Below are 288,358 nucleotides of genomic sequence, written 5' to 3' on the forward strand. Positions count from 1 at the left end.
ATTCCCATACCCTTCATTTAATAAAACTCTACAAACCATGAGAACCTATCAGAAACCAAGCGTGGTGCCATCCTGCCTCCCACTCTACTAATTATCTGCTTTTTTCTTTCACTTGGTCTCCTTCTAATTATTGGGCCATCACCTCCAATTCCAAAAGCCAATGCCTATTTTATTTTTCCAATCTAAAGATGAATAAGGAGTTTATTTTCTCTCGTCCAATGTCCAAGATGAACTTTCTCAACTCATCCTCCTCAAGGAAAAGAAGTTGTTGGCTGAGTCCCATTTGTAAGTTTATACACATCTTACCAACAGCGTATACATACGCAGGTGCAGTGTCCTCTCTCTCAGGAACACTGTGCTACGTGGTTGTGCGCCAAGTGATGTAAAGGTCGCTATGGTTATCATCTCTGTTTCATTGATAGTGTGGAGGGAGAAAAGCACCCCAAATGGGCATATTGCAATTTAGAAGAATCTCTGGGTACTTTTAAAGCATTGGACCACAATGCACATTTTTTTAAAGTGTCATCAATGACAGCATATTGGTTGTCATTTCTTGGAAACAGTCATGTAGGCCTAGAACATTGTTTCTGCTTCGTAGATGCCTATTTGTTTCCCACCTTTAGGATGCGCTCTGATTATCTAAGGTAAGTCATTTGACAGGGGTGACAGGAAGATGAAAATCATGGGGTGAATGTGGGAAAGGGATGAAGAAGGCAAGCTTAATTGTTTAAAAATATCAATAATTCTTACTCTTTTCCTGGATCTGTCACCCTCTGCTGTGCAACTTTTGGGCCCTCTGGGCCTCAGCATCCCCAACTCTAAAATTGGGATAATGATAGGGCCTAACTGCAAGTTGTGAGGTACAATGGGTTACCATTTGTTAAGTGTTTAGGGTACTGTCTGGCATGTAAGTGCTCTCTAAGTATCCCCATCCGTATTAATATTCTAGCCTATATGTGAGCAGTCTGGGCTGGGCCTTTGGAAGGAGAATAATCAATACCACCATCGCACATTCTTGGAAAGAGTGTGTTATGAATCAGCCAATTGACACACAAGCTTCCCCTCCCACATTTCCCATGATAGCTCCTCCTCCCTTCCCCAGGCTCAGTATCTTCCCTTCATCAACTCTAAACCACAGATAACTTACTGCTTCCAGGGGAATTTGTATTTTCACAAGGCTCACATACGTAAAAAGGTGTGACTTGGTGGAACTGCAGAAGGTGCTGGTGAAAGGATGCTTCTAAAACCCTCAAACACACCCCAGATGTGGTTACTTCATCCATCTACCTGTGAAGCTGACGCTGGCAGGGGAGGCGCTTGCACTTCACTAATTGCAGTACTGCCCTCCAAATCTTGCAATCTAAAAGAGAGAACTTTGATCCAGAGTGATAATAAGCAGGTTAAGTAATTCAAGCCCGGTGATGTGGACTAACTCCCTGTCTCAGGTATTGGCATGGAGGTGCAGGGCACATGCAGGTGGAACAAGACCTGGTGTTTGGCTTCAATAACTTCACAGTTTATTGGAAGAGACAAAACACAGCATATGGTGATAAGGGAATGTTTGTAAGTAAAAGGGAAAGAGAGGTGTGTTGACAGAAGACAGACTGAGCAGGTTAGAGAACAGAAACTTGAAAGCCTTGGAGGTCTTTGGAAAGGGAGGCTCGGGTATGAACTGGAAAGTGACGTAGCCCAGCCCTTTCCAGCTGGATGATTAGCTGAGTGCCCAGCACAGGGATCTTCACTAGAGAGAAATGGGAGCCTGCGGATCAAGGACTTATTCTCATCCACTTGACATCATCTTCAGATTTTCATTTAACTTTTCCCTTCCACATCAGACACCCCTAATTCTTGGGTGGTCTGCCACTCCACTTCCTGCCAAGTCCCACTACTTTACTCTAGGTGGAGGGCTGAGGGTATGGATCTTATTTCAAAAGGAGAGGGGAAATTGAAACCAGAAAGGCTTTTGATGAACTTTCAGAGATTCTTTCTTTTTTTCTCCAGCACAGGTTCCCCAAGGCTGGTATCTCTAGTTGAAAGCTTGTTTTTTTATTTTTGGTGAGAGTCAACCATTCAAAATGGAAGTCCTTTTATAATTGGATCTGGTTATGCAAACATAGCCCATTGATGTCATCAAATAGGGTCCAGATGCAAACAACCCACTCAAGTATAACTCGGAATAACTCCCAGGAGCTCAAGCAAACCGTCTCTCTCCCTACCACCCTTTTACCTCGTAAGAATTCCTTCCATTTGGAAATGAGCAACAGGAAAAGAAACAAAAAAGGACTATTAAGAGGTCTCAAATGGTCTTAAAATGACAGCAGTAACTAGTAAGAGTTGCTGGGATCACACAAAATTGCCATGTAAACAACTGAAGTAATTTCAGAGTTATGTGCGATTAGGCATGCATCCCTAAGAAAGGTTAGGCACCTCTATTTCATGAAAGATAAATCAATTACAACGGGAAGGCAGGTTCCAAACGGAGGTCACCCTGTGACTCACAGCCAGGTGCCCACAAGACGACTGGGTTCGCTGCAATTTGTTTAAGAGGGCGTCACATTCCCTGAGGCCCTGGGTGTTTTAACTGTTCTGGATAGACAGTAACCAGTTGTTGGGTGAGGCCTAATGCAGGGAACCCTAGAATGGAAATGGTGCTGCCATTTTCTGCACAAAAGAAAGTTTCAGTTGAGTAAAAGGAGGTAGGTAAAGCACAGCAAGTCCTAGACCTCAGAGCTGACTGCCACTGCTGCCTGATTTTCCCAGAATGCCATTGTCTTGTGAGTACCTGTTTGGTCAAGAGGCCAAAGTCTTGACTAGTGTAGTGGGTCAGATTTCCTACTTGCAGAATAATTCTTAATTTCTAAAGGTCTTTTTTTGTGTGGGGGGAGGGGAGGGGGAGAAGGAGGGGGCAGGCTCCAGGACTACTATGGACTCTGTGAACCTTCATAGGTAGCTGAAAAAATGGTGAAAAGTTGGGGGGAGGAACGGGGGGTGGGGGGGGTGAGAGAGAGAGAGAGAGAGAGAACACAAAACAGTACTTTAAGTTAGGAAAACCAAAGTCTAGAAAAGTGGTGAAGTGGTTGGTACAATCTTCCTGAGTTAGCTCTGGGGCAGAATTAGACACTAACCAAGAAATCCCCAGAAGGTGCTCAGTGAATGTTGGTAGAATGAATGTTGACTAAAACCCTGAAGCTTCTCCTGTGAGATTCTTCTTCACATCAGGTGTTATCAACAGGAAGTTCTTTCTATGGTCAACCCCCAAATCCCGTCTCCAGCAGCTTCAGCCCATTCTCTTCCTATCTGCTCTGAGGAGACCCAGGAGCGATGCTGACAGTGCTGTTCTTCCATCTCTATTAAATTTGTACATCTTAAACTTGCCCTCAACCTTCCATTTTTGTGGGCTGAATGCCAATTTTGTAAGCTTTTCCTTCAAAACTGTAATTTCACAAACACTTCCATGTACCAAACTTACGAATCACAAATGTTGAGAAATAACTTACACATTACCATATAGACATAGCCACACCGAGATAAATAATGTGCTTTGTTCATAAAGATGCTGCTCCCGTTGAAATCCCTGCATCCCGGGCAGTTGGTGGCAGCACTGTAGGTTTCTATCTTCTCTCTTGAGCCTGGAAGGAGGTGATAGCTGATGAGCTAGACTAATGAGCTGCAGGTTTGCACTGATTAAATGCCCATTTGGGGGTGGGGGTGGGTGGGAAAGGATGGCTGACAGGAGCAGGAGAAAGCTGCGAGGAAGCTTGTAGCAATTTCCCGAATCTGCAGCTACCAGTGAGCTTTGTGTGCTTAGAGCTATTATTAGCAAAACAATGGCTGGAAAATGTACCAGGGAGAAAATTAAGAAATGACAGACTTGTTTTTTAAAAGTAAGAGAAAAGCTTGTTTGTTAAGTTTCTCCAAGCAGGAAGTTTCACTTTAGCGAGGAGATGCATCATCCACGCGTGGTGCCTGGGTCAGGAGAGCGAGTAGGTAGTGTGAGCTCTGGTTTCTTCGAGCAGCCTCTGATCTCGGGGGCTACTGCTCAGGTGGGAACATGGGCTCAGGGCTCTCCAAGGGAGGGTAAGCATAGTACGTGCCTCAAAATCCCAAAGCTACCTGTGAACCAGGGTGTAGATGCTGACGGGGTGGAGGGGATGCACAGGCATGTGGTGATGAATGGAGAGAGCTGAACAGAACAATCTCTTGCTAGGGCTCTGCTGTCCAACACAGTGGCCACTGACCACATGTGGCTACTGAGCCCTGGCAATGTGGCTGGTCCGATTGAGATGCGCTGTACGTGTAAAATACCCACCAAAGGCCACAGAGTTAGTATTAAAAAAAAAAAAAAGAATGCAAAAGCATTATTAATCATTGTTAAGATCGACTACATGTTGAAATGGTAGTATTTTGGATGGATTGGGCTAAACAAAATGAGTGCTACAACATAGGTGAACCTTGAAAACACTATGCTGGGTGAAAGAAGCCGGACACAAAAGGCCACACATTGCATGATTCCACTTATATGAAATAGCCAAGAGGCAAAGCCGAGAGACAGAAGGTGGATGAGTAGTTGCGTAGGGATAGGGGGTTTGGGAGGGAAACAGGAAGTGAGTGCTAATGGGTATGGAGTTTCTTTATGGGCTGATGAAAATGTTCTAAAATTGATTGTGGTACCGATTGCACAACTCTGTGAGTATACTCAATTGTACATTTTATTTATTTATTTTTAAATATATTTGTATTGATTTCAGAGAGGTAGGGTGAGGGAGAGAGAGATAGAAACATCAATGATGAAAGAGAATCATTGATCAGCTGCCTCGTGCAGACCCCCTACTGGGGATCAAGTCTGCAACTCAGGCATGTGCCCTGACCTGGAATAGAACCATGACCTCCTGGTTCATAGGTCAATGCTCAACTACTGAGCCATGCCAGCTGGGCTCAACTGTACACTTTAAATGGGTGAATTAGATGATATGTGAATTATAGTTTAATAAAGCTGTTTAAAATAAATACATCTGGATACAAAATAATTTAATCTGTTTAGTTTAAACTTTTAGAAATGTGGCTACTAGAAATTTTTAAATTACATAAGTGGCTCCCACTATATTCTGTTGGTGTGCTGGGCTAAGGAGACTGAGAATGAGGGTAAAACTCCAGGGCTGGGGCAGGCATCTGCACCAAGTACCAGCTCATGGGACTGATGACAGACCAATAATGATGGCTTCTAGATACACCGGGGGCTCAGTCTTTGGTCATTTCTCCAAAAGACTCTTATCAGCTCAGCCATGGGCAGAGCAGACCTGCCTTTCACAGTGGCTGTCCCAGCTGCCTCCACTCCTGACCTGCTACCTCTGGGGCTAAGAGGGTCCACATCTTGACCCACTTGTAACACTTTTGTATACCTGAAGTCCATCCTTGGTAAGCTCCAGCAGGCAGACCAGGGAGCTCTGGGCTGGTCCTAGGGAATGGAAACTTTTGGCCAAGGGAGCTTGTCTGGTCTGTTTGTGAAATACCATAAACAAAGCCTCGTGTTAATTAGAGGCTTTGTGGGATGCAGCCCAAAGGGATGCCTTGGGTGCCTTCTTGACATCTTCTCCCCAACCCAGGTTTCTTTCCAGTTCAGATCCCTTCCCAAGCCCCAAAGCGCAACAGTTTCTCAAAGGGCTCAGCTCAGTGGAAGTTGGATAAGGCAGCTAGCTATACACGGGCCTCCCAAAAGACAGGATTCCATGACTTGTCTCTGGGGACAGAAAGATGATTGGACTGAGGGTGAACTGAGGTGAATTAACCAGGTGAGCTGTAACCCCAAAGACTTGGAGGAGGGGAGAGAAAAGCAAATACACTGTGCTTGGCAGTGGTTAAGTTTTAGACATGCAGACTGAGTACTTGACACCATTCTGTATCTTGTCCGAGTTATGTCCTGATATTTGCTCGCACTGCAGTAAACATTAGTTTTTCTCACGACTGTGTATTAGGTCTCAATGGACAGGGTGGGTGGCAAGCAAAGAAATGGAGTAGGCAAAGTTCATGAAGCTAGCGGAATTGTCTGGGCAAAGTAAGCACTCCTGCTTTCTTGCCCTGATGAAGCAACAACAGAAAGTTAACTGTGTTCAATGTAGGCATAGGAGACACAGATGAGTACATCTTCTGTATGACTAGTAGCTCCTGACAGGTAAAGATTATATAAATTATTCATGCCCATATCTCCACATTAGGGCCTAGCACATGGTATATACTCAAGGAATATTTGTAGCATGGATGGGTGGATGGATGGATGGATGGATGGATGGATGGATGGATGGATGGATGGAAGAATATGACCCAGTAGATAATTAGCATTCATGTTACATAATGATTTGGTATTTTGGGTGGTAGATGATGAGGAGGAAGGATGTGAAAGAATTCATTTATGAGATAGGGAAATAAATTCTGAAAGTGATAAAATAAAACAAATATGACAGCTTTTTTAATTTTGTCATTCATCTAGCTTTTTCCAAACAGTGCTTAGATATATTGAATAAGACTGAGGGTGGAAAGGGGAAAAAATGCCTAGAGTTACAGCTCATGGGCCTCTCTCTCTGGATCTTGTAAAATGCAAACCAGTTAGGAGTGGGCGAATGACTTAATGATGATGTTGTCAGGGCCCTCGGAATAAATATTTCCTTTTCCAGATCCACTGCTGGTACTACACAGTGCAGCTGGTATATCATTAAGAGGTTGAGACCTCCTCATTCTTATCTTCTGAGTCAGGCAGCACAAGATGGTGAAAAGCTTTCTCAAAAAGCATTTGGATCATTCATCCCTTTTCCCTGCAAGGCGAGGCAATCCTTTTTGACCGAGCATCTTGTCCTACAGGTGAGTTGGCTTTGTGTGTTTGGCAGTTAGCAATCTATATTTTAAATCAAGGTATTTAAAAGTCAGGGTACAGAAAGAGTTCCTATCTCCTGATAGTTCTAAGATAGAGCTCAAGAGGCCCATCTGGAATATTAGAGGGCAGGGAACTTTAAAGAAAGCAAAACCATGTGTTATTTTCAGATTGAACTTGGAGTTCTCAGAAGTCTGTGAAACTGTCTTATGTGGGCCCATGACACGCCAGTAATCAAGGTGGATGGGACCCTGGCAGGGGAGCTAATAAAGCCGGGTTCTTTTAAGAAAACTTTCTGTGATATCATGACAGGGCGGTGCAGGTGCAGCTGGGCGGGAGCCCCTGATGCCAAAGCTCCCTGTAATGGGTCCAAATGCCTGGCACCCATGTTCCCCGACTCAAGTCACTTCTGCTCATGAACCTATGCTCTGACTCACAAGCAGCCAGCAGCAGCTGAGAGGAAATGATGTGGCAACTGTGTCCGAAGACGATGGTTAAACGTTGGAAACAGAAAAGAAAATTCATTAAAAAAAAAAAAATATGCCATTGTATTTTACAAAAGGCCGTGGAAGATTTCAAACGCATGCTTAGCATTCCGAGTATTTTCCCTTCTGTGTCTTTAGAGACTGGCTCTGAAAGTGATTTTTTTGTTTACTTAACATTTAATCAAAAGAGATTTGGACCCCGCCAGCTTTTGAACAACAGCTTCTGTAGCACTGCCTCCGTGCATTGAGTTCGGGGTGAGAAACTTCACCCATATGGAGAATTTGATGTCTGTAATATGTACTAAAAGATCAGCTGGTCTAACTTTACAGCACTAATAAAAGGGGAGAATTTTCCTGTGCTCAGGTCTTTTATGAATTATAAATAACCATTCACTTTGGAAGATTGCACATCATAAAATTTTTTTTCACAAATATGCACAAATCCACTTTAAGATCCAAGGAAAAAAGATGTTCAGAAGTCTCAGATGTACTCAGTTTTGATTTTGTGGGGGAAACATGTTCTTTTACCATATGGATGCTTTTAAGGGGGCCTTCAGCTGGGGCTTTATAATGACACCCCAGTGGCTAAATAAGGGATTTCTTTCCTTCTAACATTATTTCTCTGTTATTAAAGGTGGAAAAACCTTCCACAAATAGCATACTATTAGAGTGCTTTAGGGGGTATCCTGGGAATCAAGGTTATGTGTCTGCTCCAGAAATACTGTCTGTAATTATCATTCCTCAGTGGTTCTGAGGATGATGCAGTGTCGGTGTTTTCATTAATTTCTTGATTCTACAAGTCTGGAGTGCCTGCCTGCTCTTGATATTCAATATTTTACAGTAGGAGGTTTTTGTGTTTTAAGGGTCACAGGTCTCTCCCCCTCCCTTCCTCTCATAATAACCATTTCCTGCCTTCTTTTGTTTGCTAAAATAAAAAGGTATGAAAGACTAGACATTAAAAGAAAAAAGTCAGATATGAGATTCTCCCAAATCCAAGCCTTCATCTTTCCCATTTATAATCTAATATGAATATTAAAAGAGAGAATATTCAGATCTAACAACTGAAAACGGTCCACAGGTCAGGCTATCACATTGCTTTTTCCCCTAATACTTTATTTTGAGTGTTTCCAACTATACATAAAGTTAAAAGAATTTCACAGTGAGCAAACATCTTGTAGATTCTGCCTTTAACATTGTACTATTCTTGCTGTGATACAGATATCACATATCTATACATCCCACCTTCATTAATCCATCTTTTTTGTCATGCCTTTAAAATTGTAGGCATCAACCAATTTCCACCTAAAATCTTCAGTTCAATATTTACTTTTTATGTAAAATTTATATACAATGAAATATAAAATCTTCAGTGTACATTTTCTGAGTTTAAATGTGTACCTGAATGCCTATAAATAGACTATTACCATCACCCCAGAAAGTTCCCCCATGCCACTTCCTGTCAATTATCGCCCCTCCTTTTTCCAGAGGCAACCACGGTTTTTTTTTTTTTTTCCAGATTCATTTTGCCTATTCTAAATTTCATATAAATGGAATCAAATAGAAATAACTCTTTTATATAAGATTTCTTTCATGTAGCATACAGTTTTTGAGGTTAAATAACATTAGTGTGTGATAGTAGTTCATGCCTTTGTATTGCTGAATAGTACTTCATTGCATGATTAAGTCACAGTGTCATATATTCACCTGTGCATGGCCACCTGGGCTGTATCCATTTTCTGGCTATTGTGAATAAAGCTGTTGGGAACATTGGTATACAAGTCTTTTTAAAGACATACTAGGGGCCCAGCACACGAATTCGTGCACCTTGGAAGGAACTGTATGCCACGAGGCTGCAGTGGGCACAGGGGCAGGTCTTGGCCCATCCTCTACACCCCCACCCGACCCCTCCCACCGCTGCTCCTGGTCCCCTGTCTGCTGGCAGCCCCACTCCTGCTGCCACTGCTCCCGCATGCTGATGGCACCAGCCCCGCTTGCACCCGCTGGTGGCGCGGGGCGATTGGGGCCAGTGCCAGCAGCAGGTGTGAGCAGCAGCTGCCGGCCCTGGTAGGCCCTCAGGAGCAGGGAGAGGGGGAAAAGCACTCAGGGGCTATCCAGGGCCAGCAGCCGCTGCTCACACATGCTGATGGTGCCGAGGGATCAGGGCCAGCGCCCGGCATGGGCAGCTGGTGCAAGCAGTGGCTCCGGTGCTGGCAGCAGGTGCAAGTGCAGGGCAGAACCACGGTGCATGGGAGCAAAGAATTTTCAGAAACCACCAGAGGCTCACCCCCGCTGATAGCAACCGGTGCCCCACCTTGGTCTGGTGCCCCGGCTCACCTGCTCCACCATCCCACTGCTGCCAATGCCTGCCATGTTCTGCACACACCCCCTGGTGGTCAGCACATGTCATAGCGACAGGTTGTTTGGTTTTTTGTTTATTCCGCTGTATGGTCTATTTGCATATTAGCCTTTCATTATATAGGATGTTTTAATTTCCCTTGGGAAAAGACCTACTTGTGTCATTGCTAATCACAGGCTAGGTGTGTGTTTAGTTTTTAAAGAAACTGCTATTCCTGTTTCTAAAGTGGGTGCTCCATTTTATATTCCCACCAACAATGTATAAGAGTTCCTGTAGCTCCACATCCTTGATGACATTTTAGTTGTCAGCCCTTTTATTTTAAGCCATCCTGATGTAGCAATATCTCATTGTGGTTTTAATTTGCATTTTTTCCAGTGACTAAGGACATTGGACATGTTGTCATGTGCTTATTTGCATTTCATATACCTTCTTTTATGATCTGTCTGTTTAAATCTTCTGTCCATTCAAAAATAATTTTTGTCGTATTATTGAATAAGAGTTCTTTATACATCCTGGACATTGGTCCTCTATTGAGTTTATATTTCACAAATATTTTCTTCCAGTCTATGGTTTGCCTCTTCATTTTGTTAATGGTCTCTCTTCTGATGAGAATATTTTATTTTGATAAAGTCTTATTTATCAATTTTCCTTTTATGGTTATTGCTTCTAGTGATATACACAAAGCACCTTGGTCTTTATAAATGGTGTTCCCAAAATCTACTGTAGGCTCAAGAAAACTCAAAGCTTCACTAGGTTCATTGTGATAGATGTGTTTGTCTAAAGAAAAATCCATTTATGTGCCTATTGGAAACAACTGAGGAAAACCTGGCAACCTGTAAACACTCACTCTCAAGAGCATCCTGGAGAATGAAGCAAGTTCTAGAACTCCCTTCCACTTTGCTTTATAATAACAAGCCTTCTGTTTTATTTGTGGAAAGAGTCACCACTAGTAAAACCACCTGGTCATGGTCTTGTTATAATATCAAGTCAGCCCTTCTTATGGTCAGCATAAATAGGTTTTTATAAATCAATCACCTATTACTGAGAAATCATATTTTAAATGGTTTGATGTGAATGAATGGAAAGTCTTCCCATAAAGGCTTTAAAAATTTTAAAGAAATAAATTCACAGAGAGACCTAGCTGTCAGTGATAGCATGGGGCAAAATTAAGAGCAGATTGAAAAGGGGAATAGTTAGCAATGAGAAAAGCAGGACCTGGAAAAACAGAGACCAGCTCAAGGGACATGGTCATGATTCTTCCAACCTGTTCTTGGGCTGCACATTGAAACTTTCCCTAAGATTTTACCCCAGACTCTTTGCCAACTGTTCTGCTTGTCAGTGAAGCTGTTCGATTTCTCCCTTTGTTTCTTGTTTGAACCAAAGAGACACTCAATACGGACATGACATTTTGAAAACTAAACTCACGTCTTTTTCACCCTAACTTCATTGTTAGTCTGGCCTACTTTCTCTTAGACACTTTCTTGAGGGTGCAGACTGAATGTGGTCTTTCACACTTTCATGCAAACTCCCCTGAGTGTCTTTCCCTCTCTGATTCCATCTCCTGTGATCCTTCATGGTCTGCAACTGCTAATTTAGTTGTGGGTTATCCCAGGCCTTTTGCTTCTTCAGTTCTCTACTTTTTATCATCAAATTTTCTTCCTTCTTTATTAGAGGCTGTGATTCAGGAAAGAAAAAGGGTGAAATTTAAATGGGTGATCTTTACTGTTTGATTGCATGTTGAAATTAGCAGTTGAATTTTTGTTTTTGCATTGAACCTACTATTTTGGTTACTGACTGTATGATTCTCATTGGAAGTTATCTTGAAATATGAACTATGGAGAGAGAGCACCAATTTGAAGAGCTCTGGACAGTTCTAACCCTGAGAATACTCACCAATGACTATGTGGGTGTGCCTGCTGGGCTGGAAAAGGATCTAGGATAACAATGAGTTTCCTAACCCAGCAGTCCTCATCCAATTGCTTGAGTACAAAGATTAGATGTGGGTGACAAGTTTTTCTGGCCTTCTGGATCTGTTCCTGAAGAGAGCAGATAAGGTCAGGATGAGAAAAGGCTAGATTCTGTGTTAGAAAAATTAAGTAAGACTTCAGAACCTCTGAAATAAAAAATATGCCCTAAATAATTAATACACAAACATAATTAAAGTAATCGGAAGGGAAAAATGAATGGGGTTCAAATCATAGGACCACATGATAAATAATGTCTGGCTCTGCAAGTGGGTTAAATCACTTTCTAAGACGTTGCCCACAGCACAAATATCTGCATTTAGCATCACATGCAACAAAAAGTGAACCAAGAATACTTTCCAAGTTACTTTCCCTTCGGAATAGTGATTCCTGCTATTATAGTGTCTCCCCTGGGTGCTCGAGGATCTTAGGCAAAGTCTGAGCCAGGTGGGTCCCCCTGGTCTGCAGCGCGTAGCGTTAGGTGGGTGTTGCACTTAAACGTGCTGCTGAGGGTCCTGTTGCCAAACCTCCTCATGCATTTCCTGCTCATGCATATTGTTTATTTATAGTAAACTCCATGTCAGCCTGAAGCTAAGCTCAAGCAACTCGGCTTGACTGTGGGGTTTGTCAGGAGCAGAACAGTCTGGTGTGGACAGGGGACAGGGACAATAGGGGCGGGGACCCAAAAGGAACAAGCATCGACGCATCTTCCTTCTTCCCTCCCTTCCTCCCTCTTCCCTTCTTCCATCAGTATTGTTGGGTGGCAGCTCCATCTTCTAAGGAACAGGTCTGGGAGCAAAGGCAGAGACATGGCAAGAAGACTAAAGACACTTTTCTAGTGACTGAATAAAAACTGACAGTAAAAATGTTAAAGTTTGGTGATTATATTGATAACTAAACGTGAAATCAGTACTGCACAAAAGTTTAACTTATTTTTTAAGCAACATCATGCTGCTTGCTGTGATATATTACCAGAGTTTCATAGGAACATCTGGCTGACTGGCAGCTATGTTCTCTGAAGGGCAAGTTCAGCTATTGCTACAGTAAAGTTTGCTCGAACTTTCCTTAACCATAAGCTTTATCTGAATCTCAGAATATCTATCATCTCGAAAGCTCCAAATTTCCCTTTGAGCTAATGTTTGTCTTTCATTTGTTTCCTAATTAGCCTTCAGGTTTTAGCCCAAAAGTGCATTGCCAGAGGCATAACGTCTCCCTTGGTGGTGACCCTCTTTAGCATCCTTCTAAAGTGAATTCATAGGACTGTTCTATGATTTTCAACTTCGCTTTGTGGTACAAGGTCTGTGACTGTTTAGTTGACAATATGTGTGTGCCTCTCTCATTTCCTGTTTTTAAGGACTGCACTTAATTTATTTGAAAGGGTGGAATATTTTAAATTACAATTCAGCAGTTTTACTAAGGAAGGCTGTAAAACACAATGAGCAAGGAGTTTTACTTCCTCCTTACGATTGCTATTCCCCTGTTTTGAAATCCTGATATTCTCCAATCAGTGGGAATGGCTTTAACTTAGGTTGCAACATTTTGAACAGCAACTACGCCATGGCTGGAGTTGGAGAAGGGCATTGGATTCCTGCACACTATAATTCCATTTTTCCAGACGCCTTATTAGTACCCGGAATGTGTCTGCCTGTGCTTGATATTGTTCTATCATGTCGCGCCCCCCTCCCCCAGGCACAGCATTTGGATTGGTTATAGGATACAGTTGCTCAGCCAACCAAGTGAAACCTTTCCCTTGCAACCCTGGCAACACCTGACAGTGGCCATTGACAAATGTGAAGAGAAAAACCCCTGATAAATTCAACCAGCTATGAAAATGGCCCTGGGAAGGGCAATGGGGCTAGTCCTGCCCACAGACCACTTTGTGTGGCCTGAGGTGTTACTGGTTTGTCACCTGAAAAAAACTAAACCTGCAAGTGGATGCTTAGGCTTGTGCCCAGGGCATTACCCCAATCTGCTGCCACTTTGGCTACGCTGACTTTTATTAACCAAAACCAGTGTTGGAGCTAGAGATCTGTGGGGTGGGGGACAGAGTTCTCATCTTCTCCCACACCAACCAAACCTCCATACCCACCAGAATATTTCCAGTGGCTGGAGAAGGAGCCCCCATAAGACTTTGGCTCCAGAGTCACATTACTGTCTCCAATGCTATTTTTTTCCTTAGGCAAGAGGAGCATTTTCCGAGGGTGGCAAGATACCTGGCTGTGTCCCCAGTGATACCTTTCTAAGCCTTCTGGCTATATATTACCTCCCAGCCTGGCTCTGAACCCTGGGGTGCAGTGGGCCTGTCTGTCTCACCTTGGTACACTCCTCTCAGGATGCTGCTAGAATGAAAGGAACTCTCACCTCTCTGGGAGGTTTCTTGTCTGAGGCATCTGTAGGCAGACCTGGCAGAAGCTGGGGTGGGGGTAGGGTAGGAATGGAGAGTAAGAAAGGGGACTTGCCAAAAACATGCACAGACAATTCAGAGGCAAACTCATGTTTTCACAAAGACATAATAGCTGTGTGTATATGATACCCTCCTGAAGTCCCCTTACTTGATCATTCCAGTTAGTCTAGCCACCTTGAAGGCATATTTCAAACCCTGGTTGAGTAATCCATTGTGTAGTGATTAGCTGTTAATGAAGCTGAAAATACCTAAATCATCCAGCAAGTTCTCTGAATTAAATTTTTATGATTACACTGCTAGGCCAGTCAGTGTCTTGACAAGGAAAGACCTGGGGATATACACAGATATTTGCACACACAGATAATAATGCACACACACAGATAAACCTAGGCAAGAGGAGCAAAGGTGGAACAAGGTGGGGGAAAAAGAGAGAGTTTCACAGACAGCCATATGAATCTAAGATAACGAAACCCAAGATAACATTGTGAAATTAGAGAAGCTCCTCCAGTGTCCCCAACTCCCACCCCCACTCCCACCCAGCATCCTACTCCCTATTAGCACCACCCTGCAGGGCCTGCCTTGAATTTAATTTTCCATGGGGGTGGGGGAGTAGTTGGCTCTCAGACAGTTTAACTAATCCCTTGGGATAATGAATTGATAATGACTTCAAGTTTTAGCCCTTTAGGGGATATCGATATTTTTTTCAAAGGGGACTCATGAAGGTCCAAAATAACAAAATCTCTAATGGTTGAATTATAAATTGAGAGAAATATCTTTAGTCTAGAGACTTGACCTTGCTCAAACACACTTTTAATGTAGAAGCCTCCTCTGAATATTCCTAAAGCCAGAATCACAGGCAAGAAGAAGTCGTTGAGGTGGGGTGGGGACGTGCAGAGGGGAGCACTCCATCAGTATCTCCGATGTCTCACATGGAGAGGGAGAGGCAGCAGGCTGGACTTCGATGCAGAAACAAACTAGCAGCTGGTGTTAGAATCTTCCATATCTGTCCTTCAGGGAACTTGGAAACTTTCTGGTGACATGAGATGTGGAAAATTACAATTCAGGATATTATATAATGTGTGAAAAACCAAGTCTTATATAACCATACACAGGCACACAGGTTCTAAAATTGAGGTTCTGAAATTGTGGACATTTGCTCATTAAGGAGACAAGTAAACTGGTTTTTTTTTGTTTTTTGTTTTCCCTTTCCAGTGTTTTCAAAATGTTTAGTTATTACTGGTCAAGTTTTCTGTGGGTATGAACAACAATCAACTATTAAGACTATGGAACAACAACAATAAAAAAACAAGATCAAATGTTTCTTGCTCTGAAAGTTAAGACTTTTTTTTATCTTTGAAATAGAGAAAGAAAAAAATAAAATTGACAGTGTATATAGTAGGGTTCTTTTAAACCCACGATTCTAGCTGTATAAAATATCTGAAGTGTTATGAAGGTGCCTAGTTTATGCTTCACAATTTGAACTTGACTTAAGACTGAGAACCCGCATCTAGGAGGGGGTATGTTTATCTTTAATGTAGTAATTTGGAGGTGGAGGCATTCCTGGCATAGAACAATGCCTGACGCATTGTAGGCACAAAAATAAATATTTACTGATGACACAGATTTCACAGATATTGTCAAAGGAGGAAAACTCTAGAATCCCAATATAGTGGATATTTCCCCCTCTTAATCTCTAAGATATCATCGCTTCCTATTTCCATAGTAACGGGACTCAAAATTGCCAAAACTTGAGAGACACTTGAGATGAAAGCCAGGGGGGGAAAAAATAGCAAAAGACAAATGTTACAGGCAGCATGCATAACAGTGTGGCAAAGTTTTTTAAATTTGGGAAGATTTTCTTCTTATTTCTTTGCTTGGCATAATGCCATGATTTCCAGAGTGCAGCAGTAATAGCTTCACACCACACTACTGAATGTTCATTGAGTCGATTTTATTCTTTTCTTGAAAGGAAAGGAGAGACCCACGGGCCTTGGAAGCAATCAAATGAAGGTAAGATGTTAGAAATTGCTCTCCTGGCAAGCTTTGATGTTAACTACAATGGCTCAGGTGCCCTTGCTCCCTCCCTTCCATGAAGTGAACTAATATTTATTGAGCACCTACTATTTTCTAATCTAGGTAATCTGTTCTACATTCAACTAAATGAAAAATTACAACTCTGAAAAGGGCTCCTGGGAGATGTACATGTAACTACTGGCCTGTAGAATAGGCAGAAGTGACTGGTCAGAGCAGCCAGTCCTTCCTAAGGAAGTATGTTTAAGCTGAGGAGGAGGAACTAGGCAGTGGTTGCAGGGCTCAGGGAGGGGGAGCATTCCAGGCAGTGGGAACTCTTGGACCAAGGCCCTCTGGAGGAAGTGTTCAAGTGTTCAAGGAACTGAAAGCAGGCCTAAGCATCCTGCATTGGCCTAACCCCAGAGAATCTTACAGGGTCGGTTTATTAAGGATTTTGGTCTCTATTCCGCCTCACTCAAGAGTGAACTGAAGCTATAATAGGAATGCATGACAGTCCCTTCTTGTGTGTGACCTGGAAATGGCAGTTTCTGGTTTGTCTGAAATCCCTCAGAATATTGCCATAAATTCCAGATGGAAACCATCAAATTTCAAAGGATTATAAGCATGAAATACTGTAAATCTAAATCATATTCAAGATATATTTTTTCATGTATGATGATTCAGTAGGCAACTCAGAGTCATCGTCATGAATTTGACTGTCAGAGTTTGACTGTCTAATAATCCCCCCTTTATCTGGGACCTAGCTGGGATGCAGAAAGTCTGCAAGAAATCAAAATAAATGTGACAAAGACTATGCAAATTTTAAACAGACGGGTCCCTCTGGCATGGCTCAGTGGTTGAGCATCTACCTATGAACCAGGAGGTTGCCTTTCCGACTCCCACCCAGGGTGGGGCATGCAGGAGGCAGCCAATCAATGATTCTCTCTCATCATTGATGTTTCTATTTCTCTCTCCTCTCTCTTCCTCTCTGAAATCAATAAAAATATATTAAAACATTTTTTTTTTTTAACCAGAGGGGAGTGCCTCATTAGAAACTTAGTTGATTTTTTCTCTTACACACAATTTTAACAAGTGTGCTTCCTGGGTTCCAAGGCCACAGCAGATGGGGAGCAATAATTCAGAAAGGGAGAAGAGGTGAGTGGTGTATGACAATAATCAAAAGGAACAGGGACAGGCACAACTGTAGAAGAGACCAAAATACAAAAATAAAAAGACATAAAAAAACTACATAAAAAATAAAGGAAGGAAGAAAAGGATGAAAACAATCTGGGACTTTAGTTATAGACTTTTAGTTAAGGCATCTTACATGCCTTAGCACATCTTCAGGGCATTGTTTTGTCTATAAAGAGACCTTATGCTTAAGAAGTCAACTAAGTTGTCATGTTTTAGAAAGATTTCTAGCCTATAAGGTTAAGCTTTTTAAAAGGGGTTTGGTAGTTAAAAAGTAGATCAGTTTTTTGAGAAAATTATCTATTCAGGATGGTTCTTACAGAGTTTCTGCATAACCATAGTTTTATTGTAGTATGGTTCTGTGGAGGTGTTAATATAGATTTTCAGGTTGAAAAAATACCTGACACATCAGATTTTGCTGAGACTGTTTCATTTTCACAAGTTATCTAATTCTGGGTTTGAATGAAGTCATTGGAAGTGACACTTTCATATCTGAATTGCCATAATGCTATTCTTTTTCTTTTTTTTTGAATTGCCATAATGCTATTCTTGATAAGGAATGAGTTTTTAAATATTTAAAAATATAGTATACATTTTAGAGTTTGGCTTTCACATTTTTTGTTGTTATTTTGTTAATCCTCACCTGAGGATATTTTTCCATTGATTTTTAGAGAGACTGGAAGTGGGAGGGAGAGAGAAAGAGAAAGAGAGAGAGAGAGATGAGAGAGACACCTCAATTGGTTGCCTCCTGTGCACATCCTGACCTGGTCTGGGATCAAGCCTACAATTGAGGTACATGCCCTTGACTGGAATAGAACATGAGACTCGTTAGTCCATAGGCTGACGCTCTAACCCAGCCGTGGGCAAACTACGGCCCGCGGGCCGGATTCAGCCCGTTTGAAATGAATAAAACTAAAAAAAAAGACCGTACCCTTTTATGTAATGATGTTTACTTTGAATTTATATTAGTTCACACAAACACTCCATCCATGCTTTTGTTCCGGCCCTCTGGTCCAGTTTAAGAACCCATTGTGGCCCTCTAGTCAAAAAGTTTGCCCACCCCTGCTAACCACTGAGTAAAACTGGCTAGGGCTCACATTTTTAACGTTAATTTTCATGCTTGTCTCTTAAATGCAAGTAAAGCTCATGTAGGATAAGGTGCTCCCTAAAGTTATGTGGTTGTCTAACTTGTAAATCTTTACTTCTTCCTGATGGGGATGAGAATAAGTAAAATATTGTTTGATCCACTTTGAAAATTCTCGTGCTATATTTTTATGAAATGATTTGGGGGATGACATTTTCTGCAAATGTGTCCTGTATACATGTCAGAGCATCTTTTGTCCCCCTAGAGAATATGTTTACACTCTAATATTTAATGTATTGTGTTTTTCATGTGCCATCTCACCTATCAGAGATAATCTGCAAAAGAGTGGTGCTATTATGAGAAAATCATTAATTTTCTAAATAATGATTCTTCCACAGTGCTACCTGTTCAGTGTTTAAAAGTGGGAGTTTTTTCCTCCCAGTTGTCAGAGGTAAATAAAGTGGGAATAAATATTTTTAGCTTACCTAATATTTAACAAAATCAAACACCCTTTACTTCTCCAAATTACAAAATTTGAAGCAACTTTATTTGGAAGCAAATTGCCAACCTGATTTTCTTTGTATATGTTGAGATATGATTTACTTTTCAAAATTCTAGATTGTAACTTTAAAGGCTTTCACCTTAACAGAATACACCGTTCTTAGAAATAAGATGGAAAGGATTGGTTCGTTGATCAGTAGCTGAATACTGTATTATAATTACAGCAAATTCTAGAAGGGTATGTCTTAGAGAATAAAACAGTGGGTTAGTGATAATGTGGCCTTGAACTGTGATGTTTCCTAGTTTTGCCTATTCTGAAGCCTTCTGCAGAGGAGAGAGAAAATAATCTATACATTTTAACAAGTACTCGGGGCAATTTTTCTGATCTGGCAAGTTTCAGAAATAATGGATAATGGAGAAAATTCTGTCTTTATTGTCAGACTAAACTTGAATTCCTGGTTGGCCAGATTAGAGCTGAAAAACCCTTGGCAAATTTCTCTGAATCTCACTTTGTTTCTTGTGGGGGTTACTGGGACACCAAATGAGTTATTGTTTATAAAGGATCTGGCCCTGTCTGCACCTACTCTAAAAAATACTAATAGTAAAATATTAGTGGTTTAACTTTCTAGAATTTAGCAAAGTTGAAATGAATAAAAAATTTCCCCCTATTCAAGATGGAGCACTTACTTTAACTCAATCAATTCTAGGTTGATCATTCCCTGTCTACCTCTTATTTTGTCCAAGAATCTATTTGAAGGGAATGATTGACCACAAAGATTTCCATGGAACTTTTTACTGTTATTGGACACTTTACTTTGATGAAGCATCATTTATAATTTTCACTTGTTTTAGCCACATAGAATTCCCTGTCATTTGACTGGAGGGGAGAATAATGCCTCCTTAACAGGCTAACTGCTGTTTTAGTCTTTTCTTCCTTTCTAAACAATTAATTATAGTCCAGGGAACATAATTGGCTTCAGTTATAATAGTAAAAGTATGTCCCAGTATGAGAAAGAACATGGAAATGGGTATAACTTCAAATGACTTGAGGTTCCTCAGATCTAATTCAATTCTCGTGTATTGGAATCTTCTTCTTAATGGCAAAATTCTCTTAATTAGCTGAGATGACTAGCAATAATGGTGAGGCAATGTCACTTAAAAAATATATATATTTTTATTGATTTCAAAGAGGAAGGGAGAGGGAGAGAAACATTAATGATGAGAGAGTATCATTGATCAGTTGCCTCCTGCATGCCCCAAACTGGCAATAGAGCCTACAGCCCAGGCATGTGCCCTGACTAAAAATGGAACCGTGACCTCCTGGTTCATAGGTTGATGCTCAACCACTGAGCCACACTGGCTGGACAGCAATGTCATTTTTTTTTTTTTTTAATTTCTATAGGCATCCTCCTAAGAGCTAGGACTCTGGGAAGTTCTTACCCCAAAAGCGTACTTTTCAAACTTGATTGTAAAGGAGATTCATGTGGGGAGTGAGTGTCAATTTCTGTTTCCCAGTTCCAAAATTGTGTGCATTATGATCTGGGAGACTTTGAGGGTTTCTCTTTGAAAAACTACTGCTCCAGGAATTTGATAATATCTATTGAATTTAATTCATATTTTTCACTTTTAAATTAAAGGCAAGTAGAGGAAGTAGAGGAGTCACAATAGTTCTCTGAACAGGAGTTTCAAATAAATTTTTTTACCTGCCATCCATCCATCCGTCCATCCAATTTCAACGGGCCAGGTGCTGGGGGAGAAGTGTCTCTCTTCCTGGACACCATTAGTTTATGGAGTCCTGGAAGTCTTGTTTATGAAGTGTGCCTGAGAGCCTAGCTCTTGACCACACTGGCTAATGTGGTGTGGTGTGGTGTGATCTGATGAGTCACTGCATTTGGGAAGCTGTAGATTTTCTGTACTCTGATTTCCTACCATTGCCCACTGGTAAACATGGGAGCATAACCAGAGGCCTTTAGCCCTGATTTGGTCCCTAGGGTATAACTAGGGTATGAAAAGAGCAATTATAAGTAATTTAGTAATAATTTCTATGAACACCAGAAAAAAAACAACACACTGTAAATACCCCCACAGTGAGAGATGGCACAAGTACCAGCCAACGATGACATACTGTTGCTTATTTCTCCCTTGGCTCGTGGGTGTAGCTGACCTTTGGGGAGACAGAAGCCTCACAGTGCAGTGAGAAGTACTTGGGACTCCAAAGATGGCTGAGGCATAATCCCAACCTTCAGAGAATATCTAACCAGGGAAGAGAGAGAATGGCTCAGGCCGGTGTAAACAAAACCGGGATGCTAGGCTGAATGGTATAAATGTCACAAGAAAGATCCAAAGTGCTAGAGGGGCCTGAGAAGAGAGACATCACACCTCCAGGTGGGTTTTCTCAGAGGAAGTGGCATTGGAGTAAGTCCTTGAAGGAAGGGTAGGAATTTGACAAGTTGCAAGGGAAGAGACATTACTGGCAGCGGGGATATCTTGAGCAAATGTGCAGAATGGGAAAGTGGGAATGACTTCTGGGGTAGTGGGAGAAGTCTTGTTGGGACTAACAAAACTCCTGTTGGGAAACTGGAAGTTCTGTTGGGTTTTAGTGGGAGATGAGGCTGGAAAGTTGGGTTTGGTCAAGATCGTATTTAAGTTTGGAGTTTCCCCAGTAGGCAGCAGGGAGCCATTTAAAGGGTGACACCATCACACTTTAGGAAGCAAAGCAGCTGGGTGGAGGAGGATATGGAAGCAGAGAGGTTATACAGACATATTAGTGAGGAGGCTCTGAGAGTGAGGAGGAGGAATAATAAAGCAGTGAGAAGGGCTGGGATAGACAATAAACTGATATGGGAGGTGCCTATGAACAGGTGGCAAGAGTAATAACAATCTAAGGGAAGGAAGAGAACCTGGTTTCCAGGAAAGGTGGTAGTTTGGGTTTGAGGTGGCCATGAGAACCCTTCTGGCAACAGAAAAGGAAGCTGGCCATTAGGAAGAAATAAGTGAGCTCAAGCAGAGACCATGGTTTCGAGTTGAAAATGGGGGAAACCCTGCAAGGAGTGGGTCACCAAAAATTGAGAAGAGATCCTGATAGGTTGTAGCACAGGGTGAACATTAAACAGTTTGGAGGAAGAGAAACCCCAAAACAAGGCAGAGAAAGAAGAGTTGGAGACGTTGGAGGGATAGAAGTGTCAGGGAAACCAGGAAGAGTACAGTTCAAGAGGGAGAGAGTGGTCTCAGTGTAAGAAACTGCAGAGAGGGAAAACTGGGTCAGGCTGAGCAGGTGGCTCTGGATTTGTCTTCAAATTAGAGTGAAACTAAATCCCTCCAATGTAGGACAATATCTTACTTAAATCTGGTCTCTGGTTCATTACAAAATCAAGGCCTCTTAAACGTTAGGCACTTCCAAAGGTGTCTATTTTCCTGATCAGTATGAATTAATTTCTTCCACTAGCACCTCCTATGATCCTGAATGAGTCATCTTGTCTGGGGGCACCAGTCTTGTCATCTTTAAATTTCCAGTTCAGCGATTCTACGTGTATATGTATATGACAATGCTTGGTAATCTACATGATAGTATATAAACCTATAGAGCCCAAATTGTATTTTACTTTTCGACTTACTTTGTACTCCAATCACCATTTTTTTTAAAATTAAAAATTAGTTTTATTTTTAAGAAAATAAGAGGTCCAGAAATGAAACAACTGGAGGAAGGAAGGAGCCTTCCCTCTGCCATTTGCCATAGTCTTCCAGTTTTCTGCCCAGGCCTTTTCCTAAGCATTGAGGAGGTGCCCAGAAAAATACCAGAGGGGATATATAAAAACACAATGTCACCAAAATTTTCCTAACAAGTAAGGCAGCTATGGAAAGTCTGCCAGTGTCCCATTCCCCTGGGACCTGCAGCCTGCGGCTTGGTAAGGCCTAACACCGGGAAGAGCCAAGAGCTGGAGCTCAAGGTCTCCCAGGCCTCGGCCCGGAGTGGGCGATTTTGTTTAAAACTCAGAAGCGCTCTATTCCTTTAAATGCAGGCAACGGGGTGCCAATCAATAACCTTAAAAGATGCGAAAGTGCCAAATGGGATGCAGTTTATCTTCTACAACAGCGACAGCATCAGTAATACGGTTTACAGTACAGTAAAAACAGAAGGGGGAGGGGGCAAAGAGTAAAGATGTCTCTAACGTGCTAAGTCAAGTCCGTGGCTTGGATCCAGATTTGACCGAGCTCTGCGGAGTGCGAAGAACAATGTCCGCAGGGTTCCTGGTTCAGCCCGGCACTCGCTTCTACTCCTTCCTCGGCGCCCTCGCAGCAGCAAGCTGCAAGCTGCACTCTTCAATCCCTTTCGATTGCCTGCTCCCCAAAGTGCCTATTCCGGGGAGGATGGGGCGTTCCGGCGCCGCCAGGACTGCTGAGAGCGCGGCGTGCGTCCGGAGCGCCTTGGCTCGCCGCAGCCCGGCACCCGGTGCCGAGCCGGGGCGCAGGTCTAAGTGCGCACTGAACGCGCTCGCAGCAGCCCTCCGCCGCCAAGCGTCCCAGGATCAGTGTCTGCAGCCGGCTGGGTGGTGCGCGCGCGCTCGAGGGGTATGTGTGCGCACGCTCCCGTGGGGCGTATACTCACAAAGGTGTTTGCTAAATCCACTGCTCGGGTGTACCTTCCATCCCGAGTGCGAGCACCCCGGGACTGTAGCGGTGTCTTATCGGCGAGGCCGCGGGGGTGATGAGAGCCAGTTCAAGTTCCCCAGCTCCACGCAGGGATGAGGGAGCGCAAGGGCGGGGCTGCCACGGTGCCCGCTCGGAACGCCCGTCGCCCAGTTGCGGGGTAGGTTCCGAGCGCTCTGCGCGTTTTCGGACACTTTGGCTGGCTCGGCCCCCAGCCCAGCCACCAGGACAGAGCGGACATTGGGCTCGGAGCCGCGTGCGCTGCAGCCACACGGGGCAGCGGAGCGGGCGCTCTCCTTCCCTACCCGGATCTGCAAAAGTGAAGTGGAAAACAGCCGCCGAGTGCAGCCTCCTCCCTCTTCCCAGGCGCCGCAGCCCTGGCTGGGGGTTGAGGGGGAGTTCCCCCGGGCTAGCTGGAGGGGAAGCGGGCAGCCCGGCGGCTACAGCCGCACCTCCTCCGCCTTCCTCTCCACCCCCATCCCCTGGGCTCCACGCCGCATTTCTTTGTTTTGAAAGCGCCTCCTCCGCCCAAAGGCTTTTCCCCCCGGCGGGCAGGCTTTGACGGAGGGTGGGGCCTCGGCCCGCGGGCCCCGCCCCCCACTTAGCAGGACCTCTGCCCAGGCTCACCCCCCATTTCCCGTCTTCTCCCCGCTGTGACCCACGAGGCGCGTCCTCACTTGCCGGACATCAAAAGAAGGCAGGGAATTGGAAAGGGAAGTGGAGTAGCAGGGGGCGCAGAGACCCACCCACCTTGGGCCAGGTCCGGAGGCCCGTCCCCTCCCGCGGGAATCCCACCTGAGCCCCGCCCCCCGCCTCGCAGCGGCCGAACAACCTCACAGCCGGCGAGCGCCCAGCCCCGCCGCCCCCGCTACCCCCGTGTCGGCCGAGTGCTCTATTTATGTTTGAGCCCAGCGATTTGCATAGCCCAGCCCCCGGCCCTAGGTCCCCCTATCGGCGCTCCGCCTCAGCCCTGACGTCACTGTGGAGGCCCAACCTCTTGGGCCCATACAAGGAGCGGCGGGCCCTAGATGGCAGCGTGGCGTCGCGGCGGCGTGTGCGTGTCGCGCTTCCTTGTGCCGTTTATAGGGTCCCGGCACTTCCGCTGTCGGGTTAGAAGCGACGCGGTCATGGCGGAGCGCGGACAGCAGCCTCCTCCCGCAAAACGGCTGTGCTGCCGGCCGGGCGGCGGCGGCGGAGGCAGCAGCGGCGGCGGCGGAGCGGGTGGCGGCTACAGCTCTGCCTGTCGGCCCGGCCCGCGGGCGGGCGGCGCGGTGGCGGCGGCGTGCGGGGGCGGCGCGGCGCTGGGGTTGCTGCCGCCGGGCAAGACCCAGAGCCCCGAGTCGCTGCTGGACATCGCGGCGCGCAAGGTGGCGGAGAAGTGGCCGTTCCAGCGCGTGGAAGAGCGCTTTGAGCGCATCCCGGAGCCGGTGCAGCGCCGCATCGTCTACTGGTCCTTTCCCCGCAGCGAGCGGGAGATCTGCATGTACTCGTCCTTCAACACCGGCAGCGGCGCCGCGGGCGGCCCCGGCGACGACAGCGGCGGCCCCGCCGGCGCGGGCGGCGGCGCGGGCGGCGCGGGCAGCGGCAGCTCGTCGTCTTCTCCCGCGGCCACCTCAACGGCCGCCGCCGGAGCCGGAGCCGGGGCTCCGTCGGTGGGGGCGGCCGGGACGGCGGACGGCGGCGACGAGACCCGGCTGCCCTTCCGCCGGGGCATCGCGCTGTTGGAGAGTGGCTGCGTCGACAACGTCCTGCAAGTCGGTGAGTCACGGGCAGCCTCGGGGCCGTCTGTCCACCCGTCAGTCCCTCGGGGGCGGGGCGCCCGCCCGCTCCCCTCCGAGCAGCCCCTCGGTCCGGCGGGCGCCCGCACCCTGCCCGGTGCCCTCACGGGACCGGACGGTCCTCCCGAGCGCCCGTTTCCTCCCGCCCCTCCCCGCCCCCTGTCTCCCCGGACGGGCCGGTGCGAGTGGGAAATGAATCAGCAGGACGCGCCCCGCGCTGGGGTCGGGGGGTGCGTGTCGGGCGCCCTCCTCCCGGGGAGCAGGTCCTGGAGGGCTGCGAGCCTTGTTGGGGGGCGGATGTGGACAAAGGCGCGGCCGGCCGGCCCCGGCGGAGGGTGTGTGACGGGGCCGTGCGGGGCGGGGGAGGGGGCGCGGGCCGCGCAGACAATGCCGGCCGGGCGAGCCGGTGGCCCGGCCGCGCTCCCCGCTCTCCCTCCGCTCTCCCCTCGCCTGTCGCTCGCCCTCTTTCTTTCTCCTCTTCCCCTCCCGCCCCTGCGTCCGGAGGGGAGGGAGGACATGTTCATGCGGCTCGGCGGCCGCTCCTCACAGGGCTTCGACGGGCTGCGGCCGCGACGCGCTGGAGTCGCTGCGGCGTCCGGTCCGGCCCGGCCCGGCGAGCTCCGTGGCCACCGGGGATTTAAACGTCTTCTCCCTCCGCCTCTCTGCTGCCTCGGAGCAGCGCCGGAGGTGGGGAGCGGGGCGGCGGGCTGGACCCCTCTCCTGAGGGAACGTCTCTCCTGAGGGGACATCTAACCCCTGGACGCCCCGAATGAAATGGCGCGAGTCCGGGAAGGAGCGGCTGGCGCTTCCCTTTCCTCTGGGGCCGCGGCGGTGCCCCGGGGCTGTGGCCGCCCGAGTTTGGTTGGCGCTGGGGTGGCCGGTGGTCGCGCCCGGTGCGCGCGGGAGCAGGGACGGGCTCTGCGCTCCCGCCGGCGGGCGCACCAGCGCGAGCCCGAGCCCGAGGGGCTCCGCGGCGGCTCCCGCGTCCCTGCCGGCGCAGCCGCCCGGCAGCCGGGCACGACCCCGCACTGGGTTCTCATTTTCAGGTTTATTTGTGCCCCTTTCAGTTTTCTGTCACCTTCCGAGAAGGGGAAACCAAACAAAAGAGTCTCTATTTCTTTCCAGGGCTTGTAAAGTAGAAGGTATTTGACAAAGGCGAGAGAGGGACTTGTGATTTAAAGCTGTACAGCCCTCTTTTCTCTGGTAGACCGGGAGAGTTTTCTCAAATACGGAGTTTAAAAGCTTTCTCCGTCTCCCCCCGGCCTCCTCAGGGATTTTTTTCTTTTCTTTTTCTTTCTCTTCTGGCCGGGTATCTTTTTCAGCCATAGCGATGGGGATGTCGGAGCCGACGGAAGAGAACAATGCTATAGTGAGCCCCCTCCCCATATTTTTCTCCTGGTTGCAGACGGCGTATTTCCTGCTCTTCCCATATTGTACTGTGTACTTTAAATTGTAGTGGTGAACCGGTACCTAATGCATGGGGAGAGGTTTGGAGGCATCGCTGTCTCTTATGTTTAATGATTTTTTTCCGTAGTCAGTTCCTTTTATTCTTGTCTTTGGGGGTTCGGTGGGGATCGGTAGGGGCTCCAGGAGAGAATTCAGATTTGCTTTAATCCTGTCTGCTTAATTTGAATTCTCATGCAATCTGCAAACGTGATTTTCTGCATGGTCATTTATTTCCAAAGGCATCCCCTAGTGTTGCCTTTTCTAGTTTCAGCACCCTATCCTTCTGTCATAGAGGGGGTTCAACTTTTGAGGCTACCCATCCATCTATCCTTTTTTTTTTTTTTTTTTAAAACCCGATTAACATACTTTCAAGTTTTTGTTTTTTTTTTCTCGTTTCCTGCTGCCAGGTTGAAACGGATTGAAGGTATCTATGGATCCTCAGTATAACTAACTAGAGTTTGAGAATTTTTATGGCTTGGCTGGCAACGTTGAGGCTTTTTTTTTTCTTTCTCCCCTTCTGTGCTTGATTCTGCTTGCAAGCAATGAGGAATGACAGGAGAGCACATAGGGAGGGTTTCTTGGCTGATTGCATTTAAGCCAGGAATTCACTGTGAAAATAAAGCCAAGGAGTGATAAATAAAAGATGCAATCTTCTCTAGGAGACAGACACACAGCATGGGCTTTGCCTGCTTTCATCAGTGAAGAGGCCTGGGCGAGTTGTAAAAGAAAATACTAACTTTTTGAATAGTCCCCAAAGGGGAAGGAGACCACTGAATGGAGTTGGCATTGGTTCCTGTGAAGTAAGTAGTATGCTGCTGCTTACGGTTTTGAAGACTTGACCACCCCTTTAGAAACACATACGTGCTAAACAAGTGCTGCAGAAATTGTGGAAAATATTTTTCTCCCCCTCTGAGTTCTGCCAATTTTCTTAACTTCCAGGTTGTACTACTTGTTGTGCCAGTCAGCTTAGAGGTGGAAGGTTGTTAAATGCCTGGCAGCTGGTACTGAGATAGAAAACTTACGACCAGAATTTTTTCCTTTCTTTTGTTTTTGATGGAGAATGGAGAGAGTAGCTAGATTAACCATCTAATTTAGCTCTCAGTGGTGGTTTGAACGGGAATACTAACTCAAGAGGCTTATTTTATAATTTTATGATTTGAGGTAGAACTCTTTTTCACTTCAACAACAGAGTGTACAGCATTGATAGCATCATAAGTGATTTTCTGGTATTGCAAAATTACAAGTTTGTATAAGGAGTATTTATTGACTTTTGTAGAGATGATTAAATTATAATTACAATAGGGAAAATCTAGTTCACTTACACTGTTGAAAATTATTTAATGATTGAGGGACAAAGAATTTAGACATCCCCAGAAATTGAACATACTTGCTAGTTATTTTTCAACTCCTAGGTTTTAAGAAGACATTTAAAGGGAAAAAAAATAGCCCTAACCGGTTTAGCTTAGTGGATAGAGCGTCACCCTGCGGACTGAAGAGTCCCAGGTTCGATTCCGGTCAAGGGCATGTACCTTGGTTGCAGGCACATCCCCAGTAGGAGGTGTGCAGGAGGCAGCTGGTCGATGTTTCTCTCTCATCGATGTTTCTAACTCTATCCCTCTCCCTTCCTCTCTCTAAAAAAATCAATAAAATATATATTTAAAAAAAATGAGGAAATACACTCTCAGTATGGTAGTTGTAAGTAGTGTTTCATTGATGCAGAGCTCTCCATTAGCTGATTACAGGAGCAGTGGATTTCAACCTTCTGGCCTTTTAAATACAGTTCCTCATGTTGTGACCCAACCATAAAATTATTTTCGTTGCTACTTCATAACTGTAATGTTGCTACTGTTATGAATTGTAATGTAAATATCTGATATGCAGGATGGTCTTAGGCAACCCCTGTGAAAGGGTCGTTCTACTGCCAAAAGGGTCGCGACCCACAGGTTGAGAACCGCTGGTTTAGAGGACGCGTAGTTGACTTACTTTTGTTAAATAATGACATATTAGAACTTATATGTAAATATTATTGATAATCATTTAAGCGATGATTTTGAAGTCACATTAAAAAGTTTCCCCAAAGTTTTGCTTGGGAAAGACTTACCTAATATGGTCTAAAATTTTAATTATAAAGGAAAATAAATGCAATTGCATAGAAATATGTAAAAATTTCCTGTTGGACTGAAACAGCTAACTGGGGCAAATATTTGTAGCATGCTCGACCAAAGGCTGGCAGAGAACTCCAATGAATAACCCAGTAGAAAAATGGGTAGCACATTCACAAAGAAATGCACATGATTGAACTTAACTCATCTTCACTCTTGTATAAAGAAACACAAGTAAAAATAACATGCTGTCTTCAGCTATCACATTACTAACAAGATGGGTAGGCAGTACTCAAATAGATTGAGGAGATGGTGCTTCCCTGCTTGGCACAATATTTTTTAGTCATTTCTAGAAATTTTTCTGCACAGAGTTGGTCTGTACAGTGAGCAATACCCGTTGCTATAAGGTTTGCAATTCTAAAAGGTTGGAATCATTCTACACTTTTATCAGAAGAGCCCTAGCTGGTTTGGCTCAGTGGATAGAGCATCAGCCTGCGGACTGAAGGGTCCCAGGTTCAATTCCGGTCAAAGGCACATGCCTGGGTTGCAGGCTCGGTCCCCAGTAGGGGGCGTGCAGGAGGCAGCCAATCAATGATTCTCTCTCATCATTGATGTTTCTATTTCTCTTTCCCTCTCCCTTCCTCTCTGAAATCAATACAAATATATTAAAAAAAAAAGAAGGGAACTGATTAAAAAGTACTTGCGGAATACTATGCAACCATGAAAAAAGTGAAGTACATTTATTTATATGTACTGACAAGAAAAGGTGATCTGAATATTTTGTTTAAAAACAAGCTAATTGTTCATATAGCATGCTGCAATTTCTGTTTAAAACAAAAAAAGACGTACATATAGATGCATAAACATGTCTCGAAAGGTTACACAATCATTGAATACTGGAGAAAGATGGAGAAGGGCTCTTAAGTGAATAGGCAAGGTTTTGTGAGGAATTTTACTTTTCATTTTATGTCAGTCTTACGGTTAGATTGTTCTTAAAAACCAAAAGCATGTGTTTTGTAATAAAAATCTTGGAAAAATTATTCTTGTGTTTTTAGTTCATTTATATGTTTTGTTTTGTGTGTGTGTGTGTGTGTGTCCCCTTTCTGAAGACCTGGTTGCTGTACATCCATTTTTTGGGGGCTTTGAAACACAGTTTCCTTATTTGTGACTAGATAATCACTTTTAAAAAAGGCAAATCTCAAAACAAAACTAGGGTTTTATATAAGAAGGAAATAGTTAATTTTTAAAAGGAGTTGCTTTTATTTTTTTGCTGATAACTTTTTCACTTTGGTAAACACTTCTATGGTCTTTTAAGATTCATAACTTAAAATATTGTGTTTGGGGGTGGCAAGGCAATAAAAGGTGATCGTTATTAGAATTAAGATGGATAAAAATTTTAATTAACTAATTTACTTAGGGTTGATTTGTTGGCCTTTCTTTGAGTATTTTGATTTTCTTTACAGACTGGAGATTATTATATAAAGAGGTGATTCTAAATTACTTTTAGAATTGGGTGTTTTACTTATTGGTGATGGTACATTTTACTGAATGCATTTTCAAGACTACAGTAATTAATACAGAACAATTTTGAATCAGGTATTACACTTTTTTTGCCTTTTGATTAATGGAAAAAGTATATAAAAGAAAATTTGAAACTAGGTGCATATGTATTTTTTATTTTTTATGTGAATTGCGATGTGATTTCCTTACAAATTGGGTTTTGAAAGTGAGTTTCTCATCTGTGTTCAGCATTGTTCTGAGGAAAGTTAGGTTTTCAATTTTAGCTGAACAGATCTTGGGATTTGTTATAATACTTAGTTCTCTGATGGTTAGTATTGGTTCAAATCTAAAGTATTCAGGAGACAATACTTTTGTAGCTATATAAGATTTCAACAATACTGGAAGTTGGAATTGCAGATGTGGATTAAGAAAGCATTTCTACTCTTCTTCAATCTTTTTAGTTTCTTGCCACACACTTGTATTCTGAATACACCCTTGGATTGTAAAAGAAAAGGCCATTCCTATTGTTTGTTTGTTTGTTTCCCCCAGCTTTGCATTTAATTTCATCCCTTTGCAGATTTGAGACTTTGATGCCTTTCCTTTTAAAAACTATAGGATGCCTGTGGAATATGTGTTTTAATAGAAGAAGTACTGCAAGTAATTGAACAAGTCAGGTTATAATTGTCTTGAGTATGTCCTGGACGGTTTTTGAGATGTTTATCCTGGGCCTTTTTTCTTTTCACAATGGATAATCAATTGCTTTCAATTCTAACTCCAAATGTTTCCTTTGGAAAGACACAGACCAGCATATTTTTTCCTGCTCACACTCATATTAAGAGAGTTCAATTAATGTATGATTTCAGCTAGTAATATATATGTTCAGTGAACAGGATGGCAGTGGAGGAATGACTGATGTTTTCTTTTAAGAAAGCTATCCCTTTGAAAAATTACACAGTTGGCCCTGCCTGGTGTGCCAGTTGCTTGAGCGTTGTCCTGTGCACCAGGAGGTTGCCAGTTTGATTCTTGGTCCAATTCCTGGTCTGGGTTGCATGCTCCATTCTCCATTAGGGGGTGGGGAGCGGGTGCAGGAGGCAGAAGATTTGTACTCTCAAATTGATGTTTTTCTCTCCCTCCCTTCTCTCTCTAAAAAATCAATAACCTATTCTTTAAAAAAAATTACACTATTAGATCTATACTAATTCACATGCTTGCATGCTTCATTATTTTTGTTAGAAAATTAATTTTCTTCAGTGATGCAAAATGAATCTTTGTTGTCTTTACTTAAGAAGCTTACTTACATATACATATGATAAACTCGTTGCATTAGAAATTTTTTATTTATTTTTTTAATATATATTTTTATTGATTTCAGAGAGGAAGGGAGAGGGAAAGAGAGATAGAAACATCAATGATGAGAGAGAATCATTGATTGGCTACCTCCTGCATGCCCCCTACATGTGCCCTTGACCAGAATCGAACCTGGGACCTTTCCAGTCCAAAGGCTGATGCTCTATCCACTGAGCCAAACCGGCTAGGGCTGCATTAGAAATTTTTATAGGGCAGTCATTAAATTTGAACTGCTGTTGACACTCAACTGTTATATTTGAGGACAAATGTCCTAGAAAAGAAAGCAGATTACAGGTAAGTATAAACATTTTAGAAACAAAGCAGATTATAGGCCATTATTTATTAGATGGTAATATAATAAACTACATGGAACCTACAAAACCATTTTTAGTCACCTTTCAAATAACTATAATACAATTTTTTTTTTTTTTTTGCTGGCTGCTTCTCATTTATTTTCCACTTGGTGCAAGGCACATGGCTATGGGGTGTTAGGCAGGCTTGCGTGTGGCTTGGGTAGTAAAGAGTGGGGCTCTCTCAACTTCCTTTTTGGCGTGTTGCTGTTTTGATATAAAAGAACCCAACTGCTTCTGCTTGCTGCAGCCGGCCTAGTCTACGCCAGGTGGGGTGAGAGGGAAGGGGATGGAGGAGGGGGGGAGGGGCTCAAAGCCTAGCGCCTCTGGAAGTCTGGTGGCTGCTGCTGGCTACTCAGGATGGGGGCCCCGCGTTGACTTTGCCAGGCTGGCCGCCAGGCTGCTTCCTTGTGGCTTCCCGAGCCAGGTCACAGGTGATCATGCTGCTGGAGGCCTGGGGAGATTCCTAGTGCTCTGGGGACTCCAACACTGTGGCCATGAATGGGAGAGTGGACTTTCCAAAAAAGAAGCTTGCCCACCAGTGGCCCGGGTCGGCTTTGGGGAGACCCGGGTGGTGGGGGATGGCTTCCCCAGGGTACTGGGCACTTCCACAGGAGCTGTTACTGGAAGTGGAACCCAGGCGGCGCCGGTAGTAGCCGTGGGTGGCCACGAATGAGCCACTGGAGGGGATGGCGGCCATGCTCTTGCTTGTGCACTGGTGGAAACCTCGGCGCGGGATAATGGGGGCAGGGCGGGGGAGGGGGGGCGCTAGGCCAGGGAGCCCATTTGCAGAGGATACCGCGGGAGGCCACACCACGATCGAGACGCGCGGAGGCCACTATGATACAATATTAAGAACAGTACTTTCTCACAGTAAAAAAACCTAACTTAATTTTCTTGGCTTATTAACTTTTTGAGATAGCTAACTAAATGTTTAGGGATTACTGTAAGTTAGAAAACATGAGCTGTTTCCTCCTTTAAATGGATGGGAATACTCTCCATCTCTTTCTGAGAAATTAGTATCAAGTGATAATTTTGAGAAAAACATTGCATTACATAGTCTTGTCCCATGAGAAGTGACTCTTGTTCTCAATCCTAGCCAGAGTCTCTAAATAAATAAATAAAAAGTGTGTTGGTTATATTTGTTTAAAAAATCTGGGTATCTTTCCAGTTTTTGCTTTCAGTGCCTGTGTTCTGCTGAGAATACACTTTGTACATAGTTTTCAATTCTTTAAAAATAATAGGTAGCTAAAGCAGGCTTTGGAGAGAATGCAGTGCAAAATCTGCTTTTCATTTTGAACTTAAAGATTGCCTTTCAGCTGATAGTAAATGAACTCTGTTACTAAGGGTACGCAGTTTTTTATATTTGTGGAAATCTTATGTGAGAATTAGTTTTGAGTCATCTAACATATTTACATACATTTATTTATGTATTTGTAACTAAGTTGATCAAAAGTGAGCAGAAAAAGAGACAAACGAATCCAGGTGTCATTTGATTATGGTTACCTCAAGCATATTTCAGTGACTTCTGTGTATAGATACACTGTTCCATTTCTTCTTAAAACAAAATATGCTAACAGATGAGAAGCTATTTTTATACAATATCTTGCATGATAGTCATTATCAACTTATAGAGCTATGCAGGTTTTAGAGATGAAAAGATGACATCAATTCCAGCCTTTTCCATTTTGCTGATGAGAAATCTGAGGCATAGACATATTGAGTAATTTGAAAAGTTAAATTTTGTGTCTCTTTCCACTGCTTGGTTACCTCTTAATTTTCTGGGAATGCTTTGTAAATCTCAGAAAAATCTTAGAAATGAGAACAATATTTTGTTGTTGTTTGTTAATCCTCACCCAAGGATATTACCCCCCCACCCCCTTGATTTTTCAAGAGAGTTGAAGGGAGGGAGGGAAGAAAAGAGAAAAAGAGAGAGAGGGAGAGTGAGAGAGAGAGAGAAAGAGAGAGAGAGAGAGAAAAGAAAGAAAGAAAGGTAGATGTGAGAAAGACTCATTGATTGGTTGCCTCCTGCACGCACCCAACTCCAGCTGGGGATCGAACCTGCAACCCAGGTACGTGCCCTTGACTGGAATCAAACCCTTGAGACCCTTCAGTGCCTGGGCAGATGCTCTAACCACTTAGAAACATCGGCCAAGGGAGAGGAACAATATTCTTGAATGTAAATTGACTGAACTGTTGCAGACTTTATTTGGCTAACATTTTTTTGAATGTTATAAAAGTATTTCTAGACAGCATTTTAATGTTAGGCCACATTCTTAATAGCTTCAGTTAAGCAATGATTCTAGCATACTAAATACATGGTAGTGTAAAACATTTGTAGACATTTTTGGAAATTGTAGAGCTGTTCTAAAGTGAGGTTAAAATTCAGGAAAAGTTAGTTATGATTGCTAACTATTTGAATATTACAGCTGTGTGAATATACATGAAATTATGCATACACCGATGTAATCAAGAATTTACTAAAAGTTTAGTGCTTTGACTGCTCTGAATTTAGTATGTTTATGAAAACTTACCTAGTAGTGTCTGTATTTGACTTGTTTTTGTACATTTTTCAGTGTGTTGTCAGTCCCTCCACCTTCATCATCAGTAAATGGTATACCCATAACCCCTAGATACACTTTATTCACATAATTGATGTGACCTCAAAACTTAGTGACCTCTCTAATTTTAAAGTCCTCTTTGATTTGGTGCTTTTCTTCACTGAACTGAACATAATTTACCTGAGCCTCCTAATACTGCTGCAACAATATCATCTGTATAAAAGCCTAAGCAACCGTTGACTGTTAGACCATTTGCTATGATGTGCACTGGCCACCAGGGGGCAGACACTCAACGCTCAGGAAACCTGGAACAGACTGATGACTCAGAGGGGAGGGGGAGAAGGGCGAGAAGAGATTAACCAAAGATCTTATATGCATACTAGAGTCTTGGTGCACCGTGGGGTCCCTCAGCCTGGCCTGCAGGGATCGGGCCGGAACTGGCAGTCCAACATCCCCTGAGGGGTCCCAGATTTCGAGAGGGCGCAGGCCAGGCTGAGGGACCCCACTGATGCATGAATCCATGCACCAGGCCTCCTGTTTGTTACTAATACTAATAGCAGTTAACACTTTCATTATACTTAACCATTGCCAGATACTGTTCCAAGTACTTTATATTTCTTTTTAATATACATTTTTATTGATTTCAGAGAGGAAGGGAGAGGGAGAGAGAGATAGAAATATCAATGATGAGAAAAAATCATTGATTAGCTGCCTCCTGCATGTCCCCTACTAGGGATTGAGCCTCCAACCTGGGCATGTGCCCTTGGCTGGAATCAAACCAGGACCCTTCAGTCTGCAGGCCCACACTCTATCCCCTGAGCCAAACTGACTAGGGCATACTGTCTTATTCTTGAGTATATTTCTTTTCTTTTAAAATAATTTAAAATGTTTTATTTATTTATTTTTTATTTTTGTTGTTAATTCTTACCTGAGGATATTTTTCCATTGATTTTTAGGGTAGTGAAAGAGGGAGGGAAAGACAGAAACATTGATGTGAGAGAAACACATTAATTGGTTTCCTCCTCAACGAGACCTGTCAGGGCTCGCTGGGGAGGAGCCTACAACCAAGATAGGTTCCTTTGACCGGAATCGAATCCGGGGCCGCTCCCTTGACCAGAATCGAACCCGGGGCCCTTTGGTCCACAGGCCGTTGCTCTATCCACTGAGGCCAAACTGGCTAGCGCAACACTTTATATTTCTTAACAGAGGTATGAAGCACTTTTTAAAAAATGTTTTTATTGATTTTCAGCGAGGAAGAGAGAGAGATAGAAACATCATGATGAGAGAGAATCATGGATCTGCTACCTCATGCACGCCCCCTAATGGGGATCGAGTTCACAGCCTGGGCATGTGCCCTGACCAGGAATAAAACCAGTAACCTCTTGGTGCACAGGATGATGCCCAACCACTGAGCCACCACAGTCGGGCCCTATGAAGCACTTTTATTCTCATGTTAACTGATGAGGAAACTGAAGCATAGGAAAAAAGTGCTAGTAACTTTTGTTCAAGGTCACACAGGGTAAATTATGGAGCTAGAAACAGCCTGTCTGACTGGTACTTCTACTGTCTAACTAGTACTACCTGTGATGCATCATCTACATATATAAAAAGCCAGCAACCATAACCCCGGAATGACTGGTCACTATGACGCCCACTGTGGCCAGCGAACTGGCCTGATCTGGGGGTGAGGCTGGCTGGCCAACCCCATCCCTGATGGGCCCCCACTATCCCAATTGGCCCGCAGCCCCTCCCCTTCATTGGCCCTGCCCCTAATCGCCTGCCCCCTACCCCAATAGGGGGCAGGGCCAGCCCATCAACTGCCTGTGGCCCCTCCCCCGGCAGGCCCCGCCCCTGATGGCCCCCACCACCCTGATGGGCCTGCGGCCCCTCCCACCAGCCAGCTCCGCCCCTGATTGGCCCCCCACTCCGATCAGGGGTAGGGCCGGCCAGCCAACCACCCATGGCCCCTCCCCCAGGCCACTGGCCCCCCCATCAGCCTCCCCTACCCCATTTGGGGGCAGGGCTGGCTGGCCCATGGCCCACAGCCCCTCCCCATGGCTAGCCCCAACCCTCCTGAACAGCCCCCACCACCCCTATCCACCCGTGACCCCTCCCCCCAGCCAGCTCTGCCCCTGATTGTCCCCCCCACACCAATTGGGGGTGGGGCCGACCTGCCCACACCCCCTCCCCATGGCCGGCCCCGCCTCTAATCGGCCCCCTCCACCCCAACTGGGGGCTGGTCCCCTCAGCCAATCGCCCACAGCCCCTTCCCCCAGCCAGCCCAGCCCTGATCAGGTTTGATCAGGGGCAGGCCAGCTGGCTAACCTCCAGCCACTGCCTCCTTCTGACAGGCCCGGCCCCGATCCACCCCGATTGGACTGGCCAGACCCCACCCGTACACAAATTCATGCACTGGGCCTCTAGTCATTACATAAGATAAACCTAAAGAAGTTTCATCTCTAGGTTTATAGTCTCTTGCTACTTTCTAGAGTGTCTTTCACTGTGGCCAGAATTTTAACTTGTATCCATAGCTATGATTTTTAAGGTGTATTTTTAAAATTTGACTTGAAAACCTGCATTATAAATTCCTTTTATGAGTGAGTTTCAGCTTTGGAGGAAGGTTGTGTGGGGTGATTTTGATCATCTTCTATCAGACATTTTAAACTTTTAAATGAGGAATAACATGTAGGCTAGATCTAATTGTGGTGTATATGCAGTGAAGGCAATTTTTCAAAGTATATTAAAGAAATATATCTCATTTAAGCACCTTTTAAATGTTATGATTAAACATTATACTAATAATTATTGCTGATAAGATGATTTAAATTCTTTAAAAAAGAGAGTTTATTGGGAAGATGTTAATTGGAAGGATGCAATAGAACCTGCCAGTACATTGAAACTCTTACTAACTGAATAAGCTGATCACATAAATTGGAAGCTCATTTAGTGAATTATTGTGCTTAAAATTCAGGTGACTTATTGCCTGGTCCTGGCTTATTTAACAGTCTGTTTACTTAAAGCATTTGTCATTGTTAATTGATGTCAGATCCATAATGTTGAAAGGTATTATACAGAAAATATGATTAAAAGATAGCATGTAAAGTAAGTCTACAGAAGCAAGGTTTAAATTTTTGTACTTAATTTAATTACACCAGTACAATTTAGAATTGTATCTGTTAAATATTTGCTGACAGTGACCAGCTTTTTTATATGTGAAGTATAGATATTTTATAATTTCAGTGTAAAGGGCAGAGCCTGGAGTCTCTTCTAGTGTTGCTATTGGTCTGGGTAAAGGCCTGCAGAAGTCCAAAGGTAGCATACTGAATTTGTTATTGTGGAACCTTTGCATCTTGCTACTGCTTTATATGAACTCATTTCTACAAAGATGGTGGTCATGAATTTTATAAGTATTTGTCATAAAATAAACATTTAAAATTCAGGTTAACAGAAGTTTATAATTGATTGTTGTATTTGAGTAAGGACTTTTTAAAGTGTCCTGTTTCTTTAGCATTCTTTAAGCTTTCTTAGTACTTAAGATTTTGTACTCTTGCCAACATTACTAGTTTTCTCTTCCTTCCCTCCCCCAATTATCACCTGTGTAACTTTTGTCTTATACTTTCTCCAGACCTGCAGTAAAACTGAGGACTGAAGTGACCAATGTCTGCTTTGTGATGATGGTGGAATCAAGTGAGACTTGAAGTCAGGAGATGGAGTAGCCTCAGAGCTTCAGCTTCTCCCCTCCTTCCTTCTCTCCCTCCCTCCTTCCTTTCCTCCTTCCCTTACTACCCTTATTCTCTCCCTTCCTTTTTTGGAATGGGGGAATAGAGTAGGAGGAGAGAGAAGTAGGAGGGAGTGATAGGGAAAAAGGCAAGAAATTGGAAGAGATAGGAAGTACCAACGATGAGAATGTACTCCACTCCTTTCTTTCCCTGTAATTGTCTCCTCCCCTCCAACCTCCCTTGATTTAGGGAAATAAAGCTGAGGTCATAAGGACCTATGTATTCTGCTGCTTGGCTGCTATTTTTAGGTTGGCTCCACATTAGCCTGGCACCAGGCCATGATGGCACAGGGCCAATGCATTGTGGGACTGCTGGCAAGTTTCAAAAACCTGATTTTTCAGGTATCAGACTAATTTTCAGACATTCTACTGTGATATTCTACTTACCTCTACTTTTACTAAATGGATGTGCATGTTTTTATTTGTCTTTTGGCTTTTTAAAGAAGGGATTCATTAAAAAAAATATTGTTGAAAGTATTACATATGTGGGACTCATTTTTGATAGTATTATACTACTATAGCTATTTTAGATGGAAGGAAGATTTAAGAATTGCCTTGTCAGGTCAGACTTACATCCAGCTCACTAATTTTGGTTTTGTGGCAGCACCAAGAGGTGTGAAATTTGCCCGATTGATTTAATGTGCTTTGGGCATCTTTAAAATTGCCATTGCTGTTGAAGTGTGGAGTTTGAATTGGTTCATATAATTATAGGTGTCATTAGATATTTAACAAAACATGTATTTATTTTTATGCAGTTATCAGTGTTCCCTTTGCTAACAAAGTTGTCTGTTTAGGTTTAGTTAGTGCTGTAGGAATATGTAGGAATAAAAGAGCCCACTATTTATTCTTGTAGGAAGCAGCTAGGTTTTGGTTGAAATATCAGTATTTGGGTCTAGATTTTATATACCTTAGAGCCAGTATTTATGTGGGTTGTATTTGCAAATTGGGTTTCATACTTTTGGATGCACGTGTAAACTTGATTGTCAATTGTACTCACAAAGAAAAAATATATTGTATTTGTTCTTGAGTAATTTTGGAAAGAAGTAAAAAGAATGTCACATTGTGAATCTGTATCTTTGGAAGGGACTTTGGTAAGAATGACAGTACTTATATTCTTTCCATAGCAGTACACAGGAAAGCTGAGTGTAGGATAGGGATGATGTTTGGTGTACCGTGGACTACACTAAATATGAATAGAAATAGGGATGATAATTGTTAGGCTTATTCAATGAATAGTGGTGTAACGTATTTAGATCTGTTGGGTGTCAGGAGAACATTTAGTTAGTGAATTGATCTGATGTCCTTCTTAAGGTAGCACAAAATAATTGGCCAAAATAACTAGAAATAGAATCAAATTGATTCCCCCCCCCCCCTCACTTTAATGTAACTATTAGGTGAATTCTGCTGAATTCAATTTTGTGAAATAAGAAAGTATAAGGTGAAAAAAACACAATACGATTAAAAAGTGGCAAGAAGACACCCGGATAGACATTTCTCCAAAGAGGACTTACAGATGGCCAATAGACATAAAAGATGCTCAGCATTACTAATTAGAGAAATGCAAATTAAAACCACAGTGAGATATTTTACAACTGTCAGAATGGTTATCATCAATAAATTAGTAAACAGTAAGTGTTGGTGAGGATGTAGAGAAAAGGGAACCATTGTACTCTCTTGGTGAGATTGCAGATTGGTGTAGTCATTATGAAAAACAGTATGGAGGTTCTTCAAATACTTAAAAGTTGAACTACCATATGAAAAAAATCCCACTTCTGAGTATTTATCCAAAGATATGTGCACCCTTGTGTTCAGTTGCAGCATTAATTATAATAGCCAAGATATGAAGCAATTTAAGTGTCCTTTGATATTCCATTGGATAAAGATGTGATATACACACACACACACACACACAATGGAATATTACTCAGCCATAAAAAATGGAATCTTACCATTTGCAACAATATGGATGGATATAGAGGGTGTTATGCTTAGAGGATGTTATGCTCAGTGAAGTAAGTCAGACAGAGAAGGACAAATACTGTATGATTTAACATATGTGGAATTGAAAGATTAAAATAAACGAACAAACAAAACACAAACAAACATAAATACAGAGAACATTTTGATAGTTACCAGATGGGAGGGGAGTTGGGAGGCTGGGTGAAAAAGGTGAGGGGATTAAGAAGTACAAATTGGTAGTTACAAAATAGTCACGAGGATATAAAGTACAGCATAAGGAATATAGTCTAATATTTTAATAACTCTGTATGGTGTCAGATGGGAAGTATCAGGGGGATCACTTTGTAAGTTATATAAATGTATAACCGCTACGCTGACCCCCGAAACTAATATAATATTGAATGTCGCTTGTAACTGAAAATAAAATTTTTCAAAAAGTGTAAGGTTAGGGATTAGTGAAAGGTGAGTTGCCGTTCTAATAGCATATAGGAGGCAAATGTTATAGAGTTTATTTAAATTTTTATATCTTAAAATGAGAAACTTACATTGCGGATAACAGCCAGTTTGCTGTTACTGATCCAAGAATATTTTATTACTTAGGGTGAAAACAAAAATTTAGGAAATAGTCAGAATGTCTTGGGGAAAGAATATTGACTGAGTGTCAAGTATATTGAACTATATCACAGTGTAGTAATTATACCATATGGTATCTGCAGTTAGAGGTTATGGTAGATATTCGAAAAGTGGCTTGGAGATGCAACCATTAATCTATGTATATATATTTCTGCAGATAGGTGTACGTGCCATTGAAGTCCTAAGGTGTGTGTGTGTGTGTGTGTGTGTGTGTGTGTAAAATTTAATATGATGCATAGAACATTGTAATCTACTGGATGGTCGTAGGTAAATGTCAATCTTTTGGATCCTTAATTTAATATAGATTTTATTTAGGTGAGTCATGTAAAAGATGTCAGCTCCAGCTTAACTAACAAGCTTGATTAAAACCAAAGCCCAGAAGGTAGTTTGACTAGTGCTGTTTAGCGTATGAGCAAATTGCTCAAATGACGTTCCTTATTGGAACTTGTCAGAGCAGTTTCTTTGGAGTTTTCATGGATCTCTTTGCAACTTAATAAAAAGGCATTTTGTCTAAGCTGTTTCATAAATAGCAGGAAATTCCAAAGTACTGGATAGTATTGCATTTTTGCTTTCAAAAAGGACTTTTGTGGTGGGAAAAACAGTTTTGTAAAAACTATTTATTTTAACAGTTTATATGGCAAAGTACTTTTATTTTAAAATGGACAGATTTTTTAAACATTCTTATATTAACAGTAATTTAAGTTTCATCCATGATTTTTCATGCTCATTTATTTTTTATAGTTTGCAGTTTATAATATTAGATTTGTTAGAAAAAAATTGGAGATACCAGATCAGTGACTGATTTTATTCAAATTTCAGTGTATGTATTAGGTCTGAATTGGTATTAGTAGCTCATAGCTTAGCAGTGGATTGTCTTGCTTTTGATAAATCATGAAGCTTTGGTGAAATTTATTTTTTGACATATAATGATATGCTTTGTATTTTCTAAACTGTGTGTGTGTGTGTGTGTGTGTGTGTGTGTGTGTGTGTATTTTGGGTTTGGAGAAGGAATGTGGTAGTGATGGGCTAAGTGGTGGTGGGATAAACTCAAGAAAGCATAAATTTAAGTAGCTATGTTTAAATATATAGAGGGTTCCTTTCCTCCCCCTTTTTCAGTTCAGGAATTTATGTTTCATTGTGCTGCTTATTTAATGTCATTATATAAAAACTTATATTATTTTTTTGCCGAGACCGGTTTGGCTCAGTGGATAGAGCGTCGGCCTGCAGACTCAAGGGTCCCAGGTTCGATTCCGGTCAGGGGCATGTACCTGGGTTGCGGGCACATCCCCAGTGGGAGATGTGCAGGAGGCAGCTGATCGATGTTTCTAACTCTCTATCTCTCTCTCCCTTCCTCTCTGTAAAAAATCAATAAAATATATTTAAAAAAAAAACAAAAACAAAAAAAACTTATATTTTTACTTATCCCCCTCCCTCCATTCTTTCTGTTAATGATAGTGACAGTTCAGAATGTAGTCTGTGAAAGTTCACGGTATGACAGTCTATTTTATGGTGGTATTAGGTATGTATTGACTATTGTATCTCTAAAAGGCTAATTTTAAAAATTCACTTCTTAAAGTGATGATTCCATCTTTGAGCCTTTACAGTTTTGGAGCAGCTAGTTTTCTCCTTTTTGGTTTGCTTTTTTAAATAATTTAGAATTGAGTTTTGACAACTCTTCAAGAAGCCTTATTTAATAAATCTAGAAAAATCTATATATCCTGATTCTTTCAAGAAGCCTTACTTGAGAAATCTACAACCATCATATTGTTTTTAAAAAGATAGAGTAACATGTCTGGCTCCCGCTCTCACAGCCATTGCAGTACATTGAGCTCCATAGAGACAGCGCCGGGGCAAGTGCGAGCCAGCTGGGCACTGGGTGACTGTGTGCTCACTGAGGAAAGTAATTAAACATGGGCAAAGGAGATCCTAAGAAGCTGAGAGGCAAAATGTCATCGTGTGCTTTCTTTGTGCAAACTTGCTGGGAGGACCACAAGAAGAAGCACCCAGATGCTTCAGTCAACTTCTCAGAGTTTTCTAAGAAGTGCTCAGAGAGGTGGAAGACCATGTCTGCTAAGGAGAAAGGAAAATTTGAGGACATGGCAAAGGCAGACAAGGCTCGTTACGAGAGAGAAATGAAAACTTATATTCCTCCTAAAGGGGAAACAAAAAATAAATTCAAGGATCCCAATGAACCCAAGAGGCCTTCTTCGGCCTTTTTCTTGTTTTGTTCTGAGTATTGCCCAAAAATCAAAGGAGAGCATCCTGGCCTATCCATAGGTGACATTGCAAAGAAGCTGGGAGAGATGTGGAATAACACTGCTGCAGATGACAAGCAGCCTTATGAAAAGAAGGCTGCTAAGCTGAAGGAGAAATATGAAAAGGATATTGCTGCATACTGAGCTAAAGGAAAGCCTGATGCTGCCAAAAAGGGAGTTTCACAGACTACATTCTGAACTGTCACTATCATTAACAGAAAGAATGGAGGGAGGGGGGAAAAGTAAAAATATAAGTTTTTATATAATGACATTAAATAAGCAGCACAATGAAACATAAATTCCTGAACTGAAAAAGGGGGAGGAAAGGAACCCTCTATATATTTAAACATAGCTACTTAAATTTGTGCTTTCTTGAGTTTATCCCACCACCACTTAGCCCATCACTACCACATTCCTTCTCCAAACCCAAAATACACACACACACTACCGAATGTGTCTTTAGATAGTCCTGTCCTGGTTGTATTTTCAATAGCCACTAACCTTGCCTGGTACAATATGGGGGTTGTAAATTGGCATGGAAATTTAAAGCAGGTTCTTGTTGGTGCACAGCACAAATTAGTTATATATGGGGATGGTAGCTTTTCATCTTCAGTTGTCTCTGATGCAGCTTATACGAAATAATTGTTTTTCTGTTAACTGAATACCACCCTGTAATTGCAAAAAAAAAAAAAAGAAAGTTGCAGCTGTTTTGTTGACATTCTGAATGTTTCTAAGTAAATACAATTTTTTTTATTAAAAAAATAAAAAAAATAAAAAGATATAGTAAACCAGGTAGGTACATTTAGGTAATCTGGTTTTTACCTAGTGAAAGTAGGTAGACCAAGGGGTTGTTGCAGAGACTGACACTTGACTGCCTGATCATGGCTTTTTCTAAACTTTAGAGTACAAATGTGGAACTCATCTTTAATGTAAAAATTGGAGGAAATGAGGGATAGTTTTTAATGAGAAATCAGAAAATTAATTTTTTTGTAAGATTGTAGGTTTCTAAGCACCTCTGATAGAGGGAACAACAGTTAGCTATAAAACAATTCAAAACATGAAATGGTAACAAATAAATGTAAGAATATTCTACCACATACTGTTACAGAGTCATTTTGAGTTTCCTAAATGTCGAGTCTTGTTTTTTTGAGGATGAGAATCAGTATTTAAGGTAGGTACAAAGTCCCTTTTTGGAGTGAAAGTGAATCTGCTAGATTGAAAAAAAAATACTGGCAAATTTTAAATTCAGGCCAGCCAATTATGATAGTGTTAATTGTGTAGTGTGTATATAGTAGACATTGAAATGTAACTTGAATGAATGATATACTTAGATTATATGCCAGTCTTTGTGGGTGCCTGTATGAAATTCTATTAGTTGAAAATAGTAGCTCCAAGTTCTAATTTTTATTTGATTTTCTGAATCAGAGTTGCGTAACTTAAGTCTCCTAAGAGGTGTTTTGAATAGGAAATGACCACAATATAGACAGGTTGGTTTTAGGACTTGGTTTATTATCATCAACTTACTACTACATACAGATACCATATTAGGTTTCTTTCTGACTTATATGAGGGGACTTTTTAAATTTATTTCTTACTAGAAGCCCGATGCATGAAATTCTTGCAGGGGGTGGGGGGTCCCTCAGCCCGGCCTGTGCCCTCTTACAGTCTGGGACCCCTGGGGGATGTCCACCTGCCTGCTTGCTGCTCCATAGCGCTACCATGGAGGTGGAGGCAGGAGAGGCTCCCGCCACCGTCGCTGTGCTTGCCAGCCGTGAGCCCAGCTTCTGGCTGAGTGGCACTCCCCCTGTGGGAACACACTGACCACCAGGGGACAGCTCCTGCGTTGAGCGTTTGCCCCCTGGCGGTCAGTGCACATCATAGCGACCGGTTGTTCTGGTCATTCTGCTGTAACAGTCACTTAGGCCTTTTTATGTAGATGGTTGACAATGTTAACAGATATCCCTCATTTCCCCCGCCCCCCCCTTATCCCCCTTTGCCCACCTCCACCCCGACCCCACCCCACCCCAGGCCTTCACCACACTATTGTCTGTGTCCATGGGCTATGTATATATGCATATAAGTTCTTTGGTTAATCTCTTCCTGCCGACCCCCCACCCCCTTTTCCTCTGAGATATGTCAATCTGTTCCATGCATCCATGTCTCTGGACCTATTTTGTTGGTCAGTTTATTTTGTTCATTAGATTCCATATATAAATGAGATCATGTGATATTTATCTTTCTTTGATTGGCTTATTCCATTTAGCATAATATTCTCCAGTCCCTCCATGTTGTCTCAAAGGGTAATAGATCCTGCTTTTTTTTTTCACAATTGCATAGTATTGCACTGTGTAAATGTACCATAGCTTTTTTAATCCACTTGCCTACTGATGGGCACTTGGGCTGTTTCCAGACCTTAGCTATTGTAAATATTGCTGCTGTGAACATAGGGTGCATATATTCTTTCTGATTGGTGTTTTGGGATCCTCAGGATATATTCACAGAAATGGGATCGCTGAGTCAAATGGAAATTCCATTTTTAATTTTTTTGGTAAACTCCATACTGTTTTTATCCCTAATGAACATAGATGCTAAAATCTCATAAGATATTATTAGCAAATTGGATCCATCAGTACATTAAAATGATGATACACTATGATCAAATGGGATTTATTTTGGGGTGGCAAGGCTGGTACAGTATTCACAATTCAATAAATGTGATACATCACATAATTAAAATGAAGGGTAAAAATCTCATGATCATATCAGTAGATGCCGAAAAAGCATTCTACAAAATCAGCACCCATTTTTAATAAAAATTCTCAGCAAAGTGGGAATAGAGGGATCAAGATAATAATAGAGGAATCAGCATTTCTCATATATGACAAACCTACAGCCTACATCATACTCAATAGGCAAAAGCTAACAGTGTGTCGACCTTGTCCCAGGATCAAGACAGGGGTGTCTGCTTTCACCACTCTTATTCAACATAGTATTGGAAATTCTACCCATAGCAATCAGACAAGAAAAAGTAAAAGGCATCCAAATTGGAAAGAAGGAAATAAAACTGTCATTCACAGATAACATGATATTATATATAGAAAACCCTAAAAAATCCACCAAAAACCTATTAGATTTAATAAGTGAATTCGTCAAAGTGGCAGGATACAAAATTAACATTTTACTACACCAATAATGAACTCTCAGAAAGAAATGAATCCCATTTTCCTTTGCAGCAACAACAACAAAAATAAGATATCTGTACTTGGAAAACTATAAGATATTGAAGAAAGAAATAGAGGAAGATACAAACAATTGGAAGCATATACCCTGTTCATGGACTGGAAGAATTAACATCATTAAAATGTGTATTACTCAAAGCAATCCCTATTGAGGGGACTTTTTCTTCAAACATGTTAACTTGCTAACAGTATCAGCCAAAAAAGTTGCCCTGAATACATTTTTTTTAAATCCTCGCCTGAAGATATGTTTCTATTGATTTTAGAGGGAGAGTGAGGAAGCGGGGGAGGGAAGGAGGGAAGGAGGGAAGAAAAGACATCAATCGGTTCTCTCCCACATGCATCCTGACTGGGGATGGAACCCGCCAGCTGGATATATGCCTTGACCAGGAATCAAACTCACAACCTTTTGTTGTGCAGGCTGACACTCCAAACAACAGAACCACCTGGATAGGGATGAAAACAAATTTTTTTTAAATTAGATGATTCCAACTTCTAAAAAAAATAATTTCGACATTTCTGTGTAGAAAAACAACAGTATTTTTGGGTTACCCAAGAAAATAACTTTGAGTTAAAAATGTCTTTGAGGGATTAAGAGATTGCTTTTCCTTTTATTTGATATTTCACTTTTTAAACAAACTAGCAAAACGAAATTTAATTATTGTTTTTAAAATTTTTTTCCCCCAGATGATTTAAAGCACATATAATTTCAAAATACCACACAGATCTTACACTTTGTGAAAATACATTGGCTAATTAATAGGAATGGTTTATTAAACTGGTCTACAAAGTGCTGATGACTTTCCCTTGCGATAGACTTTGCTTAAGACTCAGTTTTGCATAAAATGGATATACCAATCAGTGTTTTGTTTTGTTTTTGTTCTCACCCAATGATATTTTTTCTATTGATATTTTATTTTTATTTTTTTTTTCTGTTCATCAGATTATTTATTCACTTGATTTTTAGATTCACTTGTTGATAGATGTGTATTTGTTGTTCATAATTTGTATCTTTACCTTTTACTTCTTCTTCCTCTTCTTAAAGGATACCTTTCAGCATTTCATATAATACTGGTTTGGTGGTGATGAACTCCTTTAGCTTTTCCTTATCTGTGAAGCTCTTTATCTGACCTTCAATTCTGAATGATAGCTTTGCTGGATAAAGTAATCTTGGTTGTAGGTTCTTGGCATTCATCACTTTGAATATTTCTTGCTACTCCCCTCTGGCCTGCAAAGTTTCTGTTGAGAAATCGGCTGACAGTCGTATGGGTACTCCCTTGTAGGTAACTGACTTTCTTTCTCTTGCTGCTTTTAAGATTTCCTCTTTGTCTTTTGCTCTTGGCATTTTTATTATGATGTGTCTTGATGTGGTCCTCTTTGGATTCCTTTTGTTTGGGGTTCTCTACGCTTCCTGGACTTGTAAGTCTATTTCTTTCACCAGGTAGGGGAAGTTTTCTGTCATTATTTCTTTAAATAGGTTTTCAATATCTTGCTCTCACTCTTCTTCTGGCACCCCCATAATTCGGATGTTGGTGCGCTTGAAGCTGTCCCAGAGGCTCCTTACGCTATCTTTGTATTTTTGGATTCTTTTTTCATTTTGCTTTTCCGGTTGGGTGTTTTTTGCTTCTTCGTATTTCAAATCTTTGACTTGATTCTTGCGATCCTCTAGTCTGCTATTGGAACTCTGCATAATATCCTTTATTTCAGTCAGTGTATGCTTAATTTCTAGTTGGTCCTTTATCATAACCTCGAGGGTCTCACTAGATTTCTTGAGGGTCTCACTGCATTTATTAGTGGTTTCTAGAAAGTTCTTGAAAAACCTTGTAAGTGTGGTTTTGAACTCTATATCCAGTAGTTTGCTTTCCTCCCTTTCTGTCATTTGTGTCCTGTTTCTTTGTTTCCTCATTTTTTATGCTTCCCTGTGTTGGTAGAGTGGCTTTGTGTGCTAGGTGTCCTATAGGGCCCAGTGGCTCAGCCTCCCCAATAACCTGAGGTGGACACTCTTGGTGCACCCCCTTTGTGGGCTTTGTGCACAGTCTTGTTGTAGTTAAGCCTTGATTGTTGTAGGTATCACTTAGAGGAATTGACCTCCAGGCCAATTGGCTGTGAGAATCAGCTGTGTCTACAGTGGGAGAACTTCTGTGCTGAAGACACCCTTATGAGGCAAGACTTGCTTCAGTGGGGCTTTGGTGCTCACTGAGTCTGCCCCTTGAGTCTCCATTGATATTTTAGAGAGAGTGGAAGGGAAAGGGAGAGAGAAAGAGAGTAACATTGATGTGAGAGATACACATTGATTGGTTGCCTCCCCCATGTGGCCTGACCTCTGGCTGGGCTTGAGCCTGCAACCGAGGTACATGCTCATGACCGGAATCAAACCCAGGACCCTTCAGTCTGTGGGCTGATGCTGTAACCACTGAGGCAAACTGGCTAGGGCCCAATCAGTTTTTTGAACAGTAATTTAACAATAACTGTGTACTCCCAATGATTGGTTCATGAGAGGGATGGGTTATTCAGGTATTGGGTGCCCACTTATTCCCATTTGCCTAGTCAGTCTTGTTGTATGTCTCTTTTTCTGACATAATTGTGAATAGTCACCTCTTTTACTCTTAGAAGTATTCCAGTTCAGATGATAAACTATGGGGTGTCCCCCCAAAAATGTATACACACACTTTGAATAATTAGGCAGTTTTTATTAAAATACGTTTCATTTTCAGAATTGAGCTATCAGCTATTAAAATGTGTATACATTTTTGGGGGACACCCTGTGTATAGTTTATATCTTGTTTTTTAGAAATAAGGGGGCAATTAATAACTCATTTAAAATTATACTCTGTGTTTGCATTACACACACTTCAGCCTTTTTGTAGGGAAAGAGCTAGAGTGAGAGGGAGAGAGGAAGGGAGGAAAGGAGGATTTGTTTGAGACTGAAAGGAGATGGCTTATCTCTGGTCTTCATCAGGTGGCTCCACTCAATCTCTTTCAGATAGGGAATTATTTCTGTCTAGGTTCTTGTTCACAAAAAAGGAAGCAGTTAATTAAAGATACTTATTATCTATCAGTTTGTGATGTGTCCCATTACACTCCCCATCCCCATGTTCCCCCATTTTTTTTTAACAATTTAAATACATACATTTTAATTGTTATTTAATGTTAATTTATAAAACATGTTTGTATTAATGATACAATTTTATTTGTACATTGTTTGCTTTAGATCAGTGATGGCGAACCTATGACACGCGTGTCAGAGGTGACATGCGAACTCATTATTTTGGTTGATTTTTCTTTGTTAAATGGCATTTAAATATATAAAATAAATAATCAAAAATATAAGTCTTTGTTTTACTATGGTTGCAAATATCAAAAAATTTCTATATGTGACACGGCGTCAGGGTTAAGTTAGGGTTTTTCAAAATGCTGATACGCCGAGCTAAAAAGGTTTGCCATCACTGCCTCAGATTGATGTTCACAGGTACTGCTCATTTAGGTATTTGCAGTTAGCCATTTTGGTGAGTATATCGTTTGCTGATCACATGGCCATGAGCTTTGGAGAAGATGCCTGACCCATCAGGAAAGTAAAGTCTCCTTTGTTGGGTCTTGTCTTCCTACCTGTGTACTTGTAGTCAGGCCACTTAACTGGCTCTGGGTTGCTGTGAGTCCTTATAAAATGGGAATAATTATACCTCTGTCACCTCTATCATGAGGCAGTGAAGAAAGTCACATGGGAATACATGAAAATACTTGAATTCTTAATAATTACACAAAGGGGAAATACGTTATCATTATTCAGTGGTCCAGTTTTACCTAATTTAATATTATCCTATATAATAAAGAGTTACTATGCTAATTAGACCGGGCGACGGAACAAACCTATGGAACGACCTTCCAGAACCATCAGTGGGTGGGGGGTGGGGCCACAAGTCAGCCAGGGCTGCGAGGACCTAACTTTGCATCCGGCCTCTAGTTTTCTATATTTTCCAAAAACCCTACAATCATGTATTTATTTTATAATCAGAAGGGAAATATCATTTAAAAAAATCAATCTCGTTATGATTAAAACATTAAATTTCCTTATCTAAGGTTAACCTGTTAGTATTTTATTTATGGTTATAATTGTTGCTTGATTTAGTGCAACTAAACAGAGCATGTATTATTCAACAATGTATGTTATGGTCTTAATGTCTTAATGCCTCCCTTCTTTTTTGACCTTAGTGATTGATGAATTTTGTCTTCACTTGGAACTCTAGAACTAGTCTTATTAAAGTGGAAAGGGGCTTGGCTAAGATCAATTCAGTGACATTCAGGAATAGAATGGACAGTTTGTAGATTAATCTATTCACTTGGGGTTTAGTGTCTGGGTTTCCCTGAATATTTATCATGGGCAAGTAGGAGATGGGATCAGATACAAAACACTCAGTTGCAGATATTTTCTGAATTTCTCAAGTCATATTACTGTTTACTAAGATCTACATTTCCTTCTTTTGTTGGCTTGAATCAATTAAAAGAGTTGACTAACCCTTTCCCCCTGATTTAAAGATTTACAAATAAAGTATTTAGAAAAACAGTTTCAAGTGAAATTTTTAGAGCTTACTATGAACTGAACCTTGGTTGTGTATTCCCCCCCCCCCCCCCAATTCTATTTTTGGGTGATTTCATAAGTCCTTGCCCTTGAAAGCTGTGCTGATGTGACCTGACTACCCACCCCACACTCTTTCCTAGCTATGCAGTTAAAGGCCTGTTAATGGCCTTTCTGTACTTCTCATATGTACCGTAGAGGTGTTTTTAAGATTATTTATTTCCTCTTTCTATGTATGTACACATGTGTGAGTAAGAATGGACTTTCATGCATTTGTAAGAGTGTACTAGTAATAATGATCTCGTAAAATTTGGGCAGGCTTCAAGTCCATATTGCAGCCAGGATGATGTTGCCTGTACTCTCCCTGTGCAGAACCTTCAGTGGCTTCCCCTTTGCTTAGAGGACTTAAAGTCATGGGTGTGCAAGGCCTGGCATGGTCTGGCCTGGACTCCCATCTGCCTCTTGCACATTTTTTCCCTTGCCCTTCAGCTGCCTTCAAGCTGCCCTGCTAGCTGCCTGTGCCTGTGTTCTTTTTTCTGCTTGGAATGCTCTTTGTTACCTAGTTCATGACTTAATTATCAACTTGGCTCAGAAATCTGGCAAAGAGGTCTCTCCTTTGTAACCCTAACCATAGTTTCCTATGTGATTTTTTTTGTCTCTCCGATTAGATTTTGTGTGTATGTCTGTGTGTGTCTCTGTATGTGTTTACTTTTGTATTTATAGCTCCTAGTTATAAGCAACCCTTTGCCATAGTTGACTCAGAAAAAGCTTGTTGAACAAATAGATGAAGGACATGGTTATTTTACTTTGGAAATATTTTCCTAACTTTCCAGGAAGAGACACTGCTTTTACTCTGGTTTCATCTACCCCCATGCCACAAAGAATGTGTCTGTTTGAAAAGCCACCCAGTTTTGTGTTTGTGGCTGCTTTGGGCCACTCCCAGATTCCCCAAAGGTACATTTTCTTGCATCTCTGCTGTTAGAGGGACTTTCTTAGAAGAGTTTGAGAAGCTTCCTTATCAAGGTCAATTGTATTGGTATGTGGATTTATATGACATGGTCTGAGAAATTTAGGTTTGTCATATATTACCTAGGAAAACCCAAATAGCCAAAGGTTTTTAGAGGATGGTAGGGTGTGTAATTAGAATGGATACTCTTGCCCACTTGTGTAGGTCAGTTATCTTTCCTTTTTCTCATTTCTCTTGGATGAGCAGTTGTGTCCTGTGATGGTGGGCAGGGCATTGGCCTTGGGCAGAGCTTGTGTGCAAGGTCACTGTGTGCATCATTCTTTTTCTATATGTAACTTTGTGCATTTTTGTCTGTGTATGAGCTTTTCTTTTTCAATCTTTTTTATCATGTTAATGTTTGCTTCCTTATGTTAAATAAACTCCAAAGTGGCAAGCTAGAATGATGCATGTAAGAAATATTAAGCAAGTATCTGCCACATAAGTTATTTCAAGCTCATTGATGCAATCTTGGACAAAATTGAACTTTTTTTTTTAGAATCTTGTTTGGGGGGTTGGGGTTAACTCTAATTAGACATTTGTATTCATTTACTATGTTACATAGTTGCAGCTCATATCTACCACTAAGTGAATGCTAGTTTTGTGCTTTACAAGCATTATTTCCACTCCTTATGGAACAATTTAGGATGAAAGTATTCTGTTCTTTCTGTGGCTGAACCGAGACATGAGATGCCAAGTCACTTGTCCGTTAGCACCCAGGCTGCAGGCTGCCTAGCTCTGGAGGGAATCTTTTTACTGTACCACCTTCTTTTTAAGCATTGTTAGGGACAGCTTCTCTTCCTGCACCTGCATGAAGGAAACCATGCAGAGACCTCCTTGGTCTCTGACACCATTCAAAATCAGCTCTCTGACCTTTGAACAGTGTTCCACAATTTCTAGAATGGGGTATGTTTAAGTTTTTTCTTCATGATAGTATTAATGGCTGTATGGCCCATAGTACCTTGTTGTTTCAGAGCTGGTAATATACTCAATTTATTACGACTTTTTTCCTTGCTAAGCTTTTTAAAAAATAGAGTTTGATTCACAGTATTTGATGACATTAATAGTTTGACTTGGAAGAATTACTGTTTTCTCTTTCATCGGTCCTTAATTTTAGTGGGAGACTTGGGGGGCGCAATGTATGTAGGAGATACTTCAAAGAGAAGATTATAATAGAAGCTCTGTGAGGCAGCTGAGGTGCATACTGCATTGTTACTAGAAGGCAGCTGGTGGGCTGTATTAACAGCCCTATTAATGGAGAGATTTAACATTTGCTGAAGTGATATGGATATTCTCTTTCTGCTAAATTATAGTCTAAACACCTTTCTAACTCTTAGAGCAAGCCTTAACATTGTCTTTACCTCTTTTGTTTTTGAGAAATTCCTTTCTTTGCAGGAGAGGAAAGATTAGATGTCTTTCCAGGTGATATCCAAGGTCTCCTTATTTTCTCCTGTGTGTCACCATGAGACTACATAAAGGAGCATTTCTGGAGGATGTTTAATCCACTAGTTTAAGATGCCAATATCTTTATTTTTCCCGTTGGGATTAGACTGTAAGGGTGTGCAGTGTGACTGGCTAATAGTAAAGTCAAAACACTATCCTTCCTTATAAGATGTATACTATTAGATTTGCCTTCTTGTGACCTCATTCCTGCTGCACCACACCCTCTTTTCTCCATTGAGCTGCCGTGGGTTCAACTTTTATTTCATAGCTGGGTCTCTCTGCAGCAGTTGCAGCTTATTTACTATGTAGACTTATCACAAGTTAAAAGCTTAGGAATTCTATATAAATTGTTATAATTTTAGCACTTTAATTTACTAAGGTATAGGTTTGGATTATCTGATTTACAAAAGTGCCATATAAAAAATCCACCTTTGCTCTTTAATTGCTGAAATGCTGAGTAAGCTCTGCTTTTTATGACCAAGTTATGGGATGAGTAATTATTCTCTAGAGCAGCGGTTCTTAACCTGTGGGTCGCGACCCCTTTGGCGGTCGAATGACCCTTCCACAGGGGTCGTCTAAGACCATCCTGCATATCAGATATTTACATTATGATTCATAACAGTAGCAACATTACAGTTATGAAATAGCAACAAAAATAATTTTATGGTTGGGTCACAACATGAGGAACTGTATTTAAAGGGCCAGAAGGTTGAGAACCACTGCTCTAGAGTGAATGGTTCAAAATGAAATAACTGTATGCCTAAAGTGTGATGTGGCACCAGTTGTATTTAAGCCCCAAAGGTATGTAATTATCTTACTACTCTTGTACATACACACAAATACATTTATGCTTATGGAAAGAGTTTTATATGCAAAAGAAAACCAACTTTCTGATAAGTGATGAACAGGCCATTATTTTTGAAGGGTTCAGACGTTGTTTGGTGTTACAAATATTATTTCAATGCCTGTGCATTTCTTTAAATTTCATTTAAATTCATAAATCACTGGATTCTCAGGTAAATCGGTACCAAACTCTGGCTTTCAAATATTAAGTTTAATTTAGGGAGTTTCTCAAAGCACCATGTTTATGATTTACTAGTTACCCGTCGCACGAAATCGTGCAAGACCCGGGACCCACCCCTCCCCCCGCACCATGGGACTGGCCTGCGTCCTGGAGTCATGCCCCCGCGTGGCCGTCTCACCACGAGATGGCCCTGAATCCTGGAGTGCTGCCGGGCCCTGCCCTTACGGCGCACATGGGGGGGGGGGGCCATGGAAACCCTGGCAGAAGTTTCGTCCGCAGGAACCCCAGGGAAGCTGTGTGGAGCGGCTGCCGGCCCTGCCCCCACTGCCCCATCCCCGCTGTGCGCACCGCCATCTGTGACGGCGTTATGGTGTGAGGGTCAATTTGCATATTACCACTTTATTATATAGGATACTCTGCCCCTGTACTCAGTGATTTATATACACCATTATTGGACTCTATTTTGATCATCAGTTGTATTAATTAAAGGCAATCAATGTACTCTGGCTTCCTATTGAAATTTGTAGCCTACTTAAATTTTTGATTTTGTATACAGGTTATTTGTCTGGTCTCATTTGACAGCGCATGAGGAATTAAAGATAGTAGTACCTCAAGCTCATTTGTCCTTTCTACTTTAAATTCAGTATTAAAATAATATTGTAAATTTGATATTTTTTTATCACAATTTTACCAGTCCCATTAAGTGGGTTAAATGTGTTGCTAGTGAACACTGCAAAGTGGTAAGATTACATCAGTTCTCCCTGTCAAAGGATCAGACACTTAAGTTTGGGGATTTGGTTTGTAGTTATGACTTAGTTCCCTGTTCACAAATTCCCAGGAGATGAGAATTCCTTAGCTTGGGCGCCAATGGAGGCCCAGAGTGGCTGCTGGTTCTTCCTTTGGACTAGTGAAAGGTGAGTTGAGATACCGTTGAGGTACTGCTGGCTTTGGCTTTGGGACTCTATAAAATAGCAGTAACGGTAGCTTACCTGTTTACAGTGTGATTCACATTGTGAAAAAATATATATATTTAACACAATATTAGATGATAGGAGCTTGAAATTCTTAAAAAAGTAATTTATAAGTAAGTTGTGAAAACAGCAGTTAGGACACTATCACTATACTTAGTATCAAGATCTTCAATAAAAGACTAGTGAATTTGTTTGTCTTATGTTTGTACTGTCTGCTGTGGTAGCCACCAGCCAGATGTGATTAATGAGTATTGGAAATGTGGCTAGCCTGAAAGTATTGGAAGTGTAACACATACATCAGATAGTGTAGACTTAGTGCAATAAAAAGAATGTAAAATATACCATTAATAATTTGTTAAAATGATGATAATTGGGCTACTTTGGGTTAAATGAAATATATCAATTAAATTAATTTCATCTGTTTCTTGTTACCTTTTTAAATGTGGCTACTAGAAAATTTAAAATTATGTATGTGGCTCACATTTTTCTATTAGTGCTGGTCTGTAGACCTTTTAGTCTCATAAGTTCTTTTTGTTTATGTATACAGTTCTGCCATGATTTGGTTACATACTTGATTTTAACTTTTTTTGCCAGCATGAATCTAAACACTCTTTAGTGATTCTTAAACCTTGGTTTCAAGACACATCTTGAATTGCCCTTTAAGTTATTTAGCACTGTTTTTTCAATCTTAAATTTCTAAGATAGAAGAACCAACCATCTGCCAACTAATTATTCTCTAGGTTTGAGACCTCATTGGCTAAGTTATTTCCAATAACTTAAGAGCCTAAATCCATTTTATTTTATAGGAAAGTTCACTGGATTTGGGAATGAGATTTAAAATTGATATTTTATTTCTAGGTAAGGTATACAATAAGTGCTGAAATTATATTTACTTTGAAAAAATTATTTCTTAGAAACCTATTGGCCTAGTAATAATGTAAGGAAACTGTCTTAAAGGTTTGATCCCCCCCCGCCCATGACAACAGAAGGGTGTGGTTTCCTTTAGTTTCAAAATATTTGGGGGATTTTATTGTCCAATGAAAATGGGGGGGGGGGCACACCAACATAGAATGGCCAATTCTTTGTTTTGTCAATAGTTTTCAAAATGGGTACCTGTTTTAGTAGTGTCATCATTATCTGGGAATTTCTTAGAAATACATAGTCTTGGGTTAGAAAAACATATTCTTGGGTTCCACTCCAAATATACTGGCTGGAAAACTATGGAGGTGGGGCCAGCATCTGAGTTTTAATAAGCCCCCCAAGTGATTCTAATACATGCGGACACACTGGCTAATATACTCATTAGGCCCACTAAGCGAGAAAGGGAAACCACTGTTAAGTTTTTAAAATAGGAATTTAGTGCAGGGGATTGGTTACATGGGCAGTGGAGGAGGTAAGACAGCAAGATAAGATGTTGAGGCAACCTGGAAATTAATGGCAGCAGGAAGAGAATAATACAGTACTACTACTGGTAGGCTTATGGGAGCTCAGGAGCCAGGTTATTCTGAGGAAATTGGGAATCTCCTAGTAGGAGCTGGAGTCATGGGAGATATCCAACCAATGTTGGGAATTCTGCCTGAGGTGGAGAGGAGGGGAGAAATATAATGGCTCCTCCCTTCTTCCCACCTACCAGTTCTCCAACAGTGCTTTCCATAGACTGAACCCAGGGAAAGGTCAGCTGACCTAGGCGCCTGAAAAATGATATCTGCAGAAAAATGATAATCTCAGAATAGAGGACAACCTTATTAAGAGAATAAATTTAGCTTTATAAGACTAAACTTTTCTTTTATAATTTCACTGTGGGCCATAAAAATCTCTTTAGGGGCTGGAATCTGTGAGTTTGGGAAATTTACTTTATACATTTGAAAGACTGTTTCCTGTCTACTCCAGAACCTTTTTTTAAAAAAAATTATTTTACTATTTTTGGATGTTGTTGTTCCTTACCCGAGGATATTTTCTCCATTGACTTTTTTTAGAGAGAGTGGAAGGAAGGGAGGGGGAGAGAGAAAGAGAGGCATTAATGTGAGAGAGATGATGTCCATTGGTTGCCTCCCCGTACCTGCCCTGACCAGGGCCAGGGTGGAATCTGCAACCCAGGTACGATGCCCTGGACTGGGAATTGACCTGGGACCCTTCACTTCTCGGGCTGATGCTCTTACTACTGTGCCAGTGCTAGCCAGGGCACTTTATTTTTTTCCATCACTATTTATGCCTCTTCCACCCTCTCCCCCCCGCACCCCCCCTCCGCCCCGCCACACCCCTAATCACTACACTGTTGTCCATGGACCTTTTTTTTTTATTATCCTCTTTTTAGTTGAGGCTTTACCAAGCTGTTTTCTATCGGTAGCGCCACCTTGTGGTAGACATGGGAAACTTATTTCTTCAATTTCTGTAATAACATCCCTGGAACAACCTGGATTTTTTTTTTTTTTTTCCATATTTCACCTTTCATTGCTTAAAGCTTAGTTCTACCTTTTTGTATGTACTCTTTATCTTCAGTATTTCATTTTCCCAGTGTTCTCTCCCTTTGTCCTTTGCTGTTTCAATACTAGCGGGTAGGAGAAGGGTAATTATAATTGATAGGCTTAGAACAAGGAAAGAAACAAGTTGTAGATTTTCAAAATAAAGTTAGAAATAGCATCTTGGATCTTTTAAGCCCTTGAAAGGGTACTTAAAGATCCCTCTGCAAAAAGTCATGTATTTCCTCAGCCTTTAATTTTTTTTCTAGATAACTAGTTTTTAACTAGTATTTAATAATACTACATAATAGTATTGTTTTATACTATTTATAATAAATGAAGCCTAAGAAGCTAACCACAGTTTTCCCCTTTGGAGGGGTCCGTGTTCTGAATTCCAGTTGACTGACTGTCTCAGAATCCAATTATGTGTTTAATGGTCCAAAATAAAATCTAATAACTTATGAATGCAAATGAGTGTGTAATATATATTCTTAAATTAGAAAGATCTATGCTTTCATTCACTAACTTTCTTGTATTCATATTCCAAAAATTAAGAAAAAAGTTGTAAATAAGTGAGGAACTGTATAGTTTTCATTTTACTTGTAAGTTTTTATAATAGGAAATGCTGCCAGTAGAAGCTTGAAAATGGAGAAGGAATTCTATTTCATGAGGTCTGGTGGAAGACCAGAGCTATTGTTTTATGTGCAAGGTGCTGTAGAGTAGTGATTCCAACGTATTTTTACTTCATAAAACACAGAAAATAACATTTATACATGCACTGGGATAGGAGATTTTTAACTGTAGAAAAGTTGCCAGTGGGCTTGTGGGTAAAGCCCACTGACCTAGGGGTTGGCAGCCCGGAGAGCTGAGGTATCACTTATCTTACAGTTTAGTTCTCATTGGAAGCTCTGCTATATGGAGGGACATTCAAGGGGTAATGAATTTTAGTCCCCTGAGGAACTCAGCACTTAGCACCATGTTATAATAGTAGAAATACTAAGGAAGAATAGGAGAGGTTAGTTCTGTTTGAGGTGGAAGAGATCCAGTAAAGTCTGGAGAGGGTAGAGCAGAGAAGGTATTTTTCATTTCGAGGGATATTCTTGTGCAGAGGTATAGAGGGACCAAAGGGCAGAGAGAGTTTGGGGAATGCCAAGGATTTTTGATGTGGTTGGGAATGTAAGATTTGGTGTTACTAATAGAAAGTAGTATACTGGGAAGTACTGTTAAGAAAGTAGTCAGGGGTTGACTTCAGGAAGGCCTTTGTGTGATTGAATGGGTTCGTGACCTTGGGCACCACTGGTAGTGAGTGACATGATTAATCACCTCCCCTATGTTTAGAAAAATTCTCCTGGGGCAGGTTAGAATGAACTGGAACCTGCAAACAGATACATTCCTAGGGAGGGGAAGACATTGATGCTGCTTAGATAAGGAATGAAGGCTTGTACCTGGTGATTGGAGATTGAGAGGGCTCTCTGAAGTGGGAACCCACAGATTTTGCTTATTTGGATGACTCATTTGGATCCTGGGTGAAGAAAAGGATGATTGTCAGAATTAGAGTCTGTGTGGGGGACAAAGAGCTTGATTTTAGACATGTGGATTTTAAGGTGCTTGCGGAGTGACAGATGTTAACATTTATAAAATGCCTTTCAGGGGCCAGGTACTGATCTAAACACTTTACTTTTGAGAAACTTATTTTATTCTCACAACCATAAGTAGTAGATGTTATCAGTTAGTGTCCAATCAGTAAACTGAAAAGCACCAGATATTTTAAACACAGAAGGATTTAATACAGGGAATTGATTACAGTAGCATTGGAAGGGATGGAGGAACAAAAAGAAATAAGTGTGTGTTGGACCAAAAAGGGGAGAGAGAGAGAGAGAGTTTTGAAGGAGTAAGGAGGAGAAGGGGATGTTACTCAGATATCAGACAGCTGCTGTATAAACTGTATGCTCTACAGATTTGCTGAAGATCTTCATTGGTTCTGCTGCTTTGGAACCACCACAGATGCTGCTGGAGCCTGCGGTTGTCTGCTGCTGCTTATGGAGGTACCACCAGAAACAGGAAATAAAAAAAGACAGAATTACCCTTCTTTCACCTTGCAATCTCCTGCCATAGTTTCCCATGGGCAGTATCCAACTTAGAAGCTAGTTAGCAAGGGAGTTTGAAAAATGTAGTTTATAGTCTTCCAACCACTTGTAATTCAATAAAAGAGATCAGAACCAACAAAAATTAATAGGCACAGTGGGTTCTGTGTTTATCCTTACTTTACAGATGTTGAAACTGAGGCACAGAGAGGTCACACAGCTACAACTTGGCAGAGTTGAGATGTGAATCTAGGTAGTCTGGTTTCAGAGTCTGTGCTCTTAACTTCTACACTTTGATCTTGCTTCCACACATGGTTATTGTTTGAAATGTTCCTTATTGCTGAGTACTTCAAATGAGCAGCTGTTTGCATTGATTTTGCTTATTCTGTGCTTATTTTTCTTTTGATACTGCTTATTGGCTTCAGCTTTTCACCTCTACTCCTGGAATCTCTCTCTTCATGGCCACCACTGATTTTGTAGCCAGTACAATGGAATATTTCAGTTTCTATTTCTCCTTGATCTATTTCTAGCTTTTGGTGCTGATACTCATTTATATGGAATTCCAATCTCTACCTCTGGGTGCTGACTTGCTTTGTTCTTACCTCATTGAGCCTCCTTGTTTTTCTTCACTCTCTTCCTATCGCCATCTCTCTGTTTGAGTTTGGAGTTCAATGTCTTATCTAAGAAGCTATTTAATGTTAATTTCATGTTTAAATCAGGATAAATAAAAACATCAAGTATACAGTTCATGTGGCCTTTTTTCTTTATGTTTTGTCTAGTCACAGAGCAGTCACAGCAGAGCCTCAGTTTCACTCTTGCCTTGGGCAAGAAGGAAAAGAGAGTGGAGACTGAAGGAGAGGGGCTCACTTTGGGCGCCTGCTATGTGCCAGTCAGTGCTAGGTGATTTAAATGCATTGTTTTATTTACGTTTCTCCTGTGGCATAGGTTGTTGTTACTCATATTTTACACATTAACAAGCTGACTCAAAAGCCCCCACTTTTTTTAAATCTGTTAAATGAGGGACCTGGGCAATATAGTATGTAAGGCCCATTTCCATAACATCATTATGATTCTGTCACATACTGATTGTCTTAAACAATAGTTGCTTCTAATATTGAAAAAGGAAGTTGCCATCCCACTCTAGGAAATGTCCGTTTTATTAAGACCAAGAGTACTAACACCTTATTTGTAGAAGTTACAAAGTAGGGCAAAGGCATTTAAAGTAGTCACGATGATAGATCTTCATATAAGTTTTAAGAGAGCCCCATTACCTCCAAATGAGGCTGCTGCCCAGAACGTTAAAGGCTGCTGTGGCTTTTATTCACAGGGGCTCAGGATAATAGCTTTGGAACACCTCCAGCCTAAACAAAGGGTAATCCTGTTATCCCATTATACTTTTCTGTTGAGAGCATTTGTTTCCTGATTATTAAGAATCCCTTCTTTCCTTGCAGGGAATTTAGTGTGAGATTTGCAAGAAGATAGTGAAAAATATATTTTAAGGACAAGATTCATTGTTGTAATGTGTTTTGACATCTTTAGAAAGCCAGTGGACAACCCTAAATGTTTACCATGTGATTCGCCCACATGTTGTCTTCAGACATGCATATAGATGGTTTAAGTGGATACCAGCATCCTCTTTTGGTATACAGCACCCACCATAAGCATTCCTAGGTATGTATACATCAGCAGAGTAAGTACATTTCCAGGCTTTGTCACATCTGTTTTACACTAATTCACTCATAAACATCCTTCAGCCTTTCCTCATTCACACCTTATTTTTTAAAAAATGGGGAATTGAAGAGGATATGCCTCTTTTTTGAACTTTCATTTTATTAGCTTTCCTTGCATGGGAGGAAGCCAACCCAGGGAATATCGGCTCCCTGGTTTTCCTACTACCTCTCCTCATCTGGTTTTGGTGGTTCCTCCTCTATCCAGCCTATAAATGGTGGTGACCCCAGGGTTTGAGTCTGGCTCTTTTCTCCTTTCTCATGCCCTTTTTCTAGTTGATGCCAACCACCCCCAAAGCTTTTAATGCCATCAAGTGATGATGGCTCCCCAATTTTTGTTTTTAGGCCTGACTTCTGTCCTGATTACTTATCTCTTATGTCTTCTTAAATCTGGCAGGTATTTCAAGCCTTTATAGACTGTCACCCTCTCTTCAAAGTAAAAACCTTACATTGCAACCCAGTATATACACATACATTACCATAAATAACATAAACAAAAGTTTCATAAATAATAGTTACCCCCAAAACATACATGCCATGCTTCCTAATATTTTCTGTGACCCAGAACATTGGTCGTCGCCTATTAGTGGATTTTGACCCACTATTTGAAAAACACAGTTCTTGAGCCATTGTAGATGTTTTAGAGATATTTCAGGTTGCCGGGAGGGAGCCTGCCCATGTATTTGAGACCATAAATATTTGAGAATTCAGTAAATAATTATAAAATGAAAGAAGGCATGAATAGATTCCTTGCATTTCACTGTGTCAGGAAGCCAAAATTTCTTGGGCTGCATCTGCTCTTATCTAGGTCACTGATAAACTAACCACTAGCTGGATACCCCTCCTTGTTTGCATCTGATAAATGGAATTACTAATTATTTTTAAAAGTGTGAGCTGAAACAAATTAGAATTCCAGGTGCAAACAAATGTCCAAATATATCCCCCCCTCCCCATCTCCAAATGAGGCTGACTTAAGAGATTTTGGTCTCCCAAAACAAGTATGTATGTTCCAATTAATCACTGACTTTCAAATACCTAAGGTAAGTCAGTCTGGTTTCAGTTTGTTTATTTCTTTTTTTCCCTGAGAATCAAGATGAAACGCTCTGTTTTCTTTACCACCTGCAGCAGATCTCTGTCACCTGTTTGAGCAAAGTTGCTAAAATGAGCGAACTTTCTTCCACTGATTCCCACTGTATCCCCCTCTCCCCACACCACAGGGGATACTACACACAGAGAAGGTGGTTGATCAGAGCTACTGAGGTTGACCAGATGGAAAGATTCATTATAGGCAACAACACTTGTATAAAGGTTATCATAGATGAGTGAGCACATCAACTCTTGGAGACAGTGACTGTGGAATCAGTACAAGCAAGCTTTTGGTTATTTAGAATTATTTATTATTTAGAATTAGTAGGGATACATTCAGTGATTTACTGACATGTGAGAATTGTCAGATTATAGAGTACCAGGTTTGAATATATCTATAGCAGAATCCTATCTATTAAAGAGGGAGTATGCTAAATGACCCTCACGCTGTTGCAAAGATGGCGGCACCCACAGCCAATAAGGAGGGGGTATGCTAATTGACTGCCCTGCCTTCAAAGATGGCGCCCACAGCCAATAAGGAGAGAATATGCTAATTGACTGCCATCCTCTCAAAGATGGCAGTGCCCACAGCCACAAGATGGTGGCACCCAGTCCCCTTGGCCCTGCCGGGGCAGCAGGCATGCAGCAAGGCCCGGCCGCTCCTTGTGCCTGCCTCTGGAGTCCCCCAGCCCCCTTAGCCCCCCAGCTGCCCAGGGCTGGCCCGCGGCGCAGGCAAGCCTCGGATGGCAACTGCCCAACCGCCCAGGGCCGGCCCGAGGCACAGGTAACCAGGGCCGGCCAAGGCTTGCGCTGCCGGCAGTGGTAGCAGCAGAGGTGTGATGGGGGCATTGCCTTCCCCTGATCAAAGGGTCGCCTCTTGCCCCTGATGGCTCCTGGACTGTGAGAGGGAGCAGGCCGGGCTGAGGGACCCCCCCTCCAGTGCATGAATTTTCATGCACTGGGCCTCTAGTTTTATAATAAGATGTTACAGGTACTTACCTTTCACAATTCTGCTAAACTCACAGAAGGTTGACTAATCCAGTGTTCTCAGAAGCCTCCCCTTAATCCTAGTGTGTTCTCATTCTCATATTTTAGATCCAAAACAGCATTTATTCTAATGAAGCTTCAGAAAATAGCTTCTATCATGCTATAGAAATTTAAAATCGTCACAGTGACTTAATGGTTAGTTGACTAATTGGGGGTTTGGGGTTTGGGGGGAGACTCTAGCTATGCTAGGATGGGACCTAAAAATACTTTGCTAATAATATGAACACTGCAATGTTTTAAGTCATTCCGGAGGGGACTAAAAGATCTTTAAAGGTTATTAAAAAGATGCATTCTCCTATTTAACATTTGGCATTAACTTTAGAGGCCAGGATTACAAGTAGTTTGCATAGCTTATTTTCTGTTTCAAAAGTATAATAGTACATTATTTAATCTATGGACTATCCTACACCACTCCCTCCAGATTTGAAGGGAATCTGATCTCAATATTGCAGGTGGGTATTTTGTATTTCCATTTTTGAATATTAGGTAACTTATATCAGGGATCGGAAAATTATGGCCCACTGGGCTAAATCTGGCCTGCCACCAGTTCTTGTGTATCCTGCAAACTAAGAATAGTGTTCATATTATTTTAATGTTTGAGAAGGAAATTAAAAGTAGAGTAATGTTTTGACATATGAAAATTGTATGACATTAAAATTTCAGAGTTTATAAATAAAATTTTACTGTAATATATTCATTAGTTTATATATTGTCTGTGGCTGCTTTTGTGGTACATGGCAGATTAGTTGTGGTAGAGACTAATAGTCTGCAAAGCGTAAAATAGGAAAAGCCCTTTACAGAAACACTTTGCTCACCCTGGCCCATATATATACACACACATATACATACATATACACACACACACATATACATATACATATACATATACATATACATATACATATACATATATAAAAATTTAAGTTTTTGGGGCGACATTTGTTAATATTTTGTAGCCTTTTGGAATGTAACGTTTTATTATGTCAGTGAAGTTAATGATTTGTCTCAATGTGGAATATCATGTTCATAAACATAGGCAATAAAGGTTTGGAGGTTAAAAACATGAATTTGTTCATATATATGAACAAGTGTTTGAAAGTGGCAGTTACAATGGTGTGACACAGAGATACAGCCATGCTTGATAGCATTGCTTAATAAGAGTGGAACATTCTAAACTTTGTTTCAGACTTGACAACTTTTCTTCTATTTTTGAAATATCAAATACATTTTGTACAATCACTTCCATTTCACCCTCCCTTGTGTGCTTTTATTTTAATCCAGTAAAGACTTTTCTCGTAGTAAACAGTGTGATTATGTTCTCGTATAACACTTAGTGGTTTTGGTACTTAAATTTACCTAATGGACTCATGACTGAAAGTTGGAGTTAGTTCTTTGCTGCCTTGCTAGAGAGCATGTGCAGACAGCACTGGGTTGAAGAAAAGTTCTCGAACCACCATATTTGGCAGTAAGTTGGGCAAACTTGTCTAAAATGAGGATGGTGTCTGTGTGATATTTAGTTCCTCTTCTGTACAGCGCCTCAAACTCCAAAACCTATCTTGTATTAGCTGTCACTTATAACCTCCACTAGCACTTAGTGAGCTAGAGGAAAAAGGGTTGTTTATGCTTTTATGGAATACTAGTGGCCTGGTGCATGGATTCATGCACATTGAAAGGAAATTAATTAGAAGAAATATTTTAATATCGCTATTCGCCCTTTCTCTATAATAGAAGTGTCAACCAAATTCATGAATGACAATGACAGTTCAAAACACACACACAGGCGATTGGCATCAGCGAGAGCTTTATATGTATCGTGCATTTGTGAGTCAACGTTTATTTTTAAATTGCCAGTGTGCATCATATGTACTGGTACTGGCCGGTTGGACGGTTGGATGGACATACAGTGGGTCACTTGGCCTTTTATATGGATAGATTTGAGCAATCCGGTATACTAGCCTGCAGCTGCCTTCCCCCACTTTATCTCTGTATATCTGATTTGACAGAATAACAACAGTGCCACATTCTAGTGTGCTCCAGCTAGCCCACATTTATCTGTAGGTCCAGGACAGTGATGGCGAACCTTTTGAGCTCGGCGTGTCAGCATTTTGAAAAACCCTAATTTAACTCTGGTGCCGTGTCACATATAAAATTTTTTTGATATTTGCAACCATAGTAAAACAAAGACTTATATATATATATTTTTTATTTATTTTTTAAATATATTTTTTATTGATTAAGATATTACATATGTGTCCTTATCCCCACGTTACCCTCTACCCCCCCACCCCCCACTCATGCCCCCCCCCCCCCCACGTTGTCCGTGTCCATTGGTTAGGCCTATATGCTTGCATGTAAGTCCTTTGGTTGATCTTTCCCCCTTACCCCCACCCTCCCCTACCTTCCCTCCAAGGCCCGACAGTCCAATCAATGCCTCTCCGTCTCTGGATCAGTCCTTGTTCATCAGTTTATGTTGTTCATTATATTCCACAAATGAGTGAGATCATGTGGTATTTATCCGCTCTCCAGTTCCATTCATGCTGTGACAAATGGTAAGAGTTCCTTTTTCTTCTTCTTCTTCTTAAAGAATACCTTTCAGCATTTCATATAATGCTGGTTTGGTGGTGATGAACTCCTTTAGCGTTTTCTTATCTGTGAAGCTCTTTATCTGACCTTCTATTCTGAATGATAGCTTTGCTGGATAAAGTAATCTTGGTTGTAGGTTCTTGGCATTCATCACTTTGAATATTTCTTGCCACTCTCTTCTGGCTTGCATGGTTTCTGTTGAGAAATCAGCTGACAGTTGTATGGGTATTCCCTTGTAGGTAACTGACTGTCTTTCTCTTGCTGCTTTTAAGATTCTCTCTTTGTCTTTTGCTCTTGGCATTTTAATTATGATGCGTCTTGGTGTGGTCCTCTTTGGGTTTCTTTTGTTTGGGGTTCTCTGTGCTTCCTGGACTTGTAAGTCTATTTCTTTCACCAGGTAGGGGAAGTTTTCTGTCAGTATTTCTTCAAATAGGTTTTCAATATCTTTCCCTCTGTCTTCTTCTTGTATCCCTATAATTCTGATGTTGGTACACTTGAAGTTGTCCCAGAGGCTCCTTACACTATCTTCGTATTTTTGGAATCTTTTTTCTTTTTTCTTTTTTGGTCGGGTCTTTTTTGTTTCTTCGTATTTCAAATCTTTGACTTGATTCTTGGGATCCTCTTGTCTGCTGTTGGATCTCTGTATATTATTCTTTATTTCAGTCAGTGTATGCTTAATTTCTAGTTGGTCCTTTTTCATATCCTCAAGAGTCTCACTAGATTTATCGAGGGTCTCACTAAATTTATCGGTGGTTTCTAGAAAATACTTGAAAAACCTTAAAAGTGTGGTTTTGAACTCTATATCCAGTAGTTTGCTTTCCTCCATTTCTGTCATTTGTGACTTGTTTCTTTGTCTCCGCATTTTTATGCTTCCCTGTGTCGATAGAGTGGCTTTCTGTGTTAGGTGTCCTATAGGGCCCAGTGGCTCAGCCTCCCCAGTTACCTGAGGTGGACACTCTTGGTGCACCCCCTTGTGGGCTTTTTGCACAGTCTTGTTGTAGTTAAGCCTTGATTGTTGTAGGATCACTGGGAGGAATTGACCTCCAGGCCAATTGGCAGTGAGAATCAGCTGTGTCTGCAGTGGGAGAACTTCTGTGCTGAAGACACCCTGCTGGGGCAAGACTTGCTTCAGTGGGGTTTTGGTGCTCACTGAGTCTGCACCCTGAGTGTGTCCCTTATGGATCTGAGGAGTTGTAATCCGGATGGTCCCCCTCTGACCACTGGGTACACTGGCTCTTGAATCTAAGGAGGTGCTAATTTAGCCTCTGCCTGAGGTTACACAGCAGGAGCTACGAAGAGAACTGCAGATTCCCCTTCCTTTTTTGGAGTTTGGAGGTACCCTGATGAGGCCCAGCTGTGAAGCAATGCAAGCTGCTGTGGGGCCTTGGGCCTTCTCTTGGAAGTTCTGGGTCTGTCTGGCCCAGCTGCAGTTAGGTAATTTTCAGGTTGCAAAGGGCCAGCCCATTCATATGCAAAAGCCTCTGTGGGGCGGGGTCTCAGGGAATCAAAGGGCAGGGCAAGCAGCTATGGCGGATTCTCAGCCCTGCCCTAAGGGGCCACGCGTCTCAGTGTCCCGGTAATTGCTGCAAGCACCTCTGAGGGAAAGCCGACCTCAAGTTCCGAGTTCTGCCCGCTGCCAGACAGTCCAGTTTCTCCCCGTATGAGTCCTGGGTCCCCAGAGACTTTCCTGAACCGGAGTTCAGAGCAGTCGGGAGCTTGTGACTCCCTCCCGATTCAAAAAGACAGCCGCGTCCTCAGGTGCCAGCCCCTTTCTGCGTGCGCGAGCCTCCGTACCTCTGCACTTTACTTCCGCAGCTCCTCTGGCTCTCAGCGTGCTTTTCTTTCCTTCTAGTTGTAGAATTTCCACTCAGCCAGCCTTCCTGTAGTTCTGGATGATGTCCGTTTTGTCTTTATGTTGTTTTTTTGAAGTTGTTGTGGGAGACAGCAATTTTCCGGTGTTTATCTATGCCGCCATCTTAGTTTCACAAAGACTTATATTTTTGATATTTATTTTATATATTTAAATGCCATTTAACAAAGAAAAATCAACCAAAAAAATGAGTTCGCGTGTCACCTCTGACACGTGTGTCATAGGTTCGCCATCACTGATCTAGGATGTATGGTATCCTCAACACTCTTAAAAACCCAACACAGAAGCCAGATAAGCAAAAGATAAACAAACAAACACAAAAACCCCACAAACCCTTGAAAAGCCAAAACTAGGTGTTACAAAGGCCATCTATTAGTTTTTCTCTTAACTAGGGGTGACCCCAAATTCTTTCTCAGAATCTGGATTTTCTTAGAAATCATTTTAGGAAGTCTGGCTATTGAGCTTATTCGAAAGAGGCATGGAACAGGGGAGAAAAGATGCCCCATGCAGGTATATCATCAGCCAGGAGTGCCAGCTTGAGAAGGTGATAGCTTGAGAAAGTAAAATCTTAAAAAAGAAGGTAAAAGAACTCAGCAATAGCAGTTTGAGATCATTTGGTGTGAGACCAAAGCCCCAAACACCCCCATATCCTTGCAGGATTACTGTGTTACTGACATGTTTGCGTCCTCAGTGTGAGCCACTTACTGTTTATTAAGCATAATGTTGTCTTCTCACAGCAATTCCTTGATGCAAGAAAGGTTAAATGCATACATTCTTTTTGTAGTTGAGAAAAGTGAGAGACAGATTTTCTCCAGCTTCTCCAAGATTAATCAGTAAGAATGGGAGCTAGGATTTGAACCCAGGTAGTTAGATCCCAGAGTTTATGCCTTTGTTATTATCTCCAACCCCCATGAGAGAATGGGCAGAACACAGGGAGGCAATATGATGTAGTGAGTGGTTAGACTACCTAGCTTCAGATCTCAGTTCTATTACATTCTGATTTTTTAACTGATTTTAGTGCCCCATTTCCACATTTATAAAATAGATCTTAAAGTTGTTTGTACTTAATCATAAGAGTTGTTGGGAGAATTCAGCAAGACTTTGATGTAAACCACATTATGAAACATTTGCAGGAAAGTGTGAAAAGCATTTTATACCATCAAGTTAACCAACCATAGTCACAATTTTAGTGTTTTTCTTTTTTGTATATTCCTATACATTAAAAAAAGGTTTCCCTTATCTGCACATTTTTATATCTAGCTCTTTTTGGTTTGTCATTGTATGAAAAGCATTTTCATGTTATATACATTTTAGAATTATTTTTAGTGACCATGTATATAAACTAATGGATTTATCGATAAATATTTCACATACCCATTCTCTTTTTTTGGATATAGAGGTTGTTTCCAAGTTTTTATTTTAGGAATGGTGGTCAGATGAGCATGCTCCTTCTACTCTGCCCATATTTTAATTCCGCCCTCTTCATATAGACTTCCAGAAGAGGCAACTGAGGGCCAAAGGATATTTTTATGGCTCTCTATACATACTGCCATATTGCCTACCAATTTCATATACCAATTACCAGCTCTAAATATTAACATGGTTTTATATTTTTGCCAATTTAACAAGTTACTAAAAGTTTGCCAAAACAAGTTGCCTTGTTTTAATATGAAAATTTTGGGTTACTCAGGAAGTTAAATATTTTCTCATATGTTTGCTTATTCATTACATTTCCTGTTCCATGAATTTTATTCCTATCCTCTTCACCTGGTGGTAAAAAAAGGGGGATGGGCACAGTGGTGGAGAGCAGGAGCTCTGGAGACATCTGGGGAGTGAAATGTGGGCAGGTGCTGTTACCTTGCTGAGATTTTAGTTGCCATTTTGGGACATTTGGAAGACTTTATTTTTAGGAATTCAAACATTTTTTCCATGGTGATTTCTTTTCTAATTTACAGAGCTTGCTGTACCTTTTCAGAGGTTTAATACTCAGTTCTAGTTTTCTTCTGGTTTGAAAATTATTTTATCTCCTTATTCTACCTAGATTTTATTTTATATTTTAATATCTTTTAAAATTGATGACTTTTCCTGTTGTCTGTGCTTATTATGATAACATCAGACATTCCTCAGGAATAAAATTTCTCACATTTGAAATTTTAACATTTGCACTGTATTTGTAGTACAACTAAATGTTCACAGGTGTATTGGGATAATGATGTTTAAATAATTTGTTAATGCCTTTACCTAAATTGCTTTTATTTAGAATTGGGTTAGAATTTATTAGCTATATTAACTAGTATTTGGCATGGTGATTTGTTAGGTTTTGGATATTATAAATAATTTTATTTCTTCAGAAGTAGTTGGTGAGACATTTATTTTTTATTCTTTTTCCTAAAGGTAAGTTTTATATAGGAATCTGTACCTCAGAAATCACATGGCATTGTGTACAGAGTGTCTAGGGAGTAATTAGGAGGGCAATCTGTTAAATCTTTTGCCTCAAGGCAAAACCATTAGGTGTGCTGTGTGTGTGTGTGTGTGTGTGTGTGTGTGTGTGTGTGTGTGTATGAGCCTCGAGGGGTGTAAATAACCAAACCATTCATGTAATCACCAGTTTCCTTTCATTTAAAGGCATCTGTGAAACCTTTAATCTTGTGGAAGAATCAGAGGAAGTTGACCTATTGAATCCACAGATTATTCTCCAAAACCTGAATATTTTGAGAAAGCATATTTCAGAATTGACAAATTACTGGTTGAATATTAGGCATAAGAACTTTGTGAATTTCATTTTCCATTTTGGTGTGAACATCCTGAAGTTTTGTTATGATTTAAATGTCAACAGGTCTCTTTTATGAACTTTTTTGTGTCTGCATAAAATATTTTTTAAAAGATTTATTATTGATTTTTTTGGTAATTTATTAGAGATTAGGAGCAAATTACCATTGATGGATGGCAGAGATTTCTCACTGCCATAATAAGACCATCCTCAGAAATGAGCAGCATTCACTGTGTTTCTTATAGTACTTTTGGGGCATTATTGAAAGGAAATTTTTCTTTTTCTTAATACTATTGTGCATACATACTATTTAAACATGGGGAAATCTTTTCCGTCTTAAAAAAAAAAAATCGTTCTTTCATACTGAGCCTTCCCATACCATTCCTTCTCTCAGTGACCTGTTCCCCCCCCCCTTCTTTTTCATAATCAAATTTCTTGAGAGTAATTATACCATATTTTTTCACCTCCCTCTTTATTATTCAAACTTCTGCACTCTGGTCTCTGCCCCATCACTCTTCTGTAGCTGGACCTATTAAGGACACCAGTGTTAACTGATTGAAGTAGGCTTTCCTATGCTTCATCTTATTTGACAGCTCAGCAACACTCAACAAAGGTGACCACTTTTTCTTGAAACACGGGCTTTACTTGACTTTCATAAATCCAAGCTTTCTTGTTTTTTCTCTTACCTCTCTGGTAACACAAGTCTTCTTTGTTGGGTTATCTTTTCTACCCACTTTTCTGGGCCCGTTTCTTACTTTAATCTACTCTCAAAACTCCACATAGAAGCTTCAAATCTTTCCTTCTCCTGAGCTCCAGACTTCTGTAGTTCACTGTATATCTTTACTTGCTTGTCACACTTGTGCCGCAGACTTACCATTTTTCTTCCAAACCTGCCTTTCACTCTCTATTCCCTTGTTCTGTAACCAGGGTACCACTGCCTAATGAGTTATTCAAGCCAGAAAATCATCAGTGTGTTATTTCTACCACCTCAATATCTCTTCATTACTACTGCTACCCTTAAGTCCAACGATCATTGGTCTAGTTCAGTGGTTGGCAAACTGAGGCTCGGCAAACCGTGGCTCGTGAGGCACATGCGGCTCTTTGGCCCCTTGAGTGTGGCTCTTCCACAAAATACTGACTTCTGCGCATGGGCCACGAAGTTTCAGTCGCACTGTACGTGCGCGCCTGCACGTGGTATTTTGTGGAAGAGCCACACTCAAGGGGCCAAAGAGCCGCATGTGGCTCGCAAGCCGCGGTTTGCCAACCACGGGTCTAGTTCATTGCAGTAACTTTTTGCTATCTTCCCTTGCCACACTTCAACTAACCCATCCTCTGTACTGTAAAAAAATGATTTTTGAATATCAGTTGTGATCATGTTCCTTCCCTATTTAAAATTCTTTTGAAGGCAAACTTCTAAAATTTTTACTTAATTGTCTACAAGGCTTCATGATTTGGCCCTGCCTACATCTTGAATCTCATATCTTGCTCCTCCATCCTTCAACAGAGAGGATGTTTCTCTTTTGGTATCTAAGATTTATAGCATTTAAATTATAAGATGTAGTAGAAATGAGTATTTGTTTTTAAGTATTGCTTATAAAAATGGTTCTTCAGTTTGTGTATTTTTTATTTATATGTAGGCAACCCAGTTTATGCATACATATTCAATGAGATAGTATAAGTTACATATTTGTAAATTGTAAATGAAGTATGTCAAACTCGCAGCCTGCAGGCTGCATGCGGCCCACAAGGAATATTTTTGCGACCCAGCCAATATAACGGTATGTAAGACATGTTTTAATAAAAATTTTGTAATTTAATTTTTATGATATCCTATTCTATATAATACTAGGAGCCCAGTGCCCGATTCGAAATCGCGTGGCGCTGCCCACCCTTGAGTCACCGGTCCAGCTCTGCCTCCCTCTCCAGCCCTTGAAGCAGCCTGGGCCGTTGCTGATCAGGCCCTCCCGCAGCGCAGGTGCACGGAGGCCCCTACCGCCCTGCCCCCGATACTGCGTGTGCAACCTCCTCCTATCCGGTCTACCCATTACGGTGTCCCGGTTAATTAACATATTTTTCTATTTTATATATATGGATAATTAACAAACTACAACGTTTGCTAATGACTGATTACTATAATCGTGTTGCATTCATTTCCCTTATGCACCTTATGTGCAGGCGCACCATTTCTCTCCACTAATACTAGCAGCGAATATTTTATGACGTTGCCACGTCATAGTCTTGTACTGACTTGTTTGGTGTGAGCAACAGGAAATATTTTGCTTTTCGAGAACAAGAAAAATAGGTTTATTTGTGTTATGCTTATTTGTGCAGTTATTCAGTGTCTGGTAAGTTAATGTTCAAGAAAAAATATTACTTTTTATTAAAATGTTCTATTATTTCATGTTAATGATTACTCATTCATTTCAGCCCTTTGTATTCAGCATGTCTCTGTGGAAATAAACCTACGTTTCTATGAAAATTGAAGCTTTTGTTTTTTTGCGGCCCATATAAACTTAAATCTTGTTTATTTGGCCCATGTTAGCCTTTGAGTTTAACATGCTTTTTGTAAATGTTAATGTAAAATATTGTTTCTACTTTTTGCTTCCATCCATTATTTCTTTTAAAAAAATATATATTTTATTGATTTTTTTACAGAGAGGAAGGGAGAGGGATAGAGAGTTAGAAACATCGATGAGAGAGAAACATCAATCAGCTGCCTCCTGCACACACCCCACTGGGGATGTGCCTGCAACCGGAATTGAACCCTGGGACCCTTCAGTTCGCAGGCCGATGCTCTATCCATTGAGCAAAACCGGTTAGGGCATCCATCATTTCTTTTGCTTCCATTTACATGGTGATAAAAGATACTATACATGTGGTAACAATTAGGTAGGAATTTTGGAGTAGAATGGACATGATTTTCCATTTTGGAGTATTATTGGAATAGGAAATTAGGAAACAGTCCATAAAACAAACCATTATGGTAGGAGTGATATATTCAGAAGAAAAGGTTGCTTAGAACCTGGTGTAGATCATTTGTCTTTTTCAATTCTTTACTCCCGTGTTTTTAGCTTCCATTTTAAGAAAGCATATGGTGACCATGGAATTATTTTCTGTTTCTATTTAATTTATGGGTAAACTCAGTGAATATGCTATTTTAACAGTGCTTCTGGCATTTATACATTTTTCATACAACCCTTTTGTCTATGAGCAAAGTTAATGCCAAACACCATTATTACCCATGAGGAAGAACATTCTTTGTGATTGGAAACATTTAATATGAAATTTGAATGCTCTAGCTTTGTCATGAATCAACACCATTCATACTCAGTGGAACAAAATTGCTGTTCAGGAATGTCCTGAAAAAGAAAAGTAATGAAAGGTGGGACCAGCCTACAAGATTTTAGAAGATATTATTAAGCTACATTAATGACAGCTGTGATGAAGGTATGTGTACAGATCTACAGTTAAATGGAAAAAAAAAGAAGAAGAAGACTGGGAAGAGACCCTAAAATACACAGGACATAATAAAATTGGCATCTCAAGTCAGTAAAATTTATTTAGTATAAATGGTGTTTGGATAACTGGGGAGCCATCTACAAAGAAAATAAAATTGAATCTATATACTTCTACCAGAATGAATTTTAAGTGGACCAACTTTAAATTTAAAAAACTAAGTCATAACAGAAATAGAGCTAAGTCAGGGAGAAATTTTTTATCATTTAGAATGGAGCTTTTCCCAAGTTTGATGTAAAACTCCGAAGTAATTAAAGAAAAGGATTTATAAATTAGACTTTATAAAAATAAAAAAGTTCCACCCTAGCTGGTTTGGCTCAGTGGATAGAGTGTCAGCCTGTGGACTGAAGGGTCCTGGGTTCGATTCTAGTCAAGGGCACATGCCGGGGTTGCAGGCTCAATCCCCAGTAGGGGGTGTGCAGGAGGCAGCCAATCAATGATTCTCTCTCATCATTGATGTTTCTATCTCTCCCTCTTCCTTCCTCTCAGAAATCAATAAAAATATATTTAAAAAATAAAAGTTTCTGCATATAAAAAACCCCTAAAACAACCCACACAGGCAAAGTCAAAAGACAAGTTAAAAAAAAAAACACATTTAACAACATCAAACCTAATGGGCAAATTTCCTTAATGTATAAAAATTCAACAAATCAAGAAAAAAACCCCAACAATTCAGTAAGAAAATGTGCAAAGGATATCTATGGAAATTTCACAGAAATGAGATATAACTGGCTTTAAATCTAAAGGTGCTCACTTTATAAGAGAAGTGCAAATTAAAACCACACCAGATGCCATTTTTAAAAAGCTTATCACTTTGGTAAAAATAAAAATTTAACACATTGTTAGCCTGGGTATGGAGATGGGCACTCATACATTGCTGGTGGGAGTATAAACTGGGACAGTCTTTATAGAGCGTAATTTGACAGCATCTATTAGAATTATAATTTGTGGGACCTCTTTGATTCAACAGTTCCACATCCAGGAGTTTATCTTATGCTAAATAGAAATGAAGTAACTTAGTGAAGAATTGTTTATAGTAGCAAAATATTGGAAACAACCTAAATGTTCATTATGGAAGACTGGTTAAAAAATTATAGTCCATTCACATAATGGAATACTGTGCAGTTGTAGAAAAGGATGGGGAAACGGCTGATATGGAATGGTGTAGATCAGTGATGGCGAACCCATGACACGCGGACTCATTTTTTTGGTTGATTTTTCTTTGTTAAATGGCATTTAAATATATAAAATAAATATCAAAAATATAAGTCTTTGTTTTACTATGGTTGCAAATATCAAAAAATTTCTATATGTGATACGGCACCAGAGTTAAGTTAGGGTTTTTCAAAATGCTGACACGCCGAGCTCAAAAGGTTCACCATCACTGGTGTAGATACTTGTTAAATGCCCCCCCCCCCCAAAAAAAAAAGAAAAGATGTAGAATAGCGTGTTGTGCTGCCATTTGAGAAGAAAGGAGAATAAATATACAAGCATTTATATGCTGCTCGTATTTTCATATAACATCTTTGGGAAGGATTCACAAGAAAGTGATAACCTTAAGTTGCTTTGAGAGAGGTGGGGGTAGGCATTCCCCTTAAAAAAAATGTAAAGTTTTAAACCAGCGGTTCTCAACCTGTGGGTCGCGACCCCTTTGGGGGTTGAACGACCCTTTCACAGGGGTCGCCTAAGACCATCTGAAAACACATATTGAATATAATTACATATTGTTTTTGTGACTAATCACTATGCTTTAATTATGTTCCATTTGTAACAATGAAAATACATCCTGCATATCAGATATTTACATTATGATTCATAACAGTAGCAAAATTACAGTTATGAGGTAGCAACGAAAATAATTTTATGGTTCGGGGTCACCACAACATGAGGAACTGTTAAAGGGTCGCGGCATTAGGAAGGTTGAGAACCACTGTTTTAAACCATAAAAATGAAAAAAAAAAAAATAGAAAGGTAAAGAACAGTGTAGAAGTTAACAAAGTCTATATATTCAGTTTATAAATTCAGACATGTTTTTATTTCTTAGTGCAATTTCTTGGGCTAGACCTTGTGAAGGGAATTCTTTTTCTATCTTGGGAACAATTTTTTGGATTTGTGAAGTGTGTTTTATTGCTTCTCTTTCCTTTTAAATCTTTATTGGCTAAACGACTGCACAGAAGTAGACTGTCATCTTAAAATTGTAGGAATTTACTTGTGGTCAAGTAATCCATTGCCTTTTACAGTTTGATTTTTCCAGAGGGTCCTTTGACTAGTTTTGAGTTGATAACTATATGAAGGCAAAGACTTTGATACCACAAAACACTGAAGCCCCCCACTTTTTTTGCTAGTACATGTCAGAAAAGCAGTTTTTTAAGGGATTTTAGAAATTTCCATGGGCTTTTGACTTATGACAGATGTCTTTCATGAGGGATAAATTATATTTGGACCCATCTTTTATAGAATATCAAGGGAAACAAAGCAGATGAATCTTCCTATATACAATGCCTTCCCAAGACAATAAACACCACTCTCCAAAAACTTTTCTACTCTGCTGATAGACTGAACATGAAAGCATGCTTATCTGTAGCTTGACATTTTTAGCACGTCCAAGTCCTCATATAGGTAGGAGATCCAGTTATTGCTATTCAAGAACAACTAAAAAGGACTATTAACAATGCAAATGCCAAGTTACATCTGATAGACAATAAAATGGTAAGCATATTTGTGTATTATTTAAGATGGGGGAAAATGGCTTTGCCTATTTTTTATTACTTTGAATAGCCTTGGAACTAATTTGTTGTATTTATCACTACCCCCCATTTTGTGTGGTTTTAAATAATTCTTAGAGTTTGGACAATCAGCAGTATTTAAGTACTCTTGTAGTAGAGCTCTAGAAAATGTTCCTAACAATTAGCATCTATATAATGGTTTTTTCAGAGTATTTAAATCTAGTTTTTGAAAAATACTAGTACTTTAGTGTCCATTTACAGTTCTTAGGACTTCAAATCTTGACAAAACTGAGGATATTGAGTGTATTATTGCACCAGGGTCAGCATCCTCTGTATAGTCTGGGAGTCCTTCTAGGTGTCAAGTCAGGATGTGGAAGTGCAGGAAACGCTGAGCCAGGTGGGATTGCCTTGCACACAGTAGGTATTCAAGAAATATTTGTTTATTGCAAAATGTTGACTGGAGCCCCAGGGAGATCATACTCCTGTGCATTGACCATTGAATCTTCTTTAGCAATGACTTTTGCTTTCTGGTTTTTGTGCCAGCAATTACCAACTCTTGGTTTGAATTGTCATTGCAGGCATGAACTCCTTCATGTGTTTGTGAACACTTACCTGTTCCTATAGCATGTAATAGATATACTTGTAGAATGAATCATTCTAGGACTTACTTTTAAAGAATACCATTGCATATTTTTTTTTAAAAAAGTAAAAATTATCTCCAAATAGTTCTTTTGAGTTTGACAAAATTGAACTTACTTAAAGTAAGCTGCATATGTCCTGCACAGAGAACACAAAGTGAAGTGTGTCTGCAAAGAGAACACTAACATTGTGATGCATGTCATGTCTTCATCTTAAAGGATGAGGAAGGCACACACATGCCTCAGTGGTGAGCAGTTGTCTGCATTTTATTTTGTTCTTGTCTGTGACATGTGGTCTCTTGCCTGTGGAAAACTGGCATGCAGTGTATTACCTCTTTGATCATTGGAGTGATATATTTTTCCCTGTTGTTCACCTGGAATTCCATATAGTCCAACTTTTGAATGCCACGAGAAGGGCTTTTTCTTTTCTCTTTAGCAATTGAGACATTTCTGCATGTGGAGTGAATAGATCCACTCCATAACTATTATGTAGTTTACTGTGTGGTTAAATGTAATGCAAACCATTCAAAACTGATGTACTAGGGCTTTTCATGTAATAGTGGCATGTGGATATCTTTCTTCACATAACAGATGAAGTTGGTTGTAGCTAACGTGTTATATGAATAAAGGTCCACTTGCTAATCTTTTTGTTCTTTGTGGAGGGATAGAAAGTAGAGTGATACAGATATGCTAGGAAAATGAGAATTGGAATGCAGGCCAAAAATTTGTCAGAGATGACTGCAGCCAAGACTAAGTGGCATCATGCTCATCTGATAGACAAGTGTGGCTGCTAGTGCTTGGTCCTCTGTGCTCTTGTATGCACATCCCCCCCCCCCCCCCCCCCCCTTACACATAGCTATCAGTCATTTGGTGACAAAATAGCCAGAATACACATCTTTGCTATTTTGGAGCAGAAAGAGAATTTTTTCCAGTTCAACTTTTCTCTGATATTTTTGCAAAGGAATTATGTGAGTACCCTACTGCCCTTGCTTTTGACACTTGCATCAATATTAATAATTTCAGGAGATGCATTTATGATAAGGTATTTGCTTGTAGTTCCTGGACAATCAGTGACAAAATTAACTGGACTCTGGTGGAGCCATTTCTTTCTTTCTTTTTTTTTTTTGCAATTTTTTCAGTTTCCCAAAAGTGCTATACCATAACCAATAAAGTCCTGATGTCTTCTTTGTAGACAGAAATTTTGTGTTTGGGGTGAGTGAGGAGGTGGGGAAGAAATTGAGGGAGCTAATTTTCAATGAATTCAAAGACAGGATATCAAAAGTTAGGAAATGTAAGCTAGACTTATTTTTAAGCAGCATGTTAGATTTACTTTAAAATAAGATGCTCAGTATAATTTTATTTAACCTCCAAACATCTTTCCAGGTGAAGTTATTCTAAAATCAAAGCAATGGACCTATTTCTTAATCTGAAGAAAGTATAGTAAAGATAGTGTGTCTAAAAAGTCTGGATACAGAGAAAATAATGTGCCTATTGATTGAGCATATTACTTGAAAATGCAGCTTACATACTATTTAAAAATAAGTTTATTCTGTTTTGTTTTTAAGTTTCCCACACCCGTGTTTTGTTTCTATTTACGATTTCTTTTAAGTTTTAGGCATAGTGCTAAAATAACTACAGTCATCGGAAAGACTAGGCAGTTGACAAGAAGCAGTTTCTTCCCCACTAGGTCAAAGATCTGGGCAGCGTGGAGCTACATCTTCAACTTAGGGAGGTGGGAGAAGAATGAAAAGCAGATGATGGAAGTGGAGGATGGTGGATGACTGGCTTTCTTTTTATTCCAGTAGCTGGCGGTAGTCATAATTGAAATCTTGATCTTGTTTTGAGTGAATGAAGACCTGGGAAGGTTGATGACTCTAGCATTAACAGTATTATTTTAACAGTTTTTATTTTTTGTTGTTGTTACTCTTCACCCGAGGATATTTTTTCCACTGATTCTTAGGGAGAGTGGAAGGGAGGGGGAGACACACAGAGAGAAACATAGATGGGAGAGAGACACATTAATTGGTTGCCTCCTGCATGCACCCCAACTGGGGCCAGGGATAAAGCCTGCAACCAAGATAAATGCCCTAGACCAGAATCGAACCCAGGACCCTTCAGTCTGAAGGCCAATGCTCCTTCCACTGAGCCAAACTGGCTAACAGTTCTTATTTTAATCTGATACCTAATGATATATACAGAATAAATTCTTATACATGCTACTATCTTTTGGGATTGGTTTAAGTAATACGTCATCTTAGTTAGAAAAATGAAAAAATGATGCTAGAGGCGGTAATATTTCTGAGGAAAATTACTTAAAAAAGATTTGCCAGATAAGGATCAGGCTTACAGTGTTAATGTGTTGCTCTCCTTGCTAAAACAGAGAATCTCTGATCTTTACTGATATCTCTCCCAAATTGATGAAACATTTTTAGAACAAGTATAGTGGTGAAAAGGTACATAGCTCTGTGAGCCTGGGCTGGGAGGAAGGAAGGTTCACAAAAGGTAAAAGAATAGTGCACCCTCACAAAACCTTACGAATAGTTGCTTTAATAGTTACATTTGAATCTTAATTCACGAGATTATAGAGTTTAGAAAATGTTAAGATTGACAGGTGGCCAGTTTGGTGGGCGTTGTTTATTTGCTGGAGTGGCTGAACTTAACGTGGGATGTTGGAACCTTTGTGTCCCCAGAGCTGCTTAAATGAACATTAGATCAATTGAGCCACATGTAAATGCTTTGTTTTCATATTTTTAACACTTTAGCCCTCTACTTTGGATAAATCTTATGAGGAAGATCCTGCATGAATAGGGTTTGACTGGGTGGTCTGTGCAAGCCCCCTCCATCTCTAAGATGAGTACAGTCTCCCATACCAATGGTAGAACACCAGGGACATGGCATGACCCATCTACTGGTTAGTGATGGTTGGTATATTCTGTTGAAGAAGGCAGTTATATATTTTGAGAAAGATATTTCATCAAAAGTGGTAAAAATAGAGGCATTTTGGTGTTTGAAGTAGCTCTCCCAAGTCAGTGTGTGCTGCAGGTTGTCAGGGAAATGCTCAGTTCCCTTTTGAGTTTCAAACCACATTTATAGATGCCCACAATGAATTACTTCAGGGCAGCATGGTGATGAGAAAAATGATAAAAGATATCATGATTTGTTGCAAAGAACACTTTCCTTGTTGTTAAACTTGGGGTTGGTTGGTTTCTGATTTTAGCACTTACTCTCTTTGTGACCTGGGCAAGTTATTTAACTTCTCTGGGTTTTGGATACATTCATTGAGATAATTTATGTCTAGCGTCTAGGCCAGTGCTTAGCGGTTTATCTACATTAAGGCCCCTTTTCTCCTTCATTGTTTCATGGTGGAATGCATATATTCTGTACAGCACATACTGTCTCACATAAGTAGTTTAGTTGGCTCCATCAATCTACCTGATCTCAGTTCTTTTGTGATCCTGCTCTCAGCCCCTGGGCCCCATGGTCAGAGGGGTGTGCATAACCCTGCTAGCTATGGTTATCATGCCCAGTTACCAGGGTTTTACGGAGTAGCTAACCTGGCTCTCAGTGTCTTTTGAATAGTAGCAGATACTGCAGACTGCTCATGCCTGGTCTGATATAATTTATTGCAGAGGTGGGGGTTTGCACTCATGTTCAGGAAAGAGCGAGCCTCCTGATACCAAGGGTGGGGAACCTTTTTTTTTTTGCAAAGGGCCATTTGGATATTACATCATTCACTTAATATAATTCATTTAATATAAGTTTATGTTGCTCTTAGATTTATTGAAGTTCAGGTCAGGCAGGACCAGACCAAATGATTTTATAGGTCTTATATGGCCTTCAGGCCAGACATTCCCCATCTCTTGTGATAGCTACACGGAGTGGTGGTCATGATAGGCATAGGACATATTGGGAACAGTGACACTGTTGACCAGCAATTGAATGCTACTAAAGATGGGGAAATCTTAAGCTAAAGATGGGAAATATTTGTGGCCTGGTCTGCATTTGGCTTTATAAATTGCACACTAATTGAGAACACATTTTTCTGCTTTGAAGTCATGAAAGCTCTCCTGCCTACATTCCAGATTGATGTCTATCTGCCTTGAGCTTGTTGTTTGTTTAAAGTACATACTACATCACGGAAACACAGACCTCTTAGAAACCTTTGGTTTGTCCCCAGTGCATCAGTGGACATTTCTTTTCCTGCTTCTGAGTGATTTTGCCTTTGTCTTTGTGCCTTGGCAAGTTTGTTTGTTTGCTCTTTAAACAGGAATTAATGCTTTCTTCAGCTGAGCCATTGCTTTTTTTTTTTTTTAACAGGGATTGGTGATTGTAAAGCTTTTTCTTCAGCAGGTGTGGAGCAATGAATAGTCTATTTCATTTTTCATTTACATTTTTTATAACCTCTTCAACAACAAATGGTGAAACTCCATGTCCATATTCTTTTTCAGTCAATTGTTAATGGTTTTTCCATACTTCCCAGCTGCTTATCATGGGCACAGCTGACAAAACCAGAAGAGCCTTTCCAGTAAGGTGAGCTGAGCTGGCTTTTGAGTACAAAAGGCTTTGGTATAGAATTAGGGCTTTGAGAAAGGGAACAAATGTAAAGGCAGCTGGAAACTTGAGTGTTGCTAATCAGGAATATATTTCGCGATTCTGAAGTTCTCCCAAGAAGCATATACTTAAGCAAAATAATACAACAACTTGTGGATGAAGAGATTTTCCTGTTTTAAAATCCCTTTGTGTGAATTTATAAAATGTTTTTAATATTTTTCACTATCTTACTTTCTCAAAGAACATTACTAACTCTCATTTTTAAAAATATTTTTGCATCCCAACAAAATTATTTACTGTTGAGGCTCTTTACCCATTTGCTCTTGGCAAATGCCCTGTATCCAATTCAGTTATTATGGCTGATCCCTTTATCTTTAATTGCTAAGACGCTTTTCAAGGGATCATTTGCTTTTATTGTTTTATTTATGACATCAATAATGAGTACTACATGAGTTCAAAGGGATTTGTTCTGACTATTGAGAATTTACTTCTCTGCTGGTAGTTGCTTGTTTCTGAAAATAGTTTCTACAGTAGATTGGCCGTCTGCTTTTGGGAAAATATACTTTCCCTGAATCAACAAATGGATAATATCAGTAATAAGGTACAGTAAATCTGCTACTTCCAGAAAACAGTATATTTACAGAAGTTTCCTTAAAACCAGGATTGTGTCCATTTCATGTTCTCCTCCATGCCTCATGCTGGAGAAACTTAGAATTATTTTCATTAATATTCCTGTGTTATTAAAAAGTAATGGAATATTTTACACTTCCAAGCTCATTCTATGAAGCCAGCATCACCCTAATACCAAAACCAGGTAAAGACAACACAATGAAAGAGAATTACAGGCCAATATCCCTCATGAACATAGATGCCAAAATCCTCAACAAAATCTTAGCAAATCGGATCCAGCAGTACATCAGAAAGATCATACACCATGACCAAGTAGGATTTATCCCAGGGATGCAAGGATGGTACAATATCCGCAAATCAATAAACGTGATACATCACATAAACAAATTGAAAGAAAAAAACCACATGGTCATATCAATTGATGCAGAAAAAGCATTTGACAAAATTCAACACCCATTTTTGATGAAAACTCTCAGTAAGGCGGGAGTAGAAGGATCATACCTCAGCATAATAAAAGCCATATATGACAGGCCCACAGCCAGCATCATACTCAATGGACAAAAACTATCACCATTTCCCCTAAGAACAGGAACAAGACAGGGATGCCCCCTCTCACCACTCCTGTTCAACATAGTACTGGAAGTGTTAGCCATTGCAATTAGGCAAGAAGAAGAAATAAAAGGCATCCAAATTGGAAAAAAAAAAAAAAGTAATGGAATATTTTAAATGTAGGAAATAGAGAAAAAAAGGTAACACTTTTGAGATTCAAATGTAGAAGTTATTTAATAGGACAGTGCTTTTTAATTAATTGGGTGCTGGTAACAGTCAGAACTGTAAGGCAAAAGCACTTTGCATGTTGAACACTCCACAGGTGTATTTAAGGTTAGTTTGAGTTAATGGCCTGTCAAAGCTAACTGAAAAACAAAAGGAAAACACCTCCCAAATCATCTCTCCCTTTCCTTTTGAAAGATGGAAGAGGGAACAATTTAAATTTCAAAACTTTGCTTGATTAGCATAACTTCTTAGAAAACCAGTTAGCTGGAAGATCCCAGTGTACCAAAATAGTTAAGATGTAAGAAACATTTTGGACTTACACTGTCTTTTTAAATTGGGAAATATTTGGAATGCTTTAGAGGTGACATTCTTGTTCTATGACAGGTTCAGTTGAAATGCTCCTGGTAAACCTGGATGATGATGGTGATGATGTAGATGATGGTGATGACGGTGATGATGTAATAATAGTAGTAGTCATTACTGTTGCAGTAAGTGCTACATACTGTTGTTCTAAGAACTTTACATATATTAATTTAAGTTAGGAGATACCTAAGTAACTTGCCCATGGTCACACAGCTGGTAAGTGGTAGAACTAGAATTTGAGCCCACACAGTGACAAAAAAAAATCTGTGCTCATCACAGATGTAGGCTTTAAGTTTTCTTCGGTTAGAATTGTGACTTCAGGTATTTTGCTACTAGGACATCTTAAAATGGAAATCTATAGTGTTTACATGGAAGTAGGAATAATTGTGAAGTTGACAATTTTATAATTGAAGTTGGGAAATTCTGAATTTGATTATTCTTTACTCATAAAAAAGACTGCCTTTAACCTGTCTTTCAAATCACTTAGATCATTGTTTCTTTATTCTTTTTCACTTAAAGATTCATAAATGCATTTGGCATACCGGGACACTTGTCCCCAAACTCATTTAGGGAGGAGAAATGAGAGAAGAGACAAAAAAGATGAGTTACCATCTGTCTATGAACGGAAGGTCTGCTCTCCTGCCCTTGAGGCACTTTCTGTGGCTCCTGCTCCGGAAAGCGCCACCTAGTGGAGTTTATCCCTTTATGAAGGCCTTCCTCACCTGGAATTTGTTGTGGTGCCACACTTGTATATTGAAGTGGAAGAATACTTTTCTTACAGCTTTAAGAACTCTGCAACTTAACGGAGAAGATAGGGAAATGATAAAGGTTGCAGTGATTCAAAGACTAAATGTATTTGGAAACTATCTCGTGGAGGGGGGAAAAGCCACATTAAGAGTTTCAGAATACAGTTTTGACAGATTTAAATTATTCTGTTTATGTTTGCTCTGTGTTTGTGTTGGTCTTACATGCAACTATCATTAGAAGTTATAGCAGGCCACAGTTATATCTTGATGAGGACATGCTGGGCTGACAATAGTTTCTTAGCCATGTGCATTACATGCACTAACCTTGATGCAAAAAAGAGTGCCTGTGGTTTTTTATCTGGAAACCAAAAAAGCAGTCCTTTGGCCAATCTGGGGAATTTCTGTAATAAGAACATGCCATTAATGAAATTTCTTGTAGGCATCTACAGCATGAGGCAGAGTCCCTCCCTCCCTGCTTTCTTTCCTTTCCTTTCTTATTTGTTACCAAGTCCCCTTTCTTCTTCATATCCTATCTCCTTTCCTTGACTCTTTGCTGACCAGTCTGTCTGACAGTCTGCCTATCTACCAGTAGTATGCCCTGTCTTCTCAAAAGAATTCAAGGGCAGCCTGTCTGCCATAATGAAGATAGTATGACATTTTAGATTTATTTTTACCATATTTATTTTTAAAAGATCTTTTTAAAAATACTTCATTATGACTAAGAAAGTTACTATAATTAACATGTTTCCTATCCTTTTTTTTTTTTACATTTTAAAAATGTTTTTATTGATTTTTAGAGAGGAAGAGAGAGAGAGAGAGAAACATTGATGAAAGAGAAACATCAACATCCATTGGCTGCCTCCTGCACGCCTCCTGCTAGGGATTGAGCCTGCAACCCAGGCATTTGCCTGGGAATCGAACAGGTGACCTCTTGGTTCATGGGTTGACACTCAGCCACTGAGCCACAGTGGCAGGGCAGTGTTTCTTATCCTTTTATGTCTTATTTTATAAGGAGGAAATTACTAGAATTCAGAAATAATGTGACTAACATTGTGCCCAAATCACAATTTTTTTTAGCTCAAATACCTTCAGATACCATGTTTCACCTCCCCCTTTATTAACCTGAGCTTATGACAAGGTTAATATTTTTTGTGTTTTTCAAAATTTTTTTCTATGTGAAATGTCCTATTCCCTTTGTGCTTCTTCTTTCCCCTTTGTCTTTGCCCCTTGCTTTATTGAGCCCATACAGCATTGTCAGTTGGGTAGCAATCTCAAAAATAGTATTTTCAAAACTGCTTGGGCCAAAACTCCTTTTGCAGTCCAGTGGGCTTTTTATAGGGCTACCTCCATTTTGCATGCATTTTTCTTCAAGATTGTATTTTTTTTCCCATTGGTTGACATGCCACTGTAGGTTTTTTTCCCATTTATTTTTTTATTGTTGACAGTATTAAAATTGTCCCCCATCCTTGTCCCTTTGCCTGGCACCACCCCAGGCCTTCATTACACTATTGTCTGTGTCTATGGGCTATGCATGTCCTTACTAATAAAAGGCTAAGTAGTCATCACGCCCTCGCACGTGATGCCCTCACGCCATCACACAAGATGGCTGTGCACACAGCAGAGGTGGGGTTTCCATGGCCCCGGCAGCCGCTCCGCTTGGCTTCCGCTGGGGCTCCCGTGGCCCCGTGCCCGCCGTGGAGGCAGGACCCCCGGCTCCAGCCTGCCTCTTTGGGGCAATCCATCGAGGAGCCCCAGATGGGTGGGAGGGGCCTACATCTTTGGGGCGATCAATCGCGGGGTTCCCACACTGTGAGAGGGCATAGGTCAGGCTGGGGAACCCCCCTCAAGTGCACGAATTTCGTGCACTGGGCCTCTAGTATGCATATAAATTCTTTGGTTAATCTCTTCCAATAGGAAGAGATTACCCCCTTTCCTGTTCCCCTCCCCCTCTGAGATCTGTCAGTCTGTTCCATGCATCCATGTCTCTGGACCAATTTTGTCATTTTATTTTGTTCATTAGATTCCACATAGGTGAGATCATGTGATATTTGCCTTTCTCTGACTGGCTTTTTTCGCTTAGCATAATAATCTCCAGGTCCATCCATACTGTTTCAAAGGGTAAAAAAAATCCTTTTTATGGCTGAATAGTATTCCATTGTGTAAATGTATCACAGCTTTTTTATCCACTCATCTCCTGGTGGGCACTTGGGCTGTTTCCAGATGTTAGCTATTGTAAATAATGTTGCTATGAACATAGGGGTGCATATATTCTTTCTGATTGGTGTTTCGGGATTCTTAGGATACATTCCTAGAAGTGGGATCACTGGGTCAAATGGCAGTTCATTTTTAATTTTTTGAGGAAACTCCATACTGTTTTCCACAGTGGCTGCACCAGTTTGCATTCCCACCAGCTGTGCACAAGGGTTCCCTTTTCCCCATATCCTTGCCAGCACTTATTTGTTGATTTATTGTTGGTAGCCACTATGTTTTAACATTGAAAATTTGATGATATACTTCTTCCAGATAGATCTAAGAAACTATTTGAAATTGTTAGGTGTTTGGAGCTATATGTAAGATATCCTTGTGTTACAAGTATTCTAGCTTTCAAATTGTATTTTCTAGTTGTATTGACAAATTTGCAATGATAAATCTATATATTCTTTTGCTTATTTCTCTATTATAGCTGATGGATGGAAGGTAACACATGGTGGTTGCATGTAGGCTAGCTACATACAAACACCTACCTGCCCTTTTCTCCCCTTTATCTAAAATGGTGTTTGAGATGTATATGCTTATGCTGGAGTGTATTTTTCAAAAGCATTTTTTTCTCCTATGAAAAATCTATGCCTCTATAGGGAATTCAGACAATATAGAAAACTGTGAAGAAGCAAAAATCAGCGGTTAACAGTTTGGTAATGCAGAGTGATCACAGTCAACAGTTTGGTAATACGCCCGCATATACACCTGTTATGAGCATACATATACTAGTATGTGTATTCTTGTTATGAAGTTATATAACACATGCCATTTACCAACCTTTATTTTTTTTACTTAATACTTTATTTTGACTACCTTCCCATATTAACAGATAGGATTTTTAAAAATGGCTGAATTGTGGCCTTGGCTGGGTGACTCGATTGGAGCATCATCCCCTACACCAAAGGGTTGTGGGTTCGATTTCAGGTCAGGGCACATACCTCGTTTGCATGTTTGATACCCACTCTTGTTCTTGAGGCAACTGATCTATGTTTCTCTTTCACATCAATGTTTCTCTCCCTCTCTCCCTCTCTTAAAAAGTCAATAAAAAAATACACAACATATCCTTACATAAATTGTGTTCCATTTTATGTATATATCACAATCTGTTTCTTTTTTCTTGTGTCTTTTTTTGTTGTTGTTAATTCTCACCTGAAGATATTTTTTCCAGTGATTTTTTGAGAGAGTGAGGGGAAGAGAGAGAGAGAGAGAGAGAGAGAAAGAGAGAGATGAGAGACTCACATTGATTGATTGCCTCCTGCATGCACCCCAACGGGGTGTGGGGGATCAACCTATAACCCAGGTACTCATCCTTGATTGGGAATTGAACCTGTGACCCTTCAGGCCAACACTCTAACCATTGAGCACACCAGCCAGGGATTGTTTCCCTTTTTAATAGGTATTTAGTTTTCACTGTTGTGAATAATGCTACATTAAACATAATCACATATTCATCTTGCCCACCTATATTTTGGAGTTACTAATATAATTTTATTTTAATTTTATTTTAGCTATGACAGTATGTTAAGAAACGTATAATTTTGTATGGTCAGCATTCCCAGAAAGTTGATGAGGTTTGCCCCTTTAAGAATCTGCACTGCTCTTTTAGATTAAATATCTATATAACTATCTATATCTATGTCTATGTCTATATAGTCAAAATGGTCTAGATTGCTGGACCTTGGGGTTTTTGGGTCTGTTCTTTAATAGGTTTTTGTCTTATAAAACTCTTTTCTCAGATGTGCTTTTCTCAATCTGTAGAGAGCTTGGAAACAAGATAACCATCCTTGTTATAGGATCTATAAAATAAAAGCAAGCAGCCCCCTGAGTCAAAATTTGTGGAGTGTTCTAGTTATAGGGGTAGGATAGAGAAGTTATTGGCTGGTTGAATTTAGGATAGGTAAGGACTTTCTCTTTTTGTTTGGGGGCTGCTATTTTATGTCCATGTTCTGCTGGATTAAATAATTTCTACTACAAAGCAGCAGTTTATTGCTAAATGTAGGAGACAAGGCCATATAAATTGAGATAAAAGGCAGTTTTTATGATTAAAAACTTTCCCTCCTTCAGGTTGGTGGAATTACTGTTGGAGTGTCTGCCTGTCTACCCCTTCTCCACCTGGTATAGCCCATCTATAGAGTTCTTTCTTGGGGAAGTGTGTTCTTGTCTCTGAGCATGCTCCATGGGGGGCCAGCTCATGCAGTGTCTTTTCCATGGCTATTTCTTCGAAGGAGTCAGCCCCAGCCCGACTGCTTGTGCCCTGGCAGGCCCTGCATGGGAAGAGTTCCCTGGGAAAACAACTGAGTCCTGGCCTGCTGAGCACTACTGGCCCTCCCTCCATTATTGACTATTTGATTTGGGTATGCAGAGCTGCGTCAGAGCCCTTCCCCATCTTCTTGGAGCTCACCTGGTGGAAAAATAAGAGGGCCTCAAGGCATGTAACTTGACAGTGTACTAAGTATCCTCTGTTTTTATTTTTATTTTTTATTTTTTTGGCGAAGGGGGAGTTATCATTTTTTTCTGGGGAATCTGTGAAGGCTTCTGGAAGAGAAGGGGAAACTTGGAAACCAGTGGTGGGAAATGATAGGAGTTGGCCAGGCAAATACTGTTAGTAGGGGGGAAATGGTTGGTTGAGAGGAGAGACTGGAAATACATTCTAGGCCTCATGAAGCTCCTGCGAAAGTGAAAGTGTGAAGGTAGGAACCATTATCTCCCCTTTGTGATTTAGATTCTTCACAGCTTCCATGGCTGGCACTAAGTGTTGAGGAGGGTGGTAGTAGAAGAGGAGATGATAGAGGCAGGCCAGACCATAGTGGATCTTGTGTGCCATGATGCAGAGCTGGACTTGATCCTCTAGATTTTAGAGATAGTGAGACATCATCATAAGCCTTGTGTTTTGATTCATGGACACAGTTATGAGGAGCCAAATGAAAGCCATTGTACTCATTTCATGGAGTGATAAAATCCCATTTATAAGTTAGGGATGTGCTAAACATTAGTACCAGAAGGAGTACATTTATAATGTGACTCATCCCTTCATCAAAACTCTCATGGCCTGTCAGATGAACAAGAAAGACTCCTTTTATAAAGGGGGCACCATTTCAGACAGGTGGTATACATTGCTCAGTGCTGAGAAAACTTCTGTGCAGAGTCCAGTCTGGTGAAGGGATACAGATGTAGGGGATGACACGGGGTGTGTTCTTGCAGTCTTGCCTGACAGCGCAACACAGGATATATGACAGGCTATGCAAAGATTAAGAGCAGTCATTGTACAGGGCAAAAAAGACTGTGGGTGTGCATTGATTCCTTTACCCCCATTTATACCTGCCCACGTATATGGATCTGTCATGGTGTCATCTTTGAATGCTGAATTAAGCAATATCAGAGTTAAGATAAAAATCAGTTAATTGATTAAATGAGCACAGGGCTAGACACATGTTGATAACTCAGTAAATACTTAATTGGTTTTTTTAAAAACCCCAACTTTAAAACAAAATGAATTTCAAAAATTGAGGCACTTGGTTAAAAAAAAAATCTCTATTTTTAAAATGTATTCGAAGAGCTTAAGATTTAGAATTAAAATATTCTCTGATAACTTATTTCCCTATAAATTATTTAGATGGGATAAAGAAAATGGCTTTACGTCCTAGCTGGCTTGGCTCAGTGGATAGAGCGTCGGCCTGTGGACTGAAGGGTCCCGGGTTTGATTCTGGCCAAGGGCACATGCCTGGGTTGCGGGCTCGATCCCTGGTGGGGGGTGTGCAGGAGGCAGCCGATCAATGATTCTCTCTCATCATTGATGTTTCTGTCTCTCTCTCCTTCTCCTTTCATCTCTGAAATCACTAAAGAAATATATTTAAAAAAAGAAAGTAAATAGCTTTACTCCATGGGGTTCAGTGAGCTGTGGACTTGAATGTTTTATTAAGCTTTACATGTTTTTTTGAGGGGTAGGTGTTGGCTTAAGGCATTCTAAATTAGTCTGGAATATTTGTGCTTCTTTATAAGTCTACCACATACACTGAGATGAGAAAATACAGTCTGTTATTTGGAGGCAGACAGGATTTGGGGCAGGGTGGACCAGAGAGCTGAGCTTCCACTTGGGTTTCCACTGATGTCTTATCTCTGTCACTCTCATCTTCTTTTGCAAAATTATCACAATAACACTTAACCCTCCTGACCTTATAAGGTTTATTGTGAGAATTGAGTGTTTTCATTCAAATTTGAATGAAGCATTTTATTTAGCTTGCAAAATGCTGTACCCAAAACATATTTTTAATTTCAATCAAATTAGCCTGATTTAGTCTTGCTAGGACATCACTTTTCAATTCCCTATTAGGGTACATGCCTGGGTTGTGGGCTTGATCCCCTGTAGGGGTTGTGCAGGAGGCAGCCTATCCATGTTTCTCTATCCCTCTCCCTTCCTCTCTCTAATATATATATATATATATATATATATATATATATATATATATGTATTTTAAAAAACATTAGCCTAGTTTAAATAGTTTAAAGAAAAGAAAAAAATCTACATTTACAAGTAAAGTAATGGGAAATTTTTGAATTTAACTTTTTGTTTAAAATTTTTATTTGCTGCTGAATAAAAATATTCAGAAAACACTTACTGTTGGTTTCTTTTTTTTGAGGGGGGAGGGCTTAAATGAATTATCCTTATAATGTGCTCCAGATATCAAATATTCCTTATTAAATTTTTGAACTGGAGATAGTTAATTTCTTGTGAGCATTATAAATATAATACTAATAAATTTATCCTTTATAGTTTAAAAATTATTATTTATAGTTTAGGAAGCTGCTTCTCAAGAGGTTAATGATGTGTAGTTGCATCAATTTATATGACTTTTTTTTAGTTTGACAAAGAAGCTTTAGCATAGATGTTTCCAAAATAATCACTGCCCAAATTTCCCATTAGCCAAGCATCTTATAAATCAGCAAGACCAGTCCCATCTGTTCCTGCTGTCAATTCTTTTGTCCTCTTCCTTCCCCCTCTTCCCAACTAAGTGCATATATGTACGCTTACGTAAGTACTCAGGTTGATACCCACCCCAGCTCCACAGGTAAAAGGAGAGATTGGAAAAACATACCAGAAGTCTTTTAAAGTTGGGACAAAATTCAAGGAGCTATCTCCTATCATTTGTCACTTTTAAAATATCACATGCACATGCACATCCGAGTTACGGTAGCAGTTAGTAGATATTTCTGTGTTGGAGATGCTCTTCAGTGTAAAGTAGTAAGCAGTAATAGAGCACTCACTCTGTAGAATTAAAGGACCTTATTTGTGAGGACTAGAAAAGATGACTAACAATTATAAGTACTTTTGGGGGAATGGAGGATTTACTGGTGAGAATGATTTTGAAATGTATCTGTATGGAAATGCAATTTTAATATAATTATTAGTTACAATAGAACTTTTAAAACTAGTGGACTTTGTTGTTATGTCACTTGTTATCATTGGAATTTTGCTTTGCTTACATTTGGCTCCCAATCTATATAAAACAATCACCTGAAGTAAAAATTTGAACTTTTGCGTTATGGATTCTAGGAGCAGTATAGAGATGAAATCCCCAGTGATTCCATTTTTTAAAAAAATATAGGAAATACTATGTCTAGAAGCTCTCCAAATGAAGGTGCTTTTAATGATTAACTTTCTACAAAGAACAAAATAATGTATAGTTTCTAGATTACATTGCTCTAGGAGTACATTTAGAAATTGGAACTCTAATAGGATTCAATTTTATTAAATACATAATGTTTTGCATCTTAAAAAAGGTTATCCAGTTGCACCCAAGTTAGGAAATTTAAAGTTATTTTTCTCACAATTACTGTTACTTTGTCCCAATGTGCGTATTTAATATTTGCATTCTTGGGCATAATGTCTAATTTTTTTTGACTTTTTTTCCCCATCACCATTCATCCTCTCTATTTACCCTTTCACTCATATGTCTATTTTGTACATACATTCTTGAGTCTATATCTGAATGAGAGAAATTAACTATTTTTGTATATTTTTTAATTGAGTAAAATTCATTAATAATGACTTGAACATATACTGTGTGATAGGCTCTGGGGATATGGAAATGGGATATCTGAGATATCATGTGAAACTGTGGTCCCATGATAAAATTAAGGGAATAATTGTTTATTGCACTAGGAATAATGTCCTGTTTATAAATGAGATCATTTGCCAAGTTTACACATCTGATTTAGAAAAAACAAAGATTTCAAACTTAATGTCTTTGGTATCTTTTTGAGGCAACTCTTCCTAGTCCTTGAAGACTGTCTTGAAACCATCAGCAGCAGGCCTTATTTAAAAACCTCCAATTACGGCAGTAATTTTAGATTAAGTGACTATTCACTGGGGCACAGTTTTCATATTACCAAATTAATATATTTTCGGGTTCAGACCTCTTTTTAGGCTGTTAAAACTATGGTATTGTTTAGAAAAATAAATAAAAAATAGCCTAGCAGTGATGGCGAACCTATGACACACGTGTCAGGGATGACACGCGAACTCATTTTTGTGGTTGATTTTTCTTTGTTAAATGGCATTTAAATATATAAAATAAATATCAAAAATATAAGTCTTTGTTTTACTATGGTTGCAAGTATCAAAAAATTTCTATATGTGACACGGCACCAGAGTTAAGTTAGAGTTTTTCAAAATGCTGACACGCTGAGCTCAAAAGGTTCGCCATCACTGGCCTAGGGTTTCTAAGCCATGTGACATTGGTCAGTCCTATTCCTGTTGTTATAGAGCAGAGAGCCATTGTAAACAGAACAATTCTAATCCATATGTAGCTGGCAGCTTCAGTCTTTCACAGACTAACATAAGCCCCACTGTGAGTCTCTTAGCTCCCTTAGTTCCCCATGGTTGTGTGGTCACATGGAGGCCAGGGGAGGAGGAGCCAGACAAAAGGACTGCTTTGTCTCCAGACTTAGAAAGTATACTTGGAAAAGAAAAGAGAATCTTTTGAATAAAATCAGAAGGGAAAATGCATGCAAACAAGATTCTGGAATTGTACAAAAATTTGTATTCAGATTCTTTCTTGGGAGTTGAACACTTATTTTGGCCAGTGCTACTTTTGGTTATAAAAGGAAGCAGGTTTTAATGCTCAGTTCTCTTACAAGTTTCCAATCTTGTAAGCTTCTTGATATTTAAGTTATATATATGCTTCAACCGGTAATCTAACCCGCAGCCTTTTGGTGTATGGGACGATGCTCCAACCAACTGAGCCACACTGGCCAGGGCTAGGGAGTTTTGTTGTTGTTTTTTTACAAAATAGATTCCTGGGCTCCACCATCAGCTGTTCTATTTCAGGACATCTGGGGCTTGAGTCTGATTATCTGTATATTCCTTGCGTTATGTAGGTGCTTTTGATGCTCAATTATGTTTGAGAACTGTTGGCTTCCTGTCTCATCCTAGGCTTAGGAGTACCATATTTAAAGCATATTAGTTTTGTCTGTTTTTATATTCCTTTTAATTTATAAGTTGATGGAATGATAACTCTCCCCCCCCCCCCCCCCAGAAAAAAAGATACGGCTAATAACAATGTATACTTTGTTCACATAAATAGGATATCTAAGTAGATTTTTTAAATAAGTAAGATCTATATAATTTTTTTTACATAACAGTTCTTTTTCCATTAATAGTGTAGTGTTTTTTTTTCCTCTTAATAAAAGTTTAAACATATTTTGATAGAATTTCACTTTAACATTCTTCATCACCATTATCATTATTAGAGAGGCTCAATGGAGTTTATGAGCGGCTGATTCTTCAGAGGGGCAAGAAATTATGGAGGAGGTGGCATTTGAACTGAGCCTTTAAAAGGAGATGTGAGGTTAGAGATTGGTATTCTCTGTTGTTGGGTGGATATTCCAGATATAGAAAAATGTGATCAAAGTCAACAGGCATGTTTGAGAAACAGCAGGCCTTGCTCCCATGGGCCCAAAGTGTAGGTTCCTTGAAAGAAAAGAGAAGAGTAGATTAGGGGCAGAGTGTCAGGAGCTTTAAAGCAATTTCTCTTTGGACTTTATTCTGTGTGTCACAGTTTTTATAGGGAAATGGGCTCAGAGTTTAAAATAGCAACTACACAAATATAGTTGTAGCACCACATCTCAGAAGGATAAAGTCTTTTATTTGAGCTATACTTCAGAACTTGAAAAACTGCATACATGCAGATATTTGTATCACACAAGGAAAATGTACCTTTAAAGGCTTTTTCTTAACACACAATTTGTGGTCCTGTGACTTGGGACTACTGTGAAATAAATGATAGCCTCATCATGTAGAGGACAGCCTGAGCTGCATTGGGAAATTCTGCCTCAAGGTTTGAGGCCTCTCCCTGCTTTGGCATTTCTGTATTCTCCCTGCCCCCTGTTCCCTGCCCTCCCCTACTACATTAACATGAACCTTATATCTTAAAGTCTGCTATCCTAACTTTATGAGAATCAAAACAGTGGATTTTTCTGTGCTTTTAGCAACTGATGAATGTGGCATATTGGTCTCCTTTAACATCTCCTTAAAGATGAAATCATTTGCATGCTTAATACTTCTTATACTTAATATAATTATTATTTATTTTTTATATTTTTATTGGTTTCAGAGAGGAAGTGAGAGGGAGAGAGAGAGAGAAACATAAATGATGAGAGAGAATCATTGATTGGCTGCCTCCTGCATCCCCCCCCCCCCCCCCCCCCCCCGCATGTGCCCTTGACCCAAATCGAACCTGGAACTCTTCAGTCCGAAGGCCGATGCTCTATCCACTGAGCCAGACCGGCTAGGGCAATAGGATAATTATTTACCAGTATGATGGTTTACAATGTAAAAACCTATGAATTTCAGAGACTTGGTATAATCTCTTAACAGATATGGAAAGGAGGACAAAAGCTAGTTGAAAGGACTAGTTTTTCCTCATTTGTTACTCATTTTTCTTTAAAGAATATTCTTCAGAGGATATGTTAAAAGGCAACTATCTACAGTCAGTATCAAATTTGTGCTTTAACAATGTTTTCAACACTTAAATCGTAATTATCTGAAGTATTTTTCTATTTTTTTAAAAAATATAAACATGATTTAAAATTTTTAAAAATTTATTGATTTCTAGAGAGAGGGGAAAGGAGACAGAGATATTAATTTGTTGTTCCATTTATTTATGTATTCATTGATTGATTCTTGTATATGCTCTGACCGGGGATGGAACTAGCAACCTTGTCATTGGGATGACACTCCAACCAATTGAGTGAGCTAGCTTGCTAAGGCCTTATCTGAAGTCTTTATGAAGTCTAAAAGTACTTGCCATAGTTGGTCAGGGAATGTTTCTGAATGGAAATTTATTTTCAAAAGCTAGTTATGTTAAAGTCACGTTAGATACTATTTCACTGTAAGTCTTAAAATGTATTCTAATATTATGCTTTAATTTATCCTAGGATAAATTAAAGGATTTAGTTTGGTTTAGAAATAAATAAAAATCTCCATCTGATATGTATTTATGGAAACTGTATCTTGTTGTCTATGGAAAGCATATTTTACTTTCTATTAGATTTAAAAATGATCACTGGTAATGAATGCAGCATTAAAATCCTATGAACCCTACTTACAAAAAAGAATTTAGTAAATATAATAAAAGTAGCATTTCTGTGTTGGGAATAGTGCATAATCATATAGGAAAAAACAAAGTACAAATTCCAAAGATTGAAATGTGAAACTGAAAACAAGTATAAGAAACGACAGGAGGATTCTTTTATAAACTGTATGGGGAATGACTGTTTATGTCTGACTGACATACACTAACCAGAAACCATGAAAGAATAGATTTGATAACAATTCAGCTATATAAAATCCCTAAATTTCTGTATGGCAGAAACCACCAAAATAATTCACCAAACTGGAAAATAAGTTTCGCAACTCATATCATATACAAAGGGTTAATTTCCTTACGTATAGAAAGCTTCTTCAAACTCTCATCACAGACAAAAGGCAAAATATAAGAAGCTCCTACAAAGCAGTAAGATGAACAATCCAATAGAAAAATGGTCAGAAGTGATGATGCTAAATCATAAGTTCATAGGGAAATACAAATAAATGGCTTTCAAATGTATAAGAGGACACTCAACTTCATTGTATGAGAAATGTAAATTAAAATTACACCAAGATACCATTATTTTTACAGATATGTTTTCCAAAAGTAAAAAAAAAAGTTTGGTAACAATGGCCTGACAAAGAATCTGAGACCAGTATGAAATAAAGGAGAGAACCGTAATTCTCAGGAGACAGTCTGAGTTGCAGTAGGGAAATGGAACACTTATGGCACTGCTGGTGGGGAGGGTATGAGGTATAACTTCAGTAGAGGGCAGTTTGTAGGCACCTCTAAAATTACAAATGCATGTTTGCTTTGACTCAGCAATTCTCTTTCTGTCCCTCCACCCTCCCCCAGCAATTCTTCATCTAGGAATTTATTCTAGGGATATAGTCATACAAGATTTTCACTGCAGCATTATTTGTAATAGCAGACATACTGGAAATTACTTAAACGCTTATGAGCAGGGGGCTTGGTAAACAAATTGTAGAATTCCATGTAGTTTTTTTTTTTTAACATATTTTATTGATTTTTTACAGAGAGGAAGGGAGAGGGATAGAGAGCTAGAAACATTGATCAGCTGCCTCCTGCACAACCCCCACTGGGGATGTGCCCGCAACCAAGGTACATGCCCTTGACCGGAATCGAACCTGGGACCTTTCAGTCCGCAGGCTGACGCTCTATCCACTGAGCCAAACCAGTCAGGGCTCCATGTAGTTTTAAAAAAGAAGGAAACAAAGGAGAAAAAAGCTTGTGTGGTGGTTTAAAAGGGGAGAAAATACAACGTCTTTATATATATATATATACATATATATATATATATATATATATATATATATCCAAATTTCTAGATAAATGCAAGGAAAATAAATTTCACTAGTTTTGCCTGGCTGGTGTAGCTCATTTAGTTGAGTATTGACCTATGAACCAGGAGGTCATGGTTGATTCCCAGTCAGGTCAGGTCACATGCGCAGGTTTCAGGCTTGATCTCCAGTGTGGGGCGTGCAGGAGGCAGCCAATCAATGATTCTCTCTCATCATTGATGTTTCTATTTCTCTTCCTCTCCCTTCCTCTCTGAAATCAATAAAAATATATTAAAAATTTACATTAGTTTTCATGGAGTGAGACTGGGGCAACAGGGTTGGAGGGAGATTTTTGTCATTGTATAACCTTTTGTTCCTGTGTTTGGACCATTTGAAGGCACTAGATCTTGAAAAAATAAGTTCTGAGAGGTAAATAATGAAGACAGGGCCTTGAAAAAATTGAACATTAAAATATATTGTTTTAATAAAACGTTTGTTTCCTTGCTTTTAAAGCAGCATTGCTTTAAGGGGGAAATAGTGGGCCGTTTGGGGGCGGAGCATGTGTGTTTAATTAAATTGCCTCTTTAGCAATATTAAAAATCAGTCAGTTGTGATTTGGTGTGGAATATATTAAAACCCTATGGGAGACTGACTTCCCAAGGTTGCTTTGAAGTTCCACCCGGAAAAGAAGGGGTTAAAGGTGTGGTGCAGGTAAAAGAAGGGTTAAGGGCATTATGCAAGCTGTTAAGTAAAAAGGAAGTGCATTACAAAATGCTGAGCTCAGGAGTCTGGCTGCCAGCCAAGCCTTTGCTTTCTTCACTACAGCTGAGGGCTTTCGAAGCTTCCCACCAGTGGGTTTGTCTGAACTGTTTAGGAATGCGGCCGCGGTCGCCAGCTGACGTCAGCGCCTCCAGTTCAGCCGAGGGCCAGGGACTGACAGTGCAGGGAGGCGGGGCGGGGCCTGCGTATGACTGACAGCGCGGGGACGGGGTGGCATGTGTGCGACTGACAGCGGAGGTGAGGCCAGATGGAGTGGGTTTGCAGTTCCTTAAATGCTAAATTCTGATTATAGATTTTCCTTGCAGTAAGGTGAAAGACTTTCCCCCCACCCACCGTTTTAGAAAGCCAGGACTCTGTTATTGCTTCAGTTTAATAAGTATAAACATAAAGTTAAACGTAACTTGAATATCAAATTGTCAAATTTCACTGACCACTTTATTATTTGTTTTTGTTTCTGAGAAAGGAGAAACAGTAAAACCTATAGTGATTTTTGCTGGTGGAGGGGCAAGAGAGATGATTTTTGCTGGGTGATGTTCTTTATTTTTCTTTACTTTAAAAGCCCATTTCATTTCAGAATTGGTACCAGAAAGAAGTAGTAAACTCTCTCAGATGCAGTTCTGTAAAGCTAAAGGTCAAAAAGAAGAAATATTATGTGGAAAACTGCCAAAATTTATGAAACTATTAAAAACACCTTTTGGCATGATAACTTTGGGTTATTGCTGATTTTTCAGCTCTTAAAGAAAAATGTGAGGGTTTTTCCTGGAGACATCTTTTAAAGATCATGATTAGAACTACACCCCCAACCCCTTATATCCTGTTTTCATGTGGTTAACTTTACTTTTAAAACATTTGTATTCTTGACTGTTAATTAAGTCCATTTGCTTGGTCATATACAAGATTTTTGTTAATCTTCTGCTTCTTAGTTAATGTGAATCAGAGTCAGGAATGCAAGTTTATTAGCCTTTTGTGGAGGGAGGTATGCAGAGCTATGAGAGGTGTGGGCGGTTAGCATGGAGTGCAATGCAAGTTTATAAACAAGGATCTAAAAGGAGCCATTAAACTTCATGGAAAACTTTTTTACTTGACCGGCCCAATAAATGAAAACCTTTTCCAGTGGCTACCGAAGTTATCTGGTATAATTTTATTGACTCCCTTTGAGTAACTGTTTCAGGACTCCAAATTTATCAAAGTGTGTTACTGACTTTTGATAGAGGAGGTTTAGCCTTTTGTGAAAGGAAACCTTTGTTCTTATTGAGAAGCTGCTTCTGTATGATCTCGATCATTTTTTTAGGCATTGATGGTATTCACCTTCTCGAATCAGTCACTGTAATTTCACCTATGTGCAGCAGCCCAGCTAAGGTGAAATCAGTTTACAGACCATGAAGAAATAGAGCAAAAAAAACCCCCAGGACCTTCTTGGGTAAAAGACAACATGCTCACTCAGCCCTAAATTACTCAAATGCTCAAGTGCTCAGCCCTAAATTACTCAAATGCTCAAGTGCTCAGCCCTAAATTGACAGTTCCACAGAATTTAATTTTGTTCTGAGGTTCTGAGTAGTATAATAATAATTGATTTATTTTTTTTAAAGCATCAAGCTAGACTTTAAACTTGTGCTTTTTATTTTTGCTTAGATACTTTTGGTGATAATATACTTCATGCAGAATATTAAAAATATAAATAACTATATTCTGTTACATTGGATACAAATATTAAGGTTATTTCATTTAACACATGGAATATCCAACAGGAATATTTGGTATATTGAACATTGAAATAGGAAAGAGGTTATCAATTCTTTCTTAGTCGCCAATTATGTGACTGCCTAATCACTTGATGTTGCAGTGTCTTGCTTTCTCCAGGGGAAATGCTTTTAGTTAGTTCCCCCCATAATAGGAATCAAGCCAAGGAAGGCCATTATCAAAACATAAAAATATTCTGAGCAATAAGTCAGTATGTTTGGTCTCCCTAGGAATAAGGCAGCAGAAGAAATGAAGACCTGTGTAAATGCTTACTGGTCTCTCCATCCCCCTGCTTTCTAAAGCACCCCAGCACTTTTGTTGTGAATTCCTCATTGGCCTGCCCTGTGTTCTGACAGTGGAGTTGCAAGTGCTTTGAATGTGGATTTAGAATTCGAGTTTCCTTTCTCCTTTGTCTTTGCAAAAATAATGATCATTTCTTCTAAGAAAACAACCCCTTCAAAATACAGAGTAAATGCTTATGTTTTATTGTATGAGTCTATATTTGGACTTTGTAGAAAAAAAGTAAGACCTAGTTAACCAACTGCTTTTAAAGGTCAATTTAATACCAACTAAGGTGAGCACAGTTTGTGTTTAAAGGATGGGAACATGGCAAAAATTGCCTCCCAACAGTTCTTGATGTTAGTGAAAAAGGGAGCCTTTAATTGGAAGCTTTTGCCCCAAACTGCAGTATTTTTGTTGTCCAAAAATACTATAATATATTTCACAGAGTTTCAACCTTGTCTTTAATAAGAACCCTTTAAAATTTTGTTTTGTCTAGTTAATTCATATTTTAAAAGATATTACCTGCAAATACATTTCCATTTGTAATTATTGTGTATTTAAAAAAAATTAACCAAAGACATTATAGCAGGCAATACTGAATAATCTCAAATAACACTGAATTGATTTACTTACAAGCCCATAAAGAAAAAAAAGATGTTTGTTAGCCTTGTAAGCTTATCCCTAGTACATCTTTAATTTCTATTGCATGGTTTATACTTTATGTTTCCAATGAACGATAAGGGATTTTGAGACTGGAGCCCCCATACTGAGACCTCATGATTAAAAGAAAAGCCTCACAAAAGAAAGTTAGCTAGTTTTCATGCCGTAATAGAGCTAGGTCAGAATAATAGAGGTAGGTCAGAATTGCAACTATCATACTTTAGATCTGACATCTTGTTTATTTTTAATGGGGTGGGAGGAAAAGCAGCGTCCTTATTTTGATCCTGTGAAGGCTGACAGTTCAGGCATAGGCATAATAATACATCATTTTTATTATATTTCAGGGCTTTAATTTAGATTCTTTCCCCTTTTGTTTCGTCGCATATCAGGAATTAGTTAGGTGATGGCATTTATTGTTTATGTTATTTGGAGCAGCTGGCAGCAAGTTGTGTCTTAGTTCTGGTTAGTGTTTTAACTATTTGCATATTTCCTTTTATGGGCTGCTTCTTGGCTTCTATTGAGAAGAAACTGAAGAGAGCAAGTTCAGCAGTGAAAACAGATTGTCAAAACCAGAAAAGAGAAATTGTATTCAGTTTTCAAACTCTTCTCTTAATCTCTCTTTTGGTTCTTAAGAGTATTGCTGAAGAATCTGTGTTTTTTTAGGATTGTTCATCTTGAATATTAACTTGAAATGGTATATTGTAAACTTCCTTTCATGGAGGCTGATTTCTTATATTGCTTTCCATTTTATAGTTAAGAGTATTTATCATGAAAATTTATTTTCTCTTCCCATTCATTCATTCTTTTCTCAGATATTTTTTGAACACCGACTATGTGCTGCTAATCTTTAAAATGTCAGGTGCTGGGTACATATTGCTGAATAAAAACAGCTCACTTGCTTTATAGAGTTTATAGTCTAAAGGAAATTAGAGTTATAGAGTATGTGTGAAGGAAGTTCCTGAGGGGAGAAGAACCTAATATGTATAAGAAACTGAAAGGAACTCAGCATGGATGGTGAAGTAGAGGAAAATCAGGGTAGGAGAAATGGGGTGGACAAGATTTTGTAAGGCATTTTCAGGGCATGGTTAAGGAATTGGCTTTTATTCTCATGTAGTGGCAAGCCATTCTCCAACTGCTGTGTGGAGAATAGGTTGGTGAGGGACATATGGAAACAAAGCATCCAGTCAGGAAGGTGATTGCAGCCGTCGAGGCAATATTTAGCTTAGACTGGTGTGGCAGTGGAGATGGAGAGAAGTGAACAGATCAACAAGGATTGATGAGTGTGGGTGAAGAGGAGGGAAGAATCAAAAGTGACCCGAAGTTTCTGCTTTAAACAACTGGGTGATGCCTGTTTACGCAAGGGTTTTGGAGTGTGACAATCAAGAGTTTGGTTTTGGACCTAAGTTTTAGCAATTCACAGAGAAGTCAGATAGGTAGAGTGGCTGGAATCTTTTATTTTCTTTTGCTCTATAGAATTACTTATGCTATTACACTGAGTGGCCAGATTATTATGACCACCTGACGTTTGTAGGCACATTAGCCATACACTGCATCGTATGGGATATGGAAGCTGAAGGTCTGTTTGAACTTCAGTTACCAAGATAAAACGTCTATAATTCGCACAGGAACACAAAGATTGGATAGGCGAGCATGGAAGAAAGTCATGTGGTCTGATGAATCAAGTTTCCAGTTGCATCATGCAGATGGCAGAATGAGAATTTGGCAGAAACAGCATGAAAGCATGCACCCCACATGCATGAGTACAACCCTTCAAGCTGGTGGGGGCAGTGTTATGGTTTGGGGCATGTTTTTCTGGCATGATTTGGGCCCTTTAATTCATGTGGAACAACGTCTGAATAGCACAACATACCTGAGTATCGTTGCTGATCAGGTTCATCCTATCATGTTGATGGCATATCCCAATGGAGATGGCTTCGTCGAACAAGACAATGCGCCATGCCACGGTGCTCATATTGTGCAGGAGTGGTTTCAAGAACATGAGGGAGACTTTACCTTGCTTAGGTGGCCCCCACAATCACCAGATCTCAATCCAATTGAGCATTTGTGGGACGAAGTTAAAAGAGCCATCAGGCAGCTGGTTCCACAAACATCAAATCTCACAGAACTGGACAGTGCTATTCATCAGGCATGGTGTCAGATTCCTCGCATCATCTTTCAACATCTCGTGGAGTCAATGCCAAGAAGAATCACCGCAGTATTGAAGGCAAAAGGTGGCCCAACGAAGTACTGATGGGGTGGTCATAATAATCTGGCCACACTCTGTGTGTGTGTGTGTGTGTGTGTGTGTGAGTGTGAGTGTGTGTGTGTGTATCCCATGTTCAAAGGCTGTTAAGTCGCGTTGTTTACCCATATCTTCAGAAAAAAACCACTTCTACTGTCGAGGTAAACAATCTGCTTCCCTATTTATAATGGTCTGGCCCTCTAGCAACTTCAGCGCGAAATTATAGCTAATTTGCCTACAAATGTCAGGTGGTCATAATAATCTGGCCACTCAGTGTAAAATTTCAAGATAGAGGATTTTAATTCCTACTTATTGGGTTTCTTAGTACCTCAGGCTGAAATACTTTATATAAGGAGACTTTTGTCTCCTTTGTGGAAGCAGAAATATCTTCTAGTAGTTAAAAACACAACAGAAAGCCCCCAAATTGAGGAACTTAGCTTGAGAGAACTCTGCTATGCTCATTAAATATGATTGGGCGATAAATCAAATAAGACTTATGTATGTTTCAGAGAAGTGAGCACTGTTTATTAGTTGAATTTTAAGTATTTTTTTTTGCTTACTTTTTGGATTCTTTTCCCTAAATGATGTTAGGCAGCTTAAAGAAAAAGACATAATATAATAAAATAATAAAATATAAATAGAAAGTAAAGAGTATAGATATTTGCCTGCCAGATGATTAGTTTGTAAAAATTAGAAGTAGTGTACAACTGTTTTTGGAATAGTGTTAAAATCAGGACATTGTTCCAAATTCAGCAGATTTCTATATTGGATAAAAGGTTGGAAAGTAGATGTTTTATCATATTATTTTTTATTTCTGCAGATGATATCAATGACCTGCCTTGACTTGCTTTACTGTTACTATGTCTAGACATTCTTAAGTGATTTTTCTTAGAACTACTAGTAGTTATACATATACTAGAGGCCTGGTGCACAAAAATTTGTGCACTCGGGGGGTGGGGGGGGGCGTCCCTCAGCCCGGCCTATGCCCTCTTGCAGTCTGGGACCCCTCGGAGGATGTTCCACCTGCTGGCTTAGGCCCGCTTCCTGGGGGATTGAGCTCAAGCTAGCAGTCAGACATCCCTCTGGCAGCCCGGCAGCCCTTGGGGGATGTCCACTTTCCAGCAGGGAGCAGACCTAAGCTGCAGTCTGATGTCCTTAGTGCTGCTGAGGAGGTGGAAGAGGCTCCCGCCACCACCGCTGTGCTGGCAGCCTTCAGCCTGGCTTGTGGCTGAGCAGAGCTCCCCCTGTGGGAGCACACTGACAACCAGGGGACAGCTCCTGCATTGAGCATCTGCCCCCTGGTGATCAGTGTTTGTCATAGTGACCAGTCATTCCCAGTCGTTCTGCTGTTAGGGTCAATTTGCATATTACCCTTTTATTATATAGGATAAAGGCCTGGTGCACTGGTGGAGGCCAGCTGGTTTGCCCTGAAGGGTGTCCCGGATCAGGGTGGGGGTCCCGCTGGGGTGCCTGGCCAGCTTGGGTGAGGGGCTGATGGCTGTTTGCAGCTGGTCACACCCCCTTCAGGGTGGGGGTTCCCACTGGGGTGCCTGGCCAGCCTGGATGAGGGGCCGATGGCTGTTTGCAGGCTGGTCACACCCCCTTCAGGGTGGGGGTCCCCATTGGGGTGCCTGGCCAGCTTGGGTGAGGGGCTGATGGCTGTTTGCAGGCTGGTCAAGCCCCCCCCAGTGGGGACCCTCACCCCATGGAGGTTTGGCCAGCCTGGTTGAGGGGCTGATGGCTGTTTGCAAGCTGGTCACACCCCCTTCAGGGTGGGGGGTCCCCACTGGGGTGCCTGGCCAGTCTGGGTGAGGGGCTGAGGGCCATTTTCAGGCTGGCCAAGTCCCCCTGGCCAAGCTCCTAGCCTCTCCTTTTTTTTCCGTTTTTTTTTTTTTAAATTCTGGGATTTGTTTATCTTCTATAATTGAAACTTTCTTGCCTTGAGTGGAGCTCAGAGCCTGCCGTGGCAGGCGGGAAGCTTGGCTTCCTCCATCACTGAGGCAACCAAGCCTCCTGTTTGCTCCAGCTCCGTGGCAGCCGGCTGTCATCTTGGTTGGGTTAATTTGCATATAGTCGCTCTGATTGGCTGGTGGGCGTGGCTTAATGTGTAGCAAAGGTACAATCAATTTGCATGTTTGTCTTTTATTAGTGTAGATAATAGAGTTACTTAATAAATTTGTGACTCTGGAACACAAATAGTGCTTCATTTGGCACTTTTCTGTAAGCTGAGATACCTGATTAGACTAAATTGGATAGGAAATGCTGGGTTTAATCCAACTAAGATAAGACTTTCTTGAAGCTGAGTATATGCCAGATAGGGTCATAGGATAATAGAACCATAGATCTGTAATAATGGAAATAAGTTACTCAAATAATAGAAAGTACAGCAAAAGTTGAACATTATGTGCCTTATACTATGCTGATCCCTTTCTCTGAATTATTTTATTCAAACTTTAATCCTTACAAGAAGGCTGTGAAGTAGTTGGTGTTTGAATCTTTACTTTATAGATGAGGAAACTAGCTTGTGGGAGGTTATTACTTGTTCCAGGATATAAAGCTAACAAATGAGTTAGGACTTAAATACACAGGTTTGATTGGCTACAAAGCCAATGCTGTCAGTCACTGTTCTCTATGGCTGGAACACAGAACCAACAGTTCTGTGTATCGGCAGGCCATTCTGGTGTTACAGAGAAGTTAATGTGGTAGAGCTCAAATAGGCTTTTGCTTGTTAGTTCAGAAGCTGAAATGTATGAAGCTTTAGTCTAAAAGATACTTTCAAGGTACTTAGTGTGTTATGAAGGGAGTGTTATTTTAATGTGTGGTACAGGAACATTTAGCATAGAAATACTTACTTTTATATACAAATATGTTTGTGTGTTAGGGTGGATATGAGATGAAAACTAGGATTGGTCACATAAAGGTTCTGAGTCGCATTTCTCTACAACTGAGAACTTTAAAGACAAAAGCCTTTATAAAAAATTTACCAATGAAAGGTAATGGGAGCTTAAGTTATTCAAGATAAGCTTATCTGGGCTTGGGATACCAGCAGTCTGATTTTCCTGTAAAACCAAAAGCATAGATCATAATCTTAAGTCTAACCTTCTTACATGTGGGTGGGTAGAGAAGTATGCAGATCCTAGGAATCATTGGGACCAAAAAGGGCAGATGGAAGTAGGCACTCTACACATGAGATGTAGAACAAAAGGCATTCCTTTGTTGCTCAGTGAGTCCAAGTGCTGGGAAGGATTATAGAGAGAAAGGAAGCAGAAGGACTTGTTTTTCACATGGCTATTCTATGTGATAACATCTCATTGGAGACCTTCTTAGGATGAGTCAATTCTGGTTACCTTTGGGTTTTCCTACTAGTGAAACTTCTCTTCAAAACTATTGAAAATCTTAATAAGAATTTTATATACTGCAGTAGTTATTTCCGGGAGCCATAGCCTCTGATAACATGCTGCTTTTGATCTTCTTCCTACCTAATTATATACCTGTCAGAGCTTAAACACCTTTGATTTCCTGTGGGTTTGTAGCATCCTGCTTCTGCATCATCTCAGAAGTGATGAGTGACCAGCTGGTAAGCCTCTTAGCCAGGTGATTAGGACCTCATGCCAGTGACGTTAATCAAGGGTTTGATCCTTTAGTCCATTCCTTATGGGAGTGATTTAGTTTAGCTATGCCACCTTCTCTGGCCTCAAGTAGTCCATTAGCCCTAGCCTGCTAACTTGCAAGCTATCACCTTTATATTGCAAGACAATTAACTGAAAAGTTGAATCAACAAAATAAGTTACTAATACTAGAAAACACAAAGCCCCTGTGACAAAACAAATTGAGGGAAGTGAACAATTGTGAAGAGAATGAATGAGAAGGAGGGACAGAAAGAGTCAGATAAATATACCTACTTTTGTTAGCATCTGCTCATGGATTAAGTGAGGTTAGGTCAGAATTGCAGTTGTAGAAATGAAACGGATTCTGTTCACAACATGCAAACTGCTTATCTCTTCTAGAGGGTTCTGCCTTACTAAATGCTAACTAAAGTTACTCAAGTTATTTTAAAAGTGCATTTTTTGAGTGTTAATAGACCCAAGTTCCCAAAGAAGCATTCACATAGCTAGAAAAGCCTTTTGTTCTTTTTCAAATGTTGTTAGAGGACACAGATTCAGAATTGTAGAACATAAGAACTGGAAAGATTGTCCCAGAGGCTGTGGCTACAGTGTATGAGTAGTTTGAAGATAAACAAAAAGCAAAAACTAATGAAAAAAGGGCCATGTTCGCATGTGCTTTTTCTAGTGCGCTAGGTTGCTAACGGTATAAGTAATTAGGAAAGTCAGTGTGGCCCATATAATGTACCTTTTAATTTGCACAGTTAGGAAAAACTTGTGTTTTGAAATACTAGAAATGAATATCTTTTGTATTCAAAGAACTGGTATACTCAGACTTTTCGAGAATGGGTAGATTGTCATTCAAAATTTTGAAGCAGGTTGTTCATATCAGTTTTTCTACATAAGCAAATTATGCGATTTTTTCCCCTTTAAGAACTCTTCCTCCCATTCAAAATATTATAGATAGGTAGTTTTTGATAACCGGAAGTTACTTTAAAGATTATCTAATCATCCTATCAATTTACAAATGAGAAAAAGGAGGCAATGAGATATTAAGTGATTTGCAGAGGACTACATAGGTATCATTCAGAATCAGAACCAGGACCCCAGGTTCAGTTCTGTTATCAGCACTAGTAAGGTGCCTTGAACATGCATGACACTAAAGGAATAAGAAATGACAATTGCTTTTGTTCATAGGATTCATAAAAACCTATCTAGGGGTTTTGAAAGTCTTAATAATTGTAATACAAAGAAGGATTTGAAGCCGCACCAATGAAACCTAATGAAACCTAATATCTAGCTTGGTGAATGAGGGAAATGGTATGAATGGTGATAGCGGTATGTGATACTGTAAGGGCAGAGAAAAGGGGATGGCTTTTAAAATGCTCCTTTAAATTCTTCAGTGAATGAAGAGTTAAAGAAATAATGCTTGACTTACCAAGACACTTTGCTTTTCACAACCATTAGCTCCTGTTTATAATTTAGTTGGGTTAGTATCCAAGTCGGGTGATAAACTCCACCTCCAGGAAAGCCACTGTAGCCCATAGAATAGAATTGAGTTCCTTGCCCTTCATAGTTGATACTATTAGCAGGCCTTGGAGATCTACAGTCACTCATTAGATTTAAGTGACCACAGAGTTTGCAAAGATTGAAAGGCTATTTATGATTATCTTTTGGTTGTATTATTTTTGATTGTATCACATCCATTCTTGTTCCCTTGAACCAGTGCTGTTCTCTGGGTTCATATTGTTAATTTTCTATTTCATTTGTGCTTAAGGCTACAACCTATGTGGCTATTTATATTTAAATTAATTAAAATTAAATGACATTAGCCCGATCTTCATGGCTCAGTGGTTGAGTGTCCACCTATGAACCAGGAGCTCACAGTTTGATTCTGGTCAGGGCACATGCCCAGGTTGTGGGCTCATCCCCAGTGAGGGTGTGCAGGAGGCAGCGAATGATTCTCTTTCATCATTGATGTTTATATCGCTCTCCCTCTCCCTTTCTATCTGCAATCAATAAAAATATATTTAAAAATCAAAATAACAGAAGTTTAGTTCCTCAGTTATATATTTCAAGTGCTCGATAACCACATGCGACTAGTGGCTACTGTATTATAACAGCTTACGTGTGGAAAGTTTTCATCACTGTAGAAAGTTCTATTTTACAGCTCTTGTCTAGAGTTTCATTCTGTATCTACATATTGAAGCCTCTCTGAAAGCCCCTCAGGACAATGGTAGTATAGTGTGGTTGCATTCCTTACAGAAGAGGATCTGCAACAGATATTGAGTTGTGTCAAATGAATTGGGAAGTACTTTATAAGCTGTAAAGTCTATATAATTATTTTTCTGGTATGTAGGAACTACAAACACCTCTAGTATTTTTTTATTTTTTATTTTTTTAACACCTCTAGTATTAATTTGCAGCAGTAATCTTTAAATTTTGTCATCTTTGCTTGGATGGCATCACACTGAACTAATTGATAAAGAACTAGAAAATGACCATACAAAGAAGTCAACATGTGCTTTAGAGATCAGATTGTCTAGTGACAATATAATATTAAGTTATGGACCACGTTAAAGACAATATGATACTAGTGCCTCAGCTTCTTACAGTATTATCTAAAAGTTCTGACAATATAGACATTTCACTTGCTTCTAGATCAGTAAGTAACTCATTTAACATCAGGTGGAAAGATCACTTATAATTAAATGTTTTCTATACAGAAGTTTCTAGTATTTTTACCAAAATACATAGTTTTGTCTGGTCTCAGAGAGTTGGGACATGGCATTGGACATTATCCATGTTATAAGTGGCTGTGGAACAGAGGCTACTGGTAATGGGGTGGGTTGTGTGTGGGAAGTTGTGCATTGGAGCAGTCTGACTTGGTCGCTGATTATTAAGAAGCAGTTATAGATTGCATTTGTGCCAGTTTCTTATAAATAGAAAGGAGTACCTAAGGCAGCCTTTTGTTAGTGAAGAATACAAGTGAAATCTTCAGCAATTGGTACTGCTACACATTTGATGTATACTTACCTATGTAGTCAGGCCTACGATGGCTGCATCTGTAGTGAACATGTTCAGACTTTTTCCTGGTCATTCCCTAAACAATATAGTATAATAAGGTGATGTTTCATTTTGTTTATTCCAACCCTACATTCCTCTGTCAGTAGGATGGTGTATCTATGCATTTAGCACTGTACAAATTATACAAACCCATGAATCATAAAATGAAAGTAAGAATATTAGAAAAATACATTTTATTTGTTTTAAAGTTCAGCTTTCTGTTTTCATAAAAATTTTCCCTCAGTGTAATACTGAATTTTGACACTGACTAACCACATTTTGTCCCTCAAAAGCCAGGAACCTTGGCTCCCTCTCCGCTCCCAACTCTCTCTGTCCTCACAAATGAGCTGCCCTTCCTCTGTGTTTCCATGGCGCTTTGCTAGCTTGTGCTGCTAGCTCTTTCTTACTTCTATTACTTGCAGCCAGAATATAGTTTTTGAAGGAGAACAAGGTCATAAGGGAGGAGAAATTAAAATTTCCTATACACACTCTGAGGGAAGACATAGGACTAGGGGTAGAAATTAGAAAGAGGTGGACTTCAATATCAAGACTATCTTTTTCCATCTTTCTAAAAATAAAAGGAAATGCTTAAGTGTTTGAGTTAAGGCTAGAAAGCTAACTTACCAGAGATCATGTTACAGGGATTAAAATGTAAGGCAGAAGAATTGGTTAGGTCATTTTTTGGTAATTACTAGCTCTGAGAGAACTATAATTATATTTATTGGGAACTTCAGGGCAAACCTAAGGGAGAAAATAAAGATGTCGAGTATGTCCCCTGAGGTGGGGGATAAAGAAGGAGCCAGGCTCAGGCACAGGACTCTCCCAAAAAGAGCAGGTGCTGACAGGGGCTCATGGCTTTCTCCTCAGGTACTCTATGGTCCATTTTAATTCACTGCCTCTAAAATTGAGCTTTATCCTGCCATTTCCCAGGATCCTGGTATTCTCAAAGAGAAAACTTCACTTTTGGATTTGTGCCAGCTCTGGTGCCAATAGCCCACTTATGCTTTGGGATCCCTTTTGTTGGGGAAATAGTACAACATCATTGATTCTGTAGTCATTCTGCCTGGGATTGAATCTCTACTTTTCTATGCAACTTTCAACAAGTTAATTAAATTATCTTTTGCGCCTCAGTTTTCTCGTCCATATATATGAAGGAATACGACTTGGGACTAATTACTCTGTTTCATCAAAACTAAGGCCATTGATTGTAAGATGCACCATTGCTTTACCACTGGTACATTATATTATTGATATATTGCACTTTCAGAGAGGTTAAGGTAGAGAAAAACCTACCTCTTGGGATTGTTGTGAGTACAGTTGGCCCTGCATATATGTGGGTTCGATGTCCATGGATTTGACCAACCTTTTATTGAAAGTATGTGAAAAAAAGAAAAAGCTATGTTGCTGCTGATGTATACCTATGTAGTCAGGCCTATGATGGCTGAATCTGTAGTGACCATGTTCAGACCTTTTCCTCGTCATTCCCTAAACAATAGTATAACAACTAGCTATATAGCATTTACATTGTATTAGGTATTATAATTAATACAGAGATAATTTAAAGTATAGAGGAGGATTATGTAGGTTATATGCAAATACTGCTCAATTTCATATAAGGGGCATCAGCATCCATGGATTGTGGTATCTAGCAGGATCTTGGTACCAATCCCCTGCAAATACCAAAGGACAACTATAATTTGGTATTTGAAAAGCACTTACACTAGTATCTGATACAAAGTAAGCATTCTAGGAGTTAGTTGTTGTTTACTGTTGAATCTGTCCTAGAGCAGTTAATATAGTCATCTAATGTGTGCTTATGACCCTGCTTGGAAGACAATGCAGTTATAGACCACAATTCCTGCTTTAAGAGACAGACCTCATGTTCTAGTTATAGAGAAACTCACACTAATAGAGAGACCCTCATATAACCCAGAAATAGGGACATATTTCTTTGGGAGAAGAGTAGAAGGAATAAGATAGTCAGAAGAGACTTCACAGAGGCAGTGGCATTTAGACTTAATTAGAAAGCATGAGGCCGAAACCGGTTTGGCTCAGTGGATAGAGCATCGGCCTGCGGACTGAAAGGTCCCAGGTTCGATTCCGGTCAAGGGCATGTACCTGGGTTGCGGGCACATCCCCAGTAGGAGATGTGCAGGAGGCGGCTGATCGATGTTTCTCTCCCATCGATGTTTCTAACTCTCTATCTCTCTCTCCCTTCCTCTCAGTAAAAAATCAATAAAATATATTAAAAAAAAAATTACAAGGTTTAAAAAAAAAAAAAAAAGAAAGCATGAGAAGGACTCACTAGAAACAGAAGGCCATTAGAGAAGGTGTTCCAGTGCAGAGGGGAAAACATGTATAAAGGTACGGGGTTTATAATCAGCATGGCTGCAATGTTGAGGGTGTGTGTATGGTGTAGTTGGGGTGGTGGCAGCTGATAAATCTGAAGAAGTAATTTTATCTGAAGAAGTAGTTTTCCCAGATTGTGAAGGGTCTGTATGTCCAGCTAAGGAATCTGAACTTCTTTATATTCTGCCAGTAAGAAATGGGCAGATAACTGGAGGTTATCTTCTTTCTTTCTATTTTGTTATTATACAGTTACTAGAGGCCCAGTGCACGAAATTCAGGTAGGGTCCCTAGCAGCTGCCAGCTGCCGGCCGGGGCCTGCCTTCATTCTGCACTTCCCCCTGGTGGTCAGCATACATCATAGTGCATGATTGAACTCCGAGTCGAACTCCCAAGGGGACACTTTGCATATTAGGCTTTTATATATATATACTAGTGGTCCGGTGCACAAAATTTATGCACATTAAAAGGGAATTAGAGGAAATATTTTAATATTGCTATTTTCCCTTTCTCTATAATAGAAGTGTCAGAGATGAAAAAAAATTAGTAAGATGTATATGAAAATCTCCCTCCTGTCAGAGTCTGGGGTGTGCCACGGGAGTCAAGTCCCTGCCCACCCGCGCACACTTCCAAATCGCGTGAGACCCAGACCCGGCCGGCCCTACCCCTGTCAAGCCCCGTAGTGCAGGGGACACAGCCTCAGGTCCCCCGGCCCTGGCGCAAGGGTGCAAGGGCATGACGACCATTTGCATATTAGCTCTTTATTATATAGGACTAGAGGTCCGGTGCATGAATTCGTGCACTGGTGGGGTTTGGCCGGCACACCCCAATGGGGGCCCATTGGGCTGGGCCAGTCAGGGGGAGGGGCCACAGGAGGTTGGCTGGCCAGCCCCGGCCCCAATTGGGGGAGGGGGGGGAAGGCCAATCAGGGCCCGGATCAGGCCTGTTGGCTGCCGCAGTGTGCGTCATAGCCACCGGTCGTTCTGGTCATTCTGCTCATTCTGCCGTTTCGGTCACTGGGCTTTTATATATATATATAGACTAGTGGCTCGGTGCACGAAATTTCGTGCATATTAAAAGGGAATTAATTAGAGGAAATATTTTAATATTGCTCTTTTGTTTCCATCTCTCCATCCCAGTCTCTCCCAGTCTCTGTCTCTCTTTGTTTTTCTAAGTAGTTCTCCAGGCCTCCCTCTCTCCCTCTTCCTCTTTCCTGGCTGGGAGGGGGCGGCGCCAGTGGGGCAGCTCCACCCTCTGCTGGCCCTGGGGCCTCATTCTGAGAGAGGCTTCAAGAGCGAGCTGGGAGGGAGGGAAAAAAGGGAGAAAAGGCTGTGAGCTGGTGGGTGCTGTGTGTGTCTGTGCATGTGTGTGCTTGTGAGTGTGAGTGCCGGCCTCGCCTCCTCGGCCCCGCCCCGCTGCCACAAATCCCCACCCACCAGAGCCTGCTGCGTGTGCAGACTGGGCGTAAGGTCGAGCTTTCAGTCATTTTTGGGTGTGACGGACCCTGGCACGCGCGCGCTCTCTCTCTCTCTCTCTCTCTCTCTCTCTCTCTCTCTCTATATATATATATATATAGAGAGAGAGAGAGAGAGAGAGAGAGACTAGAGGCACAGTGCACGAAAATTCATGCCCTAGGGGGAGGTCCCTCAGCCCGGCATGCCCCCTTTCACAGTCTGGGAGCCCTCAGGGGATGTACTGCTGATGGCTTATGCTCGCTTCCCATGGGGAGTGGGCCTAAGCTGCAGTCTGGCCTCCCTCTGCAGGAGGTGACCGGGCCTATCAGGAGAAGGTGCTGCCCCCATAACCTTGCTGCTGCTGCCACTGCCGGCCGCCTGCCTTCCTTAGCCCTTGCATCCCCTTTGGCTTTGTCCGGAAGGATGTCCAGAAGATGTCCAGTCTATCCAGTCTAATTAGCATATTATCCTTTTATTAGCATAGATGCTTTGTAGGAGCAGGATCTGCTCATCTACACAGCTATGGAAGTGGAGAGCCTACTTTTAAAACCTTTGACACTGGTACTTCTCCTCTGACATAGTCTGTTCAGGCTGTTGTGTGATTTGTAAGGTTGTAAGTAATAATAGGTAGTCCTGTTTTCACAATACTATATATAATAATAAAAGCGTAATATGCTAATTAGACCGGACAGCCGAACGACCTTCAGGACGACCCTCCGGATGAAGCCAGGGCTGTGAGGGCCAAGCCCCTTGCAGAATTTCGTGCATCGGACCTCTAGTTTAAATATAAAGAGTATATTTACCAAATTAATGTGGCAAAATACTGGAGCAAATCACATACATTTTTTATAATTAAAAATTTTATGTGTTAATAATTTTAAACTTATAGAAAAATTGTGCAAATAATCAAAGAATATCTATAAATTTTTTCCCTCATTCACTTGTTAACATTTTAGCTCATTTGCTTTACCATTAAGGATACTCACCCCCTTTCTCTCTCTTTTCCTTCCTCTCTCCCTTTCTCTTTCTCCCTTCCCCTTCTCCTCTCTCCTTTTCATCCCTTTGCATGAGTGGGTGTGCACGCACACATATCTAATGTTTTTCTGAAATATTTGAGAATGAGTTCCATGGGGATGTTTTCTTACAAAACCACAGTAGAGATAGTACATCTGTCATCTTCTGGCATTTGTCTTTATCTATCTGACTAACTCTACTTAGCTTCATACCATACCCTCAAAGTCCATCATGTTGTTGCAAATGGAGATATTTTATTCTTTTTTATGGCTGTGTAGTATTCTAGCATTCATTTAGTTCTCATGTCTCTTTTAACTTCCTTTAATTTGGAATATTTCCAAAGACTATCCTTTATGAAAAATAGACGTTTTTAAAGAATAGAGTCTCCCCCTTTCTCTAATGGAGTTATTTGGAGTTTGCTGATGTTTACTCATGATTAGATTTGGATTACATATTCTCTGCCAGAATACTATAAAAGTAATGTGTCATAGGGTGTCATAACTGGAGGCGCACGAGGTCCTTCTGCCCCTCCTTGGTAGTGTTACCATCTGCCTCTCCTTAGTAGTGTTGCGTGAGATCATCACTCTGTCAAAATGTTTTCCAATTTCTTCACTATATACAGTAGTTACCACCCCCCCCCCCCCCCCCGGAACTAACAATCTATGGGGAGCCACTTTAAGACAATGAAAACATCCCATTCCACATAAAAATTTCCCCCTATACTTGGCATCTATTGCTGACTTATGCTTAAACTAATCTTTACTATAATGGTTTCAAAATATTTAAACTGTCCATATTTTCTTAAGTTTGGTGTTTATAAATTTTCCACCGCATATGTTTTTTTCTAATAGTAATCAAACAACTACTTTTAAAAAATACATTTTTATTGATTTCAGAGAGGTAGGGAGAGTTAGAGAGAGATAGAAACATCAGTGATGAGAGGGAATCATTGATTAGCTGCCTCCTGCACACCCCCCACTGGGGATGGAGCCCGAAACCTGGGTATGTGCCCTTGACTGGAATTGAACCTGGGACCCTTCAGTCTTCAGGCCAATGCTCTATCCACTGAACCAAACCGGCTAGGGCTCAGACAACTATTTTTAATAAAATTCTTATCTTAAACTATCAAATTTGTTATATTTACAATGATTTTTTTCTGACTCAGTTCATAAAAATGAGATTTTATTGTTCATACTACCTCTGCCACATTGAGACTTCCTTTTCCAGCTACTGAAGATGGCTTTCTTAGTTTCTATACTTTGACAATGGCTCTTGGACAGGTTAGGTATGAGCCTGCTAGAATTTAATAATAGTAGTAGCGGGGACCACAGGAGACTTTACATCCAGAGGACAGTATCTAAGGGAGTTCTAACTTATATAGAACTTCCTTAATATTTTAGATTCTGGCAAGGCACTTACAAATGAGTAAAAACATAGGCATGAATGCTATGGTGAACTAAGGCACTTGACCTAGTTTGATTTTTCCTGACTTGTAAAAGCCACTTTGCTGGTTCTCTTAGGCTGTTTTATTTTGAAAAAGTACAGGGATGCCAGAAATCTTTGAAGGGATGGAGAACATGGTCATATTTCATTAGTAATCTTAATGTTGCTGAAACCTCTTGCTCCCGAGTTTTGGTTTTCTGCTTTAAAAAACATTTTTTTTTTCTGCCCTTAGCTGGGTGGCTCAGTTGGTTGGAGCGTTGTCTCATACACCTAAAGGTTTCGGGTTCGATTCCCTGTCAGGGCACATTCCTGGGTTGCAGGTTCAATCAGGAAACTGATCGATGTTCCTATTTTTCTCTCTCTCTCTCTCTACCCTCCCTAATTCTGTTCCCTCCCTCCCTCCCAACCTTCCTTCTGCTTTCTACACTTATCCTCTAGTGAGGATTTAAAAAAATATCTGAATTAAAATTTTTTTTCTTTTGCCCAAGATTTGTGCAGTGGGGCACATAGCTCAGTGGATAGAGCATCGACCCTTGGACTGAAGGGTCCTGGGTTCGATTCCAGTCAAGAGCATGTACCTCAGTTGCAGGCTTGATCCCTGGTCAGGGCACATGTGGGAGGCAACCAATTGATATTTCTCACATAGATGTTTCTCTCTCTCTCTCTGCCCCCCCCCCCCCCCCCAAAAAAAAAAAATCAGTGGGAAAATATCCTTGGGTGAGGATTAACAAAAAACATTGTTTTTTTCTTTTTGATCTGCTGTCACTGATGATCTTCACATGTTTGCTTTGGGGTAGCTTTGTGCTTTTTAATGACTTTGACCTGTGCCCCTCACTTTGGCTGACAGTGTTACTCTTAGTCATGAGCAGGGGAAGAGGAAACATTGTGAATGATTTATTACAGGTTCATTGCTACAATTATAAAACCAATTCTTGGTTGTAGAGAAAAAGTTACTTGATTTTTTTGGTTTTGTTACCTTTATCATTTTATGTTTTGAGATAGGAGGGAAACCACAGTTAAAGACAACCCCTGTTTGTGTGTGACAGGGACAGTCAAGTGTTGCCACTATTTGAGGGTCAGATTCTGAGACATTTATTGAGTGCCTACTTTTCATGAAGCACCACTCATGCAGGGGGATAGGGTTTGCTACAGAGAGATAGATGACGTACTGGCCTTAATCAGGGAATGTGAATATCTGGCCTTTTTAAAATTGAAATTTATTTTTAAAAGGTAAACTTAAAGCTGAACTAATTAGCTGATTTTAAAAAATATATTTTATTGATTTTTTACAGAGAGGAAGGGAGAAGGAGAGGGATAGAGAGTAAGAAACATCGATGAGAGAGAAACATCGATTCAGCTGCTTCCTGCACACTCCCTACTGGGGATGTGCCCCGCAACCAAGGTACATGCCCTTGACCGGAATTGAACCTGGGACCCTTCAGTCTGCAGGCTGACGCTCTATCCTCTGAGCCATACTGGTCAGGACGAATTAGCTGATTTTGATTGGGAATGTGTACATTGACTACATTGACATGCTTAATAGATATACATCAGAGTTTACCTGTTTCACATTTTTCATGTGGGGGTTAAATGGAGGAAAATTTGAGTTTTCTAGATTTATTATAGACAATGACAGCATTTATAAAATAGGGGGAGTAGATCGTGAGGTGGAAAATGTAAAGAGAGGAAGGAGAGTGCAAGAGAGATGAGACCACAAGCCCTTAATTTTCCTATAGAATACTAGAGGCCCGGTGCACGAATTCACACACAGGTGGGGTCCCTCGGCCTGGCTGGTGATTGGGCCCATCAGGGCCAGCCGGCCATGGTGAGGGACCATGGGACGTTGGCCGGCTGTGAGAGGTTGGCTGTGGGAGCGCACTGACCACCAGGGGGCAGCTCCTACATTGATTGTCTGCCCCCTGGTGGTCAGTGCATGTCATAGCTACCGGCCGGTTGTCCGGTCGTAATGGTCACTTAGGCTTTTATATAGATAGATAGATAGATAGGTGGAAGGAAGGAAGGAAGGAAGGAAGGAAGGAGAGAGAGAGAGAGAGAGAGAGAGAGAGAGAGAGAGAGAGAGAGAGAAAGGAAGGAAGAAAAAGGAAGAAAGAAAAGAGTTCTGGCATAGCATCTAACTATGTTTTAAACTGGATTGGTGTGTTACAATGGGGAGCGGAGGGGTTTATCCGTTAAGGTGAGAGGTGAAGCCCAATTTGTAGAAGGGCATTGGGAATGAAGGTGAGGCAATATATTTGAGAGAGAATGTAGAGAAAAACCTTGGCAAGATTTGCTGTGGCCAAGATAAGGGAAATGAAGGAGTCTGACATGGCCTGAAGTGTGCTGGTTTTTTAGGAGAGAAGTTGAAGGAGGTACTGTATTGGTGGATGTCAGTAAGTATTGTCCACATGGAGATACTAACAAATATTCTGGAAGGGAGGACTGGTCAGCAGAAGAAAATAGAGATGAAGATATAGACTTGGGAGCCAGTGTGTGTGTGTATGTGTGTGTGTGTGTGCGCGCACTCTGTTGTGTTTTGTGGTGGAAGGTGTAGAAATGGATGCTGTTGTCTAGGAAGAGAATGCATTATCTGTGGTAAACCCTGAAGACAATTCAAGGACAGGGCCACTCCATTGCTCAACTCCAGTGGGTATCAATCACATTGTCATTTGTGTGAATGGATCCCCAAGATTTGTGCAGTGGGGCACATAGCACAAAAGGCACTCAAATTTAGGGTCATTTAGATCCTGAATAAGTGAAAGGTACTGAGAAGTGGTGCTTTGAAAGGTTGATGGAGAATAATGCCAGTGCCATGTTACAGAGCCAAGTCAAAGGGTTTTACGGAGTAGTGTCAGATGTTGTAGGGAGGTCAAGGAGCATGAGGCCTGAGAAGAGACCTTTGTGCTCTGCATTTATGAAATCATTAATTGCTCCCAAGAAAACCTTGACCATGGGATATTTGCAGTGCAAGCCATATTACAAGGGGTTTTAAGCAGTGAAAAGAGTAAAGGTGGGAAATGGCTTGAGGAAGCAGCATCATTGAGACATTATATACTAACTTGATAACATCATAGAATATATTTATTTGAGGTAATTTTTGACACTAATCCTGCATTTTAGAGATTATTTTGAATTATAGTGCTCTTTAATTTTCTTCATATTTTAACTTTTTCTCATAATTTTCTATAATATTTTGGGAAATTAGTAAGATTCTCAAATTTTATTTCCCATAATTTTATATTATCTCATTAAATCATATTAATTTTAAATATTATGTTAAGTCTTATATATTTCCCAGAATATTATAGAAGCTGGTTTGTGATATTCCCATTATACATTTGTAGTAAATGAGCTATAATAAAAATGAAGTGCTTTTGTCAGCCCCTACAGTGAACTTTCAAACATCACATCCCTTGTGATTGATCAAGATTGATCCTTCCAATCTTGAGTGAATAGTTATAAAGGTTATAATTAGTAATGATCCCTTATATTTCAAATATACAGGAACATAGACTTGTGTTGGGAAAATATTAATATAGGCACTTAAGGAAAAAGATTTTGTGTTTGAACCAAAACAGTACTAAGTAAATTGGGAGCTTATTCTATACAGTCATTACTGGTGTTGAGGCAGAAGGTTCTGGGTGAGAGGAAAGAACCTTGTGATTTGTCAAAAAGTCATCTTGTGATGATGAGTGATTTCTTCCCCTGTATTACTTAAAATTTGACCATTTCAGCTACCTTCTTCATTCTTCTGTTTAAGATTGAGGCTTAATTGAGACATAATTGCATGTGTTGTCATGAACATAAATTCAGTGCTGTTTGCCTAAGGAAAGTTTGGGGTTTCCTTTTTCTGTTTTTGCTATTTTGGGGAGGGGTTTTGGGGGAGACTTGGCTAAGACTGTAGTGGTTTTCTTTCCTGCCTTTTTTCTTCTTCTTTTAACTCCATTAGCCATTCACAGAACAGAAGCAAATAGCCATTTTTAAAATTCATGTCTTCAAATGTTAATTTGATGCTTTGAGGTATAAATGACCTTTCTAGCCAGCTCAGACTTGTCAAACAAAGGAATGATCAGAACAAGCTGCTGTTTGTTCTAATACAACAGGCTGTTTTTCACAGAGAATTTCAAAACAATTTTGCTTCCCTCTTCTCTAAAACATTAAGTTAAACTTCGGCCTGTGCTAGGTTAGAATTTAGAAAGAATTGCGTACACACAAGCGGTTAAATAGAATGCTGATCACCTGTGCAAAATGAACCATACGCTTCAGCTTGTAGAGTCTACAGTGTGTTGTGTAGGAAGCGCACGCCTGGATTCTCAGCCAGATATTAGGCTCAAACAAAGCTTTACCATCAAGTTCACAGAGTGTTGGAAGAGAGAAAGGAACCCCCCAAAACAGTAGGTAAGCAGAGTGAGGCATTGTGTATAGCTTTGTATTGTTCTTGTTGCAAATTAATTGAAACTAGTGAAATGAACTGAGGCAGTGTTGTAAAATGACTGCTGCTCTTGGCACTTACAGAGCTTGGTTTTCATCACAGTTTTGCAGCTAACTCACTGGCTTTGGACCCTAATGCAGTCATCCAACCTCCTTGAGTTTTTTTTTTTTTTTTTTTTTTTGAATTTATTGCCATGTCATTGACTAATAAAATTAAATAGTTTTGAGGGATACAGCTCTATAATACGCCATCTGTATATTGTATTGTGTGCTCACCACACCAAGTCAAGTCTCCTTCCATCACCATTTATCCCCCCTTTACCCTCTTTTACCTCCCCCACCCCCCCTTCCCCTCTGGTAATCACCATACTGTTGTCCTTGTGTATTTTTTTTCTTTGTTAATCCCTTCACCTTTCTCACCCAGTCCCCCCAACTCCCCTCCACTCTGACATCTGTCAGTCTATTCTTTGTATCAATGAGTCTGTTTCTATATTATTTGTTTGTTTTGTTCATTAGATTTCACATATAAGTGAAGTCATATGGTACTTGCCTTTCTCTGACTGGCTTATTTCACTTAGCGTAATACTCTCCAGGTCCATCCATGCAGTCGCACAAGGTAAGCGTTCCTTCTTTTCGGCTGGGCAGTATTCCACTGTGTAAATGTACCACAGCTCTTTTTTTTTTTTTCTTTAATTAAATCTTTGTTGTTCAGATTATTACAGTTATTCCTCTTTTTTTCCCCCCGATAGCTCCTCTCCACCCGGTTCCCATCCCACCCTCTGCCCTTACTCCCCCCCACTGCCCTCATCCATAGGTATACGATTTTTGTCCACTCTTTTCCCACACCCCCCACACCCCTTTCCCCTGAGAATTGTCAGTCCACTCCCTTTCTATGCCCCTGATTCTATTATATTCACCAGTTTATTCTGTTCATCAGATTTTTTATTCACTTGATTTTTAGATTCACTTGTTGATAGATATGTATTTGTTGTCACTTTGTTTATAGTTTTTATCTTTACCTTTTTCTTCCTCTTCTTAGAGAATACCTTCAGCATTTCATATAATACTGGTTTGGTGGTGATGAACTCCTTTAGCTTTTTCTTATCTGTGAAGCTCTTTATCTGACCTTCAATTCTGAATGATAGCTTTGCTGGATAAAGTAATCTTGGTTGTAGGTTCTTGCTATTCATCACTTTGAATATTTCTTGCCACTCCCTTCTGGTCTGCATAGTTTCTATTGAGAAATCAGCTGACAGTCTTATGGGTACTCCCTTGTAGGTAACTAACTGTTTTTCTCTTGCTGCTTTTAAGATTCTCTCTTTGTCTTTTGTTCTTGGCATTTTAATTATGATGTGTCTTGGTGTGGTCCTCTTTGGATTCCTTTTGTTTGGGGTTCTCTGTGCTTCCTGGACTTGTAAGTCTATTTCTTTCACCAGGTAGGGGAAGTTTTCTATCATTATTTCTTCAACTGGGTTTTCAATATGTTGCTCTCTCTCTCTTCTTCTGGCACCCCCATAATTCAGATGTTGGTACGCTTGAAGTTGTCCCAGAGGCTCCTTACACTATCTTCATATTTTTGGATTCTTTTTTGTTTTTGCTTTTCCGGTTGGGTGATTTTTGCTTCTTCGTATTTCAAATCTTTGACTTGATTCTTGCGAGCCTCTTGTCTGCTGTTGGAACTCTGCATAATATCCTTTATTTCAGTCAGTGTATGCTTAATTTCTAGTTGGTCCTTTTTCATATCCTCGAGGGTCTCACTAGATTTATTGAGGGTCTCACTAAATTTATCGGCAGTTTCTAGAAAATTCTTGAAAAACCTTGTAAGTGTGGTTTTGAACTCTATATCTAGTAGTTTGCTTTCCTCTATTTCTGTCATTTGTGACCTGTTTCTTTGTCTCCACATTTATTATGCTTCCCTGTGTTGGTAGAGTGGCTTTGTGTGCTAGGTGTCCTATAGGGCCCAGTGGCTCAGCCTCCCCAATTACCTGAGGTGGACACTCTTGGTGCACCCCTTTGTGGGCTTTGTGCACAGTCTTGTTGTAGTTAAGCCTTGATTGTTGTAGGTATCACTGGGAGGAATTGACCTCCAGGCCAATTGGCTGTGAGAATCAGCTGTGTGTAGGGTGGGAGAACTTCTTTGCTGGAGACACCTTTATGGGGCAAGACTTGCTTCAGTGGGGCTTTGGTGCTCACTGAGTCTGCCCCCTGAGTGTGTCCCTTATGGATCTGAGGAGTTGTAATCTGGATGGTCCCACTCTGACCACTTGGGTACATTGGCTCTTGGATCTCTAAGGAGGTGCTAATTTAGCCTCTGCCTGAGGCTACCCAGCAGGAGCTACGGAGAGACCTGCAGATTCCTCTTCTTTCTTTGGGATTTGGAGGTGCACAGATGAGGCCCAGCTGTGAAGCAATGCAAGCTGCTGTAGGGCCTTGGGCCTTCTTTTGGATGTTCTGCGTCTCTCTGACCCAGTTGCAGTTTGTTAGGTAATTTTAGATTGCAAAGGGCCAGGTCATTCATATGCAAGAGCCTTTGTGTAGAACTTGGGTGGGGCGGGGCCTCAGGGGATCAGCAGGGCAGAGCAAACAGCAATGGCTGATCCTCAGCCCTGCCCTAAGAGGCCCGCGTCTCAGTGTCCCGGTAATCGCTGCAAGCACCTCTGAGAGAAAGCCGCCCTCCAGTTCCCCCCGCTGCCAGACAGTCCAGTTTCTCCCCGTGTTAGTTTGGGTCCCCAGAGACTTGCCCAGAACTGGAGTTCAGAGCAGTCGGGAGCTTGAGACTCCCTCCCAATTGAAAAAGACAACCTGGTCCTCAGTTGCCAGCCCTTTCCACGTGCGCCTCCATACCTCTGCACTTTACTTCCACACCTCCTCTGAGTCTCAGTGTGCTTTTCTCTTTCCTTGTAGTTGTAGAATTTCCACTCAGCCAGCCTTCCTGTGGTTCTGGATGATGTCCATTTTGTCTTTTAGTTGTATTTTTGAAGTAGTTGTGTGAGGCAGCAATTTCAGGTGTTTACCTATGCTGCCATCTTGGTTTCTCTCTGTACCACAGCTCTTTTATCCACTCATCTACTAATGGTCACTTGGGCTGCTTCCAAATCATGGCTATTGTACTAGTAAATAACAGTGCTTTAGCTATCAAATGGGAATAACACCGCTTGACTGTTTCATTAACAAGATGTATACGGTATTTGATGAGAGGTGCCTATAATACATGGATGTACATTTGTCTCAATAATTGTGATGTTAACTTATCCCCAACCTATTTTAGATATTGTCCACTGACTCCAACTCTCCTTTTCCTGGACATGATATAATGTAAAGAAGTGAATAAAAGTTTTGAGTTTGGGTTTTTCGTTGGGTTCGCCAGTTCTAAATAAATGACCAGAAGACAGGAAACCAACAAATCAAAAAAATAGCCCACCTACAAATACAATCCCAAATAACTTAATGTCCAGTTATTTCCTTTGAAAGTTAACATTACACATATGTAAAAGGAAGAAAGAAGGAAACAGTTTTTGTCAAAGCAAGGCTAGAGACTTATTGACCCAAATAACCTTAAAACAGTCCCCAGTAGCCCAGCCAGTGTTGCTCAGTGGTTGAATGTTGATCTATGAACTAGGACAGTGGTCGGCAAACTGCGGCTTGGCAAACCGCGGCTCACGAGCCACATGAGGTTCTTTGGTCCCTTCAGTGTGGCTCTTCCACAAAATACCAGCTCTTCCACAAAATACCAACTTCTGCGCATGGGTCACGAAGTTTCAATCGCACTGGACTTGCGGGCCCGCACATGGTATTTTGTGGAAGAGCCACACTCAAGTGGCCAAAGAGCCGCGTGTGGCTCGTGAGCTGCAGTTTGCCCACCACGGAACTAGGAGGTCATGGTTCAATTTTGGTCAGGGTACATGTCCGGGTTGTGGGCCCAATCCCAGGTAGAGGGCGTGCAGGAAGCAGCCGGTCAATGATTCTCTTATCATTCATTGATATTTCTATCTTTCTCTCTCCCTTCCTTTCTGAAATCAATAAAAATATTTAAAAAAATAGTCCACAATATGGTCTGAAAATTTGTTCTTAAAAAATTTTTTAGAGAAATTGTTCTATAACAGCAGAAGATTTAGAGTACATTTGATTTATTGCCTTTAATTCCTCCTCTATGCAAGGCATAGAAAATTCCTATATTAAGTATTTGGCGGTTGAGTTTGTTTCTTATGGGGAAAGGGGCTATTTGGAAGTTTGATAGTGTTAATTACAAAAATACATTCTGATTACAAGAAAGCTTGCAATGTAGTATATAGTAGAAAAGGAAACATTAGGTTGTGTGTAGGAGCTAAGAAATTAACTTTGAATTAAAAGTAATAACTTAGCCTTTTGACCAGGTTAATAGGATTGGTTTGTAGACTTAATTTTTATGGGAGGAGTTGGGAGAAGGATATGACAAAGAGAGGGAAAGGTTTGTGAATTAAAAGGCTTATAAATTTCACAGGATTCTTTAAGCTCTTACCACAGTTATGAAACAAATATAAGTCTGGTTTTACAAATAATGATTAGCTCTTATATTTTATGAAAATGCTATGCACTTAAAATAATTTCAGCCTGCTTTTTATTAAATGGTATATTCGCTTGACACAGTTCTACTCCTAGGACCTCAGTATTTGGTTGAAACAATTTTTTGAAAAGGCCCTTCTTTATACTAGGAACTAGGAGATAAGGGTATTCCAGACAGAGTCTACTAGTAGCTACTAACTAGTTGTTTGACCTTGGGCAATTTACTTGACTTCTGTCATTTGATAAATGATATAAATAATTAAAATATCTCAAATACCACTTAAACTCTTACTATTTTTGTCCTTGGAAAATGTTATTAAATGTAATGGAACTTATTTTAAGTATACATTCAAAATACTGTATTTATTTTTTTCCTTGAAGAGTTTTCATTTAGCCAAATGGATTGATTTAAAGTTTTTGACCACAGCTGCTACAGAAATGTGCGCACAGCTACTGTTTTGGTAAACACAGACTAGTAACCAGATGGTAGTAATATTTTAAAAAGTTGGGCTGTGTGGGCTGGGAACCATCCAAATGGAATTTTCAGTGTTTTGCCTAGGTACATTGGATTTAGTACACACTAACTGAGTTTTAGTGTGTTTTATTACTTCAGTGGCTAGAAAGAACAAAGAGTATTATGTGGAATACAAATAATGCTTATTAAGCTTGCAGTTGATTCCTTCTGATAGATGTTCCAAATTGCTGTCAGACTTTATTTACTTACTCGTAAACAGATGTGCTTTGCTTTAAATCAGGATAACTGTTGCAAACCTAGTTATGCATATTTTAAACAACTGTTAAGGATTACATTTTTAAGTCGTTGATTAAATAAGAAGCTGATTTGTTATGTTTTCTAAGGTTGTTGGTTCCTAGTGGTTGTTTTAGATGACAAAAAACTTAATTTGTTTTTTGAAATTCTGATTAAAGATGAGATATCATCAGTTAAAAATTATTTTCTGGATTGACCAGGTGGCTAAGTTGATTGAGTTGTCCAGTACACCAAAAGGTTTTGGGTATGATTTTCCCTCAGGGCACATACCTAGATTTCGAGTTCGAGCCCCAGTTGGGATGTGTGCTGGAGACAACTAATCAATCTCAATCTCTCTCTCTCTCTCTCTCTCTCTCTCTCCCTCCCTCTCTCCTTCCCTCCCTCCTCTTTCTTCCTCTCTTCCTCCCTCTCTGTCTCTCTAAAATAAATAAAAACATATCCTTGGGTAAGGATTTATTTATTTATTTATTTTAAAAAATATATTTTATTGATTTTTTTACAGAGAGGAAGGGAGAGAGATAGAGAGTTAGAAACATTGATGAGAGAGAAACATCGATCAGCTGCCTCCTGCACATCTACTGGGGATGTGCCCGCAACCCAGGTACATGCCCTTGACCGGAATCGAACCTGGGACCTTTCAGTCCACAAGCCGACGCTCTATCCACTGAGCCAAACCGGTTTCGGCCCTTGGGTAAGGATTTAAAAATACATATATTTTTTCTGGCCTGTAGTCTAGAATGTATAGTTAAGGCAAGCAATTATATATTTCATTTTAAAGAACTTGAGTCGCTGTTTAATTATCACCAGAAGAGATGTTGGGAGTAATTTGGGCATCAGCTGACCCATGCTTTAACTAAACAATACAGCCTTAATAATCATAATCTTAAATTTTCCAAGTTAATAGTGTTGGAAATATTTCTTCCAGTTTTAGTTTTTCCTGCTATATTGTTGTTATGGTTTATTTGTTAAAATCTTTAAATTCATAAAACTTCTATTGCCTCAGATCCTGACATTAGTAGACTATGAACTAGCTTAATCACGGAAGCCCTGGTCATTATCTACTCTCTTCTGATTTGATGTTAGGTTCTGTCTATTCAGTAGGTTTGTATGATAGTTCTTACTAATTCTCAAATTACTTGTTTCTGGCATTCATGCTTACATGCATTCACAACAGATATTTATTGAGTCATCATTACTAAGTATTAGGCATTATACTGGGACAAATTGGTGACTGTAGTTCTCTGGAGCATACCTTCTAGTAGGAAGAAACTTGTTAAATATATAACAAAAATAAAATTGCAATTGTGATAAAGTGGCAGAAAGTAGAATTTCCTTAATTAATGGTTCTTGATCCTCAGAAATAGAGCTAGTTCTGTTCCTCAATATAAAAACAGGTTAAAATGATTTCCAGCCTGAAATATTCTTGATGGTTTTAATTATAGCAGCTGGCACTTATTTGGACTGCCCATCTTCTAATAGTTGTTTTGCCAATAACTACTCTTAGATCTTGCCCTGCCTACCTCCTCCAGCTGAGAGTATGAACATCTGCCTCAGATGCACCATCCCAATTACATTAGCTGGTGTAAAGTCTGACTAAAACCAAGCAAAAAGCACACTATAACCTAAGGCAGTGGTCGGTAAACTCATTAGTCAACAGAGCCAAATATCAACAGGACAACGATTGAAATTTCTTTTGAGAGCCAAATTTTTTAAACTTAAACTATATAGGTAGGTACATATATAGGTAGGTACATATATTTAAGGTACACTGTTATTAACTTAATTAGAGTACTCCTAAGGCTTAGGAAGAGCCACACTCAAGGGGCCAAAAAGCCGCATGTGGCTCGAGAGCCGCAGTTTGCCGACCACGGACCTAAGGGAAAGTGGAGGCAGGCACTAGGGTTCCTTTAGCAGCCGCAGGACTGCTTGGCAGCTTGTAAAAGATAGTGTGAAGTAGACATGCACTTGTAGATATTTTTTTCTTGGAGTACTGGAATCTAAATTTCTGTGTCTAAGAGAAGAATAGATTAATTTTTTAAAGTTTATTGCCAAATTTTTAGGTCAAATCCATTAGTCTATATCTAGGATTCAACTACATAAAAAACACCCACAAGTTACCTTCTGTAATCAGAAGTATTCATTGACAAATGTGATTGGTTTATAAAGCTAGAATAATCTTATTTATTAATCTGAGCAAGTCATTAATCACACCAATAACTGGTAAAGCAAGCTAGATGATTGTGTCATTGTGGCACTTTTAATTCTGTTAACACATGCTTTAGCTTTCTTTTTTTTTGCATTAGCTCTTTATTATGCATACTAGAGGCCCGGTGCACAAAAATTTGTGCATTTGGGGGGGGAGAGAGGGGTCCCTCAACCCGGCCTGTGCCCTCTAGCAGTCTGGGACCCCTCGGGAGATAACGACCTGCTGGCTTAGGCCTGCTCCCGGGTGGCAGAGGGCAGGCCCAATCCCTAGGTGCAGCCCCTGGTTGGGCTCAGAGAAGGGCCGATTGGGGAGTTGGGGCGCCGCCCCGTCATGCACAGAGCAGGGCAGATTGGGAGGTTGTGATGCCACCCTCAGTCACGCTCAGGGTAGGGCCAATTGGGGGGTTGGGGCACCGTCCCCTCTCACACTCAAGGCAGGGTCGATGGGGAGGTTGCGGCGCCACCCCCTGTCACGCACAGAGCAGGGCCAATCAGGGGGTTGGGGCGCTGTCCCCGTCACACACACAGCAGGGCCCATCAGGGGGTTGGGGCACCGCCACTCTCACACTCAGGGCAGGGCCGATGGGGAGGTTATGGCTCTACCCCATCACACACAGAGCAGGGCCCGTGGGGGGGAGGGTTGGGGAGCTCCCCCCTATCAGGCACAGAGCAGGGCTGCTCAGGGGGTTGGGGCCCCGCCCCCTGTCACACACAGAGCCGCAGGGTGATCAGGGGGTTTGGGCGCTGCCCCCGTCACGCTGATCCTGGTGCCGGGAGGCATATTACCCTTTTCCTATATAGGGCAGAGGCCTGGTGCATGGGTGGGGCCGGCTGGTTTGCCCTGAAGGGTGTCCTGGATCAGGGTGGGGGTCCCCACTGGGGTGCCTGGCCAGTCTGGGTGAGGGGCTGAGGGCTGTTTTCAGGCTGGGAGTGACTGAAGTTCCCAACCACTTCTTTTTTTCTTTTTTTTATTTATTCTGGGCCAGCTTTACCTTGAGGCTTTGCTCCAGCTCTTAGGCCTCCACGGCTGAAAGTAGGTTTCTGGCCTTTGCTTACAATGTTGTGAATCTGCTGGCTGAAGTCCGGCGGTATTTGTTACAATGTTTCTTAAACTGCCCGCTCAGAGGCCTGCAGCCGCAGGCGGGGAACGTTGGTTTCCTCCGTCACTGAGGCAAGCAAGCCTCATGTTAGTTTCAAGCTGCCTGGCTGCCGGCTGCCATCTTGGCTGACAGTTAATTTGCATATCACGCTGATTAGCCAATGAAAAGGGTAGCGGTCGTATGCCAATTACCATGTTTCTCTTTTATTAGTGTAGATAGTATCACTTAGGTTTGACTAGCATAATACTGATATGCAGGGTCATTCTTAAATATTGAACATTCTCACCTTCCTGCTGAGTATGAAGATTAATGAACAAAAGCAATTATAGTCTATAGATGGGATATAGCTTAAAACTACTCTCTCTACTCCTACCCCATCCTGAGGCTTATTCATGGACATGTATCACCATAAAAAATATTATACCAAATATTTTACCAAAAAATGTCATATTTTTCTGGGATGAATTGTTGACAAGAGAGATGTGCTAGAAATATAACTTTTAACATAAGAGTACAGATTTTCCAGAAAATGAACAATTCCAATATTCTGTGTTTACTACAGTTATTAAAAGTGTAATACCTCCCCCATCCACATGGCAAGTTAATGTAAAACTATATCCAGGAATAAGGAGCCTAGGATACAAAGTAAATTATTAGTAATTACAGGCCAAAAACTTGTCACAGTGGTTATCTTACTCTGAGTCATGGTTTTTTGGTCTTCAATACTCTATATGCTGTCCTCTGTAACAGACAACACCAAGGAAGAGACCTAATAAAATGTTCCATGTTTTTCAAAGAGAACAGTTTAGAATAATGCTACCTAAGAGTACCTAATATCAGAACAAACAGGCAATGAATAGCATCTAATTCTGCACATTATGCAGAGACATTAAATATACATATTAGTAAGGTAGCAGATGCTTTGGTTCTGAAATTGACATGTAAAATAGCAGTCTTTCTCTGCAGGGCTCCGCTCCAGCCAGCGCTCCTTCACATATAATGAATAGCTAATTTCAGTACGATGGTCCATGGGAGACTGGGGAACTGGGAGGAGGAAAGCATTCCAACTTTAAGAACAGCAGGATGTGCTGAGATGTGCTTTTTAATGGAGAAACATTTAGAACTCTTGGGGGTAAATTCATAAAGAAGGTTGTGCATGTGTTTTGTATTTAAATTAAGGAATTATTAATATAGTTAGACAACCAGGAATCTGGCAGCAGTATTGCAAAAGGGAAAATCAGAATTTGGCAACTGAACTATGAGCTCAGAAATACCGTAAACTTTTAATAAAATACATCCTAAAACTAACCTGTGTTCAAATGTAGCCGCTTATTAGAAACTAGGGGCCCAGTGCACAAATTCATGCACCTTGAAAGGAACTGTGGGCTGCAAGGCTGTGGTGGGCACAGGGGTGGCTCTTGGTCCATCCTCCGCGCCCCCAACTGGTCTCACCCGCTGCAGCTCCAGTCCTGTCTGCCTGCAGCCCTGCTCCCGCTGCTCCCATGCGCTGACAGTGTGGAGCAATTGGGGCTGGCGCCAGCAGCAAATGCAAGCGGTGGCTCCGGTGCGGTGCAGGCAGTTGGTACGAGTGGATCCAGCACCGGCAGCAGGTGCAAGCGCCCGGCAGGACCTTGGTGCACAGGAGCAAAGAATTTTCAGTAACTACCAGAGACTCACCCTGGTGACAGCGGCCAGCCACCTGCCTTGGTCTGGTGCCCCCGCTCACCTGCTCCACCATCCTGCCATGGCTGATACCCCCTGGTGGTAAACACACAACGGCCGGTTGTTCGGTTGTTACACTGTTTGATCTATTTGCATATTAGGGATATATATATAGGCATTTGAGAACATATGTTACTAGTTGAAATTTGGGGCTGATTTAAAAAAACAACTGGTCTTCCCCTGTATACAAGAAAGGGGAAGTGACTTACCAGTATATTCTTCTGCCTCATGGAGATTTCCTTGCCATTTGAGATATGTGTTCATTATTCATTCATCCATCTATCCAGTCAATATTTGTTGAGCATCTGCTGTGTACCATGAACTTCTGGGAGCTCAAAAATGAATAAAATCAATCTCCACCCTCAAGCAGTGTCTAGTCTGGTGGAAAAACAGACTTATAAATGCTGTAACCGAAATGAAAATAAGGATTTTATGGGTGAAGACTTGAGTTTTTAAACTAAAAGACTGCCTATTATTATGAAGTATAAAATATATAAAATATATAATAACAGTACATAAAACATAAGCCTACAACTGAATTACACTTTATGTATTCTTTGTGCTTGCTTCTTTTATTCAACATTTTGTGATTCATCCGCGTGGTTTCTTGTAGCATTCTCATTGCTGTATAGTAATATACTTTTTATTCCCAAATACTGTTTATCCATTCTACTGTTTTACATTTGGGTTGCTTCCAGTTTGGGGATATCATTGACAATGATGGAGTGTTCTGGATTATGTATACACACTTATTTAGTGTATGTAGTTTTAACTTACTAGATAAGGACAAACTATTTTTTTTTTAAAATATATTTTATTGAGTTTTTACAGAGAGGAAAGGAGAGAGATAGAGAGTTAGAAACATCGATGAGAGAGAAACATCAACCAGCTGCCTCCTGCACACTCCCCACTGGGGATGTGCCTGCAACCAAGGTACATGCCCTTGACCGGAATCGAACCTGGGACCTTTCAGTCCACAGGCCGACGCTCTATCCGCTGAGCCAAACCGGTTTCGGCAAGGACAAACTATTATTTCCAAATGATTTGTTCCAATGTAAAAAGACCTTTGAAATTGGTGGTTATAAAAAAGCAAATATTTTCTTACAGAACTTGACTTTCTCGTGAGAATGTGGTATAGTTAATGTATCTAACGTATAGTTTGGTTTCCTTTTTACCTAACCTGGATTGCACGAATATGTTTGAAATGTCAAGTTATGACTTAGAATTTTTCTCTGGTAATTGGACTAGTCTGTGACAAATTCGGGAAGATGGGAAAGATCTTTAAGACTGGAAAGCATGCCACAGTTTTGTTTAATGCTATAAAGAAAAGCTAGAAAAATTAAAGCTAGAGTATATTAAGGATACAAAAAATTTAGTGGTTTTAAAATGTTGAGCTCACATTTTGAAGTGTAATTCTATTTTAATATCTTTTCTAATGGAAGAAGAAAGATGACTGATTTGGTAGGGCAATCTTGTTTGAAAAATTGACAATTCTTTGGCATGAGGCCAGATCTCTTTTCAAATTTTGTGTGAAATAGAAAAATGGCAGTCTTTTAGATACTATTCATGGAAGGAGGGAAGGGAGATTGGGGGTGGGGAGGAGTGCTACCTCTTCATATAGTAGGAGAGTAGAAAATAGGAGATAGTGGATATTTCACATAATCAACTCCTCTTACCTTTCCAGAAAGTAGAAAGAATGTCATGAATAAAAGAACAATTAGAAGAGTATTACTTTAAAATAATGGGAATATTTAACTTTTCTTGGCCTCCAAATCTATAACAAATACGAAGACTTGTTTTTTCCCCCCTCCTAAATTGTGAAGGCCTGCTTTCACACTAAATTTTAAGATCAAGAGAGCTTTTGCCTCTGTTCCTTTAAAAAATAGTTTTCACCAAGGTTCTTTCTGAGAACTGAATTTATAGGGTACTTCAACTTTGCTTTTGCTGTCCAGTATAGCAAAATACTGAGCTTGAATATTTGAGATGTTCAGGTCCAAAGTCATGTTGGTTGACTGAATGGGAAATTTTTTTTTCTATTCATTTTCAATTCTGTTCATTTAATGGATGCCAGCTATGTGCCTGGTAGGTGCTGGGGACACACAGATGAATATAACAGCTTACAGTTCACTGAGAGAGTGAACAATTTACCATAGTGTTGTGTGCTAAGGGACTGTAATAACAATTTGCAGAAAGTACTTTGGTGCATAAAAGAAAGAACAAAAACATTTTTGTGTGTGTGTGTAATGGGTGGTGAGGCTCTAGGTAGTAGTGGTCTTTTCACTGTGTGGATAAATGGATTTAAAACAGGTCATACGCAGGAACTAAGATAGCAGTGTAGGTAAATGTGGTACTCACATCCTCCCAGAAGCATATCAAAATTACAACCAAAATACAGAACAACCATCGTTCAGAACCGCCTGAAATCTGACTGAATGGAAGTCCTACAACTAGAGTTAAAGAATAAAGCACATTGAGACTGTGCAGAGGTACGGAAGTGGCTAGTCTGACACCTGTGTGTGGCATGTTTTTAATCTGGAGGGATATCTTGGCTATGGAGGCCTCCCATGAGAAGCAAGCCCCACACAAGATCCCCTCAGCCCAGGGTTCCAGTGCTGGGAAGAGAAGTCCCCGTAACTTCAGGCTATAAAAACTAGCGGTGATTATGGCTGAGTGACACGGAGGCTGCCAGAGACCCAAACAGTTCCTCTTAAAGGCCTGGCGCACTGACGTACCCAGACTCACTCCCTCTGAGCTCCAGCACTTGGGCAGCAACTTGAAAGGATCTAGGGCAGTGGTTCTCAACCTTGGCTGCACATTAGAATCACCTGGGAATCTTTTTAAAATCCTGATTTCTGGGCCTCATCCTCCAGAAATTCTGTTTCTTTGTTATGGGGTGGGGCCACAACATTAGTAACAAAGAAACAATTTCCGGAGGATGAGGCCCAGAAATCAGGATTTTAAAAAGATTCCCAGGTGATTCTAATGTGCAGCCAAGGTTGAGAACCACTGATCTAGGGACATACAGGGAGGAACTAAATTGTCCGGTATCAGAGCAAGAACTCAGGGGCAGGTTTCTCCCAGACAAAAGTGCTCGCAGAGGTCATTGTTTCTATGCTAAAATCCCTCTCTAACTCCCTCTGCCACCACAGAGCTGATTGGCAGGCACAAAATCTGAGTCTCCATCAACCTGGACCTCACCCTGGTGATTCCCTGAGACCTTGCCCTACCCAATTTTTAGCCCCACCCAAGCTGTTTGCAGCAGCTTTTCCATATGAATCACCTGTCCTGGCTTAAGCTTCAGACTTTCCTAAAACCTCTCAAACAAGTAGCAGCTGGACTCAGCGTGCCCCATACCTCTCGATAAGCGGTCCCAGTTCCAGCACTAGCAGCAGCCTGCCTTGCTTCACAGTTTGCACTTTCCTGGGAACCTTCAAGACCAACACAAGTAGTAACCATCTGCAGACCGCTCTGTAGTTTGTGCTGGGTGGCCCCAGGCAGGGCACAGGCAGTGGCTGACTTTGTACTTCGTGGAAGGCCCCAGATCCAGTGCACTCAGTGGACAGTTTCGGACCAAGTCATATTACAGTTCTTTACATCCATAAGCGACACACTCAAGGGGCAGACTTGGAGAGCACCAAAGCCCCCTGAAGCAAGTCCTGCTCCATAGGGGTGTCTCCTGGACATCAGCTCTTCTGGTGTAGTCAAAGCTGGTCCTTGCAGCCAGTTGGCCTGGGGGTCAGTTCCTCCCGGTGGTGCCAACAGTAATCAAGGCTCAGTTACAACAAGACAGTGCACACAGCCCACACAGGGGCACACCTAGAGTGCCTGTTCAGGTGACTGTGGAGGCTGAAGCCACTGAGCCCTACAGGGCTCAGTCAGAAATCAAGCATACACTAACTGAAATGAATAATTTACAGGGAATCAACAATAGAGTATAGGATGCCAAGAATCAAATCAGCAATTTAGAATATGAGGAAGCAAAAAACACCTAATCAGAAGAGCAAAAAGAAAAAAGAATCCAAAAATATAAAGATAGCGTAAGGAGCCTCTGGGACAACTTCAAGTGTGCCAACATTTGCATTATGGGGATGCCAGAAGAAGAGAGAGAACAAGATATTGAAAACCTATTTGAGGAAATAATGACAGAAAACTTCCCCTACCTGGTGAAATAAATTGATTTACAAGTCCAGGAAGCACAGAGTCCCAAACAAGATGAGCCCAAAGAGGCCCACAATAAGACACATCATAATTAAAATGCCAAAGGTCAAAGACAAAGAGGGAATCTTAAAAGCAGCAAGAGAAAAGCAGTTAACCTACAAGGGAGCACCCATACAACTGTCAGCTGATTTCTCAACAGAAACTTTGCAGGCCAGAAGGGAGTGCAAGAAATATTCAAAGTGATGAATAGCAAGAACCTACAACCAAGATTACTCTACCCAGCAAAGCTATCATTTAGAATTGAAGGTCAGATAAAGAGCTTCACAGACAAGAAAAAGCTTGAGTTCGTCACCACTAAACCAGTATTAATGCAATGTTGAAGGGCCTTCTTTAAGAAGAAGAAGGAGGAGGAGAAGAAGGGGGAGGGGGAGGGGGAGGAGGGAGGAGGAGGAAACTATGAACAATAAAATGCCAATAAATACATACCTGTCAACAATGAATCTAAAAATCAAAATAAATGAATAAGGAATCTAATGAACAAAATGAACTGATGAATAAAATAGAACCAGAGGCATGGAAACATGGAACAGACTGATGAATCTCAGAGGGAAGGTGGGAGACAGGAAGAAATTAAACAAAGAACTTCTTTACATATATATGTGCATTACCTATGGACACAGACAATAGGGTGGTGAAGGTCTAGGGTGGGTCGGAACCAGGTGGAGGGGAGCAGTGGGGGGAAAAAGAGGGACATCTGTAATCTCAACAATAAAGATTTAAAATAACATAAAATAAAATAGTTCATAAGATACCAAACACTCATAACATAATTGGCTAGTTAGATGGTTTTCAAATTTTGGCAATATAAATAGTGATCTAATAAAAGAGTAATATGCAAATTGACCATCACTCCAACACACAAGATGGCCACGCCCTTGTGGTCAAAGATGGCCACGCCCTTGTGGTCAAAGATGGCCACCACAAGATGGCCGGCAGGAGAGGGAGGGCAGTTGTGGGCTATCAGGCCAGCAGGGGAGGGCAGTTAGGGGCGATCAGGCTGGCAGGGGAGGGCAGTTAAGGGCAATCAGGCTGGCAGGGGAGGGCAGTTAAAGGCAACCAGGCTGGCAGGGGAGGGCAGTTAGGGGCAATTGGGCCGGCAGGGGAGCAGTTAGGCGTTGATCAAGCTGGCAGTGGAGTGGTTAGGGGGTGATCAGGCTGGCAGGCATAAGCAATTAGGGGCAATCAGGCAGGCAGGAAGGCGAGCGGTTGGGAGCCAGCAGTCCTGGATTGTGAGAGGGATGTCCGACTGCCCGTTTAGGCCCGAATCCACCGGGATCAGGCCTAAACGGGCAGTCAGACATCCCTCGAGGGGTACCAGATTGGAGAGGGTGCAGGCTGGGCTGAGGGACACCCCTCCCTCCCGCATGAATTTTGTGCACTGGGCCTTTAGTCTCTATATAAAAAAATAAAATAGATCACACAGGTGATTAGAGAGGGAGAGAAAGGGCATATTTGGCAGAGGAAATTGCATGAGCTAATGGGTTTGTTAATTAGATTATGTATGATATACATGAGATTATATTATGAGTAAAAATTAAAATTTCACAACAATATAGGCAGTGATTCTAAGTTTGAAATTGTTAGTCTTTCCTATGTTTTATCACTAAAATACACATATTCATAATGTTCTCTCAGCCAGAGTTTAGAAATTAGGCCAACTTATCTTGGACTCCTCCTAGATAGCTTCATGAGTAGACTCTAGTCATTTTATCTTTCAGCATTCAATGCTACTTATTAAATTCAAGTCTTTTGTGTTCAGTAGCATATAAGTTGAAAACTTAATAGACTTACTACTTGCTTTATAGGTGGTGATTTTCAACTCTCTCCCTAGATTTCAAACATTTGTTTAAAAAATTCTATAGGTTTGCCTTAGCTGTTGCTCAGTGGTTAGAGTATCAGCCCATAAACGAAAGGGTTGCAGGTTCAGTTCTGGTCAAGGTCAGGTACCTCGGTTGTAGGCTGGGTCCCCGGCCTGGTCAGGGTGCAAGTGGGAGGCAACCAATCAATGTGTCTCTCTCACATCGATGTTTCTTTCTGTCTCTCCCCGTCCTTTCCACTCACTCTAAAAATCAATGGGAAAAAAATATCCTTGAGTGATGATTGACAAAAAAAAAAAAAGTTCTATAGGGTTGATTATTATAAGAGAAAAATAAAATAGTGGTGGGCATAACCTTAAAAATTGTCTAACCTACCCCTTACATTTTATATGTAGGAAATTATGGCCCTAATTGGTTGAATGACCTGTCCAAGTATATAGCCCATCTGTAGGCTGGGGCTGGATGAGGAGGTAGGGATGTGTAAATATCAGGTACTCTTGACTGCCTAGGGTTAGGCTTTTTCATCTGGTTAAAACTCATAGTTAAGGTATGCCCAGGGTTTGAGTAGCTCATAGATCATTCTTCTAATATTTGCTGCAATTATGGATTAGAAAACTTAATCTGATTAAGCTAGATTGAAGTCAACATGGTATATGGCCAGAATCAGGAGAACTACCACTTAGTAGTAGAACATTAACATCATAGATCATAGCTTCCATCTCTGAGTTTCCTTCTCCCTATCTGTAACAAGGGGGAAAAGAATATATATTTTATTGAATGGTAAAACTTTTAAATGTAAAATCTGTTAACAGTGTTTGGCTTTTAATTGCCATCAAGTGTCTTTTCTTTTTTTATATATGTGCGTATGTAGATCAAATGAGATCATAGACTAGAAATCACTTAGAAAGTTTCACATTATATACAAATGAACATGTATATTAAATTAGTTTCCTTCTCTTCATTATTTCATTCTCTCCTTCATAACTAATTTGTTGAATGGCGATACTACTTTATTATGATGGTTAGAGAACTTAATATTTGCTTTACTAAATCCCATGATTCTCTAGTGAATGAGATAGTGTGTGTTCTGTATGGGGGAGGAGAGATGATAGAGGTGTGTTGGTAGGTATTCTGAAAGAAACTTTTCAAGGACGTTGCAACCTCAGAGAGACAAACTGACCCTGATCTAATAATGCATTTAGAGACAGTGAAATGAAAACATTGACCCAAGAAGTATATGGCGGTATGGTGAGAAGATTTATCTATCATGTGGAAGTCAGTAGTAAGCATATTTTAGGAATAAAGAGAAAGGCTATAATTGGGAGTGGAGGTTGAGTAAGACTATCCCGGGAGCCGGTCCATCCTTGCTGTTTCAAGGGACCTGGCATATATGGCATACTGTTCTTAATATGTTTGCTCACCTTCTTGGCACTATGTGTTTTAACCAAGGTCACCTCTCTGAGAAAGGTTGTTTCCCCAGGTAGGGATTTTCCCCCTGAAGTTAGGGAGGGAATAAAACCCCTTAACTAAGTGCCAGGCGGGTAATTAATCACTTTAACTACGAACAATCATGCTTAAGCTACATAATCTTTACTCCCTGGAATGGAGATAAGAAACGCCCTACCCTTCGGAATAGAGATTGATAGGATTGGAATCAACTGGTATAAATACAGATGTAACAAGACAACAGGACACAGAACCTAGACACAGAACCTACCCAGAACCTAGCGAGAGAACATGGCAAAAGATCCTGGACAGAAACTGGACACAGAACCTAGACACAGAACCTACATAGAACCTAGGGACAGAAGAACTTCGCTGGAGAGAACATGGCAAAAGGTCCTGGACAGAACCTGGCTACAGAACTTGGTTGGAGAACCTAGACAGAACCTGGCTGAAGAACCTGGCTACAGAACCTGGCGACCAAACCTGGCTGGAGAACCTAGCGAGAGAAGATGGCTACAGAACCTGGCTGGAGATCCTAGACAGAACTTGGCTGGAGAACTGGCTACAGAACCTGGCTGGAGACCCTGACAAGAGAACTCGGCTATGATGATCATCTGAACGCTGCCTCTGTGTCATTCCTTCTTCACCGACTCTGTCCACACCTTTGGGGACCCCTGGACCTGCTGGGGTTGGACCCCAGCAAGACTAGTCTTGACTAGAGATATTAAAGTATTTTGAGAAAATCACAGTGCCAATAAGAACAGAGAGTAATGATAGATATATACAGGATATTTTGATATTACCTACATGAAATTTCACCTATAAGGGGAATATGCTGGGAAACCTCATAAAATGCTAACACCTCACCCTGGCAGTCCTTGTAAATATAGTATCTTCTTTCCTCCTTTAAATGCCTTTTTGGCCATCCTGTAAGAATTTGATTGTTTTTAATAGCCTAGCTTTGAATAAGGCCATATATACTATCTCACAACTCTCCTCTAATTAAATTATGCCATTCTGAACCTCAAAAGTTGTTTATTATTTGTACTGGGATTTTGTTGTCATAGTTCCAAGAGTTACATTCCCAACACAGCTGGGACGGAGAGTGATGCTGACTGTACAAAGCTTTGTGTGGAACCCACTCCATCCCTTTCATACTTTCCCCCTGTCTGCTTATAAGTGTGTCTATTTTAGGACAGAGACAGGTGTGAAGCAGATGGGAGGGCAGTCTCAGTGAAACACCTGCTCTCTGATTGATCTCCAGGTGTGATTCAGGCAGTAACTAAAAAGGAAGTTGACTGGAAGTATGAATAGTCTGTCACCTCACTGCCAGCGTAACTAGAAAAGCACACAGTAATGGCCTGGGGTGCTGAACAGTTTGGACTGACGCTGCTAAATACTTCAATGCAATGAAAGAACAGCTTCCTTTCAGAAACATGTGTTCCAAGTTGATATACTCCTACTGCTTCTTAGAAACTCTGAACCTAGTAGCCACCCAGAAACCTCTTGTCTTCTAACATCCTCGCCCCTTCTTTCCCTCCTTTCTTTCTGCCCCTCTTCCTGGATTATCTTTTCTACTCACTTTTCCCTTTGTCAGTCTGTTAGTAGCAGGGAAGTGTGGGCAAAAGAATGGTGATTTGTTCAAATTCTTCTTTGCCCCACATATGAAATGGGTATTGCTGAAGGCAATAAAAATGGTTGTCTGTGTAGGTGGTTTGATTTGGACCCATCAGCCTTCCGATTCGTCCAGGAAGGGGAAAGGGTGGACTAAATGGGAATGTACTCTTGCTTTAAATGATTTCTCATTTGTGTGATTTATTAAAAAAAATTGTTACACCAAATAAGGGCTGCTAAAAAGTATGTGTTCTATCTAATTGCCACCTTACCATCTTTTTCTAAAGTGGGTTAATAAAGTCCTCGGGCAGTTACAGGCCACTGTTAGAGATTTTATCACTTCCTAGTGCTCTAATGGTTATACTTCTTTGAACTATGAATGCTTGATCTGCATAATCAGTTGATTATTGTTGTTACTAAGTATTTACAGGACCTCAAAGTAGTAAATAGTATACAAAGCAAATATACTACCTTTCCTCCACGAACTAAGCAAAATAATTCATGAAGGTGAAGCTTAGGGCAGGGATAACTGCACTTGAGGGAGAAATAAGGGCAGGGAGGTGGAACCCAGGAACATTTTGCCATTGGTCATTTTGGGAACATTTAAGTAGTCATTGTATTTCTTAGGGCTATCTGTAATTTTACTTCATTCAATTGAGGTTTATTTATTTAAAGATAATGTGGTTCCAAGAAGTCTGTTTCCAGGGACTACAGTTTGAAGCTCCTGTTACCTTTAAAGTATGTCCTGACTCCTGAAGATTAACCATCTGGCTAGGATAGTTGTTGTCCTTATGATCAATAAAGATTGATTTTGGAGTGATTTATCCTGAGTATTAACTGCTTACAACTGCATAGAAGAGGCAGTGGTACATGTTTGGCTCCTGTTCAGCTGGGGGAACTTGAGCTTCCTTAGTCCTTTCAGAAAGCCTGACTAGGAGGTTGGCATCGTGGCAGGAATGTTTTAGTTAGATTCAGGAAGTCAGGGTACAAATGTCAGAATAATTTAGATTGACAGACTAACTAGATTATTAGTTTTCTTTTTTAAATATACAAACTGTGCTCTAAATTATAATCCTATTAAATACATTATTTAAGAGACCTGTAGGAAGTAATAAAACTTTCAATAAGTTTTTTATTTTCTTTTTATTTCCCCATTGACCTTAATTTCTCAATTTTATAGTTTTTTAAAAGCAAAATTTTACACTGCAATATATCCCCCATCTCCCCAAAGGAAATGTGGTCTTTAGCTTTACCTTAGCTACTTTGATACCCTCTGGATGTTTGGGGATATTTTCTCTCAAAATCAGAACTTGACTAGAAAGAATCATTAAGTAAATGATTATTTTCATGTGGACTTAAGTATTTCTCATTGAGTAAGTATATAGTAAATTTAGGGTGCATTAACTTAAAAAATAGTTTAACGCTGACCAAAGTGAGCACTTTGTAAGCATATGTTTGATATCCTATAGCTCAGTCTTGTCATATGATGGATTTGGGCCAATCTTTTCTCTTGGGAATACTGTTTTTAGGTGTGGGTATTGAGCCAAGGGCCACTTTAGTGTTTTGTATTTAGAAAAAACTCACTGTTTTTATTATCATCCACCGTGGAGATAATGAAAGTACTTTCACTTTAAAAAAAAATTGTGTTTTATACCCAAGTGTGATAACTAACCTGTGGTAGTTATTCTAAAAACAAAAAATCCTGATGTTTAATTTTGAGGGTGTTTTATGAATAACTTGTGGCTTTTGAAAAATAAGATGCAATAAAATACTTCAGAATCTAAGACATTTTAATCAGACTACTGAGTTAATTTTGGTCTGATTGTAAGGGAGACAAGAGTATGTATTCGGAATTTTGGAATGACAGTTTAAGTGGGTTTCTTCTTCTTTTTCTCAGTATACACAAAATTCTTGTTTTTTGGAGGGAAAATGCTTTATACCAGGATGGGAATAGAGATATGGGAAAGTTTCTTTCCTTTTAAATGGAAGAAGGTAGATTTCTCAGTGTAATACTGGACTTCATTAACTTCTGGGTGTTTATCCAAAGAAAATGAAAGCACTAACTTGAAAAGGTACATACACTCCCATGTTCATTGTAACATTATTTACAATTGCCAAGATATGGAAACTACCTAAGAATCGTTCAATAGATGAATGGATAAAGAAAATGTGTGTGGGTGTGGTGTGTGAGCACAATGTAATATTAGCCATAAAAATGTAATCTTGCCATTTGCAACAACATGGATGAACTTTGAAGGCATTATGTTAAGTGGAATAATCAATCAGAGAAAGACATACTGTATAATTTTACTTATATGTGGAATCTAAAAATCACACAAATAGAATCCAAGCTCATAGATACAGAGAATAGATTAGTGGTTGCCAGAGGTGGGGATTTGAGGTTGGTGAAATGGATGAAGGGGTACAAACATATAAAATAAATGAGTAATGGGGCTATAATGCACAGCATGGTGACTGTGGTTAATAATACGGAATAGCATATTTGAGAGTTGCTAGGAGAGTGGATCTTCAGAGTTCTCATCAAGCTGTGGTTGGTGTGGCTCAATTGGTTGGAGCACCTATATGCTGAAGGGTCATGGGTTCATTTTCCCGTCAGGGCACAAGCCCAGGTTGTGGGTTCGATTTCTGGGCATGGGTCGGGGAGGCAACCGATCCATGTTTCTCTCATATCAATGTTTCTCTTTCTATTCTCTTTATTTAATACATGAGAAGAGTAGAGGAAATAGGAAATAGATATTAATGGCTGAAAGGAGAACAAGTTGCCCAGTCTTTCTCTGCCTTATCTTACCTTGAGTGCTGTACTTCATCTTTTTCTTTGGAATGTGGCTGAGCCACAAGGAGGACTGAGCATCCATGGATTGAGGAGAGTCTGGAAGTGTCCTTTTGCCTGAATAGGCTGGTCAAGTCAGTAGTGTGATGACCACATTGATGACTGTCATTGTTAGCATTTGGTGTGTGATCATTATCAGTCTCCCAGAACATGTGCTGGACATCATTTATGTGACAAATTCTTTACTCAGGAACACTTTGAGCACTTTTAAAATTTTAGCAAAAGCACTTTTTTTTTCTTTAAGCAATTTGTGTTCATTGTAGAAATTTTAGAAAAACCACTTCCCCATACACCAACCAAAACAAAGAAAATAAAAAGTCATCTGTAATTACACTGCTCCAAGATATGGGTGAAAATGCCTTACTAAATATGCCTTCATCCATATTTTGAACAGATGACCTGTCTGCTTTTCTTTTATCACCATGTACTTAGGAAAAAAGTACTCTGATTAATCATTTTTAAATTTTTATATTTTAATTTAGATTTTTAAATGAAGGTTTTACTTTATAGTAACATATTTTTGTTACTATAAAATTTTATTTATTTTCTTAATGCTCAGACCAGTTTAACATACCTTTCCTGACTTCTTGGAATGGGGAGTATTTAGGTTACATAATAAGCTAGAAATTGTATACGTTCTTTATATCACAAGTTATATATATTTTTACTATTCTGTTTATGATGTTAATTGAGTACATTCTGACTAGACTTGTTTAGACTATAGTTCTAATCATCTAGGTCAGTAGTCCTGGACCTGCAGCAGCAGCATTACTTAGGATGATGGCATGGGGCCCAGCAGTGTGTTATAACAATCCCCCCAGGTGATCCTGATGCATATTCCAGTTTGAGAAGCACCAGTCTATATGTTCCACATACCATATGTTCTTTTGTCTAACATGCTTCTTGAGTGTTTCCTCCAGGACAGTCCTCTGTGACAATGATGCCAGAGACCTCTGCTGTTTCCTACGGTGTCACAGATCTCTGCTGCTAGCTTAACTCATAAGAGAGGAGTGGACTCTTAGAAATAGTCTTTAGTTAAGTTTAAAGTATCCTGGGCTTGGAGCCAAAGCATTTAGTCACTTATGACTTCTACATTGTAGGGTGGTATTGCTTGGAAGAACCCATGAGTTCCTTCATTTGACATAGATACAGGAGCCTGGCCTATAATTCCAAGCAAGGGCTGTGCTGGATCCTTGGGTTGCAGAGATGAAAGATGGTGCTCTACCTCCAAGGGTCCTATAACTTAGCAATGTTTACCCAAGTGTCTGGATCTGTTAATCTGCCTCATTCTTTTAAATCACTTATGTATTGGTATGGAAAGATTTAGTTGTACACGGTTATCATTGTATTTTAGAAAACCCATGTTTCTACCAGGCCCGCTTAATCCTAAGTGTGTTCTACCACCTCTCTGAGAATTCCTGTAAAAAGGGGAGGGTGATGCCCACTTTGCAGAATTAAGTCTGTTAGAGCTTGGGAATGAGATACGGCATTAGGAATCAGCTAGGGCCAAAATGTGGTGCTCCTGTTGGGGTTGAGGGGTCAGGCTGGAGCTTAGGGTGTGGGTGGTAGAATCTGACTACTGAGGTCTGCATTCTCCCCTCCCCAGCCTGAGCACACTTTTCTCTTTACCTCTTGGCTCTGGTAAACAAAATTAGTCTCTTGAGTTACTCCCTCACCCCTACTCCTAAAGCAAACAGCCAAGCATTTTTGAAGGTTGTTATGCTGTAAGCAACAACCCAGGAAATAAACTGGTAAAGGGATTTTCAGTCTCCTCTCCTGTTTAGATCCAGGCCCTGGGAAGTAAGACACAGGTGTTTAGAGCTGCTAAGTTAATATTTGGGCACCGTAGGGCTCTGATAAACTTAATCTGCACTTCAGAAGTTGGAGACCTAGGTGAAAGGCCAAGTTTGGGGGCAGGAGAGAGGGAGCCCTGAACTGAAGGGGCGGCATTGGGGCTATTCTGACAGCAAGGGAATCTGGTAGAGCTGGCCTTTTAAAAAGGGCAGAAGGCTGGAGCTGCTTTGCTTGTATCAGAAAATGTTGACATCAGAGAAACTGGCATAAAGTGGAATTTAACAGATTGGGGCAAATAATTTAAATTCTCAAGCACTTTGTGGCGTTACAGTTGTTAAAGTAACTCAAATTAGTCTACCTAACTTGTTTATTACCTCTGTTTATTACCCACCCAGAATCTCAGTCTGGGCAATAGTTGTTTCCCTCAGTTCTGAAAAATTACCTGATGGTGATGGTGGTGGGGGGGAACCCTTAGTACTTCAAAATTTGGGATGAAATGGAATAATGTGATTATAAACAAAATCTAGCACCACCCCCCTTTAAACTAGTGCTCCTAGTTGCCCATTGCAGGTCGCTAAATTAGTGGATAAGTGTCTTTTTAGAAAGAATCTATAATAATAAAAGTGTAATATGCTAATTAGAGCAGACGTCCTTCTAGACGTCCTTCCTTCTGGACAAAGCTGCAGCAGGCGGGGGCTGCGGCAGAGGTGGCAGAGGCCCCCGGTGGCAGTGGCGGCGGCAGCGGCAGCATGGGCCAAGGCCCTTGCATGAATTTTGTGCATCGGGCCTCTAGTTTTAAATAACTGTCTAATGCCATTCAGATCTAACAGTAACTCTTATCACGTGGATCTTTGTATGAAATGGTACAAGAATCTACATTAGTGAGAACAAAACCGACACTGAACTGAATGCCGCTGGGAACTCTTGGTTGGGCCCATCTAGTGCATGCTTCGTAAATTTTTATGTTGTTTATATGTGTGCTGTGGTTTACAGTCTGGTCCTTGCATTAATTTGCCATTGTCTTTCAAATATTAATGAAGTGTAGGAGTGATTCTATTCCAAGCAGGCATTTTTAAGGTAGACTTAAAAGTAAAGCTTTTCCTTTAAAAAATGATTTTCTGAAAGACAGAAACCACGTCATTAGTGATTGCCAGCAAAATCTCCTAATATCTTTCTATGAGCTGTTTAAGCTTAGTATTAGAAATTAGGGCTAGAGGATTTAATTAACCAGCTCACAGGATACAGTCTCTTTAATTTAGGATTTCCCTTTGAGAAAAATATATAGTTGAGAAGGACTATCATATTTTAGATAACTTGGGTTTGAGTTGAGTTTATTGTCTCCATCTTGGGCCCTTAACGTGGTCAGTACTGCTAACTGGAAATTAAGCACAATTTTAATTAAAACATAGTTGTTGTTTTTTAATGGATGGTTGCAATGTGTGGTGAGTTGGATTTTGTGTGCTATAGTTCTCAGAGTTAGGAAAGGTAAAAGTTAGGTTTTGGGGGCCAATGATTAATTCATCTATTTTACCAGGGACACTTAATCAGGTATTGGTTACTATACATTTAGCCAGTGTAGTGGGTTTAGTTAACCAATGAATATACTTAGTTATGAGAGTGTTAAATGTTAACACTTTTGCATTGTTTTGACTTAGCTTAGAAAAACACAAAAAATACTCTCTCATAACCCTTGCCACCCTTTTAGCCATAACATTACATTACCTTGGTTTCTGCCTTTAATTTCCCCGGGGTTCTTTTATTTAGGAAAAGGGTAAAAGATATATTTGTGTAGGTACTACACCAGTACTTCTGTTAAATTCTTTTTCAACAAAGAATATATTACTCGAGTGCTTCATGCACAGGCTGCATATTTGTCTGAAAAGAATGTGCCCTGAAAGCAGTAGTTTTCAGTGTATATTTTATGTCTATCAGATTATTTTAGCTTAAAATAATGCTTTGAGTTTGAAACATTTTTCGGTTAACTGAGCACATACACATACAAGCACAAAATGGTATATTTTGAAACAGTTGTCTTTCCAGTCTGATGTGGGTCTCCTTTAAAATGCAACTAAAATCTAACCTTAGATATGGAAAATAAGCTCTTAAGGAAAGCTTATTCTATAATATCAGTGCAGAAATAAATATTTGCTTTCCAGAAACCTTAATTAATTCTAATTAATGTGAAATTAATGTAGATGATTTGAGTATGTGCTCATGCGTGAGAAATTTGCCCCTTAAGTGTTTCTCTGCTGAGTCTTATTAACTACTGACCTGTAAGATCCAAGTGCAAATGATGTTATTTCAAAGATGATTTGGCTAAAAGGAGTTATTTTTTCCCTTTCTTAGCAGTGCATTATAAATAGTTCTTTATCTTTCTGATCTCTTAATTATTGAGGACCTCACAGTCCTTTTGCTTACTAAATGTACACTCATGAGAAAGAGTTTAAAAGTCAGTAATGTCTAGATATAATTATGGGAAAAAAAAGTTTGATCTTGTGGACACCCTGAAAGGGTCTCAGAGATCTCTGGGTGTCCCTGGACAACACTTTGATTAATTTTAAAAAATCTCCTATTTTCTGGTTTATCTGTATGAAAATAACACTGACAAAATTAGCTATTTTGTGTTGACAGAACTTAATAGGAAAAGTGGGGAAAGAGTGCTGCATTGAGCAAAGGTATAGCTGACTGAAGTTTTTTGGTTTTGTTGTCAAACAGCAATTATCCTTCTAGTATTGCCCTACTCACCTCAAGCATTCTCAGTAGCCAAGTTTATTTTCTAAGACACGACATCAGTGAGACCCTCCTCCCCACTAAATTCAAGTAGCATAGAAAAATAAAAGTGTTATGGATGAAGGGAATGTATCCAGTACCCCTCCCCTACTGCTCCAGCTGGGAAGGGAAGGAAAGGGAAATAAAATTTAATGAGCACTTTTACTATGTGCCAGGTGCTTTACATATGTTATTTCATTTTAATCCCAAAATAACCCTAGGAGGTATTTCTAGCCACATTTTGCAAACAAATAGAGCCAGAGACGGAGATGTTAAATAGCGTGTCCAGAGCACTCAGTGTTTAAGTGACAGAGCCTGAACCAAGTCAAAGTCTCTCTATTACCAAGGCCTATACAATACTGTGCCCATGTTTCTGCTTTGTTTTTCTTCAGATTGATAATGTGAGTATTAATGTTTTATTGGGCTCAGTGGTAACATGAGGATAAAACAGTTTGACTGCCCAATGAAGTTTGTTCTCATGGGATTAACTATCTTTGATAGATTATATTTTGTAAAGTCAAATAAATATATTTATAAAAAAAGGTTTAGATAATTTCTTCAGTTTTAGTTATTTGAAAAGAAAACATCATCCATGTTTTTTCATAGACTGGAAGATTGTCTCTTTTTGTGTCCTCTATTCTGTTATATAGAACAGCTAACTATGTCACAGGAGATTTTGCCTATAACACCTGGTCACCAGGGTTTGTCAGAACTCCAGAAAGGCAGAATCCATGCTCAGGAACATTATTATGTTTCAAGTCATCCAGTACCTAAGAGATAAGACTGGTTTGGGGTAGAGAGGAGGGTGTCAGGGAAAGATGTCTTACAACCCTTTAGGGATTGTTGAGAGGAATATTCGCCTTGCTTCTCTGTGCATGCTCTGGTATGATTTAAGACCCACAGAGAGTGTACTGATGGAATTTCAAAGAACGTTTTTCAAATTGGAGAAGCCAATATACATGACTTTACTATTGTGAAGTAAAGCTAATGGAATTACTATCTATTTATTGACTCAATATTGCATAGTCTTAAAAAATAATATACCAGCTGTGGTTTACATGTATTTATGTAACTTTCCTGTTTTTAAAGTAAGTCTCTAGCAGCAATAGAGGTGCAAGTGACCTGGGGGCAAATAATTTTCTTTGAAAAAGGCTAGTAGTATAGGAGAGGAATCATTGTGGTAGCTGATAATGGAGAAAAGTAACAAAAAGTCCCACATAAAGAGTACTGCCACCTGCAGTTGTCTGTTATAGGGAGTGCTGCTTCACTCACTTGGTAACCTCCTAAATGGTCAGATGATTAGGGCAGCACAGAAGTATTTCCCAAAAATGTTTGGAATTCTTAATGGAGTTTGGGTACATGAAAGATAACCAGAATTATTTGGAAAATGAATATTCATGAAACTCCTTAATCTTTGATGATATCAGATTAATGAAGTGTTACTCTGTAAGACAAGTATATGTTCATGTGTGTCCTGACATATTTCTTAAATTGGTGGTCATAATCTATAGTAATAAAAGGGTAATATGCAAATTGGTTGGGACACCATCACAGTAATGACCGATTAGCAGGCTGCATGTGCAGCATGCGTGGTGGGTGGGGACTTGCAGCGTTGGGGATGGGGGCAGGGACTTGCAGCATTGGGGATGTGATGGCGGCTGCCACTTGCCCAGGGTCAGCCCTGGGCAAGCAACTGTGGGGACATGGGCGGGGGCAGCGGGCCCCGCAGAGGGAGGCCTGTACTCCCCACATGGCGGTGGCTGTGAGCGCTCCCGATGGCCACTGCTGTTTGCCCAGAAGGACCACAGGTTCCTTCTGCCAAGTGGCAGCAGAGTCGCTCTGCAGGGAAACCTCTGCACCAGCAGCAAAGGCAGATGAGCGAAGGAAAGCCCAGTAGTGAAGGCAGGTGAGGGAAAGTCCAAGCTCCATAGCTAAGAGCTCCTGGCCCAGTCACACCCCACCTTGGCCTCCAGCACTGCGGGTCAGGGGTCCTGAGAAAGGCAGCTCCTTCCTGCAGCTCCTTCCCATCGCCCCTCAACACCCCTCGGGTCAGAGTCAGGAATCAGTGGAGGCCTCCAGGGGCCCAGGCAACCAATGTAGGGAATTTCTTCTAGCAGCCGGACCCAATGACTCAGGCTGGAGGGAGACCCTGCAGCCAGGAGAACCCTGGAAGACGCGGTCTGCCCATCACTGGATGAGCGCACCCAATTGGTTAAGCATGGGGAAGCTCGTGGCCTATGGCTGCTGCCGCTTGCCCAGGGCCGGCCCATTTCTCCGGCAAACCGCCGATGGCCTCTGCCGCTGCAGGGGCCCGAGGCTCAGGCAATGAGGGCCAGGCGAGGCTCAGGCAAGCTGCAGTGGCTGCAATGGCTGAGGCTCAGGCAGCCGGCAGTGGCAGCAGCAGAGGCATGATGGGAGCGTCACTTGCCCCTGATCACAGTGTCGCCTCCCGCAGAGGGAGGCCAGACTGCGGCTTAGGCCTGCTCCCTGTGGGGACATCCCCTGAGGGCTCTCTCCCCCCCACCCCAGTGCATGAATTTTGTGTCTGTCCATCCGACCGGTAGCTATGACACACACTGACCACCAGGGGTCAGACACTCAGTGCAGGAGCTGCCATGATGTGCGCTGGCCATTTAAAAATAAATGGCACCACAGTCCTGACGTCAACAAACCAACACTCGGCTTCCCCCAAGTGAGACACAGGCCCAGCCACCACCCCGGAGCAACACCCCCCCAAATCACAGCCAATACTGCCATGACCCCATGGCGTAAAATGCGGCCCACACCCCAGCCAAGCCCGGAAACAGTTGCTGTGGGCGCCTGGTAATGATGTCACGTAACAACACCTGGCTTTCTCTCCCTAGCGACTAGCATCCTTGGAGTTTCTTCAGCCCAGAAACCCAACTTGCTTTATAACCAGGTGCAAACACTTTACAGCTTAACCAAATGTTTGTGAAGCATTTTCCTGTGCCTCATGTCATTTGATCCTCACAGAAATCCTGGAATAGGTAGATAGGAGACTCAGTAGAATCCTATTTTCTTTTCATTAGCAAGATGCGAATAGCGATATTAAAATAATTTCTTCTAATTAATTTCCTTTCAGTGTGCGTGAATCCGTGCACCGGGACACTAGTATTTTATAATTTGCTTTGCTTTTTAAAAAGTTTTACCATAGTAATAAATGTTTAATGAAATTGTATGATAAATTGTATATGATACCAGGAATCAATATACCTGACTTACTTTTGACTGGCACAGATCACATGAATGAAGAAGTCATTTTTGCAAAACTTTTTGAGGGCTTCATCAGTTTTCCTAAGGGCCTCTTCTTTTATAGTTAAGTCTCTTGAAGTACTTGTTAATAGCCTTAATGACAATTTAAATACTAAGTACTCTAACTCTTGAATTCTCAATTGTCTTGGCTTTCTTTGCCTGTGTGTGATTGGAGAAGTTCTCCAACATCACTTTGGAGGAGAGACAAAGATGTTGACTTGGTGGTCAAGAAGAGACATGATAGTGTTAACCTGGGAGAGATCGATTTTATAAATGGGCAGTTTATGACAACTATTTATTGTAGTAATAACTGGTTTCTTTGTACACATACATATGTGACAGATGGAAAACATTTCTTGCACTAAAATGCACAGTATGTTCTTGGAAACTTTTTTGAATTCGCTCTTATGATCCATTGATTTTTTTGTCTTATTTGTGCCTGTCACATGGATTTTTAGTTATTATAGGCTTACAGTACATCTCATCTATACTAATAAAAGCGTAATATGCTAATTAGACTGGATGTCCTTCTGGATCTCCTTCCAGACGGCCTTCCAGACAAAGCTGGGGCTGCGAGGGAAACCCGGGTCCCAGGCGCCTGCCAGTGGCTGGAGGGAAGCCCAGGTCCCCGGTGCCAGAGGGAAGCTGGTGCTGGCAGCCGGGGGAAGGAAGGCCTACTCTTGCATGAATTTTGTGCATTGGGCCTCTTAGTATATAATAAGGCAAGACTGCCCTTATTCGTTTTTGAAATGTTCATGGGTATTTACTTTGTAGTTACTTTTTCCTCATGGGAAAATACATTAACATTTTTAAAAAATATGATTGGATTTACTTTGTATCTTTTCTTTAATTATCGTTTTTCAAAAAACTTCTTGACTAAAAGAGATAAAGGAGACTGGAATATTCATTCTGAAACTCTGTGGAAGAAAACCAAAATGGATAATCTCTGAAAGAAAACTCAAGGTTATCTATCATATTACAATTCTCAAAATTTCTTATTGTGAAGCAATAATAGTAACTTCTTTTTAGAAAATACTTTTTAAGTTGATTAATTTGGTAAGAATTATTATGGCACTTTTCTCTTTCCACTAAGTGTTGCTGAATATGACTGATAAGGTCAAATTACATTACTCTGAAAGATTTCTTGTAGTTGAATAGGGTTTCTTCCAATTCTCTGGCTTAATTACCCTTCCTTGAAGAAGGGAGTAAGGGGGGTTCAGATGCCCCACATTGAACTCTAAGTGTCATCTGGCCACCATTCTCATGTCACATCTCTGCAGCTCCCCAGAGTTCCCACATGGTGAAGAACCTTTGTGAATAAAGGGGAATCTAAAGAAATGGTGACGGGCTCGGTGGATTTTATTCAAGTAGTATAGGTAGTGGAAGGCTGAGAGTGAGCAAGGGCTTTATTTTTTAACTTCGTTTCTTCCAGGCACTTGATTCCTTAGGTCATGTGACCTGGAGTTCCTAAAGGGGTCCCATACCCTTAAGGTTTATCCCTGGCCTCTGAATGTGGCTTTCAGGGAGGGAAGATGGAACTAATTGGCTGTACAAAATAAAATTTAGGATAACCTTCCAAACACAGTAAGGGAAGAGGCATGAGGAGGAATTGTCCCCTGGCCAAACAGGCCAGGACTGACAGGTGACAGTGGTGATGGAAGGCAGTTTTTAGTTGACTGTAAGCTGTAGCTATGGCTCTCCAAGGGGGAATTGTTGCCTGTGTGGGGTAAATGTCTCATCTCTGGACCATTATTAGCAGTGTCCACGTGGCTGTCGGTCTGGGAGATTGTGGAGGATTCCTGTGTGGTTCTAAGTTTAAGATACAAGGCCTCTAAGGCCCCTTGCCACTTGGTGATTTTTTTATGCCTGTGTGTGTGTGTGTGTGTGTGTGTGTGTGTGTGTGCGCGCGCGCGCGCACGTGTGTCTGCGCGCACGTCGCACTCAAGCATGAGTATTTAACAACTTCTGTACCAGCTTTAACTCTATAATGTGAAAGAAAATAGTCGTTATTAGCTACTTAGGTATGGTATGCATGAGATTTGTTGGGCTTTGCAGTTCCATCAGCAGACACTCATATTGCTATATTGGGGGATATGTATGCATGCTATAGAAAGGATTATTAATTAAAACTTTTTTTCTGGTCACTGTGAAAGGGAACCTCCTCAGAGTTGCAGAGTTGGTTGAAGGAGACTAGTGGCTGCCTAGAATAAAGATGGAGGGAAAGGAGGAGTTTGTTGAGAAGAAAGCTGAGCTGGCCTACTCTACTTTAAAAAGTTAAAAAGGAAGAACACCACTGATCTAAGGAATTTTTATCCAGTATTCCACAGATTTGGAGTAGAGTAATGATGGCTTATTAGTTCTATAATCTATTTTCTAAAGGAATTATAGTGATATATGCAATAAGTGCTTTCATATGGCTCTGTAAAATATTTCAGATGTCTGTTAAATACCATTTATTTTTTACCTTTAAGATGTGGGAGTAGGTGTAGGGTGGGGTTTGAGTGGCCTGAATGTATTCACTTGAAAATCAAAGCTGTCATGTTTGTTTCTTGCTGCCATGAAGTACTACACATTTCAAAGAATTAGAATATTTCATAGCATTTGAATACAGAAGCTAAAGTCTCTCCTCCCTTTCTTTCATTTAGGTTTCCACTTGAGTGGCACAGTAACAGAACCTGCAATACAATCGGAGCCAGAAACTGTTTGCAACGTGGCCATCAGCTTTGATCGTTGCAAGATTACCTCAGTGACCTGCAGCTGTGGAAACAAGGACATATTTTATTGTGCCCATGTTGTGGCACTGTCTTTATATCGCATTCGCAAGCCAGATCAGGTCAAATTACATCTTCCCATTTCAGAAACTCTCTTTCAAATGAATAGAGACCAACTACAAAAGTTTGTACAGTATTTGATCACAGTGCACCACACAGAAGTTTTGCCAACTGCTCAGAAATTAGCAGATGAAATTCTATCCCAGAATTCAGAAATTAACCAAGTTCATGGTGAGTATAGATATTCATTCTGTAGATTTCTTCTGGACTTTTTTTTGTTTATAAGTTCAACTCCTCATAAAAATGAATTAAATGTAAGTTAGATCATCAGCATTGCTCTTATTAGATAGCAGAGAGAATTATAAGTGTGTGTGTGTGTGTGTGTGCGCACGAGCGCACATGCTTTATATATTTATTATTGATTTCAGAGAGGGAGAAAGAGATAGAAACACCAATGATGAGAGATAATCATTGATCAGCTGCCTCCTGTGTGCCCCCCCAACTGGGGGTTGAGCCCACAACCCAGGCATGTGCCCTGACCAGGAATCGAACCGTGACCATAGGCCAACGTTCAACCACTGAGCCATGCTGGCCGGGCCTACGTTTGTTTTGCATTTTAAAACAGTTCAGTTTTTGGGAGGCTCCTGGGGTTCGAGGTGGCTGGCTATTCTCTTTTTTGGGTAATCACGAAATAGCCACCTGGAAATTAATTCTCAATTCTCACAGGTACGGAAGCAGACTTTCGTTAGAGCTGGTCCATAGCTATAAGTAAGCTGGCTTATATAAAATGTCAGAGTGGTAAAAATCAGGTTTTTAAAAAATAAAGTGATTGAAGCTTTTGTTAGCTATAAAAAATTACTAGATTTATCTGTTCCTAGGAATTTATATTCTAGCCGCAGGGAATGGTGGGTGTAACCTTTTCATTTTACATATTTTAATACCACAAATGGTTAAGAGCACAGCCTCTGGGTATCAGGCACCCTGGGGCCCTGGAGTAGGGTGGGTGGGTTTATTTCCCCTTCCCTCCTCATGGTCCAGCCTGGGGCAGCCCAAGGATGACTGGGAAACATGGAAGGGCCGTAGTTCTCCACTGAAATGTGCCACTGCTTTCACTCCAGTAAGCCTTGGGCCAGGGTGTGTGTGAGGTCCGAGCCTTTCAGCCCATGACCCCTGAGTCAAAGGGCACCGGCGGGTTTTCCCCAACTGCTGGTGGAGGTTAGGGAGGCCAAGGGAAGGGGTTCAAGGGGTCTGACCTTGCCGCCCCCCCCCCCCCACCTCCCCCTCCCAGGTTGCTGGGCTGCTCCAGGTCTCTGAATTCCAAATGAGAGTAACAGTAAAACTATTTGTTGCTGCCTCGCTCTTTTTGAATTGTCCTTGGAAAGGGTCAGAACCTCGGAGAGGGGATTGGGGCTCTCAAGGTTGCACTTGATCCCGATGGTGTTCTGCTTTAGGGTTTTCATTTGAGACCAGGACCCTGCTTTCCAATGGGCTTTAATTCAGGGTGAGAAGAGGCTGAAAGCCAGGAAGTGGTTTGTTGAAGGATTGATGAATCCCGTATCTCTTCTGCTTTGATAGACTTCCAGGAGGTGTGGGGGTAGCAGGACCGGGTCTGCACGTATTGGTAATGCACTAATCGTATTTTTTCCACCAAGACTCAAACCCCATTGAGGCATGGAAGCCTCTTAAGCTTCCTGTCCCCTCTGGCCCTCTGAGCCACTCCTGTTGCCAGTCCACAGGACTTGGGGGGTTTTTGTTATGCATTGGGGTTATCTAGGGAAGAATTTGAGACACTGGAGACTACTTTTAAATTTAGGTTAGTTATTAAAATAATTTTGTTAGGAGGAAGTATTCCTTCATTGGTGGAGTTCAACTAAAAAATACCCAATCTATATTCCAGAAATGCCTCTTTCACAGTGAGAAGCAGCTCCCTTGAGGAGGTGCAACAAGTGGGCTGGAATTACCTGAAGAGGTCAGAGGGGGAGGCGGCCCTCAGCCCCAGACCCAGTCAGCCTGCTGGGAGAGGACAGAGAAGAAAAAAAAACACAATTCAGTTTTGTGCATTTTACTAGCTACCACATAGCCTTTTATGCTTAGAAAAATATTTCATTTGTTAAAGCTTGGCTTTTATATTTGGTAAAATTTCATCAAATACTAGATATTAGTTGTGGAAAACACTTATTTAACCATTTTATTTACCCATGTCAACTATTATCAGTAAACTGACTTCTGCATGCTCAGAATTTTTTTTTCTGTTTTCTTTAAAAATTTATTTTCCAAGGCAGAAAGTTTGTGACAGAATGCCTCAAAGTAAGAAAATAAATTATTTTTAGAAAAATATTGCAACTTGTTTATAGAGAGATTAGGATATGGCTATCATGAATAAGACATCGCCAAAAGGTTTTCTTTTGTACGTTGAACATGTGATTTCATTTATTTGTAAACACATTTACCAACTATTTATTTTGTGCATTGTAAATACGTTGACTCACAAGAATATATGCACAACTTTTCACAAATAGACATATCACCTATTTCATATATATTACATTAGGATAGGATAAATAATATTGTTAAATTATAGGTTGCTGTGCTTTTAAAACATTTAAACATAATTTCTGAAAGTTTTAAAAAAACATTTTGAAGACTGTGACAGTCTTGAGTAAGCAGTTTAGGGGCCTAACATTTTTACATTTCTTTAGTTGTATTGATTTGAGATACAGGGCCAGTCACTCAGTCCTATTGTTTTAGGTTTTCTTCAAAGTCATTACTTGATATATAGCAAATATAAATGTTTAAGGAAAGCAGTTGGAGATCATTTCTTAAAAACTTTAAATTGTGAGATATAACACACAGAAAAGTGCATAAAATACAAATTGCAGATTAACAAAGCAAACCAACACCCAGGCCAACAAATAGGCCACTCTCAGCACTGTCCATTAGAAATATAAGAGCCACATGTGTAATTTGAACTATTCTAGTAGCCTCATTTAAAACTAAACAAGTAAAATTAATTTTAATATGGGTTTTATTTATCTCAGTATATCCAAAATATTGATTCAACATCTTCATATTAATATCACAATATTCATAAGTATCAATTCAACATAAATATTGATATATTTTACCCTTTTTTCATATTAAGTCTTTGAAATCTGGTGTCTGTTTTACACTTTCAGCACATCTTAAATCACACTATAGTCACATTGCAAGTTCTCAATAGCCACATGTGGCTAGTGACTACCTTATTGGACAGCACAACTGTAGAGTGTTCTAGGTACAAGAACAGCACTATTGTCCATTCCACTGTTAATAGACCTTGTTGTTTTGAATAGAGCTGCTCCAAGCATACTTTTACAAGTCTCTGGGTGCCATAAGATATTTTTAACATGGTTTTTAAGTCAGGAAAACCGGCATAGCCATGTTTCTGTTAGTACTCCCCATATCAGGCTCAGCTTTATTAAAGTAGCTGTCTTAACGTGTGTAGAGCATTTTACTTGGTAGAGTCTACCAATCTATACTAATAAAAGGGTAATATGCTAATTAGACTAGGAGACCTTCTGGGAGATCTTCCAGACTTCCTTCTGGGCAAAGCCATGGTGGCGGGGCCGAGGCATAGGCAGTTAGGGGTGATCAGGCCGGCAGGGGAGGGCAGTTGGGGGCGAGCAGGCCAGCGAGGGGACAATTGGGGGTGATCAGTCCAGCAGGGGTGGGCAGTTAGGGGTGATCAGGACAGAAGGGGGGGCAGTGGGAGTTGATCAGGCTGGCAGGCAGAGGGGCTAGGGGCGATCAGGCAGGCAGGCAGGTGAGTGGTTAGAAGCCAGCGGTCCCAGATTGCGAGAGGGATGTCCGACAGCCAGTTTCAGACATCCCCCGAGGGGTCCCAGATTGGAAAGGGTGCAGGCCAGGCTGAGGGACACCCACCCCTGTGCATGAATTTCGTGCACTGGGACACTAGTCCTATATAATAAAGATCTAATATGCTAATTAGACCGGCTGGTGGAACGACCTTCCTGAACGACCAGTGGGCCGGGGTGGCGGGGCTATGAGGCAGCTGGGGCAGCTGGGAGGGCCGAGTCCCTTGCATGAATTTTGTGCATCGGGCCTTTAGTGTTGAATAATAGCATTGTAAACAACTCTGCCACAGAAGTACCTTGGACCCACCCAGACCACATGTACTCAACGACTTTTGCAAGTTGGCTTCTGTTGTCATAGCGTATGTCTCAATCTTGAAAATTCAGGCCAGCTAACAAATCATTTCAGAGATTTCTCACGAGCCCTATTGTGGCTTCCTACTAAATTGTTCATGGAGGCAGAAGAATCTATAATAATAAAAGTGTAATATGCTAATTAGACTGGACATCCTTCCAGATGACCTTCTAGGCGAAGCCAGGGCTGCGAGGGAAGCCCGGGTCCCAGGTGCCTGCTGGTGGCCAGAGGGAAGCCCAGGTCTTGGGTGCCTGCCAGCAGCTGGAGGGAAGCCTGGGTCCCGGGTGCCTGAGGGAAGCTGGTTCTGGCAGCCGGGGGAAGGAAGGCCTACTCTTGCACAAATTTTGTGCATCAGGCCTCTAGTAGGATCTAATATGTCTTCAAACTTCTATGCATTCTCTTTTTTTCTTTTTATATATATATTATTACAGAGAGAAAGGGAGAGGGATAGAGAGTTAGAAACATTGATGAGAAATAAACATGAATCAGCCGCCTCCTGCTTGCCCCCGACTGGCGATGTGCCTGCAACCAAGGTACATGCCTTGACCGGAATCGAATCTGGGACCCTTCAGTCCACAGGCCAACACTCTATCCACTGAGCCAAACCAGTTAGGGCTCTTCTTAATTCATTAGGGTCACTTTGTTCTCTGAGTTTTAGTTTAACCAGAAGTCCACACCAACAGTCAGCTGTTCATTCTGTATTTGTCTTCCTTGTTTGGATAGCAGCCTCCAAAGTTTCATTTCTTAAAAGCTTTTAAAATTCATTTCTATGTTGAAGTTGTGGGACTAATGAAACAGTGTAAACTAAAGTTGGGTGCAGAATGTGTTCACATGGCATATTTCTTTCAGAGTTTCTAAAATTGGAAGAAAAATATATCTAAGGAAATATCAAGTGCAGAATGCAGGTTAGCTTCAGACTCAATGTGATTTTCAAGTAACTTTTTTGGATGAGAGCAGTGAACTGGAGCAGTTTCTCTCACCAGCTTTCTCTTCATTAAATTATCATCAGATTTCTCCCAGCCTGGAAATGGGCCAATTACATGAGCTGCCTTCCTACTGCTTTCCATTCTAGTGACAAGTGGTAAAAAAGAAGAGAGGTAGGAAGTAGGCCATGACCTTAAGTGATGAAATGGGAAATCTGCTCCCTGGAGGGTCTTATTGTAACTGTTAAATTAATGACTTAGTAGGGATGGGATTAAAAGTGTTTTTCAGTTATTTGACTACATGGTCCCATTGCCTCCAAACATCGTACATAAAGCATTCTTTAACCTGTTTTTAAAAGCAGTACATTTTTGTATGGTTTTGTGGGTGTATTTTTTCTTTAAGAAAGATGGCTGGAATGTGAATATTGGGAAGAATATCTTAAAGACAATAGGTTTAGCTTATCCAAATTTATTTTAGAAAAAGTCCTAATTTGTAAGTAAATGCAATTTGGTAGTAGATTTTTCGTTTTCCTAGTGAACTTATCCTAATGCTTCTCAAAATTCTATTAGTTGCTTTTCATTATTTTGAATATTTAAAAAAATTATATATTTTTTTATTGAAAGGGTGAGGGAGAGAGCAATAGAAACATCAATGATGAGAGAATCATTGATCAGATGCCTCCTGCACGACCCCTGCTGGGGATTGAACCTGCAGCCCCGGTATGTGTTCTGACGGGGAATTGACTGTGACCTTCTGGTTCATAGGTTGACACTCAACCACTGAGCCACACCAGTCAGGCTGAATATTTTATTTTTAAAAGAATTTTATCCTGAGGAATTAAAAACTTCTTCAAGTCTATTTCATGTACTTTGTTCCTCACAATTTCCTTATAAACTAGACATTGGGAATTTGTACCTGCAGTAGTTTCTAGATGAAGAAATGGGTTAGTGACCCATCTCAAAGTCACAGGTAGGAAAGGCAGTTGGAATGTAGATTTAGTCACCATAATAGTTCAGTTCTTATTAGTAGGCTTTTTTTACATTTCTTTGTTTCTATAAAATTTTCCATGTTAACTTTGATTATATTATAAAATTAACCACTGTATGCTAAATAGTGGCTGTAAGATAGTAAATGTTAATGGCTGTCCAGAGAAATTGCCAGTTACAGTTTTGTGTTTTTTTAAATATATATTTTTCCATCACCATTTATCACCCCTGTGTCCTCCTCCTCCCCTCCCACCCTCACAGGCACCACACTTTTGTCTGTGTCCATGAGTTCTTTATCTTTTTTCTTTTTTGCTGAATCCCTCCATCCACCCAACCTGACCCCCAAGCTACCAGCCTGCTCTCTATCTATGAATCTGTTTCTATTTTGCTTGTTAGTTCAGTTTGTTCATTAGATTCCACATATGAGTGAAATCATATGGTGCTTGTCTTTTTCTCTGACTGGTTTATTTCACTTAGCATAATGCTCTCCAGGACCATCCATGCTGTCCCAAAGGGCAATTTTTTTTTTTTTTTTTACAGCCGAGTAGAGTAGTTAGTATTTTATTGTATAAATGTACCATAGCTATTTTATCTACTCATCTAGTGATGGAGGACACATTGGCTGCTTTCAAATCTTGGACACTTTTGCATTTTTTTAAAATATGTTTTTTATTGATTTTAGAGAAGAAGGGAGAGGGGAGAGAGAAATAGAAACATCAATGATGAGAGAGGATCATTGATCAGCTGCTTCTTTTACACCCCACACTGGGGATCAAGCCCGCAACGTGGGCATGTGCCCTCGACCAGAATTGAACCCAGGACCCTTCAGTCCGTAGGCCAACACTCTATCCATTGAGCCAAGCCAGCTAGGGCCAGTTTTGCATTTTTTTTAAAAGCAAAATTATTTTTTTTTTAAATATATTTTATTGATTTTTTACAGAGAGAAAGGGAGAGAGATAGAGAGTCAGAAACATCGATGAGAGAGAAACATCGATTAGCCGCCTCCTGCACATCTCCCACTGGGGAGGTGCCCGCAACCCAGGTACATGCCCCTGACCGGAATCGAACCTGGGACCCTTCAGTCCGCAGGCCGACGCTCTATCCACTGAGCCAAACCGGTTTCGGCAAAAGCAAAATTATTTACTCTTGGTTTTATATTCTAATTAAACTTTCCAGCTTCCATACTCTTAGAAAAGAGGCTGGTGTCTTTGCTAAGTACTTATTTAGGAATTTGCTGATTTCTAAGTGCTTACTCACTTTTTTAGTCACTTCAACTCAGCCTTTTCTGGCACTGATGGTGAAACAAAACTGGTGGTTGATATAATTAGCAAATATATATTCTATAGGAGAGAATAAAGACTAATTTTTCCTCATATGTAAAATGCTCATTATCTTCTCTAACAATTTTGTAAGAATTTTAATGATGTAACATATGCATATATAATAACAAATAATCCTATCTAATAAAAGAGAAACATGGTAATTAGCGTACGTCCACTACCCTTCCCATTGGCTAAATCAGGGCGATATGCAAATTAACTGCCAGCCAAGATGGCGGCCGGCAGCCAGGCAGCTTGAAGCTAACATGAGGCTTGCTTGCTTCAGTGATGGAGGAAACCAACGTTCCCCACCTGCCTTGCCGGCCTCTGAGCTTGCAGTTTGAAACATTGTTACAAATATAGAAGCTAAACAAAACCCCAGAAACCTGCTTTCAGCCCGCTGGGATCTCAGAGCTGGAGTTGATACAGTGTTTCGATTATAGAACCCAAACAAACCAGATACCTGCTTTCAGCAGCAGAGGCCTCAGAGCTGGAGCCAGAGCTAAAGCTGGCCCAGAATAAAAAAGAAAAAGAAAAAAAAGGAGCGGTTGGGAGCTTCAGTCACCCGCCAGCCTGAAAACAGCCCTCAGCCCCTCACCCAGACTGTCCAGGCACCCCAGTGGGGACCCCCACCCTGATCCAGGACACCCTTCAGGGCAAACCAGCCGGCCCCCACCCATGCATCAGGCCTCTATCCTATATAGTAGAAGGGTAATATGCCTCCCAGCACCAGGATCAGCAGAGCCGAGAGGCCTCCCGGCACCGGGATCAGCGTGACGGGGCAGCGCCCAAACTCCCTGATCGCCCTGCGGCTCTGTGTGTGACGGGGGGCAGGGCCACAACCTCCCTATCCACCCTGCTCTGTTCGTGACAGGGGAAGGCGCCCCAACCCCCTGATCAGCCCTGCTCTGTGCCTGATAGGGGGGAGCTCCCCAACCCCCTGATTGCCCTGCGGCTCTGTGTGTGACAGGGTGCGGCGCCCCAACCCCCTGATCGGCCCTGCTCTGTGTGTGACAGTGGCGGCACTCCAACCCCCCCACCCCCACGGGCCCTGCTCTGTGTGTGATGGGGTAGAGCCATAACCTCCCCATCGGCCCTGCCCTGAGTGTGGCAGTGGCGGCACCCCAACCCCCTGATCGGCCCTGCTCTGTGGGTGATAGAGGATGGTGCCCCAACCCCCTGATCCACCCTGCTCTGTGTGTGACGGGGCGGTGCCCCAACACCCCTATCGGCCCTACTCTGTGAGTGACGGGGGAGCTCCTCAACCCCCTGATCAGCCCTGCTCTGTGGGTGATAGAGGGCGGCGCCCCAACCCCCTGATGGACCCTGCTCTGTGCGTGACAGGGGGGAGCTCCCCAACCCCCTGATTGGCCCTGCTCTGTGCGTGACAGGGTACAGAGCCCCAACCCCCCCGATGGGCCCTGCTCTGTGCGTGACAGGGGGAAGCGCTCCAACCCCCTGATTGGCCCTGCTCTGTGCATGACGGGGTGGTGCCGCAACCTCCCCATCGACCCTGCCTTGAGTGTGACAGGGGGTGGTGCCCCAACCCCCCAATCGGCCCTACCCTGAGTGTGACTGAGGGTGGCATCGCAACCTCCCGATCCAACCTGCTATGTGCATGACAGGGGGTGGCGCCCCAACTCCCCAATCTGCCCTGCTCTGAGCCTGACCAGGGGCTGCACATAGGGATTGGGCCTGCCCTCTGCCACCCGGGAGCAGGCCTAAGCCAGCAGGTCGTTATCTCCAGAGGGGTCCCAGACTGCTAGAGGGCACAGGCCGGGCTGAGGGACCCCCCTCCCCCCCCGAGTGCTCAAATTTTTGTGCACCGGGCCTCTAGTCTATAATAATAAAAGGGTAATATGCTAATTAGACCGGACATTCTTCCAGGCACCATTCCAGATGTCCAGGGCCAGAGAGAAGCAGCCCGGGTCCCTGGTGTCTGCCAGTGGCCAGAGGGAAGCAGCGTGGGTCCCGGGTGCTGGAGGGAAGCCAGTGCCGGCAGCCAGGGGAAGGAAGGCCTACTCTTGCACGAATTTTCGTGCATCAGGCCTCTAGCAATAGTAATAATATAACCTAATATAACCAAGTTTACCTCCTGTTGCGATTTCTGTAAGAAGCTTCTCATAGTTAAGAAGAGAGAAGAAACCAATTGGGGGATGGATGATTATTAGAAGTCAGCTTGCTTTTCTCCGACTTAGTGGTGCATATTTCCTCTTTTACTTTTTCTCTTGTGCTCGTCTTTTAGTGACCTTTTTATGGGCTAGTCCAGGGTTGGGCAAACTTTTTGACTCGAGGGCCACAGTGGGTTCTTAAACTGGACCGGAGGGCCGGAACAAAAGCATCGATGGAGTGTTTGTGTGAACTAATATAAATTCAAAGTAAACATCATTACATAAAAGGGTATGGTCTTTTTTTTTTTAGTTTTATTCATTTCAAACCGGACGGATCCGGCCCGTGGGCCGTAGTTTGCCCACGGCTGGGCTAGTCTGTACTGGGCAGATGACAACAAAAAGTGACAGACTGAGGGGAGGCTGTGACATTGGAACAGTGGGGAAGGGGGTTTATTTCCAGGGCCTAACGAATCCTAAAAGTAGGCTAGACTCATCCCTTACTAACTGCCATATGCCCAAATATACCATCTCAGTCAGCCAGATGTAGAAGGGATGTATTCACATGTCCATGAGGGTTGGCACATCTCTTTCACTTCTGATTTTGTGACTTTTTGTAGTAGTATTTCTGCAGAAATCCAGGAGGCGCCTGTGATCCATACTGCAAAGGTGTACCTCTTGTACTTCTACCCAGATGTGTTTGTATAATTTTCTTAGATCAGATATTCAATTTGTTTGAGAGTGGTTCTTACTTATGAAACTAACACCATCAATTCCATTCATGCTGACTGTCTCACTAAACTTAGCCTCTGAATGCCTCTGTCTCTCCATGTCTTATATATCAATCTATTCAGGCTCCCCCAGATATTACCAAACAAACACAAACTTATTCAGTCCCATGTTCATGTGTAACTTATGTGTAGTTGATTGTAAGCTCCATCAGGGTCAAAATTATGACCTGTGTATCATGGTAGCCTTCCTAAGGACAATATTTAATAGAGCCATGCCTGGGTAGCTCAGTTGCTTAGGGTGTCATCCTGATATGCCAAGGTTGTGGGTTCAATCACTGGGCAGGGCACATACAAGAATCAACCAATGAATGCATAAGTAAGTGGTACAACAAATCAATACTTCTCCTCCCTCTCCCTCTTTCTCTCTTCCCTCCTCTTTAAAAATCAATCAATAAATTTTTAAAAAAGTAATAGGCACAAGCAATTTGTTAAGCAAAAAGTAGCACTTATTTTTTTCATTTCATTTTGTTCTTCGTATAAATTTGGAGATTTTTTCTTATAGACATACATGTTCCAAATCTAACATTGAGAGATAGTTGGAGTTGTTTGGAGGCTTCATGTCACATCTTTCTTCCTTTTGTTTTCCTGTGGATGGTCATATTCATTATTATTGCACTTGCTTTTGCTATTTGCAACCAGTTTTTGCAAGTATCCTAGGGAGTTAATTTAGTTATTACAAGCATATACTTTATACTGTAGAACATTCTGACATTTGACAGTTGGTGAAACAAAGGTCTGATCAACTGGTGGTCAGTATAATTAGCAAATACATTCTGAAGGAGAAAATAAAGATGCTTTAAATATATTATCTCAAAGTGCAGTAATGTGAAATTTAAAATTTTTAAAAATAAGACTATCTTGGAAAAATGTATGGTAGTATAGAAGTATGTGAACATGAAAAGACAAGTCCTCATTGGCTCCCCACTCCCAGTAGCTTCCTCCTCTGTCTCCAGTAACACCCTACTCCCCCAAGGCAACCACTGTTGACAGTGTGGTTTATATTCCTTGAGGCAATTTTCTTTGTGCGCACACATATGTATTCTAAAAACAGTTTAGAAAACATTTTTCTGCAGTTTGCTTTTTCTCTCAATATTTGTGAATATCTTTTTATGTTAGTATAAATAGGTCTATTACTGTTTTAAATTTTGTGTAATATTTTATAGAATGGATATATTTACCCATTAACCTACTGAATGATTTTTGAAGTTGTTTGCATTTTTTTCTGACTATATACAGTGCTGCTGAGACCATCCTTTGTGTGTGTGTGTGTGTGTGTGTGTAATTTTGAATAATAATAGTAGTAAAAATTTCTTAGCAGTAGAAATGCCAGAGCAAGTGGTATATGCATTTTGAGTTTTAGCCTTATTGCCCAACGAGGGGCCCAGTGCACTAATTCGTGCACCTTGAAAGGCTGTGGTGGGCACAGGGGCGGGTCTCAGCTCTTCCCCCGCGCCCCCAGTCAGTCCTTCCCGCCACAGCTCCTGGTCCCCTGTCTGCCGGCAGGACCACTCCCGCCACCGCTCCCACGTGCTGATGGTGCTGGCCCCGCTCACATCCTCTGATGGCACGGAGCAATTGGGGCCGGCACTGTCAGCGGGTGCAAGCACCCGGCGGGACCGTGGTGTGCAGGAGCAAAGAATTTACAGTAACCACCAGAGGCTTGACCCGATGACAGCGACTGGTGCCCCACCTTGGTCTGGTGCCCCTGCTCACCTGCTCCACCACCCCGCCATGGCCGATGCCCACCATGTTCTGTGCTCTGCTGCCTGCTGCGGACGCCCACCATTTTGCGCATGTCCCCTGGTGGTCAGCACATGTCATAGCAACCAATTGTTCAGTTCGGTTTTCCCACCGTTTGGCCTATTTGCATATTAGTGTTTTATATATAGATTTTCCTCTAAAAATTAATAAAATATATAATTTTATATAATATATAAAATTAATTAAATATATAGATTTTACTCTTAAGTTTTAACTAAAACTTGATGATTTCATAGTATGATTTAAATGTGGGTTTTCTTAAATTGATGGAATATACAGTCATGTACAGGTGATACTTTTTCCTTCACATGAAAAAAATATATTATTTACCAAAAGAGGAATAATCTTAGAACTTAACTCTTAATTTGGAGGAGTTACATCTCTTACTCAAGAGGAATTTGCTAGGGTAATGCAAAGCCCAATACTCTTCCTCCTTTTCTTTTCACCTCCAAATTTTGCCTTTCCTTACATCCTGTAGTCATCCTTGACATTGCCCCAACTTTCATAATTTATAAAGGATTGCTACCAGCTGCAATTAGCTTCCTCAGCATCCCTCTCTCCTTTAACTAACCCTAAGTATCTCCATGTTGGCTGGATGAGCTTATACATGGGTTTCTTGTACCTCCCACTATAGGACTGTTCAGAGGGTTTAGGAACGTTAGAAGTTAGACAGCCTAAGTTAAAATAGTGGGGATAAGTAACTAATTCTCTTCAGGTCTCAATTTTCTTATTTGTAAAATATGGACAATAAAGAGTGCCTATTTCATAAGGTCAGGAAGGTTAAAGGAGTAAATACGAGTAGTTCTTACCACCATTATTGTGATGTGGTAATTGGCATGAGTCTTCATAGGCAGTGATAGATAACTGAGGAAGATATTTGTGAACCAGTTTTTAAAACCATCTTTTAAAATAATCTGAACAACCCTTTCTTGAAGAAGATTGAAAAACATTGTAGATATCTTTTAATAAATTTGAAGAGTTGGATTATGTAAAATTGAGACTTTCTGAGAACATTTCTTTTAAATATTTATATTTGTGTATCAAATAATTATTAATACATTTATTAGCTAATTAATGGAACATGATTTACCTGTTATGCACTCTGTTTATCCTCTGCATTTTTAAATGAGCATTGGAGAATGTACAAATACTTCATTGCTCTTTGTCCCTATAAAAATACATGATTATTTCTGTACATGAATAAGTATATTATTGAACTTCTGAAGTAAATTAGATGATAATAAAAGATGAATAATACAATTAGATGAGAGGAAAATAATAGAGGAGGAGTTATAAACCCTGACAGGCCTATTTTAGTTCCCTGAGATATATGCTGATTACAGTGCTACTTCTTTCCTTCCTTGGCATTTAGCTGAAGGGAAGGTGGCTTGTTTAGGGAGCAGAGCTGGCACATGACAGGGCTCCCTAAGTCATTAGCTCCATGATAAAGAAATCAGGTTGTCCTCTAACAGCTTCTGGAGAGGATATCACACTGTATCATGGCAATAGAATTACATGGACTGACCATTGAGAATAGAAGGTGATGAAGGATCTGTCTGTTTCAGCTACCACAAAACTATAAATTGAAATTAGTCACTACTTTGAAATGAGGATTTAATTAAGAATAAAATTTAAATATTTTCTCAAGTGTTTTTATTTATTTGCTGCTGTTGCCCTCTCTAAAGAAAGGCTTTTTTGAGTCTGAATCACTTGAAGTTTGCTCCTTCTTGGTGCCAATAGTTGATGTCAGGATTTTGCCTTCAGCTTGTAAGAGGTGTACTGGGGCCTTTGTAAACCACAGACTTTTATATTCCCTAGTTTTAACAGCAGGCATTACAATGGTAAGAAAGGCATTCTTCTATAGGTCCCTCAAAAGAGGCTTAATTCATCACTTCCGCAGTGCAGACATCTGCTGCCTGTATTCTGCCTATATAGACTGAACTTGACAATTTAATTTTAACAAAAAGAACACTGCTACATACATGTAAATAGAGCATTATTTTGGACAATAGAGTTACTAAAGCAGTTAGGTCACAGTTAAGAGGAAGATGTAAACTAAAAGCCGTTCACTTCTTTGAATTTGCTTCCCAACAGAGTAAGAGAAGAGAAAGCATTAAGTTCCCCACTAGAAACCACAGCTATAGAGAATGCCACATACCAAACGTAGCATAAGCCAGTTGTGAACATGTCTTAATAGCTCAGTTTAAAATTTGCAGAATGATTTGATGTTTCCTAGTGCTTAGAACCAACTATTTCTGTGACATGAGACATACTTCATTCAGTGTGTCTCTAATGTGCTTCATATAGTACACTGAGAGGCCTCTGATGCTTTAGGACCCTGAACACTTTTCAATACAAAGAATGTGCCACCACGTCTAACATTCTCTCCAAATATAGAATTCTCCCCCCACTCTTACCCCCTATTTTTATCCTGGCAAAGATTCCAATCCAGTAGGTCTGAGGTGGTATTTTTCACAGTGTGCCTCAAGAATTTTCATATCCACTTAAATTTGAGAACTGCAGGGAAAAGGGGAGTTTTGATATTGGGATAAATCAAACTAAATTAAGTAGCAGAAAGGGGAAGCTAAAGATTTGACAGTGGTTCTTCAAGTCTATGATTTCTCCTTTGCTTGCCTCCTATGGTATTACATAACCAAGGTAGGAGGGTAAGTCAGATCCACACTCCCCAGTTGGGAATGAGAGACAGTTAAACTGTTTCACTTTCTTCAACAGATGATTTCACTGTCCCTGAAGGCTTGCAACTTTGACGAATTAAGCTTTGGTAATAAAATGCTCACAAAGATTAATTATACAGTTATAAAAAGTTATAGCATTTATAATTATATATAAGAGTAAAAATATGATAGGTTTTAAAACACTTTACGTGGACCATTTAATTTTCATACACAGATTCTGGTTCTTGCCCAACTGGGGGAATATCTAAGAGTAAATGTATATATACATGAATGATGTTTCTCTCTGCATGCCTTTTTCAAAACTAAATGCTGAGAGATTTGTCTTTGATAACAGACGGCCATTAACAAGTACAAATAAATTTTGCAAATCTGCATTTTATACAAGGCTTAGGCAACGCTTTAATGCATGCAATCAAGACATTAGGATTTGATTAGTTAAACTCTGTCATTGAAGTTTAATAAATGAATTTTCTATTTTAAGGGGATCATCATTGTAGATATTTAATTTTTTGGTCTATAATATATATTATACATGTCTTACTCCTAAAATGTTGAGTTATACTTATAGTAAGGTTATATCAACTAGTTATCTTTGCTTGCATTGCAATGGCTAAGTGAGGATGTTTTCTACAGAGCCACATGAGATTTCTAATTTTTATTATCTAGTTAATTTTTTATCCCTACATTTTAAATTTTAGGGTTGAGGAAATGGAGACCTAAGGAGCTTAAGTGATTTTCTGGAGGACACGGTTTTTCTAAACTGAGCCTAGAACTGAAGACTTCTCAATTCTAATCCAGGATTAGGAACCGCACACGTCCTCGCAAACTTGTGTGGAGACTTTATTAGCTTATTTGCAGTAAAATTTTGTCTTTGGGCCATTTTTTCTCTGCGTTGCCCCCTCCCTCCCCCATTTGCTCAAGAAGTAAATTAAGTTTAGCCAGGCAGGCATGGCTCAATGGTTGAGCATGGACCTATGAACCAGGAGGTCACGGTTTGATTCCTGGTCAGGGCACATGCCTGGGTTGTAGGCTTGATTCCCAGTGTGGGGTATGCAGGAGGCAGCCGATTAATGATTCACTCATTGATGTTACTATCTCTCCTTCTCCCTTCCTCTCTGAAATAAAGAGAAAAAAAAAAAGAAATGTTAATTCTAATACTAGTTCACAGCCCCCCAATAAAAACCACAACTTGATTTCCTTAAGAACTTGAGAAACATAATTTCATATATTTAGACATTTGCTGTTAGATGTCTTTCAAGCTGGACAAGAATAAAAATCTGTATGCATGTAAATTAAGTGATTCATTAAAGGCATTTTAAATCTGTCATATATTTAAAAAATATGATAGTGTTTTAAAACCTACTAGATTATAAGGAAAAATTCATTGTGTAATTCAAGTCAAATAAAAGTGATTCCTGATTATTATTCCTAGTACTTCTCTTTCTTAGTATGAAAAATACAAGAATTGAGTATATCCTGAAGTTTGGGAGAGTATCTGAATGTTAACCCATTTGCCACTTCAAGCCAAGAAGAAGCCTAGGATTTTCTCCAAACCAAATTAAAATCTACTTAAAATATCTGGATATTTCTGAGGCAAACAGAAACTCCAAGCCTCATAGAGCTCTGACCCAAGCAGCGAAGGGTAGCACAACTCCCTCACACCACAGGAAGTCAGCCTCCATCCATGTCCTTCTGAGGCAGGACTCCTTGTAGGTCTGTGCCTGCAGTTTCCAATAGAAAACAACTTAAAAATCATAAAAATTGGGGGAAATAACCATTCTGAGGGTAGAAATCAGAGGGAACAGTGAGGAATGCATAATCAGTACCTTGTCAGAGTTTTCTCTAAGAAGAGGATAAGAAGGGACATGCCAGATATCCCAGGATTTTAGGAAGATATTGGGAAGAGCTAAAATATAAAAGTTGAGACTCTATAGTTTAGTTGTTTGGGAAGTCTCTTCTGATGAATGCACGTGCCTGCCAGTCTCTGTGTGTTTCTGTGTCTGTCTTTTCCTAGAATCTAGGCAATTGGCTGGATTAGGGACTCTGAATCCCTGTGGGATACAGATGTAGCCCCAGTAAACTCTTCACATCATGGTTGTATCCTTAAATCTTCCTGTACAAGAGAGCCATGCTAGCAGATGCCTACAAATATCTGTGTCATTCCTTAAATTTATCTTTAATTTACGGTTCATAATCCTTGCCTTGATGCCTCCTGGATTCAAACTTTAGCTCCAAGGTTCTGGGATATATTCTTCCCCAGGGGGGAGAATAAGACTGGATTTGGCATTGTGGCTGAGGATAAGTCATAACAACTCCTAACCTGTTTCTCCTCTCTAGAACAGGGATCATAATCTATGCTCATCTCTGGTGGACATTGTGAAGAGAAACTGAGGTGGTGAAATAAAGTGTTTGAAGACACTAGCAGTGGTTCCTGTTTGATACGAGTCATATGCATGCCTTTCTCCCTCCCTCTTTCCCCTTCTTCCTCCCAATACCTGATTGCCTGATAGTGACAAACACTAGTTAGGTATTAGGAAGCAGTTGTGAGCAGGGCAGATAAAATCCTTGCTCTCTGGGGGCTTAAATTTCTACCTAGTACCTACTTGGAACAGCTTTCTCTGCCTTCCAAAAGAGCAATCTCTCCTGCTCTTCTTAATAGACCACACATTCCCATTGCCATCCTTGCTGATTCTCTTTCCCAGCCTTTAAATGTTGGGCTTCGTGTTAGATGCTCTTTTTATCCCATACTACCTACAACAGGAAACCCTGTTGATATCCTGTCCTCTCTCTTGGCTATTTCAAAGGTACTTCAAATTCACCACATCTAAATGTGAACTCATGACCTAAACACTACCCCTCCTACCCCCAAACCTGATCCTGCTCCAGTGGTCTGTGTGTCAGTGAGTTTACAATATCTTGTCCAGTTGTTTAATCTAAAAACCCATATGTCTCTCAACCCTTGATCTCCCATACCTCACATATCCACTTCTTCAAGTCCTATTGATTGTCCTATTTAGTTCTCCATTTCTGTTCTCACTGCTGTTTTTCAAGCGACCACTTCATCCTTTGTACAGACCATCAAAATGTCATCCTCACTGTTCTCATATATTTTTGCTTTCCAATCATTCACACTTTACAGTGATACTTTTTAGATACATAAATATGTTCACATGGTTCCAGAATTTGAAAGTATGAAAAGGTACTCAGTGAAGAGCCTCCTCTCCTCATGAAACTGTTACTCATCCTAAACATTCTTTCAAGATATTTTATGCATATGTAAGAAAATACTAACACACAGGCTGTTTTTAAAACTTTATTATTTATTAAAAAGATGGTGGGAATGGCCAGGGAGAGGTCAGTGGGAGAAAAAGGAGACATATGTAATACTTTAAACTATAAAGAATTTAAACCAAAAAAAAAAAAAAGGTACACTATTACACTATATATAGTTTTCTTCACCTTGTTATTTTTTCCCAATCAACAGTATATGCTGGATATCTTTCCATTGTAGTACATAGAGAATCTTCTCATTAATTTTTATGGCTGCTTAATATTTCATGGTACAAATATTGAAATTGATGTACATCAGGACAAAACATCTTTTACTGTCTAGAGCAGTGGTTCTCAACCTTCCTAATGCCGCGACCCTTTAATACAGTTCCTCATGTTGTGGTGATCCCCAACCATAAAATTATTTTCATTGCTACTTCATAACTCTAATTTTGCTACTGTTATGAATCATAATGTAAATATCTGATATGCAGGATGTTATTTTCATTGTTCACGACCCACAGGTTGAGAACCGCTGGTCTAGAGTATGCCATTCTTCCATTTTGGATAACCTTGTCATGAATTCCCATTCATTACTCTAAGGGGGGAAAACTGAGATCACTTGCCAGGGTTCTCAGGGTCTGGCCCTTCTTCTCTTCTCCAGGGTTGTCTTGTATTGCTTTTTCCCTTGTCCTCTACTTTGTTGTTCCTTGGACATGAACTATCTTTTATTTACTCTACATACCACATCCCTTCCCACCTGAGACCTCTGCAGGAGCTCTTAGTCTCACATGCAGACCCAGATGTTCAATGCAGGAGCTGCCGAGCTGTGGTGACTTGGCAGTGGCGGTTCTCGGGTGACGCACCCAGAACCAGAGAGGAGGGAGCCCGATTCCAGGGTGCGTCACCCGAGAACTGCCCTCTCACAATCTGGGACCCCTTGGGGGATGTCAGCGAGCCGGTTTTGGCCCATTTCCCCACAGACCAGGCCGAGGGACCCCACACACCGCCCCAGGTGCTGCTGGCCAGGGAGGGACTACAGGAGGTTGGCTCCAGGGAGTGTCACCCGAGAACTGCCCTCTCACAATCTGGGACCCCTTGGGGGATGTCAGCGAGCCGGTTTCGGCCCATTTCCCCACACACCAGGCCGAGGGACCCCACACACCGCCTCAGGTGCTGCCGGCCAGGGAGGGACTACAGGAGGTTGGCTCCAGGGAGTGTCCACCTGTCTTGCCCAGTTCTGCCCTGCCAGCCACCCTCTAATTAATTTCTTTTCAATGTGCACAAATCCATGCACTGGGGCACTAGTTATTATATATATATAGCTGTATGTGTGATTATTAGATTGATATTTACCTCATACACTAAAAAGTGTTTCTTATATAGTGAGTTGCAACCCCTAAGGGATTATGAAATCAGTTTTTAAAATTATGACAAGATCTTTAAAAAAAGGGAACTGGAATAGAAAATACCAGACCTCTTTACTTATAGTAAGGGTATTTTTTCATCATACTGTACTTCAGATTAATAGATAGATGTGATCACATAAGCACCCAGATACATAGGTGTATTGGTATGATATAAATTGTATTTCTTATGGATCTTAGTTAAAAAGAGTTTGAAAGCCATTGAACTAGATGATAAATTCTGTGAGGATAGGAATTCTGTATATTTTGTAAACCATTCCATTCCCAAATCTAGCAGAGGGCACTCAGTATATATGCTGGCTGAACGAGTGAATGAAAGCACACCTTCTCAGAGTGGTTTATAGACCTTCTGTCCTATTCCTCAGGACTAATGGATCCTGGTTCTAGGCAGATGTTAGTGATTATTTCCTTGGCCAATTGAATCTGCATTAGATCAGTAGAGGAAAATAAAAGTAATAGGAAACAGTACCTACAAATGTATCTTTTTAAGGGATGAACCTTAATCTACTTAATGAAAGGGTTTTACATTTAAATTATTTTGTATTACTTATGAATCTTAGGCCTTGAATACCATTTTGTTTTATTTTATTATTTTATTAATAAATAATGAAACATAATTTTTACCTGCCTAAATATGTGGGTGATTTTTAATTTCTAAGGTAGTCTACATACAGGGCTTATTACATAGCTATTATCTTTTGTGTGTACTTCAGCAATAAAATATTTACGCAGTTTGGGAAGGTGATACTACAACCTGGTTTAGTACAACAGCTGCACTGCCTGTTCCCATGTGGCTTGATTTCCCTTTTTAATCTTCAGTTTTGTCAGCATGTAGTTTATACAGCAACAGATAATGGTGAAGGCTTCTTGAATTAATATAGTAAAGAGAGAAATACTCTGCTGAATTTAGTTGGTTTCATGTTTTTCTAAATCTTTGAAAAACATTTTCTTAACATGTCCTACACAGTAGAGGTTTATAAACATCACGTATTTACAATGAGACACTTTTGTGACTTTTTTATTCTTTAAAGAACTTGTAAACTCATCTTCAAAGGTAGAATCTCTGATCTTAAAAATGGGAATATTTCAGTTCTAAAGTAATCTGCATTTTGGCTTAGCATAAATTAGGAAAATCCAGGAAATACAAGAATGCCTCTTGTATTTATTTTAAGTCATAAATTTGTATGTGTAATTGACTTGAGATTGGATTAAAAAGTGTTTAGGCAAAGAGTACATAATCTTAATTCTTTTCAAGTTTATTATCAGAGCCCTTTTAGCACAGCCTTTATCTAGCATATGTGTTATTTTTTCTTTTTATTTCTAGGTGCTCCTGATCCAACAGCAGGTGCTAGTATAGATGATGAAAACTGCTGGCACTTAGATGAAGAGCAGGTTCAAGAACAGGTTAAACTGTTCCTTTCCCAGGGCGGGTACCACGGATCAGGGAAGCAGCTTAATTTGCTCTTTGCAAAGGTATGATTGTTTATTTTTAAAGAAATATTCTAAATATATACAAATACAGCAGGTATCTTTTATATGATCATGTTTACAATAGTGTAAAGACTTGTCTTTTGAATATTTTTTTAAGAATACATTCTAAGTTAATCAATTAGAAACTTCTGTGTTCTAACACAAGTATTAATTTGCTTAGATGTCCTTAGACAAGATGCGGAACGCTTTTTTCTCAGTGCCTATTAATAAAATTGTGGTAATTTATACAATTTTGAAAAAACATTCCCATACTAAAGCCAAAATAAATACCTTAATGGTATTTAAAATGCCGTTTTGTCTTTTTCTAATTAATTTCCCCAGTATCTTGAATATAGCCCTTAAAAGGTGCTTTATATTTTTAGTTTAATAATGTCAGTATCTTTAAATTTGTTTTAAGAGCATAGACTTTGAAGTCATAATAGACCAGGGTTTAGATCTAAGTTCAAAATCTCACTAAGTGGATGAAACTTGGAAAGTTTTTAAAGTCAGTTTCCTCATCTGTAAAATTAGCTAATAGTAGCATATCTCCTCAAGTTGTGATCATGGTGTTAAATGATAATGGTGTCTAACATGTATTTGGGCCTTGGTAAATGTTAATTTTCGGCACCAAAATTTGATGACCTAAGAAACAAAGTTAGCTTTGTTATAAGTTCTGTGTGAGCAAAAGCTGTAACTGTTGTTTTATAAGAACTTTTAGTACCATAAACACAAATCTAAACATTGGATAAAATGCTTTTTTAATCATATTAAATCATTGTTTTTTCATTGGAGTTACAGCCATCATTACTGGTATTATATTCAGATTGGCTTTAAGGGAACAGATAATTGTACATTGATACTTTTGTTAAATAATCTTTCTAATACTCATAATAATTAAAAGATGTCTTTCAGTATAGAAGAATTAGAGTAAACTCTGTTACTAGTTATGACCAAAAAATAGTATATTCATCATATTCTCTTAATAAAGACTTATTCCATATACCAGGGGTGGGGAACTTCCAGCCTATGGGCTGTATAAGGCCCACAAAATCATTTGGTCTGGCCCTGCCAAGGCATGAGGGGTAAGTTAATTAAATGTTTGACAAAATATAACAGGCTAATTTTTAAGCTGATAATTTTGTATGTCCTGAGAATGATGTTATAAATATCCAAGTGGCCCTTGGCAGAAAAAAGGTTCTCCACCCTTGCGGCATATACCATACAGAGATTGCCAATTTTCTGATGATTAGATTAAAAAAATATACTTAACTCTAAAACTATTCCACACATGATTTACTCATCTTTAGTAACTCATAGACACTTCAAACTCCTTTAATGCCTCAGAGTCAACAGTCTGAAAATTAATTACCATTACGCTATAGATGTAGTACTGGCATGTTGGTTAATAGTACTCGTTTATATGCTTACTAGTGCTTATTTTCATTGCTATTTCTAGCCGAGTAATAGGTTAGAAATTTATCAGGAAAGAAAACATTAAATCAAACTTGATATAGTGGTAACTATTAAAGTTTTAGTATATTTAGACACACTGGAAGTATTTCATAGTCTCATGCCAGCAGAGTACCCTGTGGCCTAGTAGAAGCAATGTGAAAGAAGTGTTAGACTGGCCTTCATTAGTAGTTTTTATCTGTATATGATGTATATATTACATATGACATATGAAGTAACATCAACTTCTAATTTTGGGAATGGCATAACTTTAGTATTCAGTAGAGTTAAGACAGATCTGGGTTCTGATTTTGTCACTATATATTTGACCCCTTTAACCCTTAGTACTTTAACTTGGTTTTATAATTCATAAAATGGGGGTTATAATCTGGCCTACTTTATATACTTGTTATAAAGATTAAACGGTAAGTATAAATGTAAAAAACTTTTAAGTATGATGCACAATAAATGGCAAGTCCTTCTCTTTCTTCCAATATTCATCTTTTCATGATTTTTTAGTGCTTCCATATTAGTAATAAACTCCTTTTTAAGATTACTGAAATAGCCAAAACCGGTTTGGCTCAGTGGATAGAGTGTCGGCCTGCGGACTGAAAGGTCCCAGGTTCGATTCCGGTCAAGGGCCTGTACCTGGGTTGCGGACATATCCCCAGTAGGAGATGTGCAGGAGGCAGCTGATCGATGTTTCTCTCTCATCGATGTTTCTAACTATCTCTCTCTCTTCCTCTCTGTAAAAAATCAATAAAATATATTTTAAAAAAAAAAAGATTACTGAAATAACCTTCCTGGAAGCACAACCCTTGTGGTTTACTGTAGAAGTGCTCAAATTCTATAACCTATGAGGGGATTCCATCACTTGTCAGGGTACCAGCCTGAGGCAGGATTTATTAATCTGGAGGTTTGAGATGCTTTATTGAAGATCTGCTATTTCCTCCGCATTTGCTGTTCACAAAGAGAATCTTGAATCAAAGGACCCACTTCTCCTTTTTCACTGTTCATGACCTTGCTCTAGGAATTTCCTATAGAGAGAACTGCTGGTATTCAGCTGGGATTCTTGTTGAATGCATAGTTGTGCACTTTTGGAAAGGATGGATTCATTTAGGGTTTTCTGTTAGCCTTGTGTTTCTTTTCTTCCTTTTATTTTGGAAATGTAGCACAAGAGTACTGGACAGAGAGCTCGAGGTTCCAGCGTGAGAGACTGAGAACTTCCTAGGGCCCTGGTCATGATTCTTCTTCGTGGATTGTTGGTTTAGAGCCAAAAGAGTTCTTGAACCTACAGCCCTGTTCACTTTCCTTTTACCATTGCAAAAACAATCCATCGAAGTGAATATGATACTGTTCTTTATGCCACAGAACTTGAGGTGAGAGAGAACTTACTGAAATTACTAATTTACCTCAAAAATTGAAGAGTTGCACAACTTTCTGAATATACTAAAAACCACTGAATTGCACAATTTAAATTGGTGAATTGTATGTATGTGAATGTTGTCTCAATAAAACTGTTTCTAAAAAACTGCAGGACAGATGCTACTATAAACATCATTAGGTCAATTCAGAAGATCCCTAAAGAGTTCTTAGTAGCTTGCTTTTTAGGCTCACCTCTTCTGGTGGAAAGTGCAATCAACTGGAGAGTCAGGAAGATGCCAAATGATTTGTCTTCTTGGTTTTGATACTGTTTTTCTGGAAGCTAGTAATTTTTCTTTTTGAATTGGAAGTTAGTCAAATTTTTTTCCTTGTGTGGATTCTAAAACAATATAGAAAAACTAAGAGTCAGTTCTTTGATTCAATTACCATTTAGGGTAGAAACCAGTTTTAACAACTTTGGTTTGCTTAAGAGAGTTGGTGTTGAGAATTAACTGCCCCTTCTCCCAAGAAAAGTGATCTGTCTCTGTATTGCTGTTTGTTTTTGAACATTTTTTTTTAAGTCTGTTTTGTTTATTCCCCCCACTAGGTTCGGGAGATGCTGAAGATGAGGGACTCTAATGGGGCCCGCATGTTGACCTTGATAACAGAGCAATTCATGGCTGATCCTCGTCTGTCACTTTGGAGGCAACAAGGCACTGCGATGACTGACAAATACAGGCAGCTCTGGGATGAACTGGGTAAATAGAAGTTTCCTGACAGATTGCCATTGAGTTATATGGATGAAGACTATGTTGAATGGTTAAAGATCATGATTAGTGTATTGCTGAAGAGAGAGCGCTACTCCTATATGAACTTGTTGCCATTATATACTGGATACAAGATAGGGAGAATAAGAACTTTGCAGGAAACAATCTTGGCAGGGTTTGGTGGGAACTGTCTGATCTTAAGGAAAGTGAGCACAGGAATCAGCCTTTAAATATTTGAAAAACTGTATTACTTTGAAATCAGTATTTTGTATAAAAGAGTTTCTTGTTTCTAGAGTAATATTGTGATCAATTCAGCTAAAATTTGGCTGTTTTTCCCTTTTGCCTACATTAAAAATATCAAAAGTAGTTTGAACATTCATTTTATATTTTGACTGTTATAGATTAAAATGAACTAATGATCATAAGAATGAAAAATATAGAGCAGACTCTAATTTTTATTGCTTTCCAAATCCTTGGTAGTAAAGATACTAATACAGCAGGTGGTTGAAAACAATGAGAAACAGCTGTCGTATTTACTGGGAAATGTTGGGGGATGACTCTTGTTACCTAATGCTCATTGCTAAAGAATTAATAATTTACTTATTATTTTGTCTTTCTATTAAGAAATCTATGTGGCAAGTGGAGTTTTTAACCAGTACTTTATTGTGTTTGTATTAATTTTAAGTTCTAGGTATATTTACTAAAACATCCTAGTCTAAGTGCAGTTGAGTAGTAGAAGTCTTCACATCTTCATACCTGTCCTCATCTTGCCTAATGATGGGGAACATATCCTGCTGATTGATTCCACATCTATTCTAGACCAGGTGAAACTTGCTGATGAAGATGCCACATGGTCATAGTAATTGGAATGGACTTTTGAGATAAACTCTTTTACAGATAAGGAAACTAAATTCTGAGGAGGTTAGGAGACTTCCATAAGATGACATTGTAGGACGTAGGGTTATACAAGTTGGTAAAGAATTTGACATGCAAGTTTTCTTCCCATTAATAGGATGTGTGTTCAGGAACTTGACTGTGGATGGCAACTCTTGGTAAATGTCAATTTAATCTTGGTATTTTCCTTGGGGGCATGAAAGAATAAAGGCGATGGCCTTTCCTCCCAATTAATCTGTAATGTCAGTAGATAGTTTCAGTGTATTGGAGGGATGTTTGGGAGCATGCTGTAGTGGTTAGAAAACATAGGTATAATGCATGGTTTAAACAACTATTTTTATAGAATACTGGAGTGTTTGACTTTCCTAAGTAAACCATCCTCAATTTTGTTACAGTAAATGTTGAATTCAGTAGTTGGTTTATGATGGTAAAAAAGGACTAGCATTAAAAAAACTATAATGAAGGGAATCATTTAAGAAAACATTATTGGATTAGTATTAAATGAATAAAATTTAAAGAACTTTAGTACTTAGAGAAGCTTAGGATTACAAATAACTAGTAAGAAGAAAGTACCAACTAAATTTTTTGGTTATCAAATAAATACAAGTGATATAGCCAAAACTTGTATAGTTCACATTTAATCCATTAGTCACATCTTACTTTTCCAAGTTGGTTTTGAAAATTATGTACCTCAACCCTTAATCAAAAGTATAAATTCTCATTGAGTGCAAGTTTCCATGAGCTGATTCTAGTTATACCCTCTGATGACCTTCTAATTATGGACCAGCCTCTATTCAAGTTTGGTTTCAGTCCAGGATGAAGAGTACATCTTCTTGCCCTATGTTTTCTTTTATCACACCCCATCCCCAAATAATTACTAGACTGCTATAAATTCTCCTATGTGTTCTGGTGGTGAGCAGAGGTCACCTGCTGTTTTAATGGGGTCTGAGCTCTGTGAAGAACCCTACTTAGAACAATAGCTATCACATCTTAATATTCATTCACCAAAAAATTAACTAAAAGTTGCGTCTGGACTACAAAGGGAAAGGGTTTTGGTTCTTAATAAAATGGGGGAATTTGACTTTGTGCCCCTGCACTGGGCTCACATTGCTTCAAGGCTCTGCTCTGGAATTAAATGCTGAGCACTGCCAGATGCCAGACATTGAGAAGAGGCTGAGTTTTGTCGGCAAATGGGATCTGCAAGTTAATTGGTGTTTTCTGCAGGCTTCTGGCTGTGAAATGAAATTGGAAGCCCTTTAGCCACATGGATAATACAGGACTTGAATACAAATGTCACATGTCACCATCAGGACCCACTGTGAGACAATAGTGTTCCCACTCCAACACTGCGCCATTACAGATCATTTAAATATGGGGATTACATTTAAACTAAAAGCCCCATTTGCCTTTTACTGCAATTTAAATGTCCTCTTAGCAAAAGCTAAGTGACAAATTAAATGAAAAAAGTGCCCACATTTTTAAAGCTGTAATGCAAAACAACCTTTTATTGCTTCTCATGTGCCACGAATGAATCATTACACTTGTCAACCCTAAACCAAGCCATAATTGGAGCAGCTACTGTTATCAAAGTGGGGCTGCTCTGTGACAGCTTAATAAAGCTGAAACTGTTAAATTAAATCTCAGATGCTTAACTCCTTAGCACCGGTGGGTTCGATGGGTCCATTTCTGGCAATGACCAATACACCAGAAAAAAAATATTTCCTGGCATGAAAGCTTTACTCTGACGAAAGTGTACAAGTAAGACTAACTTGGCTAAGTAACCCTGCTGTTTGGCAGAGGGGTTTGGAGGCATCTTGGCCAGATTACAAATTTTTTTTTATAGGATAGATATTCCCCGTCCCCCATATTTACAATATTCTGAGTATATGTAATTTATTAAAATTTAAGTGTTGATTTAAAATTCGTTTTAAAAAACAGCAGTCACTTAACTTTTTCTCTTTCAGATAAATGTATGTAAACTTTTTTTGAGGTAGCAACAGGCCCAATTTCTTCCCCCATTCTCTGGCTAACAAAGGAACTAATTATGCTCAGTTCTTCTTTTCTAAAATTAGTGCCTATGATATTCATTTGGTCTGAGTTAATTTTGTGATTTACTCCCTGATTTTCATAATGTATGAAATAAATACAAATGAATATTAAGCTTCTGTTTAGTGCATCTCATTTGCAGATACTTTGTCTTATATGTGAATCAATTTTTCATATATTAATTTTACTTTCTCTACATGAATGCTCATTTTCTTAAGCATAAGGCAGTCTTCTCAAGAGGAGTGTTGTGTCATGATCAGCTATAGAAAATGTGTGTATTAAAATCTTAAAACAGAAAGCCCCTTTCAGTGGTAGAAGCTAAGTTGCACATTTGATAGAGGCTACACAGCTAGTAGAGCTATAGAACACACACCTCTTGAATTGCTTTTGTTATTCTGAGACTTGCAAATTTCCTGGAAAACAGATCACAGATACTACTTGGGATTTCAAAGAACAGCCCAGTGCCATTGGTGGCGAGCACACCTACTGGCTGTCTATTCAGCACACTTAATTACCGTGGGGGTCTTTTGGTATGAGGGGATATATTGTAACCTCTCATCTGTGTTGATGGGTCTCTTCGCCTTAAATGTTTCCTAGACTGTAATTTTACTTTGCTTTTTAAAACTATAGGTTGTGGCTGCCAGTTTATTAAAACCTAATTAAAATGGATGTCATTAGAGGAAACAGTTAAATAAGATTTAATTACAGTTTTATCATGGGGGAAAAGCCTTAAATTTTCACTTTCAAGTATTACATAATATCCCCTTCCCCCCCATATTTTAAACACTTAACTTTCTCTCTAAGCTGAGTCATGTGTTTTGCTATTTAGCATATAAACACTGTTTCTTGGGGAGATGTTATTGCAAGAGCCTTGCATCTCTGAGCTGTGTTCACTCAGGTCACATGAAAAGATGGTACCTCTGAGTTCTGTCCAAAGCTTTTTATCTGGATGCCTAATTCTGTGTTAGCAGAAATAGCCATAGTTAGGTGTTTCTTTCTAGTTCAAATTTCATTGTAAGGTTAGTTTGACCACTATTATTAAGCAACAGCTATAACATTGCTGGACAGATTGAGTAGGTTACAGACTCAGAGCTCTTGAAATCAGTATAAATCTGTTTAGCAGTAGAGGACTTAGTTTATCCATTGGGATCACATTTATTTAAAATACTAAAAATTACCTATACCGTGTACCTAGAAAATGCTGTTCCTTCTACATTTCCAGATATAAGTAGTCTTCTCTCATCTCTGAGTCTATTCTACACCCACCCACATTTTTTTTGTAATCCTCATTTGAGGATATGCTTATTGATTTTAGAGAAAGAGGAAGGGTTGGGGTGGGGGGAGGGTGGGCGGGGAGGAGAAGCATCAATGTGAGAGAGAAACATTGATCAGTTGCCTCCTGTATGTGCCCTGACCTGGGGTCAAACCTGAAACCTAGTTATATGCCCTGACTGGGAATCAAACCACAGTCTTTTATTGTGTGAGATGATGCTCCAACCAACTTAGCCACCCAGCCAGGGCTACCTATAACATTATTCTTGAATAAGGAAGAAAACATATACTTAAGTTACACATTCTAGAGGATATAGTAAGACCCTTTGTGCACAGCCAGAAATAATACTCTAAAGGCTCTGGTTTGGGGGGTAATTGTGGAAAAGTTTCTGGGAAATGCCATCTTACATTGCTGAAAGCAGTAGGCTAGGAACCCCCTCTGCTCCCTCCTCCCTCCACCCACACACACTGTTTTAAGCCCCTTAGTTTCTGTGGTAAATTCAAACTCAAACTTTCTACATTTTGAAGTTGATGGCGGTTAGTGAATGGCTAAGGAGTAACTGCTTCTCATTGAGAACTAGAAAGCATTCCAATGTGGTTTACCTCCTTGCTAGTGCCATGGAGAAAACAGCAATTCCCAGAGCCCCATCTTGCAGTAAGAAGACGACACTATAGACTTGGAAACTTTCTTGTCGCTGCGACTGCAGAATGTTATCCTAATGAATCACATTATCAGGGATTGCTTGGCACCTACTAGCTTGTCTTCCTTGGGTACAAGGAGAATACAGCTTTACCATTTCAGTGCCTTCTTTCCAGAATTCTTAACTAGTTTCTCTATCAGTACATATGTAGCACTTACTATGTCCAGAGGAATAGATGCATGAAATATTTTATTGTGACAGTGGTACTGGTAGGAAGGTGGGATTAGAGAGCTGCCAGCCATCAGGAGACACAAGAGATTAGAACAGGCATGAATGAACTGAGAAGCACTTTGATAGGGTAATTTATTCCCATTTTAGTACAAATATGTGTACAGATTGAATTTAACATGGTTTTATAAGATGTTTATGAAAGTGAATTGTAGGGAATACTCCAGAAAGAAGGAATAATATGAACAAAGATAGGGATGAGCTCAATTGAGGGATGAGCTCAATTCATTATAAAAAATGTTGCCTTCAATCCAACCTTGTTCTTTTTCCATGTTAACTTCAAAGGGAAGAGAGAAAGAGAGAGGATCTAAATTTTCGCTTTGTTTTATTTCCCATTACAGTCCAGCCACTATATCAGGCACTATGCTAAGCACTTAGTTCATGCATTGTTTTATTTAATTCTTAAACAGTTATTAGCTCTAATTTATCAGCTGAGAAAACTGAGGCTTAAAGAAACTGCATAACTTGCCTAAGATCACAGCAGCAGAGCAGGAATTTTATCCCAGGTGTCAGCGACTTCAAAGACTTAACCACCAAACTAGACACTGTCCTTAGCTTTTTTTTTTTTTAAGACTATATAATGCGCCTGTTAGGCGGTCTCTCTGCTAAGTGCAGAGCAGGGGACCAAGTGAAGATTATACCTAGATGGCCGTAAACCACGCTGTAGAAGCTGCCTGGCCTAGTCTGCCCAGCCGTGCTCCCTCGGTCCTGATTGCAGTGGTCAGCAGAGCGTACCTCATCTAGTTGCCCGTTTGTTTCCAACTCTCTAATTTCAGATTCTGAAAAAACAAACACATTAATGTAGAATAGGCAAACATATGCCATGGAGAACTGCATTATATGTTATATATTAAGATATTGCATACTGCAGATGGGATACAGTGAAGTTTTGATCTCATTTTTCAGTCTCCTTTGCTAAGGAGCAGGGAAGACCCTTAGGCTACTGTCTTTATCCTGGCCCATACAAGGCCCTGATGATAACACGGTTGTCAGCACTTGTTTACCTGATGTGGACTGTAGGCTCTGCAGACCCTTCCTGCGCACGGGCTGGGCTGTTCTGCCCTGGAATGGGGCTGTGAGTTCCTGTCTTGGTCTCTGCTTTCCCCCTTATTATTCAGAGCTCCCTCTAAATACACGGGCTTTGTCAATTGTGTTGCTCAGGAGACTTTGCTTCCCTCCAGCACTGTTCTCAGAATGGTATGTGCTGCTGGGGTCCTCATTACTGGGGTCTGGTTTCTTTCTCTGTTGTGTGATCCTGCTGCTTTCTGTCTCTTAAAACTGAGACCTCTCTGTTCTTGGGTCAGAGGCCTCTGGATTCTGTTCTTGTCTGGGGATGGGAAGGAGGGGTTTATACTCTGCTTCTTTAAGTAGGCAGAGTAATTTCTAGTTTGGGTCAGAAGTTAACCAAAAGAAGAGGCATATTTCTGTACAGTTAGCAAACCTATGATAAATACTGTGTAATGCATCAATCAATCATGCTTCTTTTTGACTGCAGCTGCTAAGATTCAGTATCCATTCGGTACCCTGGATGTGAAAGTAGAAATAAAGAGAAAACAGTTTAAATAAATATTAATATAAAATAGTAGGTTCTCAAGATTAAAAGAGAGCTTTACAGATAATTTGATCTTATTATCTAACAAGTTGGAGAGTCTTAATGATAGTCATATAAGGTATTTAGATATTTGGATAATTTATAACAACACTTGAGGTCACTCCTTTGTATATTTTTATAAAACTCTATTCTAAATACCATGGAGATTTAATTAGGAGTTAAGATGCCTTATGATTCATTGTATACTTTAGTGTTCTATATCATATACGTAGCATACTGGTACATTATTTGTACCAAGAATGGGTTCCAGTTACCTTTTTATGCTGTCTTTTTATTTGGTCCATGAGTCCATTGGTAGTAGATGCTACTCTCAAATTAGTGGTTAATAGGAATGTAAGAGCATAAGTAAAACATGTCCTTTTCTTCCTCATAACAATTTAGAAAAGTTCTCCTTACTTTTCCCACTTCCTAAGAGTTAGTATTGCACTTATCCTCAAGAAGCTGCCACCAAAGGGAAATGTAGCTGGAGGTGTCTCCTTGCTAGATTGTGGACCTCAAGAGTGTGAAAGTGAAAATGATGGAAGTCAGGCTAAGGATAATGTCCTTGCACTATTTCTTACCCTGAAGTGGCAGCATACAAAAATTAACAAGGTCTGAGAAGCCTCATTTAAACAATCTGAGATTCCCAGGGGCTTCACAGGAATCAGGGATGCCAGGAGCTAGAATAAAAAGTGGAAGCCCAGGACTGAGGCAGCCACATACTTATACACTCTTCTCTGGATACTGTACAAATGTTCTCATAGTTCATTTAAGCTTAGGTAGGTTAATGAGGGGTGGGGAGAATCCAGGAAAGTAAATAATATTGGTTATCCCTTAGACAGGGGCTGTTCAGACACTGCCTCACAGAGTCCTAGGGTAGGAGGGAAAGGAAGAGAGAGCAGGTTCTTCTCAATTCCAGCAAGGTGACTTTCACCACTTTACACTATGCTTTCCACCAAGATTTCTCTAGAACAAAGGATTCTGAGATTCAAAATGCATGCTTGATAGTCGTATTCATAGACTTTTAGTAGCTGCTCTTCTTAGAGATATACCAAAGAATAACTTTTTTATTCATATAAAAAATTTCCTCTTACATATTTTAGGGGGAAGACAGACTGGTAAGTGATTTGCAGCAGGTGAATTTTTGTGAGGCTGCTGTAATCTTGTTTGGTAATTGTATAATTTTGTTTGAGTGTTTTATTTAAAAATTCCAAATTGAAATAAAAATAGGACTCTAGTAAAATACAGGTGCCTTCTGACATTAAATTGCTTGGATGAGTTAGTAACTGGTTTTCCAGTTATTTTCTCAGACTCTGAGCTAAAGGTAATAGTCAGGAGTAGTGATAGTAGTTGTCTGAAATGTGGCTAACTCACTCAACTCTACGCCTTCTGTTGCGAAGATAACCTTTGAAATAGAAATCCAAATCTCTGTGATGGTGAGCTATGGCCAGCCGGACTTTGTTGACTGTGGGTCATGCTTTCCAACCCTTTTCATTTTGGGTTACTCTAGTAAATTTCAAAATTTGCTTCAGCAAACCTGGAGGAGAGAGTGAGAATCATTCATAAAATAGGTAGATGTAAGCGATCAGCAGCCTTTAAGTGCCTTAGATTGGAAGCCATAGTCTTTGCAGATGAGCAAGGGCTGAAGGGTTTGGGTGGGAGGAGTTAAAGGGCACTTGGGTCAAATGTAAGCTTGAAACTGGGAGAAAATCCCATTAGAAGGAATGCTTTCAAAACGCTGCAAGAGCACAAGAGTCTGAGTTCCAAGACCAAGTCATCTAGAGATTTTTGTGTTGTTGTTTTTTTTAACCACTAAACTACTCACTCTATATTTTGTCTTTATTTAGGCATTTAAACCAATTTCATAGCTATTCTTTTTCATCCCTGTGTTAGTGCTCACTTGATTATCCTCACTCCCCCCTTTTCCCTTCTTGCCCACTGATAAGAACACTGATTGTGACACATTTTTAAAGTTTGTTTTTCTGTAAAGGTTGAGAAAAACATTGTGCCTAGTTAGAGTTTGGTGCTCAGTAAGTATTTGTGAATAAAAAGTGAATGAATAATTGAGGTATAATACTAGTCACCTATTTGGAAGCATTAAGAAGCGAGTACTAAAAACAATGATTGACATTAATGTTCTCTGTGTCCTCAGTTTTCTTTTTCTTTTCTTCTTCTGGTTTATCCCACCTTTTCCACCTATGTATAGGTAGATCTTCATGGGTGCATGTGTACGTGTAAAACACACACACACGCATACACACACATGCATGCATGCACACTGGAAATACAAACAGTTTAGAGCACAGAAGGGCAATGATGCCCTCTTGCCATCAATGCTGCAGGTAATCTATTGCATTAATCAGCCAGCCAGTGGGAAATGCATGGGGAGTGATTATACTATCATACACAATACAATCAGCATGAAGCACTTGTCAAGACCAATACATCAAAGTTTAATTCGGTAATAGAATGAATTAGAGCAAAATGAAACATTGTATTCTCCGAGAAACTCGGCACCCATCACAGGTTCTTTCTGAACTCCATAGAGAAGTCAGTGCATTACAAACTGTTTTTATAAATAAAATTGCAGTTCCAATATGACAGGATACTGTAAACCCTTTTCCTTGCTATTCTTATACAACCATAGTGCTATAAATAGTCTATAATCATAACTAATGGTAATTTTTTTTTATTTTTGGTAGGGCTCCTGATTAATTTTTTTCTAAATTGGTTCTCCATGATAAGTGAAAGGAAAGGTGTTGTACCAGTGGCTCAGGGAAGGCACTTATCTATAAATATGGTTGGTAGACAGCAGAGTGACAAAAGCCTGCTATTTACAGTGCCCTGTGGTAGGCACTGCCATTGAGGAACTTACTGTCTAGTTAGAAAACAGACAAGTAAGTGAAAATTAAAGCAGCCCAAAACATACTAAAACAACCTAAGAAGTGAGGTTATATAAGGTAGGATGCATTTCAGAAAATTTTGAGGATAGATCTAATGCATTTCATATTATATGACACTGTTCTGTATCATTTTATAATATACTAGGGGCCCGGTGCATGAAATTCGTGCACTGGCGTGCTGGGGTGGGGGGGATGTCCCTCAGGCCAGCCTGCCCCCTCTCACATACTGTGAGCCCTCAGGGGATGTCCTAGTGACGGCTTAGGCCCACTCCCTGCTCCCCTTGGGGAGCGGGCCTAAGCCGCAGTCTGGCCTCCCTTTGTGGGAGGCAACCGGGCTGATCAGGGGAAGGCACCAGCTCCATCACCCCGCTGCTGCAGCCACTGCCAGTCACTGCAGCTAGCAAGGTGTTTTCATCAACACGGACTCCAGTCCCTTCACCATGAAAAAAATGACAACTTTCTTTAGGCATTTTCAAGATGTGTCTTTCATAGGATATGACATTTCTTTATTATTTTTTTTAATCCTCACATGAGGATATGTTTCCATTGATTTTTAGAGAATGTGGAAGAGAAAGGGAAAGAAAGAGAGAAACATCAAAGTGAGAGGAACACTTTGATTGGTTGCCTCCATCATGAGCCCTGACCTGGGTCCCGGCCAGGGAGGAGCCTGCAACCTAGGTACATGCCCTTGGTCAGAACTGAACCCAGACCCTGCAGTCAGCAGGCTGAGGCTCTATCCACTGAGCAAAACCGGCTAGGGCAGGATATGACATTTCTTAGCCCTCCAGCAGTGGACCTTTGTTTTTTTTCGCCAGGAGAGTGGTGAAAAGCCCTAGATCACCTTTTTGGATTCTTATTACCCAAGTTACTAAGAATATTACCAGTGGCATACAGGGAGCTTAGCCAATGAGCAGTCAGAAAAGGTGTTTCCTCTGTAGTTCACACCGATCCCGGCTCGGCCCCCTGCCCAGGCCTGATGCCTTGTCCGGAGGCATGACCCCCATCACGCTCCGATCACCGGCTCCACCTCCCGCCCAGGCCTGACGCCTCTGGCCGAGGCGTCAGGCCTGGGCAGGGGACCGCCAGACCCCTCCAATCGCCGGCTCAGCCCCCCGCCCAGGCCTGACTCCTCTGGCCCAGGTGTCATGCCTAGGCAGGGGACCCCCATCTCCCTCTGATCACTGGTTCCGCCCCCCACTCCCCCCCCCCGCCCAGGCCTGACGCCTCTGGCCCAGGCATCAGGCCTGGGCAGGTAACCCCCATCTCCCTCCGATTGCCGCATTAGCCCCTCGCCCAGGCCTGACACCTCTGGCCAAGGCGTCAGGCCTGGGCAGGGGACCCCCAGACCCTTCCGATCGCCGGCTCTGCCCCCTGCCCAGGCCTTACGCCTCAGCCAGAGGCGTCGACCCCCATCACCCTCTAATCGCCGGATCAGCCCCTTGCCCAGGCCTGACACCTCTGGCTGAGGCATCAGGCCTGGGCAGGGGACCCCCATCTCTCTTGGATCGCCATCTACACCCCCCGCCCAGGCCTAACGCCTCTGGCTGAGGTATCAGGCCTGGGCAGGGGACCCCCAGACCCCTCTGATTGCCGGCTCCGCCCCCCGCCCAGGCCTGATGCCTCTGGCCAACACTTTAGGCTTGGGCAGAGGGCTCCCCTGCAGCTCCGATGGCTGGCTCTACCCCTGCTCAGGAGCCCCCTGGCTCAGGCCCTTCCTGTGCTGCTCAGGGCCCACATGGGGCCTACCTTGGAGTGACCTGGGTGCTGATGATATTCCCGGGACCCAGGCCGCTGGGTGTCTATGTATGCAAATTTTAACTGCCATCTTTGTTGGGTTAATTTGCATACTCATCTGATTGGCTGGTGAGCGTAGCGGAGTGACACCAATTTGCATGTTTCTCTTTTATTAGTGTAGATATTCAAAGGTAATTCCTTGTCAGACTTGACCATATTTTTTTCAAAGGGACAAATGAATATAAGCTTGCCAGGACTGTTTTCAAAGCCTTCAATTGGAATATAAAGAACGGGGTTATTTGAGCCAGACACTCTTTTTAAAAGTACAGATTCTAATTCTCATATTTACTAACGGTGTAGCCCCGTACATGTCCCTTAGCTTAGATAGAACCTCAGTTTCTTTATCTGTAATATGAGCGTGATACTGATTCTTGAGGCCTAAAATAAGATAATTTAAATAATGCACATATCACTTTCTCATTCCAAGACTCTTTTGTCTGTGTGGAGATAGTAGATTCAGTGGAGAAGAGGCATCCTGAACCTAAAGAAATAAATATATGTGTGTGTGTGTGTGTGTGTGTGTGTGTGTGTATACACACACACACACACACACACACAAACAAACACTAGGAATAGAGAAAGAGACTTGAGGCAGGACTGTTGGACAAATAATGGAACTGTTTACATAGGTAGCTTCCTTACACAGCCAGTGCAGAGCATGTGGAGAATGTTTTTGCAGTTTACCACAGCTCACATTCCTTCTCCTCATGAACTGTTGACTCCCCTTTTCGTATCAAAATAAGACATTGTTTGTCACTGTCTTCTGTCTTTCCTTCTTTCCTCTCTCGAAAATGAGAAGGGTGGTGAGTGGTGAATTTCCTGTCTTTGGTTATTTCCTGTAGAACCAGGTTCCTAGTGAGGCCAGGCTGTTTTAGATGAATCTTGCATGTTGACCCGGCAGCACTGACACATCAAGTGGGATGGGAAGACCACATAAAGGGTGTCCCAAAATTCATGCAAGGAGTAATTTTGATAGAAAACACAGGTTTATAATGAAAAATTGTAAATTTTTTATTGATTCATAAAGTATACAGTATAGGGTTATGTATGGACTAGCATATCGGGTAAATGTCCTCCACGGCTTTGCTGGCACATACGCACTCTTTTGTTGAAATTTTCCATGACCGTTTTGCATAAATATGGCTGAATTTTGATGAGGCTCATTTTCATCTTGATGGCTTGGTTAATTGACAAAATTGTCGCATTTGGGGTTCAGAAAATCCACGAGTGATTGTTGAGAAACAAATGCATCCACAACATGTCACTGTTTGGTGCGGATTTTGGGCTGGAGGCATCATTGGACCATTCTTCTTCAAAAATGCTGCTGCTCAGGCAATAACAGTTAATGGTGCTCACTATCGCGACATGATAACCCATTTACCCGATATGCTATTCCATACATAACCCTATACTGTATACTTTATGAATCAATAAAAAATTTACAATTTTTAATTATAAACCTGTGTTTTCCATCAAAATTACTTCTTGTGTGAATTTTGGGACACCCTTTATTAGATAAGGGCCACAGCTTTGCCCAGAGGAACATTATCCAGGTTACTAGTCAACTGCTTTGGAATATACGTGGCTTATTTTATTTTTTTACAACAAAAAGATGGTTATTTTACTGATTGAATGCCCTTTTGCTGAGGGTTTAGCTATGCTTGACCTAAGTGATCTTGAAAACTCTCTCTTTACAGTATCCCTGAAGTTTTATTTTGAAATTTTCCTTGAGATGTTTTAGTGAATTAAGAAGCTAGCATACCAAATTTAAAGAAGAATGTTTTTTCCAGTTAAACTTATTTTCTAAACATGAGTTACTAACATATTAAGACTGAATTGTACTGAGAACAATACTATAATTAGGGTCATGGTTTTTGTGTGGCCTGACCCAAGAAATTTTGTAACTACAGTTTTGCTAGCACAACTAATTATACCAGTGATCTCCTATTTGTGACTGCAATTAGGCATTTCGTGGCCTCTAAATAAGTATAATTAGTTAATTGGATCATGCATGAAATTCTAGCCTCTTATAATAGTGCTGAGAACAAAAATAAATATGATAAAAATTATGAATTTATATTTGTGGAACCCTGGGAAATACCAGAAGTGATTGTTTTTCTTTGCTTGCTGCTAGTTCATAAAAATAATCATGATATTAAAAAGTAGAAATTAAACTTCCCATACATTTAACAGTCTTTATTCTCCATCTTTGGAACAGGGGAAAGGGACTCACTGACCTTTCTTATTCTCACCTTTAAAGAAGATAAAAGTACATGATTGTCTAAGCACTGTGCTGTACATCTGAAACTTATTAATACAGAATAATATTGAATGTCAACTATAATAGACAAATTTAAAAATAAATAAAAAGTAAACAAGGTGATATTGGTTGCCCTGGTCCTCTGCTCCCTACTTCCTCTGCCGCTTCCCTTTGCTATCTTCAGTAGCATTATACTCATTGTACCTCCTGGAAAACAGGGAAAAGAGCAACATTTGTCAAAAATTCCAAAGTGTTTTTTATAAAATATGTAGCTTTTATTTTAAACACTGGACTTATTTGCAAAAAACCATGGAATAGAAGGAACTTTCCAAACAAGTTTTTTGATGGAAGGGGGGTGGCGGAGGGTGGGGGAGAGACAGGGTCTAGCAATAGTTAGAGAATGGCCACATTTATTCAGTCACAGATCATAAGGCTCCCCCCAGCAGGCAAAAAGCACACTCAGTCACATGCAAGTGCATTATCCCAGAAATGCTGACACAACTCCCCCCTAACAGACCTCATCGGACATTATCATATTTTCAGAGAAAACAGATTTCAATTGTAAGCTGAGTCTTCAGATTGTTTATCTGCTGTTTTAATCTACAGTGAAATTATTTATTTGCTATGCCTGTCCTGAAAAACTGGTTACTTTTGTTTTATTAGACTCCATTTAGATGAACCTGTGTAGGTTTTTGTTGGATATGCTTTCTATACATGCATAAGATATGTTCTAAGAACACGTGGTTGAGGTATAGGGTTTATTGGTTGTATATTTAAGGCTCCTTCATAATTTTATTTTATTTTATTTTTTAAATAAATTTCTTTATTGATTTCAGAGAGGAAGGGAGAAGGAGAGATAGAAACATCAATGATGAGAGAGAATCATTGATTGGATGCCTCCTGCACGTCCCCCCTGGGGATCAAGCCTGCAACCCAGGCATGTGCCCTTGGCCGGAACCGCAGGCTGACGCTCTGTCCACTGAGCCAAGCTGGCCAGGGCTTCTTCATAATTTTAGACAGTGATATGTCATTTGTATTATACTGCTAAAATTTGAGGAAGGGAATAATGATTCTGTCAAAAGACTAAAAACATTAATCTTGGAAATCATAGATGCATAGCTGCACATATGAATCCTAACTTACAGAAGTACTTTCTGACCACGTAGCCTGGCAGAAAGCTAAACACCATAGTGTTTAAGAATAATGATTTTGGGGGGAATGTGGGTGTGGTAACAAATCCTGGCTACCATCTTTTAATAGCACAACCTTTCCACTTCTCTGAACTTCAGTTTCCTTATCTGTACAGTGAGTTTTTTTGTGAGGATGAAATATGATAATGTATATAAAATACTTTGCACAGGGTTAGTGTCAGGTAAATATTCAATAAATGGCAGCTGTTATTGTCAGGTGGATAAATAAAGATGCTATTCACTTTAGAAATATGTTCGTTGAACTAGATGGTATGTTCTTTGTACCCTAAACACGAACATTTTAAAACTTTAAATGTGGACTTTTAATTAGGAACCTAACATATGTAACCCAATTTTGTTAGGATTTTCCTTTAAAGGGGTAAAAAATTAGCATACATACCAGCACTTAATATTGCAGCATGTGTTGGATCCTTTCTATGCTGTTAAGTTTTTATAATGATTTGTTTGTTTTTGCTTGATTTGGAGCTCTTCTCATATGTTGAGTGGTTTATTTAGATTTGATCATTTTAACTAACATTCTCATACTGGTAAATACCTCTTTTCCATTTTGTATTCAAACAAACATTTTATAATCTTTTCTAGAGATTATAAACTTTATAACATTTTATTATTTTTTTCTAGTAATTTCGATAGATTTAAAATGGCCACAGATTCTTTGATGCTCTTATTGAGATGTGGGGTCTGTGTTCTCTCCTCTTGTACCTGGGCAGTTTTTATATAAATGTTTGACCAACAGAATATAGCAGAGTAGATGCTGGGCCAGTTTCTGGGTGCAGGCGTATAGTGGTTCTCAACCTTCCCAATGCTGCGACCCTTTAATACAGTTCCTCATGTTGTGGTGACCCCCAACCATAAAATTATTTTCATTGCTACTTCATAACTGTAATTTTGCTGCTGTTATGAATCGTACTGTAAATATCTGATATGCAGTATGTATTTTCATTGTTCGCAACCCACAGGTTGAGAACCGCTTATAGTATAAGTGACTGGCAGCATCTACTTCCTGTCTCTTGGAGGGTTCCGTCTTTGAGACCTGGGTTTCTAGGTCAAAAGTCTAGTTATCCTGAGGCAGGCTAAGATGTTTCTAGCTAAAAGATATGCATGAGAAAGCCCTTGGTTTCTACATGGAGAAGCCATTTGGGGGCAGGGAGGAGTAAGGAGCAGAGAGAATTTTTGAGCTACATAATCATGAGATGCAATGGTACATTGTTGTGGTAAGCATTAAGTCAGGGTAGTTTTGTATGTAGTAATAGATAACCAGGGCATGGTTGTGACCCCTGACAATATTTCATGCTTTTTCTAATGGTCATTTTCCAAATGCCAAATATCTCTAACAGTGTAGAATATAATAATGTGTGAAAATGAAGTTCTGTTATTTCAGTTAACTTTATCCCTTATGTTGGACAAAGGGATAAAATTGTCAAAAATGAATCTATATTATTAGGAAATAGTGCAACACAGTCCTAGTGTAGTCTACATCTTAATTTTTTTTTTAAATATATTTTATTGATTTTTTATAGAGAGGAAGGGAGAGAGATAGAGAGTCAGAAACATCGATGAGAGAGAAACATCGACCAGCCGCCTCCTGCACATCCCCCACCGGGGATGTGCCCGCAACCCAGGTACATGCCCTTGACCGGAATCGAACCTGGGACCTTTCAGTCCGCAGGCTGACGCTCTATCCACTGAGCCAAACCGGTTTCGGCTACATCTTAATTTTTAATAATTTTTGTTCAACAGTGATTCTTCCTCACCTTCATACTCTCCTTCTACCACATTTCACTTCTGCTTTTGACTTCTGCTTTTCCCCCTCCAATAATAAGAACTTGGGTTCTGTTAACTTTTGAGTTTCTATAGAATATTTGAACCCTAGTGAAAATCAGAATCACTTGCAATCTGAGCTCTCCAAACTATTTTAACCTTTGAGTCTCAATTTCCTCAACACCAAAGTCTACACAGGGGCAGGCAGGAATGCACCTTTTGGAATTGGGTGAACTTCACCATTTTCAATTGTATTATCTTACTTAAGTTCAAATAGCCCACTGAGGTAGGTAGAAATTATTATTCCTATTGTTTAAGTAGGGAACTGCTGCCACAGAGAAACTAAGTGGGCTTGCCCAAGTTCTTATGGCTGGTAATCCATATCTTGCCCTTTTAAGATCAGAGCTTGTCGATCAAACATTTATTCTAGTTGGAAATGTAAGACAATGTGAGGTAGGGCAAAATGGTGTTTGACAGGAAAGACTGGCCTTCAGGGCATGGTAATTCATTGATTTTTGTTACTGACATTTGGCCAGAGTGTGGGTGGTTGTCCACTGGCACTGTTATTGGTGCAATGCAAGTAACCACAGAGGCCTTTGTGATGCTTTGTCTTCTGCCTCAGTGTGATTCTGTCCACATTCTCTGACTATTTTGGTCAGATATATATAGGACGTGAACAGGTTTAAGACCACCCAGTGGATTAGAACCATTCACCATGTGCAAAGAATGCTTCTTCTTCTTCCCAGGGAAGTTGCTTTCCTAGTTTTGTTTTACTTTGGCTTGTAAGTTACAGTGCATCTTTTTGCTGAAATCACTGAGTGCATGCAGATTAGGCTGAGTAGTGGAAAGGAGAGGAAAAGCATGCTGGATGGTGAAGAAAACCTAGATGAGAGCTGAAATGTATAATGATGAGAGCCATGGATAATTCAGAATCTGAATGCTGTACACACCAGTGATTTGATAATTGCCTTTATATACTTTGAGGCATTGAAGCTAGGAAAGCAATTTAAAACTATTGAATTTGTTTTCATTGTAACTCATAGCAAATAATTAAGCATGTTCTGTGAAAGAACCAGTAATAACTTCTGGATGCCAGATCTTCTGCTAGGTGCTAGAGACACAAAGTTCTCATTGAGTTCTCCTATATTTGGTTGAGTCCTTGAAAGAGTTAATATTTCCAGGGGACATCAAAATGAAGCATTTGATCATCAAAGAATTTTATTTTTAAAGCTGGGAATGTTTCAGACATGTATTGGAGGGGAAAGAAATCAATACCCAAAGTGGGACTCTGAATTAATAAAATTTGGAGAATGACATACTCAATTTGGTTAACTTGGTTATTAATGCTAATTACAGCTTTTGTATTATTGACTGTTAAGATTAAAGACCATATCTGTTATATGGTCTTACATTAAGAACATTCTTTCAGGATGAAACCTCTCTTTTAGGAAGATAAAAGAATGTTACAGGCAATTTAATAAATTCTTGTGTTTTAAATATTTTCTCATTCTGTAAAATAGAAATTTTCTAATTAGAGAAATGTAAACATGAAAATCTAAGGTGAGTTTTATGAATTTCTTTTTTCATCAAGTCATAGAAATCATTGTTTAAAGTTTCCAAAAATATTTACAATCTTGGTTTTAAGGACCACAATCTCTTTGAGATTTCGTTTTCTTACCTTTAAAATAGAAATATTAATTCTGACCATGGGGGATTATTGTAATGAGTAAATGAGAAAATGTTTGTAAAACCCTAAATATAATGCCTGTAGCTTATAGTAGGCACCCAAGAAATAGTAACTATTAGTGATAATAACAATTATTTAATTACGGTTTTCTTAGTGTTTCTCTAGTTCTTCAAAAGAACTTTTTTTAAGTAGAATTGTATTTCTTTGTCAGTACTGTTCTATCTTCGTACAGACTCTTGAGTTTTCCCCAGGTAAAGGTGAAACGCACTGATTCATTGTCACATTATCAGTTCCTTTATATGCAAATCAGTCAGTCCATAACACTACATACATTGATTAATATTTTCCTAATTTTATCTTTTGAGTTACTTAAAAAGAGCTAGTGCTTAATATAAATTTGGTTTTAAAAATTCTGTTTTTAAAAATTAGTATTTCACTTGCATTTTTAAAAAGGAGAAATTGAATGTGAAAACAGTGGGTTTGAGATACATATTTTAGAATATGTAATTTCTACATTTAATTTATTTTTTTATTTTACATTTAATTTAAAGTTAGCTCTATGCCACCTATCTTAGCTTTTAGTTGTCTTGGTAGTGCTTTTAAATAATTTTCAAAATAGATTATAATTCACACAGATATGGACAAATACGGAATTCTGAATTATGAAAATGGATACATTGAAAATAAATCTACATCACATTATTTGTGAATATTAATTTTTTTATTGCTGAGTAGTATTCTGTTATATGCACCACTGTTTATCTATTCACCAGTTGAAGGACATTTAGGTTATTTCCAGTCTTTTACATTTACGAATAAAAATGCTATAAACATTTTTGTACAAGTTTTTATGTGAACATAAGTTTTAATTTGTCTTGGGTAAATCCCTAGAGGTTGGATTTCTGGATCATAAGAAACTTCTGGACTATTTTCCAAAGTGGCTACATTACTTTGCACTCCTAGCTGCAATTATGAGCATTCCAGTTGCTCCACATCCTCAGCAGCAGTTGGTATTATCAGTTTTTAAATTTGTTTTTCTGAATTTAATCATTATAATAGGGGTATAGTGGTATCTTGTGTGGTTTTAATTTGCATTTTCCTTGGGGCTAATGATGCCAGGTATGTTTTCATCTGCATTTTGCCATCTGTATATTTTCTTTGGTGAAGTGTCTGTATAAATTTTTTGCCTATTTTTATAGGGTTGTTCATTTTCTTGATGAGGTTTGAGAGGGCATTACAGATACAAGTTCTCTGTTAGATATATGGTTTGCACATATTTTCTCCCAGTTTGTGGATTGCCTTTTTATTCTCTCAACAGTATCTTTTGAAAAGTAAAAATTTTTAATTTTGATAAAGTCCACTATCAATTTTAACTGTTATGTATCATACTTTTGGTATTATATCTAACATTATCTTTACCTAACCCAAGGTTACAGAGATTTTTTTTCTAGAAGTTTTATATTTTACGTTGAGGTCTGTGATACATTTTGAATTAGTTTTTTTGTTGTTTTGAGGTTTGTTTGTTTAAGAATAGTTTTTTGATTTTTAGAGAGAGAGAGAAATATCTATGTGAGAGTGCAACATTTATTGATTACCTCCCTCCCGCATGCTGCATGCCCCCCACCAGGATCAAGCCCGAAACCTGGGCATGTGTCCCAGTCAACCTCTGGGTGCATAAGACGACACCCAACCAACTAAGCCACATTGGCTAGGGGCTGAATTAGTTTTTAATAAGTTTATTGAATTATATTTTAATGAAGTGTATGGTGCAGGCTTAAGTTCATCTTTTTCATGTGAATATCTTAATTGTTTCAGTACCAGTTATTTAAAAGATTTATCTTTTCTTCTTTGAATTGACTATGAACCTTGAATAGGCCATATTTCTGTAGGTTTATTTTTGAGCTCTTGAATCCATTGATCTATGTGCCTTTCTTTCACCACTTGTACGTTGTCTTGATTACTGTAACTTATGGGAAGTCTCAAATATCATGTTAACATACTGTGAGTCTTCAGCTTTGTCTTTATTTAAAATTCTTTTAGCTATCTTATATCTATTCTTTCCATATGTACACAGACGCTTGGTAGGGTTTTGAGAGGGGTTGTGTTTAATATATAAATCAGTTTGGGGAAGAATGGCATCTTAACACTTGAGACTTTCAATCTATGAATATAGTAACTTTCTGCTTTCTGAGATTGTCTTTATTTCTTTTGTCAGTGGTTTGTAGTTCTTATGATAGAGATTGTGCATGTTTTGTTAGATTTATAAGTATTTTAGGGTATTTTGGGTTCTTATTTGGTAAATTTTGATCTCTAATTGTTCAATGACATTTTAGCATATAGATGTGCAGTTGATTTTTTTATTTGAATTTTATTACATGACCTCGTTAAACTTATTAGTTTTAGGAGCTTTATTTTTTTTATATATAGATTAGTTGTCTGCAAATAGAGGCTATTTTATTTTTTCCTCTCTAATCTATGTCATTAACCTCCTTTTCTTTATTGGCCTGGCCAGGACTTCCAGCATCATATTGAATAGGAGTGACAAGAGCAGGCATGTTTGCCTTGTTTCGATCTTAAGGGAAATACATTCTGTCTTTTGCCATTATGATGTGAACTGTTTTTTTTAACAGATGCCCTTTATCAGGTTAAGTAAGTTATCTTCTTTTCCTAGTTTTCTGAGAGTTTTATTTATTATGAAAGGATGTTGAATTTCGTCAGTTGTTTTTTCTGTATCTGTCAAAGTGGTCATACGGTTTTTCTTCTTCATTCTGTTTATATAGTAAGTTATACTGATTGATTTTGAAAGTTACACCAGCCTTGCATTCCTGGGATAAACTCTAATTAGTTGTGGTTTACTTTTTAAAATATATATATTTTTTTTCTTAATTAGGTTTGCTGATATTTTGTTGAAGTATTCTGTTTTATGTTCATGAGGGATATTGATTTGTAATTGTATTTACTTGTAATGTCTTTCTCTGGTTTTGATATCAGGATAATGCTGACCACATAAAATGAATTGGAAACCATTCCCTTTTCTTCTGTTTTCTGGTAGATATTGTGTAGAATTTGTATTCTTTCTATTGTAAATGTTTGGGAGAATTTTCCAGGGAAACACCTGTGCCTGCAGTGTTAGAGACTTTTAACTACATATTTAATTTTTAAAATAAATTTACAACTGTTCAGGTTATTATTTCTTCTTGAGGGAACTTTGTTGTTTTTACAGAATTCATTTTATCTATGTTGTAGAATTTATGGACATAAAGTTGTTCATAGTATTCCCTTTTGAGCCTTTTAATGCCTCTAGAATCTATAATGATGTGCCCCCTTTATTCCTGAAACTGCTAGTTTTTCTTTTCTTTTTTCAGTCAGCCTGATTACATACAGCTTTAATGATTTCATTAATCTTTTATAAAGAATTAGCTTTTGGTTTCATTGATTTTTTTTTTTTTACTGGTTTTCAATTTAATTGATTTTTGATCTTTTACTTCCTTTCTTGTGCTTTAGTTTTGATTTCTCTTTTTATAATTTCTTAAGGTGGATATTTAGATTATTGATTTGAATCTTTTCTTCTTTTCCAATATTAGCATTTAATACTATAAATTTCCCTCTAAACTCTTTGATATACTTCATTTGCATTTTCTTTAGGTACAAAATATTTTCTGGTTTCCCTTCTGACTTTATTTTTTACTCATAAATTATTTAGAAGTTTGTTGTTTAATTCCCAGATATTTTGGAATTTTCCAAATATCTTCTTGTTACTTTGTATGATTTTTCTTTCAAATTTATCAAAGTTTGCTCTATGACCCAGATTATGGACTATCTTAGTGAATGTTCTTTGTGTATTTAAAAAAGAGTAGGATTTCATTTTATTTTTTTCTACTAATGTTAGGTGGAGTATTCTACAAATGCTATTTAGGTTAAGTTGGTTGATAGTGTTGTTTAAGCATTCTTCATCCTTGCTAATTTCTACTTACTTTTGTTCTATCAGTTATTAAGAGAGGAGTATTGAAGTCTCCATATACAATTGTGGATTTGTCTATTTTTTCTTTCAAATATTTCAGTTTTTGCTTCATGTATTTTGAAGTCTTGACATTATATGAAGCATTCTCACTTAGGATTCTTATGTCTTCTAGGAAAACTGACCCTTTTTATCATGTTATATCTCACTTTATCCCTGGTGTAGTATTTCTTATTCTGAAGTCTACTTTGATATTAATATGCCACTTGAACATTATTTTGAAAATGTTTGCATGGTATATCTTTTTCCATCTCCTCCCCCCCTCCCTTAATCTATGTCATTATATTTAAAGTGTATTTTGAACACACAGCATAGAGTTGGATCTTGTGTTTTATTTTAATATTTTTTTAATTGATTTCAAAGAGGAAGCGGGGGGGGGGCATCAGTCATCAATGATGAGAGTGAATCATTGATCAGCCGCCTCCTGCACGCCCCCTGCTGGGCACTGAACCCACAACCCAGGCATGTGCCCTAACCTGGAATTGAACTGTGACCTCCTGCTTGGTTCATAGGTTGACACTCAACCACTGAGCAACACACCTAGGCTGGATCTTGTTTTTAAGTCCAATTTTACCATTTCATAATTGGTATGTTTAGACCATTTATATTTAATATAATTATTGATGTTGTTGAGAATTTTAGATCTACCATCTAATCATTTGTTTTGTTTGTCTTCTCTGTTTTTATTCCTCTGTTCTCTCTCTCCTGCCTTCTTTTCTCCTTCTTTGAATTACTTAATTTTCTTAGTATGGTAATTTATTGTCCTTTTTGTTTGTATCTCCTTGTATTTTTTAATGTTTGCAGTATTACAACAAACATATATACTTTGTGTTAATATTTTGCCACTTTAATAGAATGTATCCTTAACAACTATATAGGTTCCTTTAACTCTCCTTCCTTTATGTTACAGTTTTCATGTGTATTTCATCTACGTATATTTATTTATTAATATATTTTATTGATTTTTTTATAGAGAGGAAGGGAGAAGGATAGAGAGTTAGAAACATCGATCAGCTGCCTCCTGCACACCTGGGACCCTTCAGTCCGCAGGCCGACGCTCTATCCCCTGAGCCAAACTGGTTAGGGCATCTGCGTACATTTAAAATTCCATAAGGCAATGCTCAGATTTTTATTTTCAATAGTCATACTTATTTTAAAGAATTTAAAAGGACAAAAATAGTCTGTTGCACTTACTTAGGTATTTATTATTTCTATAACTCTTCCTCTGTTCCTATAATTCCAACTTTCCCTCTGGTATTATTTCTGTTCAGCCTTGAAGAAACTTCCATTAGCATTTCTTCTAGACCAGGTCTCTTGGCAATGAATGCTGTTAGTTTTCTTTAATCAGAGAATGCCTTTATTTCAGCATTTCTGAAGGCTATTTTTTCTGGATATAGAATTCTAGGTTGACACTTGTGTGTGTTTTTTTAACAATTTAAAGATAATGTTCCGCTGTCTTTTGCCTTTTATGATTTCTGATGAGGAAGCTCTAATTATTTGAGTCATTCCTCTATATATGGTATTTCATTTTTCTCTGCTTTCGAGATTTCTTTAACTTTGATTTTTAGTGATTTGATTATGATGTTTGGTCATGGTTTTCCTTGAGTTTACCTTTTTGTGGTTAGCTGAGCTTATTAGATCTCTAAATTAATCTTTCTCCAAATTTGGAAAGTTTTGAGTCATTATTCTTCCCAAATTTTTGTCTCTTCTGGGACTCCAGTGACACACTGTTTTCCCGCCTGCCTTTAAGGCTCTGTTATTTTCTGTGTTTTTGTTGTTGTTATTGTTGTTGTTTTTTCCTCTCTCTGTTCTTCAGATGAGATCATTTATATCTTCACGTTCACTGACTTTTCCTTCTGTCTAATCGGCTCTTGATCCCATCCAGTGAATTTTTTATTTCGAATATTGGTGTGTGTTTTTTTTCAGTTCTAAAATTTCTATTTAGTCCATTTTTATAGTTTGTATTTCACTTCTTTCAATAGTGTTTACCTTCATCTCATAGAGCACTGTTATAATAGTTGCTATAAAGTCTCTGACTGATAATTCTAACATCTGGTTCATCTTGGTTGGCATCTGTTGATTGTTTTTCCCTTGAGAATTGATCACATTTTACTGTTTCTTTGTAAGCCAAGTAATTTTGGATCCTGGACATTTTGAATATTGTGTTGTGAGAGTCTGGGTCCTATTAAAATCCTCTGGATAATTTATTTTTTTAAAGCATACAACCAACCAGAGTAGATTCAGGATATAAGGCCTGTTTCACCTTCTTCAGGTGACAATGTCAATAAAGTCTTTAAGGCCTTGGCTGTGCTTCCTGGGGTCTGTTTCATGCACATGAGATGTTACCAGAACTTGTACCTCTTTGCACACAGTATCCAGGATCCCCTTGCTCCTGCTCCCGAGTGGAGGGTAAGGTCCCCTTTCCCAGGCCTTTCACCAGGTAGATGAGATTTCTCTCAAGTCTTTGCTGAATATGCCATCTGTAAAGTTCCTCTAATGGGTCTAATCTTGTGTCCAAGCCAGAAGAAAAGAGAGGGAAAAGAAAACAGGAAGTCATCCCCATATGACTTGCTTCTTCATGTTTTGTTTCCATAATCTGCTTGTAATATTATTCTATTAGTATTTAGCCTTTACTTTTCAGAGTCGCTAGATTGCTGCTTTTTGTATTTTGTTCAGATTTTTTGGTTATAATCATGGCTAAGCTGTGATAAGCTGTGGTGGCCTTATCTAGTTCGACCACATTTTGTTTTTCAATTGGCATTTAAAAATATGGAAATGTTAATTGTAAATATTTGTGGCTTAGATAGATTATGTCCATTTTTATTTTCTTGTGGTAAAAGTTTATTCGGTATTTAAAATACCAAAATTTCTAAGTGAAGAAGCTTGCTAATATTAAATGTGGAAGAACATAAAGCATCTCTTTTGGACAAACAAAACATAATGATCATTTCTATCTTTATTATTCATTTAACACAACTGATTAAAATAAAATACATACAGACATGTGCCTTTTCAAAGCAAAAGTATTGTGAATGGCTTTGAGGTATTGGTATCTATCTTGTTTTGAAATTAATAAAGAAAAACTTGAACTTTTAAAACTTGTAAACTATTTGCTTGAATTAGCTACCTCTTTTCTGAAGATTGTAGAAAGTAATAAATCAAAACCTTAATTCAAATTATAAGTTATGTCTTCTAAATTCACTTTGGCTTTTACCTTAAATAACAAGTGTAATTTTGATTAATGTTTAGTGATTTCATTCACATAAAGACATACATTTAATGAGTTCATTTATATAAAGATTAATTCCTGGTTAAATTATTTAGGGAAGTATATTTAAGTGAATTTTATTTTTAAGACATTATTGATATAATAGATAGGCATACTAATTAATAAATACAATAAAGCTTGACACTCCTATAAGGAAACTAGGAAGTTGTTTATTTGTGTTCATTGTGTTCTTTATTTAGAGTGACTTTTTGCAGAATCCATGTATAAAATCTGTTTTTAAATTGAAGTGGCAAATTGGACCTTAGGGTTGTACCTTTTATTGACTTTTTGTCCAAAATGTTACATAAGTAGAAAAGTATTTAACAATAAACATTTGAAATATCTTTCATCTTTATTTGTAACAAACAGTGTTTGAATCTTTGGTTCAAATTCAGTTGTCCTCCTTCCATTAACTCTGCATGGGGTTTGTGGCTTGGATTAAAGAGAGAATTGTGTTATAAAAATGACAGATTTGAATCCATTTTGAAATGGTTTAAAATTTATCATTAGGTATTAGAATTGAACATTTTTATAATTTTTTTTAATTTACTGCCCTCTCTCCTTTTAAATTAGGTGCTCTGTGGATGTGTATAGTTTTAAATCCCCACTGCAAGTTGGAACAGAAGGCTAGTTGGCTAAAACAGCTGAAAAAGTGGAACAGTGTTGATGTCTGTCCATGGGAAGATGGAAATCATGGCAGTGAATTACCCAACTTAACCAACGCTCTGCCTCAGGGTGCAAATGTCAACCAAGGTTAGTCCACAGTAATATTCTGCTTTCTTCGTATCTAATTGTGCACATACATTTATGACAGTAACTTACAATGAATATGAGAAAATAATTTCCCCACTTAAGAACTTATTATAACTCAAGGAATTTAATGTGTTTTGACTGTGAATATATGTTTTAATTTTTACCTGAGACCATTGTGTGCTTTTCTTCATATTCTCAGAATACAGAAGGATGCAATACTTATATGTATTAGTATGGGTTATTTACAATTATATAAAACTAGACGTGGGGTCCCTCAGCCTGGCTGGCAATGGAGCCGATCAGGGCCGTCTCACCCAGTGTGGGGGGAGGGGGCGGGGGGGGGGGGGGACGGACCGTGGGAGGTTGGCCGGCCATGGGAGGTTGGCTGTGGGAGTGCACTGACCACCAGGGGGCAGCTCCTGCATTGAGCCCTGGTGGTCAGTGCATGTCATAGCTACTGGTCAACCGGTTGTTCAGTCGACCAGTCATAACAGTCACTTAGGCTTTTGTATATAGAGATTATATGGTATATAAACTTGCTTATTAACTATTTATTTTGAATATTTTTAATTTAATAAATCATGGTATAGATTGGTAATATTGAAAGGTTTTAGCAGCTGTGTGTTTTTGTCTCTTGGTCAATTCATATTTGCGCTACTGCATAGTCAGTTAAAAATTCTTAGTTTTAGAATATAGCAAGAATTTTATGATGGTTGGAAGGGCATGGGGTGCTGTTGGCATTTGGACTAGGAAAATTCTTCATTGTGAAGGATTGTCTAGCATACTTATTTCTACCTACTGCAGGCTAATAGTACCCCCTACTTTGGGACAACTAACAAATGCACACAGACATTTCCAAATGTCCTCTGAAGAACCTATGTCTTACATTTCCATCCCGTTTTGTTTGTTTGTTTTTGAGCTCCTCAATTGGATTGACCCATTTAGCTCAAGTCTCTCTTATCTTTTTTTTTAATCTTTCCTCTGCTTAACTATTTTTTCTCAGCTACTATAGCATTTTCTCCTTTCTTTCAGAACCAAATCTTAAAAGTAGTTAACACTTACAAATAAAACTTTCATTCATCAATTCATGTCACTATTTTTGTGTGATTTTGTGCTGTTGCTGCCTTTTTCTATTTTGTTTTTGAGAAAACTTGAAAGACTCTAAAGTTATGAAAAATGCAAGATGAGAGCTATATGATATCAGAAGGATCCAGAATCAAGACTGTTATTCTATGTTTGCTGGCCCCATATACAGTTGGTACTCCTGGAAAGAGATGACAATGTGCTGAGTGCAAATGTGGGTTAGCATAGTGTTCTCAGTCTCTATGAAGAAAGAATTACATGTATTACTCCACAGGGACTTGTCCAATGAAAAGGATGGAAGTTTTAGGACTTGGGAAAGATGATTGACTGGCTCTGCTTTGTCTAGAGGTATTTGCCTTGGGAATTCAGTATTTGAAATCTGTCATATTTTTATTGCTCATGATTTTATTTAATAACTTTGAAGAAAATACATGTATCCCTTATACCCAAATTATTTTCCAGAAGCTCAGAATTTTCAAGTTTAGCAATTCAACATCTTTTCCCTTGCATTGCTAGGAAAGGATATGCCTACACCTATATAGGCAATATCTTTAATCTTTTATTTCTTTCTATTTGGAAGTTTCTCTGTTTCACTCCTTACCTGCTTTTGGGGAGCACCATCCTAACATTTTACACTTACTTTCCATTTGGTTACTTTCTCCTTGGTTAAACAGGAATATTCCATTGGCTTCAGAACACCCTTAAACAGTGGTCCAGCCTCCAGATAAAACAGTTCATTTTATTTATGGTTTGGCCTAGGGGTATGAAGTCAGGACCTAGTTTCTGAGGGCAATATTTATAGCTGTTGTGCCTAAAGGCACCAAGGCTCCTGTTTTTAGCATAATGCTCACATCCTCCAGAAGGGCTGTCAGAAGAGAGCTGTACAGGCTGCTGGGGAGAGCCCGCAGTGGCCAGCAATGCCATTGCAGCTGGGTGTGGAGTGTACAGACAGTGGGCAGAACTGCATGTGTTGGCATATTGAAGTGAATGTGAAGGACAGATCAGGCCCTGACTTTGCTAGCAGGGATTGATTGTTAGAATTAATTAACAGCAGCAGTAATAGTATTAGAATCCACACCCTTTGAAAGAGTAGTTTGTTTGACTTTTTAAAATGTACGACAATGGTAGCCAATTTTTTATTTTTATATTTTTTGATAAAAGAACTAATTTCTCCCATTTTACCTTTCTGAATTTCTCAAGTTTTCTTCACTAAGTATACATTATTTTTTTAATTAAATCTTTATTGTTCAGATTATTACAGTTGTTCCTCTATTTTCCCCCCCATAGCTCCCCTCCACCCAGTTCCCACCCCACCCTTTGCCCTTACCCCCGCCACCCACTGTTCTCATCCATAGGTGTACAGTTTTTGTCCAGTCTCTTCCCACATCCCCCACACCCCTTCCCCCCCACCCCCGAGAATAGTCAGTCCACTCCCTTTCTATGCCCCCGATTCTATTATATTCACCGGTTTATTCTGTTCATCAGATTATTTATTCACTTGATTTTTAGATTCACTTGTTGATAGATATGTATTTGTTGTTCATAATTTGTATCTTTACCTTTTACTTCTTCTTCCTCTTCTTAAAGGATACCTTTCAGCATTTCATATAATACTGGTTTGGTGGTGATGAACTCCTTTAGCTTTTTCTTATCTGTGAAGCTCTTTATCTGACCTTCAATTCTGAATGATAGCTTGCTGGGTAAAGTAATCTAGGTTGTAGGTTCTTGCTATTCATCACTTTGAATATTTCTTGCCACTCCCTTCTGGCCTGCATAGTTTCTGTTGAGAAATCAGCTGACAGTCGTATGGATACTCCTTTGTAGGTAACTGATTGTTTTTCTCTTGCTGCTTTTAAGATTCTCTCTTTGTCTTTTGCTCTTGGCATTTTAATTATGATGTGTCTTGGTGTGGTCCTCTTTAGATTCCTTTTGTTTGGGGTTCTCTGCACTTCCTGGACTTGTAAGTCTATTTCTTTCACCAGGTAGGGGAAGTTTTCTGTCATTATTTCTTCAAATAGGTTTTCAATATCTTGCTCTCTCTCTTCTTCTGGCACCCCCATAATTCGGATGTTGGTACGCTTGAAGTTGTCCCAGAGGCTCCTTACACTATCTTCATATTTTTGGATTCTTTTTTCTTTTTGTTTTTCTGGTTGGGTGATTTTTGCTTCTTCGTATTTCAAATCTTTGTTTGACTTGATTCTTGCGATCCTCTAGTCTGCTGTTGGAACTCTGCATAATATCCTTTATTTCAGTCAGTGTATGCTTAATTTCTAGTTGGTCCTTTTTCATAACCTCAAGGGTCTCACTAGATTTCTTGATGGTCTCACTAAATTTATCGGTGGTTTCTAGAAAATACTTGAAAAACCTTAAAAGTGTGGTTTTGAACTCTATATCCAGTAGTTTGCTTTCCTACATTTCTGTCATTTGTGACTTGTTTCTTTGTCTCCGCATTTTTATGCTTCCCTGTGTCGATAGAGTGGCTTTCTGTGTTAGGTGTCCTATAGGGCCCAGTGGCTCAGCCTCCCCAATTACCTGAGGTGGACACTCTTGGTGCACCCCTTTGTGGGCTTTGTGCACAGTCTTGTTGTAGTTAAGCCTTGATTGTTGTAGGTATCACTGGGAGGAATTGACCTCCAGGCCAATTGGCTGTGAGAATCAGTTGTGTCTGCAGTGGGAGAACTTCTGAGCTGGAGACACCCTTCTGGGGCAAGACTTGCTTCAGTGGGGCTTTGGTGATCAATGAGTCTGCCCCCTGAGTGTGTCCCTTATGGATCTGAGGAGTTGTAATCTGGATGGTCCCACTCTGACCACTGGGTACACTGGCTCTTGGATCTCTAAGGAGGTGCTATTTTAGCCTCTGCCTGAGGCTACCCAGCAGGAGCTATGGAGAGATTCCTCTTCTTTGGGGTTTGGAGGTGCCCAGATGAGGCCCAGCTGTGAAGCAATGCAAGCTGCTGTGAGGCCTTGAACCTTCTTTTGGATGTTCTGGGTCTCTCTGATTCAGCTGCAGTTTGTTAGGTAATTTTCAGGTTGCAAAGGGCCGGGTCATTCATATGCAAGAGCCTTTGCGTAGAACTTGGGTGGGACGGGGTCTCAGGGGATCAACAGGGCGGAGCAAGCAGCTTTGGCTGCTCCCCAGTTCTACCCTAAGAGGCCCATGTCTCAGTGTCCCGGCAATCACTGAAAACACCTCTGAGAGAAAGCCGCCCTTGAGTTCTGCCTGATGCCAGACAGTCCAGTTTCTCCCCGTATGAGTTTGGGTCCCCAGAAACTCACCCGGAACTGGAGTTCAGAGCACTTGGGAGCTTGAGACTCCCTCCTGATTGAAAAAGACAACCGCGTCCTCAGCTGCCAGCCCTTTCCGCGCACCTCTCTATCTCTGCACTTTACTTCTGCACCTCCTCTGAGTCTCAGTGCTTTTCTCTTTCCTTCTAGTTGTAGAATTTCCACTCAGCCAGCTTTCCTGTGGTTCCGGATGATGTCCATTTTGTCTTTTAGTTGTATTTTTGAAGTAGTTGTGTGAGGCAGCAATTTCCGGTGTTTACCTATGCCGCCATCTTGGTTTCTCTCAAGCCCTGATATTCTTCAATAAGTATGCATTATTATTCATACATTTTATTAAAAATTTGGTTAATATAATCTGTTTCTCTTTTTTTTAAATCTTAATTGCAAAAATCAGAAAACAAAAGACATCTAAGATAAAAATTGACCATAATTTTGCCACCTAATCAAGCCAACATTTTGGTGTGTGTTTTTTTGTCATTGTCTACATACATAATCAGTTTTTTCTGTGTCCCATATTATTATAGAACTTTCTGTCTTACATTTTCATTTAAATATTATTTTATTAGTATTTAGCCTTTTTTTTGTTACAGTTGGTTTTATTGTTCTCTTAGAGCTAACAACTGTTAAAAGCCTAGTGTGCCCTATACCTTTCTCTATGCTCAGACAATCAATACAATCATGTGAAAAGTTAAGGTCTTCATTTTTTTTCTAATGGAATGCTATTATTGATACCACAGTGAAGCAAATCACCAGGTAGAATTTCTCATTCTTTTAATACATGCATAACATTAAGTTGCTCTTTTAAAAATCTCCTTTTAGTTTTAAATTCTATTTCTTTGATTTGAGCTAAACAGGATAAATGAAATGACAAAGCCACTTAAACATGGGTGAGCTTTGCACTTTGGAATATTTGATCAGTTGGCTATGAGAGGTGATGGAGCCAGTTCTTTATTGGGTAGGAGTATATTTATTCTGCTCAGCAAAGGCACTGATAGGCTCAAAAGGCCTTTTAATGTAAGGTGCACTCTTCCCATTTGTAAGATGTATAATTAAAACTATTGCTAGCAAGGAGTCTAGGCAGGGGCCATAACACATACATCAGTATCTATTCCTCTCAAATTATGTCATTGATGCATTTTGATATGTCTGCTATGCTTAGATATATAGATATCTAAGTTGACCTGAGACCAAACTGAAGTAATGTCTTTCTGTTAAAGACCTTCAGAAACCTTCCAGCTGAAATAGGTGAATTTGGACTGAGGATATCTGTGTTTTGATTTTGATTGCCATTGCTTCGCTGTGTGACCTTGGCAAGTCACTTTACTTCTCTCTATTTTCAGTTTAATCAGCAGAATAGAGAGGTTGGGCTTGATGAGTTCTCAGGGCTCTTCTTGATTTCCTTTTTTATTTTTATGACTTCCTAATGTCTGTGCTTAGCCAGATCTCCAGTGACAGGAAGATGAAACATTATCAACTAAGGAAGCTCCAGATTTTGCTTCTCATTTAATTAAGCCTCAGAACAGTGAGGGTAATATTTGAGCTAAGTAAAGTACACATAAATAAAAATAGTTTGTTCCCCTGATTTTCAGTTGAGGCTCACTAAGTTTTGTGCCATAGTTGAAGGTAAGTCTGGAGTGGGGACACAAAGGGTGGGAGTGCACGTAGAATTTGGACCATGTTATCCAGAGGAACTGAATATTCCCAGAAGTGGGGGTGAGAATATCCTTTATTCCCCAAACATTTCTTTTCTCCGTCAGGTCCTGAAACTTGAACCCTCTTCGGAGTGTATGCTTCTGCTCTTTTGTGATGCCCGGCATACACTATGCTGGGGACATCACACCAGTCATGGAACCTGCACAGGAGTCAGGAGGCAGCCTGTAGGGGCAAGGTAAGTGCGCTGGTTTGTTTTGTAGCTATGTTGTGTGGCTTTGTGAACTGTTAAATATATGCATTTATGCCCTTTGGGATATAAAGTCGCATTTAACCATTATATCCCAAGAAGCATAATAGTTTTAATTGTGCAAAACCGCACAATATAGTTAAAAAATACAACCAAAAGCACAACCCTTTTGCATATCTTTAAAGGCTGATTGCATCTTCCTGAAAGGTTCCATGGCTGGTGTCACATCTCTTACATAGTGTTTGTGAGAGCTGTTGATCCCATCAGGGCAGCCCACCACAGCACCTCCGAAGTGGGGAGCAGTGAGTTTTCATGTAGTTTTTGTGCCGAGTGCCTCCTTTGAGTGTATTTGGCATGGAAACTAGACTTGACAGTTCTTTTTGCAGGATGCCTTTAACCTTAGCTTGATGGCTGCAGAGTGTTTGTGTTGGATAAAACAAGTGAGTGAATGGTGGCTCTTTGGGCTGACTTGCCTCCTAGTACTTAGGACATGAGAATATTCACCCTCCATCCTTCCGTGTAGGGGGTGAGGACAATGCGTGTGGGTTTGCTCATGAACATCTGGCCACAGAGTGGTATGACTGATTTATTCACATGTGAATAATAGCTGACACGGCTTTCTGAATTGTGAAAAAAACAGATTCATCGAACAGGCCACATCGGACAGTGTTCACCCGAGCCATCGAGGCATGCGATCTCCACTGGCAGGATAGCCACTTGCAGCACATTATCAGCAGTGACCTATACACCAACTACTGTTACCATGACGACACTGAAAACTCCCTCTTTGACTCCCGTGGGTGGCCCCTCTGGCATGGTAAGTGCCCAAACCGGAAAGACATTTCCATGACTTACTTCTTTGTTTAGTTTCTATAGCATTATTGGAGTGGGAGGAGGAGAGCTGAGGGATTCAATGGGAGATGGATGAATGCTTGGCAATAGGAGCTGAGTTTTTCATTCAAATCAAAGTTCAGAAATGGTTTGTTGTGTTTTTTTAATAGTATTTTGGGGGGAAAACATCTTACTATTAAATCCTGTTTTTATGGATATATCTGACAGTGGCAACTTTCTCTCGCCCCTTAACTTTCTGTTTTTAGAACATGTCCCTACAGCCTGTGCAAGAGTGGACGCATTACGTTCTCATGGGTACCCCAGAGAAGCATTGAGACTGGCGATAGCTATTGTTAACACGTTAAGGCGGCAGCAACAGAAACAATTGGACATGTTCCGAACTCAAAAAAAAGGTGAATGTGAAGGAGTTTGTTTTCATTGGAATGAATGGGATTTTTGGTGATGACATCACTAGGTTTTGTGCTCTTTTGGGAGAGATGGCTTTTAAAATGAAAGTGATGGAGATGGCAGAACTTAACCACTCATTCGAAATATTTAATATCTGATCTTTGAGAAATTTTAGGTATTTTCCCCCCTGGCTTAATATGGTAAAATGTAAGACTTTTTTTTTTAAGTATCTTAGGTTAGTTAATTTTTTAAGGGGGAGAAGTTTTTATTATTATTACTTACAATTTGAACCAAAGAAAGGGGGAGCTTAATATGTCAAAATTATCTAAAATATAAGTTAGCCAAATATCTTATTTTGTGACTGCATTTTAATTCTAACAGTAGGGTTCTGTGGGGTAGACTGCCTATATTTGAATCATAGCAATCGGTCCAAACTCAAAGTCCTTGGGCAATGACTAGACCTCTCTGTGATTTAGACACCTCATCTGTGGAATGAGGCTCAGTTGAGGACCTATTTCTTAGAGTTCTTGAGAAGATTATTAATCCTTTAAAGCACTTAAAGCAGGGCCTGGCATAGTGTGTAATCACTCTAAAACTTTTTACTTGTTATAATTTGTACATAAGGACATTATATTTACAGTGATCACAGCAGAAAACTCCTCGGATTTTTAAAATTCTGTCAGCATTTGATGATGAACTGTCAGCTGACAGAACATATTTAACTTCTCTTTATCTCAGTTTATTAATCTTTTAGATTTGACATTAAGCATTACTGAGTAGTGGTTAATTGCAAAGAGTCTTACATGAATGAGGCCCTGATCAGAAAAAGAAATACGTATGCTTTTTCTGGATAATCTATACACTTTTTGTTCCATCTGTAGGTATAAATCTTTTTATGTTTCTTTGGCAGGATTGTGTTTACTCTGGAATTTTATTTCTTATTCAGAAAGATAGTTTTAGTTGCTGTTGTTTTTTTCTTTTTATGTTTTTGTTTTTAATTCTTGAGTGATTATACACACTCCACCTAGGATACAGCTAAAAATTATAAAGAAGTTGTTGAAGTAGACGAGGTTAGATTTTTTTTTTTGAACTTTTAGTATCCTCTACATTGAAAGTATTATAAATGTTAACTTTATCATTTATATGATGGAAGAAAATTCCAAAGGTACAATTTGAACCAAAGAAAGGGGGAGCTCAGGTAGTATTGGATTATAATATTCCTGATAATCAAGACTTTGTTGTTCAATCTTTCATGTTCTTCATGTCATCACTGGTTAACAGATATGTTTGCAAGATATGCTGCTTGGTCCTTTGGAAAATTTTCCTGAAATTCCCCTCCCCCTAAATACATATAATATCTGGCCAAAAGGTATTTACTTCTGAAAAGTATAAAGAATGATAATATTTAAACTAAGGAAGATTGAAGCACATTTTATACTACAAAAAGAGAGCTAGCTCATGATTATCTGATCTTTAAAGATCATAACCTTTAAGAACTGTCTTTAAAATGAGTTTAATAAAAATGTTGCAGCCCTAACCCGTTTGGCTCAGTGGATAGAGCATCGGCCTGCAGGCTGAAGGGTCCCAGGTTCGATTCCGGTCAAGGGCATGTACCTTGGTTGCGGGCATATCCCCAGTGGGAGGTGTGCAGGAGGCAGCTGATCGATGTTTCTCTCTCATCGATGTTTCTAACTCTCTATCCCTTTTCCTTCCTCTCTGTAAAAAATCAATAAAATATATATATTTTTAAATGTTGCAAATCTAAGAAATGCAAAGTGTATAAAAATGTTAGCTCATGTAGGTATGTTAGAATACATGTTAAATTAAACTCATTTGGTTATCTTTGAGGCCACTCTTAGACACATTTCCCTTTTATCCTGGGAGCAATGAAAAACTTTATTTCCGATTATTCTTAAGTATTCTGGGATTACATATCTATACCTATATTTTTCTCTACTTTTTTGTCTGTCAGTATTTAAAGAATATCTTTTTCATAGCTGTTGTTCATGCAATACAGTTACTTATTACATGGTCAAGATTGGCAAATGAATTATTTTGTACATTTTTTAATACTATATGGCATGATATGTCAGCTTCTGTTTTTTAACTGATATATAATTTACATTTAGCATTATGTTAGTTCTGGTGTACAATATAATACTGCACTATTTATATATTTCAAAAGGAACAGCCCAATAAGTCTAGTTAACATCCATCACTACATGTAGTTAAAAATATTTTTTCTTATGACGTTTTAAGATCTATTCTCTTAGCAACTTTCAAATATACAATACAGTATTATTAACTATAGTCACCATGCTGTAAATTATATCCTCATGACTTATTTATTTTATGCCTGAAATTTTTTACCTTTTGACCACCTTCTATTTCATCCATCCCCTCACCTTTGGCAACTGCCAATCTGTTCTCTGTATTTGGGAGCTCAGTTTTTTTTGTTTTTTTTAAAAATATATTTTATTGATTTTTTACAGAGAGGAAGGAAGAGAGATAGAGAGTTAGAAACATCGATGAGAGAGAAACATCGATCAGCTGCCTCCTGCACATCTCCTACTGGGGATGTGCCCGCAACCCAGGTACATGCCTTTGACCGGAATCGAACCTGAGACCTTTCAGTCCGCAGGCCGATGCTCTATCCACTGAGCCAAACCAGTTTTGGCGGGAGCTCAGTTTTTTAAAAATATGAGTGAAATCATATGGAATTTATCTTTCTCTGTCTGACTTATTTCACTTAGTTCAACTTCTCAATTTTTTTTCCCTTTGTTCAGACACTTCACTTCTATTAATTTAGTCTGAAATTGCATCATGTTTCTTTTTTTAAAATTTATCTTCCCTTGCCCTGGCCAGTTTGGTTCAGTGGATAGAGTGTCGGCCTGCGAACTCAAGGGTCCTGGCTTCAATTCCAGTCAAAGACATGTACCTTGGTTGCGGGCACATCCCCAGTGGGGAGTGTGCAGGAGGCAGCTGATCAATGTTTCTCTCTCATCGATGTTTCTAACTCTTTATCCCTCTCCCTTTCTCTCTGTAAAAAAATCAATAAAATATATTTTTAAAAAATTTATTTTCCCTTTATTGATTAAGATATTACAAATGTGTCCTTATCCCCCCCAATGTCCTCTTATCCCCCCAATCCTGCCCTCACCCCCTGTTGTCCACATCCATCGCTTATACTTATATGCATGCATACAAGTCCTTTGGTTGATCTCTTCCCCTCACCCTCTCCCTCCCCTACCTTCCCTCTGACTTGTGAGCATCTGATCGATGTTTCTCTGTCTCTACATCTGTTTTTGTTCATCGGTTTATCTTGTTCATTATAATCCACAAATAGAGAGAGCATGTGATATTTATCTTTCTCTGACTGACTTATTTCACTTAGCATAATGCTCTCCAGCTCTATCCATGCTGTTGTAAATGGTAGGAGTTCCTTCCTTTTTACAGCAGCGTAGTATTCCATTGTGTAGATGTGCCAGTGTTTTTTAATCCATTCATCTGCTGATGGGCACTTAGGCTGATTCCAAATCTTAGCTATTGTAAATTGTGCTGCTATGAACATAGGGATGCACATATCCTTTCTGATTGTGTTTCTGGTTTCTTGGGATATATTCCTAGAAGTGGGATCACTGGGTCAAATGGAAGTTCCATTTTTAGTTTTTTGAGGAAACTCCATACTGTCCTCCACAGTAGCTGCACCAGTTTGCATTCCCACCAGCAGTGAATGAGGGTTCCTTTTTCTCTGCATCCTCGCCAGCATTTGTCATTTGTAGATTTATTGATGATAGCCATTCTGACAGGTGTGAGGTGGTACCTCATTGTCGTTTTGATTTTGCATCTCTCAGATGATTAGTGACTTTGAGCATGTTTTCATATGTCTCTCAGCCTTATGTATGTCCTCTTTCAAAAAGTGTCTATTTAGGTCTGTTGCCCATTTTTTGATTGGGTTGCTTATCTTCCTTTTGTTAAGTTGTATGAGTTCCCTGTAAATGTTGGAGATTAAACCTTTATCAGAGATATCATTGGCAAATATGTTCTCCCATGCAGTGGGTTTTTGCTGGGAGCCGGTCCATGCTTGCTGTTTCAAGGGACCTGGCATATATGGCATACTATTCTTAATATGTTTGCCTACCTTCTTGGCACTATGTGTTTTAACCAAGGTCTCTGAGAAAGGTTGTTTCCCCAGGTAGGGATTTTCCCCTGAAGTTAGGGAGGGAATAAAACCCCTCAACTAAGTGCCAGGCGGGTAATTAATCCCTTTAACTATGAACAATCATGCTTAAGCTACATAATCTTTACTCCCTGGAATGGAGATAAGAAACGCCCTAACCTTTGTAATAGAGATTGATAGGATTGGAATCAACTGGTATAAATACAGTTGTAAGAAGACAGAACTTAGAACACAGAACCAAGAGAGACAGAACCTAGGCACAGAACCTACACAGAACGTTCTCTAGAGACAGAAGAACTTCACTGGAGAGAACATGGCAAAAGATCCTGGACTGAACCTGACTACAGAAATTGGCAAGAGAACCTGACTAGAACCTGGTAACTGAACCTGGCTGGAGAACCTGGACAGAACCTGGCTGGAGAACCTAGAGAGGAAACATGGCTATAGAACCTGGCTGGAGAACCTGAAGAACCTAGCAAGAGAACATGGACACAGACCCTGGCTGCAGATCCTAGCCAGAACTTCGCTGGAGATCCAGACCAGAACTTGGCTGGAGATCCTGGCTAGAGATCCTGGCTAGGCTGCTGATCAACTGAACGCTGTCTCCGTGTCCTTCCTTCTCCGCCGACTCCGTCCACACCTTTGGGGACCCCTGGACCTGCTGGGGTTGGACCCCGGCAGGTTTTCTTGTTGTTTTGTTGATGGTTTCTTTTGCTGTGCAGAAGCTTTTTATTTTGATATAGTTCCATAGTTTCCATTGCCCTAGGACAGGGGCGGGCAACCCCTGGCATGCGTGCCAAACATGGCACGCCAGTAACTTTGGCTGGCATGCGAAACCCTCTCTTATAATCTTCCATTTACAATTATTTTCTTAATATCAACTTTTTTATTTTTCAGATAAATTCAGTGTAGGTGCATCTTAGATAAATAAATAATTTTACATAACAAGTTATCTTAAAGACCATAGACATAGCTGACTTTGAAATGCAGTTGATTGAATTTCAGAGTAGCTCAATTTGGAAGCAGAAATTTATTGACCTTAGAGTTGACTTGGAAAACATTGAAAAAAAGTGATTAGAGACGGAAGTACCAGAGAGAAGTGTCGAAAACGAACTATTGAGGACTTGGAATGCTATTCCAGAAAATTTTTTCTGTTTAAAAAACTTTGCAAGAGCGTTACTCTCCATGTTTTCATCCACATACGCTTTTGAATCTTTGTTCTCAGTGATGAATTTTGTTAAGTCTCATAATAGGAGTAGCCTGACGGATGAAAGTAGTAGCTCGTGCATATCTCTGAAGGTCACGAAATATAAACCTGATGTAAAATCTCTATCATCAGTGATGCAGCAGCAAAAGTCCCACTGATAATATCAAATGGAGTCATAAAGTTTTCTGTCGGACTATCAGTATACATGTCTACATTAAAAAATAAATGTATTTTTCATCATCATATACTGTGTTTTTGTCGCTCGAATTAATTTTATTATTTCTTCAAGGTTCTTCACATATGTACACCTTAAGAGATATCAAGTAGGTGTAACACATTCTCAAAAAATTAGGGTTGGCACGCAGAATTTTGAGTCAGAGATTTTGCTGGTTTTGGCACGCACTCACAAAAAGGTTACTCACCCCTGCCCCAGGAGCTGTGTCAGTGAAGAAATTCCTTTGGCATATGTCTGAGATTTTGCTACCTGTGGATTCCTCTAATATTTTTATGGTTTCCCATCTTACATTTAAGTCCTTTATCCATTTTGAGTTTATTTTTGTGTATGGTGTAAGTTGGTGGTCTAGTTTCATTTTTTTTGTATGTATCTGTCCAATTTTTCCAACACCATTTATTGAAGAGACTGTCTTGACTCCATTGTATGTTCTTGCCTCCTTTGTCAAATATTAATTGAGCATAGTGGTTTGTGTTGATTTCTGGGTTCTATGTTCTATTCCATTGGTCTATATGTCTATTCTTGTACCGGTACCAGGCAGTTTTGAGAACAGTGGCTTTGTAATACAGCTTGATATCTGGTATTGAGATCCCACCTACTTTGTTCTTCTTTCTCAGGATCGCAGCAGCTATTCGAGTTTGTTTGTTTGTTTGTTTTTTATTCCAGATGAATTTTTGGAGAGTTCTTGCTAGATCTGTGAAATATGCTGTTGGTATTTTAATGGGGAGTGCATTGAATCTGTAGATTGCTTTAGGTAGTATGGACATTTTGATGATGTTGATTCTTTCAATCCATGAACACGGTATGTTCTTCCATCTGTTTATGTCTTCCTCTATCTCTTTTTTCAATGTCCTGTAGTTTTCTGAGTACAAGTCTTTTACCTCCTTAGTTAAGTTTATTCCTAGGTATCTTAATTTTTTTTTGGTGCAATGGTAAATGGGATTGTTTTTTTAATTTCTCTTTCTGTAAGTTCACTATTAGCGTATAAAAATGCCATAGATTTCTTGGCGTTAATTTTGTATCCTGCTACATTGCCAAATTCATTTATTAGGTCTAATAATTTTTTGATGGAGTCTTTAGGGTTTTCTAAGTACAGTATCATGTCATCTGCGAATAATGACAATTTTACTTCTTCTTTTCCAATTTGGATGCCTTTTATTTCTTCTTCTTGTCTGATCGCTTTGGCTAGCACTTCTAGTACTATGTCAAACAGGAGTGGTGAAAGTGGGCATCCCTGTCTTGTTCCTGTTCTTAAGGGAAATGGTGTTAGTTTTTGCCCATTGAGTATGATGTTGGCTGTAGGTTTGTCATATAAGGCTTTTATTATGTTGAGGTATGATCCCTCTATCCCCACTTTGCTGAGAGTTTTTATCAAGAAAGGGTATTGAACTTTGTCAAATGCCTTTTCTGCATCAATCGATATGATTATGTGATTTTTGTCTCTCAGCTTGTTTATGTGATGTATCACGTTTATTGATTTGCAGATATTGTACCAGCCTTGCATTCCTGGAATAAATCCCACTTGGTCATGGTGTATGATCTTTCTAATGTAATGCTGGATCCGGTTTGCTAGAATTTTGTTGAGGATCTTAGCATCTATGTTTATCAGGGATATTGGCCTGTAATTCTCTTTCTTTGTGGTGTCTTTATCTGGTTTTGGGATTAGGGTAATGCTGGTTTCATAGAAGAGCTTGGAAGTGTGCCTTCCTCTTGAATTTTTTAGAATAGTGTGAGAAGGATTGGCTTTAGTTCTTTGAATGTTCAGTAAAACTCCCCTGTGAAGCCATCTGGTTCAGGGCTTTTGTTTGCTGGAAGCTTTTTGATTACTGTTTCAATTTCATCAGTAGTTATTGGCCTATTCAGGTTTTTTGATTCTTCCTGATTGAATTTTGGAAGCTTGTATTTTTCTAGGAATGTGTCCATTTCATCGAGGTTGTCCAGTTTGTTGGAGTAGAGTTGTTCGTAGTATTTTTTGACAATCCTTTGTTTCTCAGTAGGGTCTGTTGTTACTTCACCTCTTTCATTTCTGGTTTTGTTTATTTGGGTCCTTTCTCTTTGTTTCTTGGTGAGCCTGGCGAGAGGTTCATCAATCTTGTTAAGCCTTTCAAAGAACCAGCTCTTGGTTTCATTGATCTTTTGTATTTTTTTTGGTCTCTATGTCATTTCTGCTCTGATCTTTATTATTTCCTTCCTTCTGGGTACTGTGGGCTCTTCTTGTTGCTCTCTTTCTAACTCTTTGAGTTGTGTGGTTAGATCATTTATTACCAGTTTTTCTTGTTTTTTTGAGGTAGGCCTGTAGAGCTATGAACTTCCCTCTCAGGACTGCTTTCATTGTGTCCCATAGATTTTGGATTGTTGTGTTTTCATTGTCATTTGTTTCCAGGATGCTTTTTATTTCTTCTTTGATCTCTCCGGTAACCCAGTCATTGTTTAATAGCATGCTATTTAGCCTCCAAGTGTTTGATTTTTTTTTCAATGTTTTTATTGTAGTTGATTTCTAGTTTTATGCCATTGTGATCTGAGAAGATGCTTGTTATGATTTCTATTGTTTTGAATTTGAAGAGACTTTGCCTGTGTCCTAAGATATGGTCTATCTTTGAAAATGTCCCATGTGCACTGGAGAAGATGTATATTCTGTAGCTTTGGGGTGAAATATTCTGAAGATGTCAATTAAGTCCATCTGATCTAGTGAGTCATTTAGGATTGCTGTTTCTTTGCTGATTTTTTGTTTAGAGGATTTATCCATTGGTGTCAATGGGGTATTAAAGTCCCCTACTATGACTGTATTGCTATTGATCTCTCCCTTGATATCTTCCAGAAGTTGTTTTATGTATTTGGGTGCATATATGTTTACCAGAGTTACACCTTCTTGTTGAATTGCTCCCTTTAGTATTATGTAGTGGCGTTCCTTATCTCTTGTTATGGCCTTTACTTTGAGGTCTATTTTGTCAGATATAAGTATCGCAACCCCAGCTTTTTTCTCATTTCCATTTGCCTGAAAATTTTTTTCCATCCCTTCACTCTCAGTCTGTGTGAATCCTTGATTCTGAGGTGGGTCTCTTGCAGACAGCAAATATATGGGTCACGTTTTCTTATCCATTCAGCTATCCTGTGTCTTTTGATTGGAGCATTTAATCCATTTACATTTAATGTTATTATTGAAAAGTACTTGTTTGTGGTCATTTTTATTCTTAATGTTTGTGTTTCTTCTTGTCTTTCTGTTTCTTCTTTTTACAGCAGTCCCTTTAGCATTTCTTTAATTGCTGGCTTGGTGGTAATAAACTCTCTTAGCCCTTTTTTGTCTGTGAAGCTCCTGATTCCACCTTCAATTTTGAATGATAGCCTTGCTGGGTATAGTATTCTTGGATTCATTCCCTTGCTTTGCATCACTTTGTATATTTCATTCCATTTCCTTCTTGCCTGGTGTGTTTCTGTTGAGAAGTCAGCTGATACCCTAATAGGAGATCCCTTGTAGGTAACTTTCTGTCTCTCTCTGGAAGCCTTTAAGATTCTTACTTTGTCGTTGGTGTTTGCCAATTTAATTATGATGTGTCTTCGCGTTGGTCTTTTGGGGTTCATCTTGTTTGGCACTCTATGTGCTTCTTGGACTTGTGTAGTTTTTTTCCTTGCCAGTATCAGAGAAGTTTTCTGTCATTATTTCTTCAAACAGGTTTTCTATTCCTTGCTTCTCCTCCTCTCCTTCTGGTACCCCTATTAAGTGAATGTTTTTTCGTTTTGCATTGTCCCAAAGCTCCCTTAGGTTCTCCTCTTGCTTTTTAAGTTTTTTTTCCAGTTGCTCCTGTGTTTGTGTGTTTTTTCCTACCTTGTCTTCTAATTCGCTGATGCAGTCCTCAGCCTCTTCTAGTCTGCTGTTTAAGCCTTCCATTGTGTTCTTTATTGCAGCTATGTCCTTCTTCATTTCCTCTTGGTTCCTTTTCATGTTGGTGACATTCTCATTCAGCTCCTTATAATTCTCAGTGAGTTGTGTGTATTTGTCATCCAGCGTTTGAGCATCCTTATAACCATTACTCTGAATTCTTTCTCTGATAAGTTAGTAGCCTCAATTTCATTTAACTCCCTTTCTGGTGATTTCTCTTTTTCTTTCCTTTGTGGGTTGCTTTTTTTCTTCCCATGTTTTGCTGTAATGTTTTAATTGTAGCTCTGATTGCTTCGCTACCCAGTTTCTTTTGGGTATGGTGCTACTGGTGTGACCTGGGCTTAGTAGTCTAGTGTAGCTCCCTACTTGAGCTATTTGGGTTCTCTTGATGTAGGCCTGCGAGCTGGAAAGGCGCAACTGAGGTGTCTAGAAGTCAGCAGCCGTGGATGGGGTGTCCCAATTTTTGCTGTCTTGTGCCCTTGGTTGAATGCGTGCCCAGCCGGTACTCACAGTGGCACCCAGGAACCATCTGTTGGGGTGGTGGGGCTCAGGAGGCCTGTGTTCTGGAAAGGCGTGACTGTGGTGTCCAGAGTTCTGTAGTTGTGGGGATGGGCAGACTCAACTTTTGCTGCTGCCTCCGTGGTTGGATACACGCAATCCCAGCAGCAGTTCACAGGGTCACCTGTGGTATGTTTGCTAGCAGGATGTACTGACACACTCTGAAGGGCCCTGGCACTGAAGCCACTGGATTGCAGTGTCTGTGGGCAGGTATCCCAGAAGAGGGAATTCAGCGTTTCTACAGCCCAGCAATGCACCCCTGTTTGTTTAAGTGTGTGTCCAGCGGGGCTCACAGCGGGGCCCCAGGGCTGCTGGTCTTGGGAGACCTACACGCTGGAAAAGCATGCAACTGTAGTGTGCAGAGTTCTGCAGCTGTGGGGTCGGGAAACTCAGTTTTTGCTGATGCACCTGTGGTGGATAGGCGCGCGTTCCTGGTGGTGGCACACAGGAGCACCCACAGTGAGTTTGCTAGTGCAGGCGCACTGAAGCACTCTGAAGGGTCCTGGCACGCTTAATCAAGGCGTCTTCGGGCAGGTATCCAGGATGGGTGAAATCAGAATTTCTACTGCCCAGGGGAGTGCGTCCCTGTTTGTCCAAGATCGGACCCAGCAGAGGCTCACTGTGGCTTCCCAAAGTGCCCTGTGGATAGATGGGCTCAGGGGGAGTGAGCAACTGTGGCAGTGCCTTGGCCAGGCGCTGAACTCTGACGCATTCTGAGGGACCCTGGCGCTGAAGGGCCCTGGCGCTTAAGTTGCGCAGCTGGGTGTGTGTGGGCAATTATTCAGGCAGAGGGAATTCAGAATTTCTACTGGGGGGCAGTGCGCCTGTGTCTGTACAAAATCATACCCAGCTGGGGCTTACAGTGACTCCTAAGAGAAGTCTATGGAGTGGTGTGCCTCGGAGACCTGTGCGCTGGAGACGCACGAATGCAATGTCCGAGGTCTGCCACTGGGGAGGTGGAGGCTGCACTTACTGCTGCGGGCGCAGTGCTCCTTTCCAGGTGGAGATCCCAGGGTCTGCGAGTCTGCAGGTGGACAGCAGGATTTTGGCTGGAGTGGCTGCTGGGTTGCGGGCAGTATCCAGGCCTGTCTGGGTGGTGGTGCTAATGAGTTCCTAAAAGAGGCCACTCTCCCCTTCAAGATGGCGTGGGCTCCGTGCCCGGGTCAACTTCTCAGTTTTTAAAAAACTACTTTTTAAATTTTATTTCTCCCATTTCTGTGTTTTTTCACTAATTTTTGTGTGAAAAGAAAGTACATATAGGAAATACTTTGTAAAATTTTATCCTCAGTTTCTATCACTTGACAGTAGATTTATTTGTATAAGCACAACACTTCCTTTCTATATATATATATAAATTTTATATATATAAAATTTCCTATCAAGCATATAGATTTGGTTGTTCCATATTTCTTTTTTTCATACTGGTTATGTATATGAAAGCTAGTGACAGAAACCAAAGGGAAAGACCTTTCCAAGGAATCTAGGACCAAACTTTTATAGATTTTAATACATTATGGCAGGCCATACTTTATTTTTATGTACTGATAGTTGATTGTCCAAACCAGAAAACTTCTAAAGGAATGTTGGATTCATGGAATGGCTCTTTAGCAATTTACAAGCAGTTTTTTCTTATATACTTTATACTAGAGGCCCAGTGCATGAAATTCCCCCAAGCCGGTCCGCCCCCTGGTCAAACTCCCAGAAGAACTCCAGTTGAGGGGGCAATTTGCATACTATGCTGTTATTATATAAGATTGTATATAGATTTTATTATATGTTCATTTAAGAAGGAGCTGTTACCATTTATTACTTTAGTAAACACTAAGATGTAAAAATGTTGCATTTTTTACAACAATGGAATATGTCTTTTAAAATATTTGCAGCTTTTTTCCAGCACTTTGTAATTTAACTGAAGAACTTGAAAGTGCTAACATTCTGTGAAAAATGAAAGGGATATGTTTCATTCAAATGATACGTTATCTTCTGCTATAGTTCCTTTTTGTGGCAAAGGTCCTCCCTTAAATGGCTCACTGATCCATGATAAAGAACAATTTCATAAGGTGATAGGGAAGTAAGCTAATAATATTCATGGGGGAGTCCAAGTCTGACCCAGGCCACAACTGCCCTCTAGTCTCCAGCTTAGGTGATCTAGTGAGCACTGACTCTGAGAGCATCTTCTTAATAAAATTGTAGCGTTATCCAGTGGTAATTCTGGGGTCAACTTTTTAGTCCTCTCTAATGTCACTCTTAGGAAGTGAGGGGAATTGTCCCTAGCTTCTCAGGTGACAGTTTGGAATTGACATTTCCTCATACAACATAATTTAAAAGTGTACATTGCAATGTTAACACTGTACCCTGGGCACATGAATTAAATAGATGTTTGGGAGCTTTCCTAGGAGGTTAGTACCATTTACATTGATTTATAGATGAATCTTCCGAATTCAAAATAGTTCACAAGTTGGGGATTATATGTACCTTTGTTTTTTAATTTAATTCAGTATTAATTTGTCAGGATGCTGCTTTAAATGGCAAAGCCTCTCTTCCCTTTACTTCTTTTCATCTCTCAATTTCCTTTTCTTACACAGAGCTACCCCATAAAAGCATAACCTTGATAACCAATCTGGAGGGCTGGGTTGGACACCCTCTGGACCCTGTGGGCACTCTTTTCAGCAGCCTTATGGAAGCCTGCCACATGGACGATGAAAGCTTCCCTGGATTCTCCAGTTTCACAGGTAAAACCTTGACATTGGTCTCGTGTGCCCTTTTTTCTAAACTCTGAATGGCAGTGGTCATTTTTCTTCACAGTTTGTTTTATGAACCCATACAGTTAACAATATCTACAGCTAGCAAGAGAGCAAGGAAATAGGCACTCTCCGCTTTTCAGGCAGGCTCAGATTCGACAGTTGACAGCATGTATAAAGAACCTTAGGCATATTTATTCTCTTCTAGTCAGTGGTTGTGCATCTAAGAATTTATTTGCATTGATGACTGTTTTCCAGCATAAAGATATACAATAAGGATGTGCATAATGTGGGAGTGAGAAAGGATTGTCCCTTTGCTGCTCCCAGGTTTGGGTGAGCTCAGAGGGTTTATTATCTTCCCTCCATATTGTCTATTGTGGTGGTTACCTCCATGGATTATGGGTGACCCAAAACTATTGGGAGGGCAAAAGGTATGACTGTGAATGTGCTTTCCTTGGGAGTTCAGTGGTTGAAAGTTTGTTAAAGTTTATAATGGAAACAGAGATAAGAGAATGCTCAAAGAATCATTACTATTGTGATAACTGATGACTTATTTGATAACAAAAAGGCCCTTGAAATTGGGTTACATGTGTTGTATTCTCTACTGTTTTTATAATAAACTAGAGGCCTGGTGCATGAAATTCGTGCATGGGAGGGGGGTGTCCCTCAGCCTGGCCTGCACCCTCTCCAATCTGGGACCACTGGCCCCTAACTGATTGCCTGCCTGCCTGCCTGATCACCCATAACTGCCCTCTCCTGCCAGCCTGATCACCCACAAGTGCCCTCCCCTGCCGGCCTGATTGCCCCCTAACTGCTTGCTCCCCTGCGCTGGCCTGATCTTGCCCCCAACTGCTTGCTCCCCTGCCGGCCTGATCACCCCTAACCGCCTCTGCCTCAGCCCCCGCCACCGTGGCTTTGTCCGGAAGGAAGTCAGGCATCTGGAAGATGTCTGGTCAATCTGGTCTAATTAGCATATTACCCTTTTATTAGTATAGATTTTAACATTGTGATAAAAGTATGCAAACTTTTTTTATTGTGAGGCTTTTAAGAATTGGTAACTGTTGCAGTCATCATATAATTTTACACTTGTTTAATTAAAAGTTTTCTCATTCTTAAGTATTCTTAGTATCTCCTCTTAGATTTATAGTTTTCTTTGGTGATTCATTTTCAATGGGAAAAATATTTGTAATATTCTATCCCCCAAAGCATACACATCTAGTTATTCATTTAGAAAACATAATGGAAAGCTATACACTTGTTTTTTGGTCTTCTTGGAATTAAGTCAATAATTCATTTACAAGTACTGGGTAAAATAAATATTTGTACCTGAGATAGTTGTTTCTGAACTCTGATTTCTTTTGTGACATTTTACAGAGAATATGGGACAGTGCAAATCTCTGGAATACCAGCATCTACCTGCACACAAATTCTTAGAAGAAGGGGAATCCTATTTAACACTAGCTGTGGAGGTAGCCCTGATAGGGCTGGGACAGCAGCGTATCATGCCTGATGGGCTGTACACACAAGAGAAGGTTTGCCGGAATGAGGAGCAGCTCATTTCTAAACTTCAGGAAATTGAATTGGATGACACACTGGTGAAAATTTTTCGAAAGCAAGCAGTCTTCCTATTAGAAGGTAGTTTAATAAAGAGATTTTCCACTTATTTAGCCAATTTTATTTATGTTGGAAGTAAGGTTTGAATGTATTTAATATGGTGGTTATCCTGGTAGTATGGTCAGTGAGTGTTCATTATCCAATTACAGTATTACTTAATAAAAAAATACAGATGTTCAGATTTATATCATTTTATTTAGGTGGTCACATAGGATAACCTATTAGAAATGAGCCCCATTTAATGCCACCAGCTCTGAAAAGGACTGTTTTTATTTTGGCTTGTTGTTCCTGAGATAAATGCAAGTTTGATATTTAGTGAGCTGTTGCTGGTAGCCATATTCCTCTTTGCTGGATCAATTAAATAATATAATGGAAATTGATTGGCATTCCTCTGAATTATTGGCTATTACATGACGTCTGGGTTTTGAATATGTCATTTGCACATGCTAACAAAGGACTGAAAGCTGCAGGAGTGGATCTCCACTGTGCTGAGTCATTATTTCAGAGAATTCATTAGGATTAGATTCAGCAAGTTAAAGTTTCATAGACTCTCTAAGGCAAAGCCCAGTTTTCTTCTTTTCATAAGGTTAAGAGCTGAAGTGCCTAACAAATTTGGCTGGCATTTTTTTTAACACAGTTTTGTGTGTTTTTTTCCTTGAAAAGACTAAGTGTAATTAGTATGGTAAATTTAGGTGATGTCTAATTGATAAAAATGACTTCTCTCTCAAGTACACACTTGTCATTATTATGGGATTCTCTCTGATTGATAGGCTCAAAAAGTGTGCTGTCTTCATCTTATATTCAGAACTGTTACATATGGGGAAGGGATTTAGAGAAAATAGCATTTCAAAACCTCTTTTATTTTTCCAAAGCTAAAGATCTATTTGAAATATTTTCACCAATACATTATACACATTTGTGTTTTAGAAATGCATTCTAAAGAGAAAATGTTTTTAATAGCATGCTTAATTTAGGTAAAAATTCCTAATATTAATTTTTTGAAGCACTCTGCTAAAGTTTTTTTTTTTCTTCTTCTTCTAAACATAAAAGCCTATCTTGGCAAATTTCAAGTGATCTTGATTCTTTCATTACTGTTTTCTTTTACTTTCCTCTCATAATTTCTTTTGAAATAAGCAAAATCATTAACCATAAGCTTTTTTTATGATGTCACTGAGTCTTAGTAACTGGCTTTTGGTTTCCAATACATTGAAGAATAAGAGGGTGTATGCTTTTCAGTCTTGAGGGTGTCTGATATCTGTTTATCATTTTACCTTTTAAAATGTTCTCCATGTTCATTACTCATGAATAATTTTTAACTGTCTTAGTCTTTGATTAGTTCATACCTCCCCATTAAATATTTTTGTAAGAACTGTGCCTGATGAAGAGTGTTGTTGACTCATCCCTGCTCGGCCCACAGAGAGTGGGTGGTGCAGGACAGGAAACAGTCCAACAAGAAAGAAAGGAACCCTTTCTGTCCACTCCAGAAGATAGGCACCTCATGGTTGAGTTGACTGCACTGGGCACCAACTTCTTTATGCATCAATGTACTCCAGGAATTTCAGGGGTGCAATAGTTAGCAGACTCAGATGTCGGAAACTTCTGGGGAACTTACTACCAAATTTCAGTTTTTCATTATTCAATACACTGATTATTGAATTACAGTGATTATTAAGCCACAAATAATTCGGTGTTACCCGACTGAATGTTTTGCTTGTTGGTAAGTGTCGTAACAAAGTGCCGATTATGCATTCTGGCTTTTCCTGCATAGTGAACAGGTAGCTTGATGGTTTAAGGGGGAAACATTGAAATGAAATGGAAGAGACATGAAAAAAACAGTCTACAAATTTGCTATATTTAGTTCTTAAGTAAAATAGAGTTAGTGTCTTAGTCTGTTGAGGCTCCCATAACAGAATACTATAGACTGGGTGGCTTAAGCAGTTGAAATTTTCTCCTCACAGTTCTGGAGGCTGAAAAGTCTAAGGTCAGGTGCTGGTCAGTACAGTTTCTGGTGAGGTCCTTCTTCTTGGCTTGTAGACAGCTGAGAGAGAGAAGGTGCATGCGTGAGAGCTCTAGCTCTGCTGTCTCTTCCTATAAGGATATTAATCCTATTGGATCAGGGCCCCACCCTCTGACCTCATTTAACCTTCATTATCTTTATGAAGGCCCTTTCTCCAAATACAGTCACATTGGGAGTTGGGACTTCGACATAATGAATTGAGGTGGGAGGTAACAAGCATTCAGTTCATAATAATAACCTAAATAATTTGGCCTCATTATATGAGCTAAAGGTCGAACTACTAGTATAATGCTATTTCAGCTTTTGAAGAATACCAGATCATTAAAGCATTTTTAAATATCTTAAACACAAGAAAAAGTTGAATAGGTTTGGTAAAATTAGAAATGTAGGATGTATTTTAATTTACCTAGGTTAAAAAAAATGGTGTTTACTATATGATTCTTCAAGTACTTAGAACAAATAATTCAAAAATACTAATGAAATTTTAAAATAACCTCTATTAAAATTATCTATAATATGTAATATGTAATGTTCCTATTCCATGCTAGTGCAGTAACTCCTCTCACCGTTTCTTTTGCATTTCTTGCATTTTAAACTCTTCACAAGACTGATTTTTTCTCAGGGAAAACAAATGCATTATGTCCTTTGAGCAGTAGTGTCATGGTTCATAACTCTAGAAATCATGAAACAGTTTTTACCCAAAGGTGACATGGAAACTAATTTATTATACAGTTTACAGTAACTAAACCTCAAGGTACGTAAGTGGAAAGTAGTTGAACTAACCACTGTGGTTTCCTTTAAAAATTTAAAAGTCTGTATTGCCCTTCCTAGGGTAGCATTCAGAGATCACAGGGGAAGTCAGCTCTGCCACCATCCCTGTCATAGCTTACTAAGAAATGAATTTTGGCTGCTTCAATGTAATTTTGCTTTTAAAATTGGTCTTTTGGAGCGCAAAAAGTAAATTTTCAGTTACTTTAATTTTTTTTCTTTTGCCTATGGTGAGTATCAAATGGGTAACTATTCTCTTATTATTAATCACCTTCTGAGAATCATTATTTCTGCTTATTAGAAGAAACAATGTTTAAAGTCTTTGTATTGAGATTTGTGTTTCAGAATCCTCCCCAACCCTTCAGAGCACTCTTTTCTGGAAACTTGGCTTGTCTGTGCCCTTGAGACTGAGGGACCAGGCACAGGTTCCAAAGTTAAGCGGCAGAGTTATCTGTGCATTTGAAAATCTGGATGCTGGAACATACACGTGTACAGAGGATGTTTCTTGAATTCAGTGAGGTTTTATACATTGGAAGGTTTCTTTCTCCAAAGCAGTTATAATGTGAAAAGGCTCTGCCCTTTAGTTCTTTGATTCTCATTTCAGCTGTGGTGCAGTTGGAGGATTGTTCCTGAAGTAAATTCGACTTTGAATACCATAGCCTATAGAATCATTTTTGACTAAGAATCTGTATTCCTTCTACTATGCCACTTAGATCAGCAGTCGCCAACCTTTCGGACCTCATAGACAATCAGTGGTTCTCGGGCCACCGGTTGGCGACAGCTGACTTAGATTACATTCTTAACTAGATTAGCTTGTATACGTTATAACTTTACATAACAATTTTAAGATATACTTTACATGAAGTCTTAGTTCCTTTTTTAGGAATGTAAAATGTGTATGCTCTCTTCCCACAGCCGGACCATATAGTGGTTTAGGCGAAATAATCCATCGGGAGAGCGTTCCAATGCACACATTTGCCAAGTATCTCTTCACCTCTCTCCTACCTCATGATGCTGAATTGGCATACAAAATTGCACTGAGAGCAATGCGGTACGTATTCACAGCCCAGCCGGGCAGATGCAATCCAAATTCCCCCCTGGGAGGAATGGCTGTTCACTGATTTCTCATTCATTCATGTTTCTTGTAGGCAGCAGAAAATGTACAGAACATATTTATTTATATGTTTCTTGGATTGTGTAGTGGTTTGTTCATGGGCCGTGGGCTTGTTTGACTTCTGATTAAAAGGAAGATGGTATCTTTGACTGCTGTCATACCCTGCACTCCAGTGGAGGGTGACGGGGATGGGACTGTTTCTAGTGCTGAAGGCTTCACTAGGAGGACAGATGCTGGTCTGCCAGGATCTGCCCCCCTCAGCACTGACTGCTGCCATGTCCTCCCCAACCCCTCCTCTTCAGCAATAACAATTAGAGTATGTTCTCTGCCACTCACCTTTCTATTTTCACTTCTCTTTTAAGTCAGTTCACCAGATAATTATTTTTACTGCCAATCTGTTCTTGGTGAATATTTTTTAGTGATTTCAAGATGTATTTGTCAGTATTATTTGTAGCCTATTGTGCTTCAAGGACCTGAAAGGAATATCAACCTTTCTTAAAACATGAACTTTTTCCTTTAAAAAAAAATTAAAGCACTTCTATGTTAAAGTGCAGATTAGACCTCATTATAATCACCTAAAGACAAACCATGAACATAACCTAAAAGCTTGTGGTGCCGAAGAATAGTTAGATCCCATAGAAACTTTTCATCAAAGACTCTGTCTGCAACCAGTACAGTGGGTTCGAATCAAGCTCTTGCCTTTTTATGTGTGTACCTCATCTCTCAGAGGCCTTTTTTTGGTGCAGTGATAAGGGTGTGTGTGTACCTGTGTGTCAGTGTGTTCTGAGGCTGACATCTTTCAGTTCCACATGCTTCCCTTGGCAATGTGAAGTCTCATTTACCTACTAGAGAAACCTTATAATTCTCTTGTCTATTTTCAAAATACCAAAAAATAAATTTAAAACTAACAAGCAAAGTTTCCCACCAAATTATTTTATACCACTTGGTTTGTGTTTTAACCAATTAACTGCCACATGTCCAAAGACGCTTTTATCTCACTTGCGTCTATAGACGCTTATGGCGTACAAAGTATTAAAGCACACTTAGTAAGTTCCTATTCCCATGTTTGGAAGCCGAAAGTTGTCAGATGAAGACACATGCTCAGCTCTATACCTATTCAAATTTGAGAGTTGTGCTCCTGTGTAAAGGGAAGGATGCTAATGTTATGATGCCACCAGATGCAATTGCTCTGACCATTGTAAAGTTTAAGAGGAAAATAGCATAAGATTTCTCTGTGGGTCTGGCTTATGCTAAGGCTGACACTCAGAAACTCATTTATGATTGTGCTTGGTTGCTGCCCAGGCAGTTTGTTCATGGGGTACTAGAAGGGCACAAGGGAATTGCTTTCCCACCTCTTCTCTTCTACCTGCCACCATCCCCCTGCCAAAGGACTGTGTGGTGGGACCTCCTAGGGCAGCCATGGGAACAGGAAGGAAGAGAGACCTGTAGCTTACTTGCTGCTTAGTCCTTCTGGAAGTAGGCGTGGTGGGCTGGGGAAGGGTGTTTTCAGCACTCATTTTCTCATCTTTCCAGGGGGGTCGACTAGTTTCTTCTACAACAACTCTGGAAAGATCTGCCTGTTAATTCAGGAACATTCTGGGTGTTTTTGTGTGTGTTTTTAACTAAAGAGCAACCCCACCAAAATGCTTATTACTTAATTGACTACCTTGCCATCCTCTAATGCTAACATCTCTGTGTCCCTAGATAAGGGGAAAAGATAATGAGGCATTTGATTTACCAGAGCAGTACCTGCTCTTGGATGGGGCCCCAAGGCCAGCTTCACACCCTGCCCTTGCTAACTCTTGATCCCCAGCTCTTATTCTGTAGTTCCTAATACTGGTGTACTTGATTAAAGATCAGTGTTTTGATGATTGTAGAGGAATTATTTCAGTTATAGCTATTGTACTGATCTCTTTGGCAGTTATATTTGGAGACGATCACTAAGCATGCGCTTTGTTTTTAATAATTATTCTTTATTTGTCAACACATTAATCAAAGATTGATTGAAATGGGAAATTCACGGAATTTATACGAGACTGTCAAGGACAAATACTTGGATCATATGCATTCCTCATCTTCTGATATATATGATAGAACCTATTCTAACTACAAATGCCTGAAGGAATAAGGAACTCATTTTTTAGAATGTATGAGTAATGGAAAGGGAGTCTTTTTTTTTTTTACTTTCCCTCTTATGTTGTGTTTTAGTAAGTTAAGCATATATAGCTCAGTTATCCACCCGATCCCTGACTGTTGTAATCTAAGTCTTAATATCCACTTCACTGTTAGTTTTCTGTTGATTTCTATTTTTTAATGAGTGGTAAGATTCAAAAACTTGAAAGTAGGTAAACATCAAGACTGAGTTTCATACTTCATTATTACATATCTTAATTTCTTTGAATTGTGCAATTTTCTGAACGATATTAAAGAAAGGAATCCCTTAGGTTTGGATAATGAGTAATTAACAAGATGACTTTGGCATCCAGACAGCAGAGTGTAGCTGTACCAGCTCCTCCTGCACAAGGACTGACCGGTTCTCCCAGCATCTACCTACTCCTCTGGCAATAGGCTAGTCCCTGTGGCAAAGATGATAGATGAGTGATAACCAGGAGCCACCTGCCCTGTCTCTTCTCATTACAGGTTACTAGTATTGGAATCTGCTGCTCCAGCAGGAGACCTCACCCGCCCACACCACATTGCGTCAGTTGTTCCCAACCGATACCCTCGTTGGTTCACTTTAAGCCACATAGAATCCCAGCAGTGTGAGCTGGCGTCCACCATGCTAACTGCAGCCAAAGGTATTGGATTGTCCTGAGGCCTCATGATTATTTTGTTAGTTTACCTTTTTGTTTAAGGGTCATGTTTGCTGTCAGATTCTCAGTAGTTGGTTGTAGGGGATACTTTTCATTAGTGTTAGCTTATGGGGCAAAATAGGTGTTGTTCATTTGAGCCTGGCATTTTCCTCTTTTAACTGTATCATTAAACCTGTTGCTGGCAAAGTTCAGGTTTAGTTGCCATGCCGTGTGAGTGATGGTTGAGATTCAGAAGGAGATTGAAAAGTTTGGTTATATTTTTTTCTTTCCCTGAAATATTCACCAAACATATATAAGTAGGAACTAGGAGAGCTATTTGTTATCTCGTGTTGGTCCTGGGTCACATGTGTTTGTAGTCATTGAGCGTTTGTTTCAGTGTTTCTTTTGGGTGAAGCCAAGATTCATAGACATGGCAGTGACTTAGTTATAACATCTGTGCCACCTGTGAACATTTCAGGGAAATTAACTTCTGCTTTATGTTTATTTTGTTTCCTTTTTACTTCCCTTTGTATGTGTGTGTTTGGTATGATTTTTTTGTTTGTTTTTATTTTGCTTTGATTTGATTTGGTTTGGTTTTTTCTTGTTCATTGCAGGCGATGTTCGGAGGCTGGAAACAGTATTAGAATCCATCCAGAAAAACATTCACTCCTCATCCCACATCTTCAAGCTTGCCCAGGATGCATTTAAAATAGCAACTCTCATGGACACTTTGCCAGACATCACTCTTTTGAAAGTGTCTCTGGAGCTGGGCCTGCAGGTATGTGACTCATGGTCTTTCTTAGGATACCAAGGATTGCTAAATAAAGGCAGCATTTTGAAGTTGTTTCTGTTTGCTTACTTGGATTTATTTAGTGCAGGTAAATGAGTTGGGTGCATAAGTCTGTTAGACTTTCAGGAGAGCACTGTGCTTCAGAGCTGAGGTCATTTCCCCTGAACCAAGTACTGCCTGAGGTGCAGGGACTGGATTGACATTTAGAAGGCTGATTTGATATGTGTCTTTCAAATAAGAAAATCATTTTCTATAGCCTTAACATCACCTTTTCTCCTTTAATGAATAGAGAAGGGTTATTGCTCATTAGAGACTTAAATAAAGCTATCATCCTATCTAATAAGGAGGGAATATGCTAATTGACTGCCCCACCCTCGAAGATGGCAGCACCCACAGCCACAAGATGGCCGGCAGGGAGGGGAGTTGTGGGCGATCAGACCAGTAAGGGAGGGCAGTTGGGGGCAACCAGGCCGGCAGGGGAGGGCAATTGAGGGGGACCGGGCCAGCAGGGGAGGGCAGTTGGGGGCAACTGGGCTGGCAGGAGAGGGCAGTTGGGGGCGACTGGGCTGGTAGGGGAGGGCAGTTGGGGGCAATCGGACCGGCAGGGGAGCAGTTAGGCGTTGATCAGGCTGGTAGGGGAGTGGTTAGGGGGTGATCAGGCTGGCAGGCAGAGGTGGTTAGGGGCAATCAGGCAGGCAGGCAGACAAGCGGTTAGGAGCCAGCAGTTCTGGATTATGAGAGGGATGTCCAACTGCTGGTTTAGACCCGATCCTGGCAGTTGGACATCCCCCGAGGGGTCCCAGATTGAAGAGGGTGCAGACTGGTCTGAGGGACACCCCCCCACACCCCCCACCCCCACCCCCCACCCCCAGTGCATGAATTTATTGCACTGGGCCTCTAGTGTATAATAAAGATTCAGTTGTTGGGGTAAATTTTTAGAGGAAGTATGAATTTTTATTGATGTTTGCATTTTCATAATAGATGGGTAGTTCTAGCTCTTTTTTAATTTAATCCTCATCCAAAGAGGGGAGGGTATTCCATGATTTTTAGAGAAAGTGGAAGGGGAGAGGTTAGAGGGGGAGAGGGAGGAGAGAGACAGACAGACAGACAGACAGGCGTTGATGTGAGAGAGAGATATCAACTGGTTAAATCTGCAATCAAGGCACCTGTCCTTGACCAGGAATCGGACCTTTGGGCTGTAGGCTGACTCTCTAACCACTGAGCAAACCATCAAAGCACTCTCTTTTATAACCCTGAGAAATTAGGTAAAGAAGGAGTGATGGCCCTAGCTGGTTTGGCTCAGTGGATGGAGCATCGGCCTATGGACTGAAGGGTCCCAGGTTTGATTCCAGTCAAGGGCACGTGCCTGGGTTGCAGGCTTGGTCCTCGGTGGGGGCCATGCAGGAAGCAGCCGATCAATGATTCTCTCTCATCATTGATGTTTCTATCTCTCTCTCCCTCTCCCTTCCTCTCTGAAATCAATAAAAAATATATTTTAAAAAAAAGAAAAAGAAGGAGCGATAGTGCCAGGGCCAGTTTCAGCATTCAGCAAGCCATTAGACATATTACCCAGGACATTTTCAGTTAGTTATGCCAATAGATGTTTGCTTTCTTATAGTTTCTGAAAAGATTACTGTATAAACCCAGAACTGTAAAGTTTATATTTCTACCTTACTCGGGAAATCTCTGTATGCATTTATGGGGGCTTTTTTTCCCCTCCTTGAAAAGCAGTAAAAGACATTTTTATCTTCTAGTTACCTAAAGTATGGGGCATGGAATACCCTGATTAGGTGATTAATCTAGTTTTCTAGTTATGGATTCTCCTTACAGTAATTAATAAAGTTTAAAGAGTTGTATTACAAGAAAATACAGTTACCGTATATAGTACTATACGAGCAGAGGGTATAGGACAGTGATGGCGAACCTATGACGCGTGTCAGAGGTGACATGTGAACTCATTTTTTTGGTTGATTTTTCTTTGTTAAATGGCATTTAAATATATAAAATAAATATCAAAAATATAAATCTTTGTTTTACTATGGTTGCAAATATCAAAAAATTTTTATATGTGACACAGCACCAGAGTTGAGTTAGAGTTTTTCAAATGCTGACACACCGAGCTCAAAAGGTTCGCCATCTCACTGGTATCGGAGATTGATTGCATTTAAACAATAAAATGACATTTTAGAAGTTTCTTTATAAAAATGAATTCTGGTTATTTGGCTTATTTCTTTTGCCTCTTAAAGGTATGCAGGAAAAAACACACATTAATACAAGTTTTCCAGGTATTTGGAATCCTGGCAGATTTGGGGGATAAATGGCAGGTTACTGAGAGTTTGCTCCCTGCCTCATTCCTTGTAGGACACAGAAAGAAATCCCACGGGGCCTTTCCAAGGCTTTCGGAGTTACGTGCCTAGATTTTCTGAATCTTAAAACAATAGGGGAAATAGGAACAGAGGGATATTTTATCTTGGGGTCTCTTCCTAGAAAGTGAAAAACAAACTCAGATCACTAATGATGCCAAAGATGATTTCTTTCCATGGACCTGAGGTTATCTTCACACTTGCCAAATAAGAGAACCAGAAACTGAAATAATGACTAAAATACCTCTGCCATCTGAGGGTTTGTAATCAGAATTATTTTAGGAGAGCCTCAGAAATCTAAAACCATGGAATGTTAAAGTTGGGGAGAAGATGAGGCCTGGACTGTGTTTAATGCTTCAGCCCAGGCCTCTTATTTTGCAGATGAGAAAAGTGATTGAGTGACTTGTCCAGGATGCTGCATCTGGTCAGTTGGCCCACCAGGAGTGGACCTCCTGCCTCTCTGGCTGGGACAAGGCTGGGAGAGCCATGGACAAATTCATATGCAGAGCTTTCTCTAAATATGTCCCTCCGTCCTCCTGCTAATAGGGGGACTGCCTTGTAGTTATACCTTGGAATGAATTGTTTTATATTTCCACTGACTTGGGATAATCTTCCAAAACTCTTTGTTTTCCTATCTTTCTTTATAGGTTATGCGAATGACACTGTCAACCTTAAATTGGCGACGGCGGGAGATGGTCAGATGGCTGGTAACATGTGCTACTGAAGTGGGTAGGTAAACTCTGGAGGAGGAGCTTCCCCAGATACCTCCTGTCAGATTTAACTCCTCAGTTATAGGTACAAGAACTTCTTCCCTCTTTCACCTTGACTTTTCCAAGGCTCCTGCCACTCCAGCAACCAACAGGGGCTCCCTTCCCTCCAGCCTTCAGTTGTGTACACACTTGCATTGCTCTTCTTCCAAACTGTCAAGTATGTGGGGCTCCAAACTCACTAAAATGGAATAGGTCAGTGAGAAAACGCTTTTTATCCAGTTGTTCTGTCACTGTTAAGGTGCTTTTAGTAACTTTTTGTGATAATCAGGTTACAATTTTATACTAAAGGGTTCCAGCATGAATCCTTGGGGGATTGGAGCCCACCTTTGAAACTAACTTGAGACTGGATTAGTGGTTCAGTCCATTTCAGTAACAATGATATAGTTGCCTATTTGCTCGGAGTGTTTTCTTCATCCTCTCAGGCCTTGTCATGCTGCCCAGCAGAGAAATGACCACTGGGTATGGTTCAGGTGAGCTCTCAGATGTGTGAGATACTGTAGCTAGCCCTAAGAAGATCCCCCAAGCTGCAATTGGTGAGACCTTTTAGCTGCCTGCTTCCCCTCTGCAGCAGTCAGTGCTGAAAAAACTACATTCGCAGCGGAAGCACCAACACCAACAAAATGGTGGCTGTTGAAAATAAATGTTGGTTCACCTGTCTTTCTTTCTTCCTGTTTGCATCAGAAAAGGACACATACCTCTTGCTGAGAGGACACTACCAGCTCAGTATTTAGAAACTGACACAACAGATACTGTAAAGTCATTCTTACTATTCTTCTTTTATTAATTTGTGATGGTTTGTTATTTTGGGAAAAGGTAAATTGGTCTCAATATAAAAATTATGTCTATATTATTGATGTGATGCTTTAGTGAAACAATACAAAGTAATACCACCTTAAGAACTGCCACACAATTCCCCTTCCTCTGCACCAAGATATATGCCTAATTTCTCTCTGCAATTTAGTACCTTCTCTTTAAACATTCACCTTTAGTACTTTTCTACAGCTGAGGCATGTTGGGTCTGTGTACTTAAAATGGTTATTTTTAAGTTCTTGTCAGCCATTTCCAACATCTGAGTCATCTGTAGGTCTGCTTCTGTTGAAGTTTTTCTCTTGATTATGGGTCACATTTTCCTGCTTCTTTGTGTGTCTTAATCATTTTATATCATGTGTATTTTAAACTTACACACAAACCCACACACACACCACATAAAAACTACCTATTTTATTGGGGGTTGTGGTTTTTCTGAGAAAAACTACAGATTCTGTAGTGAGTATCTGACAGGAGGCCCCAGTGAACTGGAACTCATTAGCAAAAAGCCATTGTCTGAAATGGCAAGCAGCACAGTGCAAATACCAGCTACAGAGAGGATTAGTTCTGTATTACAGGAAGTTCATGTTCCTTTCAGGCACTTCACTGAATAACAATCCATAATAACTTTATTCTAAAAGGTTGCTCCCAGGCACATTACCTTATAGGATTTTCTGGCCTCGCTCATGTCTGGTGATAGTTAACAATGTAAGCATTGATTGTAAAGTGAAAATAAGGCCAGACCTCTAGGCAGCGTCCTTGTCAGTAATAAGGCTTCTCTGTGTTCCTTGCAGGTGTTTATGCCCTAGACAGCATCATGCAGAGCTGGTTTACGCTTTTTACTCCCACCGAGGCCACAAGTATAGTTGCAACCACGGTGATGTCCAACAGCACCATTGTCCGCCTCCACCTGGACTGCCATCAGCAGGAAAAGCTGGCCAGCAGTGCTCGGACACTCGCATTGCAGTGTGCCATGAAGGACCCTCAGAACTGCGCCCTCTCCGCACTCACCCTATGTGAAAAGGATCACATAGCCTTTGAGACGGCGTACCAAATTGTTCTCGACGCTGCTACCACCGGCATGAGCTACACCCAGCTCTTCACGATAGCACGGTACATGGAGCACCGCGGGTACCCCATGAGGGCCTACAAGCTGGCCACCCTGGCCATGACCCATCTCAACCTGAGCTACAATCAGGACACGCACCCTGCCATTAATGACGTTTTGTGGGCCTGTGCGCTCAGCCACTCCCTCGGTAAAAACGAGCTTGCAGCTATAATACCTCTGGTGGTCAAGAGTGTCAAGTGTGCAACGGTACTGTCAGACATTTTGCGCAGGTGCACTCTGACCACCCCTGGCATGGTGGGACTTCATGGAAGGAGGAACTCTGGTAAGCTCATGTCCCTGGACAAAGCCCCCTTGAGGCAGCTCCTGGACGCCACGATCGGGGCTTACATCAACACAACGCACTCGCGACTCACCCACATCAGTCCTCGGCACTATAGCGAGTTCATAGAGTTCCTCAGCAAGGCCCGAGAGACCTTCCTAATGGCGCATGACGGACACATTCAGTTTACGCAGTTTATTGACAACCTGAAACAAATCTACAAAGGCAAAAAGAAACTGATGATGTTGGTTCGGGAGAGGTTTGGTTGATAGAACTTGTATGAATGGGGTGGGGGTGGGGGTGGGAGGGATGGTTTGTTTTTACTTGAGCCTGCCTTTGTATCCTTTTTAACTTAAAGAACAGAGCCACACCGGTATTATATGTGTATAGTTCTATTGCGTTTGCAGACTAAATTGTCATGTTGTGAAAGTTCGTGTGTTCTTAATTTTTTTCTACCCTTTCTCTTATCTTCTTTCCTTTTACTTTATTATATTTTTTAATTCTTTTTTTTTTTTTTTTTTTTTGTATGAGAGAGACGTTAAAAAGGTTTGGTTTACACTGAGTATATGTTGTCAAGTGGCAAAAGTCCACATAGCTCTCCTGTTTTCTGTATACGTTCACAGCCTCAAAAAAAAATAATTGAAATGGCTTTAAAAACCAAACAGAACACCTCCATCCTGTGATAAGTACCTCGAATGGATTCAGCTTTACTCCTTTGTAACTCATCTTTACATTTTCAGCATATTTAAACAAACCAACAAAATGAAATACTAGTAGTTAAAGGCTGACCCACGTGGCTTTGCAATGCTGTTCGTCCAGAAGCATGGCACACGATGCTTGTGCATGTGGAAACTTAGCGACTGTCAACATACATTCTCAGGGATTTATCAAAAAAATTAAAGAATGAGAGCATTTATTGTACTGTATATATATTATAGTATATGTCTGAATATTGAAAATATAACATTAACTAATTTATAAAAAATATTCTATGTAATGCAAAATACTTGAAGCTGCAGTAGCTTGGTTTTAAACAAAAACAAAATGAGAGAAAACCTATCAGAGGGACTAAAAGTGCGCCTTGCTTCAGGGTTGGCTCAGGCGGTGAACTTCATACTGGGCATCTATGCAGAGCCACCTTTGGATTGCATGGTTGGACTGAGATCTATTTGGGAGAAATTATATATGTATATATATATTTATACAACTTATGTATACATATATATGTAGATACAGACACCAGACACACACACATACCAACAACAACAACCACTACACCACACATGCTTGTAACAGGCACTAGAAGAAAGAGGGACAACAAAAACACAGCCAGAGCAGCAAGCCTTAGCATTAAGAATATACAGTATGCCGGAACTGGGGTTCGTGCCTCCTAGCCTACGAAACTTAAATATCCTTTTGACACAAACGCAAAATGTTTTCCAGAACAATTGACTTATGATACATAACGCCTTTGCAGTGAGCTAATAAGCTAACCTTTGTGCACAAATAACATTATATATATTATATGTCTCTTCTGCATAGGTATTTTGACTTTGTGCAGGACAGAAAGTTGTGTAGGTAGGACTGTTCTATTTTCAGTTTTCTTTCTTTTTTTTAAAATATATTTTATTTTCTCTAGAATTACTCAAAACAAAAGCAGCCTTCTATCTTGCCTTGTCTTAATGCTTTAAAATAACCAAACTGGAGATCTAACTACCAAACTGTTCATTATATTATGAAATACCAACTTTGGTTACAGTATAGTGTCTTTACTTTAGCTGATGGTTCTGTAACCTTGTGCTTTTTAAAGCAATTTTTATGTTTTGGTGCAAAAGTTGTCCAGTGTCTCTTGTTCCCTTCATTAGAGAACATGCTAGAGGTATGTTTGTAGGTATTTTTGTTTAGAAGAACTATTTCATGCGCTCCATTTTATTTATTATAATAGGTAAAAAGAAAAAAAAAAAGGTTGTACTTCATCACCCATGTAAACATGCTCATGAAGTCGAAAGTAATTAAGATTTGATACACTGATATCAATTTATTTATGTAACTAAATCACTGTTTTATAAACTTGTTAATGATCAACAATTTTTGTTTTGATTAAAATTAGTTTTTTGAAAGTTGATTCTGCCTCTTTTTATGATATATCTCTTACTACACTTGAACTTGGTGATTATAGAACTGGATTTTACTACATCTTCAAGTGTTTATATTCACTTATCTAATAAATACTTAAGTACTAGTCCCTGGAGATACAATGGTGAACAAACAAAACCAAACATTGGGGTTTACTGTCTGCTTAATGGACAAGACAGACATAGATCAGATACAAAGATAAACTATAAGATAGAATAGCCAATTTCTCTTCACTTTGTATACTTAGTCATTCCTCCCTAATTAATAAACTATAACTTAAGATACTCTGCACTTGATATAGTTAATAAATGCTAAGTTTATGGAAGGTTTTTTGGTGTGTGGTTTAAAAGGAAATCTATAATAATAAAAGTGTAATATGCTAATTAGACCAGACAGCCGGACGTCCTTCCAGATGAAGCCGCAGCGGCAGGGCCAAGGCAGAGGCGGTTAGGGATGATCAGGCAGCCAGGCGGAGTGGTTAGGGGCGATCGGGCAGGCAGGCAGGCGAGCCAGCGGTCCCAGATTGAGAGAGGGATGTCTGACTGCTGGTGTAGGTCCAATCCTGCAGGTATGGGCAGTTGGTCACCCCCAGAGGGGTCCTGGATTGCAAGAGGCTGCAGGCCGGGCTGAGGGACTCTCCTCCCCCATGCACGAATTTCGTGCACCAGGCCTCTAGTTGCATTATAAGGATAAATGCTGCGTATACACTCTAAGCATCTGTCCTGCCCCATCTTCATTGAAAAATGTATGTGCAAATAATACAGATGTGTTTGCTTTTTGTATGTGATAAAACACCATTAGTTTACCATTTTAAGTATACATTCAGTAGTGTTAAGTATATTTACATGCTGTGAAACGAGCTCCAAAACTTCCTCATCTTGCAGAACTAAACTCAATATCCAGTAAACAACTGCCCTTCTTGTCCTTCCCCAAAGTCCTGGAAACCACCATTCTACTTTCTATTTCTATGAATTTGATTTGAATTTCTTCTATAAATTACTTTAGAGATCTCATAAAAGTCACAGTATTTGTCCTTTTTTGACTGACTTATTTCATTTATCATATGTCCTCAAAAGCTCATCCGTGTTGTAGCATGTGACAGGATTTCCTTTCTTTTTAAAGGCGCATAGTATTTCATTGTATGTAAATACCATATTTCATTTATCCATCCATCAGACATGTGGTTGCTTCCACCTCTTGGCTGTTGTGAATAGTACTGCTGTGAACACATATGTGCAACTGTCTCTTCTGTACTCTCCTTTTAGTTCTGGTAGATACAAACCCAGAAGTAACATTGACAAATGTTTTTTTAAAGCTACAACTTTCAGAATAGTTAATCCCTTGAAATATTCTTAAAATTATCTTTGACATCTAGTCTTAACAGCAGATTCCAGATGTCAAAAGGTTAATAGGTAGAAGTTTAAATAAATCCATGATGACATTTTAAAATCCCATTAACACCAAGTAAAAATAAAAAACAGAACTATAAAATGGTATGGGGATTGATTCCTTTTTACAAGTTTATTCTCATTTTTTTGAAAGTGCTGCCTAAGTGTAAATATAAATTTATGTGGGTCCATTGAAACCACTGGGACATTTTGGTAATGAAGTGACTGCTAAAAAGTCTGGAGGAATGGCATCAAAGGAAGCACAAAGTGACTTGTAGGAGCCAAGAGTCGGAGATCTCTCTCCCCTGATGGAAAATTGGTCTGCACCCATTGACTGTCTTTGCAGGGAGGTCTTACTTATTGTGGACCTTTAGGATAGATGAGACCGAGGATAACAGACAAATGAACTCATTACTCTCCCCTCCCCGTTTTAACCCACACGCTTGCACTACCAGGATCTGCTTTTTGGTTATGCCTGTGGTCAAGTACATTAATCTGATGTGTCGTGTTTTCTCATCTTCCAATGGACCAGTGCTAGAAAAAATCCTGACCTGATTAAAATTTGAACAGGAAGGAGAAATGGAAGGAGCAAAAACTTGGATAATTCAAAGGCGAGAGAGGATTCCTAACTGGGTACTGGACTGTAGAATTCTGCATTTTACTGCTCTTGACTTGGGATTTCATTTGAGAAGAGAAGCTATAGTTTCAGGGTGGAAATGAATGTTTCATGACTTTCAAATATTAAATCAATTGAATAAAAATTATTAGCTCAAGTTACTGTAGTCAATATTATAACAAGTTACAGTAGCAAAGGAGAACTAGGCTTTTTCTGAATGCTGAAAAAATTGTTAAATGGCAGCTGTTTCAGGGATTTAAATGTGAGAAGACAGGAAAATGTAGAGAGAAACATAATCATTAAGTAATCTGATAGATTAAGAAATGTGACTGATGCCGAAACTGGTTTGCTCAGTGGATAGAGAGTCTGCTTGCGGACTGAGGGGTCCCAGGTTCGATTCCGGTCAGGGGCATGTACCTGGGTTGCGGGCACATCCCCAGTGGGAGATGTGCGGGAGGCAGCTGATCGATGTTTCTCTCTCATCGATGTTTCTGACTCTATCTCTCTCCCTTCCTCTCTGTAAATAATCAATAAAATATATATAAATAAAATAAAAAATAAAAAAAAGAAATGTGACTGAGGTAAAATTTAAGGTGAATGGCTTTCCACCAGTATGAGGACCAGTTCAAGCCAGTGTCGGTAAAAGAGGTTGAAATGTGAGACACTGAAAGGATTCTGAATGGTTTGTGCAGCATATTTTTGTGTGCCGACCACATGGTAGGCATGGTCCTGGGTGCTAAGAAAACAAGTAGTGAGCAAAATACCTATTCTCATGGAGCGAAAAGGACATTCTAAGTGAAAGGGAAACATAAATAATATAGGGACAAGCAGGGGGAGCGTGCTAGTGTAGGGACTTGGGAAGACGCCTCTATGAAATATGAGCAGATAGATGCCTGAAGGAGGGAGCGGGCCATGCTGCTCTCTGGGAGATGTGTGTTTGAGGCAGAAGGAACAGCAAGTGTGAAGACTCTGAGGTAGGGTGTCTTTGCACTTCTATACCTCAGATCAGCAAAGGAAAGAGACTACAGCCAGGGCAGAATGGGCTGGGAGGAGGGTGAGGTAGGAGGTAAGTAGAGGGAAATTCAATTAGATAATAAAATATTTTTCACTTTTATTCCTATAGGAAATAGTAAATATTTTTCCTCTGTATTTGAAGGATCCAAAATAGGAGAGTTGTGATCTGACTTATAATTGAGACAAGAAGCCATTTACTGGCTGCTGTGTGGTTACAAGGGCAAGAGGGAAGGAAGCAAGGAGGCTATTAGGGTAATCGCAACAAAGGAGCGCGGGCCCTGTAGGGTCCGTGGAGATGGTGACAAGTGATGAGAGTCCGGCCTGGCCAGGTTGAGGCATTTCTGGATGTTATATGTAGCATGTGAGGAAGAGAGGCATTAGGACGCCAGCATTTTAAACTTGATCTACTGGACGGAAGAACCTGCTAGCAACTGAAATGGAGGCAATGCAGGGAACAATTGTTTGGAGGAAGATTCGGAGTTCAGTTTTGACCATATCAAAGTTGAGATGCCTCTAAGATACCCAAGTGGAGTTTTCAAGTAGGAATTGGTTCAGGAAAAAGAGCAGGACTTGACCTAAAAATTTGGGACTCTCTGGTTTTAAAATGTTAGCTGTAACCATGAAACAAGGAGTAAATGAAGATAATTTGATCCCAAATTGAGTCCTGAAAATGACCATTTCCCGGGTTGGATTGTTGCTGTGATGTAGATCTTTGCCTGTCTTTCCTCATCTTCCTGACCTCTGCACGGTGGCTGCTTCTAGCATTCAGTTCTCTGAGCGATTCTTATCTCTTTGTCTCCATATTGACTTAAAAATTGTTCGCCACAGACAGAGAACCAGCTTCTGATTCTTACAGTTCTCTACCAGAGAGAGACTGTTCTCTTCGTTCCAGTTTGGAAAACCCCCAGGGAGACCCCATCTATGGCGTGGCTCCTGATGTAAGGGGGAGAGTGAGAGAACACACGTGACTAAGCAGGGGTCCTGTTCTTGGGGTGTGGGACTCCAGAGAAGAGAGATTTCTTTTCATCTGTGCAGTCATCACTTTTGCTGTTTTCTATGCTGGAAACAATAATAACTTACTGATGGGCAGCCTTATAGATAGATACAGCCTTACAAATATATACTAATTGCCTTATATTTTGACTCTCCCCGTCTGTGCTGGCTTTTGGCAATCATTTAATACTTCCTATGTTTTGGAGGATGTTGGCTTGCTTAAAGTCAGATAAGGAAATAATGGTCCCTCTTCCTCCTTACTTTCATCTTTATTTTTCTTGTTTTCTTTTCCCAACTTTTTTTTTTTTTTTTTTTTTTTAGGTTGTATTTTTTTTTAATATATTTTTATTGATTAAGATATTACATATGTGTCCTTGTCCCCACGTTACCCTCTACCCCCCACGCCCCCCACCCCCGCTCATGCCCTCACCCCCCCGTTGTCCATGTCCATTGGTTAGGCCTATATGCTTGCATATAAGTCCTTTGGTTGATCTTTCCCCCTTACCCCCACCCTCCCCTACCTTCCCTCCAAGTCCCGACAGTCCAATCAATGCCTCTCCGTCTCTGGATCAGTCCTTGTTCATCAGCTTATGTTGTTCATTATATTCCACAAATGAGTGAGATCCTGTGGTATTTATCCGCTCTCAAGTTCCATCCATGCTGTGGCAAATGGTAAGAGTTCCTTTTTCTTCTTCCTCTTCTTAAAGAATACCTTTCAGCATTTCATATAATGCTGGTTTGGTGGTGATGAACTCCTTTAGCTTTTTCTTATCCGTGAAGCTCTTTATCTGACCTTCTATTCTGAATGATAGCTTTGCTGGATAAAGTAATCTTGGTTGCAGGTTCTTGCTATTCATCACTTTGAATATTTCTTGCCAGTCTCTTCTGGCCTGCATGGTTTCTGTTGAGAAATCAGCTGACAGTCGTATGGGTACTCCCTTGTAGGTAACTGACTGTCTTTCTCTTGCTGCTTTTAAGATTCTCTCTTTATCTTTTGCTCTTGGCATTTTAATTATGATGTGTCTTGGTGTGGTCCTCCTTGGATTCCTTTTGTTTGGGGTTCTCTGCGCTTCCTGGACTTGTAAGTCCATTTCTTTCACCAGGTAGGGGAAGTTTTCTGTCATTATTTCTTCAAAAAGGTTTTCAATATCTTGCCCTCTCTCTCCTTCTGGTACCCCTATAATTCTGATGTTGGTACGCTTGAAGTTGTCCCAGAGGTTCCTTACACTATCTTCATATTTTTGGAATCTCTTTTCTTTTTTCTTTTTCGGTTGGGTATTTTTTGTTTCTTTGTATTTCAAATCTTTGACTTGATTCTTGGGATCCTCTTTTCTGCTGCTGGATCTCTGTAAATTATTCTTTATTTCAGTCAGTGTATGCTTAATTTCTAGTTGGTCCTTTTTCATGTCCTCCATGGTCTCCCTATACTTATTGAGGGATTCATTAAATTTATCGGCGGTTTCCATAAAATTCTTGAAAAACCTTATAACCGTGGCCTTAAACTCTATATCCAATCGTTTGCTTTCCTCCATTTCTGCCATTTGTGACCTGTTTCTTTGTCTCCGCATTTTGGTTGCTTCCCTGTGTTGATAGAGTGGCTTTGTGTGCTAGGTGTCCTGTAGGGCCCAGTAGCTCAGCCTCCCCAGTTACCTGAGGTGGACACTCTTGGTGCACCCCCTCGTGGGCTTTGTGCACAGTCTTGTTGTAGCTATGCCTTGGTTGTTGTAGGATCACTGGGAGGAATTGACCTCCAGGGCAATTGGCAGCGAGAATCAGCTGCCCTGATGATGCTCAGCTGTGTAGCAATGCAAGCCGCTGTGGGGCCTGGGCCTTCTCTTGGAAGCTCTGAGTCTATCTGGCCCGGCTGCGGTTAGGTAATTACAGGTTGCAAATGGCCGGGGCATTCATATGCAAAAGCCTCTGCCGCAGCCTGGGCGGGGCGGGGTCTCAAGGAATCAAAGGGCTGAGAAAGCAGCTATGGCGGAGCCTCAGCCCTGCCCTAAGGAGTCGCGAGTCCCAGTGTCCCGGCAACGGCTGCAAGCACCTCTGAGGGAAAGCTGCTCTCAAGCTCGCCCGCTGCCAGACAGTCCAGTATTTCCCCGTATGAGCCCTGGGTCCCCAGAGACTTCCCGGAACCGGATTTCAGAGCCGTCGGGAGCTTGTGTCTCCCTCCGGATTCAAAAAGACAGCCGCGTCCTCAGGTGCCAGACCCTTTCCGCGCGCGCGCGAGCCCCCGTACCTCTGCACGCCACCTCCGCAGCTCCTCCCGCTCGCAGTGTGCTTTTCTCTCCTTCTAGTTGTAGAATTTACACTCAGCCAGCCCTCCTGTAGCTCTGGATGATGTCCACCTTGTGTTTTTGATGCATTTATCGATTGTTGTGGGAAGCAGAAATTTCCCGGTGTTTATCTATGCCGCCATCTTAGTTTCTCCCCTTTTCCCAACTTTTTATTCTGCAAATTTTAAGCATACAAAAAAAAAAAAGTTGAAACAGTCGTAGAAAATGTCACTTCCTAAATGTTCACACGTGCTAAAAGCATGTTTTGGCAATTTCTGTTCATGGGTCTCGTGACTCAGCGTGACGTGATGCGAAACCCTTCCGCTCAGCGAAGCCAGCTCTGAAACAGGAAGGGAAGAAAGCCTCTTCCCTCTTCATTTCGCATCAGTACCAAACTGGAAACATCTTCCTACTGCAGGCAGGGGAAGTAGGAGGAAAAAGAACAAAATCTCCTTTACGAAAGCAATTGCTTTATTTCACTGTATTAATAATTTTATTAAATGTTCAGCTCTACTGATGAACCCTAACTTGAAGGATGTGAGGCCTGCTGATATAAGCACGTACAAAGGAATTTTGCTTTTCCTCCATGAATATTTGTAAGTGGCTGCAGATTTGTGAATATGTCCCTTTAAGTAATATAAAATGTAGCAAAGATGAGCAGCTTGAACTTTCTTCCATTTTAGAATAGTGCAATGGGTATTCAGACCACTGGCTCCCAAGTCACAGACACATGCAATCAAGCTCTATTGCTTCTCGTGGAATTAATGATTGTGTTTATTGAGCACGGCTACGTTCTTAGCGCTGTAGAAGGCCCAGAGAACTATAAGACATAGTTCTGACCTTCAAGAAAAAATGCCACAATGAATTTTAAAATGGATGAAGCAAGGTGGTGGAACTCTTCAGCAACTATCTTGCTCTATTGAATTTCCAGTCAATAGAGCAACATGACATGATCAATTTTGTCTTCATTCGAACCAAGGAAATGCAATTTTTAAAATATATATACATATTTTCATTTCAGAGAGGAAGGGAAAATGAGAGAGAAATAGAAACATCAATGATGAGAGGGAATCATTGACCGACTGCCTCCTGCTGGGAATCCAGCCCACAACCCGGGCATGTGCCTTTGGCCAGAATCGAACCTGGGACTCTTCAGTCTGCAGGCCGACGCTTTATCCACTGAGCCAAACCAACTAGGGCAGGAAATGCAATTTTATGTGCAACTGTGATGTGTATGTGTGATGTGTGTTTGTGTGTGCACATGTGTATACATATGTGTGTGTTTTTGAAAACAAGATTGAAGCTTATTAGCTCACCTAATAGTCCTCATTTTCCATCTCTGGATCCAAGTTGACTAATGGTGATTCTGCTAGCTTATCACCAGTCAGGGCTCGAGGACCAAGTAGTGGAGAGGGGGTGGGGATGAGCTCATTAATTTTTTTCACAATGATAAATACACTTTATTCTCCTTAACCTATGGATCATCTTATATAGCATGTTTATCACAGCGTGGTCTGTGGACCACCTACCTTAGAACCACCTGAGGGGCTGTCAGACATGCTAACTCCTGGACCTCAACCCACACTCAGTGATTCTGACCCTCTTAATGAGGGACACAGCTTTAAAGATCATTTATTGCCTTAACAGCCAACATTCCCAGGTCTACTTGAAGGATGGATTATGAAACAAGGACTAGAAAAAATGGCTGGGAGGATGTGCTGCTGGACATGCCAGTCCATCCCCCAGATGTCGGGACCCGGCTTCTCTGCCAGCAGCTCTTCACAGGAGCACTTCTCTCTAGTGATTCCCATGTGCTGCCCAGAGAACAGCATTTGTCGTCATGGTCGGGGTGCTGCCACACACAGATGGGACATAACGAGAGTATACCTATGGGCTCTTTGCTGGGTGAGCTCCTCTAGGTCAGTGGTTCTCAACCTTCTGGCCCTTTAAATACAGTTCCTCATGTTGTGACCCAACCATAAAATTATTTTCGTTGCTACTTCATAACTGTAATGTTGCTACTGTTATGAATCATAATGTAAATATCTGACATGCAGGATGGTCTTAGGCGACCCCTGTGAAAGGGTTGTTCGACCACCAAAGGGGTCGCGACCCACAGATTGAGAACCACTGCTCTAGGTGAAAGTCATGAGACTAGAAAACACTCCGCAAACGAGTTTTGGAACAAAATTTGAGGGATGGCTTCCAATGGCAATTAATACATTATTAGGATATATGCACCCCTATGTTCATAGCAGCACAATTCACCATAGCTAAGATTTGGAAACAGCCTAAGTGCCCATCAGCAGATGAGTGGATTAGAAAACTGTGGTACATCTACACAATGGAATACTAAGCTGCAGTAAAAAGAAAGGAACTCCTACCATTTACAACAGCATGAGTGGACCTGGAGAGCATTATGCTAAGCAGAATAAGCCAGTCAGAGAAAGATAAATATCACATGATCTCACTCATTTGTGGAATATAATGAACAACATAAATTGATGAACAAAAACAGATCCAGAGACAGAGAAGCAATGATCAGATGCTCAAACCTCAGAGGGAAGGTAGGGGAGGGGAGGGGTAAGGGGGAGAGATCAACCAAAGGACTTGTATGCATGCATATAAGCCTAACCAATGGACACAGGCACCAAGGTGGTGAGGGCATGAGCGGGGCGGGGGTGGGGGGTGGGGGGGATAGTGTGCAATGGGGGGATAAGAACACATATGTAATACCTTAATCAATAAAGAAAAATAATACATTACTAGCCCATGTACACAGCATCTAAAAAAACCCCAGGTGAGCCTGGAGAAAAGGAGGTGGTAATCTTGGAAGACACGAGCCTGCCTAAAACCATGGTAAGCGGTTCAGGTTCAGATGGCCCTGCCAACTCTGGCTCCCAGAGCTGAAACTGCACCTGTGTCCACTTTTGAACCATTCAATTGTGCCAGATGATCAAATGCTTTTTGCCTTTTACATGTCATGCCTCAAACTCTCAGGCCCCCTCACTGGCAGCGAGACAAAGCCATTGAGCTTCCATATTGGAAACCAGTAAATTTAATTTGTGGATGAAATTCCCCAAATCAATTTTGATTGCTGTCACTCTAGGAGACGTGGGGGACTCAAAACTGATGACAATGCGTGAAAGGCATTTCATTAAATCGCTAGACAGAGCATTCACACTCGTGGGCTCCTTGGCCCTTCCGGTCCCATTGGGCTTCCAGGAGCATCCTGCCAGCCGTTCGGGTGAAATCGAAGTGGGGGCAGCGCTCGGCTCTTTATCTTGATGACATTCTCAGTGTCTCTTTCCCGAGCAGTTGGTCCGGCAGCCCTGCAGTTCCCCCGCGGACTTTCGAAAGGCGATGCGTTTGAGGCAGTGGTTTGTTCCCTCCAAGGCCTTCCTGGCGGGACTCAGTCCCACTGCTCAAGAAGCTCCGTGGAGGAAGTGGCTTCCTGTGTGTGCAAGGTGTTTCCCACCAGCCACGATCGCACACCAGGCAGCACGTGCCCTTGCTGACTGAGCCACTGAGGAGTCCCTGTCTGACCAAGTGAAGGAAAGAGGAAACCAGACAAGCTCTCGGGGCTTTTTCTTTTCTATTGAAGGAGGCATTTGAAAATATCCGCTCACACAACTCTGTGGCCGTGTGGACTATTTCTGTTGGTCTGAAACCCAGGCTGGCCTGCGCATCGGAATCTCCTGCAAAAAGCTTGTCCTGTAAGAACTAGCCTCATCAAAAGGTAAGTAATAATTTGAAAGAAGAATCAGTACAGTATCTATATAAACATGTTACAAGAAAATGATGAGGAAAGGAGTGAGAAAAACAAATGATAAGAAATAGGCATCAGAAAAATGTGGCCATCAAATAGATGAGAATTATGACCATATTACCTTGAATGCAAAAAAAAAAAAAAAGTTAAGTTGATCTAAACCTCAAAGCAGTGACATAAGAGCTCAGGAAGAGACACAGCTATGATTACTGTTATTGTTATTGTTATTGTTATAGTCACCATCATCATCATCTCCTCTTTCGAATTCACAAACAGACCCTAAAATGTGCCCATCATGGTTCAGGGTGCTTTCATATATTAATTCGTCAGTCCTAACAACAGCCCTATGAGGTAGATACTCTCATTTTCTGAATTTAAAGGTAACGTACCAAAGTAACTTAACCAGAGTTATGTTCTGATCAGAGGAATCAAACTCTGGCTTCAGAGCCCTCACTTTTAACCACTATACTGTACAGTGAGGAGTTGGAGAGTCCAGGGAGGAGACAGAAATGAAACTCACATTGGAATCAGAACAAAAAGAACAAATGCAGATGAAAATATAACAACACAAAGAAAAGAATTAAAAAGCAAGCAAAGTGAATTGGACATGAGGAAGAGTTGACAAGAATAACATGAAAATAATAAATAGACCATCGGTCAAGTGAGATACACAAATAGTATTGCCTTATAAAGGAACCAGACAAATAGGAAAAAAATACTCAAAGAATATTTCTAGAATCCTAGACAGTTTGGCTCAGTGAATAGAGCGTCGGCCTGCAGACCAAAGGGTCCTGGGTTCGATTTTGGTCAGGGGCACGTACCTTGGTTGCAGGCTCCTTCCCTGCCTGGGCCCTGAATGGGACGAGTACGGGAGGCAGCCAATCAATGTGTTTCTCTCACATCAATATTCCTCTTTGTCTTTCCCTCTCTTACTCTCTCTAAAAATCAACTAAAAAAAAAGAATATTTCTAGAAATGAAAAAGACTTGAATTTCTACTATGAAAGGGCATACCATGTCCTAAGAAAAACTGATGTGCTAAGCATTAAAACATAGTAAAGTAACTAGACTTCAAAGGTAAAAGACCCTGTGAGCATTCGAATCAACAGGAAAAGTTGCCTATCTAGGGGAAAACATCAGACTGACCTTCAGCTTCTCCACAGCAAAGGAGGGCACTTTTTCAAATCACAAAAAGAAAACATGAAGAACCCAAGAATTTCACACCCAGCAAACATGTTGATCAAGCATAAAAGCAGGAAACAAACATTTTCAAACATGTAAGACCAGCAAGTCCAATAACCACGTTTTAAAGAAACTACAAGAGGCAAGTTTTGTTCAACCAAAAAGATCAGTGAGGAAACCTTGGCAAAAGGAATGGTGGTGAGCATTGAACCCATACAACTGCTGGCCCAAGAATTACAATATCTGTAGAAATGATGATTGTAATACAGAATGTAAGTTTCATACACCATTGTAATGTAGAAATAATATATTTCACCAAGGTTCTGGGAGGAAAAAAAGAAAGCAAACACTGTTTTTCAAACATTTTAGGGATGAAGTCAAATAATTTCTGAAGCAGATAAGTGACAGCAATATAAATGTATTTAATTGTAAATAATTAGAACTATAGATAGTTTTCAAAATTGTTAAGTAGAGAATATAAAGTTGACAGGGCCTTTTAAGTACTATTTGTTTTAGGGTGAAGGCTAGGCAAATAGATGGCACGGCTTCTACAATCCCTCACTCCCTGTAGCTGGAGCCTCCCCACCCTCCTCAGGCTGCCCATAAATTGCAGAACCAAGCATGATCAGGGCAAAGAAATGTTCACTATCCCCAGGTCCCCAGCCTGAGGCTCAGTGACACCGTTTGGTTGCTAATTAGACCTAAGTCTTGAATTTCAGAGTCGTGACTGAGCCCGAGCTCTCACATTGGACCACAGAGGTTATGACAGGTTTCAGCTTTATTCCCATTCCTAAGGGTCTCATGACTCACACCCTCATCCCTGTTCAAGACTAAGAACCTGGCTTGTTCCTGCTAGAGAACAGGAGGGTATAATTAACACATACTCAACCACAAGTCTGTACAACAGCTTGGGATAGATATTACCCCATTTCACCTTCATAAAAGTCTTAGAAATCGGTACAGAAGGACTAAGTAGCTTGCTCAAGGTCACACAGGTGCAGACCTACCTGTTATCAGATCTCTATGCTTTCTACCATGACACATACATGAACCTGGTTTCCTCTCTTGAAAAAGCGGTCCTATACATTATGTTACTTTGTAGCCACAGATATCATTAGGGTTCAACCAGCCATGTTATTTTTTGAAACAGTTTTATCGAGATACTAGAGGCCTGGTGCATGAATTCGTGCACGGGTGGGGCCAGCCAGCCCACCCCAATTGGGCTAATTGGGGGTGGAGCTGGTGGGGGAGAGGAGCTGCAGGCAGTTGGCTGACCGGCCCACCCCCTGGTCAAACTCCTGATAGAGGGGACAATTTGCATATTAGCCTTTTATTATATAGGATAATTTACATGCCATAGAATACATCCATTTAGAGTGTACAATTCAATGGTTTTAATGTATTTTACACAGCTGTGCAACCATCAATGTAAGTTTAATTTAGAACATTTTCATCACTCCAAAAAGAAATCCCACACCCATTAACAGGCACTCCTAGTTCTCCCCACCCTCTGTCCTACGTAAGCACTAATTTACTTTCTGTCTCTATGATAGGGTTTGCCTATTTTGGGCAAAGGGTGATACAGCTCATGTTGCAACAGCCATGAGACGCTATTATCTGTTCAAATTCTCAGTCTTGCCCTAACTGGTTTGGCTCAGTGGATAGAGCGTCGGCCTGCGAACTCAACGGTCCCAGGTTCAATTCTGGTCCAGGGCATGTACTTTGGTTTGGGGCACATCCCCAGTGGGGACTGTGCGGGAAGCAGCTGATCGATGTTTCTCTCTCATCGATGTTTCTAATTCTCTATCCCTCTTCTTCCTCTCTGTAAAAATCAATAAAATATATTTTTTTTAAAAAAATCTCAGTCTTCCCTTATTTCTTTGGCTGAAGATGGTTTAATGAGGGTTCCTGCCATATCAAGGAACAGAGACACCTAGTTATTTCTGAAGAAAAGTGTTTATTGTGGGGCCCACCCTGATGGCACCCAGAGGTGTCAGATCTTGAGGAAGCTCCTAGGCCAGGTTCTTTCTAATACGGCATCTGCACTTCTTCGGTCTTTCCCCTCCACTGAGACTCTGCACAGGCCCCAGTGTATGTGGTCTCAGTGGGCTCAGTTTTGCTCACTGGGAATGGCTTAGGAGCTGTTTCTAGAGCTCTTCAACAGTCTGGGAATGCCATACACTTCTGTCACTGCTGGGTCAGGGGCCCCACAGCTGCCAGGGTTCTGCTGTGAGGCGGCAGCCTGTACCTGTGCTGCATCCCTGGCCCAGCACCAGAGCTTCTCTGACCACTGCTCCCCCCCACCCCCCCGCCACCTCGGGAAAGCCCTCTGGGAGCGGAGTCTGGCCATCGGGACCCCTACCCACATTCTCAGTGGAGACCCAAGATTTCAATGAAAACATGAGACTGACTCATGGCCCAGAGTTTGACTATTGCTGCAATTTGACAAAATGCACACCCCATTTTCATCAGCGGTGTTAGCCGGTCGCCTGCACCATTTCCCACCCTGACAGCCTCTGATCTGAACTCTCATCTTCCTCTTCCATGGCAGCAGCTCCCTGGTCCCCCAAAGTCTTGCTCTGAGTAGTGGCCTTGAGAATAATGGCTTAGATGAAGCCAGAGGTGTATTTCTTCAGACATTGATTTACACCTGTACCATAGTCATTCTGACTCAGAGGCCAGACTGCCCCCTTCACACAGAGGCCTCTTAAGGGGCTGGCAGCTGGGGTGATCGGAGGCCTCAGGAGCCTGGGACCGTGTCCAGTATTCCTCCTCGCTCAGTCAGTGGAGGCTGGGGAAGCCACACTAATTAAATCAACACAGAATGAGTGGATGCTGAGGTCTCCCCAGGCCTGTAGCAGCATCTACTTCATAGTGGTGTCACAAGTGATGGTGACACGTTTGATGGGGGCACAAGGCAGGACTAATCTGTAAGGAAACTCAGAAAACGGGCACCCTGAGGAAGAGTGAGCCGTGCGGATCCCCTGACCAGAAGAGAGCGTCAGAACGGGGCATCAGCATCTTGGTCAGGGGCGTGAGCGCTCCAGGCATTGGAAAGGGACCGCCTCTTCATCTTGCACATCAGCAGCCCGGCTTGTCCATGGGCCACAGGAGCCTATACTTGGGCTAAGTCACCATCACTGAGAGAGAACACAGGATGTAAGAGACGATTGATTTTAAAGCTGGAAGGACATCATCCAACCCTTGGACCATGGGTCTACTAGTGCCTGGGTGTCCGCAGCTCTAACAGCACCCTCTGCCTGCCACAGGCTGGCCCTCTAGCTCCTACCCATGGCCTTTGGAGAAAGGCCGACAGGATGATCAGCTGAAAGGCACCCACATAAAGTGGGGCACCCAAGGAAGGCTGCCCGAGGCCTGTGGGGGTTAAGTTAGCTACACTTCCCGCATCCTCTGTGTGAGCCTGCGCCGCTCTCAGTCATTTCTTCTTCTCATTTAATCATTCCAACCACTCCCTGGGTTTCACATTATTATTCTTGCTTTATGGATGAAGAGATTGAGATTCAGAAATGTGAAGTCACTTCTCCATGGTCACATTGCTGGTGAGAATAGACTCATTTTTGACTCTCAGTGGAGGCCAGGCCGATGGCCCGGGTGTATCTGATCGATGGTCCCTAGTCCCTCCTCTCCACACCCCAGATCTCCCTAATCCAAGCCCTTCCCTGGGTCTGCAGGGAGAGAGGGAGATTCCCACCCAGCCGTTCCTTGAGCATGAAGCTGGCTAGCTCCTGCTTTGTGGGGACAAAAGTGGCCGCAGGCATTGTTCTCACAGGCCCCAGAACGGCGAGGGCCTCAATGAGGAGAGATGCACAGCAGCTATTCTCGGTGTCAAGGCAAGGAATTCATTAGCGAAGGCACCGGCTTCCCTGGGAAGGAAATGCACACAGAAAAGGCTCACTGCCAACAAGTTCTCATCAGCAGTGGGGGAAGAAAGACCGTTTCCACGCCGATAGCCACGGGGGAAGGGAGGATGGGCAGGCATCCTGGCCAGGGTGAGCAGGGGCGGGTCTCCTGGTGGGTGTGCTGGGCTGCGGCCCAGGTCTGTCTGCTCCATTCTGAGGCCTGGTTTCTTCCTGGAGACGCCAGCCTTCTTCACCAAAAGGCACCGTGACTGGGTTTCTGTCAGAGGCTCTCCGGTACCCAGCGGCCACAATGTGGTCCAGGATGTGGGCCGGTTCCTTCCGCTGTTGGATTGGTCCTTTCTCCTCTCTGCTCCAGTGCCGGGCCAGGGCACAGCTAGAAGGAGGCTTTCGCCTTCTTTAAAGAAAAGTAATGAGTTTACGGACAGGGTTGGATTTGTTAAACTGTCAATCTGGGCTACGCCCTGGTTCTTCCTTCTGCAGCTCCGGGTTCTCACCTGACTTTCCCTACCCTTTTGCTTCCCTCCCTGCAGGCTTCCTGAGGCCGAGGAGTTTTGCCCAGGGAAGAGCCTTCTGGAGGGAGGGGACCAGCTCCTCAAGGGGTGAGCTCCCCTTGGAGGGGTGTGTAAGAAAAGGCACATGTGGAGAACCCTGAGCTGTTGACAACAGATCTCTGGAAGTCTGGACCTGAGGCCTGCATTTAGCACCCGGAGGTTAAAATAGACCCCAGCGGACAATAGTCTGGTGGCGAAGCCATTGAAGAAAGCCACAGGCAGCGGTTCTCAACCTGTGGGTCGCGACCCCTGAAAATACATCCTGCATATCAGATATTTACATTATGATTCATAACAGTAGCAAAATTACAGTTATGAAGTAGCAACAAAAATAATTTTATGGTTGGGGTCACCACAACATGAGGAACTGTATTAAAGGGTCACGGCATTAGGAAGGTTGAGAATCACTGAAGGAGCATAGGGATCTGACGTAAAATCTTGGGTGCCTCTCTGGACCTCAGGTCCTAAGCTTCATCATCCAAACATTTAATTATCCACAAATATTAAAAATCTAGTCTATCTAAATCAAAGCTTGGAAGCCTATATGATCTGATTAGCCAATCACCTCAATAAATTTGATAAATAAATAAATAAATAAATAAATAAAGCAAAGCTTTACTCTTGCATATATTTCAAAACTTTGCTCCCATCTGCCCCCCTGCCCTCCCCCCCTCCCCCCCCCCCGCCGGGGGAAGGTCTCTCTTCCTTCATTTGTCTCCTCTCCTACTCACCCTGTTGCTGCTCTTTGGCCCTTTCAGGGTCTCCCCCAGGGAAAGGGGGTATACGAGAAAACCTGCACAGAGTCTGCATGATGAGGCTACAACCTGGAGTCAGGACACTCTGGGTTCACCCCAAATGTGGGTGCTTTTTCAGATTCTTGGGAGGCTTACCCATCCCTAGGGATCTCCCATTTGTAGCAACTGGCCATGGCAATGCCTTCGCTGGTGTGCTTCCTTCCACCCCCTGGTTTCCATCCCTCTGTTGGCTTCCCCTCCTCCTTTGTTGGGGAGCCCGTCCCCCTCCTCCCTTCTTGTCTTCTCCTCCCACTGGCACCATCTGGGGCCCATCTGGATGTAGGCCTCACCTCTCCCAGTCACAGACTCGCTTCCTGGCTCACTTGCCTACCTCCCTCTTTGGGGACAGGAACCAGTCTCTACACCCACCCTACTTCCAGGAGACACGAATCCAGCTCCCCTTTAGAGAGGCTTCCTTGAGGACTGCCTCACTAGCCCCCTCATTCACCCTCCACCTACCCATAGAAAGCGCTGACACAGCCTGACAGTCACTGTCTCTAGAGAAATCCTTCCTACCAACCTCTTCAACTTCCTGAATCCAAACCGGTTCTCCCAGCATCCTGCCCCCTGTCACCTCCAGGCTAGAGAAACAGAAAGCCATTTGCTAGACAACTGGACAACTCAGTCAGAGGGCGGGGCCTGAGCATCTGTTGTTCCTAATTTGAGGTGCCTCAGGCAGTACTCAGAGACAAACAGAGTCCTGTGCAACAGCTGGTTAGACACCCAAACGCCCCATGAGGCTGTGTCACCTGCAAGGTCAGCCTGAGTCCCAATCTGAAGGGCTGGCCGGCTGAGCCTCTCACCAGGGGAGTTCCCAGGCCTCACCCCGAGCTTGTCTTTGCTTCCTGGGTGGACGGCGGCCTCCCTAAGAGACCTCGCTGTAGGATAAGAGGCCAAGTGGGGCTGAAATGCTTCCACATCAATGAAGCCCAGCCTGCCCTGGCCAGACGGTGGTCAAGGGCATCTCAGTTTGGCAAATGTGAAATCTGGGTGGGGAGGTGGAAAGTAGGGCTCTACTTTCACTCTCTTATGTTCCAGGGTTTTCAGATTAGCTTTGGCTGAGCCACTAACCACACGGGGCGGGGGCGGGGGTGGGGGTGGGGAACCTTAGCAAAATCGAGGAGCCCCTCTGGCCTCAGGGGCTTCGCCTGTAAAATGGAGGTGGGCTTCCCGTCCAAGGGCTCTTCCAGCAACGAGATGGACAGGAGTGGGAATGCAGCTTGTCACTGGGTTACTTCAGTGTGCCATGGGTCCTAAGGGTGCAGGTCTGATGGCACCACTGAGCCCCGGTTGGCTCCTCCCCCTGCACCCCCCACATGGCTGTGGCCCCCATAACTGACGCAGCACCTGGCTCCAGAATCTAGCAGGACCTGACTTCTCCCAGCTCATCCACAGCAAGTCCTGTGAAGTCCCATGGGTTCTGCCTCTAAAACTTACTTGAATCAGCTCGTCCTCTCTTTTGATTTGCCCAGAAAAGACTCATGTCATCCCTTGCCTGGATTCTTCCTCTTTCTGGAGCCTTCCTTGATAGGTCCTCATTCACATACGCTCCCGTAACTTCCTTGCTGTTGCTTCATTGTACTCAGTAATGTGTGCTTACATATTTGTTGAATTATTCAAATAGCACCTCTCTCCTCCCTCAGACTGTAAAACCCCCAGGGCAGGGACTGGGTCTCTTTTACTCATAATTACATCCCAGTGACTAGCACAGACTTTAGTACATAATAGATGCTCATTAAGTCTTTAATAAATAATGAGTAAAAGAATGAATGAATGGGCAAATCCTAACAGTCTCCTGACAATCTCCCTGATCTCAGACTCTGCTCACTGTAGGTCATTCTTCAATTTCCTTACCGAATCTAGGCTCTGAAATCCTCAGCAGGTCATGGGAAGTTATGAAAACCCTTAGCTTGGCCCTTCAGAATCCAGTTCCAATTTCCTCCTTCACCATCCCTGCCCTCACCCCAAGTCCTAGCCCAGGTTTTCTCAGCCTCTTTACTATTGAAATTTTGGCCAGATAATGTTTTTGTTGTGGGGCGGTCCTGTGGGCTGTAAAATGTTTAACAGAGCCACTGGCCTCAACCCACTAGATTCCAGTGGTACCTGTTGCTATTGGTGACAAACTGCCTTTAGACATTGCCAAATGTCCCCTGGGGAGCAACTGTCCTTAGCTGAGAATCACCACGTGATCCACATGACAAGCTTTCTCCAAATATGCCAAGCTCTCTGATGTTCCAGGTCCTCATAATTCCTTTCCCCCCAGCCTGGAATGCCAAGCCCCCCCAACACCCATTGCTTCCTTTTTCTGTCCAACCTCTCCTAATTCCCCAGGGGAAGGACCAAGGATAATAACAACACCAACCATTGCTATCCTGTGAGATTCTTATGAGGACTAACTTGATGTCCAGGGAAGGCCTTGGCAGAAGGCACAAAGGTAACGTATATAAAATCCATGAACAAATGTTTCCTAGGCCCATGGTGGGTGTCCATGGTGGGTGCCCATGGAAAGAAACAGAATATTTGTCTTCAAATGGCTGCAGCATGATCTATGGATAAGGGAGTTATCTTGTGAGGTATGAGTGATCTTTGAAACCATCCCTCCTCCTGGCTGTGGCTTGGAGGGGGGGATAGACTGATCTCCAGATCGGAGAAAGATCTTAGGCAAAAACACCCCTTTTCTTAAAAACACCCACTTGCAGGGAAGTGAGAGGTATAAGGAAAGCAAGTTACAGAGGATTCACAATAAAGACAATTGGGGGCTGGGCTCTGGCACAGGGATTCTCTGTGAGCTTTCTCTGTTTTCCCTGAAGTTTTACGTACATACTTGACATCTGGCAAGGACATGGGAAGGCTCCGAGCTTCCACGCCCTCCCACAGGGCCTCCATCTCCCCTTTCCAGAGGCCTTCTCTGAGGTGTGCCTTCACTACATTGCATTTATTCAAATAACATGTCTCAGAAGCATGCCAGGCCTAGCAGAAGCCCTCTGGGATTTGAACCTACAGTTCCCGGGAGCAGAGGTATTTCAAACCTGAGGCCGAGGCCACTGAGCCAGGCCCTGGGGGGAGCCAATGCAAATTCCGTACTTCATTTTAAATCTGAGCAGGGGGAAAGGTGCACAGAAGCTTGTGCCTCCTGGGAAAGCTGGCGCCCCAGCGCTCCCTGTTCTCTCGCCTCTGGCTGCAGCAGGCCCCTGGGCCACGGGAAGGGAAAACAGCCTGCAGTGCATGGGCTTGGTGCTGCTCCTGCCCAAGGCTGGATGATTTGCCTGCTTCAAAGACTCTCCTTGCATCTAGTGAGTACCTACTCCGTGCATGGCACAGGAGTGATCTCATAGAATCCTGGCCACAGCAGCGAAGGAGGTATGATTTGGAAATTGGGGCTCAGGCTTTGTGGTCACACATCCAGGCTCACGTCATTGCGTTGTAATTATTCCATTTTAGTTCTGGTAACTCAGAATATCATGGGCTGTAAAAACTAAAGCATCCTCGTGTGTGTGTGTGTGTGTGTGTGTGTGTGTGTGTGTAAATATGTTTTTATTGATTTCAGAGGAAGGGAGAGAGAGAGAGAGAGAATCATTGATCGGCTGCCTCCTACACACCCACCCTGGGGATCAAGCCTGCAACCCGGGCATAAGCCCTGACTGGGAATCAAACCTGACCTCCTGGTCATAGGTCAATGTTCAACCACTGGGCTACCTGACTGGGCACATACTGGTGTTCTTTAGCGCCCTTTCTGGGGGCAAATGCACATGAATTAAAACCTGGGTGAGGCTCTCAGAGGGCCCATCCCACCGGCGGACCTCGGGTTGTAAACACCAAGGCCTGGGCTCTGGCGGAGACACCGGTGCCAGCTTTCATGTGCTGATGCTAGTGAGCAGCTCAGAATAGCCCCCACCATGGCTTTCAGAGATCTGTGTGCTGGTGGGTGTGTGGGGGTAAACCTTGTCATTTGTATTTCTCAGTGTTGGTATCAGGCACTGTGCCCATGGGACCCTGGTTAGGCCCTGGCAGCTCTACCTTCCACAGGCTCTAGGGACTTCCCCACCCATCCCCAGCTGTGGGTGGGGGCCCACGCTAGGTGAGCCCACCTCAGCGAACCCCCACTGGCAGGAGGCATGCATTTGCACTTGTTTCCATATCTGGTTCTTTAGGGTGGATGCTTCCACTAAGGAGCATTGTGTGAGCAAAGTCTACGCTGGCACTGACATCACCCATCGGGGAGGGACTGGACCTGGACGTGAAGACTCCCAGTTCTTTCCTGGGGAATCAGCTTGGGGCCAGCTGAGGGCTGAGCAATCAGGGGCCTGCAGGGGGCTGAAGGGCAGTGGCCTCTTTCTGGGCTGCAGGGCAAAGGTCATTGCCTGGACAAAGGTCACCTTAAGGGAAGGCCCAGGAAGGTGGACACAGGCTATAGGCTGGCCTTGAGCCAACGCCGTCTGCCACCACATTCCTTTCCGTGAAAAGCCGGAGAGGGGCACGAAGAGAAGATGCTGCCCAGAAGGCAAACTTTCTGTCTTCAGACAAGATGGGGATTGTCATGGGTGGAATTGTGTGTCCCTCTCCAAATTCATATACTGAAGCCCTAACGCCCCAGCACCCCAGCATGTGGCCTTATTTGGAAATAGGGTCCCTGCCGACGTCATTAGTGAAGATGAGGCCATTAGGATGGGCCCTACTCCAAAAGCCAGGTGACCCTGTAAGAAGGAGAAACCTGACACAGACATGCAGACAGGGAGGAGCATGTGAAGGTAAGGCGGAGGCTGAGGTGCTGCTACCAGCCATGGATCACCAGGTGGGGGCATGAGACAGAGTCTCCCTGAGTCCTTGGAAGGAGCCGGCTCCGGAACTGCAGCAGGGAGAAATAAAACGGAACAAGGCTTGCTGCAGGGGGCCGGGAGCAATTTGCAGATTTGCAGCAGGGAGCTCTCTGAGGTGATATTTAAGCAAAACTGAGTGAGGGAGAGCAGTGTCGTGGGAACATCCAAGGAAAGACTGGTGGGGCAGAGTGAGTGCAAAGGCCCTGAGGCTGGGACGAGCCTGGCATGTGTGAAGACTGGGCTCCTGGAGTGACTACTGTGGAGTGAACAGCGAGAGGGTGGAGGGGGTGATAGAAATGGGGAATCCCGTCTACCAGGCGAGCCCTGGACTCCCCTGAGCCCACTACAGTGCAGAGGAAGCAGGGCATGTGGCTAGACTTCTGGGGGTATTGGGGGTCTGATGGCGATTCTCTGCCTGCCAAGGGAGGGTCGGGGGGGAAGGGAAAAAAAATCACTGTTATTCCGGTGTCACCAGGCAGAAGGCTCCCAGCCCTCCGGCTCTGATTCTGTGTAGATCCAGGCTGCCTCGCTGTAGGAAGAAGCCCCTGTTCCCACGGGGTCCCCTCCAACCTGCCCGGGGAAGACGGTGGAGCTTTGCTGGGTCCCAGCCTCGCGGGGAGAGACAGTGAGCCTGGTCACCCCACACTGGGAATGGACCTCCGCCGCTGCACTTGGGTCATGGCGGTGCCTCATGTGGGAGCCTCCACCAGCAGCGGGAAGAAGTGACTCATTTCCCTTCTAATTGTTAAAATTCTCCCCAGGACTCACTGGGTGCTTCCCTGGCTTTCCCTCCGGAGACGGGGCCTTGGAGAGAAGGAGAGGAAGGCAGCTGCTTCGGGCAACACGGAGGGGACCTCGGTGTGGGCGCTTCTCGGCCTCACGGTCCCACAATTGAGGATGAGGAGCCCATACTCAGCCAGCGCCTCCTGGGTCTGAGTGGGATGGCTGGATGCCATGATTAACTCGTGTCGTGAGGTGCAGAGGAAAGGGACCCTTTCACAGAAAATCAAACCAACTGAGCAGGTATTTGAGTTGCCGGGTCAGGCCTCATGCCACCCAGCATGGAGGGAGAGATGAGAGAGATGGCGCAGGCCCCGGGAAACTCCGTCCCACTGGAGGAGCCGAGGCCGAGGCCGGGCAAGCACATGGTTTGGGGGAAAAGGAGGATGAAAGAGCACCGAGAGTCATAAAGAAAGCCTGGAGAAGGAAGAGGCTTTAAGCTAATTGGACCCAGGGGCAGTGATTCAGGTCTGAGGAAGAGGAAGGGGAGGAGGAGGTTATGCGGGAACCCCCAACCTGGATGCTCAGACTCTGTGGGGATCCTGTCTCCCCGCTTTTCAATGCCACCAACAGGGCTCTGAAAGGGTTGGGCTGGGTACGCGGTTTGAATCGCTGAGTCAAGGGCACTTCCCAGACCTCCCTCACGTTTGGACTTCTTTCCAGATTTGGCTTTTCCTGCTGGGAGGCCACTCTGGCTCTTCAATGTCTGCTGAGCCTCAGCCCTTTGATCCAGGGCCATGTTTAAATGCACACACACACACACACACACACACACTCACACACAAGTCTGAATGTTCAGTGTTTCTTGTCTAAGGAAAAGGAAGAGTCAGGTCTCCAGATCCAAGCCCTGCCTGTCTTTGTGCCGTTTGCCAAGGGCTTGGAATGCCATGTGTGGCTGCTCTTGTCCTGTCCCCTCTGGTTAACAGGGAGCCCTCCCTCAAGCCCCGGAATCTGGCTCATTTCCCGTATCTCCTATTTCACTGGACGTGTGGTGCATGATTCCTGTAAGTACCATGGTGCAAGCCTAGTGGTTAGGGGAGGTGGAGTCAGGGAGGCCTAGGTGACTTCTGCTAAGTGACTGGACACAGCCCATCCCAGGGCGCCTGAGCCCATGCCCAGGAGCAGCCTGCGGGGGGGTGGGGGGTGGGGTGGGTGGGGATGGGGGGGTGGACAGGTCGTTTGTGTATCTTGGAGGGTCAGGTCCAGCATGGAGTGGGTTAACGTGGCAGAGTGAACAGGTGAGGGAAAGTCTCTCCATCAGCGATGCTCTGGCTCGCTGGGTACTGTCACCCGGGAACACTGGGAGATTGGACACAGAGGAAAGTCAGAGGACCCTGCATTGGAGGGGTTTTGGCGAGACTGCTTGCTGGGGCCTGGATAAGCAGCCGCGCTGGGTCACACTATTCTGGTGACTGTCTCTTGTTTATTTTAACTCCCCAACGTGGCCAAGCCTCCCAGGCAAAGAGAATTGCCACGCTCAGCCAGGCCTCCCACCAAGTGACTCCTGACACAGTCGGGGTGTGTTTGGTCTTGGGGTACGTGCCTTTAATCAATAGAATAAGTGCAGGGTTAGCTCAGTTTCTGGCGAGAGCTCTGGTTGGGAGAGGAGTCTCGGGATGGGTCCTGCAAGGTCTGCTCGCTTACAACTTCGCTCTGGGCACGTGAAACAAGAGCCCCTCGGTTTTCTTATTTTCTATGCACACCTGAATCCACCATCCAATCATTTAGTTCGGTCCCCGTGTATTAAGCACTTTGTAGAGATTATGAAAGAGGCTGTCTGCAGACAAACCCAAAATAACAGTGACTTCCACGCAGTGGAAAGCGTTTTTCTCTTGTGTAACCACCTGTGCACAAGCGGCTCAGTTACCTAGGAAGGTGGCCCGTGGAATTGGTGTGAGCGCCTCCTTTCTTCTCTCCTGTAACTGCGTGCTGTGCTCACATCTGCTTGGGCCAACGTGGCTGCCAGCACATCCGCGTTCCAGCCAGAGAAACAGGGCGGAGGAAGGGCTGGGCGCGCTCCTTCCTTTAAGGGAGCCCCCCTGCCCCACCCTGTCCCCCCCACACACACACTGCGCATGCCTTTGGGGCGCTTCCCTTTAGCCAGAACGTGGGCATAGGTCACAGCTAACACAGAGGAGGCCACAAAATGTAATCTCTATTCTGGGTAGACATGTGCGCAATGAAAAAGCAGCCCTTCTGTTACCGGAAGAGAGAAGCAGAGAGTGGGTGCTGGGTACAGTGAGCAGTGGGTCTTACGTGCTGGGTGTTCACGATGCTAAGTAGGTGCTTAGTCAGGAGAAACAGGATGGGGTCCACTCACAATAGATACATCCAATTTAAGGATCCTTCAATCTAGTATACTTTATGAGGAGAGTGGCAGGCAGCCTTTAAAATGAGAACAGAGGAGAGAGAGTAGAGGAAAAGAAATCCCTACTGGTGTGGAACAGTTGGGACTCAGTGGACAGGTCATTTCGGGCAGCAGGACGAGATTGAGACCCTGGGTTGGTGGGGGAGGGGGAATGGTGTGTTTGGGAGCAGTAGAGTCGAGTGACAGGAGTGCAGGCAGGTGTGGGTGGGAAGAGGGGTGAGCTCAGAGAAAGTCAGCAGGGCCAGCCTCAGGGGGGCCACTCACGCTGTGCAGGCTTCTCTCGCTACAAAGGGACCTTGTCAGATGATTCAGAAAACATCACAATGAGAGCGAGGGAAAGTTAAAAGGAAGCGCTGGACTCAAGAGCCTATCCTATATAACAAAAGGCTAATATGCAAATTGTCCCCTCGGGGTTTGGAACCACTGGGAGTTCAACTGCCCGCTATGACGTGCACTGACCACCAGGGGGTGGAGCGGAATGACGGAAGGCCCGGCAACTGGGGGAAGGAAGGCCCCAATCGGCCCTGATTGCCAGCCAGGCCTAGGGACCCTACCAGTGCATGAATTTCGTGCACTGGGCCTCTAGTGGTTAAATAAAGAGGTACATGTTATTTCTACAGACACATCACCTTTGGGGGCAGGGTAAGGAGTAAGTGCTCTTGGACACTGAATTCTGACTTTCAATAGATGAGTCCAGAAGCATCACCCACAGGTGCACACCCACATGGCTTCCTCCCCTGCTCCTTCTGTGACTCCTGCACACACATTTTATAGTCAGCACAACCTATTTAAAGAGGCCAGGCTGGGCCTTGACGACTTCGGCGTGGGGAAATTTCAGAGCTGGAGATGTTTCAGGTGCATCTTGAGCTCTTTTGAACCAACCCAAAAACTCGATTAGATGTTCCTGCTCACACTATCTTTATAAATTTATTTTAAAATCCCTAGTTCAGTTTTTAAAATTGGACATACATTTATATTGTTCCAAAGCCAACAATGGGAAAAGTAATGCGTTAAATATTTTGCTCCTACCTCTGACCCCTATCTGTTGAGTTCCTACCTGTACCCCACACAGATAATCATGTACTGTGAATGTTCGCAGAGTTTTTATCCACAGCAATAATCTTGATCAGTTAGTGATTTCTTTACTCCCATTCCATCTGCTACCTCCCTCAAATCCAAAGTCTCATATTTCTTTTATTGTGTCTTTGCCAGCATTCTTCTCACTTGCACCCTCACCATTTCCCCAACATATTAAGTACACACACACACACACACACACACACACACACAGCCCTGCCACTCCATCCAAACACTATACTGCTTCCAGAGTAATATCTGTCAAGAGCAGACCTGACAAAGTCCCTTTGTAGCTAGAGAAGGCCACAAAAGAATGGATGCCCCACCCCAGGCTGGCCTAGCTGACTTTCTCTGAGCTCACCCCTGTACCCATCCACACGTGCCTACACTTCTGTCACTTGACTCCACTGCTCCCAAACACACCATTCCTCCCCCATCAGGGTTTCAATCTAGTCCTTCCCTGTCCATGGACTTCCTGTTCCTTTGTATGGGGATTTTTGAAAATTTGATATTTAAAGGCTGGATGAGACTCAAGTCTCCTGACATCAAAACATGAATGGTTTCATTTCAGTTGAATGTTTGCCAACTTTTTTTATTTTTATCTCAGGGAAACTATTTGCTGAGGTTCTAATATTATGTAAAATACTGAAGCAAGCCTTCCCCTGGGATTATATTACTATTTAGTTTTATATTTCTTCTGATGCCTCCAATAAATCATGAACATCTTCAGAGATGTCAGAGGGCAGCCTGTCTCTCCGACTGCAAATGACAAGCTGTGAATAATGCACCCAGGTCTCGGGGAGGCTCCCAACCTCTCAGCCCTTGGGCTCTGGCCTTCGGTCAGATAATCTGCTTCAAGATCACCAGGGGTCAGGTGATCTTCATGCTGGCTGATCACCAGGAATCTCCAGCCTTAGTCTCAGCTCAGAGTACACAATTCCTGGGGTCAGGCACACCCCCAGGGAATCTGGACTACAAAGAGGAGGCTGCAACCCCTAAAAGAATAAAACAAGGAAACTCCAGAGAAGGTAGCCATTGTGTCCTAATCTTCTCAGCTGGACTAACAACTCTTTGAGGGCAGTTCTGGTTCCCTACAATTCCTAAAGTACTGGACCTTAATGGTAGCCCAGTAAGTATTTATTGTTTGGAAGGATGGATGTATGGAAAGACAGCTGGATAGATGGATGATAGATAGATGGACTTCCATAGGAAAACTGGCAGAAACAGGACAAGTACATAAAGTACTTTTTTTGATGAGATAGGAAAAGGAGCAAAGAGGAAGAGTTCGAAGTCACCCACCGTCTCTGGACCTGAACTTGGAGCTGCCCCCCTCCCGCTTTCTCTCCCCTCCACCTGCCCGGTGGGCTCAGGATGAAGGCAGGAGGCATTCCTGGGCATCGTTCCTGTGCTCCCAAAGGCTGCACTACCAGTTGTCTTCCTTTGCTAGATTGGGTTTGCTTAATTAAAATAATGAAATTTTAGGAGATGGTGTTGGATGGACAACCAGAGAGAGGAGAGAGAATGCTCAGGCAGTGTCAGTCCCATCATACGCTGAGGAGAACAGAACTTCAGGACTTGGAGCTTGGGAGCAGGTTGGAGATGCAGGGCTGAGTCTAAGAGAACTGGCATCCTGGTTCGCCCACCCATTTCATGAGGTTCTGAAAACTGTAGCTCATAAACCAGAGGTTCTTGACATAAACCAGCATCTTAGATTTCATTTCAATTGTGTTGGGCAGCCTCTCTCTGAGGAAATAGATGAAGAATAAGGAAAGAGGAGGAATTAAATGCTAAGCACAGATGATATGATCTCATCTCAATAATCATGTGATGTAAGAAAACTCCATTGAGGAAACTGAGGCTCAGAGAAGCGAGGCACTGTAGTGTCACACACACAGCCTATGACGGCCAGGTCAGCATTTGGTCCCTGCTCATCTGATGATAAATCCCACAAGCTCTTCACTGGACAGCCTTTCAGAGTCCTCATCCTGCTGGCTTGTTAGAAAAACCCTAAACTAGCCCTAGCCGGTTTGGCGCAGTATTAAAGCGTTGGCCTGCGGACTGAAGAGTCGCAGGTTCGATTCTGGTCAAGGGCACATGCCTGGGTTGCGCACTCGATCCCCAGTTGGGGACGTGCAGGAGGTGGCCGAGCAATGATTCTCTCTCATCATTGATGTTTCTATCTTTCTCTCCCCTCTCCTTTCCTCTCTGAAATCAATAAAAAATATTTTTTTTTTTTAAAAAAAAGAAAAACCCTAAACTTAGAAGCCCCTTAGCCCAGCCAGGTAAGTCATCCCTAAGCCACATCTGGAGGGCGGGATGGGGCAGAAGTGCCCCTTACCCCTCAAAGAAAAACCACCAGGCTAACAGCCCCTTTGGTGGCAAATAATTTATACTGACCAAGCGGCTGCAAAGTTCAGCTAAAGTCACTTTCTTAGTTCCGTCTGGAAGCTGTTCAGAGGCATAATTTCATTCTGACCAAATGTAATTAAGAAGTTGATTTGATTAAAAAACAAATAGGAGAGAAATAAGGTTTCTCCTCATTGCCTTCCTTTCTTCACTCATTAACATGACACATGCACATGACCAATGACCAGTTCAAGGGAGGGACCCTCCCCCTTGTGCCTTGCCCACCCTTCCCATGGCTAGTGGAGAGGTGAGAGTGGGGATGAGTGATGCAATTTCCAGGGAACTCAGCAAATAAAAGCTAAGGATTTTAAAAATTCTAATTTGGCTTCAAGAGACCAGCAAAACACAGCAGCTGCACAACCACTGCAGAACAAGGTGTCCAGTTAATTAAAGCATGGCCAGGCGGTGGGAGTCTCCCAGCGAGAGAGACTCAGCAATACTGAGTAATGATCAGACTAGACCTGCTGCCAAGGGAAGCTGTGGTCAGCAGGGATCACCAGCTTGCCTCTCCAGGAAGATGGGCTCCAAAGCCAATTTTGGGTAAAAAAGAAATGAAAAAAGTAGGGTGAGAAGAAGGATTTGTGACATTGTGTCATTGCCATGACCCAAATAATCTGCCTCTGACCTACGCCAGCTTATCGTAGAGGGTCTCATAAGAATTGTACGGTGAGATGTTTTTATAAAGGGCTAATCAAAATGACAACAGAGAGGTCAAATACTGCGTGGGCTGCTCTGGTCAGATTTCTGCCCAGACACACCCTCTCGCCTGCTCCCCTGTGTGGGGGAAAGCTCCTTTTTTTCCATTTTCTAAATTTGCCCTTTATTCCCTCTTTGAAGAAGCCCTGTATGAGTGTACATGTAAACTGAGCTAAGCAGAAGCTGGAAACAATTTTACAATGTTCCTATGTTGTCAAATGAAGGCAGAAGTTACTGAAAAGAACTGGAACTTGCAAGGAAAGTTCCAGAACTCAGAACTGTCATCGGATGGGACTAGAGCATGGGCCTTGGGGCCAAGGTTGATTTAGCTGCTTACAATGCCATCAACGGCTTAGGCTCTTTCTAGCTTTCTACTACATCATCCCCGGAGTGCTGCCTTTTGTCCCCATGTTTGTTGATTCATGGATGCAAGAGGGCCGAAGCAGGTCCAAACAGCACAGCTATACTTAAGGCAGAAAGAATGGTGGGGAGGTGACACGGTCCTTAATCAGAAAATTAAAAACCTTTTAAGAAGACTCCTTATATTGCCTTGGCCAAATGGTCACCTGGGAAAGTAGGTATCTATCTGGCTCTGGGAAAGTGGGTATCTATCTGGGAACTTTGCTGATCTGATAAAAATTGGGGTTCCATTTATAGAAAAGACAGGGGTAGGCAATAACCAATGTCTCCTGTAGGTGTGTAGACTACTGAATAGCAGCAGAGTGTAGTAAGGAAAATAAAAACCACTCCAGGTATGTCAAAAAAGAGAGTTCAATGCAGGGATTTGGTTGTTGGACAAGAAGTGTCAGAAGATCTAAGAGGGAAAAAAGAGGAAAATAAGGTTAACCAGATATTAGGAATTGTAGGAAGTAATTAACACCCCTAGGCTGTAGCTGCAAAAAGGAATATGGTGCTACCCCAGACTCAGGATTGCTAGACTCCTGGACTATTGGTATACCTGCTGCTGCTGCCACCTCACAGGAAGTCAGAAGCCTGTGCTCTTATTGCAGGAGCCTAGGAACCTGAATACCACCGCCCTAGCAGTGTTGCTGCAGGGCCAGACCCCGTGAGCACTGAGCTGCCAAAGGTGTTCCATTATTGCCCAGGAACCCAGGAATGCGTGCTCCCTTGCCACTACTGTCACTGCACTGATGATACCAGTAGCAAAAGAACAAATACCTTCTCCCTTCTTCCCTCCTTCCAGTCCCCTACCATTGGCAGAACCCAACGGGAAGCCAGCTGGTATGGGAGTTGACCTGGGAGATGTTGTTTACAGGCCTCCAGCTCCTTGTGATATCGAGAGGATCACAGATGGCCAGAATGTCATGAGAAATATAAGGACACAGACTTTACCGCCCCCCCCACACACACACCTTGCGGGGGGGGGGGTGTGAAGGGGGGGGGTGATGCCATCAGGTTTGTGAAGCAGCATGGGAGTGCGCTGTCTTCTGTCAGCAGTGACTGGTTGAGGAAACGGGAGGACAGGTGACAAGCATAACCCAACTTCAAGCACTAATGTAGTGGGAAATCTGGAAATAAATCTATTAAAAATATGTCCAGAGAACTAGCTTTTAGACCAATGATTCCTACATTTAGTTCTGCTCTAAATGACCAGGAAATTACACTTGAATGGGTTTAAAAGGTGTCTTCTGTGGACACTATCTCATGTTTGATGTCATTTGAGAATGCACAGAAGTATAGGGACCTCTCCTGAAGATGATTCAGGCCATTGATCTGTCATTGAACAAACTCTGTTGAAGAATAGCCCCGCAGTTCCCTCGTAATGGGCTTGATAAGGCCCTTGGAGAAGAAATTACAGTCTGCTGGTTATGGTCGCATTTCCATTCTAATGTCAGCTACGATCCTCTGTTTGAATGTAGGACTCTGTGGTTCATCATGATAATCAATACTTGTCCATAGTGGGGAGGGATATATACAGATTCTGGCTGGAGACACGTTAACTTCGGGATAGTTCTGTGGGCATGAGTGGACAGAGGAGCTTGTAACCCCATGTCCAGCTATATTTAGGTACTGGGAAACCCGGGAATGTAGGGATGAGCGTAGGCATATGGGTCAGGAACTTCAGGCGAGCAATCCCAGGGGCTCCTCTCTCCGATCTCAGCCTTCCTTAAAAGCTAAGCTGGAAAACCTGAGAGGCGGGCCCAGAGCCAAGGCAGAAAATTGCTGTGACCGGAACAAGGACTCAGAGCTGCTCTTTGGGACAGGACAGGAAGGGCAAGGGAGGAACTGATGATATTAACAATGACCCTTTACGTTTGTGGAGCACTTTACCATTTACAGTACGCTTTTCTCTATTCTTGACAGTTCATATGACACAGTAGTCACTTGTCTTCAAGTTAGGTGTTCCAGTAATCCATTGCTGCATAACAAACTCCCCTCCAGCTTAACGTCTGTGCACCCAGAATGGCGCATGCACATGGCTGGCAGTCAGTGCTGACTGTTGGCTGGGTCAAAGCTTGGTTGCCCAGATGTGTACTGGTGGCCTCTCCACGTGGCTTGGATTTCTAGAACATGGTGGCTGGGTCCCAAGTCGGAGCATCCTGAAAGCAAGAGCTCCAAGAGACCACGGCGGGAGGCCAAGACGCCCTGTGACCTGGCCTCAGCAGATAGTGCCACTTCCTTTGCATTCTATTGGTCAAGAGCGTCACTGAGGCTGACTCGGATTTGGGGGGGGGGGGGATTAGACTGCACCTCTCAGTGGGAGGAGCATCAGAGAACTGGGGGCTATCTTTAATCTACTACAGAAGGTATTATGAACCTCACTTGACTTTCTTTTTTTTTTTTTTTTACACAAAATTAACTTGCTGGTAGTGATCTAATGGGTAAATGCCAGAACGGAATTGAATTAGACCATAGGTTTGCTGGCTCTAAATCTAACGTTATCAACATTATATATGTGTGTGCTTATATATATTTAAGCCCATTGTCTGCGCGCAATACTTTGTTGACTTCATGGTCATTTGGAAAGCGTAGAACCCACTGTGTGAGCTGGCTCCTCTCCTGGCTATTTTTCTTCTGTTGCAATGATTTCCCATGACCCTACTCAAGGCAGAGTGACCCCTTTATACAAACCAGAGATCAGCCGTTCTAGGTCCCAGATGCAAAAGGTGGGCAGCTCTTCCTCAAACCCTAAGAGGTAGAGTGGAGTCCTCCCAGAATCCTGAGTCGCTACCTGACTTTACTCCTAGAGCCTGGACCTTAAATACCAGACCTGGAGGGCACCTCAGATGACTTTGCATCTTACTGAGCAGGACACAGAGACCCAGAGACCAGGAGAGAGTTGCCTCAGGGTCCACAGCTCAGTCAGAGATGAGACTAGGTTTGGGGTCTGATCTCCGGCTACAACCCACACGGCTGCCCTTTCGAGGAGCACAGCAGTGGGACCTCAGGGTACCCTTTCCATCTCCATGTCTTCCTGGACATCCCAGCCACAGTCCCAGGTGCAGGAAGCAGAAGGCCGAGGGCAGGAAGGATGGCAAGGGCTTCCGATGAGGGCAGACTGCTGCTTCATTTATAAAAAGTTTTGCACTATGTTGTTGTCCTCACTCTGCAGATAATATTCATGCTCTGTCTTCAGGGAGTCCCCTGTTATGTGCTTTTCAAAGATCAGCCCTTCTGGTACGTGGGCTTGCCACCCCTCACCCCGCCCGTTCCGCTCACGCAGGTGTGTATCTGATCCCCTCGACGTGAATATGTTAGGTGCCTCTGGAGATTTATTTCTTTATGTTTGCATTCCATAGTTTTGCGACTATATTGTTTTTGCTTCTGCATTAAACTAGTTTACTAAATTGCTTCTGGAAACAAAAAACCACAACTTGGTTTGTTTCAAATTTCGTTTAAACAACAAAAAGGGGAATATTTAGTCTCTTTCTAAGGTTGGCAGCTCAGCAAATTACAGAAGAGTGGTTTGCTGTGGTTTTCTCTTCTAGTCTCTGGTGGAGGCAGACGTTGGAACATGGTGGGAGTGGGGGGGTTCCTGAACACGGAGGGTGGGAGGAGGTTTCTGAAGGAGAAGAGGCAGGTGGCTGGGGGGGGGGGGGGGCGGGCGGGGGGTGGAGGTGGGGGGGGGGGGGCGGGGGGTGGAGAGCAGAGGAGGAGGCACTCAGAGAAACAGAAGAAGCAGATTTCTGTGGCTGTGTCTGTTAACGCAAAGGCTTTGAGGTCATAGGGCAGGGGGAGCATTAAAAAAATGAATGCTTGTAATGATTGTATGTTAGCTGTTTGAAACTTGAAATGGCTATATTATTATTTATTTATTGCCCCATGTTTTTGCAGGAAGAATCTGGGAGCTCATTTAGCTGCTCATCACCAGCTGAGGGACTTTAAAGAACCGCTGCCCGGTCCCATACTGAGGTCCTAATGCCATTGGTCTGGGGCAGGGCCCCTCCGGTGACTCTAAAGTGCAGCCAAGTTTAAAGGCCACTGACTTAAGTGATGCATAGAAACAGAGCCAGTGCAAAAAGGCAAAAGAGATGAGCAATGCATGCATGAGGAAATTAGAACAGTGGGGCAATGCGGGGAGGAGGGAGAAGTGGAAGCGAGGAGTGAGGTGGTACCGGTAGGATTTCAGGCCCACACGATGAGTGAGAACAGGTTTCTCCAGAAAGGCCCAGTCCGGAGACTACTGAGAAATTTCTCTGGTGATTCACCATGAACAGAGGTTTCTGTGCAGTTATTGAAGATCTTCAAGGACAGAAGCCCACCCCATCTTCACTTCTGAAGGTAGGGACGTTTCCCCAGGTGCCTAATTGACTGAGGTATGAAATGATCGCACACACAGAACCCACTCAGGATGTGAGCTGAGACATGCTGAGCCCAGCGGTGTTGACATGCTGTGCAAGGCTGGGGGAAGTAGGCCTCCAGAATACGATCTGAACGTGAGCGGCTCAACCTTCCTTACCGTTCCAGCCTGGACAACCATGTTTCAAGCTTCCTAGATGGAGTTCAGTGTGGAGTTCAGTGTGGTGCTTAGAACCACCTGAGGGGCCCTGCCCCAGGCCAATAGCATGAGGACCTCAGCGTGATGCAAAATAAGTTTCCTTATTTTGGATTATAGATCTGCCACTGTGTGACCCTGGCAGATGCTTAACATAATTGTCTCAGTTCTCTCATCCCTAAAATGGGTATAATCATGGCAAGTATGATGCTATTGTGATGTTTAAGGAGGTAATGTCAATAATTTAGAATTGTGCCAACCATGTAGCAGATGTATAAAATATTGCTTATTAATTTTTTCTTCTCAACTCACTGAGGAGGCCAAATTCAGGTTTCTCATAGAGAATTTTTTCAAAACAAAGACTGATTAAAATGAAATTGGGGTTTCCTACTGTCCTAGGTGACTCTCCCAGTTTATTCAGTGGATCTGGGTGGGACCAGGGCATTGGTTTGTCTGGAAACCTTCCTGATGATTTGTAAGAAACATGCCTCTGATTCATCTCCACAGAAAAGAAACAGCATGTGGCCAGGCAGTTAATGAATGTCCCAGAGCAAACAGGATGTGTGTGTGTGTGTGTGTGTGTGTGTGTGTGTGTGTGTGTGTTGGGGGGGGGGGCAGGAGGCAGGTGTGAAGGTATGAGAGCTGTACACATGGCTGATAGCGCATTTTCCAGGAAGATTCCCCTAAACAAAGGGAGGTGGAGACAGCTATAACGGTCTCAGCCCAATATTTAAATGGCCCAATGGGAGACAGCAAGACCTAGGCAACATGTGACCAAATAGTACTCAGCCAATGAGGAACCGGAGGAGGGACTGAATAAATAGGCTACGTTCCCTGCCCCACGTGCTTGCCGTACAGTGGACACCCACTCATGAGAGTGCTATTAAAAGTCTCATTTTCGCCGTATTTCTGTTTCCCAGTCCGTCATTTGAAATTCGGACAGGTGAGCCGTTTCTCACATGATTCTAATTAAGGAGCCGACCTGGTGTCTGATTTCGTTTCGCCTGTTCTTACAGGAGCTTCCCCGGCACCTGTCTCGGCCGTTTAGCCTTCAGGCTGCTTTCACACTTCTTGGTACTTTTGTTCAGAGTAAACATAGATTGTTACTTCTATTTAATTGTTTTTATTTTCCTAATCACCCATTTTCCTGGTTTTAAGAACCTATGTTTATTTTATTCCACTCAGATAAATAAGACATTATTTATCTCTTTCATCCAACCTTTTGCCTGCATACCGTGTGTATATAAATGTAAGTTTTAGGGCTCCAAAATTCATTCTGAAATCTGCTTCTTTGGCTTAACTTTATGTCATAAGCATAGTCTTGAATGCTACAGATTTTTGAAAGTATGATGATTTTTTTCTCATTCATCAATCTGATGTATCTCATTGTATTTCCCATATTATCAGCTGTATTGGCTTCCTAGGGCGGCCGGAACAAAATGTCACAGACTGGGTGGCTTTGGGCAACCGAAACCCAAGTTCCCACCGTCCTGGAGGCTGGAGGTCCAAAATCAAGGTGGAGGCACGGCTGGTTCCCCTGGAAGCTAGTGGGGAGCTGCCCTCCCCGCTTCTGGGAGTGGCCCCGATGTTTGGGGTCCTTGGCTTGTAGAAGCATCACTCTAACATCATCTCCATCTCCACATGGTGTTCTCTGTGTCCCTGCATCTCTGTGTCCAAATCTCCCTCTTCTTCTAAGGTCCACCCCAATCCAGTGTGACCTCGCCTTAACTTGAATATATGTGCAAAGAGCTATTTATAATAAGGTCACATTCGCAGGTCCTGGGGGTTAGGACTTGAACATACTGTTTTGGAGGATACAGTGCAACCCAGTATATCAGCCATTTGTTACGTCCAGCTCCTTGGGGCACCATAAAGGTTTTGTGCTTCTTGCTATGCCTGAATCTCATCTCCCTAGAGTCTCCCATTTTGCCACGAGTTCAGACAAGTGCTGAGGAAGCCAGGCCAAGGATAAAAATGGGGCAAAAGGGTCCGTTTCTGTCCTCTCTGGACACCCACCTTTCCTGGAGCAAGGACGGTGTCTGCCCCAGGGAAGTCTAGGAGGGGCCAGCTGAGGCAGGGAGGGCAGCCACAGGTGGCAGCAGGAGCCGGGCTGAGGGCCTCCTGCAGCTGCTCGGCCACCTGGCCGGGCAGCTGTCTCCCCTTCAGGGAGCTATGTGAGGCGAGGCCTGTCTGGCTTATCACAGCCTCTCGGAGAGTTACAGGATGCCAAAACGCCTGGTCAGATCTGTCAGTTCTGTTGAGCAACTGTTTTGGGGGGTGGAGGAGTGGGGTTGGGGTACGGAAGCACCAAATTAGTTATATATAGTGAGTGCTCAGTTTAGGCATGAATTGACCCAAGTGCACCCACTGATTGTCTAGGGATGGGCTTCCTGCAGCCTGCAGGCCAAATCCAGTCCACTGCCGGCTGTGTCCCGGGGAGCGAAGGACGGTCTCTCCAAATGGACATTTGCAACTGACCTGATGGTAGGGAACCTTGGAATCTCACGAACACAAAATGCTAACCCTTCCAAAAGGAATTTCATTTTTCTCACTGTAAGATCTGTATTATAAAAACATCATACTCAACAATTATTCTCTAGTTTGAATTTCATCAATAAAACATTTCTGGGAATTTGTTTTCTGTCTTGTTATGGAAGTAACCCATGTTACAGCCTCCATTCTACCTCTAGGCCTGCAAAGTCTAACATCTTTACTATCTAGCTCTTAACAGAGAAAGTTTGTCCATCTGTGGTCTAGTCAGATAGGCTAAAACATCAGCAAACATCAGAAGAACCTGTAGGGCTTTAAGAAATACAGATTTTAGGCCCCAACCCTGGACTTTCTGATTAGTAAGTCTGGGGTAGGGACCAATAATTTGCATTTCTATCAAGTTTCCAAGTGCTGTTGGCCTGGGAAGCACTCTTTGAGAACCATTGGTCTGGCCAGGAATTAATTAACATTTATCTAGGAGGCGACATCCCATTGTGCTCTCAAAAATAGGCACTAAAACCAGAGCTGAGTCGTTGCCAAATTCTGCCACTAACTCTGTGATCTTGAGGATGTTGTTTATATATCCTGGGCCTTCATTTCATCATTTGTAAAGTGGGGATAATGAGTGTGACTACCTCACAATGGTTTGAAGATTTAAATGTAATCAAGCTTATAAAGCTCAGCACACATTAGCTATGTTTTGACTCCCTGCTTTCAGACAGTTTACAATGTGGGGATGTGAAAATGAGACTAACTTCAGTGAGCAGGACTGAGTGGTAAGGGCTGTAAACAGGAAGATCAGAGGAGCAACCTGGGAGGACTTCCTGTAGGAAGTGAGGCATGAGCTGAGCATTTGAGCAGGAGAGGAAGGTATGTGGGACCATTTATGGGGGCTTGGGGAATAACATTGGTATGTTTTTTGAAGAGAGGGGAATTCAGACTGCCCAGTTGGTAGGAAGAACTGCCAAGTGGCACAGCAGGCAGGGGAATTGTTATGCCAGCTCCAGGGGTCCAGTGAAAATGTCACAGGACAGACGCAGTGTGTGTGGGCAAGGGCCTGGAGTCCTAGAAACTGCTCTTGGGATTCCATTAAAACGTGGGAGTTGGGGGAGCTGAACCGTCCTCCTTTTTCTCAAACCCCAATTCTACTTCTTGGGGCTGCTTAGTGGGCGGGCCCCATCCTCCAGTCTCAGTTCTGTTTACCCCACAAGCATTCCTGTCATTTGGTAAGAACTGCTGCCTGGCAGAGAAGCCTTGGGAAGCTTTGCTCTGTCTTCTAAGAAACAGGAAGTCATTATTTGCCCAAAGCAAACAAACTCACAAACTGCAGGGTTCACGTTCAGTCCAAAGGCAGTCCCAGGAGGTGCGTGTGGGGGCTGAGGGCATGGGGACCCGATCAGAGATCCCTTTTCCCTCTCCCTCTCCCCTGACCAAATAAACATCTGCCATAATGTCCCAGCCAGGACTTGCAGGAAGCCCGAGGGAAGTCACCCACACACAATGTATAGACGCTGAGCTGGGGTTCCTTCCCCAGGCAGCACCCATTCCCAATGGGGTCTTCTTCCCACGACATCAGCAAAGCCATTGCCATGATTCCTGAAATGGGAGGATGACTAACCTTCCAAGTGCCCCCCTTTCTTTCCTCCACCGAGAGGGAAGGAGGAAATGAGCAATTATTGGAAGCCGACTGTGTGCCTGGGCTTGCACAGTCTCACCTGGACTCTTTCATTGAAATCTTGTGACTACCCTGTCCAATGGGCACTGTTGTCTGCATTTACAAGTGGGGAAGGAACGAGGCTCCAAAAGTATGGTCACGTGTCCCATGTCCCTGAGCAGAGCTGCCATTTGACATCATGTCAGGCTGATTCTACATACACTCCCAGCCACAAGCTCCTCTGTTAGTTTAGAGTCCCTGCTACGCCCTCTCTCCCTCCCCAACCTCCTTTCAAAAGTGTTGTTTTCATTCTTCAAAACTCAGCACACATTGTGGCTTTCCTGCAGCATACGCAGCGCAGGAGGCTAACGGAATAGCCCTGCCCCCCGTATGCAGGGCTTGTAGGAGAAAACTGGCGGCTCCCTGCAGAATGTCCCCAACAGAAAGGACACTGAAAAGGACTCAAACAGTAAGCCGGCAAGGGTTCACCGGTGGCCTGACTCAGGTTGCATGTGACTGAGTGGGGCAGAGGAAGACTGTGGGAGACTCGCCAATCTTCCAGAGAAGGCTTGTACCTAAAACTGTGTTCAAAGCATGATATTCTAATCTAAACTGTATGCTCAGTGGCCTCTGCAGTCAGAATGCTCAGGTTCAAACCTCCGCTTTACTATTTACTAGCTGTGTGCCCTTTAAGTACCTCAGTTGCTTCATCTGTAAAATGGGGATAAGGAAAGTTCCAACCTCACAGGCCATGAAGTGCTTCCCAGGTACCTGGCCCATCTGACCCTGGGACTCAGGAGCCGCTGGGGTGCAGGAGGAGAGCAGCCTCTCTAGCCAGCTTGGGGACGGGTGGGCACTGCCCAAACCCATGCAGCTCCTCTGGCTCCGGGCCCCGAACCCATCTCATGACCCAAGCAGATTAATGGGGCGTGACCTCAATGCGGCTGATTCTCTTCCTAACAGATGTTTGGACTATTGTAGTGAAATCTCTCAGGCCAAAACCTTGAAACATTTAAATACTTTTTCCCAATCAATCAATTAATTATTAATGAGCTTCATTCTTCTATCAGTTTCTTCATCCAGGCTTTGAGAAGGAAAGCAAGAACTGCAACCAAGATCGGAAAACCCCCAAAAGGTCTCTGGTACATGTTTTCTCAACCTGCATAACCGGGCCCTCCCTGGGCAGCTGCCCATCTTCTCCGTGCTCGCCTAGGGGGCCCACGGACCAGGGGCTCCTGCAGGCCCGCTGGTGCTGAGGGCTGGCTGAGGCTTCAGGTGCCCTCTGCCGCAGGGAGGGCCAGCAATGGGTGGTGCCCCGGAACCCACAACTGTGTCCAGGGGCTGGGGAGGGACTTCTGAGGCATCACTTCTTTCCTTTTGGAAGAGCGCTTAGGTTACCGAGACCTGTCATTACATGGCAAGCTGGGTCTCCATCATGCCCACTACTGGTCAGTAGCCATAATAGTCACACTGGTGACGATTGTTCTTATTGAGTGCTCACTCCGTCCCAGGCATGGCGCTAAGCACCTTGAAGTATCACTGAGGGCTTTCTTCAGCAAGTAGCGGAGAGCCCCACTGTGGCAGATGCTGCTGACACCTGCGATGTCCTCCCAGCCCCATCGTGCTCCTGAGCACCAGCCCGGCGGCCAGCTGCCAGCCCCTGTCACTCTGTCCGAGGGAAGCAGAGGTCCACTCTGCAGTGCCCGGGTCAGGCCAGCAGCGCTAGGGAGGTCATGCCCTTTGGTGCGTCCCAGAGCCGGCCTCAGCCAGTAGCAGATGGGACCATGGGTACATGTACCTGCTCCTGTGCCCCTCGCTGGGATAACTCTGAGTTGGGGTGCTTTGCGCTGCTTTCCAGAGCTTCCCCTTGGGATTACGCTCCAGCGGCCATAGGGGAACTGCTGGTAATGCCCCCTCACTGGCCTTCTTCCCTTCTCTGCTTCTCTCCCCACGCCTCTTCCAGTGCTCCCTGCGACCATCTTCCACAGAAACAACTTGCAGACGGCTCATGTCGTGGCGCTGGCTTCTGCAGGAGGTAAACAAGGCGGAAGAGGACTGTATCAGATCCTGCAATGGAAAGCCTGGCTTCAGGAATGGCTTGACTCGGGGTTCAAGTGATGCCCAGCCCCCACCTCTGCTTTTGGGCCTGTCTCCTCTGATTTGGCTCTGTCCTCTTCTCTCCACTTGTCCTCAGGCTTACGTCATCATCATACCCCAGTCAGGGGAGGAGAGAGGTCAATCCCCTGATAATTCAAAATCCTGGAGGGAACTGAGTCTCACTAGTCCCTGTTGCCCACACTTGAGCCATGTGCCGTCCTTGAAGCAACATGGGTGGCCAGGTGGGTAGTGTGTGGGGATCCCCATCCCGAGTCAGGGGTTCTGCCCTGGAAGCTCCCAGGCTGAGAGTGAGAATGGGATGGGCTCTCACAAAGAAATGGCAGACCCATCCCTGAGTCGGGTGGTGAAGGGATGCTGGTTCCCAACAGTAGCCATCAATATTCGTGCATTGCATTTTCCTCACACAAGGTTCTCTTCCCACTCACAGGGAGGATCTTGAGGCTCAGAACAATTATTTGTCTAAGCTCACCCCGCTGGAAAGGGGCAGAGTGACCGGGGCACCTGGTTTCTCTGTTTCCAGCACTGTTTTCCCATATTGACTTAAATGTATTTTCACTGAAAATGTATGAACTGACATTCATTCCCCACTCTTCTGATTTAGGCCAAAACCTTGTTTTCAGGTGTGGGCCCTACTGATTCCAGATCCGCCTCATCTTTCTCACGTGGACCATTCCCATGAGAAATGTCTGATTCTAACTTCAGGGTCTTCAAACGGAGAACTTGAAACTCGTGGAAAGCAACTGACGACAGCGTTCTTTTAGATTTCCGTGTGCCCCTCCTTGATTTCTTACATTTGTCTCCGTTGCTAATTTGACAGTAATCTTTTTTGGAAACGTGCCTTCATTGAGCTTTTGCAAAGTAATCAACTTAATTTTCATGGAAACTAAAGTTTTCTTTCCTTTTACGTTTCACCAGTTTACGGGATAGTTAATGAAATGACTTGATCGCAGTGCCACACGCAGCTGGCACCCATAGGTTCGGGAACACACAGAGCTCAGCTGGCAGAGGTGGCACAGCATTCCAGAGCGGGGTCAGCCTGCTGTGGGCAGTGGAGGAAGGTATACAGAGCGGAGGGGAGCTCTGGCCAATCGAGCCAGTTGGTTGGGGGGGAGACTGCTTGAGAGCATGTCTCCATCAGTGCCTGGAACACCGTGGAAGATGCTTACGGCAGGCAAGATGCATTAGCTGTAGGACAGTTCTCCTGGGCAGCAGTTCCCTGCCCGGTGGTCTGAGGCTGTGCAGGAAGTGACAGAACCACATGCTTCGATCACCCTTAAGGCCTTGGCAATGACTTGTCCTAAATGTGATTAAATAACCTCAATGCGAGGCAAGAACTGAGGGTGGAAAAGCCAACTCCTCCCCGCCCAAGACGCACCAGGATCACCTGTGACCTGAGATGCCCTCGGCAGGGCTCAGGGCCGGTGTTCACTTGATGTCCTGTTATGCATCTTGGTGGGTAAAGGGCATTTTTTAGGTCCACAGCTGCCTATATGTGCTTTAGTGCAAATTAGGAAAAGGTACTTCCTTTGAGTAGGTGAATTAGAAGGTGCCCTCTCTGGACAACTTTCTCTGGCCAGCACAGCCCGTTGGCAGAGCGCATGGCTTGGCTGGTGCAGCATGAACGCAATTAGCATGCCCCTCACCCCTCATCAGAGCAGTGCACAGACTGTGCACCTGCACGAGGCAGGCCTTTAGAATCCCCTCAGGCTCCCTCGCTCTAGGCCCAGAGACAGAGCAGCAGTAGGCACTGCTCTGCCAAGTGTGCAGCAGGCACCAACAGAGGCGGCGGCCCTGAGAACTCGCAGGAGATGCAGACCCATGGGCCATGCTCCTGACCTGCTGAGTCAGCATCTCTGGGGATGGGGGAGAGGGGGGGCAGGCATCTGTGCTCCCCTAGCCCTGCAGGTGTTTCTGATGCTTGCTAACGATGGAGAACCACCGAGTGCCGGGCTGCTTAGGACCCCCGAGTCTCCCTGCCCATTCCCAGCTGTTGGGCACAGCCCAGCCTGTCCTTCAGACTTGAGTCCAGCCAGGCTGGCTTCCCCTGGCCACTGGAGCTGCCACTTGTGTGGGACAGGACTTGTGAATTCCACGCTGGGCCTGCTGTAACAAGCACACCCCTGCGTTTCTCAAGACACTTTCACGTCGTGGGAATGAGGAAAACGATTCACTTCCTGGAGCACGGGAGCTCTGCCAAGTCCCCGGCAGAGCGGGGCCTTACGGGCCAGTGGATGGCACGCCCCTCAGAATTGGGTCAAAAGGAGGTGAGAGCTTCAGTGGGAGTGTTCGGGGGTGTGGGGAAGCAAACTTCCCCCCTCTCCGCCCGCCACCCCAGGCAAGTTCATCTTGCCACTGTTACCCTTGAACCCAGGCACAGGCTTGGGGGATGCTCAGCTCCTGGTCCCTCCAAAGAAAACAGTTTTATTTTCTAGGATCAGCCTGATGTCCCTATGAGCAGAGGTCTCCCCCCCAACCGCCCGGGGAGCATGTTTGTCAGTCCATGGTTTCTCTGCTGTGCATACTTTAAACTGTCTCTATCTGGTACACCTCCTTCACTTGCTTCTTTCTACGATGGCGTCTGAGAGGGGGGCAGCCGGGGGTCCTCTGTCAGACAATGTTAGAGGATAATGATTAGGGTGTCTTACAGGCATAATGATGCCTCCCAGAGGCAGAGAAACCACTGCTTGAGTTAGAACACCAGAAGCCATTGTTAGAAACTCAGCGAGGTCTGCTACAAACTTTGGTATTTAAAGCAAGAAGAATTAGAGGTACAAAAAGCAAAGCAAAACAAAACCCTTCAGATGTGAAAAGGGGACGAATTAGGCCAGCTTTCTCCTCCTTTCTCTCCTGTGAAAGGAACGTTGAAAGGAGTTGATTACGCTGCAGAAACTGAGAGGATCTTCCACCCTCCCAAAGTGCTGGGCCAGCCCACGCACGCGCAGAGGGGCTGCGGAGCCCCCCGGGACTGCAGGGAGCACTGCATCTTGTGCTGACGAGAGGGCACTGTAATCAGAGAGCCAGGGTTCAATCACCACCCCATTTACTTGCTGTGTGATCTTGGGTGGATTTCCTAACTTCTCTGAGCTTATGCAGTTACTACACAGTAATATCAAATAGGCATGTGGTACAGAGGTGGGCAGGAATTAAATAGGAGGATTTATTGGCAGTACTGGAACACAGTAAGTCTTCAAGTGATAGTTCCTTTCCTTCACCAATCACTTGTCTGTAAAACATTCATGTTGTGCTAATGTGTGGAGAGGTCCTGATGAGTGATGGTTAAGAGCTGGCGCTCATGGAGACATTCCTGGCGAAGATGAGATCCGAGTGATGAATGGAGGAGGTGCCCAGTCTCCCCGCTGCCAGGAGTGTTGTGTAGGGGGAGGAGAAGTGGGGGGCAGGGGGGGCGGACACCTGGGATGCCGCTGGGTGGCAGTGAGCCGCTGATGAGGCCCTGCCTCAAGCCTTTTGGGAATAAGGGAGGGCATTGGAGGTGAGCCAAAGGAGGGCTGTGGTTTTGACTTAGCAGTTAGGAGAAGGGCAGAGAGCTCCCAGGAAATGGGGTGTGGGGAGGGGTGCTGCTGAGGGTCCCATGAGGGATGAACCCTGAAGCTGGAGCTCTCCCATCACGGCTGTGAGACTTTTCTCTCACGAGCCTCAACTGACTGGTGTGGGTACAAAGAAGAGGATAGTCAGGAGTGAGGCTCCGTCAAAACTCTGAGTGTTGCTGGGTGTGTGAGATGGGACCCAGTGATGGGCCCTGGAGCCTGGGCTGGGAAGGGAAAGGCAGGAAGTCAGGCTGATTCCCTGAGAAAGGAGGTCAGGAGGCTCAGGCCAGAGCACGGGTAACAGGTTCCATCTCCCTGCATGGGTATTATGTATTACTAGAGGCCCGGTGCACAAAAATTTGTGCACTCGGGGGGAAGGGGGGGGGGGTCCCTCAGCCTGGCCTGTGCCCTCTCGCAGTCTGGAACCCCTCGGGAGATAACGACCTGCTGGCTTAGGCCTGCTCCCGGGTGGCAGAGGGCAGGCCTAATCCCTAGGTGAAGCCCCTGGTCGGGCTCAGAGCAGGGCCGATTGGGGAATTGGGGTGCCCGCCCCCGTCATGCACAGAGCAGGGCGGATCGGGAGGTTGCAATGCCACCTTCAGTCACGCTCAGGGTAGGGCCAATTGGGGGGTTGGGGCACCTCCCCCTGTCACATTCAAGGCAGGGTCGATGGAGAGGTTGCGGCGCCACCCCCTGTCACGCACAGAGCAGGGCCAATCAAGGGGTTGGGGAGCTCCCCCCTGTCATGCACAGAGCAGGGCCCATCAGGGGGTTGGGGAGCTCCGCCCTGTCACACACAGAGCAGGGTGGATCAGGGGGTTGGGGCGCTGCCACTGTCACATTCAGGGCAGGGCCAATGGGGAGGTTATGGCTCTACCCCATCACACACAGAGCAGGGCCCGTGGGGTGGAGGGGTTGGGGCGCCGCACCCTGTCACACACAGAGCCGCAGGGTGATCAGGAGGTTGGGGAGCTCCCCCCTATCAGGCACAGAGCAGGGCTGATCAGGGGGTTGGGGCACCTTCCCTTGTCAGGAACAGAGCAGGGCCGATAGGGAGGTTGTGGCCCCGCCCCCTGTCACACACAGAGCCACAGGGCGATCAGGGGGTTTGGGCGCTGCCCCCTGTCGTGCTGATTCCGGTGCCGGGAGACCTTGCGGCTCCGCTGATCCCGGTGCTGGGAGGCATATTACCCTTTTACTATATAGAATAGAGGCCTGGTGCATGGGTGGGGGCTGGCTGGTTTGCCCTGAGGGGTGTCCCAGATCAGGGTGGGGGTCCCCACTGGGGTGCCTGGCCAGTCTGGGTGAGGGGCTGAGGGCTGTTTTCAGGCTGGGACTGAAGCTCCCGACTGCTCCTTTTTTTCTTTTTTCTTTTTTTATTCTGAGCCAGCTTTAGCTCTGAGGCTCCAGCTCTTAGGCCTCCACTCCTGAAAGCAGGTATCTGGTTTGTTTAGGTTCTACAATCGAAACTCTGTATCAACTCCAGGTCTGAGATCCCGGCTAGCTGAAAGCTGGTTTCTGGGGTTTTGTTTAGCTTCTATTTTTGTAACTATGTTTCAAACTGCCAGCTCAGAGGCCTGCAGCGGCAGGCGGGGAACGTTGGAGTCCTCTGTCACTGAAGCAAGCAAGCCTCATGTTAGTTTCAAGCTGCCTGGCTGCTGGCAGCCATCTTGGCTGGCAGTTAATTTGCATATCTCGCTGATTAGCCAATGGGAAGGGTAGCGGTCATACGCCAATTACCATGTTTCTCTTTTATTAGATAGGATAATAATACCTCTCTTGCCTTGGCCTGGAATTCCACCACCATCTCTATATATTCAATCTTCTCATCCTTCAAGGCTCCCCTCAAATGTCCGTCCAGCATCTCAGAGCTGAAAGTTCGCCCTCTCTTGAACTCTATCCCCTCTAGGGCCATTACCCGCTCAGTCAGCTTGTCTTTGTCATGAAGTTGTCAGCTCCTGGACGCCACCGTGGGCCTCACACTCTCAGTCTCCACAGATGGTGAAAGTTTGTCTTGTGCAGAGGAGGTGAATATGTATTTGTGAAACGACTGGATGAATCATTTCCATTAAGACGTTCCTTAGAATTACAAAATAACAATTCAATTTGTGGATTCTTTTTCTGGAGAAAGGCAATGTTGTGTGAGAAAAAATATGGTTTTTCAGGACCTGAGTTTCCTGGTTGTGCAAAGCATTGATGTCTTAGGGATCAGAAATACTGTGTAAGCAGCACATCTCCTAGCACATGTGACAGGATGATGCAGCTTTGCCCCAGGACAAAGAGTTTGGCAAGTAGATTTCAGCCCCAACTTGCTCCTCAGCCAGACACCTTTGTGCAGGGCACACCTACCAATTGTGGCCTCACTGAAATGCCTGATACACAGTAGGCATTAAATAAAAGTAGCAGTTATGTTTATAGTTATTATAATACATTATTATTATTATTATTATTATTATTATTATTATTATTATGTATGATGCCTGCCTGGCACTACATACAGACAGATCCTTTGATTAATATTTCTCTATAGTTGAAATTTTTCTATTTTAAAGATTCAAGTCATAGGCACACAGTAGCACAGTCTGTCTTGAAGAAAAATGAAAAGGTATAGTAAGTGATGCTATTAGAATTGTATTTTCCTCATTACAGAAGTAATATGACCCTGCTTTTGGGCTCCAAGCTCCTAGGAATGCTGAAGGTTAAAGACAGAACCAAGAACAGAGCCCCAGAGTAAAAGGAATGATCGTAGAAAGCCATAGAAATGGATTTGATCTCTTGTTAGTGGTCTGTATTCTCTTGGTAGAGCTAAGAAAGACAACTTATTATCAATAAAAAAGAATAAACACTTTATAGGAAGCCATTTTATCTGTCACCAAATGTTTTATATAGCTGTCAATAATTGTAACTGTTAAATATGACATATTGATGAATATAGAGGGACAAAAGGATGCTTTTTTTCTGATTAGGGTGAAAAGACTTTATAGTCTTTATTTTATAGATGGAAGTAATCCAACTCGGTTATCTATAATCCTCCATGGGAAGGCAATAAAAGAAAGAGAAAATTCTGAAAGAAGCT

At 41.4% G+C, this 288,358-nt stretch overlaps 2 protein-coding genes, 1 long non-coding RNA gene and 1 pseudogene across 8 annotated transcripts; 3 read left to right on the forward strand and 1 right to left on the reverse strand.

Annotated features, from left to right (window-relative positions):
- Positions 1 to 23,513: 23,513 nt before the first annotated feature.
- On the forward strand, positions 23,514 to 240,526 carry ZSWIM6 (zinc finger SWIM-type containing 6). 6 transcript variants are annotated; one of them, XM_036309318.1, is made up of 14 exons: positions 24,331 to 25,262; positions 154,003 to 154,359; positions 174,941 to 175,089; positions 178,505 to 178,655; positions 204,872 to 205,051; positions 211,960 to 212,136; positions 212,417 to 212,563; positions 225,198 to 225,344; positions 226,728 to 226,988; positions 230,668 to 230,803; positions 233,507 to 233,664; positions 234,273 to 234,436; positions 237,459 to 237,540; positions 239,183 to 240,526. In XM_036309318.1, the coding sequence occupies exons 1-14, from the start codon at positions 24,533 to 24,535 to the stop codon at positions 240,043 to 240,045; spliced, it is 3,702 nt and encodes a 1,233-aa protein (XP_036165211.1). In that variant the 5' UTR covers positions 24,331 to 24,532; the 3' UTR covers positions 240,046 to 240,526. The 6 variants fall into 6 exon arrangements, with proteins under 6 accessions (XP_036165212.1, XP_036165216.1, XP_036165211.1 ...); XM_036309319.1 differs by lacking the exon at positions 212,417 to 212,563 and having other exon boundaries at positions 23,514 to 25,262; XM_036309321.1 differs by lacking the exon at positions 226,728 to 226,988 and having other exon boundaries at positions 24,333 to 25,262.
- LOC118656251 lies at positions 32,095 to 32,762 on the reverse strand (annotated as a pseudogene).
- Positions 42,376 to 43,906, forward strand: LOC118656250 (high mobility group protein B1-like). The gene has a single exon (XM_036309325.1). It carries the CDS (start codon positions 42,869 to 42,871, stop codon positions 43,355 to 43,357), a length of 489 nt encoding a protein of 162 aa, XP_036165218.1. The 5' UTR covers positions 42,376 to 42,868; the 3' UTR covers positions 43,358 to 43,906.
- Positions 54,123 to 61,481, forward strand: LOC118656252. Its single transcript, XR_004967557.1, has 3 exons — positions 54,123 to 55,406; positions 59,880 to 59,967; positions 61,458 to 61,481. It is a non-coding gene; the product is annotated as an uncharacterized LOC118656252 (long non-coding RNA).
- Positions 240,527 to 288,358: the final 47,832 nt, after the last annotated feature.

This window comes from Myotis myotis, unplaced genomic scaffold, assembly GCF_014108235.1.
Source record: "Myotis myotis isolate mMyoMyo1 unplaced genomic scaffold, mMyoMyo1.p scaffold_m19_p_5, whole genome shotgun sequence".
NCBI lineage: Eukaryota > Metazoa > Chordata > Mammalia > Chiroptera > Vespertilionidae > Myotis > Myotis myotis.

What these genes read in the sequence shown, in the direction of transcription:
- ZSWIM6 (XM_036309318.1), top strand. Translation starts at nt 24,533, where the DNA reads ATGGCAGCGTGGCGTCGCGGCGGCGTGTGCGTGTCGCGCTTCCTTGTG. An exon ending in AGCAGTCTTCCTATTAGAAG is followed by an intron (nt 226,989 to 230,667) that starts GTAGTTTAATAA and finishes CTCTTCCCACAG; the next exon opens with CCGGACCATATAGTGGTTTA. An exon ending in CATGCTAACTGCAGCCAAAG is followed by an intron (nt 233,665 to 234,272) that starts GTATTGGATTGT and finishes TGTTCATTGCAG; the next exon opens with GCGATGTTCGGAGGCTGGAA.
- LOC118656250 (XM_036309325.1), top strand. Translation starts at nt 42,869, where the DNA reads ATGGGCAAAGGAGATCCTAAGAAGCTGAGAGGCAAAATGTCATCGTGT.